The 287157-nt window shown below is 49.0% G+C and overlaps 1 protein-coding gene across 5 annotated transcripts; it reads left to right on the top strand.

Moving 5' to 3' along the window:
• The first annotated feature begins 105216 nt into the window (after positions 1 to 105216).
• MVB12B (multivesicular body subunit 12B) lies at positions 105217 to 259124 on the top strand. Of its 5 annotated transcripts, none has more exons than XM_054584369.1 (11): positions 105672 to 105692; positions 108867 to 108927; positions 118037 to 118159; positions 145162 to 145269; positions 150395 to 150491; positions 157775 to 157904; positions 161316 to 161438; positions 187004 to 187098; positions 235782 to 235837; positions 238492 to 238551; positions 255363 to 259124. In XM_054584369.1, exons 3-11 carry the CDS (start codon positions 118049 to 118051, stop codon positions 255447 to 255449), a joined length of 867 nt encoding a protein of 288 aa, XP_054440344.1. In that variant the 5' UTR covers positions 105672 to 105692; positions 108867 to 108927; positions 118037 to 118048; the 3' UTR covers positions 255450 to 259124. The 5 variants fall into 5 exon arrangements, with proteins under 5 accessions (XP_054440341.1, XP_054440344.1, XP_054440342.1 ...); XM_054584368.1 differs by lacking the exon at positions 105672 to 105692 and adding an exon at positions 107808 to 107839; XM_054584366.1 differs by lacking the exons at positions 105672 to 105692; positions 108867 to 108927 and adding an exon at positions 105217 to 105397.
• Positions 259125 to 287157: the final 28033 nt, after the last annotated feature.

The raw sequence follows: 287157 nt of genomic DNA, 5'->3' as shown, positions 1-287157 counted from the left end.
CCTAGAATTACTGTATCAACTTGGTCCGGCCCATTTTGTCTTTTGGAAGGAACTGTATTAAACCTATAAAGTAATTTTGTTGACAACATTTCATCTTTCCATTCTTGAGCGTGGTATATCCCTTTTTATCTGTTCTAATCCTCTATATCTCTGAATGAAGGGCAATAGCATTCTTCACATACAATTTCTGCACAAGCCTTTTTATGGTTCCCGCTAAAATTTTATGTTTTTATGGCTATTGTAAATAGAATCTATTTTCTATTATATCTTGTAACTGGTTATTGCTAGTATATAGAAAAATTATTGATTTTCAAATATTTATTTTATATTTGACTATTTATCCTAAGAGTTTTTCAGTTGATACTTTTATATTTTCTAGGTATATGTAATTATATCATCTGTAAATAATGATGATCTCATATTTTCCTTTCTAATAGTTAAACCATTATCTCTGCTTATGTATGTTATTGCATTGAGCAGAAAAATGTTGAATAGAAATGGAAGTAGTCGTGCTCGTGTGCTGTTGACCTTACAGGGAATGTGTCTAATGTGTCCCCATAAGTACAATCCTATTGTTGTTTTAATGCAAGTATTCTTTATTATGCTAATGAATAGTCTCCTATCCCTGGTTTTTGAAGAGTTATAAAAATTACTAAGAGTGTCACGTTTTATTCTATGCCTTTTCCTACATCAATTCAGATTCTCTCCATTTTTTTATTCATCCTTCTAATAGTATGTATTATTTTATTGGGTTACTTACATTTAAGTAATCCTTAAAATTTTGGGATAAATCATACTTGGTTGTGACAGATGTCATTGTTGATTTTAGTTTACTAACTTTAAAGTATTTTCACATCTAAACTCATAAAATAGGTTCATCTATAACATCATTTTTTTGTGGTAACTCTCCTCAGTGTTGGCTTTAGCGTCCACCAGGTCCATAAACATGAAATAGGGAAGGCAAATTGAATGAGATTGAATTATGGACCCGAATCTTTACTCCTCTGTAGTACAATCAGACAACCACACCTTTGTCATGTGTTCATAGTGCACAGAGTGTATGTCCTGACCCTTGGCATTGGGTATATTCATGTGATTTACTTTGGCCAATGGAATGTAAGCAGATGTTTTAGCAACAGAGGTTTGGAATATGCTTGCCATTCTGCCATCACCATGAGAAAAACACCCCAATTAGTCTACTGGTCCAAAAGGTGAGAGACACATAGACCACCCGTGGATGCTGCAGCTTAGGCCCAAGACCAGCCAAGTCAAGATAAGATTTCTCAATGCCCAGGTGGCCTACCGACGTGTAAGCAAGAGTGAATGGTTGCAGTTTGGAGGTGATATGTTAGGTAGCATTATTGTGGCAATAGCTGACTGATGCACTAGACAGCTGTTCTTCCCACCTTTGCTGGCATATTTTATTTTCCTTTTTTCTAAATAACTTCCTTTAACATTTCTTGCAAGACAAGTCACTGCAACAAATTCCATTTTTGGTTGCCTGAGAAACTCTTCATTTCTCCTTCAATTTTAAAGGATAATTTAACAGGATATGAAATTCTATGCTGGTGATTTTTTTCCCTCTTAATACATTAGATATTTCACTGCATTATCTTCTTGTTGGCATGGTGTCTGAGAAGTCAGATGTAATTCTTACCTTTGTTGCCCTCTATGTAGGCTGTTTTATTTCTCTGGCTCCTTTCAGGATCTTTTTATTTTTTATTTTCTGTAGTTTGACAATGATATACCAAGGTATAATTTTTTTTTTAGCATTTATCACAGTTAGTGTTCTCTGAGCTTCCTGGATCTGTGGTTCAGTGCCTGACATTAATTTGGGGGAAGTCTCAGTCATTATTTTTTCAAGTATTTTTTTCTCTCTCTCTCTTTTCCCCCTGGTATTTCCATTATGTGCATGTTGTATCTTTTGTAGTTGACTCACATTCCATGGATATTCTTTTGTTTTTTTTTTCAATCTTTGTTCTCTTTGCTTTTCAGTTTTGAAGATTTCTGTTGATATGTTCTTGAGCTCAGAGATTCTTTCCTCAGCTATATCAAGTCTCCTGATAATCCTATGAAAGCATTTTTCATTTCTGTTACAGTGTGTTTGATATCTAGCATTTTCTTTTATTCTTCCTGAGGGTTTCCATTCCCCTGCTTACACTGTCCATTGTTGTTGCGTGACTGTTGATCTTCTCCATTAAGGCTCTTAGTATAAGGATCATATTTGTTTTAAATTCCTGGTCTGATAATCCCAACATTCTTGCCTTGTCCAATTCAAATTGTGTTTTCTGCTTTTACTTTTTTGTTTTCTTGATAACCGGACAGGAGGTGCTGAGTAAAATAAACTGCCATAAACAGGTCTTTCTTAGTGTGGGGGTGAGGTGTAGGGGAGGGGATGTGGTCTGTAGTCCTGTGATTTGGTCTCACTCTTTTACTGAGCTTTTGCCTCTGGACTGTGAACTTCATGGTGTTTCTCAATTTTTTCCCCTCTGCTTAGATGGGACAGGGTGGCTAGAGTGGACTTCAGTGGGTATTCCCCCTCCCCTAGACCAGCCAAGTTCTGTTTAACTCAGTTTCCCCCAAGAGCAAGTCTTGCTAAGAAAATCAGAGTACTCTGGTATATTTCAAAATACGGTTCCTTTTCTCCTTCCCCTGCTGGAAGCATGAGGGTTTTTTTTTCCTCCTAGAGTTGACAAAAATATGGGGGACCCCCATGGCTGGATCTCCCTGGAGTTTCTGAGTCTCAGTCTTGTCCACATGGAGCCTTAGGCACTTTGTCAATTACAATCCGTGTTTTCCTTCCAGGCACTGGTTCCTGTGGTGATTTTACTCCCATGTCTGTTCTGGCAGCTGTGACTCCCTGTGTTCTCATCAGTCCCTCCCCCTCTCCCTCTCTTACTGGATCCTCACCTCTTACAGATCCAGGAAAGCTGTTGATTTTTTAGTGTATTCAGCTTTTTTACTTGCTGTTAGGACACAGTAATAACCAGTCATGGTGCAAGAATAGAAAAACTGGCTAAGTGATCAAACAGTGAACCTGGAAATTTATCCAGTAAGAAATGAGGATTTAACATATGATACAGGCTACATTTCTTATCAAAGGGAAAGAATGGGTTATTTAATAAATGGTATTGGAACAACTGGGCAAATGTCTGGAAAAACGTTAACTTGGATCCCTACCTTCTTACATCAGAATAAAGTCCATGTAACTCAAACATTTAAATATAAACAGTTGAAAAACATAAAATATATTATAAAATAGAGGTTAAAAATAATAATCTCACTACAAGAGAGTTTCTTAAATAAGACACAAAACACAGAAATCATTAAAAAAAGATTGTTAAAGAAAAAATTTATGTACAAAAAAATAACATGAGAAGAAAACATGCTAGGAGAAGTATCTGTAACATATAGATTAATACATGACTAGTTCATTTAATATAAAGAATGCCTACAAATAAGTTTTAAAAACTCAATGATTTGCTGAAAGGATGAAGGGCAAAGGGCTTCAAGAGGCAGTTTCCTAAAAAGACAAATTCAAATGAAAAGCTGCTTAATCCAACTCATCATAACAAAGACGAAATCCATGGCAAAATATCCTTTTTCATCTAGTCATTGTCAAACATCAAGCTCTTGTGAGAAAACATGTAAATGCATGATATCTATGGGGAATAATTTGGCAAAAACCTTCAAACTTAAAAATGTACATAGCTGCTCCACTTCATACATCATCAGGGAACTGCAAGTTAAAACAACAGTGAGGATCCATGAAACTCCTACTGGAATGGCCAAAATCCAGAACACTGACAACACCAAGTGCTGACAAGGATGTGGAGCAACAGGATCTCTCATTAACTGCCAGGGAAGGCAATTTGGAATTTTCTCATAAAATTAAATGTACTCTTACCATATGATCCAGCAATCACAGTCCTTGGTATTTACCCAAAGGGCCTGAAAACTTATGTCCACACAAAAACTTGCACGCAGATGTTTACAGCAGCTTTATTCCCAGTCTGTCTGCTAAATCCTGGAAGCAACAAGATGGCCTTCTGTAGGTGAGAGGGTAAATAAATGCAGTGCATCCAGGTAACGGAATATTACTCAACACTAAAAATAAGTGAGGTAGGAAGCCATGGAAAGACATGGAAGAAAATTAAATACATATTTCTAAGTGAAAGAAGCAGATTAGAAAAGGCTACACACCATATGATTCCAACTATTTGACATTCTGGAAAAGACAAAACTTATAGAGACAGTAAAATGATCAGTGGTTGCCAGGGGGTGCAACTGGGGGGATGGATAAGTAGGCAGAACACAGAGACTTTTTCGGGCAGTGAAAATACTTTGTATAATACTATAATGATGGCTACATGCCATTACACATTTGTGCAAACCTACAGAATGCTTATGCCCAAGAGTTACCCCTAACGCCCTAATGTAAACCATGGACTTTGGGTGTTATGACGTGTCAGCGTAGGCTCATCAGCGATAACGAACACACCTCCCTGGTGGGGGTGTCAGTAATGTGTGGGCTCAGGGGTATGCGGGAAATCTCTGTCCCTTCCTCTCAATTTTGCTGTGAACCTAAAACTGCTATAAAGATTATTTTTTAAAGAAAGTTCATTCCCTTTGACCTAGAAATTTCACTTCTAGGAATTTGTTTTACATAAATAGCCAAAAGTCAACTTGATTTTATTCAACAGCTATTGGTTGAGCATTTGCTATGTGCCTGGCACTGTGATCGGCACAAAAGAGACAAAGGGGACTGACACACAGCCCCGTCGTGAACTCGCTTTGTAGTTTTATGATTTGAAAGGAAAGGAAAGGAAAGTACTTCATGTAATGGATGAAAACAATGAGGTTCGGGGAGGCGAGCGGGGCCTTGGGCCAGGTCCGCCTGACTCTAAGGAAACACTAGGCGTATGGATTAGACTTTCCATCTCAGTGGCCCTCAAGTACAGAAGATAGAAAGTATTCCCGAAAGATGTAGGGGCACAGCCTAAAGTGGTCTATTGCAAGCAATAGAATATTTATTAGCTGTTTCTAACAGACTATGCACATTTGGCATTCTATTTCAGTTATCTATTTAAACATACACACGTTTAATACAAAACAATGTTGTAAAAAATATTTCATTACTTACCAATTAAATTACAAATCCGCCCCCCAAATTTTAAGTATACAGTAGGTACATCAGGAAAAAGTCCCCATTTATCTGTGGGTTCTCTCCCCTCCCCGCCACTCCAAAAATATTCCAGAAGGGAGAGACACACAGCCATGGCAAGTACTTCTTGAATCTACAGCTAAGGAGACCCTGCTCTGCTTCTGCTGCCTTGAAATTTGCCAACGTTTTGTCTTTGCGTTTGTTGGGCCTGACAGGCTTGTGGGCACTCTCCAGCGGCTTGGTGTTCGCCCAGCACAGCCTGGCCCCCTTGCTTCCCAGGGGCAGGTTCAGGGCTGCCTGCCCCCTGCCCCCGGGCGCACTGGGAAGAGTAGGCATCAGGTGCGCACCTGAGAGTCTCTGGCAAGGCGAAGCAGGGGCACATTCAGCAGGTGACTTGGCAGGAGTCTCTCACCCACCCCAGATCCAAATACCAAGTGGGTCTGGCACTAGGGGGGTTGCCTAAACATTGTAGACTGTGGATGCAGGGAAGAGAGACCAGCCTTGCTGTCCCAGCCAAGCCCAGCTCTAGACCTGGGTGAGTATTTACCAATCCCCTGCCCCGCCCCATGGTCCCCATGGCAGCTCCGAGATGTCCCCTGAGGTGGAGCAGCGATGGGGAGCCAGCAGTGGGGCGAGGCTGAAGAGAGAAGGGAAGCTTCTAATGCAGTGATGGGGGAAAGGTGACGGTCAAGGCCAGAGTATTGGTTACTCTGTTGGAATGGTATCTTGTGGGTGAAGTTCTCAGGCCAGAGTGGGGTCCAGAAAGTTGAAAGATTTAAAAGGTGAGGTTTAACGAGATTGCAAAAATGCCTCAAGTTCTAGTTATCACCCTGTGCTATTGCCACGCCCTGTGCCCTGTGCCCTCTGCCAGGGCAGCCCCTCCGTCAGGAGGCGGCTCAGCTTGCCCGCTCTTGGAATCCGGGTGGGAACGCAGGGGAAACCAAACCAGGCCAGTTCCTCTCCTAGGCCTTAAGAGGCTTCGCCCTCTCCTGTGTCCCCTCTTGGAGCCATGCCACGACTGTAAGGAAAGCCCAGGCCAGCCTCCTGGACACCCAGTCACTACGGACCGCTCCTGCCAGCCAGCTGTACCAGCCATGTGACTGAGGCCCCCTCTGGGTCGGCCCCCAGCGCGCCTGCAGTGTTGTCTGGGATGCAGTCGGGAACCCAACCTAGACCAGCCCGGCCCGCCTGTGGATGAGTGTCCAGTGACAAAGGGTGGTTGCTTTAAGTCACTAAGATTTGGGATTTTTTGCCACATAGCAGAGCTAATGGACACAGAGAGGTGCCCAGGGACATTAGCTGATGTTTGATGCTGGGGAGAGGCTGGGGGGGGCAGGACCTGGGAACTTAGAGTCCGGACCCCCACTGGCCCTGGGACTGGCACGAGGAAGGCCACCGACAGAGTCCCCCGCGCATGGGACACAGCTGACCAGGGGAGTCAGGGGGAGCTGTGAGGGTTGTCCTGAGTCCAGGGTGAAGCCTGGGTCCGGAGACCCAGAAATGAGGCCACTGCTGTCTCTGGCTGTTGAGAAGAAAGGAAGACAGGAGGCAGAGCTCTTTCCTTGTTCAGAAAGAAACCACGAATATGGACGTAGGCAGGAGAGCAGCCAGCAGAGAAGCTGAGTGGGAACGGGGGTGGCTGGCAGCTGGGAAATAAACCTTGGGAGAAGACACCCTCTGGTGGAGGGTGCAGGGCAGCTCCCTTCCTGCCACCCCTCAGCTCAGGGAAGGGCAGGACCCCGAGACAGCAGCCCTCCCCTGGGCCAGGGGCCATGCGTGTTTCCGGGGTGAGTCTGGGTGGCCTTGCCCGGCAGGTGTCTTAGCTTAACCTGGGTCGGTGCTTCTCAAACTCGAGTGGGCACTGGACTCACCACACACATATCCCCTCCCCCACTCCCCACCCCAGGTCCTTTGAGTTCGGACATGGGAGGTCTGGGATGGACATGAGAATGTCTAATGTGTTCTCTGCTGATGCTGGTCAGGGACCGCCCTTCAATCTAGGGCTTCAGTGTAGAAATGTGGCAGCACAGACCCTGGAGTTCTAGTTGGATCCACCAGCCATGTCTGTGTGACCCTGGGCAAGTCACACACCGTCTCTGAGCCTTGACTTTCTCATCACTCATGGGGGTGATTATTATCTCCCTTTGAAAACTTGTTCTGAAAGTGAAGGGAAAGGATGCATTTAGTGTGTTTGGTGTGTAGGGAGCCCTCACAGATGTGAGAGTAATTATTATCAGTCTCCTGTGACTTTGGCATCACGAGAGAAACTTCCGTCTGGGCTTGACTGGCCTTGGGGGTGGCAGAAGGGAAGGCACTGGTTTGGCCCAGGGTGGGGGACTCAGTGTGTTGGTGGCTGTGTCCTAAACTCCGTCTAACACCCCAGCTCCCTGCCCTCAGGGGAAGGGGACTGGAGGCTGGGTTTTCCCAGCAGACCTAGAGAGAGGCTTGCCAGATACAGAGGTCCCCGAAAACAGGGTCCTCAGCCAAGGGGGCCGAGGTGCAGCCCCCGCCTAGGAGATCAGGCTGCAGAGCCACGCAGACCTGGGTTCTAGTCCGAGCCCCCGACCATGTGTGGAAGCCTCTCTGCTCTTCTGTAGCAGCAGTAACAACAGTAGTTCTGTCTGCAAGTTGCTGGGCGTTCCCAAGGTCATGTCCCCGGAGCGCGCACAGGGCACGGCCACAGAGGGGGCTCAGAATTCATGTCTTGCTTGCAGCAGGTGCTTGTCAACATCTGTCAAATGAGTAAAATGGAGCTGTAGTTCTCGTTCCTCCCAGCCTAATTCTTGATTCCTCTGAGCCACTCTGATCCCCACCCAGGGACAAGGCCAAACCGAGCAGACTTGCTCGGGTTCCTTTATCACTACCCTGTGCACCGGCTCCCAGAGCATCCACTCCCGACAGCCGCCCCTGCCTGGCTTTGCGCACAGAGCCCAAGCACTTTAACCAGTGACCAAGGGTGCTGGGGGTTGGGGTAAATGTTCCACTGGTCTTGCTCTGATTAGGACAGCAGGTGTGGCCTAGCTGTCCCCAGGGGCCCCCTGCTGAATTGAGCCAAGGTTGTTGTGATGGTTCATTTTATGTCCACTTGACTGGGCCATGGGGTGCCCTGATGGCTGGTCAAACATGCTGGGCATGTCTGCTAGAGTGTTTTGGATGAGACTAACATTTGCATCGGTAGACTGAGTAAAGCAGATTGCTCTCCCAGTGCGGGTGGGCCTCATCCAATCAGTTGAAGGTCTGACTAGAAAATAAAAAAGGCCAACTCTCTCACAAGTAAGGGGCAACTCCTGCCTGACTTGAGCTGGGACATCAGTTTTCCTCACCTTCAGATATAGACCGAAACATCAGCTCTTCGGCCTGCCTCCTTGTGGGCTGGAGCCACGGCATCGGCTCTCCTGGGCCCCCAGTTTGTCCGCTGCAGATCTTGGACTTGTCAGCCTCCGTGACTGTGTGAGCCCATTGCATACACTCAGCCTCTGTGGGTTCTGGTTCTCCGACTAACAGTTGCCCTCCTCGGGGCTGTGCTTGTATCACAGCCTGCTGGCTCCCCCTCCCTTCCGGCTCCCTGTGCCCGCCCCCGCCCCATGCAGCTCATTCACTGGGGTCCTCATTTCACGTTCTCACTCTCAGCAATTTTCACACTTATACACACTGCCCCCCACTCCACACCCAGACCCCCTGACTCTGGAATGCTGCCCCTTGGTCCCCAAACACTCTTACCCTGTCACTTGCTGTCACACTCATGCCTTCTTGGTGGCTGGAGCTGATCAACCACAAGAGGGGAAAGGCAAGGCTGTCTGGGGAGAGCCCCACTCCAAACCCCAGCCTGACCAGGGGGCCAGAATGGGGCCAGCTCCCTTTCCTGGACCTCCTGGCCAAGCGGTCAAGTGCCTGGCAGGGGACTCAACCCACCATCTGCCCCGGATAGGAGCCCTGGTGGGGGGGCATCTGCTCCATCCTCACCTCCAGCGCTGTCCTCCTCAGCTCTCCCCAGCCGGCTAGGGGGCCAGTGGCTGCTGCCAGAGCGGCTGCTGGTGCCCTCATTAATATTCATGACAAGGAGAGGAAGTTGCATAAATCTTTCCTGATACTTAATTAAACCAAACTTCTTTTGATTTCCCCTCTTTCTGCCTCACCGAGTGTGGCCAGCATGCCTATGAGATGTTCTTCCTCCCTGAGTGACAGGGAGAGGACAGGAACCCCGACGCACCCCAGCCATTGTCTGGGAGCCGGGCGGGGGCGGGGGCGGGGCGGGGAGGGGCGCCAGGTGACCCCTCGCTGCTCTTGGAAGGCCGTGCATGTGGCTTTGGGAAGAGGCTCTTTGCAGCCTCTGCGGAATAGCAGAGACCCGGGAAGACACTGGCTGCACCCCTTAAAACATGCTCTTCAAGATCTGAAATATGGAGGTTTGGAAGAGATCTGGGAAGAAGCTCTTGCCCGCCCCCCTTCCTCTGCTCAGACAGGGAAGACGGAGTTAGTCCCAAAACCTCTGAGGAGGAGCTGAGTCCCAGGGAGAAGTGGCTCTGGCTGTGCCCCTCCCTGCCTCCCCACGGGCCACGCTGGCACCCAGCCCAGGAGCCGAGTGTGGACCTGGTCAGAGCTCCGTGGCTCCCACACGCCAGGAGCTGGTTAGCACCCGGCTGACATATCTTTGATATGGAATCATATACAGGAAGCAGCTTGACCCCTGAAGGCCCCTCTTAGCGTGGGATTGACACCGAGCATTGACTTTGCTTCAGGCTTATCCACAAATCTCAGCCAATTTTATTAAAGAGCCGCATGTGGTGTGGAACATGCCAGGGAGACAACTTTATTTATAGATCTTGATCGGCAGAGAGGAGCCCACGCTTGATTCCGTTGGTGCCCCGGCCTCAGGTAGGAGGGGGTGATTGGCAGGTGTGGCTCCTCACCCCCACCCCCCAACCCAGCTGCATGAAGAAACACACAAGTGCATGTGCAGACAGACACATGGGCATTAATGCAGGACAGACACATGTACATTCTCATGAGCATGAGTGTGCACACGCGCGTGCGCATATACACACGAGTCCCGCATTGCTATGCACTGAATTGTGCCCTCTTCCTTACAAATTCATATGTAAAATCTGAACCCCCAATGTGGCTAAACTGTATCTGCAGACTTCCAACCGTATATCAAAAAGAGTACAGGTATTTATTGAAAAAAAAATCCTTCTATAAGTGGATTCATGCAATTCAAACCATGTTGATCAAGGGTCAATTGTATTTGAAGATAGGACCTTTAGGGAGATAATAAGGTTAAATGAGGTCACAAGGGTAGAGCCCTAATCTCATAGGACTGCTGCTCTTATAAGAAGAGGACGAGACACCAAAGGTGCAGAGGGAAGGCCACGTCAGGCCACAGTGAGAAGGTGGTCATCTACATGTCGGGAAGAGAGTTCCCACCAGAGACTGAATTGTCCAGCTCCTAGATCACGGACTTCTGGCCTCCAGAATTGCGAGAAAGCAAATGGATTGTTTAGGACACTCAGTGTGTGAAATTTTGTGTCAGCTCAAGCAGACTAACACCCACAGGGACACACTCACAGGCAGAGTAGACCCATGTAGACTTCACTACAGACAAGCACCCACAGCCGTGCACCGATTGGCTTACACTAAGACACAGGCACATGGGGACATACACTGACCTTGCTAGATGCAGGCAGCATCTCCCCTGATGGACCCCGAGCCCTAAGGAGCTGCTCAGCGATGGGCTGGTGACCTGGGGGGGCAGGGAGGGCGAGTGGACCTAGATATGAGCTTGGGCTATAGGAACCTAAACCTGTAGATATGTGTATGTAGACACTCCTACTCTGTGTGTACACAGTTCTATAATTAATAATAAAAATAAACAATGCCTGCAATACCAGTGTACTCTAAATAAATGCAGTTGGCATTTATAGCATTTACTGTGCACCAGGCATCTTGCACACATCATATCATTTTCGCCTTTTCAACTCTGAAAAGCATGGATGCGCTACAGAGGGAAGGAGAGATGTCAGAAGAAGTGCACAAGGTGCTGCAGCTGAAGACAGGCTGAGCCAGCCCACCCAGCGAGCCCAGCAGGCCCCACCCTTATTTACCTCCCATGTCACACGCAGCAGCATCGCTGATACCCGCTGGCATTTCTTGAGGGCTTACCACGTGCCAGGCACTGGCGATCCAAGCCTCGGAAGTCCTGGGCAGGCGCGCCTCTCCGTTCCCTGCAGTCTTGTTGATGGGATTATGGCTGACCGTACACACACAGGGCTCCAGACCGGGCTGACTCAGCTGGGACAGTGGGACAGGAAGGGCAAAGAGATGTCGGTCAGCCAGACCACCATCCAGGCCAGCTAATGGGAGAGGTCTTCAGGTCTCCCCTTCATTAATTTCAGGCTGCTATGTGGCCATTAATGTGGACCCAATGCAGACATGAGCAGGTGCCCTGTCTGGGGGCTGGTCAGACTGGGCTTCTCTCTGGCTGCAGCGAGGTCAGACTGAAGATGTTTCGGCTCCAGGAGCTTCTCTCTGTGGAGACAAGGGTTCTGAAGGGACATGTGGATTTCTGCCAAGTGTGCATGTTCAGGAAGATGGACTTCAACCAGATTTCTTCCGGCTCCTGTGCTAGGCCCAGGCACAAGGCTCAGTGACTACTCAGAGCCGCTGACCCTGAGGAGCTCTGGGCAACAGGAGGGTGTGGTGGGGCTGAGAACTGCCCCCCAGACAGCAGAAGCCCCAGGTGAGCTGTGCAGAATGCAGGGTCACAGGTCAGGAAGGGAGGGGTGGGAACCAGAACTGGAAAAAGTACCTCTGTGCTCCAGGCTGCACGGCCTCGGGGACACGGCAGCAAGAGCAGGGGGCCTGGGCTCCATGGGAGCACGACTTCTGACCTTGCGTGAAAGAGCCTGGGCTTGGGTAGGAAACTGAGGCAGGCAACTAGCAGTTAGGACAGAGCACCGGGGAAGGGTCCCAGGTTGCAGGGAGCAGGACTGGCCTGGGGCAGGGTTTCTTCTTCCCCACTGGTGAGGTGACCCCTGGGGCGAGGCTGCTGGGGGGGGGCCGGGGAAGGTCCTGAGGCTGGTGGGGGGGCAGGGCTCACCATTCCCTTACTGCAGGGACGGCAGGGCCACCAGCAACGACGGAGTTTCCAGCGTGGCTGAGAGGGAGTGCGGAGTGACTGCGTAATGGGCATGGAGTTTTATTTCAGGGTCATGAAAATGTTTGGGAACTAGATACAGGTATGTTTAGATAACATTGTGAAGGTACTAAATGCCACTGAACTCTATACTTTTAAATGGCTAATTTTATGTTATGTGGCTTGAGGAGGGGGTGAGAGAGAGAGGTGGGGCATTTAGCTCTATGCACTTGCCCTTGACTCTCAGCTCTGTCATTCACTAGCCTGGGTAACATTGGAAACATTTTTGTTATAGCCTCTCTGAGTTTCACTGTCCTTACCTATAAAATGGGATAAGATTAGCACTCACCTGTCATATTGTTTTGGATAAAATGATGAGATGGATTTGGGAGTGCCTAGAACATAATAGGAACCCTACCAGTTTGTAAAATAAGCCAAAGGACTTTCTATGAATAGATGTACCTTATGGTCTCTTCCATCCCAAGACACACACACACACACACACACAGGCAAATTTCAACAGTGCTTGGTACCAGGGCTTTGGTTCAACAATCTGCCAGCCCATGGACAAGACTTCCAGTAGCCAATGCAAGGATGCCTTCTGCCCACCCTGCCCCAGCATATACATCATTCTCCCATTCCTGAATCAAGGCCTCCCTGATGTGTAGGTTCCAGCGGAAAATTGCTGCTTGGTGCCACCCATGTGGGCTTGGGAGGCACTTAAGGACACTGAGCCAGAAAGAACAGTGGGAGAGGGGACAAGAGGTCCATTCGGGGGGTTGTAGTTCTTCATTAAGAATTTCCTTTAAAGAAAGAATTACAGAGGGTTCAGGATATCCAGATTTATCCAAGACACTAAATACAACAATGATGCAAAACAACGTTTTGGCATAAGAATTTTATGTCTGTGTTGTCCAGTGCAAAAGCAGCTGATGTACTTCCACAGATAAGGAAAGACCTGGAAAGTCTCTACCCCGGGCTCATTCTGAAAAAATACCTTAAGAAATTTTCTAGCTCAGCTCTCCCTAACCTTGTTCACGTGATGGCACAAAAATAAGGTGATAATATTTGCACCAGTCACTGGTTTAACAAAGTCTGCTCTCATCACGATCTATAGAAATGAGATCTGGGCCTGGGAAGATCATCCTGGTTGTACGAGTAGAACAGACTAGGGGAACGGGATCGGGGGCACAGAGCCGCAGGTCAGCAGGATGTCTCAGTAAAAGGTGAGCAGCTGTCAGCTGGGAGGACAACCAGGAGTCCAAGGGAAGGACATGTTTCCAAGAGGATGAGCAACTATGCCAAATGCTGCAGAGAGGCCAGGGAAAGTGAGGACCAAGAACTGACCCCCAGAATTAGCATCATGGCTCTCACTGGTGGCTTGGATGTGAGTGATTTCCAAGGAATGGTGGGTTTATCAGAGAACAGAAGACAAGTGGAGAGAATGGTACAGATAATACTTCTGAGGATGTTGCTTCAAGAGGGAGTTGAGTCATAGGGAGGGGAAAATAAAATCAAAAGTTGTTTTTTACAGGATGGGAGAAATGTCAGAAGTAGGACGGGGGAATAATCCACTGGGAGGGAAATTTGGTGATGCGGGAGAGAGCAGGGCAGTGTCTGCCGCTGAGCAGCAAGAAGGTAGAATCTAATGCTGCAGTAGAGGGTTGGAGGGTTGGTTTGGTGCAAAGGGGAAGAAGCAGAGGTAGACAGTGCATGTACTGATGGGTGGATGGATGTGGTGGTGGGTTCTGAGAGAGTAGGGGTGGCAGAGGAGGTGTTTGAAGGGTGAAGAAAGAGGAGGAAGTTTGAAAGCGGCTAGGAGATGGGAGAAGGAGTGGCCTGAGGAAATACAGGACGACTGCTGGGCCTTGCCAAGGCCCACTGAGACTCCTGGTCACAGCATGAAAGTGAGGGCAGCGATCAGGGTTGTGCTTTTTTCTCAAGTCATGCTGGGTTGATTGGAAACAGGGAAGGAACTGGGTTTAACTTGGATTGTGGCTTTTGCCACATGTGTGTCCTAATGTAAGAAGGATGATAGGGTGGAGACAAGGGGAGATTTAATGATTGGCTGTGAATTTGCAGCTGAGTCAGAAGGAAAGCAGGTATAGCCTGTGAAAATGTAGCATCAATGACTACAAGTCTCTATGGGGCGAATGGACAGAAGGAATTGGCTGGAGAGACAGAGATGATGTTCAGAGAGTGAGGTGCATAAGATGGGCATTATGGAGACGCTACCAGTAATGAAAAAATCTGGAATATGACCATAGTGTAGAGTGGCGGAGGCAGGGCAAAGGAGATGATTGGAGGAAAAAAGCTTGGACACCGAAAGCCCAAGATGTTGAAAGGATCATCTTGGGTCACATTGGAACCATAAAGAGTAAGTGCCAGCAATCCAGGAACTAAACTCATTGGGAAACGCAGAGCGATGTGGCAACAGTTACGTTGCAGCAGCGATCGGGAGCAGAGAGTAGACTCGTGTGACTACCTGAGATTCAAAGCAGGGGTGGTTCAGGGGTGAGAAAGTGAGGGACATGGATGGTGGCCCCGGTTTGTCCTTCCTCCCTGCACCTATGCCCACTGCAATGTGACCTTGCAGGAAGTTCTATCAAGAGGGCAAGTCTGTTCCCTACACCTTGAACCTGGGCTGGCCTTTCGAGTTGCGTTGTCCAACATAAGGCGGCAGAAGCAATGGTGAGCCAGTAGCTCCCACCGTTCTCAGAGCCCAGGCCCACCTCCTGTGAGCACACACGGGCTAGCTTCCCGGGGGCCGAGAGACTCCGTGAGGCAGGACCAGGTCCTCTCAGCCCAGACCATCCAACGTTAGCCTGCAGATCTGCAGCGCTGCCTACCCGATGCACAGCTGACCCGTGCCAATCGAGGGAGCCCAGCTAAAACTAGAACCACCCAGCAGCCCCTGAATATGCATGAACCAAACACATGCTGTTTGTTGTAAGCTGTTTTGTTTTTCTCTTGCTGTGGAACAAACACCTTAAACTTAGTGGCCAAAAGCATCACCCATTTTATTAGCTCACAGTTTTCTAGGTTAGAAGTCTGGGTGGGTCCTGCTGGGTTCTCTGCTTAGGGTCTCAGGGTCCGTATTTTCTTCACTGCTGAGCCAGGTAGTGTACGGTATTTATAGTCCTTTCTTATGCAACTTGGAGTTGATAGCTGCTGGCATTTCTTTCTTTCTTTCTTTTTTTTTTTTACTCACTTAGATTTTTATGTCACTATGGCTATTCAAAAATATTTGTATGACCTGAATAGCCCTTTCCGCATGGCTGAACACATCAGGTGTTCAGCCGTGCTTTGTCCTGGAAGGCCTGTTCTCTGGCCTGTTGTACAGCCACGGTCCCTTCGCCTCTCTCTTGTGTCTAGACCCTGAGGCTTCCTTCTTCCTCCTTTACTCCATTTTATAGGACCCATCTTTCAATAACACCCTGGAAATTGCATATGGAAAGAGCATTTTTTGAGACTTTTCTGAGTATGTTTTATTCCTTCCTCACAATTGGTTACGACTTGGGCTATGATGACATTCGCTCTGTTGCCTTCTGGTTTTGCTGTAACTGTTGAGAACTTGGATGCCATTCTTTGCATGTGGTCTATTTATTTCTGTCTACGGAAGCTTCTAGGGTTTATTGGGGGTGGGGCTAACCAGCTGGGGCTCTGAAATTCCACAGCAATGGGCTTTATGGAAGGACTTTTTCACTCAATGCTCTGGATCTTCACTGGGCTTTCAGTTTGGAGACTTGTGTCCTTAAGTTCTGGAACTTGTCTTCTATCGTTTCGTCCAGTTTCCTCCCTACCGTGTGCTCTATTCTCCTTTTTCAGAGCTGCTATTTGTGAGATGTTAATTTCCTCAACTGGTCCTTGGAGATTTAAATCTTTTTTCCCCTCTTTTTTTTTTTTTTTTCATTTCTGCTCCTTTGGGGTGAGGAGCACCTAAGTGGGAGATTTCTTCAATTTTATCTTTGAACCTTTCTATTAATTTTTAAATTTCTGTCACCGTGTTTTAATTCCAATAGTTGAGGGCTGTCTGCAATATTGCATACCAGAAGGTGATGTTTGATGAGCCTTTTTAATTTTCTTTCATATTTGAGATTATGGGCTTTAAAAATCAGTTTAGAAGCCCTGCGTGCATGGTGGAGCCTGTCAACTGGTGGTTTCACCAGAAGTGACCAGGCGGGACTGTGGTCATTTCACTGGGGACTCCCAAACGTTTGTAACTGTAAGTCTTCTCTAGGACCTTATATTTCTCAAACAACAACAACAACAACAACAAAAAACCTAAACCAAAACAGAGATTCAATAATCCTCCCATTTCTTCTTGGGCAACAGTCCTCAACCTTTTTGGCACCAGGGACAGGCTCACTCTCTCGCCCACCACTCACTTCCTGCTGTGCGGTCTGGTTCCTAACAGGCCACAGACTGGTACCTGCGAATTGGGGATCCCTGTTTTTGGGGGCAGTCTCCTGGCTGTTGGGTCTTTAGGGGGTAAGTGGCAGAAGGGGCAGGGCCTAAAGTTGGGGATGAGGGGCTCACCATTTAGCATGCTGTCTTTGGTTTCATCCTGTTTTCAATATGGGGTCCCTCGCCTTCCTCTTAACCAGGTTCCCTGGGTCTGAGCCTTTCTGGCTTGTCCATAGAAGAAATGCCTTGTCTCCTGCTGGGTAGGAGAGGGGCATCTGGTATGTGGGTTAGAAAAATAGACCAAGGAGGGGGTGGGAGATCTGACAGCTCCTTCCACAGACTCTCAACTAAATCCATCAACATACAAACATTCTTTATTTCTGTCACTTAAAACAACAGTGGCAACAACAAAAAACCTCACTTCCACTCCCTCTCTCAGCTTCTGATCTCATTTCTCTCTTCTATTTATACCAAAACTCATTGAAAGAATTGTTTTCCATCCAATATGGCAGTCATTGCCTACATATGGCTATTGAACGCTTGGAATGTAGCCAGCCAGCCAGAGATGTGAAGGTAAAATACACACCAGATTTCAAAGAGTTGGTATGACAAAGACCACAAAATATCTCATTAATAATTTTTAAATCAGTTACATTTGGAAGTGATAATATTTCGTATGTATTGGGTTACAGAAAAATCTATTACTATAATTAATCTCGCCTGTTTCTTTTCCTTTTTTTTAAATGTGGTTACTAAGAATTTTAAAGTGTCATACGTAGCTTGCATTCTGTTGGTGTTGGGCAGGGCTGGTCTGAACTCGTGCTCCAATTTCTCCCTTGTTGTACCCTCTTGAACTCACTCTGATCTGGTCCCCACCTTGACCGTTCCACTGAAATGACTCTCTAAGGTTCATTGACAACTGCCATGTTGCTAGCCCCCAATTCTCATACCTTATGTTATTTGGCATCTCAGCAGCATAAGCCACAACTGGTCACTCTCTCTGACTTGAGACACTGTCTTAAACTCCAGGATAGCACACTCCCCTGGTCTCTATCCTACCTCTTTGATGGCCCCTGCCCAGGCCCTTTGCTGATTCCTCCACTTCTCCCCCACCTCTAAGTGTTGCCACACTCAGCTCCATCCTTAGGTTTCTTGTCTATCCACACCCATTTTCTTGGTGGTTGCATCCGCTCTCACTGCTTTAGATACCATCTGTACACACCCAGGACCACTGACCTCATCTCCCCGCTGCCTCCTCCACACTGGCTTCCTTCCCCAACTGCTCCTGATACAGTCCAGCCTCAGGGCCTTTGCATTTGCTGTGTCTTCCCTCTGATGGACTGTTCTTTCCTCAGCTTTCTGAATCACTCTTGTCCTTTCTGCCTATTAGCCTCTACTCACCTGTACCCTTCTCAGGGAGACCTTCCTCCCCACTCTCTCTAAAATCACCCCCCATGCAGTACCTCCTATCCCTTTTCCTCTCCCACTTTTCTCCTGAGCTCTACCTGCTGTCCTCTGTTTCACAAGCCTACCTCCCCAACTAGAATGGAGCCTCCATGAAAGCCAAAACCTAGCCTTGTTGATGTCCCATGAGTGACTGAACAAGTCCTCCTGCTCCAGCCCTGTCTTCCTTGCTTCCTTGAGAGCCGATGCCCCCAGGCTCTGCATCTTTCTGGGGTGCTGTGCTGTGCTTTGGGGAGCCCATTGTTTACATCCCCTCTGCTGGCTCTTGATGTTTGTCTCTTCTGGATTTCCTAACTCCTCATCCTCATTTCCTTCCCCAAAATGCATTGACATCCCTCATCCCCTTTCACATTCACTTTGTGCTCACGGGTTTATGTCATTTTCATGTCTTTTAGTGAGGTTTCAGAAGGACACAGAAGTAAAAACAAACATTTTTCAACCTACTACATTTAGCTGTGAAGTCCCAGCATAATATTTCGAGGGACACCTTTTTACCCCTAATTGTATTGGGTGTCAGTGTGTGTGTGTGTGTGTGTGTATCTGTTTCCATTGTAATTGGCTGCACGGGACTCTTGCTATGTAGATAGACCATAACTTATTACACTAATTCCAAGCACTGAACTATTAAAGTTGTTTCTAATTTTTAGTTATGATAAAATACTATAATTCACATTGTTATAATGTATGATTGTATGATTATTTAAATTCTAAGGAGTGGATTTTCAGAGGCCAAAGGCATGTGTACTTTTAAGCCGTCTGACACATGTTGCTAAATTATCCTTCCAAAAGAGTATTCCAATTTACACTCCTCCCAGCAGCAGTTGTTTGGGAGAGCCTGTTTCTACGTGTGTACACCAGGAGTGGGTACTGTCATTATTTTAAATCTTTAACAATGTGACAGGTGAAAAATCTATCTCACTCTTATTGTGGTTTGTATTTTCCTTAATTACTAGTGAGGTTGAGCATCTTTTCATATTTATTCTCCTTTTATATTTCTTCATCTGTTCATGACATATTGTAAAAGATAAAAACAGGTTATAAAACATTATGTATAATATGATCCTAAGTTTGTAAAGAAAGGTTATCTGTGTACAGAAAAATAAGACTGGCAGGAAGTAAAATACAAATATGGACTGTGCTCATGCTGGGGCAGTGGGATAAAGAGTTTTATTTTTCAAACTTTTGTGTATTTTCCTAATTTTGGACAATAAATGGGCATTATTTTTGTAACTAAAAATGTGATGTAGCAATATAGTAATCATGTTAAAAAAAGCCCAAAGTTTTAAGGATAAAGTCGGGTAACCACAGTAACCCATAGGTTCATGAGAAAGACAGACTCCCACCAAAGCCCCAAGGACGTCAAAGATTGGTTTCCTTACAGAAAACCCGTGTGTGAGATATTCTGCCTCCAGAAAGGGCAAAGGTGGGCTACTGGGGGCAGGGCAGCAGGCCCAGGATGTGGCCGGTGGGTACCAGGCGCTCACAGGCATCAGCGGGTAATTACATCTCCTTTTAACGCATGCAAATTGTATCAGTATTATTTATATATTCAAAGCCACGGATGAATAATATATGCATTTATGCAGAGGTAATTGCCTTAGCCAGGTTCTTCCTGGGACTTTTATTGTCTCCCCAGACGCTGAATATTCAGCTCCCCTCTCCTGACTCTGAAGGGGGGGTGCAGTGATGGTGTTTGCAGCCCCAGCCTCCTCCAGGGAAGGGGAGGAGGCTGAGCAGGGGAAGAAGCCCCCCCGTTGGTGTGTGTGGGCCCTGGGGGCCAGGGCACTGGACGTCCCACTCCAGCTGACTCCTCCGCACACATTTGGGAAGGGGGCTCTGGGGCTAAGGGATAGGTCTTGGTTCTGGATCCCTGAACCTGGGCCCCCGCGATGGTACTTGGCTTCTTTCTTTGGTGCGAACTGTCAGTCCTGTGTGCGTGTAAGTTAAACCTGGACGTCGGCCCTGTCCACGCAGCCAGCACCGTGGACAAGGCCTCCACTTTCCTTGTCCCCACAACAGCCTTTTTTCTGAACCTCTAACCTTGACCTGTGCCTTTTTTTAACCTAGTCCAGCCAGACCCAGGCGGGTGTTGGCTGTGACTGTGGAGGGCTCCTGGCCTCTGTTGGAGCATCCTGGGCAAAAACCCTCCCCCGTCTTCCCCAGGCCCATACCCCTGGCCGTTCCCCAAGGGGATGCAGGAAGGACCAATGAGGCATCTTCTTAGACGGCTTCAACGAAGAGATGGCTGACAAAGCCAGCCTGCAGTGGGTGAAGGACGCAGTAGGGCGCCAGGATCCACAGTGGAAGGATATGACCCTCTGCCACCTTTTCTGTGCATCTCATGTCTGAAAAGGTGCCACTTTGGGAGAACGGGTTTAGAGGCAGCCCCTGCCACCGCTGCCGCCATCCCCCATGCGTCCTGACTGGGTGGTGAGCCCACGAGGGGATCTAGGTAGACGATTTTAAGAAAACTGGCAGAGAAAGGATCCAGAGCTTGGATGGAAAGGAAAATGTGTTCAAGAAAAATCATTTAAGAGGGTGCCGACTTGAGCATTATATTTAATGATGGGACATGCCAGTGAGTGGGCAGGGTGAACAGCGACACCAGAAAGTGAGGGTTATTGGTGGAGTGACGTCTCTGGGCAGGTGAGATGGAATAGTTCTGGATCACAGGGGAGCCGCCCCTCTGGCAGGTGGAGAACCGGCTTCTGAGGCTGGAGGCACGAAGGCAGAGCATGGGAATGCAGGAGGTTGGGCCGGCTTGTTAGATGCAAGCTCGGGGTGGGGGTGCTCCGGCCCAAGGCGCTGTTCTTTCCACTCACTGTGCACCAGATGGACTCCTGAGAATGCGTGAAGGGAGGAGGCTGGGGAACATGGTAAAAAAGTGAAGTAACTTCTGAGGGAGCAGGCGAGGAGTCCAACATCCTCTCTCGCCCCTGCTCTTGCCAGGCTCTCACTCCGCCATGTCCCCAAAGCCACTTTGTGAGGGTCACCTGTGGCCTCCATGTCACCCAGTCCAAGACCCATTCTCAGTCTGTTCAAGGCCCTCCCTAGAATGTGACGAGTGGCCTTGCCTCCCTCCCCCTGCTAACCCTGTCTTCACACGACTTACAAGACGCTCCTGGTTCTCCCACCTCCCTGGCCTCCTTCTTGGTCTCCTTCACTGATTCCTCTTCTACTCACCCTAAAACATTTGTGTGCTCAGCCTTCAGACAGCTGGGGACACTGAACCCTCAGTGGTACACCTTTGTGTCTTAAATCCCTTCAAGCGGGATGCATTCTCCAGGCCCGATGCCCCGCCTCCAGGCGCAAGGATCTAACCGTGCGCTCTGCAGCCACACAACTGCGTATCAGAACAGCAAACCGAGCACGTCTGCAACCACAGTGCCAACTAGCCTCCCTAAACCCACTCCTCCTCATCTCCCCAAATGACACGTAACAACCCCATTTTACCAGTGGCTCAGACCAGGGCCCTTTGAATCATTTCTGATGCTTCCCTTCCTCTCTCAACCCACATCCAGTCCATAAGGAAACCGGGATCTGCGCTTTCAAGATGCGTCCCCAACCAGACCACCTTCGACGGCCTTCACTGCCACACCCTGGTGCAAGCCCCTGTCCTCTCTCACGTGGATACCGCAGCAGCCTCCTCACCGGCCTCTGCTTCCACCCCTTCTTTCTGGCGCTTCTCCACGCAGCAGCCAGAAGCCCCCTTTCCAAGCACAGATCAGCTAATGGCTCCTCCAGGGGGTCTCACCTCGCTTCCAGTAGAGGCCAGAGTTTGCCGTGGCCTAAAGCCCCACGAGGTCTGCTCACCATGCCCTCCCGGCCCACTTCTCTCCCGTCATCCCCAGCAACGCTCTCCCTGCTCACTCCGCTCCTGCCGCCCCGGCTGTCGCTGCCTGGGGCTGGCCTGGGGCTGTGCTTTGGGTTGTGAGTGGCAGCTGTTGTGGCTCAATCATCTTAAAACTCATTTGAGGTGATGTGGAAACCCACCTGCCAACACCACATCAGGAGATGCCCGGATACGGCCAACTGCACAGCCAGGTCACACTCCCACCCGGGCAGCATCTGCTGCGTGAGGCACAGGCCGCGGGGGCGCGGAGCAGCCACTGGGGACGCTGCAGATGGCAAAGGGGTTGTCATTAGCCAGAGAGCAGCAGGGTCCAGGCCCTGGCTTGGGGAACGTGATGGGGGAGGGGGTTGCTTCAATGGAGAGAGTATATTTAAATTTTTTTTACAATAAAAAATTCAAACATTCAGAATTGCAAAGTATAATGAACACTCTGTAGCTATCAGCCAGTTTCAACAATTATTAACTCATGACCAATTTGGTTTCATCTATATTATCATTCACGCCCTGCCCCCTTGGTTATGTTGAAGCAGATCCCAGTCATGGTAACATTTTAACCTTAAATATCTTAGTGATGTATGGGGTTTAAATTTCACCCAAAGCTGCCGCCATGGGCCAGGCAATCTCTTGCTTCTTTGCTCCCAAGAGAAGATGGGGCTCTGAGCCCAGGCTATCGTCTGGGTTTGGGGTTCCTTGGACACCCCAGCTTTCACCCTCTGGGCTGGGTGCATAATGAAGGACAGTGTCCTAGTTAGAATGCTAATCTTTCAGAAAATTATGTTGCCAAAGAAGGCAGTTGAGAATGCCTGCTTGGGGACAGGGATTTTCAGAGGGCCACACCTGGAGCTTGGGCCAAACTGGCAAGGTGGCACACAGAACCAGGTAGCTTTCTAAGGCCCCTTTCAAAGTGACTTACAGAAAAACTGAGATCCTTTTCAAAATCCCAACAGGATTGCCAGTAGAAGTTGACAAATGGATTCTAAAATACTTATGGAAAAGCAAAGAACCCACAATAGTCAAAACAATCTCATAAAAGGAAAATAAAGTTGGAGAAGTTACTCTACCTGATTTTAAAACTTACTATAAAGGTATAGTAATTAAGACAGTGAGATCTGCCATAAGGGTAAATCAGATGGATCAGCAGAACCAGACAGAGTCTAGAACAGACCCACACACATAGAGTCAATTGATAATATTTTTGACAAAGGCAACAAGGATATTCAATATAAACAGAAAAAGTCTTTTCAACAAATAATGCTGGAGCAACTGGACAAATTTATGGGGGGGGGGGCGGAATCCCTCGACCCCTACCTCACACCACACACAAAGATTACTTAAAGATAGATCATAAAAACAACAGATATACAAGAAACATAGGAGAAATACATTCACAACTTTAGCATAGTCAAAAATGTATTAGAGAACACCCAAAGACATGAACTATAAAAGAAAAAGTTGACAAATTGGACATTGTCAAAATTAAAACCTTATTGAGGGACATTGTTATGAAAATAAATGAGCAAGGCAGATTTGGAGAAAATAGTAACATATATCTAGCAGAGGACTTGTATTCTTAATATATAAATATGGCCTACAAATAAAAAATAAAGAGATAATCTAAAATTGAGCAAAATACTTAGACACTTCACAAAAGGAAATATACAAATGGCCAATAACCACATGAAAAGCTAATCAATAGAATTAGTCATAAGAAAATGTAAGTTAAAACCACAATGAGGTACCACCACACCTAACAGAATGGAGGAAATTTTTTAAATTGACAATATCAAATGTTGGCAAGGACAGGGGGCAACCAGAAAACTAACTTTGCTGGTGAGAGTGTAAAATAATACAACCTTTTGGAAAGCAGTTTAAAAGTTACTTAAAAAGGTTAACAAACACTTAGTCTACTTAGCAATTACCCTTCTAAGTATTTACCCAAGAGAAATAAAGTGTGTTTCCACACACACACACACACACACACACACACACACATAAATTATATACAAATGTTCATGGAAGCTGTTTTTCATAATAACCATGCATTGGATACAGTGATCATCAACAGGAAAATGGATCAGCAAACTATGGTACAGTCGTACAGTGGAGTGTTGTTCAGGAATAAAAAGACACAAAACACTGATACATATCACAAGAGTACACACCATATGATCTCATGGATATGAAGTCCAAAGCGACTAAAACTAATTTGTCGCCAAAGAAATCACAACAGTGGTTGCCTTTGGGACTCGGGGGAGGAAGCTGACTGCAAAGGAGCAAGAGAAAAATGTCACAGGATGATACATCCTGTGTCTTGTCCTTGCAAGTGTTCTGTGTCTTGTTTGGGATGGCGATTTCACAGACGTATACATTAGCCAATAGCCAAGGGTCGCACACTTAAGATCTGGGCTTCTCATGGTATGCAATCCTTTCCTCCCCCCAAAAAGCTGGGAAAGTTTCAGACGATTCACTCCGACCTCTAGTTTCAGAGGGATCCCTGAGACCCAGAGAAAGCAAAGGACCAGCCTAAGGTCACCCAGCAAGTTGGGGCACAAGTAAGTGCTGGAGCCCATTTCTCTCCTGACTCTCCCCATGTGTCCACTGACTGGGCCACCTCCCACTTGCCTGTCCCTCGGAGGTCTCCCACCGAGAAAAGAGATGAGGCAAGAGAGAAAGAAGGATGGAGTGAAAGAGGGTTTCTGCACAGCTGGGGAGAGGTTTCTGCTCGCCAGGCTTGGGCAGCCTGGGCCCATCCTGCTGTGTTACAGGGAATCGAATGTAATGAAAGGGTTACCAGGGCCCCTAGGAGTGGTGGTTGCAGCCCTCCCCACGCCTCGCAGGGGCGGGAGGGTGCGCCTGCGCCTGCGCAGTGCATGCAATGGGTTGGTGGGGGTAGGGGGGCGTGAGGTGAGCGAGGAGGAGCACAGGGGAGGGGCTGGCAGGGAAGCGAGGAGGCGGCCAGAGCTGGAGCCTCCACGGACTCGCTTGCCCCTAAATCACACGGCCGCATGAATAATAAATAAGGACCGCTCGGATCCTTAATAGTAGTCGCATGTCTTATTAAACTAATATTTCACAAACTTTTATTCTCCCTGTGGTTGGAGGTCGGGAACAAAGCCCCCCCTCCACCCTCAGGCCTGCAGCGGGGACTGGGCGCCGCCCCCTCCCAGGGGGCTGGAGGGGACCCATCCGTCTCCACCACCCTTGGTCTGTTCGTTCAGCACAAGGTGACTGGGTTCCTTCTCTGTGCCAGGCCCTGCGCAGGGGGACACGGAGATGGCTGTGACCCTGTTCCTGCTGCAAGGGGCTCCTGGGCATGGGAAAGGGGGCGGCAGACCCCAAACCGTTGTCTTTGGGAGCGAGTGGCTTGAGGTGCAAAGGGCTGAGCTGTTGGCGGAGCCCTCACAGTTGGGAATAGCGTGTTGTTGAGTCCCGGCTGCAGCCCTCAGGACAAGGGGGAGCCTCTCAGAGGCACGCGCGTCTGGTGTCAACCCTGCTTCTGCCACCAGCCACGTGGCCTTGGGACTGTCTCTTGCTGTCCAAGAGTCTAGAGAAGACAAGGGACAAGCCTGGAGAGCTTGTTGAGCAGAAGCCAGGGGGAGCCCTGGAGACAAGAGGGCTCCCCCAGGAGCAGAAAGGACGGAGCCCTGGGGGAGACTGAGGCCCAGGGTAGAGGGTCCAAGTGCCTCGCTACTTTTCTTCCAGCTGCAGATTTGTCTTCCTTAGAGACCTGGGCTTCAATCCCGGCTCTAATCACTCGTGGGTCAACGCAATCCCAGGCTACATTCACATCTAACGACTTGCAAGGAACGCTTGGATATTAAAAGCACACAGTGGGTGCCTAATCAATGTCTGTTCCCATCGCTTCCCCTTGAAACCACAGCCTTCTTCTGGTCCATCCCCTCCACTCCCCCAGAGGCCCCCACGGATGGTCTTGGGGTACCTAATCCAGGAGGCCCCACCCCCGTCACACCGTTGGCTAAAGGTCTCCCTCCTCCAGCTGCTCTGCCCAGCTTCCTCAGCTCCATCACTGGACCCACCTCGCTTCCCCAGTGGACTGAACCCACCTGGCGTCAGGCTCTGAGCTGAGCCCCAGGGCTCCGGGCTGGGTGGAGACGCAGATCTCTGCCCTGAGGAGCTTCCAGCCTTCCCAGCTGCTGCGTTGGGAGGCAGCCACAGAGGCCCCGCCTCGCCTCGCCACGGGGCGTTCAGGCAATGCTGAGCCGGCCCTACTGGCGTCTCCTAAGGTCCCCCTAGACATGATGTCTCCCAGGCCAACTCTACAGAGCCAGCACCGAATGGCCCACCCACCCCTCGGCCTTTATGCCCGGGCAGACCGCTTCCTCTTTAGGAATGGCGGCACCACGCGGGGTTCTCCTGCACCCAGCCCCGTCCAGTCCACTGAAACTCAGCCAGTCCTGCCTCTGGGCGGGCTCTCAAACTTTCCCGGCCTCGCCGCTGCTCCCACTGCCCCACACCCAGACCCTCCACAGGCCTTCCTGCTCCTACTCTCCCCCACCCCATTCATCTTACCGCCACTGGCAGGTACTCTGCCAGCCTCAGAAGGCTTCCAGGGCTCTCCACTGCCCACGCCAGAAAACCCGGGCTCCAGAGCCTGGCGTCCAGTGCCCTCCCCACCTAACGACTGGTCCTCAGCTTTTATTCTAAACACACTAGTTGGGGCAGACGTAGGTTTACAGTTGTGAGTATGCAAAACACAGAGTTTAGTCTTGTATTATTATTAATTATTGTATTATTTTCCATACAAACGACTGTAAACCTACTTTTGCCCGCCCCTGTTGTTCCCGCCACACCCAGGCCCCCGACACACACACGTGCACATGCTGGCCCAGTCACCTGTCCTCAGCCACGTCCCTCGGATATAATCTTTTTAAGGCAGAAGAAGAGGGAATTAGGAGAATACAGACCAACAAACTGCATTTCTTGGAGCAAGTTATGTAAACTTTCTGAGCTTCCTCATCTATAAAATGGGGGGGAGATTAACTGCCATTATCGGTACTAGCAGTAGTATTTTATGAGTTTCAGTACCTCAGTTAAGATCCTAGAATGAAACGTAGAGCCATGTTCTGTGTGAGCCCAGGAGAGGGATGTGTTTGTTAGGAAAAGGCCTCATCTGGGCATCCCGTGCTTTTGTCCACAGGACGGCTGGCCCACGAGGTCAGAGAAGTGAGGCTGAGAGAAGGCATCCCGATTCCGGGGAGAGGGTGACGGTGGGGAACGTGGGGTGGACGAAGAGCCACGGGGATAACTACCACTATGGCAGCTTCTGTCCACAGGGGGTCCCCAGGGGAGTGGCCCGCAGGGTCAATTCTGCTCATCTCTCTGTTCAGGGCCGTGTGCACGAAGGAGAGGTAGCTTTGCTGGTCCCACAGGGCTGACCCTGGAACCAGGGCAAAGAGAGACGAGCTCAGTCACATCAAGACATGAACTAGGGACCCATGGGAGCTCTTATATCTGGAAATGACTTAAAGCGGAGCGTCCCAAGCTACCCGGTGTGCATGGGGGAGGCTTGGTGGCGGGGAGGATGGTAATAACAGCCGTGACTACTAAGGCAGGTTTTCCTCTGTTGTTTAGCCCCTGGTACACACAGGCTCCATTATTGTGGAGGAAACTGGGCCTCCAGCAGGTCAAAGGACTGCGCAAGGTCATTTGGCCAATGGGTGGCAGGACCAGGACCCAAACCCAGAACACAGTGTGTTAGTGCCCACTGCTCTAAGCTGCCTGGCCTTGGGGTGGCAGCCTCGCCAGCCTGCAGACTAGGGGTTTTCATGCTTTTGACTGCATGAAACAAACCACAGAAGAGGCGGATGGGGAGAGGACTCTGGGGCACCTTGCCAAGAACTTCAGGGCTCTGGGGAGCAGCCTGACACTGCATATCTAGGGGAAGGAGACAGTCTGGCCCCATCTGCCCTTCTCAGGTCATGGCCGGTCCCTGGCTCTGCCCTGGGAGGCCTCCTGCCTGGCCGGAGCTGCCCAGGAGAAAAGCCAGCACTGGAACAGGGCTGGCTGGCCAACGTAGGAGGGATATTTGGAGCAGCTGAGAGGGGTTGTGCCTGGTTATCAGAAAGTGGGAGGGGGCGGGGTGCTGTGAATAGCTCCCCGTTGCTGACTGTGAAGCTCCGCAGGCCTGAACTGGAGTCGGTGAAGGGGTGGGGAGAATGGAGGCAGCATGTGAGGTTGATTTTTAGGAAGGACCTTCTCAAGTCTGAGTTCTGCAAGTGTGGTAATGAGCTCCCCATCAGTGGAGGTGGCCAAGTTAAAGCTGGGTGACAGTGGTGTAGATATAGAGGGAATCCAGGTATTAGTGGACGCACTATGCCTTTAAGAATTCCTCCAACCTGGAAATTTCTGAAGCTTTCACATAAACCATGCCAGCCACCTGGAATACCTTTCCTTCCAAGTCCATCTCAAGGCCCAAATCCAACCCTACTGCTTGCAGGGAGTGTCCCTGAAGCTGCCCGGTCAGATCTCCTCTCATGTTTCCTGGTTCTTTTGTGGTGCACTAGACACGCTATCAAAAGGGAGAGCATCAGATCGGATGGAACTGTGTGACATTGACTAGGCCAGGACCAACAGTAGCCCACACCTATGTCACAAAGGCCGGTGAAGACACCAGTCCCTGCACCTGGGCAATCCTCTCAGATACCATTGGCATAGGTGTCATGTGGGCTCCATGTTCCAGGTCAGGGACCAGGAGCGACAGGACCTTCCCCTGAGGCCATGCAGCTGGGGTCAGGGTAGAGCTGGGATTTGAACGCACGCAGGCCGACTCGAAAGTCCACGCCCTGAATCACAGCTCAGAGCTGCCAGGACGCTGAGAAGAGAACTCAGAGAAGAGCTGAACTGGCTCACAGTAGGGACTTAGCACACTGGCCTTAATACCACAGTCTCTGCCCCTGCGTCTTCCACCGCTGCCGCTGCCATACCCAGTCTGATGTCTCAGTCTCTCTGGCTTTGTGCCTTTTCCCTCTCTCACTGCCTGCCTCTCTGTCCTCACATCCGCCTTCTCCTTCTGCCCTGTCTCTCGCTGTGTCTCTGTCCTTGTCTGTCATTCTGTCCTCTCTGTAAGTTCCCACCCCGTTCCCCGCAGGCCCACCGCGTGGCCCCCTCTGCCGCCTGGTCCTGCCTCCCCTGTTTTGCCGATGCCTCTCACCAGCATGTCCTTTGTCTTCAGCGCCGGCCCAGGTCTCTCTCCCTCTCTCCCTCTCCCTCCATTTATGAGCCTGTGTGTTAGTGGACAGGGCAGCGGGCTGGAGGCCACTCACTAGTGACCTGTCTCTGCGATCACCTCATTATTTATCACCGGGGACGCCAGTGTTTCCATAAATTACCCCAACCCGGAGCCGCCTGCGCCGGAATCAATAGTCGCCTCTCGCCTAATACCCAATTATTAATAACCACGGGGGAAGGGTGGCCAGACGTGTCCAGACGTGGCACTCTGGGTCTTTGCCTGACAGGGGGAGGGGAGGACTGGGAGGGAGCTGGCACCCACGTTGTGAAATGCATGCACAGGGCAGGAGGTAGGGCCCGGAGAAGGAACCAGGGTGCCCACATTCTCTCCAGGTCTGGGCAGTAGAATCAGAGGCAGGTGAAGTCAGAGGGGAGAGGCAGAGCCCCATCTACAGGCACCTCCAGTCTGATGGCGGAGACATGCCGTGCCCTGAGGTCTGCTCTGTTAGGACTTACCCAGGGCCCGAGAAGGGGTACAGCTTCCCCAGGGAGGGGCACTGTGGCAGGACCTCATCCTGCCTGGCTGGAGGCCAGCTGGAGGCTGCTAGAGACAGGGTGCCGGGAAGGGGACCCGGTTCCATCAGGGTAATGGTGTCGGGGGGTGACTTGAGCCCTCTGGTGGAGGAATCATCAGAGAGAAGGCTGTAAGGGCAGGGGGAGGGACGGGGCGCTTGCCAGGGGTGCCCAACTGGGGGGACCTGAGGCTGGGGGCTGAGGGGTTAGAATTAGGGCAGCTGTCCTTGGAGGTGGCGGGTGGGGGCAGGGGCCAGAGAAGGGGGAGACTGAGTCTCAGAGGTGTATCCTGGCATCCCCCAACAGGCTCATATACACCCCTCAACTATTGGCTCTCTCCTAACTGCACCCAGAGGCCCAGTGGGAATCACACCCTTGGATCAACACAGTCACAAAGCAAAGACAGACACACTGAAAAACAGAAGAGCAGAGAGGCAGAAAGACATCACACAAACTCAGACATATACCCTGTTGTGTACAAAGATCACACACACACACATACACACACACATCCATACAGGGCAAGAGACACAAAGATGTATCTATAAACAGGGACACACAAACACACTCATATACAGAAATACTAATAATGCACATTCATACCTGTCCATGCAGAACTGCCGCCCCCAGACATTTTATCCCACACACAAGTGCCCACACATGTTGACACAAGTGCATACTCGCAGCCCATCCTGCACATACACCCTTTGTGCACACAGTGGGCACACGTGAAGACATGGCCTCTGAGGGCATCTTGCAGAAGCCAGGCTGAGGCTTCTGCTCCTCCGGAGCCCAGTAGGTGCCAACACTGCCACCATGTGGCTGCAGGGGCATGGTGCACAGGCTGCGGGCCTGGAAGGCCTGGCCAGTGGGGAACAGATTGGGGAGGGACACCACTCAGGTCTTGCCCTCCTAACTTGAGGGTTTTGTTTTTTCTGTCTAGATGAACGTGGCTACCATTCTGGCCACTTCCCAGGGAAACCAGACACGGTCTTGGAGAATTGGGGCCACATTGTGTGGCAGCTGGAGACAGCTGCTGTGATCCTGTGCCGTCCACTGAGGAGGGCCTGGCCATTACCAATTGACATGCGTCAGCTATTCCCGAAGCCCCACCATGCACCAGGCTCAGTGACAAGACCCCAAGCTGGAGGGCCCACAGGTCATTCCGCACTGGTTCCTGTCCTGGGGGAGAGCATGGGGCTCCCGTCAGCCAACTCCTGGGCAAAGAGCGTTAACTCCCACCAGGCTGTGCTGATGGGAGGAATTTATCTTAAGGAAAATAAGAACGAGGGTTTATAAATGTCTTTGTATCAGAATGGCAATCAAAAATTCATGCCCTTTAGTGAGAAATAAATGTCTTGTCATATATCAATTTAATGGAATACTATGCAGCCATTAAAATAGATGGTGTGGGTATTAATTTATTGGTGCAGAAAGATGGCTGAGCTTTGATGCTCAGATGTTTGAAAAGTAGGCCATAAAATAGTATTCATAGAGATTCCCGTTTTGAAAAACATAGATGTATACTTACACTTTCTTGATTCTAAGATGTACATGTTTTTCACATCTTAAATTTCTGAAATAAGGATGTGTATTTCAATTAATATACTCATATATGTTTAATGCAGTAGTTCTTTTATCCTTATAAACTATGTCATTAAATCAATGGTGCATCCTACAATCAGTGATGTCCTGGGATCACGAAAAAAATACACACACACACACACACACACACACACCCCGTTCCAGAAAAATATAAACCAGAATGTTCAAAGTCATTAATTCTAGGTGATTTTTACTTTCTTCTTTAAACCTTTCTGTACTATCTGAATTTTATATACTGAGCACAACTTATTTTTATAACCAGTTATTTTAATGTTTAAAAACTCTATTTCTATGTTGGAAAACAAAGGCACAGCTCAAAAAGCCAAAGCTTCTCACACCCAGCAAGCCAGAATAATTGCTACTCAGCCCCCCAAACGAGCTGTAGGACCACGAAGGAAGGAGAGCAGGGATCAGGGAGGCTCCTGGGCAGGGGCGCAGGAGGGACTGGGCCTCCTAAGATGGGGAGAATGTGGGTGCGTGGAGAGCAGGCGAGGAGACAGCCCAAGGAAAGGCCTGGGGATCCAGAGCTGTCGCCGTGGATGGAGGCAGGCGGTGTGACCGCACAGGTGATGGTGGTTGTGCTGGTGGTATAGCAAGTGGAATAATAGCACAGCTACCATTTATTGAGTGTTTACTCTGGGCAGGGTCCTGTTCTAAGTATCTCGTATACAGTCACCTATTGTTACAGGCTCACCTGTATTCCCCGCATAGTCATATGCTCAAGCTCGAACCCGACGTGCCTTAGAGTGTAACTGTATTTGGAGATGGGTCTACCCTCCAATTTTATAGAGATGTAATTGACATATGATATAGGGTCTTAAAGGGGCAATAGGTTAAAATGGGGTCCCTAGGCTGGACCCTAACCTGGGAGGACTGGTATCCTTAGGAGAAGAGGAGGTTAGGAAGGTCACCAGAGAGGACTGGCACTCTAGAAGTGAGGAGGGAGATCTCAGGCGGAACCTACCCCATTGACACCTTGATCGCAGACTTCTAGCTTCCGGAATTGTGAGATAACAAATTTCTGTTGTTCAAGCCACGCAGTCTGTGGTATTTTGTTGTAGCAGCCAGCAAACTAACACACTTACTTGTCCCACAGCAACCCTGTGATAGTATGTTTCAGTAACTTTTTGCCGCATAACAAGCTGCCCGAAAATCTAGTGGTTTAAAACAGCAATTATTTATTTTGCTCTAGGGCAGGGGTGCTCAACCTTTTGGTGTCTTTAGGCCACACAGAGAGAAGAAGAGTTGTCTTGGGCCACACATTAAATACATTGCAACATGTAATCACAAAGAAAATCTCATAATATTTTAAATACGTTTACGATTTTGTGTTGGGCTGCATTTATAGCCATCCCAGGGCTTGGCAGGGTCAGACCCTCTAGGCTCCACACGACATTGGCTGGGGCAGGTGGCTCTGAGGGCGGCTCACACACAGGGCTGGCCAGCTGGTGCCCTGTCAACCAGAACATCCACGCAGCTGCTTGGCTTCCTCACAGCATGGCTGCAGGATTCCGAAGCTGAGTATCCCAAGAGAATGAGATGGAAGCATGTGGCATTTTTATGACCGAGACTTGGGAGTCATGTGTCTTCCCCTTTGCCTTATCTGTTAAGGTGGTGACAGAGGTCCACTCAAGTGCAAGGGGAGGGAACAATGTTCCCACCATCCCCTGGGAAAAGTCAGTGGTTCTTGTAAGAAGACCTTCTGAGCTGGGATATACATTGTGGTTTAAACCGTTGAAAAATGCAGTCTGCCATAGTAGGCACGATTATAATCCCCATTTTCCAGGTGAGGAAACACAGGTAGAGAAAAAATTTAAGTGACAGGTTAAGATCAAGCTTGTCAGTGGTGACAATGGGTAGGTTGGCGCTAGGTTATTTAAGGTCCTGAATGCCAAGTTCAAGATTTAGGTTTTTAAAGTAGGAGCCAATGAGGTTTTTGAACAGGAAGTGACATTATTAGATTTGCCTTTAAGCAAAATCACTCTGGCTGCAGAATAGAAAGAAAGGGGTGAGGAGGGTCTGGAGGCTGAGACCACAGTCCCGCAGAGAGTGGATGCGGCCCAACCCTGGGCAACGCGGGGGACTGGAGGGCAGGGCCCAGGGGCGGCTCCTCCGAGGCCTCTTGGTGGCGGCGAATGGTGCCCTTCCCTCCCCTCCGCGGACCGGTTGAGCGCCGTGCTCCCTTGGTTTTCCCAAGATCTACCGCCTCACAAGGTATCTCTCAGGGGGCTCTGCCACCACCTTCAGGGCGCCCGGCTGGGGCCCTTCCAGTCCGTTTCACTGGCTCTTACCACCTGCTGGTTTCATATCTCTGCACGTAGTCCAGCCCTAGTATTTGCTGAGTGAACACAGGAATGAGTGAAGGGAGAAAGTAATGAATGGGAGACAAGCCACAAAAAAATTCAAATTAACTAACAGACAAAAAAAGAAAATTTACTTAAAACATAATACTGCACAGAATAGTGGATTTGGGGTTTCCACATGGAAACCCCAGCCAGAATAAAGAGCGGGCGTTTAAGCTGCCTCCAGAAATGAAGAGAGTGGAAAAACCTGAGGGGGGGCGGGGCTGAATTCTGATTGGATGCACCTGGTGTCAGTCGCAGCCGCTCCGTAGACGAGTCAATCATCTAGTCCTCAGGCTTCAGGAGCCTCGGGAGTTCAAATCCCTCCCTGCTCCTCTACTGATTATCGCGAGATCTCGAGCATTTGCAGGCTCAGTTTTCTCAGCTACAAAGTTGGGGTGAGAGCGGCTTCTCCTGCCTAGTGTTGCTGCGGACTCAACGAGGAACTCTGGGGAAAGTGCTAGCACTGAATCCAGCTGGAAGTAGGGGCTCCGTAAGCGAATGCCCAACCTGGGCAAGTCCCACGTTGGACTTTCGGCCTGCAAGGCCCCTGGTGGTGACGTGTGTTGGAGTAAAAATCTGCTCACATTTCTAAGCCCCCCCACCCCACCCCAGTCTTCCAGCTGCTTAAGGGCAGGGACTGTGTCCCAGGGTCCAGCAGGCCGACGGGGCGACGGCTGGGGATTAGCGGCGAACTGGTAGTTCCCTGTGGGGCTGTCCACAAAGGGGAGGCGGGGGAGTGTGTGAGGCGGGAAGGCAGCCACCGTTTCAGGCAGCCTGTCACTGCTGCAGACCCTCTGGGTGCTGCCAGGAAGCCGGGGGCCGCAGGGATCACCCACTACAGCCATCCAGGCCCACGAAACCTGTCAGGGACCCCCAGCAGCCAGGAACCAAAGAAAGGGGGCAGGGAGGGGACATCTGCGTTCGTGAGACACCTACAACATGCCAGGAGCCACAGGCCTCCCCAGAAAATGTCACCTCATCGTCCTTATTTACAGATGGAGAAGCATTGTAACTGGTCAGTGCTTTGAACCTAGGCCTATCTGTGTGGTTCCAAAACTGTGATTGTTTTCTGACATCATTCTGCCTCTGAGGAGACTTAGGGGGGACACGGGCAGCTGGCAAGGTGGACTCTGGCAGGGGCATCTTGGAACCAGAGAAAGGCAGGGCGCCCTCACCAAGGTCCCTGACTCCCAGGCACCTCTGTTTGGGCTCCTCCTGAATTGCTCCCTGTAAGTTTCCCCTGAACTTCCAAGGAGGGTTCCTTTTGGACTCCAAGCAGCCTAGACTGAGAGGGAAAGCAAAGAAAAAGGAAATTTCTCTCCTGTGTGCCCGAGAGCCTGGGGCAGCTGAGAGTCACTGGCCCGGCCAGCGGTGGCCGTGGGAAGCCGGCACCTTGGAGGATGGGGCCAGTGGAGAGAGCCTTGCAGAGCAAACTCAAGTGAGGAAGGCCCACAGGCCAGGCCGGTGCTCCTGGATACCCCAGTTCTCCCTGGGACCAGGTTCACCTTAGGGTCCCGTCGCCCACTCCCCTGTGGCTCAACCAAATGAAGTGCCCCCTGTTCCCAAGTTCCTGGGGCTCTGGGCTGCACTTTGGGCTTCAAGCTGAACTCATTCCCATCTTTAGCCTCATGTGATCTTCACCTACCTGGCATCCCTGCTGTCCATCCTATGGCCTCTTGGCCGTCCTGATCAGGGCAGGAAGCTCATCTGGTGCCGGCAAGAGGCACCAGCATTGGCCACGCTGCCTGAAGGCCATCAGCAGCCCCACAGGGCCCAAGCCTTGCTCACACCCTCTCCAGCTGGCTCAGCTCAAGGCCAAGCTCTTACAGCCCTTTGGACACTGGTTCAATCGGCTCCCCATCCAGCAGGCTGGCCTGCAGCCAGGCCAGATCCTGAAAAATGCCCCCTTACCTCCCCCAACCCAGCTTGTCCAAAGCTTCCATTCCCCGCCTTCTCCCAAACCCTGCCTCCCCCTCCCATTTCTGTTGGATTTGACATTCGCCCTGTGGCCCAGACTCCCAGGACCTCCCGCAGCCCTGCCTGGGGACCCTGCCCGGGTTCCAGCTGGCTGGCGAGCCCAGCCAAGCATCACAGCTCCCGCGACATCCCTGAGTGACAGGAAACAACTCGCTCCTTCCAAGAGGCGAAGCTCTGACAAACACTCACTAGGAAATAATAAAGTGGCAAAATAATTCTGCATCGGACACACTTACCAGAGCAGAAAGCGTCTGTGGAGGAGACAACATCTTGTACCATCTATCTTCCTTAAATCCCCACGCTGTGACAAAGTGGAGGGCAAAATCATGATGAATGATCGGACACAGTTAGCCAGTACCTGTGCTCTGTAACAAGCGCGGCCCAGGAAGGGGGCTCTAATGAAGATCTGTGCCCCCGCCCCAAACGGGGCCTCCTCGGAAACAAGTCTTTATTACGAAATTGGCGCCTGGTTTTCATACCACGAAGGATGGAGCGCGAAGTGTGACATGAATTAACGCTGGCACCTGCAGGGTCAGCCCAGCCCTTGCCGGCGGTACAGAGACAAACGGGTTCCGCTCCCGCCACCACCCTGCGTCTGGTTGACAAGGCGCCAGTCGCCTTCCAATTGTGCGGGAACACGCCTCGGTTTTGTTCCTGCCCGGCCCCCCATCATTTATTCTGCTGCCTCATTTGAATATGATGAATACTGTAGTCCTTTATTTGTTCACAACAACCAAATAATTGTAGATCCGTGGGCTTCGGGGCAATTAATCACATTTTTCCCTCCACCAATCCACTATAAACATGACATTGAACAATAAAGTACATTAACCTCTGCTTTGCACAAAACTTTGCTTATTTAAACACTGCAAGGTTATTTGTTTTTCTTCTTGCCAGGCCCCTGCCACAAGGGAAGGGTGGTGAGGAGAGAAGGCCTGCCCTGTACTGGCCAAGCCACTGCAGCCCATCCTGGCCCCCAGCTCAGCTTCGCACGGGGCAGCAGCCTGCAGGTGGGGCTGCAGGTGTCGGAGAAGGCACTCCAGGGCAGGGCCGGCGGCCGAGGGCATGTGTGTGCGCGCACAGGTGTGCTGAGGTGTGGCGATGGGCGTACTTGTCTGAAAATATCTTTTATTACATATGTGTTCATATGCACATGTGTTGATCTAAGTTGGCTCTTAAATGAGGCTCTGAGGACAAGGCCTAAGTGTGTGCATATGTACGTGTGTATGTTTATAGGTGTATATTGTATGTGTGTGACCGTTGTAAATATGACTGTTAATTCCTTCACATTTCTCCCATCAAGAGGCGGGTCTGAGTCTTCCACCCCTGGAGTCTGGGTGGACTTGTGACTGCTTCGACTAAGTGACTATGATGGATGTGATGCTCTGTCACCTTGTTCACGGGACACTCACTCGTGGAGTCCCGAGCTGCCGTTTAAGAGCCCACTACTCCCAGGCCACTGTGCTAGAGAGGCCCCAAGACCCCGAGGGGAGAGAGAGAGATGGCTGACGAGCACCCAGCCATTCACGTCACCCCAGCCCAGGCGTCAGACGCTTGAGTGACGACACCCTCAGTCATTTGAGGCCCTGGCTGTGGTGGAGCAGAGACGAGCGGTCCCCACAGAATCCATGAGCATGTGGCTGTGGCTTCAAGCCACCAGGTCTGGGTGGTTTGCTGGTAGCAGAAGATACTGGAATAGCATGTGTGTGCTACATGTGTGTGTGGGTGTATACGTACAGGTGTGAGTACTATGTATGTGCATATGCTGCAGTGTGTCTCAGAACAGAGGTTCTTAGGCCTGGGTCTGAAAGTCTAAGCATGTGTTTAAGAGGTATGCACATGTGGGCATGTGTGTATGTGCAAGTGGTATATGTGAGCATGCATGTATGTTAGTGTGTATAAGTATGTCTGCACATGTCTGCATGTGTTTTGGGATGCACTGTGGGCTCCAATGGGCCTGTGTGCTTTTGTATGTGTTTACGGGGAACATTTTTGTCTTTCAGAAGAGCCTGCGTGCGTGTCTGCCTGTATGTGCGTATCTGTGGAGGGACTGTGCTAGGGAGGCCAGCCCCCTGCCAGAGAGTTCATGTTGGGTGGGTGGGTGGAGGTGTGGTTCACACAGGCAGGGCTGTGCCCAAGGAGTTCATGGAAGCAGGGCCCCCGGGCAGGAAGGACCCATTCATCCAGAATTTCGTGGAGAAGGAGGTGCTGAAAGTCGTGGGCCTCCATGGGTAGGGGCTGAGCTAGCGGCACGGGGGCACCCACATGCCTACAGCAGGGGATTAGCCAAATGGATTGGGCGCTTCCATGGAATGGAATGTGGGGTTGCCTTCAAAAATGGCAGCTTCAAGTGATAGTTAATTACTTGGGAAAATTCTCCCCAGATACTGACAAAGGTAAAAGGTGTTTTTCTTCACACACGTCAAAAAAGCCATCAGATGCCTTCTCCCTCAACTCACAGCCACCAAACATCTTGGCTGTAGGACCTGTGCCTGCAGGTACTCTCTTCCCTCCCACCAGGCTGAAAAGAGGAGCTGCCCTCCTCTGGAGGCAGCCCCTGCCCCAGAAGAACCCCATTCTGCCTGTCAGCCACTGTGGTCCTGATCGCAGCTGCTATGGGGGGTGTGGTATCATCCCTAGACTGGCTTAGTAACCTCAGGTACGCGGTGTGTGGCTATGGATTTGGTGTGGACTCATTCTTTTCCCTTTTGATCAGAAAAGAGGAACTGAAACAGAATAACCGTAGTTGTTTGTAGTTTTGCCTGAGGGCTATATTAACTCTCTCGGCCTCTGTCATAAAATAGTCCAAGGAGATCTGGACAACTTCCAGACTGCACAAAAAAAATCATGTTCATCTATTACATCAACAGCATCATGCTGATTCCACAAGCAAAATGTGGCCAGTTTGCTGGAGGTTCTGGGAAGACCCACACACACCAGAGAGTGTGCGTGTATTTATAATTTACATAAATGGCATTGTATAACATTGCCATTCTCTTATTTTTTTTCGATTGTCACTGTGTTTTTAAGATCTGTTCGTGTTATCTGTACATAGGATGATCCTTTGCTTCATAATAATAGTGAAGGCCACCAGATTGCTATTATCTCTCCTCCTCCAACAAACCTGCCACACACATCCTTGTAGATTTCACATTGTGCACATGTTAGAATTTCTTTCAGTCCTAGGGTGCATGTGTGCTTAATTTGCATAAGTAGCTTGTGATTGCTCTCCAGAAAGGCTTTACCGATTTGCACTCCCATTGGCCAGGTGTGAGGGAGCCTCCCTTCCTCATTTTCTACCATTAATTGGTATTACCCAGCATTCTAGTCTTTGCCTGTCTAAAGGCGTAAAGGGTGATCCTGCTTTAATTTGCATTTCTGTGACGACTAATGAGTTTGAGCATCACTTCACGTGCTTATTAGCTTTTGGGGTTTCCTTTTCTGTAAATTGCCTGTCATATCATTTGCCCATTTTTCTATTGGAGTTGATGTCCTCTTCTTGTTGCTTTACAGAGTTCCTTGTATATTCTAGATGTTAACCCCTTGTCATTTTTAGACTTTGAAAGAAATCTCAGTCGTATCATCTGGCTCTTAATTGGCCCCCCCTTTTTTTAAAATTAAACATGACTTCTTATTTTTGAGGTAATCAAATTCATAAATTTGTGCATTATAGTTTGGGCTTTTAAAGTTTTGTTAAATGAGCAAGCCTCCTTGCCTTTCCCTAAGCCCAAAGATAATCTTTCCATTTTTGTTTTTATTAACCTTATGATTTTTAACATTTACATTGAGATCTTTAATTCACCTACAGTGCCCCTTTACATGAGGCTAAACAGGGACCCAGTGATAGTTTTCTTAGTAGACTGAGCCAGTTTTCAGTACTGTGTGCAAAACAATTCATTGTTTTCCCATTGATTTGCTGTGCACTTCCTTTATCCCTGTTAAGTTCCCACATATACATAGGTGGGTATTTGACTTTTCCATTTTGTTCCATTGCTACAGGGTTTTGTTTTTGGTTTTTGGTTTTGGTTTTTTTTTTTTTTTTTTACTATGGCTTTATAGTAAGTCTTACTATTCAGTAGGGAAAGTCTTCCCACTTCATTCCTTTTTTTATTTTGAGTTTATTTCCATTACTCCATATAATTTTTAGAACAAATTTGCCAAGTTTCTTTTTTTAAAGAAAATACACATATATATGCATGTATCTGTACTTATAATTGGAATTACTGTGAATGTATGAATTGATCTGGGGAGAGCTGACGTGGTTATAATGTTAAGTCATTCTATCTAAGAGCTGTCAATTATTTAACTTTTAAAATTTAGTTTTTAGAGGTTTAGTTTATATGTTCTTGGTTTAAATCTCAGATACCATTTAATTTTTGTTGCTTTTGTGATGTTATCTCATTTTTCCTTTTCTGTGTAGTTCCTATCTGTTTTTGGAGGCAGGATATTTTAGCCCCACAAAATTAGCTATTTTTAAAAATTTTTCTAGAACAACTTGAATAATTAGAGAATAACTGCTCCTTGGAAGTTTAGTAGAATTCATTTCAGCATCATCTAAAGCCATCTGGGTCTAAGCATTTGGGGGGATAGAGGGAAAGGAAAAAAGAAGTCTTTAATACTTGTCTATTTATTTGACTGTTCAAGGTTATTTATATGTCTGGTCAAGTTTACTTCCTCTTGCAAACATTTTGACATTTTTATATTTTCCTGTATGTTTAAGCAGTTCATATAGGTTCTTAAGTTTGTTAACATCTAGCTCTTCATAATAGTTTTTTGGTATTAACTTCCCATTTTAGATTTTTTTCCTAGAACAAACTTTTGGTTTTGTTAATTTCCTCTACTCTTATTCTTCACTATTTAATTGATTAATGTCTTTATTATTGCTTTCCTTATCCAGTTTGTGTTGTTTTGCTATTTTTCATTTTCTTATTTCTTGATAAATAAATATATTTGATGCCATAAATTTTTCACTATTATTCTCAGCTCTTTCCATACTTTTGACAAGTACTGTTACTATTATCATTTACTCAAAACACTTCCTCAATTTCAAAGTACCACGTTATAGGTGGTAAAAATCAGAGGCCCTGGAGCCTGTCTACCTGGGTTTGAATCCCTGCTGTACTCCTCACTAGCTGTTTGCTCTTGAGCAAGTTACTGTACCTCTCTGAGCCTCAGTTTTTTCATTTCTATCATGGTATTAGCTCATGCAAAGACCACCACAGAACATGCCTGCTTATGGCAAATGCTACGTAAATGATAGCTGTCAAAGTTTGCAAGCATGTGGGACACTGTAGTGATCTCTTAATTGTGAATTTCTAGGGAGATGGTGATTGTAGGTAGGGAAGCTTGCCTGAGCTGTCCTAGAAAGACACAGGGAGGAACTGTGGGCCTGTGTGAGGCTGGAGACCCTGATTTCTCAGGGGCACCTGTCTTGGCAGCTGTGGCAATCTCCCGCGAAGGATTCCTTGCTGGTTTTGAGCAAGAAGGGATAAGGTTGCTTCTAGGGTGGAAGGCCAAGAGTCAGGGGAAAAGGAAGGACAAATGGACAAGAATGTCGAGGACACTGACAAGAAAAGGGTCCAGAGGTGCTTCATGAAGATAGAGGAGATTGACTGGAGGTGGGACATTGAGGGAGAAGAGGGGACAAGGATGAGACAGAAGCGCTGGTTCCTGAGACAGGAAAAACAGAGGAGGAGCCATTTGGGAGATGACATGCAGGACTGGGATCCAGTTTTGGGCACGGGATGCTTGGGTTTGGTCTGGCCAGTGTGTGAAGGGTGGAATGAGAGAGGAGAAAGGTGGGCTGTTCCAAGTAAGTCATCTGAGAGACCATGATTATTCTCCTGAGTGCAAAGAGAGCGATGGAAAGCAGTGTAAGCAGGAGCTGGGCGTGGTTAGTAATGTGTTTGAGGAATACCACTGACTCTAGTATGGAGAATGGGTTGTGGGAAGAGAGGGCAGAGCAGGGAGACAAGTTGGAAGGGATCGGGCCTTACCAGATATCAGGCACCACCAGGACCCTGCAGTCCAAAGGAGCCCACATTTGGCTTAATGCTCTGCTTTTGCAGTCTTGAGATTCTTAATGTTTGTCTTTGAACTTGTGTTTTATAAGTCAAGTCCGGTGGGACCAGAGAGCATGTGCATTAGCAGAGGAGATGAACACAGTGTGTATGTGTGCCACAGTGCCCTGCTGTTTGTGACAACCTAGGAGCACATAATTCTGGTGGACCCACAATCCATGGTATCTTACATGTTCGTAACTGGTTGGTTGGTTAGATTTTGCCTGGATATAAAATCTTTGGCCCATTTGCCCCCTTAAGTATCTTTAAAATGTTGCTTCATTTTTAAAAGATAAAATGTTGCTGTCTAGAATCTTGATGTCATCCCGAATTTGTTTTTCTTAGAAGTTAGACATAACCTGAATGCCTGAAGGATTTGTATTTTATCTTTAAATAATATCACTAAGCTAAGTGTCAGTGTTGACCATTCTGGGTTAATTCTCATGGGAGTGTGCCCTTTCAATTTTTGATTCAAATCTTATATATCACGATATAATTTTAATTCAGATTTTAAGTATTCCGTTTCAGTATTTAGGCTTTATTCTTTAGGACCTTCAATTATACATATGTTGGATTTCCTTCACCTAACTTCTATATCTATCACTTTCTGTCAAGTCCTTTTTATCTCTTTATTTCTTCTTGATTTTCTTCACTTCTCTGATCTATATAGTCTATTTTCCTTACCATTCCAATCAAGGTATTACTCACCCTTGTGTTCCTTCTAATTTAATCTTTATTCCTGAATTGTTTTTTCTCTCTCTGTTTTCCAATTCTATCAGACTGTTTAAAATTCTCCTGAATTCCAGCCATTTCATTCCAAGTGCTTTGATTTCTTATATGTTCTATTCTTTCACAGCTTCTCACATTTTATTAATTGCTTCCAACTCATTTAGTTTTGTGTCCACGTATGTTCTCTTTGTCCACCAGAATAATATTTCATTTACTTTCATCTTTTTTCCCCTTGTAAAAACCTTTGTTTGGATTTATATTGTATTTCTCTTCATTTCTTGAATTTAAAAAAAAAAAAGATTTTTTTTCTCGACCCTTTGGAGAAGATTGCTGTGGAAGCGGTAGAAATGGGCCAGGTGGCTTTCCCTATATTTTCTGTTGTTGCTATGAAACATTCAGATGGTGGTTTCTCTGTGTAACTCTTTTCTCGCTTCTCAGAACTAAGCCTGAATCAAGTCTTACTGCCTCCATCCCTGGGTTTCCTATTGTCCCATGGGTCTTGCTCTTAATCTTTAGACTTTCACTGTCCAATACAGTAGCCACCATGTGGCTATGGTGCACTTGAAATATGTGCAATCTGAGTTGAGATGTTAAATACACACCAGATTTCAAAAACTTAGTATGAAAAAAGTATGATAGTTCATTAATGTATATTGATTACAAGTTGAAATAATGTAATCATATTAAATAAAATATATTAATAAATTAATTTCACATGTTTTCATTTACTTTTTGAACATGGCTACTAAAAAATATAAAATGACATACATGGCCAACATTCATGGCTCAGGGCCTATTTCCATTAGGCTGCTCTGCCTTAGACTTTGCATTTTGCTGTTATAGGACAGCAAAATCCGCCTCCTCTCACCTACCTCCTCCCTATTACCTGAACCTTTTCTCTCACTCCCCCCATCCTCAGTGTTCCTCCTCTTTCAGTTTGTTTTCTGCTTCTAGCAGTTTTCTCAGGGTTTAACATCCCAAAGTGAGTCTTTTCCGAATATCTCTGAAATCCTTGAGGCCTCAGAGCTCTGGAGCATCTACTCCTCTGCACCGCCTTTCTGTGCCCAGCCACAACCTAGAGTTTTGGGGGGACACATCCTGGTTTGACAGTGGTTCTTATATCTGCTTGCCCAGAGCCCACCCAGGATGGAGTACTCTCCTCTGGGGTATGCAAATATTTTGGAGATTTGCGGGTTCTGCAGCCCTCAGTAGTCCGCTTTCAATGCCTGGCGCTCCAGATTCCCAGCTGCCGTCCGTCCTGTGCGTTCTGTTACTTCGTACTTCAGCCACATCTGCCCGTGCGCTGGGGTGATGGAGAGTCCTCATCACCAAGTTTTGTTGAAGAGACTGTCTATGTTTTTTTTTTCTTTTGCTGCTCTTTTGATTTTCAGAAATTGTTTTGTGTTAATGTAAAAAACGACACTGTTTTCCACAGTCTCACTCGGGCTGGAGCCCTCTCATTTTCTATATTGAATTCTTTAACCTATTTAGGATTTATTTTGATGAACAGGGTGAACTGGCTATCTTTTTTCCATTTTTAAAGCAATTCCACTTTTTATTTTTATAAAAATTATATTGTACATATTGAAGAAAACACAGGTGAACAAAAGGGAAAAAAAGAATTATAATCCTCCTACCTGGAGAGAACCATTTGGACATTTTGATCTACATGCCTCCCAGTGTTTTAAATTGGCTCACCTTGGGCAAGTTACTTAACATCCTGGAGCTTCAGTACCATCATCTCTGAAACGGGAAATAACACATTCCATTAAAGCTAACATGCCATCAATTGTAAGAATTACCTTTTTAGCCACTGAGAAAGAAAAAAACCATTGCCAATTAAACTATGACACATAAGTGATCAATTTTAGGTATGTCGATATATAAAAATTTAATCTTAGAATCAATTCAGAGTGGTAATAATGACCTTATAGGACTGTTATAGGAATAAAATGATATAATGTATGTAAAGTACAATAAATATTACTTCATTCTATTAATATATTGACAATTATAAGCCTAACCTATTGTTGAACACCTAGGTTATCTGCAGTTTTTAGCTATTAGAAACATTAATAATTCATTAATAGATAAATTCAAATGATCAAAAAATCTCAACACTGAGACATGCAAATCAAAATGGTAATGAAATACTGTTTCACTTTTCAAATTAATAGGACTTCCTTCACATTAAAGAAAAATTAGGAAAACCTTAATACCTTGCAATATAATGTAACTAAATAATTGTAATTCAATGATATTCTCAGCCATAAAAAAGACAAAGGCGAACAGTTTATGTCAAATACTGCAGTTCATAATGAAAACACAGTTATGCATATCTGTGCACTTAGCAACAGGAGCTACGAGAAAAAACAAATTGAGACGAATTAGTGGCAGGAGGCTTGAACTCACCTAAGGTTATGGCATACATTAAAAAGTAATAATATAAAACACCTAAAAATATAATGAATGTGTTAAGTCTAATATATAACCACACTGACTAACCATCAAAAATGGTGCTGCCACAGGCCTTCTAAGTGCTCCTGTTGGTTCACAAAATTGACCGTGTATTAATTCAGAAAGAAAACAAAGGTGGGAATAGTGAGACAATGTTCTCTGATCACAACACAGTAAAGCTAAAAATTGATAACAATACCAAAATGCAAAAAAAAAACCCCAAAAAAACTCTGACTATAAAGTTTAGAACTGGCAAACAATTCTTAAGTTAGAAATCAAACCCCAAACTGCAAAGTATTTTCAAAAGAATGATAACAAAAATCCTAAATGTTAGACATATGAGATAGAGATAGAATAGTGATCAGAGGAAAATTCATAGCTTTTCTATATATATTAATAAGTACAAATGAACAAAATGCATCATGTTTAACCCAAGAAATTAGGAAGAATAAAACTTCAAAAACCAGAAGGAAGGAATCATAAAGGGGAAAGCAGACACTCATGAATTAGAAAAGAGGGGGAGAAAAAGAGCACTGCTGACTCCAGATGCTGGTTCTTGGCAGGGGAAATAAGAGTGTATCAGTAGTTTGGTAAACTACTCAAAACATGAGAAAGTAAAAATACACAAAATAATCATGACAATTGGAAACTAAATATAGAGGCAATTAAAAGTATTGTAAAATGCACCTTGCTCAACTTTATGCAAATATATTTGACAACTAGAAGAAATTGATACTGCTTTTAGGAAAAAATAATTTATCAAAACTGACTCCAGAAGAGAAAGAAATAATAAACAGACAAATTACCAGAGAGGAAATAATAGAAAATGCCCTTAGAGATGTACTGAATTTCTTGAAAAGTAACCCATCCCAAACAGTTTTACAGGGAAATTCTACCAGTTTTTGAGGGACAGATAATTTCAGTGCTACTAAAATTTTTTGTGCCTAATATTTTCTTAACTGTTTAAATTGTTTTTTTGAAGCAAACAAAGACACACAAGTATACATACACATCACATGTACATACATTTATGAATATTGACACACAGTCCAAATTTGCTTAAAAACAAAACTAATATACCAGGATACCAGTATAAAGTCATACAATAATGGTTCAATATTTTAAAATAGAATCAATTAAAATCTTTAAAACCTATGACCTGTTATGTGACAAAGCAAGATAGCAGTTGTTAATGATAGAATGTAGGTGGTATATACATGCTTGTTCGGTGTAACATTATTTCAACTTTGGTATATTTGAAAAATTTTATAATAAAATGTTGGGAAAATATCTATTAATATAATTTATCATGTTAATAGGTCTAAGGAGAAAGATCATAAGATCATCTTCATAAACACTGAAAAGCCATTTGACAAAATTCAATATCTAGTCTTAATTTTTAAAACATTTAATAAAATAGGAAGAGATAGTTATTTCTTTAACATATAAAGTAGATTCATCTTAACCCATAAGCCAGCATTATCCTTAATGGGAAAAACACTAAAAGCATTCCCATTAAAGCCAAGATAAAACAAAAATGTCCGATATCATTATTGGACTATTATTTAGCATTGTTCTGGAAGAAATAACCAATGTAATTAAAGAAATATATTAGAGGTATGAAAATAAGAAAGTGGGACATTAAATTATCTTTATTTGCCATTGATATAGATGAGATGATATAATTGTATAGCTGTAAAGCCCTAGAGATTCCACTGAAAAACCATTATTAAAATAAGATAGCTCAATAATGTGGTTGGGTACAAAATTAAAGGAAGTATCAAGAATGCGTGTATATAGGTATATATACATACATACATACTCAGTATTTTATCAAAATAAGAAATGTATGATAATTGTATAAATTAAATTTTGAAATACTGAGGACCACAAATGACAACTTTGAAAATGTAAAGTTATTTCCTGTTCTAGGGCAGAAGACTCAAAATAAAGATGGCAGTTTTTTTTAAATTAGTTTACAAAGTAATAGGATCTCACCAAAATGCCAACAGTATTATTTAATGAAACCAGATGATTCTAAAGTTCAGATAGAAATTAACAACCCAACTAGGACACCCAGGTGTTTAAATGTCAAGAAATGGGGAGGACACAGGACATAAAACAATAGCACATGGTGTGAGACTACAGTAGGTGGAACAGTGCGGTGACAGTGCGCGCAGACCAGTGGTGCAGACTAAACGTTCAGGGTGAGACCCGAATATGCCCAGCTGTTTAGTATATGATAGAAATGGCATTTCACACCAGCGCAGGAGAGGCTGATCATGCAATAATATGTTCTTGAGATCATTGGAAAGTCACCTGTGACAGAAAAACAATTCACTCCCTAATGTGGACATGAGAAATATCAGACTTAGAATTTTTATGAGTTTGAGTCAAACTGATGACAATTGCAGGGAAGCAAAATCCCAACAGATTGAGAAAATGCTCCAGAGAATGGCAGTTTTGTGGCTTCTTTTACACAGAATCAAAGGAGGAGATCTAAGGAGGGTTACGTGAAATCCATAGGTAGGAGGTGAAGAGGGTAGGAGATGGCAAAGTGGAGAAATCTCTGGGATTCGATAAAAAGGAAAAATAGAGAAACCCTTGTTGGCACATACAGGATGGTTAACAATGAACAATTCCAGCACACAGAGACGGTACTGGGGGAACAACATTGCAATGCGGGGTTCCATGGCCTGCACTTTGGTGGGAGGCTGTGCCCTGAGGGGTCTGGAAAAAAGGGATTACTGTGGCATTCCAAAGGTGTGTTCTTTTAGATGCAAAAAGGCATAGACAGGCTCACTTCAAGTAACGACTGACCTTTGTCAGGGAAGCTATAGGTCTCGCATGGGACTACCTGCCAGGACTCTTTTAGTTAGGAAGTTTTACGTGCAGCCATCTCTGCAAGCTTGGGAGGCCTGCCACACTGCCTCCTGCCAGGTTTAGCATGTGGCCCCTTTCTTGTCCACACTAGTTTGCACCTTACACCAAAATACATTTCAGTTGGGACAGAGACTGAAACACGAAAAATGAAACCATGAGCCACAGAACAATGTTTTCATAATGTTGGAATGGCAAAGGCCTATCTAAGTATGACCAAAACCCAGAAGCCATTAAAAGATTGATAAATTCAGCTACTTTTTAAAAAATCATCAGAAGCTAAATCCCAAGAAACTACAAACTGGGGGAGTTATTTGCAACTTATCATAAGGAGCCTTGTTTTCTCACACATGAACTATTCCTAAAAAGTGAATGGTAGTAAGAACAACAACGCACCACGGTGGAAAATGCGCTGATGCTCTAAAGCAAACATTCTCTCTCAGTGGCCGTAACAGCCCCCAGGAGGGCAAGACCGTTTCTTGGGAGGAAGATATCTTAGATATTACAATGCTCTGTGGCCTGCCAATGCTCAACTCTAAGGAATAAGTTTTATTCTTTAGTTTTTAATTTCTTTTGTTACAAAACAAATTAAACTTAATCGTTTAATTGGTTATTTAAACAAATTGATTCATTATAACATGAAGTGATATAATAATTTAATAATTAAAATAATTCCGATTAATTTAAATAATAAAATAAAACGAATTTATTTTATTATTTTAATTAATTAAAGTTTTTTCCTTATGGGGTTGGGAATGAAAGAAGTTTTCAAAATGCAAATCTAAACAAATGGTTGAGAGTTGTTGATCATGTAATAAGCTCACACAAAAATGTACACAAATGATCAAAGCGTTCATAATAGTCACATAGTGGAAACAACCCAAATGTCCATCAACTGATAAATGAATAAAGAAAAACAGAATATTATTCAGCCACAAAAAGGAAATACCAGGACATGCTACAGTGCGGATGGACCTTGATCACACTGTGCTAAGGGAAAGAAGCCAGTCACAATGGACCACATATTGTATGGTTTTATTCATATGCAAGGTCCGGAAAAGGCAAATCTATAGAGACAGAAAGAACGTGAGTTATTGCTGAGGTCTGGGAGTGATGGCTGTTTGGGAAGTTATAACCAAACAATATGAACTTCTTTTGGGGGTGATGAAACGTTCTAAAGTTGATTGTGGTCACAGTTGGCCAACTTTGAAAATATACGGGAAGATACTAATTGTACATTTTAAATGGATGAAGTGTATGGTATGTGAATTACATCCAGTAAAGCTGTTACAAGAAAAGAAAAAGAAAAGATCAATTATAGGGGTTCTTAGTCTTTCTTTAGAATGGGCACTTGGGGATCTCTTAAAAGCTATGGATCCTGTTCCAGAAAAATGCACGCATGCAGAAAAGTAGTGTTTTTTTTTAATCCTCACCCGAGCTTGGGCCAGGGATTGAACTCACAACCTAGGTATGTGCCCTGACCAGGAATTGAACCCACAACCTTTCAGTTACTGGACAATGGTCCAGCCAACTGAGCCTCACCAGCCAGGGCCAGAAAAGTTTGCATTTAATTTCAGTGAGTTTAAGGATCCCCTAGACTCCCAAGGAGTCCATGTGGTTCAGATTAAGAACTTCTGCTGTGAAATATTCAGTGATATGGAAGTATATTCATTAATTGTCATTAAGTATAAAGCACTGGTTTATAAAGATAGAATAATTAGAGCGAGTTCATTTCTGGGGTGTGCATGCACGCAGGCCTTGAGGAGAATAAACATCTGCAAAATATCAACCCTTCCCATTCCTGTACGTTTCTCATTTATTCAACTCTCCTTTTATGTGAAGTTTTACGGTTCTTTTCATATGTCTGCACATTTTTTTGGTTGTTTAATAATTTGGGTTGCTTTTTTGAATTGTATTCTTATTCCAATATTGCTTTATAAGTTTTTATCACGGCCACATTTATTTTATTAGCTGCTACCTTACTGAACTTTATTAGTTTTTTGACTTTCTACCCCTCCATTTTATTTAATTTTCAAAATGAAAATATCATTAGTGCTTTCTGAATATAAAAGTAATACATGTTCATCATTTCAAAATTCAAACAACTTAAAAGATTTGAAAGCGAAAGTACCTTGATAATTCTACCCCTAGGGATATCCACTGTTTCTTATTAATTTTGAATATTTTTTCAGTTAATTATCTGGCATTTCCCAAATAGAAAAATCATATCATCTTTCATGGACATATGAAAAGGTGAATGTTTTGAGGATATTAAGCCAATGAATTTTCTTTAAAAAATCATACTTTTGACATATTCAGAACATACAAAAAATATAGAAAATGCTACAACTGGTAACAATTTTACCATCGTCGGAGTTTCGGGGTCTTCTCCCCCAGCCCCACTCCTATTCCCACCCTCCTTCCGCCACTAGTGGACACCGCTCTCCTGAGTTGTTCAGTATCATTCCCACAGGCTTCCAATGTAAGTATATACCCACAAACAATACCTAGAATTCTTTTATGCACTTCAGGCTTACATGAATAGTAGCATACTGTTCCTGTCTTTTTAAAATCTGATATTACCTGACATACTCTCTTAGCAACTTTGAAGTATACAATACAATGTATAGTGTATAGTCACCATGCTATACACTAGACGCCAGAACCTATTCATTTACAGCTGGAAGTCTGTACTCTTTGACCAACACATATCCCTTCTGAGACCAGGGACAGTCTCTCTGTCCCCTAGATAACTTCTCATAGTTCAGAGGTCAGTTTTATCACATGCTTTTTCTCACATTTGTGGAGCTCATAATAGGGTTCTTCTCTTCTAATATATTCCTAGGATGATTACATTAATATACTGAGATGCTACATTATCTGTGCATTCCTCAAATAATTACTACTTGTAAGGAATTGTCCACTTTTCACTCACTACTCAATTTAATATTTTATTTAGGATTCTAGGCATCTTGGCCCATAAGGAAGACTGTCGCATAGCGTGAAGGCCTTGTCGCCTTCTGGTCTAGTTTGGTCCTAAGGTTGCACCAGCTTCATCATACGTGTTGAGGAATGTTCCCTTTTTTGATTCATGAGAATATGTTATAAATAATAAAGATTTGCTATTCCTTGAAGTTTCAATAACTCTCACCTATAAAATTATCTGTGCCTCATAATTTGTTTGGTTTTATTTTGTGGGTAGAGCCTAAACTACTGATATAATTTTATTAATGGTTAAAGGTCTGTTCAGGTTTATCCTTTCATCTTGGATCAGTTTTATAAATTTTACTTATCTATGAAATTGTTTAAATTTCTAATTTGTTTTTCATTCTTTGTAGTATCTTCCTATGATTTATTATATTGGAAGTTTTGTTCCTGCTCCCTTTTCATTTTTAGTTTTGTTTATTTGAGCTTTTTTCTTTTTCTTGATAAACCATGCTGGAGGTTTGTGAAAAACCATTTTAAGGTTTTTAAAAATCTTCTCTACTGTTAATTTGTCTCATATTTAATAGATTTCTGTTATCTTCTTTGTTCTCATTTTTATTATTGTCCTTTGAGTTTAGTTTCTATTTTTTTAACTACTAGAATTGGATGCTCATTGATTTTTCCACCTTCTTAGAGTACTTTCTTCTTTCAGTATTGCTCTTCATATGTTTTCAGAATATGGTACTTTTATTTTTAGTGCATACAAGTTTAGGATTTTTGCATCTTCCTGGTTACTTATTTCTTATTATTATGCAACATCACTCTTTATTAATGCTTTTGCTCAAAATCTATTTTGCCAGATCTTAATATAGCTATACCAGCTTTTAAATTATTTTTTGATTAAACTTCAATGACATAACATACTCTAGTTTTTTATTTTCAGTCTTTCTGAGACAATCTTACTCTGTGTATAGCGGTTTGCTTCCCCCTCCTCACTTCTAATCTAAGCATCTTTGTCTTTTAACTGGTAGAGTTAGTCCACTTATACTTATTTTGAATATGGGGTCTGTCCAGAAAAATTCCAGCCATTGTTAATATAACAAGAATGATTTGCACAACATCGATGTAACCTGGCAGCCAAGAAGAGTGGACTGGAATGCACATGTGTGAACAATGATGACTTCACTGTACTAGTCAGTGGGGGCAGTAGACTCTGTTGAGGGAGCATGTGTACTGTGTGGCCATCACATTCAAAATGACTGAGTGAGCAGAGCAATATATGTGCATCAAATTTTGCGTTAAGCTTGAACATTACTCTGTGGAAACTATTCGGATGGTTCAGAAGGCCGCAGCTATGGGCAGCTGGTGATTGGCAGCTTCATCACAACAACATGCCTGCTGACACATCATGTCTTGTGCAGAGTATTTTGACAAAGCATCAAATCATGCAGGTGACTCAGTCCCCCTACAGCCCAGGTTTGGTACCCTGTGACTTCTGGCTTTTCCAAAAACTAAAATCACCTTTGAAAGGGAAGAGATTTCAGACCGTTGATGAGATTCCGGAATGTACGACAGGGCGGCTGATGGCGATTGGGAGAACTGTGTGAGGTCCCAAGCTTTCTGCTTTGAAGGGGACTGAAGTGTCATTGTCCTGTGTACAATGTTTCTTGTATCTTCTTCAATAAATGTCTCTATTTTTCATATTACATGGCTGGATACCTTCTGGACAGACCTTGTATGTCTGCAATCTTATTTTGTGCTTTCTGTTTGCCATGATTTTCTTTCTTTATTCTTTTCCACCTCATTTTCTTCCTCTCTTTGATCAGATTTCTTTATTCCCTTCCCGCCTTTTCTCTCTCCCAGGTGTTTGGAGTCTATTTAATGATTTAACATCTATTTCTCTGCTTTCAGAAGGCACACTTAAGTTTTTTAAATGCATGCTTGAATTACCAAAGTCTGAGGTAATCAATATCCATACCTTTATCCCAGACTGCTCAGAGATCTGATAGCCACTCCCTCCCACAACGTCCATGTTATTCTTATCTAGACATTTAATCCCACATTGTTTTAAATGCTCTGCAAATTAATTCCTTTCAATATCTGGTCTCTTTACCTCGAGGTTAAACTTCAGTTTGTACACCTGTAGCTATGGCTTTTGAAAATATCTCTCTTTATTTCTTCCGTTTGAGCATTTTCATTTGTAAGTATTTGTGTGTGTGTGTGTGTGTGTGTGTGTGAGAGAGAGAGAGAGTCTGTATTTTGAAAATGTGGAATATTTTATATAGGATTTCTAGGAAGATTCTAGGTGATAGCCTAAGGGGTCACACATGATCTCAGTTGGCCTTGTTGAATGACACTCCAGATTTTTTAAGCATTTGTGTACATGAACTTACTTTAGTTTGTTTGCTGTGGATTCTTTAAAATATATTTTATTGATTATGCTATTAACAGTTGTCCCAATTTTCCCCGTTTTGCCCCCTTCCATCCAATACTGCCATTCCCTCCAGCAATCCCCGCTTAGTTAATGTCCATGGGTTGTGCATGTAAGTTATTTGACTGCTCCATTTCCTATACTGTTCTTAACATTTCCCTGTCCATTTTGGGCCTACCAATTTGTACTTCTTAATCCCCACACCTTTTCCTTCATTCTTCCCCTTCCCCCTCCCAGCTGATAACCTTCCAAATGATCTCCATATCCATGATTCTGTTCCTCTTCTGCTTGTTTGCTTAGTTTGTTGGGGTTTTTTTTTTAGATTCAGTTGTTGATAGTTGTGAATTTGTTTCTATTTTAATGTTCATAGTTTTGGTCTTCTTTTCCTTAAATAATTCCCTTTAATATTTTGTATAATAATGGCTTGGTGATGATGAACTCCTTTGGCTTTACCTTGTCTGGGAAGCACTTTATCTGCCCTTCCATTCTAAATGATAGCTTTGCTGGATAAAGTAATCTAGGTTGTAGGGCCTTGCTTTTCATCACTTTGAATACCTCTTGCCAGTCCCTTCTTGCCTGCAAATTTTCTTTTGAGAAATCAGCTGACAGTCTTATGGGAACTCCTTTGTAGGTAACTATTTGTTTTTCTCTTGCTGCTTTTAAGATTCTCTCTTTATCTTTAATCTTTGACGTTTTAATTATGATGTGTCTTGATGTGGTCCTGTTTGAGTCCATCTTGTTTGGGACTCCCTGTTCTTCCTGGACTTGAATGTTTATTTCCTTCACCAAATTAGGGAAGTTTTCTTTCATTATTTTTTCAAATAAGTTTTCAGTTTCTTGTTCTCCCTCTTATCCTTCTGGCACCCCTATGATTTGGATGTTGGTACATTTAAAGACGTCCCAGAGGCTCCTTAGCCTATCTTCACTTTTTAAAATTTTTTTCTTCTTGCTGTTCTGATTGAATGATTTTGTCTTTCTTATGTTCCAAATTGTTGATTTAATTCTCAGCTTCATCCACTCCACTGTTGTTTCCCTATAGATTTTCCTTTATTTTACTTAATGTAACCTTCATTTCTGTCTGGGTCGTTTTTATGCTATTGAAGTACCCGATGAATTCCTTGAGCATCCTGATAACCACTGTTTTGAACTCTGATGTTATGCATCTGATAGGCTGCGTTTCTCCACTTTGTCTAGTTCTTTTTCTGGGATTTTGTTCTGTTCTTTTGTTTGGGCCATATTTCTTTGTGTCCGTATTTTGGCAGCCTCCCTGTGTTTGTTTCTGCGTATTAGGTAGAGCAGCTTGGACTCCCTTAGTAGCGTCTCCTATTGTAGAAAAGCACAACTGTAAGTTGTATGGGGCAGACTCTTAGATAATTGCCAGAGCAGAGCAATCCATATCCCCGCTCTTGTGGCTCTGTGTGGGGGAGGCCTGGGAGAGGGGCAGCGTTGCTGCTTGGCCTCTGGGGTTTTGCCCAGGAAGAAGCTGTTTCCTGGCACTTGCCCTGTTGGCAGTCACTTCAGTTTCTCCTCGTATCCCACTAGGGCCCTTTCTGCTGTTGCCCTGGTGCTGAATCCCACAGGGGGCTGTGTGAGTCCTAATTCTGTTGTGGGACCTTTAAGAGGAGACTCTTGAGAAACCGCAGTTTTTTCTGCCTCTCCAACCCCCACTGGTTTTTACAGCGAGAAGTTATGGGAACTTATCTTCCTGGTGCTGGAACCCTGGGCTGGGAGGTCTGGCTGTGGATTTTTTAGCATGTGAAGCATCATATCATATATACTGCTCTGCACCTTTCTTTTTTCAGTCAATAGTAAGCATCTTTTCCTGTCAATATCTATACATCAAACTGATTCATTTTAACTATTTCAGTGTATTGCATAGTATGGATTTAATAAGTTGATTCAGCCACATTCTATGTGGTGGGCACTTAGATTATTTCCGGGTTTTGCTGTTAGGGAACGCTGCAGTCGGCAGCGTGCGCAGGCTGCCTTAGGAACATTTGCCAGTGTTTCTCCAAGGTGGAAGTGAAGACGTGGAATTGTCATCTTATAGAGTGGGCATTTTTCCACTGTGGTCCTGTCCAAATGCCCTCCAAAGCAGACATGTCATTTTATGTACATTTCACACACATTTTATATTTCCTCTCATAATGTATGAATCTGTTACCCCATCCTGCCAATGCTTGTTATTAGTCAAACTTGAAAAAATGTTAAACTAATGAGTAAGATGTAGTATCTCTCTTTTCCTTCGCAATTAGTTCCCTGATTACTAATGAAATAAACATCTTTTAAAATATGATTACAGACCATTTGTATTTTATTTTTTGTGAACGGCCTATTCATATCCTTTGTTCACTTTCTGTTAGATTGTTTATGTTTCCTTATTGACTTGTATGAATTCTTTATTCATTCTTGATCCTAATCCTTTATCTCTTAAGTAGATGGTGAATATTTTTAACATGTTTGTCATTTTTCAGAAACTTTTGTGGTGTCATTTGTCACACTGCAGTTATGGCTTATAATGTAGTCAAATTTGTTAAATTTTGCATTTATGGCTTTTGATTTCTGTGCTTTATCTAAGAAACTGTTCATTCCTCGAGGTGATAATACAGTCTCCTATATTTCTTCTAACATGGTTATTTTGTGTTTTGCTTTTAGGACTTTAATCCAGTGGAAGTTTTTCCTCATGAATAGCATGAGGTAAGGACCTAATTTTATAGTTTCTAAATGGGAGACAATTGTCCCAATATCATTTATTGAATGGTATGTAATTTCCTCATGCTATTGATACTGTATCTTGTTTAGATTAATAAATCAATGGACAGGAGATATCTGAACTCTCTACTCAGTTGAACTATATATTAATTAAATTGTCTTTTCCTGCACTAAAATCACACCATTTTGATTTCTATAATTTTATAAGCTTATGAATCTTGTTGAATGAAAAAACAGATTATATTTAATATTTATCTGGTTGATTCATGTACATCTGCTCTTCCATATTAATTTTAGAATCAGCTCGTAAAATTCCATGAAAAATCCTATCAAGTTGCAATTGATATTATATCGACTTTAAAGGTTGTTTGATGGGAAATTTCTTTTCCAAATGCTTTGAGCTTTTTATTTGTTCAAACTTTTGTTATACATTTTTTAATTTTATTGCATTTAAGTGAGAAAAGATAGGCTTCTTCCAATGATAACTATGTCCCGGGCACCCACTTTGCGGCATCGGCCATGGGCACTAGGGATCGATGGTAACAAGACAGGCCTGTTCTCTGCCCTCATGTGGCTTAAATTTCCTGCCTTTTGCAAGGAATTAACATTACCTTTGTGGGCTAGAAAAATGTTTCATTTTTAAAAAATGCTACGTGGAATGTGCTAAGATTATGCATTCTATGTATGCAGATTATACATTCTGAAATAGACCTAGTAAATAGCCTTATTAATGAAGTTATTCATATCTTCCATATTTTTATTTCTTTTTGCCTACTTGATTTGACAAAGACAAAACGATGCAATAATATTAAGGTATCCTATTAAGATTGTGATTTTGCCAAATTCATCTTGGTATTTCTAATAGCTTTTGCTTTGTATATTGCTTTTTAAAAATACCATTTATTAGATTTTTTAATAAAGAAAATGTTAAAGAATATCCCATAATCCCACCATCAGCATAATCTTTACCAATTCCCAAACACACTAAAACCCACACACACACACACACACACACACACACATGCACACATATTCAACTTAGGAAATTCAAACTGTACAGAAAACCAGAGAACAAAAAACTCAGGTTTCCTGCTTCGCTATCCCTCTCCCCAAAGGTGGCCACTGTTAACATTTTGGTGAATGTCGTCCGAAGTCGCCTTCTTTGCTGCAGCGTTGTTCCGGGGAGCCTCGTGCTCCTGGGACGCCTGTGATGGACTGAGCACGCGCGCTCTCTCACTACGCAGCCTGGGAGCAGGTGTCCTCTGGGCTGTGCCCCGCCTCCTGCTGCCAGTGCCTCTTCTTTGGAACTGCGCAGGCCTCGGCATCCCGTCTTCTAGAGCGGTGCTTCTCAGATATCTTTGTGTATCGCAATGCCTAGCGACACCAATACAAAGCAGATTTTAATCCAGTGGGTCTGGGGTAAGCCCTGAGGTTCTCTTTCTCGTCAGGTCCCACCTTGTATCCACGCTGCTGGTTCATGGGCCACGCTCTGAGCAGTAAGGTTCCATCCTTAAACTTGGCTGCACTTTGGGATTCCCTGGGGAATTTTCTGATATATGGATGCCTGGGTACTACCCCCAGAAATTCTGATTCCCTTGGTGTGGGTTGTGGACCCAGGTAATTCTAATAGGCAGCAAAGCGTGACAACCAGAGGTCTAAGAAGCCTTCTTCTCCATCACCACGCCTTGCTTTTGCTGAAAAGTTGCCCTCAGCGGATGCCTGAACAGAAGCTGTGATTGATGCACCTGTAACCTGTTCCACGGGGCCCCGGGGGAGGATCAAGACCTTGACCGGGTGCTTTTCAGGAGGACACAGACCTCACTTGGACTTCAAAGGAGACTTTTTACTTTCTCTCCTGCAATTGTGGCCTGTGTCCCTGCAGTTTCATACCCCTGTGTGTTCTCTTTCTCTTTTCAGGTGGCACTGGTTTTATCTTGGGGTGGCTCCCAGAGAGAGAGTGAATGAAATCAGAAAGTTATGGTTGTGCTAAACGCATCTGTTGGGCAAATGAGTCTTGCCCCATCTTTGCCTCCTCAATTGGACCGTCCTGGCCAGCGGAGGTCCTCCACCCACCAGCATCTATGCTAGGCTTGCCTCCATCTGTTGTTGTCCTGCCTGGACGCCAGAGCATCTGTCTTATCTTTGCAGTGCCTTCCCTTAAGAAAAGCAGTTCTCAAAGTGGGGTTCCTGGGCAAGAGTGTCGGCATCACCTGGGAATTGCTTAGCAATTCAGAAATCTCAAGCACCACCCCAACCCTATTGATCAGAAACTTTGCGGGTGGGGCCCTGAAATCAGTGTTTTCTCAGGCTCCCCCGGGGGAATCTGTGTCCACTCAAGTTTGAGGACCCCTACGCAAGAGCAGGGGTCAGGTGCTGACTCATTTGTTTGATCTGGCGTGGTGCTCAAACATCACTATGTTGAAAAGTTTCCCCACAGGATTCTAATATGTAGCCAGGACTGTGGACTGCTGCCTTAGAGACTCCCAGTTCCTTAGATTTTTCCGGCCACTTTCTTGGGTGGCTAAGGAATAACATGATCTGCAGCTACAGTGGTTCCGTCACCTTGTCACTCACCTCGTAATGTTTTTTGTATTTCGTGTTTATCTTCTTCCTCTTCCCTCTCAAATTTCAGGATTCTCTGTGACTCCTTGGCTTAGATGCCCAGTGTGTAAGGGGAGAGTTCCCAGTTGCTCCAATGAAATCCTGGATGTGTGTAAGAGTCCATCTCCCGGTAGTTTCTGGGATACAGTTCCCTTGGGGAGAATCATTCTAATCTTGTTTCTGAGATATTGCTTGTCCTCCTCTGGTAAATTTCCTTGATCACTCTTTCTGGTATCGTAATGGCTAAGAGGTGCCCCCTTCTCTAGTGCTGTGTCTTATCTGCTTTTCCCTTTCATAACAGTTTGTTCTGCCTTCAAGATCACATTTGCTTTCATATCCACCAAGTCTGGTCCCAAGGGCTCAATCTTCCTGTTCTTCTAGGTTAGGGGGGCTGCTTTAACTACCTCTTTTCTCCCACTGCTCCTAACCTCAGAGTCTGCGGCGTACTTTTCTCTGTGTACCTTGATTTTCTGGACAACCTAGTTCTGAGAGACAGAGTCCTCCAAGGACGGGCTTCGTTAACTTCTTCTGTGGGTTTTGGGTTGGCAGTAATTGTCCTGAATTGTTTCTCTGTGACCCTAAGAAAATAGCACATCTCTTTATAGCAGATGCCTTTTCCTTTTTATCTGTATATTGATAAAATATGCTGTTCTTCTGAGAGCAAGGGTGTGATTTGGCTCTCTAAAATTCAAGGCTGTGATTGTTCCAGAGCCAACTGTAAGCCACAGGGTGGGGTGGGTGATGTGTGAGCACCTACGGGGAAGCCAGATAAACACACAGCTTCCTGTGGCCCTGCATATACCATAAGACCACACAGGAGGGAGTGGAATTTTGGCAGCTTACCCGAGCTTCGTACTAACTGGATAAAGGTGAATTCTCATATGTGTACACTGTGTAGCATGCGTGGAACTTGGGGGCAGTATAAATATTATTAAAAAAGAGTAAACAGCACTGGCTGCTGTGGCTCAGTGGACTGAGTGCCCGCCTGCAAACCCAGGGGTCGCCAGTTTGATTCTCAGTCAGGGCAGGGGCCTGGGTTGCAGGCCAAGTCCCCAGTGGAGGGTGCGCAGGAGGCAACCACACATTCACGTTTCTCTCCCTCTCTTTCTCCTTCCCCTCTCTCTAAAAAAAATAATAATAATAAATGAATGAAATCTTAAAAAAGAAAAAGAAGAAGAGTAAACAAAGAGCCGTTGTTCCTCCCCCTTACTGTCTAAGGTCCGTGGGGTAGGCTACATGACGGCTCCCTGAGACGTCCATGTCTTAGTCTGCGGAGCCTGTGACCGCGTTACCTTCCATGGTAAAAGGGACACGGCAGGTATGTTAAAGGGAAGGGTCTTGAGATGGGGAGATTAGACTAGATTATTCCGGGGCGGGGGCCTAGATGCGATCACAAGAGTCCTTAAAAGAAGGAGGCAGGAGGTTCAGAGTGAAGAAAAACCGAAGTAACAACAGAAGCAGAGAGAGAAGAGAGATTGGAGGACGCTCGGTGGCTGGATTTGAAGAGGGAGGACGGGCTCACAAGCCGAGGAACACAGGCGGCTCTTAGAAGCTGGAAAAGGGAAGGACGCAGATTCTCCCTAGAGACTCTAGGGGAGCATGACCCTCCCAACACCTTGATTTTGGCCCAATGAACCCCATCTTGGACTTCGGACCCCAAAACATTTGTGTTGTCTTCAGCTACTAAATTGGTGGTAATTTGTCATAACAGCCTGAGAAACAAGTGCAGACTATATATGGATAAATGCACGTTCTTTCCCTTCTAATCAAAGCATCCCCTCTGCTCCGCTCGTGTGCGGAGGCCCCTCCTGCGGGCCCCTGGAGAGCCCTGCGGCCCACGCCGAAGCGGCCACAGTCCTGCGCAGGGCGAGCGGCAGCACGCCCTGCCTCCGGCCTGGGTGTGCCGAGGCCCGTGCCTATAGAGGCAGCAGCTTGTCAGCGCAGAGAGCCCTACGCCTGGCCCCACCAGGAGCCTCCATCCTGGAGTATTCACTTGCTCCTCCCATTTTGCTTCTGGTGTACTAGCTGCTAGGTCCAGTGTGTCAGACGGTAGCCCACCCCGAACGAGCTGACCTACTCACCCAGTGGCAGCCTTTTCCCCCTGAGCATACAGCCTGCCCCTGCACGTTTGAGGCTTGGGGATGACGACCAGAATGGGTGCTTCCTATGGAGAAGGCTTGGAGAAGGGAGGGAGGAAGGGACGGGACAGAACTGCGCACGCGCAGTTCCTCATCTCGCACTCACCTGCCCAGCACATCACCCCCTTCTCCAGGAAAAACTGGGCCAGCGGGCAGAGATGCTGCGGCGTTAGGCCCATGGAGCCCCCTCCTCACAGAAGGACGCACCAGAAGGACGGTTTTCTCTCAGCACGGTTCTTAAGTACTAACTATGTACCAAGCATGGAGCCCAAAGCAGTATATGATCCACCTTTTTGAACCCCTATGGCAACCCTATTGGATTAGATTATTCTGGGGGGGGGGGCCCTAAATGTGATCTCAAGGGTCCTTAAAAGAAGGAGGCAGGAGGTTCAGAGTGAAGTCTCTTCACGCTATCATCTAGAAAAGGGGACTCAAAGCGGTTCTCCCAGGAGAGTCAACGGCACAGATGGGATTCAAACCCAGGCCAGTCTGAATGAATTAAAAACAAAACAACCCCCCCCCCCAAAAAAAAACTGTCTCCTTTAGAACAGGCAAGGTCAGCCTGGACAGAAGCACGTGAAAGCGATAGATTGTTTTAGAAGGGTTTGTTTTTCTTCCAATTTTCCCAGCAGTTTATCCTATGCATATTTTAAAATCTCGCAGCAAGCACATGAGTAATGATTTATTATTGTCCTCATTTTCTCAGATGAGGAAATTGAGGCCCAGAAAGACTATAACAACCTACCCATGGCCACAAAGCTAAAAAGTGGCAGACCCAAGATTCCATGTTTCATGTCCATATTCCCACTGCTGCTAAAAATAAATGGCAGAAAGAATAGAGGGAATGGAGCAGACCACGTTCTTTGCAGAATGTGGTGCATCCAGGTAGCACAGGAGAGCGCTGATTGTCTAAGAGCATATTTAATTCTGTGTACAAACCTGGGAGGGTACAGGCAGCCTGCCTCTTAGGCTCTGGTTGGCTGAATTATAAAGTAGCACTTGAACATGGGGAATAAAAAAACTATATAATATATCATAGGTGGCTGTTTTTTATATGTAACATCCATGCATATTTTTTAAAAAAACTAGTTTTTAGACAAATAGCTTTATGGGTTAATGAGCACTATGGGGGTTGGCATTGCATGGGGTATGATTTTTTGCCAAGATTTAGGGGTCTTATGCACTTTTCAAAAATTTAAAAACCACATGGAATCTTCTCGCCGTGCCCCCCCATCTCCCCCCCCCCCCTTGACATGGGCCTCCTGGTAGCAGTGACTGTCCAAATGCTGCTTACACACTGGGTCTCAGACCAGGCCCAGCCACTGAGTGTCCTGGCTCAGTGGAAGTAGAGTCAATGTCTGACACTTTCCGGGATTTAAAATAGTTCCCCTTAAAGAGAAAACAAGACGACCTGGAGTACAGGAACAAACAAATCCGAGATCCGGTCACCAAAGAGGACCAAAATATTTGTAGGACTATGTTGTGCATTAGCCCCTAACTTTCAAAACTCCATGAAAAGATACATGTGAAATACCTCCGTGTGCAGTGCTTTTGTCTGATGAAAGATGAGTGAAGTATACCGGCATGACAACAGCTACGAAAATAATTCCGTGTTCCCAGCCAACTCGTTCAGCAGGAAATCTGTTCTACTGTGTTCGCGAGTTGACACCACGTGACGCCTCCTCCAGAGGCAAGGGCAGCTTTGTGACTGAGCTTCAGTGAGCAATGGGGCTAAGCAGGGGTCGGCTTTGCGTCCTCTATTTTCCATTTGCTGTGGAACCCCCCGTGGATCTGCACCTGGCCTGCAGAATCGTGTGTCCTTGTGGAACTTGCAAGGCAGGAGGGCCCCAGATTGGGGGGCTGACCTGAGAGCAAACCAGCTCTCTCTACTTGAGTCCTGTGTAATTCGGGAAGAAGGCCAGCCCTGAACATTACCTCTGGAAACAAAGTCTTATGTTAGGAAAATAGGTCTGACGTTGCCACTCCCTTGCTGAGAAAATCCTTCTGTGGCTTCACATTGCTCTTGGGAGAAGTTCCACCTGTTGAAGGTGGTCCACGTGGCCCTGCCGGGTCTGGGAACTGCTCATCTTGTTGGCCTCATTTCAAACCGCTTCCTGATTTCCTTTTTATTTTTTTAACTATATTGTAAAATTTATATCAAAGTGTGTATATGTGTTTGAAAAGAGTCAAATAGCAGCATAAGGCTTATCATAAAAAACAGCGGTCCGTGCTTCATCCTTCGTTTCCACCTCCCATGAAAAATCTTTCATCTCTTCTGCTATTTAGCTTTGTATGGTATTTCAAAACAACTTTCTATGCTGCTAGTTCCACCTTTTGGAAGAGCTATATATTGGCTTTCTAGTAAGAGAGATGAGGATTTGGTTCTTTGCATCACACTAAACATACTTTCCTTCGCATCCTTCCAACATGGTTACATCACAATATTTGCTAGTTGAATATTCAATATGTATATAATGAGGGCTATGTAAATATTGGCCACAGCTGAGCCATGTAGTATACTGTTAATACATTCTTTTTTTGTACAACTTTTGTTTTTCCCAGAGCTAGCAGTTGCTTTGCTTTTTTTTTTTTTTTTCATTTGCTTAGTTTCTCTGACTCTCACCACTTCAACCTCAAACTTGCCAACGAATTCTAAAAACTCCTTCCAATATGGTCAGACTCCAAAGGTAACCTGTCACTGTGTTTTCCTTCCGTGGATACAGCCCTCCCGTGGCCTTCCGTATTCCTGCCGTAATCCAGGGCGCTTTTTCTCAAGGCCCGCCTGGTGCACAGCTTGCATCCTGACACACTTCCCATCGTCTCAGGCTGTCCTTTGACCTTTCTGTTGGGTCTCATTTCCTGTACCCCGTGCCTTTCTCTTTCCTGGTTTTCTCCTTCATTTAGCTGTAGCATGTCTCCTGGTAGCACCCCAAGAAGAAATGCAGAGGAGCTAACATATGTATTGTTTTTAATCTGGATGTCTGAAAATGTATTTATTCTTCTTTCACAGTTCATTGGTGACTAGGAGCGATTCAGAATTCTTGGTTGGAAATTATTTTCCCTTATACTTTCTAAATCTTTGCTTCGTGTTTTCTGGCTTCCAGGGTTGCTATTGGAAAGTTTAGTACTATTCTGGTGCCCAGTTCGTTGTATACAACTTTCTTCCTTTCTGAAAGTTGCTAGGATCTCTTTTTATTTTTGGTGTTCTAAAATGGCCCGATAATATGACTACTTGAGGATCCTTTTCTATTGGGCTGGGTTGTTTGCTTTCAATCTGCAAATTCATGTCCTTTAATTATGGGAATTTTCTTGTATTATTTCTTCAGTAATGTTCTCTTTTTTAAGAACACCTATTAGCATCATTCTAGACTTCCTGAATTGATTTTATTTCTTCTCTCTTCCTTGATCTCCGGATATTTGGATGTTAGACCTCCTGGACTGATGTGATGCTCTAATTTTCTCTTTATTTTATTCCCTATTTTAAAATATTCTTTTTATTGTTTTAATCTAACTTCTGGGTTATCCTGATTCTATCTTCCAATCCTTTCATGTTCTCTCAACATTCCCTTGAAAGACACACAGAGAGAATTTCAATCTTATTTTATGGCTTCAAGGCCTTTTCTTAGCATTCAGAGGATATTATTTATAGGTGTTTATATAAATGTTCCCCTACCCCCTGCACTGTCTCTCTTTCCTCCTAGCTGCCTTTTCCTCTTTCCCTAAATCTTTGGTCTCTGTCTCTCATTTTAAATTTTTCCACCCATATCTGGTGACGATGGGCGGATATTCATATTTAAAATGACGTAAAGAGCTGACTGGAGACTGTGCTCCAGAGCGGGGCTCACCCAAGGGTGGCTAGGCAGGTCCTGGCTGTTTCCCCGGAGGGCCTTACGTGGTCTCTGCTGAACTCTTCGCTGGTGCCACCAGTTTTCCCTAGAAAAGAATTCTGTAATCTCCTGACCTTGAGGGAGAGGAGGACAGAGATAGACCCAACGGTCAGCATCCTGTGAGCTATGTAGGAGGATGTCCCACCCCTTAGTTCTTTCATTTATTCTCCTCTCAGTTCTCGTCTGCGCCTCACTCTTTCCTTGGCTAATGCCCCAAGCCCAGAGCCTCCCCAGTCAGCCTCTCAGAGGGTAAACTTCTTGTCTTCAGCTGTGATGGAAGGTGGCTGATGCCCTGGCTGCATGAGACTCTAACCTGTTGTCTTGTGTTCTCCCTGCAGCCCCTTCACAAGTACCCAGACTGCCAGCCCCGAGCCTTTCCCAGCTCCCTGGGGCGAACTGGCTCCCTCCCCTCTGGCTTCTCTCCCTCCAGGCTCAGGTTTTAGCTTCCTCTGCTCTGCAAGTCAATGACCACCATCTTTCTAGCTTCCAAAATTTAGTTAATAACATTTCTCTGCTTTGTCTCTCCTCCTGTTCCCTTTATCCTGTGGATTTATACATCCCTACATTCCATTAAAATTCATTTTGATGAGATTTCAAGAGTGAGTAGAAATAAACACGTAAAGTTCCACACCTTTCTCTGTTGTTTTCTTTGCTTGAGCCACATCTGCTCGCTCTCTCTGATTCTTAAGTGTGCTGTGTTTCATCCTGCCGCTGGGCCTTCGCACATGCTGTTCTCTCATCTCCTGGAGCACTCTTCCCTTCCTTCGCCTGCTCTTTGCCTGGCTAACTGTGCCTTATCATCCATGTCTCAACTTAAAAGTCACCCTCCCCAATCCTGGGCCTTCTAATTGCTTAAAGGGCCTCCAGGGGCCCCCTCTGCTCAAACTGGAGCTGCTTCCTCTGGTTCTTCTGTGTCCTACCTCCTCCCTCTCAGACTCAGAAGGTTTTCAGAAAGAAGAAGCAAGGAGGAGCGCTTCCTTCCCAGAGCCCTGGGCATCCCGTTAGGCCATTTGGGCCTGGCCACGGCCTCATCCACCCTCTGACTGTGTGTCTGCTGAGCTGGTCCCTGGGAGCCCTCCCAGCTGCCGGCCAGGAATAAAAGGTCAGAAGAAACAAGGCCTTCCCTTTGTTTGATCAGCCTTGCCACACTCACAACACATGTGGGACGTTTTCCTCACACCCGGCCTTTCTCTGTCCTGGCACTCTCTCTGGTCTCCGCCTTCCTCTGCGTTTCCCTGTCTCCATCTCACTGTGCGTCTCCCTCTTTGGGCCCCTGTTCTCTCTGCCCTGTTCTGTACTCCTTTCCTCCCACCTTCTCCTCTCCCGTTCTCTGCCTCCCCCTTCACATCCACCCACCTCATTCTTCCCTTTGTCTTTCTCCACATTCCTCCTACCCCCTCTCTGCCCCCAGCTCTGAGAGGCCCTCTCTCTCCCTGGCACCCACTCGCTCACAGGGCTCCTCGGAGTCCCTCCCCGCCTCTCTCAGGTGCGCACTCGGTGGGGGCTCTCCTGCAGCAGGGCCCCAGGTGTGGTGTGGCCTGGTGGCCGGCCGGACTGCCTGCTGTCTAACACTCTTGTAAGGTTACTATTTATCTAGTGCAACCAGAGTTGGCACACACATCTGGCGCCTGGTACTTAGTGCAATTATTTATGATTTCCACCAAGATTTAAAAGCTCATCGCCGGCCTTGTAATGCAGTAACTGATTGCGCTGCTAATGTAATTAAGAAAAGATTATGATGTCCACGTGGCGTACCAGATGGTGGCATTCATAGTAATCGGCGTGCACAACTGGCAGACAACTGCACAAGGGCAGCCGAGCAAAGGCAGCTGGAGACCAGCGTCTTCCTCCAGCCACTGAGAAAGGAGGGGAGGCTGCTGGGAGAGCCGGACCCTGCAGGGTGGGGAGGAAAGATGGAGGAGCGAGGAGCCCCAGAGAGGAGATGAGGGGCCCATCAGCCCGATCTGCTGCTCCTAAGTGGGGCCCCTATTTTTTGCTCCCACGCCAAACACACCAAAAAGTTTTGCTGTACACATGCGCACAAAGACACACGTGAACGCAAACACTCAGACTGCTGTTAACCAAGGAATCCTTCCTTCCTTTATTCAACAATTTTGATTAAGTGACTGGTTGTGCTAAGCCCTGGGAATATATTGATAAATAAAGCAGATGTTGTCCCCTTCCTTGTGGAGCTCAGCAGACGAGGAAAGGATTAAACATCGATTAAGCAACCACGGGAACAAAAGTAAACTTAGATCGTGAGCAGCGTTACACGGCAGAATGAGGTGGCATCGTGGGGGCTTCTGTGGGGCATTTGACCTGGTCTGGGAGTTCAGGGAGAGCTTCTCTGAGGAAGTGACAACTGAGGTGTGAGCTGAAGAGTAAGAGCTAATCTGGTGGTGAGAGCAGGGAAGGGTGTTTCAGCAGACGGGACATGTGCTAAGGCCCTGGGGTTGGGAGGGGACATAGCAAATACATGCATCTAAAAGGAGGCCCATGCTCAAGAACAGCCAAAGCAAGCTGGAAGAAGGGAAATGACCTTGGATGCCAAGGTGTTTTTTAAAGCTGCAGTAATTAAGGCAGCGTGGTATTGGTGCACGGATAAATAAATTGAGCAATGGAGCAGGGGGCAGGGTCTGGAAACAGATCCACACATGTACTATTACTGTATTTATGACAAAGGCAACCCGGTAGTCCAGGGGGAAAGGGGTGGTCTTTTCAATAAATGGGGCTGGGTCAGTTGGATATCCCTACGAAAAAAATGTGTCTACTCCTATGTCACATCATACACGAAAATAATTCTACATGGTTACAGAGCAAAATGTGAAAGGCAAAACAATACAGTTTTTAGAGGAAAATATAGGAGAGCTGTCTTGTGACCATGGAGTAGGTAAATATGTCTTAAAAACAGCGAACTATATAAGGAAAAACTCATACATTGAACACATCGAAGTCAAGGAATTCTGTCCCTAAAAGATACCAGCAAGAGAGTGAAAAGCCAAGGAAAGGAGTGGGAGGAGAGGCTCACAATCATGTGTCTCAAGAGCCTGGGTCCAGAGTGTTAAAAAAAATGCCTACAAATGAACAGGAGAAAGACAGGCGATTCGATTACTCTTTCAAAAGGGAGGAAGACTTTAGCAGACACGTCACAAAAGGTATTGAGAAGGCCAGGAAACATATGACAAGGTACTAGACTTCATGAGCCATCAGAGAAATGAAAATGAAAATGACAAGATACCACTACCACCCACCAGTACAGCTAAAAATAAGAAGAGAAAACATCTTCAAAACATTGAAGAGGATGTGGAGAACAGGAACTCTTGAATGCTGCCGGTGGGATGTATATTGGTACCTCCCCAAACTGCCTGTCACAAAGCTGACTGCACCCATCCCCAGTGACCCAGCAAGGGTACCACACTGTCTACCGAAGACGTGGACTCGAATATTCAGAGTGGCACTACCCATAATAGTAAAAAACCCCAAACTACCCAAATGTCTATAAGAAGTAGGATGGGCAAATTCATCAAAATAGGTAAGTTGTGATATAGTCATGCATTGGGGCACTATTCAAAAAAGCTATATTTAACATGGATGAATCTCAAAGATACATTTATGAGGGAAGGCAGATAGAACAAAAGTGTAAGCATGGATAATCCCATCAGTATTAAGTACAAAAACAAGCAAAACTAACCCATGTGTGTTAGAAGTCAGAAGAATGGTCACCTTTGGGAAACAGTGAAAAGAAGGGGCATGAAGGTGACTTCTGGAGTCTGTGATATTTTGTTTCATGTTCAGGGTGCTGGTTGCACAGTGCTTTCAGTGTGCTGGAATTCCTTGAACTGTGAACTTAGGGGCATTTTTCTCTGTGTATGTTATACTTCAGTAAGAAGTCAAGAAGCAGAAGGAGAAAGAGGCCAATGTGGCCGACACAGGTCAGGTGAACGGGAGGCAGACGCCCAGCAGAGCCCTGCAGGCCATGTCAGGGAGCGGCGGAAGCCACTCAAGGGCTTTCAACAGCAGTGGGGACAGGAGTGGGGGGTCAAAAGGCAGCGATGTGGCCTGTTCTGCATTTCACACATATCAGCCTGGACCTTTGTTTGAAGATGACTCATTTCAAGGTGTACTTTCCTCTTTTTCCCCCCAAGATGCCGCCAAAGTGAATGGAAAGGAAGAAACAGGATATATACTGATAGGGATGAGCACAACCAGGAGAAGAGCTGTGTGGGCCAAAACCTTCCACTGAGTTCCTGGGAGCCGGAAAGTGGATGGGAGGGAGGTGCCGAGCAGCTGCCCGGAGGGCTCTGCAGCCCCCACAGAGTCCGTAGTCCGAGGGGTCCCCATTGCAGGAGGATTTGCTCCCACAGAAGCTGGGAGAGACGTCGTCTCGAAAATGCCTCATGCAAAGGAGGGCGGGAGGGACACAGGGGGCTTAAAGCAAGGGGATTGCTCAAAAGATGGCAGATGAAGCCACCTACTCCTCTCCCTCCCAACCCCACGCCTACTCAGAGAAGGCACAGAAAAATAAGAGTAAGAAAGCACTCAGAAATTAAACAATGAATTGCTCAAATGAAAAATTCACTAGAATGGAAAGACAAATTTCAAGGAAATCTCCTGGAATGAAATATCAAGGTAAAGAGGCAGACAATATCAGAAAAGAAAATAAAGAATTTGTTTCAGGGTTTCAATAGTTGACAAATGGTAGTTACAGAAAAAAATAACTTAAAAGGGGGTGAAGGAAAGAATTAACAAAGAAATAATAGAAGAAAGTTTCCTGCAGCTGGAGGATGTGCGCCTTGAGAATAGACAGACCCGCAGAGGGCTCAGCAACAATGGAGACATAAAGATCCACCTTCAGTGTCATGAAATGTCAGGACCCCACAAACAGAGAGTGCTATTAAAAGCCTCAAAAAAGAAAAGAAAATACGTTACCCAGAAAGGACTGAGTACCAGAATGGTATCAAATGTCTCCTAGCAACAATAGATGCAATCTTTTCAACAGCATCAAAATTTTGAGAGAAATGATTTTCGACTACAATTTATATGCCCAGCCAAACTATTGATCCACGGAAGGTCAGAAGAAAGATTGTCTCAGAAAATTTACCTCCAATACAGCCCTTTTAAAGGAAATTACCTGAGAATGTGCTCCAGCAAAATAATAAACCAAGAAACAGGAGAACATCGTGGCCAAGAAAACTTGAGGCAGCCCAAAAAAAACAGCAGAGAGAAACTGCCCCAAAGAAGCAATGCAACAGCTCTCAGGAGAAGCCAGTCCACGTGGGAGACGGGGTGTCCTGGGAAGGGAGAATGTGATAAGACACAACTGGATGGGCTAGAAACGAATGAAAATAGGACAGTGGCAGACAGCCCAGGAGGAAAGGATCAGGTGAAAATTCCAGGGAGGAAATGGTATTCAAAAAGGAAAATATAAACATAATACACTACTTTGCTCTCTAATGAACAGTATTTAAATAGTGTTTTCTACAAGCTAAACCCTCACCTATCAAGCAGGAATTGAGTTAATGTCTAAGATACAGAAATCAAGCAACAGGAATGGAGGCATATCGTTGGAAGGGATCAGAGACACTGTAAATAATAGCTGAAAGAGGTGGAAGTTCGATAAACGGATGGTGACGAAGACAGGGATCCAGCAATGATACTTAATTTCGTGCCTGTATATTTGAGTGGAGCGATCTACTCAGAATCCAGGCCAAGAGCTAGGTCATTAGGAGAAAGCAGTGAGTTCAGCTGGGCACATGTTGAGTACAAGGAACTTGGGTGACGTGGAAGAGAAGAGGTTAGTACCCAGTTGTAAACACAGCTGCAAGCTCAGATCAACCACCCAGCGATAGGTAGCAACTAAAGCTGTCTGTGCACATGTGATCTCCTGGGGAGAGGGACCCAGTTGCACTGGGAGAATGGAATGCACCACAGAAAAGACGTAATTGATGGTGTAAGGTTGACCCAAAGTCTCATGTTAGGTACACCCAGCACATAGTTCCAGAGAGCACAGCTGTAACCATATTCATAGTCACAATGTCCTTCATAGGCATGTTATAGCCCAAATACCCAAGGAGTACCTCTCCCTTTATATTAAAACCAGACAGTTCAAGCTCCCATCCCATGTGCTGTGGAAGATCCCCCAAAATCTCCATGGGTTTCCAGGCAGACTCTCCAGGGTTGATTTGCACTGGAGCTGCCCTCACTGCTGTCTCCAGCCCCTAGCAGTGGTTCTAAATTCCAATTTCTGCTGTTCACACCCACTCATGCCCTGTTATTCTTCCCAAAGAAGATTTGGGGACAGTAGGGACAGCTCTACACAACAGGAAGCAAATTAAAACTCAGTAGCTGACACCACCATTCCTAGCAGTGTGTCTGCTCTAACCACCACAGGCAATGTTGCCCTGGCCGTGACCTTCCGTGAAGTTCCTGCCCCATTCCCTGCTGGGGTCCTCTCCCTGCTGCTGGCCTTTCCTACCACCTCCTTTTGTCTCGTCTCTGCGTCCCTTGCACACCACAGTCCCGCCCCCCCCGCCCCCCGCCTCCTGGGCTGTTCTCAGAGCTCGTGCTGAGAGAGTCAGCTCCATCTTTCTTCCATCCCTTGCAATCCAGGCCTGGCCAGGCCACTAACAACACACAAGAGGGCCAACGACGTACTATTCAAAACAAAGAGCCATTTCCCCTGAGATCAATTATGTTCATGCCCTTGAACGGTAAACGGGTCTCTGTTCATTCTTTAATAAGTGTTCACACTCATACACTCACCTTGACATTCATTCATGCACACACATGAATGCTCTCACAACTGCAATTCCTACATGGGTGTACACACCCATAACTGCATGTGCACACTGTATATGCACGTTTACATTCATATACCCTTGAACTTACAGACTCGCAGGCTTTTAATAATAGCACCTGAGGCTCGGTCCTGAACCATCGCCCAAGGTTAACCCACTCTGTTGCGCCTGCACGTGTCTGTCTCTGTGTACACCTCTTTGTTGCTGCTCTGGTCAGCGAGCTGTCTTAAGGGAGTGTTCTGTTCTTGGACTGGTGACTGTCACCTGGGGAAGAGGCTCTGCAATGTCATTCAGTCCCAGTGCCGCTAAGGCAGCCCCACCCTGAGCACACAAGCCAGCAAAATAATGATCCCCCAAAGATATCTACATTTTAATTTCCAGGACCTTTGAATATGTTACCTCATGTGGCAGAGGGATGTCGCAGACGTGGTCAGGCTAACAATCTTGAGACGAGGGCTGGGCTCACTGTAACCACAACAGCCATAAGGAAAAGAGGGAAACAGGCCTGACTGCTGTGGATTACTTGGTTGGGCGTTGTCCCACAAAGAGAAAGGTCGCTGGTTCAATTCCTGGTCAGGGCACATGCCTGAGATGTCTTTCTCCCTCCCTTCCCCTCTTTTTATAAGTACACATCTTTTGTTTATAAATAACATCTTTTTTAAAAAAGAAAGAGGAAAACGGGGAGTCAGAAGAGGTATGACAGCAGAAACAGAGGACAGAGTGACGTGGTGTTGGCACTGAGGACGGAAAGGGCGCTGAGCCTAGGAACGCTGGCAACTTGTAGACGCTGAAAAGGGCAAGGAAAGGACTCTCCCTGGCAGCCTCCAGAAGGGACCGCCCGCACCTGGGTTTTAGCCCAGTGAGATCTGTTTCAGACTGCTGACCTCCAGAGCTGTAGGATAACAGATTGGTATTGACTGAGCCAATGAGTCTGTGGCCATTTTTCAGGGCAGCATTAGGAAATTCACATGGGGCCCTGTGACATTGCCAGCCCTTGGAGGTCAGAGGTCAGGCAGTGTGGATGGTGGAGAGGGAACATGGGGTGGGGCTGGCGGGGGTCGGTCCTGGGGGTGGGCCCTCTAGGAGGAATCAGGGCCAGGCCTTCCTCACCTCACTGCGACTGTCCAAGGAGTTCAGCCAAGACTAAGGATTTGGGTCTTGTCATCAAGCAGCCCCTCGTCCAGAACCCTCTCCGCTGGAGGGGAATCTGGAGACGCTGGGTCTCCTAGGAATGGCATGGGTCTGTGGGTCCATGGCTGCAAAAGGGGCAAACACTGCCATCCTGCAGGGCTTTGGAAGGGACTCTGGGCTCTTTGGCCGAGTGAGGCCAAGTGGCTGGCCGCCAGCAGACCAGTGGGTCCCAGCGTTCATTAGCAGACTGGGCGCTCCTCGGGGGCAGCTCGGTCTTTCCCCCGTCGCTGGACCCCGTGGCCGGGCCCGCTATCCATCTGGTGTCAACGAGCATGTGTAGAGGCAGCAATGGACAGGAGACCCGGGCCGAGTTTTAAAAACTGAATCCTTTAGACATACAGACACCATTGATCATGTGATGAAATATCATGAAACAACTAATTAGCTTCACCTGTGTATTCCTTTGATTGAAAGAATTATTTTAAGTTATATCAAAATATGTGTTCGTTATTATTCAAATAACACAGAAATGTACAAAATAAAGTCTCTTATCAATTTCCCTAGCTCATTAAATTATGAAAACTTATTTAAAAACTTAAAGCATAACATGAAAAAGTGAAAATATGTACCATATTTTTTGATGGAAAATTTTTTTAGGAATATAAAAGTAGTTTTATTAGGGGTAGAAAGAAATGGGATGAAGGAGACCTTAGCTTGAACTGAGCCAAATTCAAAACATAAAGAAGGCCATAACAGAGCCACCAAAAGTTGGAATGAGGAGGCCAGGGACCAGGCTGAGATACCTGAGCGTATCACTAGACAAAGTGGAAGGATGGAGAGCAGGCGTATGAAGTGCACCTGCTGGTTTACAATCTTGAACTTGACTATCTTTTTTTAAAAAATAGTATTTTAAGTCATTAATCTTTATCCTGGAATAAAAATTTGCCCTTAATTGAAACAGAGGTTGACAATTAACTAAGGATGCAGGTGGATGGAAAATCTTCATATAAAAATGTCCATTTTTCTAACACTAATGTATAAATTTTATGTAATCCCAATTTTAGTACCATTTTAATTAGATGAAATGATCATAAAGTTTCTGTGGAAAAGTAAGTCCCTGAGAATGGCCAGAAAATGTTTAAAGGAGTAGATCTTTCCTGATAGATATTAAAATAGACTATAATGCCACTAGAGTCCAGCAATATAGTGTCGGAATAGGATTGTTGAATTGACAGAAAACTTTGGAACAGAATAAAGAGCCTAAAAATATATCTCAGTATATATGATAATTCAATACCTAATAAATATTTCACCTCAGTAAGAAAAAAAGGGCAACTTAACAAATAATACTAGAAAAAGCACCTTATCTATTTGTAAGACAGTGAAGTTGGAGTGTCACCTCACAGCCCATAAGAAATAGATCCCAATGGATTAATAAAATTTAAATGCAAAAATAAAATATAAAAACCTTAGAAGAAATTTTGGGTGAATATATGTAGACTACAGGGATTAGAGGGGGCATTTTTACCTGTGATAGGAAACCTAGAGTCTATCAGAAAAAAAAAAATCACTTTTTAACTACATAAAATGCAATCTCATCCACTTAACTTTTTATTTTATATTATACTGGTTCTAGAATTTCCATTTGCTTATTTTTATAGTCCATTTCTTTGCTGAGTTTTTTTTTTGTTCAATCATTCATTACTAGCATATTTTCCTTCATGGCTTTGAAAGTTATATTAGCTGCTTTAAAATGCTTGCTTCTTAGTTCCAAGATCTGGGTTGCTTGAGGTTGGTCTTAATGATTGCCTTTTTTCTTTTTTAAAATTGTTTATTTTTTGCTTTTTTTCTTGAATATGGATCACATTGTTCCATTTCTTCAGATGTCTAGTAATCTGGGATTGTATCCTGGATACTGTCAATGATAAGTTGTAGAGACTTCTGGATGCTGTTATGCTCCTCTAGAAGATTGTTGATTTTTAAAATTGTATCAAGCGGTTAACTTGGTTGAACTCAGACTCTGAATTTGGTCTTCCCTGTGCTAGGCATAGCTCAAATCTCTGTTCAGGAGGCACTGTTAGGCTTCTCAGAGTTTTCCCACTGAATTCCTAGTTCAGAAAAATCCCCAAGGTTTGGGTGAAGTTTATCAGCAGGATTTGGAACACCCCCTCTGTGGATTTCTCCTCTCTGGTATTTCCTCCTTCATTTTCCAACTGCCATGGAAGTCCCCAAATTTCCCTCTGGTTCCTCTACATGTAAGAATGCAGATCACTGTCTAAATTTTAGCTGACTCTTGCAGTACTGCCCTGGGCCTGCTTTGAGGCACAGAGACGTGAAAATGAGAAGCTCATTCAATATTGTTGCCTTCTTCCAAGTGTCAATCTCTCCCATTTCTGCCTCGTTTTTATTACTTTCTGTACCTTTACATAGCCTTTTAAATACCTAGTCCAGAGTTTATCATTGTTATATGCTGGGGAGAGCGCCTTTTATCGGGTTTTCTGTCATTGGAGGTGGAATTTTCTGATGACACAAAATTTAAACTTTTTCGATGGCTAGAGCTTCCCATAAACAAAGTTAAAAGACCAACACTAAGTTGTGAAAATATATTTGCCAAGCATGTGACAGATAAAGGGTTAATTCCTAGCTCTTACAAATTGTTAAGGAAGAGACAAAGCATCTAATAGAAAAATGTCCCCAGGATATGAATAGGCTCAAAGAAGAGTAAACCCAAATGGCCAATAAACATATGGCTCAACCTCCTAGTACTCAGGGAAATGCAAATTGAAGTAAACCGTTGCCCATCAGGTTGGCAGAAATTCAAAAGAATGTTAACACCTACTCCTGATGGGGTGAAAAGGAAAGTATATTTTCATATGTAACTGGTGAAATAGAGAATGGATACTGCTTTTTTGGAAAGCAGTATGGAAAAAATCCTTTAAAAATTCAAATATACATTTTTTTCAACCTAACAATCTCACTAGTAAGAATTTGTCCCATAGAAGTAAACAGAAGCACTCAAATGTGGAATTTATAAAGGTGTTCAGTGCAGAAATATTTGTAGTGTCCAAAGAACTAGAAAGAGTCCGTGAATAGGGCAGTGTTCAAGTCATGGCCCATTTATGCCATGGAACAAGATGTAGCCCTTAAAAAGAAGAGATTCACTTGCAAGGGTTTCCACAATCATATTAATTGAAAAATTAAATATATGTAATATCCATTTGGACAATGACTTGCAAGCCATTTATACTATTTATATTTATATTTATATTGAAAATGGTCTGTCTGGAAAAAGTCCAGCCATTTTTAATATAACGAGAACAGTTTGTACAGCATCGGTATAACCTGGCAGCCAAGGAGATAAAGGGTTAATTCCTAGCTCTTACAAATTGTTAAGGAAGAGACAAAGCATCTAACAGAAAAATGTACCCAGGATATAAATAGGCTCAAAGAAGAGTAAACCCAAATGGCCAACAAACATATGGCTCCAAGGAGAGTGGACTGGAATGTGCCTATGTGAACAATGACAACTTCACTGTACTAGTCAGTGGGGGAGGTAGTCACCATTAATTAAGCATGTGTACTGGGTGGCCATCACAGTCAAAATGACTGAGTAGAGCAATAAAATTTTGCGTTAAGCTTGAACGTTCCTCCGCAGAAACTATTTGGATGATTCAGAAGGTTTTGGGAATGATGCGACGAGTGCAGCACGAATAAAAATGTGGGGCAAATGCTTCAAAGATGGTCAAGAATCTGTCGGAAGTGACCCGCATTCTGGAAGGCCCGCAACAAGCAGAGCACCTGAGGATGTTGAACGTGCAGGGGCTGCAATCAGCAAAGATCGGCGACTGACAGTGCGCGAACTAGAAGCTGATCTGGGGATTCCAGAAACTACTGCGTCTGAGATTTTGATGCAGGATCTTGGCATGAAATGTGTTGTGGCAAAATTCATTTTGTGGCTTCTGCTACCAGAGGAGAAGGGACACCATGTTGCAATTGCTGATGACTTGATTTAAATGGCTACCAATGAACCAGGTTTCCTCAAGAAGGTCATAATGTTGAAGGGGACTGAGGCATCATTGTCCCATGTACAATGTTTCTTGTTCTTATAGCTTCTTTAAGAAACGTCTCTATTTTTCATAGGACATGGCTGGATACTTTCTGGACAGACCCCCTATGTGGGCAAATGAAAGAGTATGGAAGGATTCAAACCAAATTTTAACATCAGCGGTCGGAATATTAGGGAAGGACTGCAGAGATGGAAAAGGGGGTAAGACGAAAAAGGCATTTGAAAACTGTTTTAAAAGTGTCCATAAAAAGCACGTACAACCGGCTCCATTTATGTATAAACAGATGTGTGAAAGCAGAATAACAAAGTGTTTGAGGAGTGATCCTCAAAATGGGAATGGTTAGGTTTTGGGAATCGTTGATTCATTTTTTATACACTTCTGTTTTTAAAAAAAAATCTTTTTAAGTATATAGGTACCACAGAATGGAAAAATTAAAGCCATTTTTTAAAGAAAAAAGATTTTAAAACTACAGAAGCTGATTTCCTCTGTGGATGATGCCATCTGTCCCAGGGCCACCTATATATGCATGCATATATGATGGGATATGAATTCCCATCTCCACTTCTAAACATGGTCAAGAGCTACAGGTTCATGACTAAGATGCCTGTCCAACAACTCCACCTGTACGGGCATCTCACGCGGGACAGGTCCACCAGCACGCATGGCTCGATTGTCCCTTCTTCAGTGGGCTCTTGCTTCGGTCTTTCCCATCTTTATAAATGGCACCACTATTTAACAAGATGACCAAGCCCCCAGTCCGGAAGTTCATCCTGACTCTTCTCTCTCTTCAATCCCACATTCAATCCAAAGACAACCCCTGTCAGGGCTACATTCAAAATATGTCCTGTGCCCTGGCCGGGTGGCTCAGTTGGTGGAGCATCATCCTGTACCCCAGGGGTCCCCAACCCCCGGGCCGTGGACCAGTACCGGTCCGTGGTCTGTTAGGAACAGGGCTGCACGGCAGGAGGCTAGGGGCAGGCCAGCCGGTGAAGCTTCACTCACGTTACTGCTCAGGCTCTGCCTCCTGTACCGCCTGCCCCCAACCATCTGTGGAAAAATTGTCTTCCAAAAAACCGGTCCCTGGTGCCAAAAAGGGTGGGGACCACTGCTGTACACCAAAAGGCTGCAGGTTGGATCCCTGGTAAGGGCTCATATCTAAGTTGTGGGTTCAATTCCCAGTTGGGGTGCATATGGTAGGCAACCAGTCAGCGTTTCTGTCTCTCACATTGATGATTCTCTCTCTCTCTCCCTTCCTCTCTCTCTAAAAATCTATGAATATATCTTCAGGTGAGGATTTTTAAAAATCTCAATTCCTTACCAAGGTCTCCAAGGCCTTCCAAAGCCTTACCCTCCCTGCCCTCCACTCTTGCCGCTTGCCCCTTCGCTCTGCTCCCGCCTCAGCTCTTAACACAGGCCATGCCCACCACATGAACAGTCATCCCAGATTTACACATAGATTCCTTTGTCTTATCATTCACCCTCAAGAAGCCCTCTCTGCCCCCTCTTACTTAAGCCACTTCCCCATTCTCACCTAGTCTGTCCTTGACCCAACTTGATTTTCGTAGTCCTAGTTTGTTTTCTGTCTTTTCTGCTGGAACACAGCTGCTCAAAGCAGTGGCTTGGTCTGTGCAACACTGTATCCTTAGCACTGAGAACAAAGCCTCATGCATAGTAGGTAAGCCATAAACACTTACTGAATAAAATAAGGCGGATTTTCACTGATACACACACATATGCATATATGTGTTTGCACACCCAAATGCATCCTCACACAGAGGAATGCACACAAATGCTCATGACATACATGCAGAAAGACAAAGTCACATAGGAACATCCAGGAACAGTCATATAATTATGGTTCCTATCATTGACACACACACACACTCATACAGGACATATAAAGATAGATACACTCACACAACAATCCACACTTCCCTTTAGACATACATCCACTAATCCATATACATTCAAACATGGACACACTGATGTACACGGACACACACGTTTTCATGCAGTCTCTCTCTCTCTCTCTCTCACTCACACACACACACACACACACACACACACACACAGACATTCAAGCATCAGGACATGAACGACCACCTGCCACACTCAGCACGCGTGCGTGCGTGCATGCACACACTCTGCCTTTGCCTGACTTAGCCTTCCCACTCCTTGCTAAGCCTGGCTCGGGTGGGCACTGCGGGGCCACTCTGCACCCCTTGGCCAGGAGGGCCCCAACCCCCCATCCCCCGCAATGCTCCCCTCCCCTGGGCAGGCACCCCCTGATTTATGACTGCTCCAAGGCCACCGTCTGGAGTGGCAATGTCACAGAGGCCATTAGCTGTCTGGGCAGAGCTGTAAAACACGCCTGGCTGGCACCCTGTGCTCTGGCCGCACTCACCTCTGTGGTCACCCTGCCTGCCCAGGGTGGCGCCTGAATGCCAAGGCAGTGGCCTCGCATAGTCACGCACTAGGGAGATGAGGACAGCAGGGAGAGTCCCAGGGCTCCTGAGGTGTCTAGCCACCTAGCCAGGAGGGGATGACCCTGTGGGACAGGGGTCAGAGGGTAATGGTCCTCAGCAATTTGTAACAAAATGGCTAACACTCTGCCCACAAACAGCCAGAGCAACGGCTGGGCCTGGAGAGGGCTCTGGCTACCAGGGGAGGGTCTGAGGGGGCACCTGGCCCCCTGCTGGGCTCGGCTGGGGCTTGGAATGTCCAAGGCACACTCAGTGCCAGACACCGCGGAGCAGACCAGCCCCAGAACCCAATAGCTGGTGCAGCGCACCCCCCTGTCTGCATAGGACTCCAGTCTGAGTGCGTGAAGTCTTCAGGGGGCTGGACGCCCCTGTTCCCTCAGTCATCCAGCTGGCAGACCCCGAGGAAACCTCTGTGGCCAGCCTCTCAGCAGCCTCCTGTTTGTCTGAGCCCTTGGGGGACACGCTCCGCTGGACTCAGGAAGAGGAGGGGCAGGTCCCCAAAGGGCCCCAGCCCTGTGTTCCAGCCTAGAGGCTGGAGAGGACACAGTTTGTTCAGGGACCGTGTGACACAGCTGTGAACAAGGGCCAGCGCCGCGGAGGGCCGAGGTGGGCGAGGGCTGTGGTAGGCAGGGCACCGACTTGGGCAGCTGGACTACCTGATCTCCTTTTCGGAAGGACTTCCCATCCCATTTCACAGACAAGAAAACTGAGGCCCAGGAAGGGAAGCCACCTGCCCGGCTCCTCACAAAGGGCTCTGGCCCCAGGCAGAAAGACCTCAGAGAGGGAGCAGCCTGAGGTGCCTCAAGGGAAATTTTCATCCTTGTCTCCAGGCCCAGCGAGGTTCTGAAGTTCCCAGAAAGGATGAGACCCTGGGGAGTTGGACCAAGGGCCCGGCGCTGCCTCCCCCTCGGCCCGTGATTAATGCCTGACGGTCCTTCCACTCGCAGGGAACTCATCAGACTAATATTTCCTGATGTGAACTCCGTGTCGCCCCAGAATGAGAAATCCCAGCCGCTTCGCGTTCCGGGCCCCAGATGAATGGGCTCCCGTCCCAGGTCTGTGAGTGATGCAGCAGGAGCTCGCAGAAGGAGGTCGATAAAGGCCCTTCGCCAGCGGAACTGCGGCCTCGGCCTCTCCTGGCAGGTCCCAGGCCCTGGTTCCCCTAGTCATGCTGATCCCCAGGGCTGGCCCTGGACTGCCTATCAGAGATGGGGACAGAGGGCTCTGGGAAGGGAGGGACAGGCCTTCTCCAGCCCTGCCGCTGAGGTCAGGGCCCTTGGGGATCAGAGGGAAGGGGCAGGGTCTGCGAACATGTTGCCTTGACTTGGAAGCCCCGGTGAGCCCGTAGCCCATTTAAGCGTGTAGTCCAAGGCTATGGGCAAATACCTGCCTAAGGCAACGGCGGCCCTCAGAGGCTGTGGAGGATGCTGGAATCAAGTGATTCCAGAAATGGAAATACCTGTGGTTGTTGTTGTAGTACAAGAAAAAGAGAAATAATAACCAATGCCATTTGCTGAGTGCTTACCATGAGCCAGGCACGGCGCCAACATGGACATTTATAATTGCTTTCAATCCTCACAGTGCCTCGTGGAATAAGAAGGTACAAACCTATTTTACAGGTGAGACAAGTGAGGCCTATGGCAGTTAAATGATACTCTAGAGGTGTCAGGATTCAGCTCCAGATTTCCCTACCTTCAAACCTGTGCTTTCAGCCAGTATCATCCAATCAGCCCACTGGTCTCTGTAAAGTGGCGTCTCTATGCCAGGCACTGAGAGAGTTTGGGGGAATACACGAGCTGGGTCCCATGGAGTTTGCATTCTCTTGGGGAACTGACATCAAACAAGGTGACTTTGTTGCCTCATTGAGAATGGTTGGGGACAGGGCGCTCAAGGAATTTCTTTCCTAGAGGAGGGGAAGTGTCTTGCCTTATGCAGGGAGAAATCAGTCACTCCCAAGTAGGGGCTCTTGAGGACAAGTCCCCTTGAGGTGGCCAAAGGTGGAAAGAACCCAGGGCTGAAGGTCAAAGCATTGAAAGCCAGAGCCAGAGCAAAGAATGTCCCTGCTGTGCAGCCATGTCAGAAGACGGGGCCAGGGGACGAGTGTGGGAGGAAGCAGGGGTCTCCTGTGCGAAGGATGCAGCCTTCATGATCTGAGCTGTATGGCACCAGGCCGGGTGGCAGGTGGACCGGCCTCAAGGTGGAGTTCAGTAAGGACAGCTCCCCACACCCGAGAGGAGTATTGCCTCCTGAGTGTGTCCTTCAACAATCGGAGACATAGCATCAGGTCACAGTACCAGAATGATAGGGTTAGAGGAGGTTGCCAGCCAGCAATCAAAAGCTCAGGGAGCAGTTGTAACTTTGGGGGATGGGAGCTGGCATGAGATGGGCCAGGGATTCAAGCATCTAACCAAGTAGGGTGGCTTTAGGGCAGAGTTCACCGTCCAGTAGGGAAGGTGAGGCAGAGGGTGGTGGCCAAATCAGAGCCCAGCCAGAGCCAGAGCTCAGGCTGTAGGAGTAATACTAGAGGTCACCTGCTGTTGGTGCTGTAGCCACCAACCTGCTCTGGAACCAGTCAGGACTGGGTGGGTGGGAAGCTCCAGGCGGGAAGGGCAGGGGGCAGGGAGGCAGAGCCACTCTAGGCCCAGGGCTGCCAGGGGCTGGAAGGATGTGGAGGGAAGCAACCTCAGTCCTGGCTGCGGAGAGCTTGTCCTTTCTCTACATTTTGCTAGTGGTTTGGCCCCAGGGCTTCAGCTTCTTAGATCCTAAAGTTTGGGCCCGTCAGACCTTCCCACGCTCCCCCTCCCTGAACCCCTTCCACATGGCTCCACCCCGTTTCTGAATGTGCCCTGAGCCTGACCCTCAGTTCTTCCGTGAACCATCTCCAGTCCTTGTTCCCCATTCCTGAGCCCCACTCCAATCCTGAAATTTCTTCCCTCTCCGAGCCTTAGCTCCTCCCTGACCCTCCACCCGCTTCTAATCCCACCTCATCCCAAACTTCACCCCTCCCCCTTTCAGCTGCCTCGGCTTTGACTCCTGCCGCACACCACCACCTCCTACCCATCCCGGATTCTTTCCCCCTCCTCCCCTACCCTGCCTCTGAATTGGGGTCAAAATTCCATTGGACATTCTGGAGAAGAGAGGAGGGGTATCTGTTGCTCATATTCTTTATACATTATTTTAAAAGCGAGAGCTTCCTGTTTTCTTGGTGCGGGTGGGGGGTGGTCCAAAAATAAGGTGGGAACTTCAAAATGCCCTCATTAAAATGCCATGCACAAAATCAATCCAGAGTCGAAGACATCAGAACAATGGTCACCTTGTGGGGGGAGAGAGAGAAGAGGTTGGCAGGAGGCACTGGGGACCATCTGGGGGCTCTGTTTGGTTTCTTGATCTGGGTGTTGGGCACACTGGTGTATTCAGTTAGTGACAATAAACCAAGTGATACGTTTACGATTTGTGTACTTTTCTGTATCTGTGTTATACTTCATAGAAAGATTTTTTTAAAAGGCCCTGTAGTCTTGGCACTTTGGATCATCAGGGCAATGGAGCCGGCCACAGGGTCCTCGTGTCATCTGGTGCTCAGTGTTCCCCGACAAGCTTCCACCCCAATGGGACGTTGAAAACGAGCCCTCCCCATACCCCACTATCCACTGGGACTGCCTTGGTGCCAGCTGCCTCTCCTACCCTAACAGCTGTATTTTTCAGGTCCAATATGACAGGCTCAATCTATTCCTGTTATATATTTCCCAGTAAATGGACAAGGTGAAAACAGTGTCAGTTCAAATCACTATCATGACACTTAATTCTGATTTACTGTACCTTTTGCTGCAATCTTGAAAGTGCCTGCGTCTGTGCTGAGCTGGATTGCCCAGCCAGGCCCCACGGGGTCGATGTTAAGATCAGCTTCAATAAAAGAATTTAGGGTAAGGCAGCCCCGGTGGGCAGGGGGCAAGCCGGGGCCCAGAGGACGAGCCAGCAGAGACGCTGAAGCTGCAGCTCTCCCTCACCTCCCTCCCCGAGACTCTTTGTCCCCAGCCCTGTGTTTGCAGCAGCTGGGAAATTTATGGAGGCACCATAAACGGGTTTTACAGACAGCTGTTAGAGCGTGTGGAGCAAGGCTGGGCTGTCGGGGGACCTAGTCGCAGGCTTACAGCCAAGACACTTAAATATTATGGCCCCACATATATAAAAAGTGCGCTGTGCACGTCCTCTGCTCCCTCCCTCCTCCTGACCCAGGAGCATGGGCTGTGGCCAGAGAATAGCAGTCTCTTCCAGTCCCCGGTCTGCCAGAGACAAAATGCCCACAACCCCTTGCTTCAGCCCCTGCAACCAAGGCCAGGAGCCTCGGGCTGGGCTGGCAGCAGGGAGGCAGCAGGGAGATCCGTCCAAACAGCAGTGCCAGGCATGCGCTGGCCTCCTTCCCCTGCCCCCCTGGCCTGGCTTAGTTCACCACCTTCTTCTAGCCTCAGGGCCTTGCTCCAGCTGTTTCCTCTGCCTTGAAATCTCTCCCTTTCCCCCCACCCCCAACCCTGCCCGGCTCTGGCCAGTTTCTACCTACCCTTCCAGAACTCAGCTAAAACACGGCTTTCTCCGAGGCGCCGTCCCCATTCTCCAGAGTCAGGTCCCCTGTTATAAATGCTCATATCCCCCCGGACTTCTTCATAACGTTTCTAACCATTGTAATTAAATAATTAGTGGTGTCATTATCTGTTTAATGTCTGTCTTCCCCCCTGGACAATAAACTCTGTGAAAGCAGAGACTCTATTTGAATGTCTCCCTTGTGCCTTGCACAGGGCCTGGCACTCAATAACTATTCAGCGAATGAAAGAAGGAAGGAACGAACAAGTGTACAAATGAAGATGCAGAGATGAATCTGGTATAACCCTCAGACACAGCACAAGGCAAACCATGCTCAGATCCTAAGAGCTGGAGAACGGTTAAGAGAGGCCACTTCAACAAGGGACAATCAGGAGAGGCTTCCAGAAAGAGGTGCCATGAGACCTCCTGGTGTACAGGGACTGGATAGGACTTGGGTTGCTTGCTTAGAAGTGAACAGGTTCTACATGTAGGCAATAGAGGGAATTGAACATGTGGCGACCAGAAAGGTAGACTGGTAGAGTATTTCATTGGTCACTAACACCCCCAGCCCTTTGAGGTCTTGGCCACGTGACTTACTTTGGCCAATGAAGTATGAGGGCATGAACCATATAGCTCTAGGCAGAAACTCTTAAGAGCTAGTATGTGCTTTGCCACTCTCTTTCTTGGGGAAAGGATGATACAACCAGCAATGTTCCAGACAGAAGATGCTCTAGAAGCCTGTGTCCTAGGAGAAAGAAAAAAATGCTGCCGAGCCAGAGCCATTGTGCCTTCTGCTCTTGACAGGTAGCATGAGTAAGAAATAGACTCTGGCAGTTGTAAACCCCTGGAATTTTGAAATCATTTGTTATTGCAACGTAGCTTGGCTTATCCTGACTGATAAGATGCTATACAAATAGCTTAGCACAGAGCCTGACTCAGAATAAGTGCCATGATTTTTTTTTTTTTCCTGTTTCTTGAAAGTCAAAGAGTCAGACTCAAAGATTTGGAGGCAGAAAGTATGATTTTGATTTGGTTAAGAATTCAACGTAACTGGAGCGAAGGTTATATGAAGGCGAGGAGTTGACAGTGAAAGTGGAAAGGAGGAGCCAGATCATAAAGAACTTGGCCTAGAAGCCATACATCTGGCTTAACCAGCATGGACGGTATCAAATCAAACCACCTTTTAACATTTCCCCATAGAAGAAAGAGTGTCTTTCTGCTCTTTTCACAGCACCTGCTCCTTAAGTCTTCCCCCTTCCCCCGCCCCCAACCCCAAGTTAAATCTGAGCTCCTCAGCAGATGTCCATTGAAGTCACTGTAGTCTCAGGGAGAGGATCGGAAAATCTAATCTGTCCAGCAGAGAGAGGACCCACGTTCCTGGCTGCCGGTTTCCCCGTGTCAGGGTATCAAGCTGACAACAGACTGGCCAAAAGCAAGCAGCATAAAAGAAACAATTGATAGATCTCACTATACTAAAATGTAAAACTTCTAAATGACAGCAGACACCATAAACAAGCTAAAAACAAGCAATAGCCTGGGAGAAAATATTTGCAATTTATATAACAGATAAGGGATTAGCATCCAGAATATATAAAGAATTCTAACAAATCAATAAGAAAAAGACAAATGGCCCAATAGAACACTCAGCAAATAATAAAATCTGTCGATTTATGGAAAAGGAAATTCAAATGGCCAATAAACTTGAAGAATGTTCAGTTTCACTAGTAATCAAAGAAATAGAACATTAAACTACCATGAACTATATGTCACTCATCAGATTGGGACACACAAAAAAATTAAAGTTTGATATTAAATGTTAGTGATGGTGTGTGGAAATAGGGACTCTTGCATACTGCTGGTGACAATGCAAATTGGCACAACCACTTTGAAGGACAACATCCCACTTTCTATACCTCCCCTAGAGAAAATATTGGTGCATGTGCACAAGGAGGCTTGTGTAAAATGGAGAAAACCTAAATGCCCGTCAATAGGGGATTAGCTACACAAACCATAGCATAGCCGTACTGTGCAGTGCTGTGCAACTGTTTAAAGGAATAAGGTAAATCCATGGCATAACATGAAGAAATATGGTTGCATGAATAGAACAAGTGGCAAAAATACATAAAGCAGGACACTTTTATGAATAAATGCAGAGGAACAAAAACATACAGAATTATTTTTAAAATTTTATAGATATAAATGTCTAAAAAATATTAAGATGGTTAAAGGGGGAATAAGAGTAGTGACCTGTGAGGCTTCTGGAAAGGCCCTTCTGTGGTGGTGATGGTTGTAGGAAGTGGTAGATAAGAGGGATAGTGGAAAGGAGTCCAGAGGATGTAGCTTTATTGTTATTATTTCTGTTTGTTTGTTGGGTTTTTTTTTTCCAGAGGAAAGGAAAAGGTATTTAGGGACTGCTCGCACAATTAGAAATGAATTATTTATAAAGAGAAAAACAGCCTGTCTGGCTTATGGATCCCCTCCCCACTAACAAACCTTGGGGACCGGGGAGCACACACATCAGCACCGCTGAGGGGCAATCCTTCTTCAGGCGCCGGGCGGGCAAAAGCTGTGCATTAGGATAAGCTAACAACTCTACCTACCACCACCAGTGTCTCAGTGCCTTAGCACAAGAGTTTGTTTCTCTCTTATGTCACGATTCAATTTGCATGGGGTCGGGGGCGGAGGTCTGTTCCCCATAGTCACTCAGGGGCCTTGCCCCCTTCTATTGCTGTAGTTCTATCCTCCTGTGGTTTCTTGCCGTCTTCTGCATTTGGCTGGTGAGTGGGAAACACAAGAGAGCCTGGAGGATTCCGCAGGAGATTTTTAGGGGCCACGCCAAGAAGCAGCCATACTGCACAGACTGCTAGACAAAGTGTAGTCAAATGGCCCCACCTAACTGCAAGGGAGGCTGGGAAATGTAGTCCAGCTGTGTGCTTAGAAAGAGGAAACTGGTGCTCACCTGGCCATCGCTGCCTCTCTCAGCCAGGCATCTCCAGCTCCTCTTTACACGGCTGTTTTAGGAAGCATCTCAGCCCTCCTCCCTCCTCCTCATAGCACCTCCCCCACCTCCCTGCACCAAGCCATTTTTTCACAAGGTGGCCTCCTTCTGTCAGCGTATGAGAGGTTTCCAACTTTGACTGTCCTCTGAGTCCACACCCACCCTCTATTCCCCGCTTCCCATGTCTGCGTCCTGGAGAGCAGAGGAATCCCTCCCCATACCCCATGTCCAAATGCCCACCCTATTTTTAGTCCCCGGGATGTTATTTTTTCCAGGAGGAAAATGTGCGTGGTTACTCAGGGCCAAGGAGCACAGATTTCATCCAGAAGCAACAGGCAGCTCTGGCTCTGAGATTCTGAGCAGGGTACACGACGAAATCCGTGGCGGATTTCACGTTTCAGGGAGGTGAGGAGGAGGGGTTGGGTGAGGCGAGGATGAGGGGGCTCTGTGCCTAGGCAGCGGCAGGGACGTGCCATGGGAGGGAGCGCCCTGGAGTAGGTACGGCAGGTCTTCCGGAGGTGGGCTATGGGGGATACGGCTCCCTGGTTTCAGAAGGACAGTGACCCCAGGCACTGAGAGGGGGAACAGGTTTGGGACAGGCGATGCGAGAGTAACTCCAGGCCTGAAAAGACTGTGGACATTCAGACAGAAACATCCTGCAGACGCCTGGGATGAACACGTCTGGAACTCAGAAGCAAGGTCTGGGCTGCCGGTAAAGCTCTGGGGATTAGAGATGGTACTTGCGGTGATCGGATCACAGGGGAGTCTGTCTCAGAAGAAGACTAAGAGTCACTCAACTCTCCTCGAAATGGGTAAAGAACATGTCCTTGTGATTCCAGCATGTGGAATGAGGTCGGCTGAAGGCATGGGCTTCCAGACACTAAGCGATCTCTGTCACAGGGCACAGAGCTAGACCGTGTCTGGGAAGCACCTGGCAGCTTCCCGGAGGGAGTCCTGGGAGGCGGCCACAGCCTTTCTGAGAAGGAGCAGCCAGGTCCAAGGGAGAAGAGGCTGGGAGTCAAGGCTGTCATGGGCGCAGACACATGGCCAGGGCAGGCGCGGCCGGCGTCGCAGGCAGGTGACTGTGCCGTCACACGCACACTCGGGAGAGCTGTGAGCTTGCTTGAGCACTTTGCTGTTGTCATTTAAAAATTCTTAATAATTTTATTTTTTTTGAAGTTGAGGTATCATTGACATATAACATTGTGTTAGTTTTAAGTGTACAGGTGATTCCATATTTGTGTAAATAGTTATACCTTCGAACTTGTGTTTTGTAGGTTAAGTTCAATGGGTTGACGAAGTGTGCACAGGAGCAGAGGAGACAGGCGCAGCGTGCCAGTCCGCTGTCCCTTGCCTCCCCAGGGGCGGACTGTGTTTGCAGTGCCCCATGGGCACAGAATTCCAGAGCACCCCAATGCCTAGGAATCCAGTGACACTCAAAGCAATTAGAAGGTAAGTGTGTTATTTCTACAGCTCAGTGGGACGCCCGCAGCCCCAAGGGGCCACACGTTCCCTTCAAATAAGAATTTGCTTGGAACATAGAAGTCAATGGTGTTCTAGGAAACCCGGGCTACCAAGCAACCGTCGTGTCCTTGCTTGTTCGTGTTACTTCCCGGCATTAGCCAGCCACTCAAAGTTGAAAACCGTGGTATAGGAGGACAGGAAAAGCTAGAGCAGCCATAGTTCCTTTCCCTCTTGGCCCTTCTTGCCCATCAAAAAGCTGCAGGTGGCAGTGGCCAGAGAATGTGCATGGATCAGAAAGTGAAATAAACACAGTTGAGTTAGTTTTATGCAGCATTCTTACTGTTCTGAAGTACGTGTCTATGAGCTACAAAATATGTGTGTTTTTTGGCGAGTCTGCGTACGAGTTAAATGCTCTTATATTTGCATTTAAAACTGACATTGCAAAATATAAAGTAAAATTCATGCCAATAATTTAAAATTGTATTATTTCTTTACTTAGTGTGGCATTAAATAGCAAATAAAAAGGATTATGATAAGTTGAGAAGGAAACCACTGAAGAAAGGAAAAACTTTATATTATAATATTTTTTATTGCACCTTTTTCCTGCTTTTTGAACAAGGGACCTATGTTTTCATTTTGCACTGGGCCCTGCAAATTATATTGCCAGCCCTGAGTACCGGATTTTACTCAAGGAAATTCTGTGCCCTGGGGAAAGTATTTTGGCCCATTTTCTTCTCGACCAAGCATTTGACCTCTTCTGTAATTTGGCCCTGTCTCTGATCCTGCCGGCAGATTGCTCCGAGGTTCAGAGCGAAGCTTGAGCCAGGCTGCCTTGATTCAAGTATCAGCTGTGCTTTTGCTCGCTGTGTGATCTCAGACAAATTACTTGACCTCTCTGTGCCCTGGTTTTCCCATCTCTGGAATGGCGATTTTGCCAGCAGTACCTACCTCAACAGGTTGTTGGGAAGGCTAGTTGAATTGATGCCCGCCAAATGTTTGGGACAGTCCTTGTGACCTACCACTGGGACGCCATACTTGTGAGCCGTTATTGTTAGAGCATTTTCCACAATTTCACTGCCCAATCAAGGAAGTCCCCGGGTGCCTTCTCCTCCTGCTGGAAGACCAGACACATCTGAGTGCCCGTGTGGAGGAAGGGGCTGTGGGGAGCGGGGGTCCCAGCCGGCCACGGGCTTCGGGCCTGAGCACGTGGGTGTGCTGACCGGGGGCTCTGCGCAAGGCTGTGAACCAGGCAGTGGCTTGTGTCCCTTGGTCTCCAGGCCTGTATGAATCCGCTAGGGCTGCCGTGCAGAGTGCTGTAGGCTGGCGGCTTAAACAGCCGAAGTGTGTTTTCTCACAGTTCTGGAGGCTAAAAGTCTGAGCCAAGGTGTTGGCAGAGTTGGTTTCTTCTGAGGCCTCTGCCCTTAGCATGTCGATGGCCGTCTTCTCCCTGTGTCCTCACAGGGCCGCCCTGCTGTGTGTGTCTGTGTCCTAATCTCTTCCTATAAGGACAGCAATCATATTGGATTAGGGCCCACCCATATGACCTTAATTTCCCCTTTGAAGGCCTGATTTCCAAATACGGTTACATTCTGAAGGCCTGGGCGGGGGAGGAGGGTTAGCATTTCAATACGTGGGTTTATGGGGGACACAGTTCAGCCCAGTGTCTGTGAGTGCATGGCTGTTCTGTGGGTCCCTGTGACCACATGATCACAGGGCTGTGTTTCCATGTCTGTGTATCTGTTCTTCTGAGGGCCTGACCTTTGGGGACTTTTTCCTTGTGAGTGACACTGGGGCTCCTGGGGCTTGGTGTGCCCGCATTTATGAGACCTGTGTTCTGTGTCAACCCAGCTGGGCTGCGAGTGTGTCTCAGTCGGCCTATCATCCAGGACATCGCAGGCCTAGGAGACGGCGGGCGCAGAGGAGTGGGATCTGCTCACCCTCTGGTCTCTGCGAGCGTGTGTGTGTGTGCGTGCGTGTGTGTGTGTGTGTTTGTGTGTGTCTGTAAATCTGAAATCTGACCAGGCATGCAACTAGAAGGCAGGATTTGAAAGGAGAGGGGAAGGATCATGTTAATTTGAGGTTTGAATGAAGACAGCGTGTTTACAAAAGCGAGAGAACAGCGGGTTAAACATATGCTGGCGATGACGGCGAGAGGACAGCATCTGAGGCTGGGCTGGCTCCAGTGTGCATTCTGTGGCATGTCGATGTCTTTAAAACTGTCACAAAACCAGATACAGAAGCAAAACAATGGGACTGAGCAGAACCCACCATGGGAGCAGGGAAAGGAGGAAGCAGCAGGGCCTGGGAAGTGGCCTCATCCGGAAGGCCACTTTGTCTCAGCCGCATCTGAGCAAACAGCAGGTCCCTCCTATTCTGAGCTTTTTCTCAGTCTCCACCCACTTCCTTCCAGCTGAAACAAATCTGCACCCTGAACCCTGGCACAGCGGGGTGGTCATGACTCTCACACACCCAGCTCCCACGATGGTGTCTGTGCTTTACATGCATTTTCTTTATTCCTCCCTACCTGCTTGCAAGGTCATTATTATCTCCAGCTAAGAGTTGAGAAAATTTGAGACCCAGGCAGACACAGGGCCTTGGTCAAGGCTCTAGCAGCTAGGATTTGAACTCAGGTCTGCCTAACTGCTCTCAGCGTTCTTGGGATGGTGTGTGGTTAAAAAAAAAAAAAAAAAAAATGAATGAATGAATGAATGAACAAATGAAATGATAAAATAGTCCTTGTGCTTGGAGGTAGAGTCTATATTCAGGCTGTAGCAAATACCCTGAAGGGCGGCCGCTAACCCTTACTCTCCACACCACACCTACTGGTCCTGTAATAAATGGGGCTGATTGCTTGGATCTATTCTTTTAGCTTGCCCCTTCTTCTTACACTCTTTGCTTTATGTCTCATTCCTCCTTTTATTTCATTGAACAGGTTGAAATGCACAGATCTTTCAGGTTGTTCTTTTATCTCCAGGTCCTGGGGTACAAATGGCCCCTTGGATGTACCTACCGGGTGGCTTATTTCCTTGAGTGCTTTGTAATTGTTGCCCCAAAACTCACACTAAGCAGCGCTTGTTTCCCCGGGGAGCCCACGTGCCCTGGGTTGTATCTAAGGAGAGGTTTGAAGCTTGTCTCCCCAGGGGATCCCATCATCCATCTCTGATCCTGGATGAGGTTGTTCATGAGTTTCCCAAGATCAGTCCCCATGGCTGCAGGCTTTACCCTAGAGCACAGTGCAGCCCTGGGCTCCTGTTTTATTTTCCACTCACAGCCTGGGCGGATGGCAAGCCTTTTGGTCTCTTTCGCAAACCAGCGGGCAGAATTTCCCCCCATGAGTTTTGATAAGTAGAATTTCTGTCCTTGTCTATTTGTAAGGATGATACTTTCTAATCGCCATGACATGTCTTCCTGGACCCATCACAATCTGGAAATGTCTTTTGTGACTGGCTCCTTTTTCCCTTTCCTTTTCCCACATTGGTACTTTCTGTTTTCTTGCCTAAGTCCTGCTATGTAGCCTTATTTGCAGCCTGATTCTTCCTCCACAGATGTCTTTGAAGGTAAAAGTCCCCCAGTAACCATGGCTTTGGCTCACAATCTACAAGTTTTGATAAGAAGTATTTTCCAACTCTAATAACCCTTCAATGATTTACAAGTGCTATGTTTACTTTCCGAGGTTTCGTTTTTCTTCTTCATCTTCTGTCAGCTCCAACCGACTTTTAGAGTAGATACCAACGAAAAACGTGTCTAGAGATGGTTTATTGAAGTTGCCTGATAGTCAGCACACAGGCAGGGGATCACGTGACGAGGCTGAACCCTGGCCCCAATGCTGATTTAGCCATGTCATTTGCATGTGCCAGCTCTACTAAAGGTTTTGAGGCCTCTGGCTGCTCATGGGAACTCGTGGCAGGAGAGCCCTGGGCTGAGTTGTCATGGTGCCTCTTTCTCTTAGCAAGCCCTTCCCTGAGGCCCCTGGCTTTGTGCACATAGCTCAGTTCCAGCCCATTGCATCCACAGCGCCCCTGCTCCCCCGGCCCAGGGAGCCCCTCAACCTCAGATCCTGCTCCCCTTCCCACCGTCGAGTTCCCTGTTTGTGCGCTTCTTGGGGCATCCTCTTTCTTGGCTTTGAGCACTGCTATGCATTTACATCTTGGGGTTATATTTTATCTAGTATTTTAATGTGTATAGAGTAGGAGAGGGGATTTCCCATATTTGCTTACTGTACCACATTAACTAAAATTTTCTGGCATGGTTAGCTATTATATACCTTTAAGCAAGGCACTTAAACTATAAATGAAGGAACCTCAGTAAAATAGGAACATCTACACAATAAGTTGCTATATAAGGATTATGTGAGATAGATGCACAAAGAGTTTAGCACATATGATGCCTAGAACAAAATAGGTGTCCAATAAATGATAGGTGTTGCCATTTCTGATCCTATTTTGCATAAAAAGATCTGGGGCCCAGAGAGATTAAGTAACTTGCCTAAAGTCACACAGCCGATCAGTAGAATAAACCCCAGGGAGTTGAGCCTTCCTAGCCCAGGAAGCCAGGTATGTGAGTGAAGAGGTGTTTAGAATGACCCAGGCCCCAGTCACCGTCTGAGTACCCTTATGAGATACCCCATGTGAGAACTGTCTAGCAGAACCCACTCAACCCCCAGATTCATGAGCAAAGTAAACGACTGTTTTTATTGTAAGTCACTGTCTGGGGATGCAGTAGGTAACAGGAGCACTGCCCGATTGCTCCCTAGGCACAGTTAACTCTCGGGACAGACAGAGGAGACAGCGCCCCACCATCTATTCACTCACCCCCTCAGTCAACAAACATGTATCTATCGAGCCCCAGGCTCGTGCCCCACGCTCTTCTCTGGGCACCCGAGATTCAGTGATAAACAAGGCAGGCTAGATAGGAAACAAACAAACAATTAAATAAAAAAAGAGAAATGCCAGGTAGTGATAAATGCCAGGATGAAAATGAAACATGATGAGGCAGCGTGACAAATGGAGGCTTTCCAGCCTGGGTGATGAAGGAAGACTTCTCTGGGGCAGTTAAGTTGAGATGAATTTCAAGAGGGAGTAAGACATGGCAGCAGAATATTGCGGGCAGAAGACTTTCTGGAGGAAACGCCCCGCTGTGGGAATGAGTGTGGTGTGGGGGGCACACTTGTGTGGCTGGTGTACCTAGAGCAGAGTGAACATGGGAGCAGGTGACAAGAGGGGAACACCAAGGGGTAGGCAGGGCACAACAGGGAGGGCTTTGTAGGCCAAGGGAAAGATTACGGATCTTTCTCTGCAGGCCATGGGAAGGCACTGATAGGTATTTTAGCAAAGGTATTTGTCAGTCAGAATAGGATAGGCTGTGCTGCAGTAACAAATTCGCTCTCAAATCTTGGTAGCTTTCCACAATAGAAGTTTATTTCTCTCTCTGTCACAGTCTACTGAGTGTCTGGATTTTTTCCTGTAAATAACAACTCAGGAACTCAGCCGGCCTCTGTCTTGCAGCTCCATCATCTTGTACCTTCAAGGTCACCCTGATGTCATCTTGCTAAGGACAGGTAGAAGGAGAGGAAAGAATGGGGAAGGCACACCAGATATTTATCCACCTTAGACTTGAAGTTATACAAATCACTCTGCTCACAGCCCATTGGCCAGAACATGATCAAGCTAACCACAGGGACAGCTGGGAAATACGAGGACATGGATACATTGGTGAGCCCCAGCATTCTCTACCACAGATAGTAATAGAATCTGATTTATATTTCAAATTGGCACTCTTATTACTGTGTGAAAAATGTGAATCATGACAGCAACCAAAGTCTTAGCTTTGACTAGGGTCAGAAATTGTAACCCAAGGCCTTCCCTTTTGAATGTGTCACTTGTGGCTTTAAATGCGATGCAAATTTTACTTCTTGGAAAGAGAACAGCTGAGTGTCATATCCTGGAGGGAAGCTCAGGTCAAAGCTGGAGTCCAGAGTTTAGAACCAAATGTTTTATCAAGGAGGCCCTGATTCCCAGACTTCGGGATCATGGATTGGTAAATTCCAAGAATAGTTGGGAAATTAACAAAGAGCTATTTTGTCTCAGAAGTCCACACTGTCATCATTTCATAAAATAAAGGAAATCTTAATATTTATAAGCTAGAAGGAAATAATTGTGTAACAAAGAACATTCCTGTCACAGACAGGATGGTCGTCAGCTTTAAACAGATCATACACACACACAGACATGCACACACCAGACACGTGCATGAACACATTAGCCAGGTATACACAGATGCTATACATTGGTTGGCTTCCTGGACTTACCCATGAGAACCTTTTCATCATCATTGAATAAGTGAGTCGATGCCATGACCCACTGCGGACCTATTTGGAGTAGCCTGTGTAAGAAGCTGCTTAAGGCAAATTACCATTTTTCATTCAGAGAACACCCCCAAAACTTTCAATTTGGGAGGCACACTTGAAATCACTGCTTGTCTTCTTTTACTATGATATGTTAATGTTCACATACTGCCCCTTTCGACTGGTAGCCGTGTAAGCCTCTTATTGTAATAACTGCTTACCTGTTTGAGGTGTCTTTCCCTGCAGGACCCCTGAAGCGAATTTTGTGCTCTTCATGTAGCTTCAATTTTAAGCCAGAGCATTCCAGACATTCCACGCATATTCAATATGTCCAGCCATTTTCTTGTGATGTATCAGGCAGTTGGGAATGCAGTTCTGCTTTTATAATGCCACATTGCCCTTATTTTTCTCAATTGCCCATTTGCATTTTTTGCCTCGCTGACCAGCACAGGTCCGTGAGCTGGTACTTGGAGGCTACAGGACTGGATGAACCATAGCAGCCGAGGCCCAGAGCCAAACATAGAGTTTAGGAGCCAGGAGGCCGTGAGCCAAAGGCAGCCAAATGGGCAAAGGTCAGGAGTCTGGATGAATGCAGGAGGGGCAGGCACATGCCTTGGTGATCAATGACAGGCTCGGGAGGGGCCAGCAGGGTGAGCTGGGGACACCTAGAGAACCCTGGTCGGGACCTGCTGGAGCTGGCCGGATGCCACCTGCTTCTCCTTTTACTTCACTCCCCCCTCCTCCCCCAGTCACACTGACCTCCCTGTCATCTCGGCACAAGACCTCCTTCTATTTGTGTACCCTTTGTGCTTGTCCTTTCTACCTGGAGCACCTCCTTCCTGTGCCCCAACCCCACCATGTCCTGCCTGGCCAACCTGTATGGGTCCTTCCAGCGGAACGTGCTCTGCCTTCTCCCACAGATCCAAATAGCCTTGGCACCCACAGAGGTGCCTCCCTTAACTGTCCTGGGCCTTGAGGCTGACAGATTTGATACAACGTGTAAGAGAAAAAGAGGAGGCAAAGATGGTATCCAGGTGTTTGGCTGAGCAGCCGGAAAGAACGCGTTTCCGATAGATGAGATGGAGAAGACCAAGGGGGGAGTGGGCTTGGAAGAGATGCTCGGGGGCTGAGCGCCAGCTGTGCTACACTGGAGACGTCCACCAGGCAGCCAAGGGCACGGCAGGTAGGCTATTGGTTATACACGTCTGGAGTTCAGGGATAATCCAGGCTAGAGGCATAAATCTGGGAGTCATCAGTACATGGCTGGTATTTTTTTTCTTTTTTATTGTTCAAATACATTAGTCTCCATTCTCCCACCGCCACTGTCCCCTGCCCCACCCACCCCCACCTCCCACCCTCAATCCTTCCCCGCATTGGCTTTGTCCATGGGTCCTTAATGCAAGTTCCTTGATTTGACCTTTCCCCTTCTTATCCCTGTTTCCCCCGTCCTCCTTCCCTCTTGTTACTGTCAGTGTGTTTTTTCTTTCAATGTTGCTGGTTGTATTTATCTTGCTTGTTTGTTTTGTTGATTAAAACCATTTTGCAGGGGGCTGGGGGCTGGAGTGGGATGAGAATATGTAGGATGTGGCTCCCAAAGGCCCTTATCCTGGGACACCAGATGCTTCCAGCTGGCCTCGCGCACCACTTCATCTCGCTTGTTTCCCTCCCAGGCGTGTACCCTTTGCAGCGACTCGAGCAAGCCTCTCGCCCTCCTCGTATCTGCACACCGTTCCTCCTGTGCCGCTTCTCTTTTCAAGGTCCAGCATATCCATCCTTTTACTCGGTAGCGTCTTACTGGAAGAGTGACTATTTCTATTTTCACCATTACAACAGCAGTTTGACTCTATTCATTAATACCCCTGGACAGATTACTTCACACCATATTATAATACCTGTGCCACTCATAAATATTTTGAAAGATTACCCAACGTGTTTTCTCCCTGGCCGTTCCTTCTGGCACCTCAACCTGAGCCGCTTCCCTCTTTAAGGCTTCTTTCCTGAGGCTTAGCACCTCAGGGTAGAAATGATAGGAAGCAAAACCAAAAAACAAACAACCAGCCAAAACAAAGGGCGAACTGCTTGGCTTTGCGTTTTCAGATTTCACAATAAAAAAATCCACGTATCAAGAGAATAAGAAGGCAAGATACGGGTTAGGAGAAAATATTGGCTAATGACAATGCCTGGCATGTGGGCGGGGGCGCGGAGTGAACTTGCCCTGAATGGCAGTTTACTGGGTCCAGTGTACACCTGACCATTACTGGGTATATCAGAGTCTCTCCCTGAGGTTAGATTGTGAACGGGGAGGAGGAGAACGAAGCGGTCCGTGAGAAAGCTCAGAGAACCGAGGCAGACACAGGGGGCGGGAGTAACAGGAGGGCGTGTGGCCCTGGAAAAGCCCTGCAATTTTCCTGCCCTGCGACTGCTCGGCTGAGAAGCCCCGCTTCTCCCGCCAATCCCTTTGTGCTTGCCCTCGTTGGAGTGCATTTCCGTTCCTGACGACCGAAGATTGTGGACCAACAACCTCTGAATCCTCTCCAGACGGGGAGCATCTCGGGGAAAAACTGGCTCTGTTCATCTCTCTCAACCCAGGAGCCTGGCCTGGATCCCAGTAAGGGATTGGAGGAGCGCAGCCTGCGCCGACTGCCGTGGCTCCGCCCATCGGAGGGCTTTCCCGGACTACGGAAATCCTGCCCCAAACTGTGGTATAGCAAAGTTACAAGCCGTCACTTTGGAGTTTGATGCCTCCGACCCTAAATCACCAGGGTGACTTAGGAAGCCTCAGTTTCCATAACTGTAATAACATGGGGGCCACCATCCTGTTTCACAGGGGTGACGTCAGCGCTGAGTGAACTAAATTCTGCAGGAGGGTCTAGTCTGGTGCCTGGCAGGGAGGAAATGCCCTGTGCGTGGAAGTTATCATGATTTTTAACAACTAACATTGAGAACTGACGTTACTCATTCAAGAAATGTTTTTCGAGTACCTAGTGTGCCCTGGAGACAAGACTTCTAGGGTGCCCGCCCTCATGGAGCTAATAGCGGGAAGGAGAGGGATGACATGTGCAGAGCCCGTGGACTCAGACGACGATGTGGTGAAGGCCAGGGGTGAGGTTGCGGGGCGGGGTGAGGGCTGGGTAGAGGGAGTCAAAGCCGGGGATAGGGGGGACATCTGGAACAGCGTCAACAATACAAGAAAAAAGAAAAGAAAAAGAAGCAGCTTTTCTTTGATGCGTTCTTTTTTAAAAAAAGAATTTATATTTTAATTACAGTTGATACACAAGATTATATTAGTTTCAGGTGTACAACCCAGCGATTAGACATTATATAACTTACTGAGTGGTCACCCCTATAAATCTAGTACCTGACACCATACATAGTTATTACAGTATTATGGACTATATTCTCTGTGCTGTACTTCCTAGCCCTCTGACTATTTCTGTGACTACTAATCTGTACTTTTTAATCCCTTGACCTTTTCCACCCATCCCCCAACCCCCTCTCATCTGGTGACCATCAAGCTATTCTCTGTATCTATGAGTCTGTTTCTATTTCTGCTTGTTTGTTTATTTCATTTTTTAGATTCCACACATAAGTGAAATCATATGGCATTTGTCTTCCTCTGTCTGACTTATTTCACTCAGCACAATGCCTTCTAGGTCCACCCGTGTTGTTGCCGATGGCAAGATTTCGTTCGTTTTATGGCTGAGTCATAGTCCGTAGTATAGATGCACCACGTCTTTTCTATCCATTCTTCTGTTGATGGACACTTAGGCTGCTCCCATATCTTGGCTATTATAAATAATGCTGCAGTGGATGTAAGGATGTATGTCTTCCTTGCCTCCTTTGTGCCAGCTCCCTGGGTCAAGCCCCCCTTGATTAGGGAGGGTATGGAAAGAATTACACCCTGGGTCTGTCATTATGTGGCGCCTCCTTGTAAGAAAAGCAATTCTGCACGTGGTTATGGTTTCTTAGTTTCAACAGCACTGTTTGTGGTTATTCTGTGTTTATTTTTCACATCCTTCCAGTCAAACGCTTGTGAAAAAGAGCCAGCCACATTTATACACCTGCCCCACAAACATGTTAATCCCACCTACTTGCCTCCCGCTCCTACACGCATCTGGGTTCAATCTGAGAGCACAGATCGGATCAGGAAGGCTTCAGACCAGGGAAAAGTTCTGCTCTGCCAGCAAGGCTGACAACTGATGAAATTTTACCCTCCCCGCTCTCTCAAGGCAGAATCAATCCGTTCTGGTTCCCACAGATCAATACCAGAACACAGCCCTGGGAGTAAGGATGTATTTATTAACCGAGAGGGCCCTGAATGGAGGGCCAGAGAGGCCAGAGTGAGCAGTGGAGATCTCAGGCTCAGGAAGCGGCCCAAGGTGGCCCTCAGCTGGCGTGGGCGAGGCCCGGTAAGCAGCAAGGACGGGCTCTCCAAACTGTTGGCCACACGGACCCGCTTTTTTCAGAACAAGTACTGTTGTGGTATTGAACACCCTCTGGAATCTCATCGTGTCTGAAATACACATACATTTTTTTCCTGATTATAAAGGTTATGTATGTTCATTATTTAAATTTTTAAAAAATAAATCTTAACTGCATTCTTCCCTAATATGGAAACAATGATTTATTTTATTTTTTCTTTTTTTCAGCTTTATTGAGATGTAATTGACACATAATATTGTGTGAGTTTAGGGTATACAACATAATGATTTAATATTACACTGTTGTGAAGTGATTACCACAATAAGATAACACATCCGTCGCCTAACCTAGTTACATTTTTTAATTTTTTTGTGGCGACAGCTTTTAAGATCTACTCCCTTAGCAACTTTCATGTATACAATACAGGATTATTAACTATAGTCACCGTGCTATACATTAGATCCCTGCCTATTCATCTTATAACAGGAAGTTCAGACCCTTTGACTACCTTCCCCCATTTCCCCACGCTCCGACCACCTCCACCCCTGGCAACCCCCAGTCTACTCTCTGTTTCTGTGAGTTTGGTTTCTTTAGGTTCCACATACAAGTGAGCTTGTGTAGTATTTGTCTTTCTTTGTCTGGCTTATTTCTCTTAGCATAACGTCCTCAAGGTTCATGCATGTTGTAACAAATGGCAGGAATTCCTTTACTTTTTATGGCTGAATAATATTCTGTTGTATCTACACCCTACATTTTCTCTATCCTTTCATCTGTCAACAGACACTAGGTTGTTTCCATGTCTTGGCTATTGTAAATAATGCTTCAGTGAACGTGGGAGTGCAGATATCTCTTTGATATCCTGCTTTAATTTCCTTCAGATACATACCCAGAAGAAGAAGGATAGTTTTATTTCTAATTTTTTGAGGAACCTCAACATTATTTTCCAAGGGAATGGTGATTTTTTTTTTTTTTTTTTTTTTTTTTTTGCCTGACAGTGTGGCCAACCTCAGGAGGTGACCATAATTGACAAAGCCAATTTCCTAGCCTCCCTTGCAGCTAGGAGTTCCATGTTACCCACTTCTTGTGCATGGGATCTTCACAGGTGTGCTGGGGAGTTTCTGGGAAAGACTTTGCTCCCACCCCCTCCCCTGTCATAGAAGAGGAGGCCATGACTCTGAAGCTGGAGGAGTCACTCATCCCACAAGGCAACAAACAGAAGCATAAAAGAGAACCATCTGAGGATGTCAGCAAAGGATGGAAGGACAGGTGTTCTTAATGCCTTCATTCTCCTGTAACAAGAAGACTGAGATAGATGACCACTGGCCTATAAAATCAGTGTCTATTGTTCAAGCCACTGCTATTGCATATTCTGTTATTTACGTAGAAATTTCTAAGATATGTTAAAAGGTAGATACAGATATGCTGAAATAGAAGATAAAAGTATCTACCTTCACCTTGGCTGGTGTGGATAGAGGTTTTTGGTTGGAGACTTTCAGTTGGTTGGAGCATCAGCCCATAAACTGACGTGCCACAGGTTTGATTCCCAGTCAGGGCACGTGCCTGGTTTGTGGGGTCAGTCATTGGTCTGGGCTTCTGCGAGAGACAAGTGATCGATGTTTCTCTCTTGCATCGATATTTCTCTCTCTCCCTCCCCCCTCCCTTCCTTTCCCCTCTCTCTGAAATCAATAAGCATGTCCTCTGGTGAGGACTTAAAAAAGTCTCTACCCTCCCTCCAGATATAGCTACTATTAAACTGTTAATGTTGGTATACATTTTCCCAAGTATTTTATGCATATATTAATATATACAGAAAATCACAATTAAATATAAAATCAACAAGTTGGTAGAATAAATACATTCTATTCTATAGCCTGCTTTTTATTTCTATGCCAGTACAGCCTTTTTTTTTTTTTTTTTAAATGACTCCATCTTCTACTGCTAGACATTTAGGATATATCCAATATTTTCTCATTATCAGCAATGCTGAAATAATTATCCTTGAACATACATCTGTGTGCACTTGCCTGATTGTTTACTTTGGATAATTATTAGACATGGGCAAAGGGTATGCACATATTAAGTGTTGACACATCTATCTATTAAGCAAATGTTTACTGAGGGGCTAGTATGTGTTGCACATTTATGCTTGATGAACAGACACCTTGGAGCTTTTAGTCTGGTGGAGAGACTGATGGTTGAACAGATGAACAAATAGTAGGGAGTTACACATTGTGATGAGTGATAAGCAGGAAATGAATTGTGGTATGAAAACATCAGGGACCTACTTAGACAGATGACCAGTGATGGCTTCCAAGGAGGTGACATTGAGGCCGAAGAGTTTAAGGATGAGGGGATCCAGGCGCTGTAAGGATGGAGAAGAGGAGCGCTATAGGCAAAATCCCCAGGAAGGAAAAAGCTTTGATATTTAAAGATCTCAGAGGAAGCTGCTGGGGCTAGAGCAGCTGAGATGAGGGCGGGGTGGCGACGTCCAGATGACACGAGATCTTGGAGGTCATGTTGAAGCATTTGAATTTTATTTTATTTTATGGAGAGTCATTGGAGGGCTTTAAGCAAGTGAGTGACTTGTTGCGTTTTATTATTTTTTCATGATTATTCTGGTTGCTGTTTTCGATCGTTTCGACAGAGACTAAGCCAGGAGACTAGTAAAGAAATTGAAGGGGTCTAGGCAAGAGAATATAGTTTGGAGTGGGGTGTTAAGAGTACACAAATATGCCCTGGCTGGTGTGGCTCAGCGGGTTGAACGCCAGCCTGTGACCCAAAGGGTCACTGGCTCGATTCCCTGTGAGGGCACATGCCTAGGTTACAGGCCAGGTCCTGGTTGGGGCGTGTGCGAGGGACAGCCGGTTGGTGTTTCCTTGTCACATTAATATGTCTCTCCCTCTTTTTCTTCCTCCCTTCCGCTCTCTCTAAAAAACAAATAAGTAGATAAGTAAAATCTTTTAAAAAAGAATATACAAATAGATCAGTGGATAAAAACAAAGCATTTATAAACAGGGAATTTAATATATGATAGAAGTCTGTATTCCTACACACAATACTGCTGTAACAGATATTAAAATATAATGTAAAGCTCACATATTTTATATTCATCATTATTATTGTAATCTCATCATAATAATATTAATATAATTATTCAATTTCAAAAATTTCCTGGATTGTTTTCCTATATTTATTTATCAAGATAAGTTTTAAAATAACTTTGTCACATTCCATAGTATTGCACCCCCCAGCCATGTTTGTTCTTTGGTTTTGATTACACTCAATTTATAAATTGAGTTGGGGAGATATGATGTTTTTGCAATATTGAGACTTCCTGCCCAGGGATCTGTTAAGCTTTTCCATTGATTAAGAACCTCTTGTATGTCCTTATGTAAGATTTTTAAATTTCTTTCTGTGTGCCTTGCCACAGAAAAGTTTAAGTTTATGCCAAGGTATTTTATTGTATTCATTGCTAATGTGAATGTAAATTTTTAAAAAATACACTTTCTAAATGGAAATTACTGGTATTTAATGGTTTATTTAGGGGCTCCTATAAGTAATACCTTGCTCCCTCTTCTTAGTTTGGAAGAAAATGAGGCATAGATATAGGAAAGAGATGTAAGAAATAAAAATACTTCTTTTATTGCTAATAAAGTTGTCTAGAAAACGTAGCTGTATCAACAAGTGGGCTTCCCGTATTTCCCCTTGAATTGGATAGATTTACCTCTACAGCAGCAGGCAGTACTGGGCAATAATATCTCTGTGCCCCAGAAACAGGTTTATTTACCACGCAGTGGAGAGCACCTGAAAATATTTGCTCCCTGCCATCAGCCAACGCCAAAAACAGAACTCTGAAGCATCTATTCTTATCCACTTCCTTCTCCCAAAGTCACTAACCAGACAAGTCACTCATCCCCCCTCCCCCGCCAACAGTGGAGAGAGACCCAGAGTCTTCTTTTTTAACTTTATTTTTATTGTTTCACTATTATGGTCGTCCCCATTCCCTACCTTTGCCCATCCCCACCCATCCCTTGCTCCCCGTTCCCTCACGCCGTCACCGCCTTGTTGTCTGTGTCTGTGGGTCAGGCATGCATGTCCTTTGACTAATCCCCTCACCTCCTTTCATCCAGTCCTCTTGCACCCCAGACACCTGTCGGTCTGTTCCATGTATCCACACCCAAGAGAGGCCAAGGGTCTTATTCTAATGGAAGTCCTTCTATATGGACAAGAAGATTTTCCCCTTTGCATTTAAGAAAACCATTGATTTTGATGTTTACCTTATAACTGGCTTTAATGGTTACCTTTACTGGAACCTCTAAAATTTTTAGTGAATTCTCCTCAGTTTTTATTTTTAGGTAGGTGCTTAAGTCATGAACAAATAACGACAAAGTTGTCTCTTCTTTTCCAATATTTTTATTTCTTATTTATTTTTCTTATTTTATTACATTGGCTTCAGTTTTTAGCAATTATAGCAGACGTCATTGTTTTGTTTTTTGCTTAAATGAGAATAACTTTAGTGTTTTGCCATTAGAAAGTTTGTTGATGGCTTTTGATAAACTTTGTCATGCTCAGATGTTTAAATTTTCTTCCTAGTTCAGTAAGAGGTTTTTAAAATTTTATAAGTAGCTGAAGTTTATTAAATTCTTTTAAAGCATCTATATTGTTGATAAGATCCTGTGATTTATTTTCCTCTAACAAAGTGATGAATTTACAGATTCCCTAATGTTGAATGATCCTTGTACTTTTGAAATGAATCTTGCTTGATTATGGTGGGTTTTGATTTGCTTTACAGCAATCTGGATTTAAATTGCTAAAATTTTATGTAGTAGTTTTACAACAACAATATACTTAAGTGGGTTGGTCTATAGCAGTGATTTACATATTGAAGATTAATTGGTAAACTTCTGGTCCTGGTTCAGATGAGTTTGAGAAATGCCAGGTTAAACAGGTTTCTTTACTCCTGGACTTCACATAGACCTTAATATATTAGTACTTACCGTGATTCTCCAAAAGGGAGATAATAAATGGCATGGAGCAGTTTCTCAAATCACTTGACTGCAGATAACATATGTTAAACTCTCAGGGAACTAGTGTTCTGTATTGACCTGCACTTCTCTTTTTGGTGTTATCTCTGTTGGGTTTTGGTCTCTGGTTAGGCTAAACTAGGGAAGTGAAATTAAAAACTTCTTGTCTTTTTCTCCCCCCTCCCCTTTATAACAGTTTAAATAACATAGCAGACGTCTGTCCTGAATGGTTTGCTGGGACTTGCCTGTGAGACCTTCTGAACCAGCGGCATTTGGGTGACACATGTACTTGGAATGGACACACTTGCACAGCTTTCCCACAGGACCTTTTCTTCAGCAGCCAGTTCTGCTTGGCACCCTTTTTTTTTTTTTTTTTTTTTTTTTTTTAAGGATCAGACAGCTATTTTGGAAATGCCTAGAATGTGTGAAAATGAGACTTGATGCATTAGCAAATTGATGCACATCACTCCTGCATGGTTCTCAGCTCCAAATGCTCCAGCCTTCTGACCAGAATCCTTTCAAACAGAATGCTGGCCCCTGCTCGGGGGTGCCTTGCTGGGGCTGTGCAGCACATGTTTGGCGTGTGCCTTTCCCTGAGTGCTGTAGGGTAGCATCTCTGCTTAAACCTCTCCCTCTAGCTGCTTCCCTGGGGTGGGCCCCATAATTTTCGCTCGAGACCTCTGTGGCGCAGCATATGGGGAAATGGGAATTTGCTAGGAGATTGGGGTCAGTTTGAGAGGCCTGGGACTAACAGTGGGTTTGGGGTCTGACTAAGCTTGTGTTGGGTTAAGTGGGGCAGTGGGGCCCCCTGAACTGGAGTGAGATGAGCAGAAGAATTGGCCTGGGCTTCAGGAAAGCCTAGAAGGGCTGGGTCGGCCAGTGTCCCTGCAAGAGGCGTGTGTAGGCGTGTGTAACGGTTAGCCAAGGCTCCAAGAGGCCTGGGGGCTTCTAGGCATCTGAGGCAGTGCGCTATGACTGGTCAAGGATGCAGTGAGGCCTAGGGGAACTGAGTGGGCTGCTGGTCCCTGGAAGAGACCAACTTGGGGGAGGGGATACTGGTGTCCCAGGCTCCAAAAGGCCCGGGGCTCCCGGGGGTCTGAGGCTGCACTGGGGCTGCCTGCAGGCTCCCTGAGGCCCGGGTTGGCGGCGCGGCCGTGGGTGAGGCCGGGGTTGGCGGGGGAGGCAGGTTAGGGTTAGGCGGCGGCGGCGCGGGCTCCGGACGCCGGGGGTCCCAGGGTTCCCGCTCCATCCTCCCGCCCGAGCCAGCCTGGGGCGCCGGCTGCCACCCCCGGAGCCAGCGCCAGAGCCAGGAGGCCCGGAGCCCGGCCCGCGTCGGGAGCGCCGCTGCTGTTGTCGCCGCCGCCGCCAGGCCGCGCCCCGCCCCCGCCGCCGCCGCCGCTCCCGGTGAGGCTCGCGCTCGAGCTGCGGCGCCGGCCCCGCCGCCTGGGCCCCGGGCCCGGCCCCTCCCGCGCCGCCCGGGCGATGAGAAGCTGCTTCTGCGTGAGACGGAGCCGGGACCCGCCGCCGCCGCAGCCGCCGCAGCCGCCGCCGCCCCAGCGGGGAACAGTTAAGTGAGGCCGTGCGGGCCGGGCGCCGCGGAGGCTCGGCCGGGCCGGCCCTGCTGCCCCGGCGGGCGGGCGGGCGGGCGGGCTCAGGCCCCGGGCCGAGGGGCGGGCGGACGGGCGGAGCCGAGCGCTCTGAGGCCTGCGGGCTCCGTGCCCGGCCCGCGGCGGGGACAGGCCCAACGGCCTCTGCCCGGCCCTGCGCGCCGCGGCTTCCCATCCCAGCTTGGCCTTGCAGCGGGCAGGAGGTACGGAGCTCGGGGACCCGAGTGCAAGCAGCGCCCCCAGGGCCGGGACAGGTGAGGGCCCGCAGAGAGCCCCCTCCGCCTGTGTGAGAGGTGAGGCGGCTCACCTGTGCCCAGGCCGCCTGGGCATAGACTTTGGACAGACGTTTGACCGGCTTGGCCTGGGGTCCAGCTCTCCGTAATCACGTGGGTGCAGCCCAGAGTGCACCTGAGCCTCGGGCATCCTCTGGGGTGTGGCCTCATCTGTGACCCGGGCGCAGCTGAGAGGAAACCCAGTAGCTAGGGCACCTGTCTGCAAGATGAGGCACCTGGCCTGGGCACCTGAGACCCAGGATACTCATCCTGGAAGGATGGTGGGTGTGTTGATGAGCACCCCACAGGGACTCCAGCTCAAGTGAGGCTCAAGGGTAGGGATTGGGACAAGAGCTGTGGCCTAGCGCCAGGGGACATCAGAACCCCAGAGACAGGCCCAGGCAGACCCATGAGCATCTTTGTCCTCTTTGTTACCAACACGTAACTCTTCCTAAATTATCAGCCTTTCTCACCATTAAAAATGTGAGTCTTCTGTTCCCTGCTCTTCGGCTGCCTTTTCAGCAAGGCGCAGAGGAAGGCCACACCAGGGCAAAAGGCAAATGCCTGTTGCCCCCTCTCTGCTCCCTGCCCCCACCCAAGCAGCGCCCCCTCAGATTTCTGCCACAAAAGCAGACAGCAGGCCATGCCTCTTTAGCGGCCTTTGTCTCTGGTGGTTCCTCCTCAATATAATCTCATTGTACACGTCTCGACAGCTGGCTGGATCTCATCTCATTTTAACGGGGCAGGAAAATCTTATCAGCTGCACCAGAAAAGCCTTAGAAAAGTTAGGAGATCAGCTCCGTGGATGCCTAGACTAACTGAAAAACTCAGTGCACTCGGAAGGTTAGTTACAGGAGATGGGTGACACCTTTCTTGCTCTCTGAAAGTTGTGCAGGGTACTTGGGGATATTACTGTGCCATACACAGAGTATTTAGATGGGGCCCCGGAGAGAGGGCATCTGCTGGGGCCCGGCACCCAGGCCCATGGGAAGCAGTAGACATGGCAATCGCTGGTTCATTTGAACCTAGAATCATCTTCTGCAATGCACAGTGTTCAGTCCTTCCTTCCAGCATTTTTGGCCACACTCCTGATCTGTGCTGAAGGCATTTTCCCTGCCCCGCCGCCATCCGGCTGGTGGGCTTTCCCCACTACAGCTGGAATAGTGCACCGTGGTGTATTAAACACAAGGGTTCTAGAATTAGCCCTCATCTTAAGCCTTGGATTTCCTACTCCCTGTGTGTTCTCAGGCAAATCGATGAACTTTTCTGAGCCTCAGGTGCCTCACCTGTAGAGTGAGGCTAATGGGAATCTCTATCTCAGAGAATTATGGTGAGAATTAAATGAAATATTGCAAGAGAAGTGCTTAGTTCCGTGCCTGCCACAGGGCAAATTGGTCAGTAAAAGTGACTGGTTATTATGAAGGGTTTGTTAACTGATTAATCAGAAGAGGAGCTTCCTTTTTTCCTTTTTATAGAGTGCTTTTCTGTTTGTGGTTATTATTTAACTCTTCTCCGGGGTAACTAGGAAGGGATGCTAGAGTAAAAATTTAGAGGCTTGAATTTAGGGGCTTGGATTTGAGTCCCAATCTACCTCCTGGAACTCAGATCACCCTACACAAGTCATAGAACCTCATGGAAACTTTCTGAATCCCTATTTCCTTATTCGTCAAAGTGGCTTAAGGATAAATCGTACCCTGTAAGGCTGAATGAGCTAGTGTATGTGAATACGTGTGACATCGTGGATGATGGGGTCCTCACTAAGTTTAAGTGGGATTCAGGGACAGGCCCCAGTTTTGTGGGCCTGCTATTTAGACAATATGTGTGTGGTGGAGTGGCTGTAAGAAAAAGAAATATGAGAGTATCTTACTTTAGTACATTTCACAAGACTGAATGTTCAAACACATTCCTGGATCCCTTCTCAGGGCCTTGGAAGGGGTGGGGTGGGGGCTGAAAGTTAATCTCTGTCAGTTTCACAGCAGATCTGCTTCTGGGGGCATCCGAATCCAGGTGCCCTGGGCCCCCCTGCCCTAGCAGGTCAGAAGTGCTCCACGCCTCATGCCTAAAGAGCGACATCCTTGCCACACTGGAAAGTAATGATGGCGTTGGAGTCACCATGGGAAATGTCAAAGGTGCTATTATGATGATGAAGATAACAAATGACTACATGGCTGGATGTGGTGGGCTGAGAACACTGTACTTAGTGGGCTGCGGTTGGGTGAGCAGTCTCCTTTGCTTGTTAGGTTGTGGGAGGGGAGGCCCGGGTTCCCTGAGCAAAGCCGCCTCTCCCCCAGGCTGTTCTTGCTCACTCAGAGGCCCTCCCTGGCTCTCCCAGGTCTTCGGCTTGCTGGGCTGCCCTTGGGAATGGCGGTTTCCCTGCATCGTCTGCGCTGTCTGCGATGGGGTTGCCTGTGTGGGGTCTCCTCTCCCTAGCTGCTTGGGAGGCGGAGGCACTGCGGGGTGCGCTTGACATCACCTCCTTGCTGGGGACATCCTATGGGCATGTGTTTGGTTTACTTGACACACTTCTGGCGAGATGCAGAGCTTGTCCAGGCTGAAATGTGAGAGGCCCGTGGGTCTGGAGCCCAGGACCTCCATATTGGAGCTTTGTAGCTCATACTTCCCTGAGGACTAGATGGCCATCTAGTTGAGCCTGTGGCTAGAGTCAACAACATGAGGTTGCTCTACACACACACATACACACACACGCATGCATGCGCGCACGCAGATTTTTAAAAAATGGATACTTAATCAGCAAAGCAAAGTGTTCAAAAGAATATCCCCTGATCCTGTAGGAGAGACATAGAAATGAATATGTACTCAGTGAGTCAAACATCCCCAGGATGTTTCTGAAAATGCAGATGCCAGGACCTCAAACCCAGAATATCTGAGGAAAGGGCCCCAAATCTGCACGTTTAAAACAAATCTTGGATTGTACGGATGCTTATTGAAATATGAGAACCACCACGGTAGATGCTTTTTAAAAAAAACAGTTGTAAAATACGCATACCATAAAATTTACCATTTTCGTCTTTTTTAACTGTACAGAGCAGTGGCTTTCAGTGCACTCATGTTGTGCAGCTCATCTGCAGGGCTTTGTCGTCTCAAGAAACTGAAACTCTGTGCTGTTTAAATAACTCTTGCTTTCTCCTCCCCCAGTCCCTGGCAACTACCATTCTACTTTTCCTCTCTATGAATTCGACTGCTCTGGGTACCTCATGTAAGTGCAATCATGCAGTACTTGACCTTTCGTGACTGGTTTATTTCACCTTACATAATGTCTTAAGGGTGTTTCATACTGAATTATGTGCCAGGATTTCCTTCCTTTTTAAGACCGAATAATACTCCATTGTATGGATGTGCCGCACTTTGCTTATCCATTCATTTATGGACACTTGGGTTGCTTCCACCTTTTGGCTATTGTGAATAATGCCACTGTGAACGTGGGTGTACAAATATGTCTTCGAGACACAGTTTGCAGTTCGTTCGGATATGTACCCAGTGTAATTGCCAGATCATATAGAAATTCTATTTTAAGTTTTTTGAGGAATCACCATCCTGGTTTCCATAATGGCTGCATTTTCATTTTCACCAAGCGGGTCCCAGGGTTCCACTGTGCCCACATCCTTGCCAACACTTACTTTTCGTTTTTGGATAGTAGCCATCGTGAAGGGGATGAGTTGTCATCTCGCTGTGGTCTCAGGTTGCATCTCCCTAATGACGTCCTTTCTTTCATGTGCTGGTTGGCCATTTGTATGTCATCTTTGGAGAAATGTTTGGTCAAGTCCTTTGCCCATTTTTTTCGTTGAATCATTTCAGTTTCTTTTGTTGTTGAGTTATAGGAGTTCTTAGTACATCTGGGTTTTAATCCCTTCTCAGATACTGCCTATCCTTTGCAAATACTTTCTCCCATGCCGTAGGTTGTCTTTTTCACTCTGTGGATTATGGCTTTTGAAGCAGGTTCAACAAGTTCTTTAGATACATTATAACCCTTTAGAGAGAACAGCGTTCTGTCTTATCCCAGTGTTACAGGGGCGGAAACGTAGGCCCCATTCCGGTCACGCAGCTGTAGTCAGTGTCAGGGCTGGCACTCGGGCTCGGGTCCCTCGGACTCCGATGCCTGCAGGCTGCAGGCTTGCCTTTCCTCTGACTTACCGTCCCCCCAACCCCGCGCTGAGCCGATGGCCCAAGGAGTCCCCCTGGGGTCTGCGGGAAGTGGCGTTCGTTTGAGAAGCATTCGGTTACAGGAGAGGAACTGTGAACGGAAGATGTGGGAATCCCTCTCCCCTCCGACCAGTGGGGCACCCCTTCCTGTAGACCTATGTCCTTGCTTAGACCTTAGAAAGAGCAGAGAAGTGCGACTCTTTTGGTGATTTGCTTGTGTTTAAACATTTCACAAGCTTGTCTCAGAGCCCCTCTGCTCCTTGCAGTTCTCCCCACCGTCCGCGCTGTGCACACCGCCGTTGATGCCATGTCTTCCGCCAGCGCCACCCTCCCTGCTCTGCTCTGCACCCCCGTCTTTCAGGGAGGCCAGCTCCAGGGGCAGCTCTTCGCTCAGTCTCAGTGACTCACCAGCAGAAGGAAGAGTCCCCTCATTTGTAGTCCTTTACTTTCGGGATATTTCCTCTAGCCTCTGAGTTCCACGAGTGGTGGCCGTGTCCTGTTTGTTATGCATCATCCTGCACGGTAGCACTTTCCCGTCTCAGCCCGAGGCCAGTTAAATCGGAACCCGGGGGTTGGAATGGGCAGCTATGGTTCGTATGGACTCCTCACCTCCTCAGGCGAGGCTTCTGTGCAGCCAGCCCGAGAGCCGCGCGGCCCCTGCCGGCCCTGTCCACCTGCAGGCCCCGGGGCCCACCCAGCACTCTGCCCGAGTGCTGCGGGCTGCCTCCGCTCCTCTGCAGAGCGCCACCCAGCTGTGCTGCTTGTCCTCGGCGGGGCTGCGTTACGGGCCCTCCCTGATCCAATGAAACATGGGCAATTTTGAGAGGATGACAGGAGCTTCATGCATTCATCCTTCCACCCATCTATTGATAGTCCTTTATTGAGTGCCCCTGGGAACCAGGCACTGGCAGACATACCACCTTTGGGTAACTTATGTCCTTCTAGGGAAAGTGTGCTCTGACCCGAAAGGTAAGGCTGTGTGTGCACATGTATGTAGTCAGACCGTGTCCTCAGACAAAGTCAGGATTCTCAGGGACAGCACCTCCCTGCCTGGCTGGGCCGTTGAGGAAGTTTTGGAGAGAATGGAAGACGTGACCCAGATCTGGGAGGGTGGGGTGAGTGTCATAGGGAAGGAACTAGGTGACCTGTGCTGCAGACAGGGAGAGGAGACTGGGGGACTTATTCTGAGGCTGTCCCTCATGGAGGATCACCTTCAGGTTCTTTCCGTTCATTTGCTCGCTCACTCAGTCAGTCATCAAACATCTAATGAGTAACGGCTGCCTTGTAGTCAAAGTCTGCACTGCGGACCAGCTGTTGGAGCCTCACCGGAGCTTGTTAGAAATGCAGCCTCTCAGGCTCCATCCTAGACCCATTGAATCAGCGTCTCTGGGGGTGGGTTCAAGAATCTCTGTTTTAACCAGCTCTCCAGATGACTCTCGTTCCTGCTGGAGTTTGGGAGCTCCTGCTCCGGAGCCTTGGATTTTACATCCTCACTGGTGCATAGCCTCCCTCCATGCCTAGCACAGAGGCTCTCCCTGAGTGTTTGTGGACTGACCGCTCTGTGCCAGGCCCTGTTAGGCCCTGGGAATGTGGGAGATGCTTCAGAAGGAGGATGGCAAGGTCAGCCCCCTTTTGAGGTGTTAATGGGATGTGCTGGTGATGAGAGACACTAGATACACACCTGAGTCTCGGGAGGAAACTCTGGGCTGTGGAGGTGTTCTGGAAGTCTCTGGCGAGTCTGGCCAGGGGGCCCCTTTGTCCAGTGTTGAGATGACATTGGCATTTTTTTTTTCTCTGCAGACACTGTGGCTCTTAGGGCAAGGGTGTGGCTCATCTCTGTCACTGAACATCAAGAAAGCATTGCTCTTGGGGCCTCCTGGGATGGTTTCATTTGTAGGGCATCTGCCTTCTGTTGGGGTCGTCCTTCTTCCTTCTCTCCAGGGGACAGTATGGCACCAAGACCTGAAGGGAGTGGGCAGGGATGACCCTTGTTGACAGTAATTGCGGGCACGTGGGTGCAGGGCCCCCCCATGTCCTGGAGAATGCCGGGAGCCCTGGTTTTGCAGAGTCAGGCTTGCGAGGGGCAGGACTTGGGCGGTTGCAGTGCTGCGGAACTTGATCCTGGATTTATTTTTGGAGAGCGAATTCCGGGATCTAGCATTGCACTTTACCGGGCTTCAGCAGCCTGAACCCTAGGCCCGCCTCACATGGTTTATGGGAAATTCATTTGGTAATTTAATGGTTAATATAAATGTAATCATAGATCAGATGGAGTGGATGCGTTTATGCACCAGATTCTTCTGTTAGAAGCAACAGACCTTTACTGGGGAAAAGGAAGTGTTTGCCATTGTTAGCTCCTGAGCTGGAAAATTCTTTGTCATCTAGGTATGCTTGGAAAAATATTTGCTTTCGTTTCTCACTATCTTAGCAGCCATCCCGGTAGCCCATGGCCTATTGCCACTGGTCCACGCTCAACAGCATTGGACAGAGTGATTTGGCCCCCGGCTGGTCACTAGATAAGTGGTCCAGACCAAAGTGCAGGAGGCGCCAGGATGCTATCCTGAGGTCCACAGTGATGCCTCTCAGCCTGCGCACTGTCCCCCGAGAGCCGGCCAGCCGTCCGCCTGGGTGCTGCACGGCCCCTGGCCTCAGCTCTCGGTCTCCTGAGGAGGTAGGTCTCGGCGGCGCGGGGGGTGGCCCGGCGTGTGTGTCTCTTGGGCTGTAGTGTGCGTTGGTGGGGCCTGGCTACGGGCCCCCTCCTGTGGGGATGGGACAGTGGCCTTCTGTCCCCTGCTTTTTAAGTTTTGTTGGCAGAAAGGTGCCAATAATCATGGGGCATCAGGGTAGGGCATGGATTCCGGAAGACCTCCGCCACCACCGAGAAAGAAGCCGGGCTGTTAGCCACGGCAGCATCTTATACCAGGGGACGGCCATTCTCAGTGGAGACCCTGCTCTTCAGCCAGTCCCCCCAGAGAGTGAGATATTTATCCACTGCTTCTCCCCAGCCTTGCAAACTGGGAGCTGAGTGCAGACACTTTATGTCTTTCGTGCTCTGACTTTGGATTTTAAACAAGCTGATGGCAATTTCATCCTTCTGTGGGGATTTAATTAACCCACTGCTTTTGTCATTTCAATGACAGCAGCCCAGTTTCACCAGCCCCTCCCCCAATACTTTGAAATTACTTTGCTTAAAAGTTGTGTGAGAGTCATTCCTTCAGCCCTGGTGGGCAGTGCTGGCTTCTAGCCGGCAGGGGGGCCGCGTTGAGTTGGGGTTCCTGCTGTGCCTCCTTTGAAGGCGGCACCCCCCAACCCCCTACAGTTGTTGCTTCCCCCCCATCTTTAAACTCATCAGCCTGCACCTCACCCCTGCTGAAGGGGCCTCAGTGGAGAGAGGTCTGAGCTCTGTTAGTTGGGTTTTGATTTCAGTATAGGAGTTGATAAAATGAGATAAACCCCAGGCTCACGGGGCTGGGGAAATTAAACAGAGATGATATCAAAGTTCCCCTGAGTTTTCAACTGTGATACAGTAGCTTAGTTTTCTCCCAGACTGGGGCCGGGAGGCACGCCTTTGATTCTGAAACAATGCTCAGCATCAGTTAAGCCCAGCACTGCTGACTTTTAGGGATTAAGCAAACTGTTGTAGTAATTCTTTGATCAGCTACAAGGGAGCAGTGTGCTCTCTATATGAAGGGGCTTTATAGTTAAAGTTCATGTCTCCGTGAACCTGGGATGACAGCGTGGGCCAGGTGCCGCAGTGCTGGGAGCTGGGGCCGCCCCCAGGCACTGCAGCAGTGCAGGCAGAAGCAGGAAGCGGCTTTCTTCCACCCGGCGTGGTCGCATAGCATCCATCCATCGTAACATGGGAACAATCCTGCTGACTGGGAAAATACACCTTGCCCCAAATTGCACGCACAGTCACACGCATGTGCAAGCGCTCATGTGCACGCACACAACTCCCACCTTGTAAAGGAATCCCCCCAGGGCGCACACAGAAACAGCTGACCATAGCCAGGCTCTGCAGCCCCCAGACCTGCAAATGATCTAGCAGAAGCTGCCGGGCACTGGGGCTAGAGATTGAGATGGGAATTGGGACCAGACGACCTCCGAGGTTCAATTAGGAGAACAAGCTCAAGGTCACTGCACCCTCCCCACACCCAAGAGCAGACAGACTCCCAGGAGCTGCCACCACCTTCATTCCTTACCTGGCATTTGCTGAGAACCCACTTAGTTTCAGTCGGCCCCACCCTATGGTTCTGAGTAATCTCAACATCTGTTATCTTGTCATCTAAAATACCGGGTCAACTTCTGGTTTTCACTATAGAGGCGCAGCGACGGTGACTGTGGTAGAAGTTTTGCAAACCGCTCGCCCCTCCTGGTTGGCCCGGTGACGACGTGCCGTTGGTAATGGAGCCCCTGTGTGCTGTCGATGGGCTCACACGCGCCATGCATCAACCTGTTCCCTCCCGTGCAGTGCTCGGCTCTCCCTCATTAGGCCTAAATTTACCTCCGTCCTACACAAACATGGCCTTAGCTCATTTTTATTGTTGTAAATTATTTATGAGGGAAATGTTGAATCTTGAAACGGAGGTGTGAGGGAAATTAATCCCATGTTACTTTTATCTTTCTGTACTTTTCTTCCCCTTGCTTAACTTATTGGGCTATGGCGAGAGAAAGAAAAGCTTTGGCATTTTAAACATAATTAGTGTTGAGACTGCTCTCTCAATCGGATATCGGATGGGATGTTGGCCTGTCTCTGCACAGTGTCGTGGGAAGCAGGCCAGACTGGGGAAGGAGGACCAGAGGTCCTATTTGTCTGCCAGCTGCATGGTGTCTGAGAACTCCAGGACTCGGTATTTTTTTTCCCCCTCTAACATAGGGATAATACAACCCAGGCACCACCCAGGTTAGTGTGAGCGTTGATTGAGACAGAGCCTGAGAAAGCTTTAAAAAAAAATTTTTTTTTTTAATCTTCACCAGAGGACATTTTTTTCCCATTGCTTTTTAGAGACAGAGGAAGGGGGAGAGTGAGAGAGAGCAACATCAGTGTTAGAAAGAAACATCAGTTGGTTGCTTTCTTTTACGCATGCTGCCCGGGGAACAAACCCACAACCCTGGGTATGTGCCCTGACCAGGAATTGAATGCGCGACCTTTTGGTCTACAGGATGGTGCCCCTACCAACGGAGGCACACCGTCTAGCGCCTGAGAAAGCTTTTTGAGAATTGTAAAGCTCTGTACCAATGCCTCAGAGGTGTGTTAGTGTGTTTGTGCAGAGTCAGAGTTTTGAGATAGAGGTGGATGCTGGTGCGGAGCGGCTGAGGGTGAAACCAGGAGTTGTTGCAAGTAGGCCTTGGAATTTCATGTTTTAGACCAGCATCCCCTCTCGCCAGACAGGTTAATGTTGGTTTTAAACACCCTGGCCCCGCTCTTCTCCCCTCCCCGGCAGACTTGCTCTGCAGGCCAGCGTTAATGGCCTCTTCTCCCCCTTGCAGAGGCTGGCCTGTGACCCTGGGCAGCTGAGCACTCGGAGGCGGTGCCATCCCTCCTGGCTCGAGGCTCCGCACAGCCCGGGAAACGTGGAGTGCTAGTTAATAAATGGCCTTTTGTTAGGAAGGTCAATTGAACTGACGGTAGAGACGCTGTTAAAAGTAATTTGCAGTCAGAAAATATGTAATTCAGGGCAAGCTGCTTTGAGCGATTGCCTCTGCCATGGATATCTTGGGCGTTTCTCATTAAAAGCTTCCTTTGCTGGTGGTGGTGCTTCCTCCACCGCCGCGCTGGCCTCAGCCCCGTGCAGCGAGGAGTCATTTGTCTGTATTTCACAAAGGCTGCCTTGATCCCCAGGGTACAGCAACTGGGGGGAAAGGAAAGAAGAAGGCATGCGAGATGCTCTGTGTACTGCTCTGCTCAGAGCATCCTCCCAGCCTGCAGGCTGGGCCGCGATGCGAGCGTGTGAGGGTACAGGCCGCCAGTCCTTTGTCTGCCTGGGCTGGAAGCAGCCTGCAGCCATCTTGGAACCTGCTGCTGGGCTGCTTGTCTGGTGCATTCTGGGAGCAACATCCTTGCTTTCAGAGCAAATTTCTCCTACTGCACTTGAGAGCGTGCTTGAGAGCAAAAGAGAGCCATTGTCATCAGTGCCTCGTGGAGGATATTGTAACCCAAGGACGTGAATCTATCAGCAAATAAAATATTTCTTAGTTATTTCCACGCTTACCTCCCCCTCCCTCTCTCTTAGATAGTAGAGGCAGTGCTGTCTTAATAAAAGAAAAAAAAAACTTACCTCGCATGTTCTTTATTAAATTCACAGCATGATATTTCAGCTCGGGCAGAATTCATACATTCTGTTAATGAGTTGTTAATTGCAAAGCATTTTGGTAACCAACAGCAGGTACCCATATTTTGCAAACTGCAGCATTGTTATTGTTATGTTACCAAGAAGATTTTCCTAGTAAAGATACTTTTTGATCAGTGTTTGCTTTGGATTGGGTGGGTGCTGATATTTAATTCTAAACCTTCTTTATTGGGTGTGGGCATGGGTGTTCATGGGTGTTCATTCGTTAAATGTTTCCTTTATGCCCACTGTGTGCAAGAAGCACTAAACCCAGTGCTTTAGGCAGATACACCTACTTGGTAAATGAAATAATTTGAAATAGGAGATGATGCAGTGATGCAACGTGGTATCCTGGGCACTGCCCTGGGCTTCCAGAAGCTTATTTTCAGCAGAATTAAGTAAGGCAACACTTACTTTGGCTTTTGTCATAAACAGGTGCAGAGAGAGCGGCTGCTGTCAGGCTAAGAAGCGCCTGATTTGGAGTCTTGGCTCCATTGCATTAAGTCTGTTTCTGGAGCCTTTGGTGGGGTCCAGGGAATGCTGATTACACGGGTGACTTGCATGTAGCGTTTTGGCTGTTCCTGTTTAGGAGGCACCGTCATTTTTAATAGCCTCTGCGTTTTCTGATTCTGGGCTGAGAACTAAGACTGTTCGCCTTGCCTGCCCAGTTAGGCAGGGTGTTTGGTTGGCTTTAGAAGCAGTAACCAGCCTTGAGAGATCTGGCAGACCTACAGCCTGTGGAATTTAATTGCTGCAGAAGGAGGTGGAATTTAACTTGCTCCTTTCCAAGGCTTGTCCTTTTAAAAGTACCAAAAGCCATTTACATAAGGTGTTACCTTTATTTGCTTTCTGGTGCGCTGCCACTCGAGCCGCCCAGACCCAGTGCTCTCTATATACTGCTTGTCTCCTCTGGTCACATCAAGAGGCCGTGAGCAGCAGAATAATAATTCTGTTTCCCGCCCCTTCTCCCAAAGTGCCCAGCAAGAATTATGGTCATTGTTCGTGTTTAGCTTTGAGTAAATGCCCACGACCTGTGAGATTAAACACAACGAAGGGACCTGCCAATTCTCTTGGCTTGGGGGTGGGGGAGTGGAACAGGGGACGGGGTGCCTACCACTTTTCTAGTCAGTGACAGCGGATCTGTTTGCCCCAGACAGCCCCCCCCCGAGCCTCATCTGCGTTTTGTTGGGTCTCCAGGCCCCTTCTTCACATGACTCTTAGTTCTCCCGGCGCCCCTGCAACTGTTGGTGATGTGACACCTTACTTGCTTAAAGCCTCGGAGCCCGGGCAGAACACCGTCTCCTCGTCTCCGTGTCCGGAAGGCGTTCTTCCCTGTGCTTGTCGCAGAGCTCTGCCTGCCAAGCAGTCCAGCCTTGGTTGTGATGGAGACCATGGGTTTGGAAGTCGCCCCTCACCCCCCATAAGGAAATAGCATCAGGGAGAGAATCGCAAGGCGGGTTAGGCTTAGCCACGTCTAATTTACCCTCAGAGGAGCGACAGGTATCTGTGCAGAAGTCGGGCAGCTGGATGGGAGATTTGAGAATGATTGCTTTGGGCTTGAGTTAAAATGACCTACCCAGAGAAGGGACAAGCCCTCATGAACTGTGTTAGCTCAGCATTCAAAGCTGACTCGAGACACCTGAGGGCCAGCCGTGGTTTGAAATCTCGATCTGAGGAGAGTCAAGTGAGGTCAGGGCTCCCTTAGCCAGTTCAGGCACATGGAGCTGAGCTCAGGGTATTCGCCGAGAGTCTGGTTCTATCTGTTTGACACTTTGCATTGTTCACGTTAAATGCTCAGTTTGAATTTTGTGCTTTCTTTTTCCTTTTCGGAACCAGGACCAATCCACCATGCCTGAAGTCAAAGACCTTTCGGAAGCCTTGCCAGAGACGTCAATGGACCCCATCACGGGAGTGGGGGTGGTGGCTTCTCGGAACCGAGCCCCGACAGGCTATGATGTAGTAAGTCAGGGTACTGCTTTGTACCTTTGTTCACGGATTCCACAGATATTTACTTCCTGTGTTCAAGACCCTCTGAACCTTGTGTGTAAGATATGCTTCTTCCCTCTAGGAACTTAAGCAGGGAAGGAAAGACCCCGGTTGGGCAGGCGTGGGGCGTGTCCTGGACTGGGAGATGGGAGACCTGAGCCCGTCGGGGCTGTGCCCAGGGCCCAGGTGTTGGACCCCTGCGATGCTCATTGTCACCTTCTGTAAAATTCGGGAGTTGGGTTAGGTGATTTCCAGTCACTTCCAGTTGTGACATTTCATGAGAAGGATTCAGGAGTCTGAGAGACCCTTAGTGTTTGTCACCGATTATCCCATGTGTATAAATGTGATAAATGTATTGCTATGCAGCTGCACAGCTCTTTACAGTTCACATAGCCGTTTCCTACCCAGGAACTTATTTAGCTCTCACGATCACGCTGGGAGGGCAAATAGCTTTATCTCTACTTTGCTGATGAGGAGAACCTAAGCTCTGGGAAGCCCCTCCCCGCCCCTGGGGGTGGGGAGTCAGCGCCGGACCCCCCCAAGCCCAGTGCTCTGACCGGCCGCACTGCCACAGCTTAGCAGGGCCCCTGCCTCGCTCCTCCGCAAACCTCTGTGGTGTTCAGGGCGACTCATGGCCGCAGTTGCTTACCTCGTTTCAGTAGATAAATTCCGATTTGGGTGGAGTTTAAAAAAAAAAGCAGAGTGACATGAGGAGGGTTTAGTACAATGTTTGGAGATTCTGCAGTGGTCTTGTTTCCACTGTCCTCATTTTGTTTATGGCCGTGTTTTATTCTTGTTCATTGCAAGCGTGCACCAAGAATACACAGGCATAGAAGAATGAGAGCCCTAGTAGCCAGCTCCGAGAACCTGCCAGGGCGACTGGATTAGTGTTTGGTGTCCTGGGTGTGGTGGGGGGTGGGGGTGGGGGTGGGGGGGGGGGCGGCGGTGCAAGGCCTGGCCCAGAAGGAGCCCCAGGGCAGTGCTTCTCAGCCTTGGCACTACTGACGTTTTGGGTCCGATAAACAGATAATCGTGTGCTATGGGGCTCTCCTGTGGTCACAGGGTGTTTAGCAGCATCCCCGGCCTCTACCTACTAGATGCCAATGGCACCAACCGCCTAAGTTGGACAACCAAAAAAATATGTCCAGAAGTTGCCAAATGTCCCCAGGCTGAGGGGGTGGTGTGGGCAAACCCAGCCCCCGGTTGAGAGAAGTGCCCGGTGTATCAGGTCAGCCAGCGTGGGTCCCGCCGGAGGAGGGAGAGGCCTGTTAAAATGCTGCACGTCAGTTTCCCAACTGTTTGAAAGCTTATAAACATTTTAAAAGTGAAAGAACGAGGGAATCTTTTTTGACAAAGATTTGAGTCTTACCTGCTGCCTGACTTCAAAGTACTGCTTGAATGTATAACTTGCTATAAAATAGAATCATTAGGTATGGCTTTGTGCCATAAAACTCTTGGGGAAGCTAATAAAAGTGTTACCGATTTGAGAGGCCAAAGTGCCTTTTGACGAATTGGATACAAAGCGGCACTGCCTGTGCACGGGGCGGGGCGCACCGCGCTCCCCGTCTCTGCGAGGACTGGCCCTTGCGTTGCTGGCCTGGGGGGCTCTTGCGGGGGGCACACACCAGGCCTGGGCCTCACGTCTTTGTGCTGTGCGCTTTTGGATCTGTGTCTTTTACTTCGGCTTGTTCCGTTGGGGTCATCTCGAATGCTTGGCTAGTGGGCGGCAGATGGCCTTTGATAGCCTGGTTTCCCGAAAGTCTTGGCAGGTCTGACAGGAGCAGAATCTATCCCTATCATTTTCTCCTAACGTCTCGCTCAGGGCAGAAGAGCGCAGTGTCAAATGAGTAAAATTAATAAGCACATTTCATGATTATGCCGTGCTGTGCATTATAGCGAAAGGTGAGCAGGGCAAGAGGCTGCAGGGGTCAGCCTGGCAATTACCCAGCCTTTGCGCCGGGATGGAGCGAGGCCGGGCCCCCTCCGAAGCCCTTCCGGGGAGGGAGCTGGAGACGTCTCATCGTACTGACCGCTGGGCTCTCCTAGATAAGAATCTGGTTCCCCAGGGGTCCGCCCCTGAGCTCAAGGGCGATGGGGGGTGAGGTGGGGAGAAGAACTCCCCGGTTCTTTTATCTGGAGTCATCACCAAACTGAAATGGAAGGAGTTCCATGGCGGCTCGGCCGCAGAGGTGCTCAGCCCGGGCTGCCGTGGCCGAGGATGCCGCGCTCGGACGGTGGCGAGACCCCTCCCTGCTGCAGCCGCTGTAGGAGTGATCCGTCCACCTGCACAGGCACAGTGAGCACTATGCACAGCCCCGAGAGGAAGGCACCAGGTGGACGGCTGATTCTGGCCAGCGCAGCCCCTTCCAAGTGAGCAGAGGCCCTGTTGCTGCTCAAAGTAAAAGATGCCACGTGTCTGTTTGTAAAAATTTAATTTTGTGACTTCTCTCCAGGTCAGGGGCAGCGTCTTAGGCCAGGGGCTGAGGATCATTGGCGAAACTTCTCCGTTTATGGTCCCGATGTCTGCGGTCCTCTCTGAAACGGCCGCCCCTTTCTGTTTCCCGGCCACAGTCTCCGGCCTTGGCGTGGCTGGTGGCAGTACGCCCTCCCGACAGGTGGATGGGTCTCATGCACCCCTGTGACACCACAGTACTTGGTATAATGACTGCCATAGATGCCTAGTGTTCGCTGAAGGTAGTACCTGCTCTTTTGTCACATGTGGATGGTGACTTGTCAGTGATTCGTAATGCCACAGAGGCAGTTGTTCTAAAACCCCTCTGCACAGAATTACCCTGTGATTTCCAAGTCACTCTGGATGTTGCAGCGTCTAAGATATTCCAGTCGAGACAGGATCACAGGCAACCGGGTGGGTGGGGGTGGGACAGCGCAGTTGGCTCAGTTTTGACATGCCCAGTGTGAGGTGTTTGTGAGATGTCTAGGTGAAGATATCAAGCGGCCCTAGGTCAGAGGTCTAGGGAGAGGTCTGGGTATCGTCCTCACATGGCAGGGACCATGGTAAGACTGACATGGTCCAGGGAGAAGGTGTAGAACCGGGCGAGACGAGGTGTCACGTCAGACTCCATGTCAGAGTCCCCTGGAATATCACTGACTAAGGATGGGCGTGAAGAAGGCACTCAGAAGGGACCAGGGCCAAGCGTCCAGAGAGGTAGGTGGAAAATTACTAAGAAACTGAAGGAAAGAGTATTTCTAGAAGAAGGGATGGTCCTTTATGTTTCAAGTCGCCTAAAGGGTAAGTGAAATGAGACTGAAAGGTGGAGGTGGCTGTGAACTCGTTGTGGGCTCAGAGGCAAGATCGGAGTGGACTTGAAGAGCCCAGTAGACATGGGGGTGACGATGGGAGGCCGTGCAGGTGGCCTTTGAAGAGAGAGGAGCGAGGGGAGTGGTATCTAGAAGATGACATGGGATCACAGGTCCTTTTTCCTTTGTTTAAAGGTGGAAAGCGTTGAGCGTGTTTAGTGGCTGATGGGAAGGAGCCAGTGGCGGGGGGGGGGGGCGGGAGGCTGACTATATGGGAGGGAGCGGCTGGACTGATGAAGCAAAGCCCCTGAGGTGGCAGGCAACTCAGCATCGGAGGCCACAGAGAAGCCAGGAAGTCGTGTTTGTTTAGCTCTCCTTCCTGTAGCTGCGCGCTGGGAAGCCAGCTCGGCTCCCAATGACCTCTGACCGCTGCCTGAGCTTCTGGCGCACGGGGACCAGTCACCCCGGGGGGGTGTCCTCTCTCATTTCTTCCTTCCTACTCTCTCTTGGCCCTCCTCTCCCTGTCTCTCAACACTCCTGTTTATTCCTGAAACTGATTAGACACAGGATGTTTCTTAAAGACTGTTGGACCTGAATCATTTATATAGGCCCTAAATGTATTTGGGGGTTTCTAAATAATTGGAAGTTTCAAATGCTTGAACTGTCGCAGGGGAAGGCTCCGGGGGTACCAGGAGAGATTGCCCCTCTCTGGGCCAGAGGACACAGAGAGGGATATCTTTAAAATCCTAAACCTGCAAGTGAGGTCCTAGATTTTACCCACCAAAGTAGTAAAAGAAAAAAAAAAAACCACACACCTATATGTAGATTCAAGCAAGCTGGTATTTTTAAATAATGATCAACATATTTTAAAGATCACATGAAAAGCATGCAAAGATGGAAACGAGGTCTTATTTTTAAAAATAGAGTAGATAACAAATGGAAAATGGGGGGCAAAATCATATGATCACAGCTGTCACTTGGATCTCCAGGAAGTTGGGGGAGGGGGTGAGCAGGGCAGGGAGACCACCCTCATGGCCAGAGGACAAGGGCAGCCCAGCGCCTCCCAAAGCTCTGCCTCTACCTCTCCTCCCAGCTCTGCTGTCCAGGGCCGCCTCCCAGTTCAGAAATAACCGCAGACTAACTCCGGCCTCACACACTGGTTTATTTTCAGAAGGGGAGCTTGTTTTGATAAAAGGTACCAGGTGTTCTTCCCTTTAGTTTTGTTAGAAAATACATTAAACTGAGATTTACTTGAAAACACAGAAAGCAGTTTTATGACCAGCCTTTGTGTAAGTCTTGCTTCTCCCTGCCCGCCCCTCTTTGCCAGCAGAGCCCCGACCTCGAGCGCGGAGTGCCCCAGAGAGGGTGCCCGCGGGCCACTTGGGCTTAGCACGGGACCTGGCACCCAGGAGGCAGGCGGGAGGCAAACGCTGGCTGTCGCTGCGGCGATTCGATCAGGAAGAGCGGCTCAAGTTGCCTCCTGCTTGGCTTTCCTCCCCTGCCAACCAGGAATTTGGGTTTCAACGCAAAGACTGCCATAACGACTTACTCCGTAGTTGGTTCGTTTGGGAAGTGGAGAGCACCTCTGGGGAACAATGCAGCCTTCTGGTATTTCCTCCTGTTCACTGAAACTTCCTGTTCATTATTGAGAAAAGCTTCTAACAATGAAGCCTCAGTTGGTTGGATTCATGGAAAAGGTGAGGGACCTGCTGTAATTTTCCTTTCATTTCTTTTTTCAGTAAAATTTTCTATTTTGAGATCACTGTAGAACTCACAGGGAGTTTTAGGAAGTAATATGGAGAGAACCTGTTTACTTTTTCACCCATTGCCCCCCAGTGTATCAACTTGCAAACTCTAGTACAATATCACAGCTTAGGTATGGACACACAGTGACGATACGGAGCATTTCTGTTTTTATTTTCATGTACGTATGTATGTATGTATTTTTTATTGTTCAAGTACAGTTGTCTCCATTTTCCAGCCTCCACCTTTCCCTGCCCCACCCACCCGCCTGCATCTCCCACCCTCTATCCTATACCCCTTCGGTTCTGTCTCTGGACACATCACCCTGAACGCACCTGATCTCGTCTGATCCCGGAAGCATTTCTGGTTTTAAAAGCACGTGGGATTTTATTTTTATTGAGGTATGGCGAGGCCGGCAGGTCAGGACACAACTGCCACTGAAAAGATAGTTTGCCGTCAGGGATGCCAGGGGCGGGGCACCCCACTCCAGGCAGGGCCGCGCGGGGGCGCTCTGGGGTTGGGCGGGAGGCGGCGGGGACTGGGGAGAGCGGGCGGGAGCCTGTGCCGTGGATTCTGCAGGTGAGGCAGGGGAGCCGACTTGGGGCTACCCGGTTTAATTAATGTTGGTGGTGGGCTGTGGCGGTGGTCTCCAGCAGTCAGACACCTGGCCCTGGGGCGGTTTAGGGCCGCGAGAGACTGTCCCCCTCGGAAGGAGCCCAACGCAAGGAGGCGAATGGAGATAGAGACTCAGAGTTGGTGGCTTTATATTCAAAAGTGCTCATAGGAGAGATTTTTACTGTCTCCAGGGATTACCTCACTCCTTTTTAACCGCTGACAACAACTAATTTGTTCTCCATTTCTATAATTTTGTCATTTCAGAAATGTTATAGAAATGGAATCATATATACAGCATGTAACCTTTTGGGACTGGTTTTTTTCAGAAACTCAGCATTGTTCTCTGGAGATTCATCTGGCGAATATCAATAGTTTGTTCCTTTTTATTGCTGATCAGTGTTCAGTGATAAGCCTGTACCACGATGTGTTTAACCACGTACCCACTGAAGGACATCTTGGTGGTTTCATTTGGTGCTGTCATGAATAAAGCTGCTATCAGTACTCATGAACAGGTTTTCGTGTTAACCTGAGTTTTCATTCCCCCAGGGATAGATGTCCAGGAGTACAATTGCTGGTCATATGGTAGATGCATGTGTAGTTTTTTAATGAAAATGTCCAACTACTTCCCTGTGTGGCTATAAAATTTTGTGTTTCCACCAGTAATGTATGAATGATCCAGTTTCTCCACATCCTTTGCAGCATTTGTTATTGTCAGCATTTTTGTTTTAGCCATTCTGGTAGATGCACAGTGATAACTCATTTGGTTTTAATTTGTATTACTCGAGTGGCTAATGATGTTTAACATCTCTTCATGTGCTCATTTGCCATCTCTATATCTTCAATAAAATGTCGCATCATGTCTTACTCATTTTCTAATTGAATTTTTTGTTTTTTTACTGTTGAGTTTTAATTTTTTTGTGTATTTAGGTATGAGTGTTTCGTTGATTTTGTGATTTGCAATTTTTTTTTTCCTAGTCTGTATGTGTCTTTATATCTTAACAGGGTCCTTTACAGAGCCAAAGTTTAAAATTTTCGTGAAGTCCAATTGTCAATTTCTCCATTTATCAGTCATGTTTTTGGTGTCATATCTAATTCTGCTCCTAGATCCTGAAAATTCTCTCCCGTTTTTTTTTTTTTTTACAAGTTTGATAGTTTTTACATTTAACATTGGAGTCTGGTACATTTTGATTTAGTTTTATATAAGGTGTGAACTTAGGTCAGGGTTCTCTTCTCCCCCATGGATGAACAGCTGCTCAGTACCATTTATTGAAAAGGCAATCCTTCCTTCTGAATCGCTTTTGAACCATTATAAAAAATCAATTGGGCACGTTTGGGTGGCTCTCTGCTCAGTTCCATTCTGTGTGTCTAGCCTTCTGCCATCACCGCCCGGTGTTGATTACTGCCGCTACACAATAAGGCTTGAAATTGGGTAGAATGGTACCTCCCACTTTTTTCTTCTTCATAGAAGTTATTTTAGCTACCCAGGTTCATGTGTGTCTTTCCATATAAATTTTAGAATAATCTTGTCTATAGCTATAAAAAAATTTTGCTGCATTTAGATGGTAATTCATATTTAAAAGGGGTACTTGACCCAATTCCAATATGGCAGCGGCTCCCCCACCAACACATTGCAGACGTATTACAGTTCAACAATTCTGATACCGTCTCTCTGGAGACAGCATCAGATTCCACAGATTAAAGGCTCAGACCCATAAAACGACCGCCATCCCACTTCAGATGACAACTTGTCACCTGTGCTTCTGATTGACTGGCTATAGATCAGGAATTCCGAAGACCCCCTTCTCAGGTTTGATTAATTTGAGTGGCCCATAGAACTCACAGAAGCCTTTTACTTACTTTATCACTGGTTTATTATAAAAGAATATAACTCAGAAACAGCCAGATGGAAGACATGCTCAGGGCAAAGTGTGTGGAAAGGGCACAGAGCTGCCAGGTCTCTGTCCCAGCATGCCACTGTCCCTAGATCTCCACCCTGGAAGCTCTCCAAACGCCATCCATTTGGGGGTTTTAGGAGGCTTCGTTACATAGGCGTGGTTGATTAAATGATTGGTCATTGGTAGTTGGTTTAAACACCAGGCCTCTTCCCTCCTTTGAACTCAAGGAAAGGGTTGGACTAAAAGTTCCAAATTTATGTGTAGAATTATTTGTAGCATTCCCTTATTATTCCTTTGATGTCTGCATAGTCTATAATATTCTCTGCTTCTGACACTGATCATTTGTGTCTTCTCTCTTTTTTTCTTTCTCAGTCTTTCTAGAAATTTCTCAGTTTTATTAACCATTTGTTTCATTGATTTTTTTTTTTTTTTTGGTTTTTCTGCTTTCATTTCATTGATTTCTGTTTTACCTTTATTATTTACTTCCTTCTGCTGGTTTTGGGTTTATTTTGCTCTTTTTCTGGTTTATTGAGGTAGGATCTTAGATTATTGATTTGAGACTTTCCCTCATTTCTAATGTATACATTTAGTACTGTAAATATCTTTGTTAGCATTACTTTTGCTATACCCCACAAGTTTTAATGTTTTATCTTCATCTTCATTCTGTGTAATGTATTTTTAATTTTTCTTTAGGCTTCTTTGAGCCATGGGTTATTTAGAATTGGGTTTAGTTTCTAAGCATTTAGAGATTTTCCAGCAATCTTTCTGTTATTGTTTTCCAGTTTGATTCCATTGTGATTGGAAAACACACTCTATATGATTTCAATTTTTAAAAATTTGTTGAGGTTTGTTTTATAGTCCATGAAATGGCCTGTTTTGGCATATGTTCCATGGTCGCTTGAAAGACTGTGTACTCAGCTGTTATTGAGTGGGATTTTTAAAAAATATAGATTAGATCCCCTTGGTTGCTAGTGTTGCTGTGTTCTTCTGTATCCTTGCTGATTTTCTGTTTAGTTATTCTATCAGTTTTAGCATGGTGATGTTTCCAACAGTAATTTTGGAATTAACTTTTGTTTCTTTCAGGTTATCAGTTTTTGCTTCAAATGTTTTTCAGCACTGTTGTCTGGTCCGTACACACTTAGAATTGCTATGTCTTTTTGGTGTATTGACCATTTTATCATTATTTAATGTCACTTTTTGTCTTATAATTATCTTAGCTCTGAAGTCTGTTTTATCCGGTATCAGTATAGCTACACCTGCTTCCTTTGGGTTAATGTTTTCATGATGTGTCTTTTTCCACACTTTTGCTTTCAACTGTTTATACCATCATACTGGAAATAAGTTTCTTGTACACAGCACATAGTTAGATCATGTTTTTAAATCTACTTTGCAAATCTGTATTTTCTAATTATTGTACTTAGATCATTTATATTTAATGTAATTATTGATATTTTGAGATTTAAATATGCCATTTTATTATTTATTTTGTTTATTCTGTGATTTTTTTTTAATTGTTTTTTTTCCTATATTCTTTTTCTGGTCTCCCTGTGGGTTACCTGAAGATTTGCTAGGATTTCATTTTGGCTTTTTAAGTCTAAGTGTTTTTTTAGTATATTTCTTTGTGTAGCATTTTTAGTGGTTGTTTTAGGTATTATGTTGTGTGGGCGTGGGCACACATGTGTGTTTCTGGTAACCTCATTTTACTGGTTAAAGTGAAGTGTAGAGCCCTCACTCTTTTATGTCCCTTTACCCTCCCGCATTTATAATATAATTGTCTTAAATATTTCCATGTCAGTATTATAATTTTTGCTTCTACCGCAAAACATAATTTAGAAAATTCAAAAGGAGAAGTCTATTTACTCCTATTTTTATATAACAGGTTTTTTCTGCCTTCCTGATGTTTCAAAGTGCCTTTTTTTTTTAAAATCATTTCTTTCTTGTTTGGAGAACTTCTTAGCAGTTCTTTTTGAGTATGTCTGCTGGTGACAAATTCTCCTAGTTTTCCTCTGTCTGAGAATGTCTTTATTTCCTGTTCATTTCTGAAGGATATTTCACTGAATATAGGATTCTGGGCTGACAGTTCTTTTCGCACTTGAAAAATGTTGTGTTATTTCCTTCTGGCCAGTGTGATTTCTAATGAGAAATCCGCCATCATTCGAATTGTTGTTCCCTATGAGTGAAGTGTTGCTCCATTCTCAATTCTTCAAAAATTTTTCTTTGTCCTCTTTTTTCAGGAGTTTGATTATGATGTGTCCTGGTGTGGATTTATTTGGATTTATCAAGTCTGAGGTTTGCTTACCTTCTTGACTTAGTAGATTTATATCTGTTGTTAAATTTAGGGACTTTTGAGCCATTATTTCTTCAGGTACTTTTCAGCCTCACCCTGTTCCTCCTCTCCTGGAACTCTGATGAAAGGAGTCTTAGATCTTTTGTTATAGTCCACAGTTCCCTGAGGCTCTGTTCATTTTTTGTTCAGTCTATTTTCTCTCTGTCGTTCACATTAGGTCATTTCCATTCCATATCCCAGTTCACTGATTCTTTCTTCTCTCTTTTCCATTCTGCTGCCGAGTCCATCCATTAAGTTTATTTCAGTTACTGTATTTTTCATTTCTAAAATTTCAATTTGGTTCTTCTTTATATTTTCTGTTTATTTGCTGAGCCTTTCTATGTGTTGAGACTTTGTTGTGTTTCAAGCATGTTCATAATTGCTCAGGGAAGCATTTTCGTGGCGGCTGCTGTAAAGCTTTGTCGTCTTCCCGCCCCCACCCCCCCGATAATTCTAACATCTCTGTCATCCTGACCTTGGCTCTGTAGATGGTCTTCTTTCTATTCAGTTGGTGACCTCTCTGTTTCTTGGTGCTTTTCTCTGATGAGTGGGTTTTGATTGGAACCTGGGAATTGTGGGTACCTATTGTATTATGAGTCTCTGGATCTTATTTAAACATTTTATTTTAGCAGGATCTTCTGACATTGCTCCGGCAGGAAAACCATCTCTTCACTGCCAAGTAGGAGTAGAAGTTCAGTTTCCCCACTTGGCTTCTGGTGACACCCAAGAAGATGGGGCTCCTTGTTACTACTGGGTGGTGATGGGAGTTCTGACTCCCGACTCCGTGGCAGAAATGCCTCATTACAGCCCCCCTTGTGGACCCTGCTGACATCACAGGGTTGGGGAGGTGGCCTTGTTAGATAGCATGGTGAAAGTCCTAGCTTTCCATGAGGTTTCTCCCCTGTCACGCCCCTGGAGAGAGGAAGGGGCAGAGGGAGGGAAGCCTCATAACTGCCGGGTGGGGGTGAACGGCCTGGCTCTCCGGTTGGCCTTCCCTGACACCATCTTGTCAGAGGTGTTGGGCTGCCTTTTTTCAGCCTTGTGAGGTGGGATACTCGTCCCTCTGCTCTGGTTTTACTGGCATGGATGGGGGTGGGGCCACAGTATTATTACAGTTTTTATGGTGTTTGGTTGGCATGGACCTTATTGTTATTGGCTAAATGAGCTGTTATCATAGAGAAAGCAGACTTTTATTAGGGCCTTTTATTGGTCTGTGTCTGGTGCTGTTTCTCAGTTGCTGACTTTGTTAGCTCCAGGCCTGGGATATGTGGGTAGGAAAGAAGCCACAGAACTCAACACATTGTTGTTCCTTGGGTGCCAGCTGCCTGCCTTCTTCTCTTACCTTTCAGAGTCTACTTATGTTTCTTTCATATAATGTCCAGGATTTTTTGTTATTTTCAGTGGAAGGACTAGGAAAAAGTATGCCATATCTTATGCCATATTCCTACGAGTAGATGCCCTGGCTTGTTTTATGTTAACTCAGGGTTAACAAGAGAATCTATTTATCTGTAAGCCTGTCAGAAATATTTCCTAAATATTTATGTTTCAGCCTTATGTATATAGGCAAGAAATATGCTACCGCATGCTTCTAAAATACTTGCCAGCTACTCCTTAATGTCTCTAAGACTCAGATGCTTCAGGTCACCTTTCTCAATTTTTGTGGCCCACATTTATAGTATTAAGAGACTGTTTGCATGCAGAATGATGCGTATGAGGAAGAGGAGATGTGGCTGGAGCTGAGAATTGTGAGGGGTAAGCTGTATTATTGAGAGACCGAGATCACTAAAGGGGACAGAGAGCCTGTGAGAGACCTGCAGGTAAGGGAGATGAGACCAGAAGGCAGAATCTCTTCTTGTTCTTCAAGTAGTCAGACCTCCAGGGATCCAGCAGTCAGCTCTATTCATTAATTAGTTGATTATTTGTGAAGTAAGGTTTTGTTTTAGTAACAGGTAACTATTTTTAACAGTTTGGTCTATATCCTTCCAATCCCCTTTCTGTGATTTTGCAAATACCTTTGTATATGTGTACAGAGAGAGTCCGTGTGGCGTAGTGATCAAAAGCAGAGATGTGGGAACCCTCTTACCTCGGTTCATACCTTGGCTCTGCCGCTTACAAGCTGTGTGACTTTGGTGAAGGTGCTTTACCTCCTATTAGAGCATCAGCTTCTTTGTCTCTAAAGTGGGGGCTATTCACAGAACTTTCCTCATAACATTGTGGGGGGGATGAAATGAGCTGCTGTTCACAAAGTGCTTGAAACGGTAACTTGCAATACCTTGAGCCATGTCGCTATTATTATATGATTATTGTTATTATTAATAAATGTGCTCTACATGATATTCCTTTTTTTCTCTTTTCCCAAACGCTGTATGCAGGAAATCTTTCCATATCAACCTCATTCTTTTTTAATGGCTGTTTTTCCACTGTAACTTGTTAGCCACTGCCCTGCTAATAGAAATTTAATTTTTTCTTTGGTTTTTGAAGAGCAATGCTGTGATAAGTATGCCTATACACACATCTTTGGGTGTGAGCAGATGGTGAAATGGTGTGTACATTTTAAGTTTTAGTGGTTACTGCCAATAGCTTTTCAAAAATCCTTTACCACTGTATATATACCTCCAGTAAATGATACAGAAAAGTTCCTATTTACCCTCATTCTTACTGTCACTCTTTGCATCGGTCTTCTTATTTTTATTTTTCCAAACTAGGGGCACACTGTAAATTTGCAGTTGTTATTGGCAGTGAGGTCGAGCATCTTTTCATGTTTATTGGCCTTTTGTATTTTTTTCTATTAATTTTCTGTTTTTAGAGTTGACTCATTTGGTTGGCTTTTTCTTACTGATTTGGAGGATTCCCTTTATTCTGTTTATTCTTTGACTGTTGTATACAAGTATTTTTCTCTCAGTCTATCGTTGTCTTTCAACTTTGTTTATAGTATCAAAGTTTGTTGATTATTGTTCATCTTATGAAGTTTTTATATAGTCACACCTGTTGATTTCTTCTTGGTCTGAAAAGGTACATCTAAATGTCAAAAGAACTAAGTGAGAATTTTATGAGAAGTAGTATATTTACATAGTCTCCAAGTGTCTCTCACAAAATACTTATTAGTTGCAAAGTATAAAAGTGGGGAACCAAACACCTCCCACCTTAAGCAAGTTACTGGTTGACATTACCAGTAACGAGACAAATAGATATCATGTGCCTCTTGATATGTGTGAAGAATATAGCATAAAAATAAATGTATGACTATATATATATTCCTTAGAGGGAGAAAGAGAGAGAGAAAAAGCAAATGTGCTAAAACACTAACATGTTAGGGAATCTGGCTAAAGGGTAGTGCACAGGAATTTTTTATGTCATTTTTGTAACTTACCTCTGAATCTTAAATTATTTCCAAATAACATGTCATAGCCCTTCATTTATTTAAGTCCTCTTCAGTTTTTCTCATCAGTCTTTTTTTGGTTTTCAGTGTATAGGTCATGCAGATCTTTGGCCAGATCTAGCCTTAAGCATTGCCTATTTTTGACACTATTGTAAGTGGCATTCAGTTTTACCTCCTCCTGTCCAGTCTATGCGCCCTTTTCTTTTTCTTGTCCTGTGGCACCGACCGGAACACCCAGCGCGCCGTTATGCTGCACTGGGGAGAGCAGATGTCTCTGCCTTGCTCCAGATCTCGGGGGAAAGTGCTCATCGTCTCACCGCTTAAATGTAGTGTTGGCTGTAGTTTTCTGGTTTATTTTTCCTAGATACTATTTAATAAGCTAAGGAGGTAAGCTTCCAGAGAGGGTTTTGTTTTCGTTTTTTGTTTTTCATCGTATATGGGTGTTGAATTTTGTCAAATGCTTTATCTATACCTACTGGAATAATCATATCACTTTTCCTTTTTAGTCTTTTAATATGATGAAATATACTGACTGATTTTTGATGTTGACCAAACTTGGATTTCTGGGAGAAACCCCACACAGACATAATACATTGCCTTATAATTTATTGTTAGATTCGATTTGCTAAGGTTTTGCCAAGACATTTTATGATATGTTCATGAGAAATTTTGATTGATTTGTGGTTTTCTTTTCTTACAATGTCTTTGTCTGGTTTTGGTATTAGGTTAATGATGGCCTCATGTAATGATTTGGGAAGTGGTCCTTCCCAAATCATTTGTTTTCTGGAATATTTAATATAGAATTGGTATTATTTTCCTTTAAATGTTTGTAAAATTTGCGGGTGAAGCTATCTGGGCCTGGACTTGGGTAAGTTTTTAACAACAGTTCAAGTTTTTACATAGATACAGTGCTATTCAAATTATATATTCTTGAATGAGCTTTGGTAATTTGTATCTGTCAAGGAATTTTCCCATTTAAGTTTTCCAGTGCCTGGGCATAAAGTTGTTCATAATATTTTCTTATCTTTTTAATATCTCTCGGATATCCTGTAGGATGTCCTCTTATTCATTCCTAGTAATGATCATTGGTGTTATCTCTCTTTTTTCCTCTTCGGGCTACCTAGGCTTTTATTAATTTTATTCATCTTGACAAAGAACCAGCATTTGATTTTCTTTATTAATTTTATGTTTTCTCTTTATTATTTCCTTTCTTCTGTTTACTTTGGGTTTGATGTTCTAGTTTTTTCAAGGTGGAAGCTTGGGTTATTGATCTCTTCATTTCTAAGAAATCTCTTCATTTCTAAGAATATTTAATGCTATGAATTTCCCTCTAAACTCTGCATTAGCTGCATCCCTAAAATTTTGCTATTAATTTGAATTCCATTTATATTACTATTTAATTTCCCCTTTGAGTTCTTTGACTCATGGGTTATTTAGATGTGTATTGTCTCACTTCCATATATTGGGGGTTTTCTAGATATAGCTCTGTTATTAACATCTTATTTAATTCCATGTCATCAGAGAACAAATTAAGTTTATGGTTTAGAATAGCAGTCAGCAAACTTTTCCTGTAAAGGTCCAGATAGTTAATATTTTAAGCTTTGTGGGCCACATGTGTTCTCTGTTGCTTATTTATTTATTTTTTATCCCATAGAAACTATTTGTCATTTATAGGCTATACGCAAACAGGCTACAGGCTGGACTTGGGCTGCAGTATCAGCCCCAGCCTAGACTGTGATCTCTCTTGGTAAATGATCCACGAACCCCTGCAAAGAATGGATATTCTACTGTTGTTGCAGTTGGAAAATTTGGGGGCATCGTTAAAACGGTTCTCTTTAATCTCTTCTTTTTCTGAGACTCTAATTACATGTGTGTTAGACCAATTAATATTTTCCCATAGCTAAAATAGCTAGAAAAATACATGGAAAGAAATAATAAAGTCAGAATGAGAAATCAGAAGAGTAAAGGAGAGAAAGTTGTTGATTGAGAATTGGTTCTTTGTATGAAGCATAATAGATAAACTTTTTGGCAAATGCGATAGTAAAAAGAAATATAAGCAGAATTTAGATTAAGGAAAGGAAAGTAAGAGTACAAGGAGATTGGAAACTTAGAGAATATGATGAAAAGCTCCTGTATGCAACTAAAATTGAAAACCTTGATGAGTTAGATCATTGCTACTGCTACTTAAGAAGAACTCCAATAACAAACCTGTATCAAGGAAGAAATTGGAGAAGTCATTAGAGAATTATTTCTAACAAAAGTACCAGGCCCAAATTGTTTTAATGTAGCATTCTCTAAAATTGTTGAGGAACTAGTAATTCCCACATTCTGCAAACTGTCTGAAAGCTTTGAAAAAGATAGGAAGCTTCTCTCAGTTTGTATAGAGGAAAGCTAATTTTTGAAACATATTTTTTCTTATGTCAAACATCCTCATCGAATTCTTTTATTGTTCCTAATTCAGACTGTCCACGCCCAGTTTCTTGGCTATTCCATGACCCTTTTGATCATGGTTTAGGTTGACAGGTTTGTAAGGTTAACGTGATAGAAAATACATGATTGCAGATTCCACTGTGATTGCAGAGAGGGTGGAATGAGAGCGAAGGAGCTTAAGAAGGGATTGATCTGTTGACTAAGGAAATACCCAATAACTATTCCCTGCTCTCCTTTGTTACAGCCAATGGAACTGTCCCCAGGGCATCTCCCCAACTCCATTCCAGCCTCGGAAACTGTCTGAAAGATCAGATTACTCACCTTGTTTTTAGGTGCAAAGGCAAATTCATTGTTTTATTTACTACTGGATATTCAGCAACTAGCACTCAGGAGGCGTTTATCAAATGGATGGACTTCCCTGGAACCTAAGACCTATTTTGATTAGCCCTTCCCTACCTTCTAGGCCTCGTCGCATCCCCTTGAACTCCATACAGTCGCTCAGATGTGCCGTGCCCATTCCTGCCTCTGTGCCTTTGTGCATGCTCACCATTCATCTCCCTGTGGCATGGGGCTCTAGCTCTTTGTCTTTTGATGGTGTGTTTACTTTCCTCTGTTGCAGCTCTGACCACTCTTTAACTGTGGTTGTCAGCATGTGTGTGTCTCTGTCACCTCCAGAGACACACACACAGAGCTGCACCCCCAGCCCCCAGCTCAGTGCCTGGGAGCGCATGTCCACCACCGGGCAGGCGAAGAGCGTTTATTGAATTAAATTAGCTGGCTCCTTTCTGTTTTGCCTTTCTGTGTCTGGGATATCGGATGCTAACATCCAACTAAGTTATGTTTGTGTTAAACATGAATTGAAATGCAATTATAGCTGGCAGTGTGGTTTGAGAGCTGAGTAATGGAGTGACTAGGAAGGGTGACTTAGTCACAAGTGCCAGTTCATCTCCTTTGCTTTCTTGCTCCTGTCATTGAGCGTGACTCATGAGCTCACAAGTTCAACACGTCTCCTCTTAAATCCCATCACTTTAACTCTTCCCGTCCTTCTTGTCTTGCTGGGCCTCTTTCAGGGGCCCTTTGTTAGAGCCAGCCAGCCGGGAGCTCAGAGCCTGGCCCGGGGGTCTGAGCAGCTTGGCTCTGCTCCAGCCAGAACCTGTCCCACTGCTCCAGGTGGGCGGTCTGCCTGGGCAGAGGTGGGGCCGGCAACGTGGGTGGGGAGCCTGGGCCAGTGCACAGGCCCGTGTCCTTCCTCAAGGCTGCAGAAGCCAGGGAGGGTCACTGGATTTTCTGCTAATCCCAGGGTTGCGAGATTTTACTATCTCCTTAACCATACCCTGCAAGGATGCTGGAAGGCAGAACAATGCCATTTATCAAAGATGTTACCTTCTTATCTTAGACCCTGTTTGTTTTCATAGTCTTATTGAATTGCACTCAGAAGTTGTGGCTTGTGAGTGGGCCTGCCTTGAGGTCAAGTGATTTGGTTTCATAGAAAAACTTCCTTGCTGTTAAGAAGGCACTTTCTATCTTAGAGTCTCAGAGTGGGGGGTCTCCAGAATCGGCCAGACCTGTGCCGTTGTTGTTAGCGAGCATCACGCCCCCCGTCCTGGGTCAATTGGCAGGCTCCTTTGCGCAGGCCACCCTCCTGGGTGGAGCAGAGGAAGAGGGGCGGCACTCACAGATCTGCAGGTCCTGTGCCAGGCGCCGGGCACTGTGAATATCCTGTGTAATCCCTGAGAGAATGAGGAGAGAGGTGGCAAGGGGGGGGCCCTTTTGGGCCCATCTCTTTCTTCCCAGTGTTAATCCTCCAGGTGAGTTCTCATTTCCACTTCTTTCTGCCTCATCATTGCCTCTAAATCCCTTCTTGTGTAAATCCCATTCATTCTGTCCTCCTCTACCCCTTTCCACACAGACCTGCCCACGTCCTCTCTGTTCCTAAAAACAAGCCACTGCCACCGCCTTCCCGCCCCTCCGGCACTGCCTTTGCGAGCCCTTCTGGCCCATGGCTGTTTCCACTTGCCATCCTGTCTCAGTATTTTCTCTCACCCCTTAGTTTCTGTCCAGCTCAGTGGTTTTTTCTAGTTCTGCTTCTTGACCTCACCTCAGCTTTGGGTGCTGTTGACCGCCTTCTTCCTTCCTTAATGTATTCATTTTCTGAATACAGGACTAGCACATGATCTTTGTGGACAATTTGGAAGATACAGAAAAGTACAAAAAAGAAAATAAAAGTGACTTAATCTCACCACTTGGAGAAAAAATGCTGATAACATTGTGATATACATATATCCTTTGGTTTTAGTTGTGTGTGTGTGTGTGTGTTCTAGCAATAATGGGATTCTGTTGCATGTACTGTTTCATAACATGTTTAGCATTAATTACATGGTATTTTTTTAACTGTATTTATTGCAGTAACTTCTTAGGTCATCTAATATTCTTCTGTAGGCCTTCTTTCTTAAATATGATTTCTCTTATGCCTCAAATGTGGTTTTTACCTGTTTTCTACCTCGTTCTTTCTTGCTCCCCTTCTGTGGTAGCCACACACCCCCCCCCGCACCGAGCACGCCCCCGGGGTCTGTCCCAGCCTTTCGCTGGGCTCTCCTCCAGCTGGGGTCCCAGACACATGCGAGGGGAGCGGCCACCCTCCCCAGAGGACCAGTGCTCAGACTTCTGCTCTTCATATGCCCACGCTTCCCCCTGCCTGGTGGACAAGCCCACATATCGTGGCTGTCTTACACTCAACCTGAATACTCCAGAACTCTGCTGTCTTCTGTTGCCTTACCACCCTCACCCAGTCCCCCAACCCACAGCTGCCCCTGAACTGTCCCTGCCAGTCCGAGGCCTGGATCGCCCTGGGGCTCCTCTGCCCACTCTGCCCTCCCTCCCACCCCTGCAGGCAGTTTCATGGTTCTACCTTTGCATCATGTTTGTGTCATCCTTTCCTGCCTCTGCTACCTCCCCAGCTCAGCCCTCACCATCCTAGTCCTGCACAGCCTCTTCCAAGAGGCTCCAGCCCTCCGCTCTCAGGTCCAGGGGTCTCCTTTAGCATCGTATCACTCAGCATTCCTCCCCCTGCTCCCAGTCTCGCAGAGATGCCCCCTCTTCTACCAGGGCTAGTCCTGCCTCCCACCCCACCCTGCTCCGCCCGCCTCTGCCCCTGGCCCTTCCCTCCCGCTTCACTGGCCACAGCTCAGCCAGCCCACTCCCCTGCCAGTGCTGTTCTGATCCTGCCTGTGAGGGGGCCTGCCTGCCCCTTCCTCTGCTCACTACCCTTGAATCTCCTCTTGCTGCCCTCCCCTAGCCCCGTCTTGCACCCTGATGTGCTTTCCTACTCTTCTCGTCTATTCCTTGTAGCACTGATGCCACTCTGCCTTGCACTCCCAGTAACACAGGCTATCCATGCTGCATCTGTCTGTCCCCATGCCAGCTGCGCTATACACAGTATTTACTTCACACAGTGACCCTGCGAAATTACCATTTATAGTCTTATTTTCCTAATAAGAAAACGAAGCCGCAGGGTGCTTCTTGAGGTCACACAACAGGTGTGGATGAGCTGAGGTCAAACCCAGGTGTCCCGCCTCTGCCCTGCTCCCCTGCCCCTGTGCGATTCCCCGTGCCTGCTGGCCTCCCTCTGAGGGAGGGGCCACGGTGCACTCCTGCCTGACTGTGCTGGAGGGCACGGTGCCTGTTTCTCCCGTACCAGGAGTGCTTAGTAAATGTTTGCCGAAAGAAAAGTAACAACTTGTGGCGTGTAGAGGTGAACTGCACCCTAGTGATGGCAGCACACGCAGGGAGAGGTCTCTGTTTAAAGCCAGGCCAGCCTGCCCACAGGAGTGGGAGGGAGGCAGTGCTTTGATAGAACGCCAGCACCAGTATTTACCGTCTATCAAGCAATAACCGTGTACCGGGTGCAGCAGGGCAAGGCACTTTATTTGCAATGTCTCCTTTTGTTATTACTACACCTGTAGGAGATAGAACCCATCGCCTCCACTTACAAAGGTAGAGGTGAAGCTCAGAGAGATGGAGTTGCTCAGCCAAGGTCACAGAGCTACTGAGTGGTGAAGTCAGGATTTGAATTCACATCTTTCCGATATCGAAGCCCATGTTTTCACCTGCTGCCTCCTCCTGCTTCCCTGGCCCAGGAGAGTAGGTACTGGGTGCTAGGAGGCACGGGTCACCGTCAGGGTCCAGCCAGGAAAGGCCCCTGGAACGCTGGGCATGGTTAGCAGACAGGAGGCGATCAGGAGGCACCAGCCTCACGCACCCGCCTCTCTCTTCTCTGCTCATCAGACTTGTCTCCCATAATGACATTCTCTCTTACTCCCAGGACCTGTGGTGGGGAGGATTGGTGAACCCTGCCTTGTAAGATTTAATTTCAAATATCTTCATGACATTTTAAAATTGTGAAAGCTCATTTTCAAATCATATAGAATTAAAGCAACTAAGGAGTGAAAATATTACCTTTCCTTTTCTCGGATCCCACACAGTTCAGAGCTATCCTTCTAGACTTGTTTTTTTCTTTTTGCAAAAAGTTGTATTTACTTTTAATCAAGTAAGGAATACAAAAACCTTCTTGTTTTAAAAAACCAAATAATACAACCAAAGCTCAAGTTCCTTTTGGCCACACCCCTAATTTCTAGTAACCGCTGTCATTGGTTTGCTCTTTTGCCTTTCTTTTCCCCCATATTTGTATATGTAAATGACATAGAAATAAATCATAACTGGTGCTTTTAATGTCCACTAGATCATGCTGTAAACTCTTGCTCATTTTTACTGCCTGACGCACATGTTACTTAGCTCCTCCCGGGTGAGCGTGTCCGGGCTCCCGCCATGGGGTCCACAGGGCGCTGGGGGCGCCGCACAACCACGCTCCTGCTGCCCGGCTTCCACTTCGGTTCCAGTTTTTCACTCAACAAAGCCTAGGACATCCTTTGTGTTCGGGCCAGATTTAGCAAATGAAAATACAGGATGCCCACTTAAATCCAAAAAGTTTGAAATTTCTTAAATTTGAAAAAGCATTCATTGATTATCTGAAATTCTCATTTAACTGAGGGGTCCTATGATTTCTCTGGCAACTCCCTTCCTTGTACACATTTGCAAGTATTTGAAGGCCCCGCTCTTTTTTTTTTTTTTTTTTAAGGTCTCTACTACCTGATTTTTTCAAAACTAAAACTTGTATTACAAAAGAGTGACATGTTTTTGTCCATATTAGAGAAGGTTTGATGCGAGAAGCCAGAGGAGAGGGAAGGTTCTGGAAGGAGAGAGTGTGCTTCTGGCTGATGCCATCAGGGAGGCTGTGCAGGATCAGGGTTCTTTCAGCAGGTCCGAGTGATGAGAGGCTTCCACGTGGTGAGGCCTGAGAGGGAACAGGAGCGAAAGCAGGGAGGCAGGGGATCGCCAGCAGGTACAGGAAAGGTTAGTTTGAGGAGGGAGAGCTAGAGGGCCAGCCGGCGTGGCACAGCACCACGGAGGCAGAAGAGGGGTGGCTGGTTGTGCCCCTCTGCTCTGCGATGGGGGCGGAGGGAGCAGCCCGGGGCTGAGGGAGAGGCAGCAGTCTCAGGGACAGAGCCGCGTATGCGGTACGCATTTCTTTTGCTAAAAATTATTAGACATTTGCAGCTGAAGTCCTGTGGCTGCCTTGAGCTCTCCATTCAGGATACAAAAGGAGAGGATGCAAATGAAATCAGAACAGAAAGAAAACAGCCTAGAGTTCTTCACCTTGGCACCAGATGAGTTGAATAGCTCTTTTCACTTTGTAGTTTTTAGAAAGCATGTTGGGCAGACCTCCTGGTGGCGACCTAGAGGCTGGTGACTTCGGCGCCCGGCCTCCTGGCTGCATCTGCACTGCTCTGATGAAGAGTCACTGTCTGACCTGAGCCAAGTGTTCGTCTCCACAGTGCATGATCTAACGCGTCCAGGGCCCTTTGAACTTCATTCTTGCTCATAGTGCCAGCCAGGTATTTCCTTTGGAATGTCTGCAGAGTTTCCTGGCCCCTTTGATTGCTTTCTGTCTGCCAAATACATGTTTGGATTGTGGGCGGGCTGTCTTAAAACACCGGGGTGTGAACAGGTTGACGAATCTGGTGGTTAGCGGTGACATCTTTCAGGAGCTTCCCTTTGGGCAGACAGCGCTGGAGTCTGACATGGAGGAGCCTGCCGCTGAGCGAAGGGTTAACCGCACAGCCCCCGCCCAGGTGGCTCCGTGGGACAGCTGATTTACAAAGTGTTTCTCAAGCAAATCTTTATTTCTCACCCCATCAAACGGAGCCTTTTAAATGGTTGTTTTCCTTATTATAAAAGTTATATAGAGTCAAAAGGTATAAACTCCCAGTTATAAAATAATTAGGTTCCGGGCACATAAGGTACCGCATTGTCTGCGACCTGTTATTTTCTTTGTGTGTGACCTGTTATTTCTCTCTAGAAGTGTTAATGGTGGTTTTTTAAATCCCCAGTTTGGTAGGATTCTCTGTTTTTTTGCTTTGGGATGGGTCTTCTTGGTTTAGTGGGGTAGAACATTCAGGATCCCTTTAATATGGAGGCTCAGCTCTCTCTCATTTTTTTAATTTCTCTTTCCAGAAATGTCATTAGTTGGATGTTGTATTGATCCTATAGTTTATCTCATCTTTGTATTTTACTTTCTGGAAGAATTCCTCAATTTTCTCTTCCACTATTTTATTCTTGAATTTTAAAATTTTACCTATAACTTTTTTATTTCTAGGCTCTTTATAGTCTTAAATTGTTCCTTTTAAGAGCATTTTCACAATATTCCACTCTGGTTTTGTGGACGCCATATGTTCCCTCATCCCTCAGAGGATGTTAATTATAGATTTTGTTGTTTGTTCCTCAGCTTTCATTGTTTCCTCATATTACCTGTGCCACCTGACTTCCCCTCAATGCCTGGTGATTCTTCGTTGTCAGTTTATATTTAAGAGCGAGGTGCTAGCTCCTCGTGTGGGAGCTCTGGGCGTGGGGGTGGGGGTGGGGTGGGGGACCACAGGGGATGCTGCAGGGACGAGCTTCTGTGACAGGAGACCCCCAGAGTCTGCGTGTGACGGTCTACTCGCTGGCACTCCTTGGTTTCCCGGGGGATGAATCCTTCATTATCCAGAGTGGAGGGGGTACCACCGCCTGCCGAGGTGAGCCTGGTGGTGGCAGGGGAGGGGACCCGCCGTTCGGCGTGCATTGTTAACCCCCCTGTTTCCGCTCTGGAGTCTCACTCCCTCCTCACCTCCTTCCTCATCCGCCTGGCTGTGTTTTGGAGTCCTGCATCTTACTGGATTCATTTCTGCAGCAAGTGCATCCGAAATGAGGGTAGGGATCTGGGAGTTTAACAACCACTTTGTTTACTGACCTATTTCATCCCTAAACGCACACCCGGCACCTTCGCGCCCTCCCCCCTCATCCCCACTGCTGCCTGGTGGCTCCAGGCGCTGGAGCTTTGTGAGGTCCCCTCAGACCCTTAGATGCCAACCCCTCCACCCTGCCCAGTCCGTTCCTTCCACTTTCCACCCCGCAAACTGTGGTTGGCATCTCCCTAGCGTTGTGCTCCTCTCTTGCTTCTCGTTTTAGCGGGTTCGTACTTTCTCCACTTGGTTGTCGCTTTAGCAGAGGAGAGAGAGAGACCCATGTGTTCAACCTAGACCTCCTCAGAGGCAGCGCCTATACCCAGGCAGCTGCTAGAACGAGACAGGGGTGGGGGTGTTAATCAGTGTGAGTGTGTGTGTGCGTGTAAGAGAAAGTGTGTATGTGTGCATGTGGATATGCAGAGGTGGGTGCGTGTATCTGTGTTTGTGAGAATATGTGTCTCTGTGTGTGAACGTGTTTGTGTGTGTGAGTATCCGTGCATGTGTAAGACTCTATAACAGACACTGTGGACGCACTACAGTCAGCGGCATCATTGATGATACTCTAGTCATTTGGGGAACAAGGCAGGGCACACACAAGGGAACCAAAAAGAAAAGTGGCCTGATTGTTGAAAGATGTAAGTGCCAGACAGTAAATCTGGGAAATTCCATTAAAAAAAAAATTCTTCCCTTACTTGGGTCACTGACAGGGTCTGTGGCTTTTCACACTTTGCTCCTGACCGAATGGCTAATTTGTTCAGTCATTCCTTCGACAAACCCTGGGCCCATATGTACCAGGCACTCCGCCTAGTGCAGAGGATAAAAGGCGATCCGCGTAGGCGTCCTTGTGCGTAGGAGGGGCCAGTAAATGCTGATCGCACAAGTATGTCATTTGTGTTGGAAGACCTACCCCCCGAGATGGGGAGGGCACCCCAGAGGACCCGAGGTGAGAGCTGAGTTCTGATGGGACAGTTCAGGGTTTTTCGAATTCCGGTGTGGCATGACATCACTTTCATTGTTTGGATCGATGTTTGTCCCCATTTTTAGTTTGGATCTATTAGCGCCAGCTTTGTGGGCGAGCGCTTGGTGAGCACTGTGGCAGGCGCCTCGCACGCTCAGCTCACGGGCTCCTCTAACCCCTCAGTGCGCGGGAGGGGCCGCGCTTCCCTACAGACACACACGCACTTCCCATCTCAGGAGTCAGAGACTGGCCGCCGAGGTCACGGGGTCAGTTTAGATGTGAACTTTTGCAGAGGTGCCCCATGCCGATACCTGCCTCCCCCATAGCTTACCTTGTAGGTCGTTAGCTCACCTTAGCTCCTCTAACTTGGGACAGGAAGAATTTAGGGTTAGTAAGCACCTTTATGTGACTGGATTGGAAAGAAGTTTCTTGGTAGGTTGGATCGCTGCAGGGGAGGCAAGGCTGGGAGTGCCCAGCCTCCTGACACCGAGGCCCCTTCCCGACTGCTCCCCGCGAGACAGGCCCAGGCCCTCTCACTCCGGCCCCTGCTCATGGAACCGTGGCCCCTGCGTGGGTCCAGCTCAGGCGGCCCAGGCTTCAGGTGTCTCTGCCTTCTGCCCAGACCCCTCCCACACAGAGACATACTCTCCCTCCCTCCCTCCTTCTCACCCCTCCTTCCTTGCCTTCCCTTGGCTGGGCCTGGGGGGCATCACACGTTTTACTCGAGCGCAGATGAGTTGTGGACTCAGAGCAAGGCTGGACCTCTGGCTTGGGTGTCCATGTACAGTGCTCCTCAGCTCGGGGCGGAGATGGCCACCCCCCGGGAGGGAGAAGGGGCCTCGGAGGGAGGGCCGGCCGCTGCCCGCAACGGACCTACACCGGCCTCCTTAACATGCCAAGGTGTCTTCTCACCCAGGAAAAGAAGAGAAAAATTCTAGCAGTGGTGCGAGGCGGGAATCATCATTTTCCAACCCTGGAAGCAATCGCCTTGATGTAGGGTGCATACCACCCTCCGTGGACTCGCCACATGCGCGGGAGAACCTGCCTCCCGTGGGAGGGTAGGCACAGCTTTCTCTCCTCTGAGGTCCCGGCCTGTGATTCTGCACATCGAGTGTTCCATAGACTTTTTAAAAAATGTATTAAAAGTAATGTATTTGTTATAGAGAAGCCACATAGGTGTCCTTATTTTCCTTATTTCTTTGTTCCTCTACATTTTTTATTTTCACATTTTAGTGGTTCTGAAATTGGGATGCACCTTAAAAGAGGTCTGTACATTTCGATATGATACTATTTCTTTTTTTCCTAAAGCGGTGTTTATTAAATCCAGGGGTAATTCCCAAATGACTACATCCTAGAATTGAGGAAGTACAATAAAAGTAGAGTTTGGGAAGCAAAATATCTTTTAAAACAGAGGACCCAAGGGAGAAAAGAAATGAAAGGGACCCTTGGTGGTGGAGAGTTGGGGTCGCTGCCTCGAATGTCGTGTTTTTCAAGAAACTTTATGCGTGACCATTATGGGAAAAAGGGCTGATGAGGCCTCGCCCTGTGCCATCACGTTTTTTTTTCTGTGGGGACGACATACTTGGAGCAACCAGTTCCTCAAATTATCTCCATGCCATTCCTCCTTCATATTTCAGGTCAAACATATTTGCATATTTAGCAGAAGGACCTTTTTTCTCCCTTTGTAGCATTTGCTAATTTACAGTTGCTGGGTTTGGGACAAGAAAAGCATTTTTCTCTTACCTCATGGCCTGTGGGCTTCTCTGAGGCGGCCTCAGAGAACGTGGCCGTGGGGGCCTGGGAATGTCCCGGCGGAGCCGCCCTGCCCCCGCGTGCCCCAGCCTGTGTATGTGACAGGGGCCACCGGCGTGCTCTGTGAGCATGCTCACGGGATGGGGCTGGCTCGGGCAGTTTTGGGGGGGTAAAGAATGGAGAGGCTTTCAGCAGTTTGTCAGCATGGCAGGGAGGTGGTCGGATCCAGGACTGTATCCCGGAATCTGCTTCTCACAGGGCAAGCAGGGAGACTCCAGGTGCATCCCACAGGGGACGGGCTCCCTGAGCCTTCCCAGTGGCCCCCTCGGGTGCCTGCTGCGGTGCTGGGGGCTGATGAATCCTCCGGCGAGATGCTGGGGACGCTGTCATGTTAGGTGGCTGGAGCGACAGCAGACCGAGCCCTGACAGTCCCCCCAGAGAGCAGTGTGGAAGAATCGGCAGGGGCACTGCCTCATCCAGCCTTGTCCGCTGTCCGCTTCCCGTCTCGTCGTAATCTCTTTCCCACAACCGTGGGCCCTCACACCAATCCCCCGCCCCGCAGTCCAGCACACAGACCCTGTAAGGCCCAAGTCAAGGCTGTCTTCATCCTTGAACTCTCCTTAGAGGGAAGTGTCTACATCTGGACATGAGAAATTGGCTTCCTAGTGAGACTGTACACTAGGAACTGGATCGTCCTTATTTTTCAATGATGATACAGTTTCTGACCTTGAATACCCCTCGCAGAGCTTGTGCCAAGAAGACATGGTGAGGAGCGAATTTTCCTGACACCTGCCCCCGGTCCCCAGTAGACCCCCACGGACGGGCGTACCCTGGCTGGCCCGGGGTCCTGCGGCAGGGGGCCCAGTCAGTCTCCCCCGGGCGGCGCCCCTCTCAGGTGGCATTTCACACCCCGTTGGACTTTTTCCTGCCCCCCTCCCATCCCCCGAGTAAGTGGTAATGAGCAACTTAATGTGCTGACTTCTCCAATCCCTCCTTGGTCCATTACAACAAAAGTTGCTCTTTTCTCATTAGAACCATTTTTGTCAGGGTGTCTTTAATCAAGGGCTTCCCCGGGGACCATATTTTTAGAAGTTGTATTTTTCACACTCTCCCTTTTCCCCTTTTGGAAAATCTCTTCCCCGGGCCTAGTGAAATGAACTAATGAGATGCCATGAGAGTTCGGGCCGGTGTTAATTGGCACAGGTAGGAAGAAGCCCTCGCACACGCCTTCGGTTCCATCCTGCCTTACCTGCGGTCCTTCTCTGTCTCTCTGGTGTAGGTTGCGCAGACGGCAGATGGTGTGGATGCTGACCTCTGGAAAGACGGCTTATTTAAATCCAAGGTTACCAGATACCTGTGTTTCACAAGATCCTTTTCCAAAGAAAATGTAAGTCCAGTAGTGCTTTTCCTTTTGCTGAGCGAGCACAAGCCACCTGCATTCCTGTTTGAAATGTCCTCATGTTTTTGTTGTGGTTTATTTTCATTGCCATGTTAATTTATCTGTGGTTTTAGTGAACTGGGTAGAATCAGCAGCTAGTGCTGTGCTTCATTTATTAACAGTATTATTAACCCTGTACCCAGGTGTACCGTGAATTCCATTAAAATGCGTTCTCGGAAGGAAACTAGGAAATTTCTCTCACAGCTCTTGTTTGCCCACCTTGCCTCCAAGTAACAAATCACGGGGAGTGTGGACGTGAGAACTTTCCAGTGAAGCTAGATTTAAAGCCGACCCACAAATGGAGGCAGAGCCAGAAAGGTGCTACACGGTCGCCCTCTCCACAGACCCAGCCCTGTTTCCAAATGACTCTTTCTCCCTGAGTCTCTGTGACAGAGAGTCTCGCTGTTTCTGCGGGTAGTCATCCACCAAATGGAGATTTCTGTTAGTGTGCTGTTTTTCATCCTCGGCCCATAAATCAGGAAATTTTTGAAGATATCTACGCAAGCTTTTCCAATAGTGTTTGAATGGGTGGCTTGACAAAAGGGGAAATAGCGTCCCTGAATGTCCGCTTTGTGCGGGGCCTGCGCCAGCCGCCTGGCACGTGTGCCCCTCCCGCCCCGGGACAGTCTCCTGAGGAATGAGCGCCCTTCCTGACATCAGGGCGTCTTGGGGCTTCTCCGTGTCAGCTGCCCTTCCTAGCCCCCAATAGGGAGCAGTCAGACTTTCATTTTCAGGGGTGTCATTTTGGGGGGGGGGGTCCTAAATGTTACCGTCTCTTTCTGATGCAGTTTTTTTGAAACATTTTTATTAATCTATTTTTATAAATTTTATTATAACAGTAATATGTGTACATGGTTTAAAATTAAAAAAAAAAAAACCCAACAACTTTAAACATCTTCATTCAGAAGCTTGAAAGGGAAAAGAAATGGCCTTTCCATCACCATCCCCCCACCACGGCCCCTTGGTCCTGTCACGGGGTCCTCGCCTGTCCCTTCTGTGTTTGCTGGATGTAGACAGTCACACAGTTCTCTGCTGTCACTCTCTCCCACCTGCCACTCCTGTGCGTATCGGTAAGTCTTTTGTAGGAAAATTATTTATATCATATTCAGGACTGGGGGAGAAGTCAGCGCTTTAATTTCCCCTCTCATTACGAGAGTAACGCGTGCTCGTCGTAAAGCGCAGGGTTTCTCGTAGGGTGGGGGCAGTCCTGGGGCGAAGCACGGGAAACCTCTTTCATCCTATGGACAGGCCGGAAGGCGGCAGCCGCGCCTGTGATGAGGCTGAGCGGGTCCCTGGGGCCCTTTGGGCAGCCTGAGCAGCCACCGGCGGCAGGTCTGGAGGTCGGGCTGCCCTCACAGACACGGGGCTCTTGAGTTGGGGTAGCCCCCCATCGCCCCACCTTCCCTCCCGTGTCCACGCTCACACAGCGCACTCCCTGGGCCTTGGTCCCGGGCGTTTACCTGAACCCTTTTTTGGAACTACTTATGTTTTTAGCTTCTGTCCCCTCTGTGCAGGTCAGTGCATCCGCTGCTGCTTGGGGCTGTGTGGACAAGCTCCCAGGGCTTGGCGGCCCGTGTGCACGAGCTCGCCCTGCACCACGGTTTTGTGGCGGCGGCACCGACCTCTGCTCAGGCTCTGCCCGTCCTGGCTGAGGCGGCTTCAGCCCGAAGCTGTGGCCTCCCAGGACAGCCGTGATCTCTCTGGTCATGTTTGATTTCTGTTTTTGTTGCATTTCCCCCGAAGGCTGTGGGTTATTGGTACTCTAGGCCAGAAGAGTCCCCAATTGCTCGGTGTTGGAGACAGTGACAAGTCTAAAAAATGACAGAGGAGTCATTGGAGCTTGTTAATTGTGGGTGTCCTAGGTAAACATATTATAGAAAATGCATCGATTTAGTCAACATCTGTTGAACCCTAGAGAGACGCTCGTTGCGCACCTCCTTTGTGTGTCGTCCTCCACGAGGACCGGGTGGCAGCGGCTGTGGCCAGGGCTGTAACATGGGGACTGGGGCAGCGTGAGAAACTGCTGCCTCTCTTTCGAAGCAATATAGGAAATAGGTGCATTTTGTTTTCAGAGAAAGGTTGAATGTGTCCTGTAGCGACATCCAAAGGGATCCATTGCAGGGGGCGGCGGGCCCGCTTGCTGGGCCAGGAGCGGCGGGCAGGAATGAGGCATATTTTAATCTGTCGCAGCCGGTCTGTGCTGGCCCTGCTGTCAGAGCCAAGACTTTGCATAGCATAATTTTTTACAGCTGCAAAGGAGGGATGTGGGATCTCAAGACTGGACAGATTCTTAATTAGGTGACTTGAGACTCCCAATGTAGGAGTTTTGGGAGACTCCTTTGGAACCTAAATTTCTTTCTCCCAATAATGCTATTAATACAGAAACCTGGCTTTGGAGTGACATTGCTTCCTGGGGAAGGATCGAGATTAATTGCGCTTTTCACGCCCTGTACTTTCTGCATTACCTGTAATAATAATGTACATAGATTAGGTAGGGAGGGTATTAAACAGAAGGATTTATGAACATTTGAATATTAAGTTGGTTATCTGTGGCTACCTTAAATGCAAGGTTGTCAAAAATAATTACAGTATACTAGCAAATACTGGCTACCAGAGGCAATATAAATACCCTGAGTCAGTGCATATTGGGCTTTTGGCATGAATCATTTGCTCAACAAGGATTGGGAATACGTTCTTCATATTTATGAGGAGGAAATGAAAGGAAGCACGGGATGGGGGAGGGGAGAGGAACACGCAAAATTAATGGTGTCGCAGACCTAGTGTATTAAACCCAGTACAGCGCAGCCCCGTGCGCGGAGGGACCCCACTCAGACTGCGGGAAGCGCTGGCAGAGCAGCCTCCCATTTTGTATGCATGGGAGGGTTTTTTGATGCTTTTTTTTTTTAAATGGCCACAGCACTGACGTTCTGGTTTTATGATCAGGGACATTCGTAGAGTGTGAGGGTGAGGTCGTGCTAAGTGGTTTGCAGTTGACTTCTGTAAAGCCCAACTTGTCAAGCAGAAGACACTTGAGAAGGATATTGATGAATGCCCATCCATCTCCGGGGCAGGGAAACATACCCAGTTGTTAATTTCTCAATGCAGAACGCAGCGATGACATGGAGACGCAACTGCCATGAAAAAAATTATGATAGATTAGAGGAGGCGACTCTGGAAGCAGCTGATGGCTGCGAGTCAGGTTCACGGTTCAAACCCTGCCTATGCGCCCATAGGGTCCACCTTCCACTTGCTGTGCCGCACTGTGCGCCATTTTCCCGGGGCCCGGCCACCAGAGGTGGACTAATGGGAAGTGGCTGGCAAGCAGAGTCCTGTGAGAGAGAAACGGTTTTGTGACAATAGGGCCACAAAAACACCAGCCGTAGCTTACACTTGGCACATCGACCTTCAGTTAAATTTTGAAGACTTGACTTCATTTCTGTGCTTTTGTATTATGTATTTATTAATTTATAGTGTATTTATTAAACATACTTTTAATGTTTTTATTGACACAGTTTAAGTTTTAATGTATTTATTAAACATACTTTTAATGTTTTTATTGACACAGTTTAAGTTTGTCATCCCAGCAAATCCAGCCTGATTTCTGACTTTGAGCAGTCCACCCAATTGAAAATGTACCAAAAAAACATTAATTTATTCAGCAAATAATGACTGAGCACCAGCTGTGTGCCGAGAACTGTGCTAGGCTTGGATTTACAGTGGTGACAGATAGTTTTCATCCTCGTGGGTTTTTTTTTTTAATTTAATCTTTATTGTACGTTTTTCCATTACCATTTAGTCCCCCAAAGTCCTTGTGGTTCTTAAACTCTAGAGGGGAGACAGATGTTAAATAACCTCACAAATGTGCCATCATAAATTGATATGAAGGAAAATGGACAGTGCCAAGAGAATAGAGTGGAGGGTTTAGATGGTTAGAACTCCCTGATTGGCCTTCAGAGAGTGTTGGTTGGCACTGGGCAGGGGGCAGGGAGGCTGGCCGCCTGCGCACAGATACGGAGGTGTGAGCCCTTCCCTGGGCAAGATGGAAACGAGGCCAGAGGTGTTGCTGCGGAGGCCAGAGTGATGGGCTGGCCTCCTGGGCGCTTATCCAGACGCAGAACAAGGAAGCTAAGAGCGTGCTATGCGGGGCTTCAGGGAAGTGGGCATGCTGATGGCATTGCTAGTATCCTAACAGGAGAGATTCGGGATCAGAAGCCATAAGTCTTTCCTTAACTGGATCTAACTGGAGAAGGGGGAAGTAAGCTGCAAATTACTCCGAAGATTTTAATGAGATCTCCGGGGTGGCCCCGCATATTTAAGTTGTGGGGTAGAAATCTTTAGAGCTCGTTTCCAGCCTGAAATGAGGGCCACAAGTGCCGGCGCATTTGTAGAGAACTCTCTCGCAGCTACAGAAGGCTGCGTGCCGTCTTCGGAAGATATTTTTGCTCTGGTTACGGAAACTGCGCACTGTGGGCCCCATACACCACCACTAAATAGAAACTTTAAGAGGCCCTGGTGCATGTCATTTTAGAAGATGTGTAATACTGAGGCTACAGGGCTTTCTGCTCTATATTTTATGATTCTTGGGATTTTATGGAATGTATCTAGCAACCGAGATGCGTGTTGATATGCAGACTGGCGATCATTTAGGAGTGTGATTGGTTCTCAGTTTGGTTCAGATGCAGCTCTCTCCCTGACAACTGCCCCGGGAATTTGCTTTCTAAAACCCGCTGGGCCTGAGAGCTGAGGCACCAGGCTGAGGGGTGGCCTGGTTTCGGGGGGCACGTGCCCAGGTGCCCTCTGCTGGGTTATGTAGCAAGCGTCCCCTGGCTTGCTCATCCATTAAGGCCATGTCTAAGGGGGTGGCTTTGAAGTTCCACAGATGAAACCACTTCCTGGGGGCCACTGAGTCCCTGTGTAACCACTGGGGAACATTAAGTGCCACCTACTCTAATTAACCTGTTCTTGTAAAGCTGCAAGAGTCATTGTGTTAAATATGCATCTTGAAGCCAAGATGGCAAGCCCACCACAGGTGTGTTCAGATTAATAGTCTGTATCTCTTTTTTTTCTCCCCAAGAGTCATTTAGGGAACGTGTTAGTGGATATGAAGCTCATTGACATCAAGGACACCCTGCCTGTAGGCTTCATCCCAATTCAGGAGACGGTGGACACACGTGAGTCATCCTTTAGTATCACTCATCACAATGAGAGTTTCCTTCCTCCAGGTATAGCTTTAGATTTTTTTGATGCGCATTTTTCTTTGGAAACATTGTAGGGGTCCTCATTGCATGCCCGTGAATAAACCCTGCAGCTCTTGACTCGTGTCTGACTTGGTTCTCCGAGTCTGTAGCACTCTGGTTGGTGCCGTGTTGAGTGAGCGAGAGGTCCTTTCCCCCCAGAATGGGGCTCCCTGCTGAGTCCGTCACTCAGAAGTGGGGGGAGAAACTGGTGGTAGTTCTCCCTTAGGTGCATCCTCTGTGCTGCTGAAGCCAAGCTTGGCACAAGACCCAGAAGCAAAAGGGAGAAAATCAGAAAACGCCCAGGGAATACAAGTGCAATAAGGTCCCTATTTTTGGCTCTTAGAGCTATCTGGAAGGCCAGAACCAGAGAGCCTGCAGTTAGAGTACCCAGGATTCAGCCTGAGCCCTGAATGGAACCGAGCAGAAGAGAGCCTTCGAAAGATCGGGAACTTCTTCAGGGTCCTCTCACACACATCAGTTATTAAATAGTGCGGGCAAACATCTGAGCATTTGAACCTCCTCATTTTGATGTAAAAGCATTTGTTTTATTTTTAATTACTCTCACCAGCTAACTCTAGGATGCACACACACAATGAAACAGTAAATAAAAACACACACACAGTCTCCTTTCTTTATGACACACGATTCCCTCGCGAAGTTCTGTTTCATTTTGTGTCATACATACTTGATTTTTCCATAATTAGCCCATTTTGGACCCACTATTTTTGCTGGGGTGTTGGTTTTTTTTTGGTTTTTTTTGGCCAGCATTTCATGTAGACCAGACTTTTCATATCTGCATAGACCCCGCATAGCTCTTATTGTAAGGAAGCAAGTGGATTCCATTGCATAGCATGTTTTTATTATTTTTAAATAATCTCATTTTGGACATTTTGCTTTCACTTGTTATTATATGCATTAGCTAATAATTACAACAGCTCATATTTAGTAAGCTCATATTTATCAACTCCTGTGATAAATGCTTTACATAACTGGTATCATTGAATCTTCAGAAGACCCTCTAGCTGGAAGTGGATATTATTAAACCCATTCCATATATGCAATAAATGAGGCACAGTCACTACTTAGGGATTAAAGAATTTATCCAACTAGAATACACACACACCCCCCCCGCCCACACACACCCCCCTACACGTGACACCAGCACACTTTTAACCAGTGTCACTCTGTAAAAGCATGTGTTTAAGCCCCTTTTACAGGAAGATTTTATGTACTTATGTATCAGGGGTTTTTGATAACAGCTTTATTGGATATAATCCACATACCATACAATTTACCCATTTAAAGTATGCAAATTAGAGGTTTTTAGTATATTCACAGTTTCGCAACCATTACCACAATCCATTTTAGAACAATTCATCCCCTCTCCCCCCACAAATCCCCGTGCCCATTTACAGTCACTCTCCATTCCTCCCCAGCCCCCTGCCAGCCCTGGGCAGCCAATCACCAGTCCACTTTGTATGGAGGTTTTCCTATTCAGGACATGTCACTAAACAGACTTGTGCAATCTGTGCTCTTTCATGACCGGCTTCTTTTACTTATATTTTCAAGGTTCATCCATTTGACAGCGTGTGTCAGTACTTCATTCCTTTTTATTGTCAAATGATATGCCATTTATATGAATATACTGCATTTTGTGTGTGCAGTTGATGGATATTTGGATGGTTTCCACTTTGGGCTGTTTTGAAGAATGCTGTTACGCACATTTATGTACAAGGTTTTGTGTGGACGTGTGTTTTCATTGCTCCTCAGTACCTACCTAGGCATGGAATTTTGGGGTCGTATTCTCTATATTTAACTGTTGAGGAAGTGCCAAACTGTTTCTCAAAGGAGCAGCACGTCTTACATTTTCACCAGCAGTGTATGAGGGTTCCCGTTTCTTCACATCCTCACCAACACATGTTACTGTCGTTCTTTCTAATTCCAGTCATCTTAGTGGGTATGAAGTGGTTTCTCGTCATGGTTTTGACTTGGGTTTCCTGTTAGCTAATGATGTTGAACAGCTTTTCATATGTTTGTTGGCCATTTGTGTATCTTCTATGGAGAAATGTCTCTTTTGCTCCTTTGCCATTTTAAATTGGGTTGTCTTTGTATTATTGAGTTATAAGATTATTGTAATGTACAGTTGGCCCTTGAACATGGGTTTGGACTGTGTGGGTCCAGTTATATGCAGATTTTTTCCAATAAATACTGTAACTATATTTTCTCTTCTTGATGATTTTCTTAACATTTTCATTTCTCTATCTTCCATTGATCTTATGTCTTTACTTACGGCAGTCTTGACTACTGTAGCTTTGTAGCAGGTTTTGAAACCTGTCCTCCAATTTTCTAAGAAGATTTGGCCATTCTGGCTCCCTTGAATTTTCATATAAATTTTAGGACTTGTCAATTTCTGCAAGTGTATATATATTATACACTTTATTGTAAAAATACAATGTGTACTACATATAACATACAAACTATGTGTTAATTGACACTTTATGTTATTGACAAGGCTTCCAGCCAACAATAGGCTAATAGTAGTTAAGTTTGGGGGGAGTCAAAAGTTTTACCTGGATTTTTGGCCATGTAGGAGGTTGATGCCCCTAACTTTTGCATGTTTTAGGGGTTAAATGTATTCTAGATGTAAGTACTTTATCATTTATATGATTTGCAATATTTTCTCCCATTTAGGGGGTTTTCATTTCACTTTGGTGTCCTTTGAAAAGTTTTCTTTTTTTTTTTTAAATTTGAAGGAGCCCATTTATCTATTTTTTCCTCTTTTGCTTATGTTTTCTGGTGATACTGCCTAATCCATGGTCACCAAGATTTATGTCTGTGTTTTATTCTAAGAGATTTATAGTGTCATCTGTTACATTTATGTCTTTAATCCATTTTGAGTTTATTTTGGTGAATGGTATGAGATAGGGGTCCACCTTTATTCTTTTGTATATGACTAGCCAGTTGAATAACCATTCTTCCCCCAACTGACTTGTCACAGCATCCTTTTTGAAAATCAGGTGACCATAAATGTGAGTTTGTTTTTGGACTCTTGAATTTTCTCTTTCATTGATCTTATGTCTTTCCTTAGGCCAGTCTTGACTACTTTAGCTTTGTAGCAAGTTTTGAAACCAGCCCTCCAACTTTTCAAGATGATATGGCCATTCTGGATCCCTTGACTTCTCATATAAATTTTAGGACTTGTCAATTTCTGCAAAGAGACCAGCTGGGATTTTGATAGGAATGTTGTTAAATCTGTAGGTCAACTTGGGTACGTATAGATTTTGAAAGATTTCCTTGTGATAGGTTTCCAAGTACTTGAGGCTGCTGGGTCCTGGGTCCTCTGTGGTCTGCCGCCAGCCTTCCTCTGCAAACGTGTTCCTCATCTGCCAACGCCCTATCTTTGACCCAGACGGAGCCACTAACTTGCGCCCTCCGTGCTCTTTCCTCTTCGGGCTATGTATCTGCTTCGTTATTTTCCCTGCCTGACATGCCCTTGCCCTCAACTCTGAATGTCCACACCTGTCTCTGTCAAGGGTGAGCCTGAGTTCTCCCACCTGCATCAGACGGTCTCTGGTGTGAAGCTAGCTCTCTCTCCCCTCCACAGTGAACTGAGAGTGACGAGTGCCTAGTGGGCACCGCAGGCTTTGCAATGTAAAGGTGACTACAATATTGGCCCTTTCCCTGAGGACTTTAGTCTAGTGGGTGACCTGGACCTGAACCCAGGTAACTGCATTTCAGCACAGTCATCGCACCTGGCACGGCACACGTTTATTGAAGGGACAGGGGGAAGGAAGCATGTGCAGGTGACAGTGGTGGGAAGCCAAAGGGAGTGATCGATTCTGCCCCTGGAGTCCCAGCTTTACCCCCATGAGGTCAGGGTGCAGCTTGACATGGTGGAGAACTTGGGCTCTGGAGTCAGACTTGCCTAATAGTGAGTCTGGCTCTGTACTTACAGCTGTAGGACTTCACCCTCCTGGGCTTCAGTTTCCACATCTGTAAAATGGGGAGAATATTGTTGAACTCGTAATAATGTTCATAGCTTGCATTTTGGCCATTTATATGTTTTCTTCATGTCTTTGCTACCTCTTTCTTTGAGGGCAAGATCCTTGTTTAATTCATCCTTGACTCACCTAAGGTACACATCATGCACAACGCCTTGCTCAGAGGATGGGCTCCATAAAGATAAGCTTTATTACTCTCTGTTGCCAAATTAACATCCAGAAATGCCAGTTCACAGTGCCACTCATGATGCAGGCTTGTACCTCTTTTCCACAGACCTACCAGCATCGGTTTTACATTTTTTATTTAGTGTTGCTCTCCTAATTTTATTTAATTTTCACTTTGTTATTTATTACTAAGACTGGACATTTCACTGCTTGCTGCTTCCAGAAATACCACTGCTTATTCTTAAATGGCTCATCTGCTTGAGAACTAAAATTGCCTGTAGATTTGTATTAATTTTCCACTTTCCCACCATGTTCTTCTTAGTTTTAAAATATGCATTGGTGTTCATTTTTGACAACTAATTGACTTATAATAATCTTTCTATTGATACACTGTAGAGGCACAAGGGATTCCCCATCCTGCAGCTTCCTCTCGTTGAACCCGTTAAGCGAGGAAGCCTGGGGCAGACTCCTGTCTGGGCCGTGATCTCGCTGCTGCGGGGTGATTCCGTGTAGTGATCAGGGCGGGCGGCCTTTCCCCACGACGGGGGACACGGGCTGCTGTGCCGTGGACTTTCAGAGGTTGTCCTGGCAGCTCCAGCAGGTGTCTCCTCACACAAGGAGGGTGGTTTTAGGGTGGCCTCTTCATTTTGCCGTTTCATACGGTCATTTCCTGGAGCCTTTACCCAGGGGACAGGTGAGCCTAAGCTGACCACGTGAACCTCTGGTCCACTCTGTGCAGCTGAACGCCCATCAGACCCTGATTTTACAAAGTCAGCCAAAAAGATGAGACTCACGTAATTAATTTAAAATACAGTTTGTTGCAATCCATATAGTACTTAAAAACTGGAAGACTGTTTGTTTTAGTCAAGTGCTGTGTCCTCTCTCTGTGTTCATTAGCATGACTGAACACATTTCTATTGACTCTGTGTAATATGTTTACTTAAAATTAGGCCTGTTTAAGCATGTGCAATTAGAGGCTCCATCTCTTACCCCGAGTTTGCTGTAGATGGAGGAATGGAGCAAAGAGCAGCCTGGCAAAAGCAAGTAAAATACCTGCGTTTTCGTTTACCCTGAGGACAGGTCTTACCTTCACACCTTCAAAGGCCGGATCTTATCAGCTAATAGTTTTCCAAGGCGCAGGGTGGCTCTGGACGGTTTTCCCCCAGGAAACCATCCCTGCCTTGCTGGGGACAATGCTTGTGGTCTGGATGTAGGACATTATTCCTTTAGCTTGTAGGTCTGATCTAGCCCTCAGTCTCCTCACCCAGGAAGAGAACCCACAAAGTTTCTGAGTTTGCACCTGGCTCCTTAAAAACAGCCCCGCAGCAACAAGAGACCACCACCACCGGTTCTGTCTCCCCTCGGTGAGATCCAGACCAGCCGCGGGTCTGCGCTTTGCCTCCTCATTCTACTCCCTGATTTGAATGTGCTTATTTCCTGCCCCAAAACTGGAAGGTCTTGAAAGTCGATGCCAAACCCTGACTTAAATTGTACTAGTAATTATTATTGCACTAGTAATAATGATGATAAGAACATTTGTGGCTGTTCTTTGTTGAGCACTTATGTGTGCCAGGCTAAGTGAAGCGTGTCTGTTGTCCCGTTCCGTCTGCCCTCTTTGTCCCTGTGGGGCGAGGTTTAGTTCATTCCCTGGTACAGATAGTGGTGGAGCTGAGGCTCAGAGGGATTGAGATCCCAGTGCTGGAAGGTGGCAGAGTTGGGATTTCAACCCGGCTCTGTCTGACTCATGTATCGAGTGACTGCAGTTGATTGAAACTCATGTTTAAAAACCACAAATGAACAAACAGACACCTGGTTGGTAACCACAGCAGGTTGCTAGGGCGCTGACTCATTACTCTAACACTTTGATAAATAAAAGAATCATGTATTCCTCTGTTTTTCCTATACAAAGCACATTTCAGAGAGACCAAGTAGTTGACGGAAAGTTGTTTATGTAGAAAAATTCCAGCTAATAAACGCAAAAGGAATGACAGATTTAGAAAATTGCCACTTTGAAACCGTTGATGAAATGCTGGATCTCAGCAGCAGTCGCCAGGGGAAGTGAACTCTGCTCAGAGGACAGCTGCTGGGAGCTTTACCACCAGGGCACCAGGCGGCAACCCCGGAAGCCAAGGTAGCAGAACTGGATGACATGTCTCGTGATGGGTTGGCACAGGACGGACCACCTGTGATATGGTTTTGCCTAAGAAATTCTAACCCAAATCTTACCGAGCTGTAGCCGTAACTGCCAGTTTACAGGGGAACACCTCAGTTCCTCCGACTTTTCAGTGCCCTGAACACAAAGGAGGGTGGAGAGGGTGTTACAGAAGGAAAGGGGCATAAGAGACCTAACCACCGAATTCAGACAAACCAAGATAATGGAGCAAACTTGAATATAGACCATTTACTGGATGCTATTAAGGTGTCATCGTTCCTTTCGTTAGGAATGATAATGGCATGGTGGTTGTGTTAAAAAAAAAAGTTGTCTGCCATGGATGCCTGCTGAGCTGCCGATGGGGGGCAGGACACAGGGTTCGAGGTTTATTTTGCATTGTCCAGCCAGGCTACGGGCCGGGGGCGGGCAGCCTGTCCCTTTTCGGCGGTGTTGAAACTAGGTGACGGGAACGTGTGGGCTCATGCACACTGCGAGGAGTGTGTGAAAGTGTCTACCGTGAAAAGGAAAAAGGAAAAGAGTCCGTGTGGTAAAACGTGTTGATACTCTGGGTGTCCACGTGCGTGTGTCTGGAGCCTGGAGCAGGGGGCAAGCTCTGGTTGTGGCTTTGGGAAGCCGGCACGATGGGTTTTTCCAGGCAGCCTCTCCTTGCGGAGGTGAGGCCCTGGGACCCCTTCCTTCTCAGCAGGGACTGTCTGTGGTCAGGTCCTGCAGTCACGGCCCGTCCACTGGGGGCCTGCGGGGGGCAGGAAGGGGACAGCCTACCCGCTCTGTTGGGCACTTGGACAACCAGTCACTTCCACAGCCAGACAGGGAATGTGATGGGAGACATGATGCTCCGATTAGAGACTCATGCCTTTTCTTGTTGTTGTTTCCTTCAGAGGAAGTAGCTTTTAGAAAGAAGAGGCTGTGCATTAAATTTATCCCACGGGATTCCACGGAAGCTGCAATCTGTGACATTCGGATCATGGGCCGGACCAAGCAGGCCCCTCCTCAGTACACGTTTATTGGGTGAGTCTCACTACCACAGATTTCATCTCCTCGCTCTGCCAAGAGTGCTCAGGCCCTTCCCGAGGACCGAGCACTGAGACTTCGTCACCCACGAGGCTTGCCTCTGCCCTCGCTGCTGCCCCTCCTGCGTGCGCTGCAGCCAGTCCCAGCCGCCATGCTGTCGGCCCCTCCCCACGTTTGTCCGTGCCACTTGCTGCATCCAAGGGGCTTTCCACCCTGTGTCCTGCGTGTTTATCCTCGCGGCTCTGTGGGTCTTTCCAGACGCCCAACGGCCCAGGAGTTCTCTCTTTGTGACCGCTGGGCCTCAGCTCTCCGCACTGCTTATTCACCCACCAAGTCTGTGAGACACCCTTTGTTCCACAGGCCAAAGCCCCTGGACAGGTGGTGACTGAGGCCATTGAAGAGCCCACTCTCCCAGAGTCTATGTTCGAACAGGAGAGAGGAGCAACGAACAGAATTAATAGTGAGATCATTGTGGCGAGTGATGAAAATGAAACACAACAACCAACAGGGGCTCCTTCCGCTAGGGGTCGGGAGCGGGGACGAGGTTGGAGCAGGGCCCTCAAGCTCAAGAAGCAACCCACCCTGCCGAGAGTTGAAGGCAGAGCCTTCGGGAACAGGGGTCCCGTGGGAACGGGCGTGGCATGTCTGGGGAGCAGCGGGGCTGGGGTGGGTGCGTGAGCAGGAGGTGCCTGGATGAGGGCGGCAGCTGGCAGGGCCTCAGAGGATGTGGCGGCCGTGTGCATTTCATTCCAGTGCACCGGGATGCCATTGAAGGGTCTGCGTTGGGGAAAACATGATGTTAGTACCTGACCACGTGGCAACTCCTTGTGCAGATTTTTGGTCTGATGTTTATCCTCCCTGGTGAGCAGAGGGCTGGGCCCACTGTGTCATGTTCACCCAGTAGCCTCAGTACCAGGTGAACTGAAGCCACATGATAAATACAAAGTACATCATAAATACAAATTACAAGGAATCTCAGGGTTTCACTTTGGGCCCTTTTGATTGTGAGTGACAGGAAACCCAACCCAGTCTCGTTTGAGCAAAAGGAAGAATTTTTTGGCTGAGGTCACAGCAGAGGTCAAGGGGTGAGGCTGGCTTCCGGTGCAGCTGGGAGGAGGCACTGAGAGGACGTCACTAGGATCTGGTTTCCCCCTCTCCTCATTGCTGATTCTGGGGCGGGGGGACCCCATTCCTAGACACGTTCTCCCCAGGGGAGGAATGGTGCAACAAGAAACCACCACCACCGGTTCTGTCTCCATCAGTTCACCTACTTTTCCTCCAGGTTCAAGTCCCGAGGCAAAGAGCAAGTCTGCTCTCCATAATTCAGACAGGAGCTCTAGAGTTCAGTCTCATGGGTCTTGATTGACCTCACTGGGGTGCTGTGCACCCTGCACCCGTCACTGCTATCAGGGAGGTGTCCTTCTCTTTTCCAGGCCTGAGCCATTGATTGGAACTCGGGCACCAAGAATGAGGGGCGGCTGCCCCCAAGATACAGAAGGGATGTGAAAAGTCAGGGTGGGGGGAGTCAATGGGTGCTGGGTGGCCAAAAGATAACATACGTCCTTTACACCCACTCAGCCAAAATCCAGGTCTTCCCAGCGAGTACGTTTGTGTGGGGGTGTGGTTTTTGGCCCTGCAGCCACGTGCCTCTCTCCCTGGCTGGTGCTGCAGGCACCTCGCTCGTCCCTGTGGGTCCCCACGGATGAGTTCTCCCGCTTGGCTTTTGAGGGTGGCCTTGTGGATCTGGTTTGTGTTCTCTTTTGCTCCTTGTTTACGTTAATCCAGACCCTCCTTTGGACTCTGAAAGCCAGGGCCTGTTCCCATAGGCCTCACACGGGCTCGGTGATCGACGAGCTGTGGTGGTCGCTGCCCGTGTGTGGGGAGCCCATGTTACAGAAAGAGAGACCGTTTCCATCTTGGTGCAGAGTTTGTGTAGACTCTGCAGCTCTGTCTCAAGATCTCATGTCCTTAAGAAGAACTCCACGATCATTCCCTTGCTACATGCTCAAAATCCTGTTTTGCAACATGATTTAAATTGATTATGTAAACTGGAGTAGCAAATGGTTAAGAGAATAACCTTAGAAGCAGTCATTTACATACAAATAGAAGCCAACAATTTAATGATTAACTTTTAAAGTTTAATTTTAGTTTAATATGTGCATTTTTAATTGCAAACTGTACTGCTTTAGAAGATTCCATTTTTAACCAATTTTAAAAATTCTAAATAGATCCTTACCATATATTTATGTCTTAATAATCAAAACTAGCATCTTCTTCCTTTGCTATCATTTTGAAAGGATTGCTAAATAAAGTATATTTTTGTTTCATCTTGGGACAAACCTTTTCTAGAGGCAATTTCAATGTTATTTTAAAGTAAGGAAAGAGAATTCACAGTTTCTTAACTAAGTCACAGTTTCTTAAAAACGGGCACAGTTCCATTTTACTTTGCAAGGATGGGTGGTCGGCCGGGGGAGAAAGAAACCTCAGAGGGGGCGCGGCCCCGCCGTGGCCCGACGCTGGAGCCCCGACTGCACGGCAGTGGGGTCAGCGCAGCCGATGGGAGTCAGCCGCCCATCTAGTGAGACGGGGTTGTGGTTTAGAGTCGTTCCTGTAGTGTGCTGAGAGGCTACTAGAAGTATCCACAGGAGTACATCTGTTCTCATTTTTTTAAGAGGTGATATTCCTATATATCCCAAGGTGCAGCTCTATGGGGCAGTTGAGAAGCTGTAAGTTGGATGTGGCTGAAATAATCTCATTATAGTTCGTAAGAACAAGCCCATCTCACAAATGCTTGTGACCGCAGCGTGCGGCCAGCTGTGCTGCGCAGGCACGTCAAGTCCTGGTCCCTTTTGAGTCTGGTCTTAGGGGGCACTTGCTTCATGGTTTGAAGGTGTCTCTCAAGCCGACCTGAGAACGAGGCCGACTGCAGGTGACAGGCTGGTAGTAAGGAGCGTCATCCTGAAGCTGGGGCGTATCTAGGAGGCAGGGGGTGCTAACTCTCCTCGTAGTTAAAAAGCATCGCTCTCTGTCTCACCCAAACCATACAAGGGACCTGACGTGGATTGTCATGTAAACACCTACAATTAAAGGACAAAATAAGAAAAAATTTTCAAGACTGAGAACCAAGGGAAATGCAGTAGTATGTAGTAGGGAGGCCAGCCCTGGGTGGTGACGAATTGGGCCACATCGTAGTCATAAAGGCCTGCCTTGTTGGGACAGCCACCCTGCCATTCGGCTCTGAACTGTGACCCCCCAGAGCACAAAGAGAGGTGATGTCACCTATCTGTGGACAAGAATCGATCCCCTGGTGTCTGAGGCTATGACTCTTAAAGGAGTTAGTTGACCCTGCCGCTTGGGTAACTGCTTTATGCTGAACAGAGCCATGAAGATTTCTCTTTTCTCCTAAAGGGAGCTGAACAGCATGGGGATCTGGTACCGAATGGGCAGAGTACCAAGAAATCATGACTCATCTCAACCCACAACACCTTCCCAGTCGTCAGCTGCGTCCACCCCAGCCCCCAGCCTTCCCAGGTGAGGCCTTGTCCCGCGGCATCTTGTGCTGCTGTGCATGTTACAGTCACGTGGTTTTGGGTCCCATGACAACGTTTTAGAACACCTCCATGCAGTGTCTGCTGAAATAGTGCAGAAGCGACGCGCCTCTGGAGGAGATTTTTACAAACCCAATCAGAAGCCTTTGCGTTACCTGAATGTAAAGGCCATTCAGTATTCTATTCTGCACATGTTTGGAAGGCTCCAAAAATAGCGGATATGCAGCTTTAAATTGGCTTGCTGTTCTAAAGAGCTCAGAGCCGCACGCAGGCAGGCTCTGCAGCCACGTGGTGGGGAACGCTGGCCGGAGAAGGTGCCATTCCTTCTCTTCCTTGGCCAGCAACCCATTTGAAATCCAGGAGGATTGGTAAGTAATTATGTTCATTTTTATATTGTTTCTTTTCCCAATGAGCTTCAACTAAGAAATGAGTAGTTTGGGTATGAGAGAATGCTGAGAGGTTTTTCAGGAGATGTTAGTTTTTGCTTTTGTTTTAAAGATTTTATTTATTTATTCTTAGAGGAGAAGGGAGGGGGAGAGAGAGGGAGAGAAACATCGATCAGTTACGTCTTGCGCATCCCCAACCAGGGACCTGGCCCTCAACCCAGGCATGTGCCCTGACTGGGAATTGAACCAGTGACCTTTCACTTTGTGGGACAATGTTCAAGCATCTGAGCCACGCCCATCAGGGCTCAAGGGGGTGTTGATTTTAACCATTGCTTCCACAAAGAAACTTGGGACTGCAAACTGGTCTCTGCAACTGATTTCAGTCATAATAGAGGTAGAAATGGTCTCCACACTTTCTGCAAGAAGCAGGTGGTAAAAAGAATCCCGTCAACTAAAAAAAATTCAACATCACTAGTAGTAAGTTGAGGACAAGGAACAAACAGCAGTGATGGATTAAGTTTGAGAAAGGAATTACAAAAGTAAATAAAACAAGAAAGAATTGGTGAGGCAGCATCATTTGGGGATTAATACAACATAGATGAGAATGGACCTAGAAGCTTCCACATGGGTGACTAGAGATGAACACAGTCTGTCAGGAACAGGACAAAATAGTCACCGGCGAGGTCCCCCTCCTGGTCTCCGCACCCCACGCATTACCCTCTGGGAGGTGCAGAGGGTGGCATGGCTGCCGGGAGGTGGTCCGCACTGTTTTCTGAGCATCCACCTCCTTCGGAGGAAGGCGCCACATGAGCCAGCAGCTGAGACAGCTCGCGACTCGGGACATCCCCCGCAAAGACTATCTGGGCTTTCTCCTGGCAGTCTCACAAACCCAGAGTGGTACTTAAACTTAACTACGCCTGGAATCGCCTGAAACTTTAGAAGCAGGTTTATGGTTCACTGTGATAGGAAAAGATACAAACAGCTAATAAGCTCCCAGAGTTGCAGGGGGAGCAGCTGAGTGTGTCTGCTTGGTTTAGGCTTGTTGGTTCTTTCTCACGACCCAGAGCCGTCACCGCTGGGATTACTGTCACGTGCGCTTGGGGTCAGCTCAGGCCCATCGCCTGCGCTCAGGGTCATCTTAGACTCATCCCTGAAGTTGTTACAGCTGCTCCCTGTGGCCATTCTATGGCTTGGAAGGGCCTAGAAATGGGCACAGCCTCCGGGCAGGCTTTACCTCTCTGTCGGTGAAGAAAGAGCACTGATTCCCCCAGTTAAAGCAGGAGACCTGGTTCCTCAGAAGCGTGCGGGCCGGTGGCCCAGCACAGCCACGAGCCGCTGAAGCGAAAGGGCCCAAGAACGCAGGCCGCGGGGCTCCGGGCGGAACTGGAGGTAGTGTTTATAAGGCTTATATATTTTATAACCTCTTGTTGTACAGTTTATGGTTTACAATGGTTGCAAGGAAATTGGATCAGTTTTGTTTTACTTGCCAAATAAAACAAATGTCAAAATAGTCAATATAAAATGTATTCTAATTTGGTTGAGTTAAGTCAGCCAGTATGCAGTAGGATAATTGAATGTTACATTAATGCTTCCCAGTAAAAACCACTTGTCTGTCCCAAGCTCTTCCCTCCCACTGTGCGGTGATTTACCGGGAGTGTGCACACCTATGGGAGCCTCCTAATTCATCCGGGTTTTTGTGCCTTTGGTTTTTATATTGTTTTCTTATCCAGTATCTTTGATTTTAAAAAAAGAAAAAATGAAATGCTGACTATTCCAATTTTCCATTGAAGATTTATGAAACGAAGAGTATGTTACTTTATTCCTTGGGGCTTCAGGTCTCTGTAATCTTGCCAGCTGAGGGACCTGGCCGCTTTCCCTCCGGCGGTGAGACAGCCGGTCCTTGTATTCCCAGTCGTGGCTGTACAAGCCCTGCGGTGGCCCTGTAGAGTGAGGGCCCCGTGACGCCTGCTCTGCTCTCCCATCCCCGAGCCTCAGACTGCCAGCTGAACTGGTAGCTTCTCCTCCCAGTCCTGTTTCTTGCTTCTGTGTCTTTGCTCGTGTGGACACCTGTGCATCAGCTGTCTCACATCCCTGCCTCAGATGTCAGCGCAAATGCCTCCTCGTGCAGAAAGCCTTCCCTGAACACCATGGGGCTGGGCCTGTGCCTGGGCTCTCTTTTCTGGGCCCCTCTCTGCTGTTATGCCTTCACTTCGTGTTGCGGTCATGCTGTGACCTTCCTGAGGATGTGGACCGTGTCCTGTTATTTCCCAGCGCTCAGCTCAGATCCAGGAATGTATTCAGTTTTGAAAAAATGCTTCTCCAACAGCCTAGGACCCCCTGCTGCTCCCCTACCCGCCACCCCACCCCGCCGCACCTCCCCATGACTCCCAAGCTACTGAGCAATCCTGGGGATTTTTCTGATTATGAGAGTAATACAGACTTGCAGAAAATTGACAGAGAATAGAAAGCAATGAACACACAGAAATCCCATTTCCAGTGAGCTGAGGTGTATAACCTTGGATATATTTCCTTCAAGTCATTTTTCTGTGTACCTTTACATAGGTGATATCATGTAACAGCAAGTTTGTGTTTCGCGGCTTCTTTCTCCTGTGGTATTGAACCACAAGCCTAAGAAATACTTCAAGTGTGGTCTTTGTGTGGACACAAGGATCAGGTTGCAAAGCCACGGCTAGAGTGAGAGTGTGGTGATGCAGCACCCTCTACTGACCAAACGGGGGGCGGCAGCGGGGAGGACGGGCAGGCTGGCTCCTGGGCCAAGGGCAGCAGACCGTTCTCCTAGCAAATCCCTTGTGGGGCCTGCAAGAGAACAAGGGGGCAGGGAGCAGCCCTCACTGCTGGCTTGGGCTTGAGCCTTTGTCTCCGAAGCTAAAATTGTGTGCTCTGCCTCCGTTTCCTATGTTGTCACTCACATTGCACAGAATTCCCTGCCAGTTTTTGGAGAGCTCTGATACGCAGCTCCACTCGGAGGAAAGGGGCAGTTGGTGGGCCCTTCAGGGATACTGGGCCATCACCTGAGGACTCCTGGTCTCAGCAGAACTGCGTTCTCTTTCCAGACAAGCGCTTCCTGCCCGTGCCCTTTCTGTCACTGCGGAGCGTGCCGGCTGTGGGCCAGAGGCCAAGGCGTCCTTTCACAGTGGGGAGGCCCCCGAGGCCGGGGCGCCCCCCCCATCCCCGGCTGTGTCTGGTGAATTGGATGCAGTGTTTAGTGGCGTTTGTGGCAAAAGTCAGAAAGAGATGTCTCTTTAGACATCTAATTAGATTTAGGCTAGAGCTCCCCTTCCTCACTCAGCGAATCTTTACCTCGCTCACAGGCATCTCTGCACACATATCTGAGTTTCCAGGTGAGGAAGGTTATGCCGCCTCCTCCGGGAGCTTGGAGCCTCTGTTTTCTCTCCAGGGCCAGCGCTGCTCTGCCCTCTGCCCGTCCACTGCGTGCAGGCTGGTCAGCAGGATGGCGCTGGCCTCGGAGCTGCAGTGCCGTTCCCTCCCCTTCTCTCTTCTGGGCTGGCCTCAGCTTTTCTTTCCTTAAAAAAAATTTTTTTTCTTTTTTTTTTTTAATCATTACCTGAGGACATTTTTTCATTGCTTTTAGAGAGAGAGGAAGGGAGAGAGAGAAACATCGATGCGAGGGAGAAGCATCGATTGGTTGCCTCCCATACAGGGGATGGAAGCCGTGCAGGACGACACTCCAACCAACTGAGCCGCACCGGCCAGGGCTGGTGCGGCCTGTTCTGACCCTCTTCTGCGCTGCTGTCTTGGGTCAGGGTGGAGGCAGAGGGAGCACTCCCAGCGTCAGTCAGATCAGCCCTTCACTCCTGGCTCACACACCGGCGCTCACAGATGATTCTGCCGGGAAGAAAAGGTCCCCTCGCTGCCTGCATCAAGGTTTGGAAAAGCTGTGGGAGGCAGGTGGATTCACAAGGGACAGAGCACCAGCAGCCGTGTGGATGAATGGGTGGCCCGCATCGTCCCGGTAGGGGCCCCTCGGGGGACGTAGTGTGAAGAAGACGCTGCCCCCGGCCTGCTCCGCGGTAGAACCGGTGGCTTGATAGAGACGTCAGAAGCATGCTTATCAAATTTGCAGATGACGCAGAGTCATTAGGGAGAGCTAGAGCTCTGAGTGACAGAATTGATCCTCCACGGCTCCTCTACGGCTAGAACGCCCTGCTGGAACCGGGAGACGAGAGGTGCTGGGCGGAAATGGACAGGGCCTCCTGAGGTTCCGACAACCAGTTGCATAAGAGCCAAATTGAGGAGACCTGATTTATCATTGATTTGTGTGAAATGACTGGGCATGAGCGTGAGTTGTGTGGAATGTAGCCTGGTGTGCACAGCGGGGCACATCCCCTTAGATGGTGTCCCATGCCTGTTGGCTATACTGAGGGGCTTGCGTCTACTGCCACGCACCACCTTGTAAACGTTGTCCAACTCCAGCAGTGCATTTGAGTGTGAGGAGTCACTGGGTTTAGACCCAGGTAGGGACACAGCAGCTGGTGTCAGGTGTTTAAATGGCCAATATGTGGGAGGTTTAAATATATAGGAGATTTAAATGGTGTTTCCAGGTGGGGATGGGTCTTTGAAAGCCCCAGAAGGCAAAATTAGATCAGGTGGACTGAAGCTATAAGGAAGTAAATTTGGGTTTAACATTTTAAAAAACGAATAAGGAAACTGCCCCAAAGTAAAAATTCATGGACCTAACGAAGCTGACCTGAGGGGTCATGCGTTCCCAGCTGCTGGCAAGTCAAATAGAATTTGGGTCTTTCAGACTTTAAGACGTATCCTAGTCCCTGTCCCCACCCTCTGAGGTTCAGATTCAGGAGGCCTGCGTGTTCGGGCTGCAGGCACCTCGCCAAGGGTGACCCCGGGGAACCCCAGTGGGCAGGGAGCATGCAGAGCCGTGAGCGTCTGTCCCCGGCTCCGCACCCCGACTCGGAGCCATGGCCTTCCGCGGTTCCAGGGCCGGCGCCAGAGGAGGAGGCTCGGATGGGGCGCCCTCACCAGGATGGCGGGCGCAGGGGGCCCCGTCCCCGTGCTGGCATGCGTGGGCTCACAGCAGGTTGTCTTTGTCCCTTCCAGAGGCCATCTGAAATAAGTAGTCTGGACTCCAGAGGCTGGAATTCTGGGGACACCTTGTGTTGTGTGGACGTTGGGCGCCGGATGCCCCAGAAAAGGTGGTTTGCGTATCTCCACTCTGCCCTTCCCACCGCCTGGGGCTCTGAGGCTTGTCTGTCACAGTCCATCACGGTCCTGAAGGAGAAGCCGTGCCCAAACTCTGCTCTTCACCAACCTCAGGCCGTGGGCGCATCCTGTGACCCTCCACCGACACTGTCCCTCCCCTGGGAGAAGGTGTCACCTTCCCTCCCAAAGCCGCAGAGCACGCAGCTGCTTTGCCAGCTGTCGAGTCCTGCGCGGCAGCCTGTGCCTGTGCGGCATGGCCCCCCGGGAACCTCTCCCAGGAGTCGGTCAGGGCGCTCCCCTTGTAGGGTACGAGGCACCGCTTTGAGTTGTTCCATAATCTTCCAGTGATTTGTCAGCTTCCAGCAAGATGTCAGTCACAGGTTGCAAAGTATGTTTCTCAGTGACAGACATAATTGTACTTAACTTTTTGCGTGGATGTTATCAATCTGTGACAGATACTCTGGGAAATGGGGCATTTTGATTGCAGAAGATCTGTCACATGCATTTAGTCTTCCTCTCAGGGACACAAGGATTCAGTCACAACTTTTGCATGTCGATGTCAGGTTTTGAGAACATAGATCCTTGCTGACCTCAAAAATGGTTCCGTCATTCCAATCCCAGGGCTGTCACCTAAAAGGTTAATGGTACTTCCTAAAGGAGAGAAAAAACCAGGCCGTGGGCTAGAATTCAGGCCACGCACGCCCCGGCTCGTCCCCGTCACGTCCGCTGTCAGAAGCCCGTGAGCCACTGTGCTCTGTCCTGGCCTCACTGACCCCACCTTCCCATGATGTGAGGTCAACTCTGCTACTTGATCAACCTGCAGAATGAGCCAGCGACAGGACAGAGCCTGCGCTGACCGGCCAGGGTCCTATTGTCCAAGCTGACGTCCTAAAACCCTCAGGCTGCCCTCTGTCACTGTTCAGAAAGAAGATGGTCTTTGTACCACAGATGACATCTGTCACCTGTTGTTGCAGGGCTTGAACGGAAGGCCCAGAATGGCACAGATTGGGGAGGCCACGTCCCCCTTTTCCCGTCGAGGTATTTGCTGCCCGTCCTGAGTGGCAGAAGGTTTGACACAGGTGTCGTTGCCTGTGAGGAGACCCGGCAGCTCCCCCTCCGTGACAGGTTTCACAGAAGAAGCCTCAGCCCAGAAGATTGGAGGGAATTATATTTTAGGGTTGAAAGCAGTGCTCTAATATAAGGTTCATCATTTCTGAGAAGGGCTATCTATGTCCTGGATCAAGGTAAGATTAGAAGGCGAGGCCCATGGCTGATTCCAATGATTTTTTTTTTCCCCAGTAGTAAACAAATAATGACTTGGACTTGTGCGCTGCCTTCCTGGTAGCAAGAAATGGCCTGGGGGTGGATGAGGCAGGGAGGGGGGCGCCCTGTCCCCCATCCCATTAAAGGAGGGCCTGCGAACCGTGGCACCTGCAGGGCGTGTTCAGGCATGGCTGCGTCCGGCTGTACTTGGAATAATTAGCCTGCCTTTTCTTTACACAAAAACCACACACACCGTTATTTCTTGGTTTAACTCTGAAGATGGGACATGCATTTTCACATCCTTCCTCGACGTGACACCCCTTTTAAGATAAAGACCATAAGGCAGACTTCTGCCCCCCGCCCAGGTAGCACCAGCAGGCATTGTGAGTTTGAATCATCCTCGCTCACCATGCACCTCACTGAAGTGCCCCCTTGCACCGACTCCAGTGGAAAGCACCCACAGTCAGAGTGTCTCACAGAAGACCCCTCTGGAGGGTGGGACTTGAACACGGCATTGAAGTCAGGTTAGACGCTGGGCTTCCTGGTGCCCACGTCCCCATTCTTTGCCTGTGACTTTCAAGTCCTAGGTTTCCTGCCATCCTGTTGGAGTTTTCAGACACCCATAATCTTTTTCGGTGTGGAACCGCCACTGGCTCCCTGTTGCCTGACACGTCTCCTACATCGTCTCACGTTGTTAATCAGGCAGGTCTCTGCTTGGCGCCTGAGCACCCTCATTCCAGAAGGCTCTCTGCTGTGGCCAGCGCAGGGGGCCTCGCCTGGTGCCGGCCCCTGCCGCCTGAAGGCCGAGGCCTGCCCTGTCTGCCTCCACGCCTGGGGTAGCCCTCGCTTCTTCTAGAAAGCCGGGCCCCTGGTGCTTGCCCCCTTCCTCCCTGCGGTCACCTGATCAGAGAGCGGGGCGTTCCACGTCCCCTGTCTTGCTGCGCATCTGTGTTTGGTCTGACGACTAGATTGGCAGGCTTACTGCGGACAGGGGTTCTCCCGCGCCTGTTTCTCCTTTAAAGCCTCAGAAAAGGCTAGTGAGACAGAAATAACGATGATGGTAATGCCGCGTCACCGTGCGTCAAAATTCAGCAGGTACTTTCAACTATGTCATCTCATTTGATGCTCAGAGTAAGCAGTCAGCAAAAAATGTGTGGCGCCACAACGGTTGGGACCTTTGAATTCCAGGTGCCTGACACATGTTAGGCACTCAGAAAATATTTATTGAACATATAAAGTGAACTGGTTTGGATACATAAGACCAGGTATCATATTTATCCATCGTTCCTTTCACCTATTCTTCCATCTATCCATCCGTTCATCCTTATATTGCATTTCCTAGCTGTCAGACACTGTTCCAAGTGCTTTATAAATGATAACATCTAATTCTGAAAACAGCTTTTTGGGTCAAGTACTGTGATCACCTTTATTTTTAGAGGAGGAAACGGAGGTCAAGGAGGTTAAATTCCTTTCCCGGCGTCACACAGCAAAGTGTCAGAGCCAGGATTTGAACCCGGGCAGGTGAACTACCTTTGGGTGGCAGTCACACGGTTATCCCTGGTTATGAATCACTCCGTCGGGGAGCTGAACATGGGGCTGGGAGCTAGGCCCTGGGGGCTGGTGCAGTCGCCCAAGGGCAGCGTCCTGGTCGCCTCCGCATGCAGCTTCTCCAGGTCCCTGCCCAGCAGCCGGGAGGTGAGGACTTCCCAGACCCCCGCGTGCGCGTGCAGGTTGGGGAGCACGCCGCCTTCCCTGGGTGCCCCCAGCCAGAAGCCGCCGCAGCTGCCTGCATTCCCACCCTTTGAGGGAGATGGACGCGTTGGCTGGGGTCCAGTCCACTTGAGTTGTAGATGATGACCGAGGAAAACGCGCGGGCGTGCACGGCAGGGTCCCAGCGTCATGGACCCTCCAATGGCTTCCAAGCCCACGATTAGGCAAGGTTACAAGCAGTTTGATTTATTCTGGTGATTAGCAGAGTGGCGTGAAAGAGACCGACAGAGTAAAGTTATTTGAATCTCAAACGCCCGTGTCACGGAGCTGCGGCTGCTTTTGTAAGGGGATCAAACTTCGTTTTGGTGTCAGAATAATTTTGAAGGCGAAATTTCATTAGAATGCAGTTTGGTATTGTTAGATATGAATGATGAGTTTAGGCCGAGCAATACACTTTTTGATATTAATTTTTAATGTGGCTTCTTGGGAAGTCAGAGCTTCTGTTTAATGAAGAATTGACTATTCGTCAATATAGCTCCCACCCCTGAGCTGGTCTCCTCGGCTTTCACCCTCACACCTTGGGCTTTGACAAGGCATTTGCTGCTTGTAAATGTGTTACCTTTGTCATGTTTGTGCCTTTGTGAGTGTCTGGTTTTGGGGGGAAGTTCCGGTGGTTACATGGGCCCCCTTTTGCTGTCCGGAAGAGCAGGATTATAAAAGTGGAGGGATTTCCTCCCACGCCTGGATCTCAGTGCACGAGAGCTCTGTGTGCAGTGGGTTAAGCTCCGGGGTTTGGAGAAAGGCCTTTTTCAGGATTATGAAAATAGTTCTCTGTGTGTCAGAACAGATTTATCAGTTCACTTCAGGGTCGGTTTTGTGAACCAGACCATTTAGAGGAGGATATTTTACCTTTTATCAGAGTGGAAGCTGACAGTCTATTTGCAGGTAGCTCTCTGGAATATTTCACTTGCGTCTCTCAGTGTAAATCTAGCCGCCAAACAAAGTAAAAATGGGTGTTAAACAAGTGATATTTCCTGGGACTTAACCACCCACCGCCCCCCCCCCCCCAACCGTGCTGTTCTATTTCAAGGCAGGGTTTCAATTATTAATTTGGATATTTAACAAAATTCTTTGCTCGCAGCAACTTTTCAAAGGCCCTTCGGATTTATTTGGGTCGGGCTTCTGCCTGTGGGGAGGGCAGCATTGAACTTGAGCAGCAGATGTTTTATTTCCAGTTGAATAATAATATTAATACTTATTATTATGAGAATAAATACAGTTATCACCACCATCATCATTATTTCAGCTACAATTTTTTGAGCATCTTGTGCCAGGCATCCTGTAAACATTTTATGCACATTGTTTTCCTCTTCATAACCACGCAGTGAGGTGAGCCACAGTGTTCTCGTCCTCACAGATGGGGAGACTGAAGCTCGGAGAGATGGTGAGTGACTTCCCCGCGGGCGGAGCGTCAGGATGTAGAGGAGGCAGGATCGGAGCCCAGGTCCTGCTGCCACGTCCTCCCTGCCTTCAGGGAGCCTCGAGGCTTCCTGCATTTGGGGACCCTCTGCCTCAGTGCATGCTGCACCCAGTGGGCCCTGCCAGGCACCAAACGTGGGCCTGCGCTGCTCCAGACTGGCCCGCATGTCACCTCTATTAGTCATTGCTTTACTTTGCCCAGCGGGTCGCCTTCCCCGGGTTTGGGGCACAGGCAAGGAGGAGAGTGCTGCCTTGGGTCCTTCGCTGGGGTTTGCTGTTTGGGGCCTGGACGTTCACTGCCAGCCCCGCACTCCCACGCACCCGGCCTTTTATGAATCTGAGTTTGGCAGCCTCGCTCCTCTCGGGTTTTGGAAAAGCGGATATTTTAGTAGGCTGGAAGAAGATGAAAAGCGAGCTGTGCCCATATGTTCCTTGTTTTTAAAAGTAGGGTCAGCGAGGTTTAGAGACTCTTTAAATATTTCAGTTTATAAGATTAGGCCAGCTCATCTGGAATGGAAGTGCAGTGCCCGCGGCCCCGGCCCGGGCTTTTTTCTTCGTTCCTTTTATATGGAAGGTAGGTGTGTTGCCATTGCTGGATTCAAGTGTAATAAAACTTAAATGTGGTGAATAAATGCCATGATTTGGAGTGTTGCTGCAGCTATGAAAGTCAGTTTCCTTTTTTTTTTTTTTAAAGTAATCAGTGACTTGAAAAATAGCATATTGGTACAAGGATGGTAATTTAAGCAACCAAAAACTCCCAAGCTTTAATGGAGTACAGTCCTTGGCATTTTTCTAGGGAAGCTTTTCCTTTATTCACTCAAATCTCCCTGGGTTGATAGTAAACATCCATCCTGAAATTTGAATAGTTGGAATTCAACATTAGTATGTATTTTTAGTTGAGACAAAGCAATCATTTATCCCCATTTTCTCCTGAATTATGAATGGGAAATGATGTGGTGGGGTTTTTTGGTGTGTTTTTTTTTTTTTTTAATCCCAAAAAATCTGTAGAAGCCCAATCTCGCGACTCCAGTAGGGGACCCTGGGAAGCAACTTGATGCCCAGCACATGGGGAGAGGGAGAGCTGGGCCCTGGTCCGGCCGCCGGTCACTGTGCACCCACTTTCCGCTGTGAGGTGAGACCGGAGTGTTTTCACTGCCCTTGGTGACCAACATGAGCAAGCTGCTGCGGGGAGCTACCTGGGGCAGGAATGAGTCAGGTATTCCTTGACCTTGATTGTCTTCCTGGGTCCTGCCCGTCTCCCACATAGAATAAGCGGGAATTCTGTGCCCACTGGCACTTTCTGTCACATTCTGCTCACTCTTCAGACCTCTCCGAGTCTGAGTTTCAGACGTTAATTTGTCACTTTAGAAGAGGGAGTCATTAATAATCATTATTTAGAAATGTCGAGTCTTCCTCTCTGTGTGTGAGTGTCTGAGTTAAGCATCCAAAAAATTGGCCTTGTTGGTGGCACACAGGACCTCCGCAGGGACCGATCAGGACTGCCCCGCCCCACTGGCCTTTCTCACGTTCTCGTTACTCCAAGTCTGTCTTTAATCACCGGGAGAGGAGCCACGGGGCGGCGACGGCACGTCCTCCTGGAACTCATTAGCATTATTACCAAAGACCGAGTTGTAAATTGTTGATTTTTTTTAACTGCGTGGAAAAAATTTCTCTTTAACTGTTTCATTTTAACGTACATTAAAAAAAAAAAATTGTTTTTTCTTGTCAAACGTTTGAGACAGAATCGTTCAGAAACCCCGCGTTCAGTTTCCACGGGGTGCGGGCTCTGAGCCGCTGTCCCGAGGGAAGCGGCAGTCCTGTCGCCACCTCGGGCGGGCGGGCGGCAGGGGCTGGGGAAGCGCCCCAAACCTTCCGATGGTGGCGAGGAAAAGGAATCGGTATTCAGTGCACATGCGCATGTACGTTGTTATTCTTTAACATTAAAATTCCACTAAAGTACTAATAATCACTGTTAATATCTTTCAGTGGAAACTTACAGCAAAGGAGCAATAGTAGAAACAGTATTTAAGGGAGAGCTGCCGGCATGATAAGAATGCAAATAAGTGTTATTAGCCTAATGATTTTGTCGTCGCCATGGTTTGCAGCGGCAGTGTTGTGAATATGTCATCCGGCACCCGTGAATTTGGAAAGTGTGTCAAAACACAACTTCAATTAGTTTGCTCTAATTATGGCTCTGGAGAGTTTGTAACTACATCACTCCTCATTAAAAGAGATTTTCTTATATGGATTAATGTAATATACAAAGGAAAGTTTCGAAGTTCCTGACGCCATTTGCTCCCGCAATGCGCGGGCTCAGAGCCGGCTGATGGATCCTGGGTCTCCCGCTGCCGGCCTGGCCCGCGCAGGGGGCTGAGTCCGAGGCTGTGTGGGCCGCTCTCCTGTCCAGTGATCAGCTTCCTGCTAGAGGCAGCCATTGCAAATGGCGCTTCAATGATTTTCACAAGGGGGTAATCGAACCCATCTCAAGTTTTTAAGAGAAAATTGCTAATCTGAAACTATCGGATGTCCCGTGTTCTTAGCACCTCACTGGAGTCAGGGAGCAGAAAGGTCATCAGACCCACCATGGCCAAGTGCAGTGTGCAAAGTCAGCCTTCGGTCCTTGGGGGAGATTGTGAGGGAAAATGCATTATTTTTGTCATGCAGAATCGCATGGCGTCTATGAAATGTCAGTAAAAGTCTTCATACAGTGAAAAAGAGGGCTTTAAGGAAATGCCACCTCTTGTCTAAACTATTATGTAGTTATAAATGCTATTGTTGAGCTGTTACCATTTGGAAAGAAAAATAAATTCACGTTTTGCCCTGTTACTGGCATTTCTCGCCCCTTGGACACCAGCGGTGCTCCTGCAGTGCCCGCCTTAGCCGGGGTGCGGACGGCCACGCCTTGCCTCAGGGCAGCCAGCCGCATGTGTCCCTGAGCCTGCTGCCTCTTACCTCACCCGTGGCATCACGGTGACTCCCCTCCTTGCGGAGCTCAGTGGTACAATATATGCCCAAGAGTTACATTTTAGGGTGCCGGTTGAGGAGGCCTGCATTTTGCTTGCCTGCCCCCACCATTTGTTTGCACAATGACAAATATCCAAAATAACAGCTTTGAATGTATTTTTGCTGACCTTAAAGTGTTCTCTTTGTCATTTTTGGTGAGCAGAATGTGTGTGTGTATGTTTGTGTGTCTGTGGGTGAGATAAGTAACTTGGCCAGCTTAATACCTCATAGTCACTCTTACCTTGAGCAAGATCTAGCCCTCCATCCTGGCCGGTTCAATTCCCAGTCAGGGCACATGCCTGGTTTGCGGGCCAGGTCCCTGCTAGGGGCGGTGCGCACAAGATGCAACCACACAGTGATGTTTCTCTCCCTCTCTTTCTCTCCCCCTTACTCTCTCTAAAAATAAATAAATAAAATTTAAAGAAAAAGATATCTCCCTATGCTGAGCCTCAGTTTCCTCTTGTGTAAAGTGCAGATGAGAATACCATGTTTGCAGGGTTGCCGTGAGAACTGGGTCGATGCGGGGATACTTGAAAGTGTCGCACCAGGCACACAGCGGGCACTGCGCACGCGCTTTCTGTCCAGGGTTCACTTCAGAGCAGCTCATGCCTCAGGCTCTCTGTTGCCACCACCAATTGGCTCCTTTCTGCCCCAGCAGTAGCTTCAACCACCAGCACGCACCCCGAGGATCACAGGTTGGCCTGTGGGTGCGGGCGTTCTTCCCTGCTGAGCGGGGCAAGAGCCGCGGTGCTCACAGGTGAGCAGCTGGTGAGGGGTTAAGGTAGTAATTGCCTAAGTCTTCCAGGCTTCCTCCCAGTTCTGCGATAATTTGATGAAGAACTTCACCCTAATTAAATATTCAAATTAGGAATAAGTGTCAATATGGCTTCCCATTGCCTGGAATGATGATTTATTGTATTCAAAACTCTGGTGGCTCGCTGTAATCTAAACCAAACCGTTGTTCTTGATTATTTCTGCACCACACTTGCCATGTTTTTGTTTTAAGATTTAAACTAGTAATTGATTTGCCATATGCCGTCGAACTGCACATACTTTAAAGCTCTGCGTTTAGGAACTTGGGGGGGGGGGTTGGAATTGTGATTTCCTCAGTCTTCCAGGGGCAGTTTTTTTTCCTTGTCCAATGCAGTGGTTTGTTTGGGGGGTGCGCGTGTGTGTCTGTGTTGCCCATGAGGAAAACTCATTATACAATCAAGTTGGTAGGTTGGAGTTAATATTGATCGTGGCAAATGGGTTGCTTGAATGGAAAATGAACAAGTCTGCATTTATACTTACTTTGTGCTTACGTCGCCTGGGCAAAGTAACATGGCATCATGGAAAAAGCATCAACCCAAATCCCAGCTCAGCCAGTTTCCTTAGCGTTGTGACCTTGGGCGCGTACGCTTCTTAACTGCCCTGAACCCCCTCTCCTGCATCTGTACACTAAAGCTTACTCTGCTGGCTTGTGAAGGTGAGAGGTAAGCAGAAAGCATGGGGCATAGTGCCAGTGCCCGGACGTGGCAGCCATCGTGGTCATGGGTGGCTGCAGGAGCAGAGCCCTCAGTGTCTCCCCCACCGGAAGCCACTCCTGGCCATCGAAGTCAGAGGTTACCTGTCACCTCTGGCTCCAGAAGCCCTCGTTGCCCCTGTCGCACATTGTGACAGCTCTCAGGTCTGCCTTGCTTCTTGAATTACTGTTTCATTGCTCAGGGCTTTGCTCCCCCACTGCGTTCTTTCCTCTTGGCAGGTGGGACCACAGCCCCCGTCCCTGGACACGCCACAGGGCCTAGTGGAGCATCCAGTGCATGGTCGGTGCTCAGGAGACGTGTGCTGTTGCCCTCTGTGGAACGCCATTGCTTTAAAATGGAAGCATATAACCTCATAGTCTTTTGTTTGCACATCTTCTGATATTTAGAGCTTTTTACTTTATAGTTGAGGGGATTTATGTATATGTTTCAATTTATCTCCCTAAAGGGGGAAAGTTATAAGTCTCATTTTGTTTTTTGTTTTCGTTTTTGTTTTTTTATTTGTTTTTCTGGGGGTGTTTTTTGTTTACATGTTTTATTCCCTTAGAGAAATTTAGGTTTATATCAAAGTTGAGAGGAAGATACAGAGGTTTCACATATATCCCTGACCCCATTATCAACGTCAGTCACCAGAATGGTGGTACTTTTTTTTTTAATCAAGGATGAACCTTCACTGATAAATCATAATAACCCAAAGTCTATAGTTTACCAATGGGTTCACCCTTGGTGTTGTATATTCTATGGATTTAGGTAAATGTATGACATATACTTATCATTATAACATCATACAAAGTACCTTCACTGCCCTAAAAATTCTTTGTGTTTTGCCTGTTCATCTTCTCCCTCGGCCCCTCCAGCAATCACTGACCTTTTTGCTGTCTCTATAGTTTTGCCTTTTCCGGAACATCATATAGTTGAAATCATAGCCTGTAACCTTTTCAGTTGGCCCCTCTCCCTTGGTTTTTCAAAACTGTCTTAGTGCCAAACACAGTGCTTGGCATATAGTAGGAGCGCCATGAAAAACTGGTGGACTGGACCAGCCCCAGCCTCTAATTAAAGCAGCCTTGTGTGCCTGTTGATACCATGGCCTGCCTCCCCTTGAAGGGCATCGTTTCATTGCGTAAATTGAGTTTCAGGACTGAGCATAGAAAGTTTTATGAGCTAATGAATATACCGTAGAGGAAATAGGTATGTTTTAAGTTTTACAAAACCTCCCTTGATTTTGCAATAACAAAACAAACAAAAATATATGTGTATATAATCACACCCTGAAAAATGATAACAAACTTTGCACATGGAAATTTCTGTCTGAGGTCAGCTCCAAAATCAATGAGAAAAGAAACATTGCCACACCTAAAAATATTTTAGGGCCTGGAATCATTAAAATCACCGAGTTTCTGTTTTAGTAGAACCAAGTTACAAGACAAAAATTGCAAGATTTTCCTCACACCTCTGGGTCTTCAGAGCTCTGAAGCCTAACTCAGAGTCTCGGGTGGGAAGCGCAGAGGACCTGGAGCAGGAAGCCTGGCTATGAGGTCTCTGAGGAGGGTGCGAGGGAGGCCCTTCCAGCGGAAAATGATTCGTTTTAATTACCTTCCAGGGTGCTCCAGTACCTGAGCATATGGTCCTTAAGAAATAAGCTTCCCTAAACTGTCAGCGAGCGTGGGCGATGGCCAGGGACCTCGCTCTGACGCCGCTGCCCAGCCTTGGAGAGCTGATGCTGGAGAAGGTGCTTATTAAAACGCCAGCAGGTGTAGCAGAGGCCCCTGGCCCATGACTCCCTCACCCTGCTTGTGCCAGGTGTTTTATAAGAGCCTTTTTCTTCATTAAATGGCATTCATTAAGCACGTCCTTACACCTGGCACAGAAGCTGTGTGTCACAGATGACTTCTTCCCAGTGGTGTTTTGCAGGAATAAAGCAGAATTTCATTTAGCCATTCGCTGTGCTCTTTCTTCCTCTGACCACCTTAACTCAAATAGTGTGGCTTTCGCATCTTCTTGCCCCCCGTCCCTTTCCTTCTGTGACGTTCCTTTGCACATCACCACCAGTCCTTGTCCACCAGCAGACATGTTTATCTAGAAAACAAGATGCCCCTTTAGCACCAAGAGCTGGGCCTATACCAGCTCTTCTGATGTTCCCGGTGACTTCGAGACTTCTCCTCCTGGTCTTGCCATCTTTTTTCCCCTGGTAAATAGAAAAATAGGTTCTCGCTGAGAAAGAAAGTGAACACATTAAAACGACATGAGAAAGCAGGGGTGGGAAAGTCACACGGTCATTGCAGAGACTTCCGCGGGTCACTCCATGAGCGCCGCTCCTGGTCACAGCCTTGCCGTCTGCACAGGGACACCACGGCCGGGGCAGCTGAGCCTGCGGGTCCTTTAGGTGCTGTGGCCTCTGTGTTTATGTGTGACCACAGAAATATATTGTTTGTGCGGCATTTGTATCCTGTATGTCATTCTGCAACTTGGTTTTGGGGTTGGTTGGTGGGTTGTTGTTTTTTTTTCTTTCTTCACCTAACAGCTGTTCTTTGAGATTTGGCCACATTGGTATCAAAATGGCTGGCTCATTCTTTCTCCCTGTTCTGTCCTAGTTTAGTAGTGTACGGACATGTTGCCAGTCCATCACTCTGAATAAGCACAGTTCCTGCCTCTTATGCCCACATCACTCTCCCCGCACAGCCTGCGTCCTGAGCTCCTCCCTCAGAATCACGGCATAAGCCCCCTCCCCAAGCCCCACCCAGAAAACCTGTAAATGCCGTTTTATGTCTGCAAGAGAACCTGAATCAGACATCATGTTATTTACAGTTTTTGAGTGGAACATCATGCCTCAGAGCTGAATTTTGTAATTTTTCCCCATTAGTGTGCAAAGCCAAGCCGTGCCCCTCAGGCCAGCTGCGGACCCTCTCTGGGACCACCTGTCAAAGGGAGGCGGTCTCAACGCCTCCTTGTAGGGTCCGGGTGGGGCTTGCACGGTGATGCGTGTGAAGGGGAAGCCCTGCCACAACGCCAGATAAGGCTACTTTATTGTGACGTCCCCCCAGGCTAATTCGGAGAGAAAGAGTAAGTGCTGGTCCTTTTGTCCCATTGCCTCCCCATTCTGAAGTTTTCATTCTGAATCATCTGGAGCCTGTGACACGTATTTCTTTCAGAGACAAGGACACAAATGATCTTTTTTGTTGTCATCTTCACATATGAAAGGTAACTTGAAGGGGTAAAAAATTTCTGATTCGTGACTTTCTTTCCCATCCACATTCTGCGGCCCCACTTTCTCCAGGCAGTTAGTGTGACAGAGGAAAAGTCTGCGGTCATTGTGGCAAGGGTCCGTCTCGCAGTGGACCTCTCGTTGCCAGCTCTGCGATACCGGGAACCCTACTGGTTTCTTTATTTAGGTTTTTTTTTAAAAAAAAACAACCATTTTTTTAGATCAGGAAAGTATTCATTAAAGTGTACTCAATGTACAATAATGCACATATTTAAAGTATAATTTGATGAGCTTGTATAGTTTGTGCTTTTTGGTGTCCTAATTAAGAAGTCTTTGCCAAACCTAAGGTCACAAAGATTATCTCATGTGTTTTCTTCTAGAAAATGTCATGCTATACCTGTTAAATCAAAATGCATGTAAATGAAGAGTATCAAACCCTAGGCCCTCTGGATTTAATAATTTACTCCTTCCCTTTTCTCTTTTCTAAAATAGCCACATGAATCTCTTGGGTCCTTTTTGTAATATGTGTGTGTGTGTATATGGTATGAGGTAAGCATCAAGGTTTGGTTTTGTTTTGATTTTTTTAAACATGTGGCTATCCAGTTGTTCCAGCATCGTGTATTGAAAAGATTATACTTTCCGCATTGAATTGACTTGGCACCTTTGTTGAAATTCCATTGATCATATATGTGTGGCTCTATATTTAGACCACTCTCTATTTTGTTCCATTGATCTCCTGTGTCTATCTTTCTGCCAGTGCCACACTGTCTTGATTACTGTAACTTTACATTAAATCTTGAAATTAGGATTGATTTAGTTGTGAGTCACTTTATTGATTTTGCTTGGAATGTTGAAAGCCCTATCAACTTCTATATTTAGTTATTTTATTTTTAATTAGGGAAATTTTAAACGTTTTTATTGTTACTTCTCTTCATTGTTCTGATTTCTTTCTAACACCTTGAATATTTAGGTTGGTCTTTTTTCTCCATACTTTTCATATTTTTCCTCATCATTGTCCTTTCTGTGTTATTTGCATCCTCGAAAACCTTTGGGGGCTTATCTACTATGTTACTAATTCAGGTTTTTTGGAATTTTATTTCTGCATTATTTCTAATACAGATAACTTTGTCTGTGTCCTACAGTAAAAAATTTTCCCAGAGATAATCTTCTTTTCATCTTGTCATGTGACTTTTTTTATAGGCCTTCACGAGGATATATATTTCTGGACTGGGTGTGGCCAAAAGGCAGGGCATGTGAATTACCCTTCCACTCCCCTCATCCCCCTGGGTGCTCATAATTTGGTAGGCGATCTTCTGAATCTTTGTTACTTTTCTCCGCTCTCCTTACTTTTTGCTGCACCTCGGTGACAAGAGGCTGCTGGAACCGTCACTGGCCATGCAAATCACAGGGACCTGGTTTTTTTTGAGGGCACATATCGCTTCACCCTCCTCATTTGAATTTTTTCAATCTTTGAAATATTTTCAATTATTGATTTTTTTTTTATACCTATGAATGTGAATAAGCAAATGTAATTCTTCATTGCTTGGGGGATATGCTGTTAAGCAGCTAGTCGGTCATTCGTGCTTACTTTGTCTCATACACACAAGCTGTGTCCTCTAAGGGGTTCGTCGCTGGCACTAAGGAAAGAGAGGAACTGGCTGGTTGGGGTACTGAGGAGGCCGTGTCCCAGGAACACCATGATCCAGAGTGAGAGCCACACCTGCGCTAGAGGGGACATCTGACTCCTCTTCACCGGCTGGCAGTCTAGACAGCGGCTGCCCTGCTGCCGTGCTGTGCTTTTTTTCAACCAAGATGTATTTAAACAAAAAGTAGCAAACCCTGGGCGTCTGGACTTAATGATTTTACCCCTTCCCTTTCTTCTTCTCTAGAATAGTCCCATGAATCTCTTGGGTCGTTTGATATTTTTATTCCCACTCTGGCCTTTTTTCCTTTCGGTATGTGGACATTTTATAGCTCTGCCATTCACCCTTTCATGGGTTCAGGCAAGTGAACAGTACGTAAAAGCCAAACCTCAAATGTCTTAGAACAGGGGTGTCCAAACTGCAGGACACATGTGGCCCAACGCAAAACCGTAAATTTACTTAAAACCTTTTTGTTGCTCATCAGTTTTCATTAGTGTTTGTGTATTTAATGTGTGGTCCAAAACAACTCTTCTTCTTCCATTGTGGCCCAGAGATGCCAAAAGGTTGGACACCCCTGGATTAGAACTTCCCAACTCAGTCTTTTGCAGAGTTAGATTTAATACATTGTCCTAGAAAAATGGCTTTCAAACTTTTTGGCCTAGGACTTTTGTATTCTCAAAAATTAAGCAAAAATCCAAAGAGGTTTTGTTCGTGTGGATTATGTTTCCCTATATTTACCTTATTAGAAATTAAAACTGAAAAAATGGAAAACACAAGAATACACACGCAGCCATCAGAGCAATGACACCATAATATCATATAGTTTCCGGGAAATTCTTCTGTCTGCTCATGAGAGGCTGAGAGTGAAAAGGGCAAGTGATGTCTTAGTATTATCACAAAAACAGTTGTGGCCTTACCGCCTCCCTGAAAGAGCCTTGGGAGCCCCCACGCGTCCCTGGGGCTCCCTGAAAACCCCTGCCCGGGGAGGTGGTTTAATTGAGCCGTCAGTCCCGATAAACTGAATGGAAGCTGTAACTTCAGGTCACAAAGTTTGTTTGGGCTGTGGGGGGGGGGGGAGATCAAAGTGACACCTGTCTCTCACCATGAGTGTGCCTGGACCCCGCCCCCGCCCCCAACAGTTGGAGAGACAGCAGGCATCGCCGGTGCCTGGGCAGAGCCGTCTTCGTTATATGTGGCCACTGGGTCCAGAAGATTAATGGTCACATTTTAAAAATTCACACAGACCTGGAATCAGCACTAGAAAATACAGATTTAAATTAACAAGGAAAAAGCAGAAACCCATCAAAGGGAATAAATCGTGCTGGCAACTATTGTCACATAATAAAATGTATTCTGTAACTGAAGGGCTTTTATATGGAGCTGTCTGCAGCTTAGTGGCCATGTTAATTGAATAAGGAGCCTAGACTGACTTGGAGGAAAAAATGAAATTTCCCTCCGCATCTATTTCGCCGAGCCATTGTTGGCAGCCTGTGGGATTTGTTGCAGGACAGCCCTCCTGCAGAGAGAGGTGGTCGCTCAGCGGGGTGCGCCCGGTCTCCCCCTGAGGGGAGGGCCGCTCCTTGGGCAGGGCACAGAGAGGAAAGCTCAGTCAAGGGCCGTGAGCACTTAGGAGCTGTTCTGGTTAGAATTCTCCAGCTACCCAACAGACCTCGGAATAACGATTCATCATGTGGGCAAGTGGCAGAAATCGTTGGTCCCCGGTGGCCAGTCCCTTACTCCATGGGTCCAGGTCCTGCTGGGGGTGGTACCAGGAGGTCTGCGTCTCTAGGTGCCATGCCGGGTGGAGCCGGCTTCCTGGCGGCTTCTCCTCTCTCCTCTGGTAACGCCCCGTGTTGTGAGCAGGGCGTTCTTTTCATCTCAGTAGACGGCCATGTTATGGGAAAGAAGCTAGAGTATGGGGTTAACAATCACAATTCCAAGTGTAAAAATAAGGATTTTACAATATATACCTTTTCTCACTAGCTGCTCTGGTAATAGGCCTGCATTCTGCCATCATCGTCTTCCAAAACATTTTGAGTATAAAATATTTTATTAGACAGTTGTACCATGATTTTTAACCAGTCCCCTATTATTTGATATTTCATTTTATTCCAGTTTTTGGTTTTATAAGCAATGCCATGATGAATCTATTTACTGTTTATGTAAAAGTATCCATGAATCAAAAATAATTGCATTTTCCAAACCGTTAACCAGCCCAGTTCCAGTGGTGAGAAGGAGATAAGCGTGAAGCCTTTCTGAACTTCTCCGAGAGCATCTCTGATTATAAGAGTCAGATTTGTTCATTCACTTAACAAGCATTAGGTAACATTACGGGGTCTCCCTCATATTTTTTAAGTGACCATGGTGTGGTGGGCACTGTTCCGGGCCCTGGGGATACGGTGGAAAGAGCAAGCAGAAGGCAGATTGTGCTCTGGAGAAACGTAGGCAAGTGAGGCCGCCCTCCAGACTGGGAAGGGCTCTGCAGGCGGAGTGAGTTGGGAGAGAGCCACAGGGCTGGGTGCCTCCTCAGGGAGGTGGCCTGGCTGAGGAGGAGGAGCCCGCTTCTGGGAGCTGGGGGAAGAGTCTTTCGGGCCACGGGAACAGCAAGTGCAAAGGCCCTGAGTCAGGAATGCGGGGGAGGAAAAAGACAAAAAGCAAGCCGGTAAGGTTGGAGGAGGTGAGTGCACAAACCAGACGAGGGAGAAAGAGGCAGTGACAAGGGACAGAGTCTGGAGAGTTGGGCTGGTTGTGGAAACAGCAGAAACCAGGGCATGGCTGTGGATTCGGTCGCGCAAGGCAAGTGTATGGGGTGAGAGGGGAGCTAAACCAGAACCCTGGAAAACAGCAGCCTTTAAAAGGCTGGAGGAGGAGCCAGAAGGAGCCATCTGCAAGGAAGGAAGGAAGGAAGGGAAAATCAAGCCAAGGGAGGTGGGCTGCAGAGTGTGGTCCGCCAGGCAAAATCTGAGGGCCTGGAGAGGCCAGGAAGCGCAGGCCATGTGGGGTCTGGGGCAGCGAAGGAGCCAGCTGCTGGGACTTCTCTGTGTATACTTCTTTAAGTTCCATATGCCATAGAATCACCCCGAAACTGTTCACTTAGAGGGTTGCAGCAGGTCATTTTGGCAGGAATTGTTATGGGTCCATACACAGTAGGTTCTGAGTAATTGTTTCCAAGTTCATGGTGATCTGCCTCCTAACCTGCTGCTCCATGCCCATCACTCAGGGCATCTCAGCATTTTTTCCCCTCGCTTTCCCACAGGCAGGCAATCTTTTTAAATTGCGAATTGGATCTTGTCACATCCCCGCTTACAAATCCTCCCAGATAAAGCCAGAGCTCTTGCAGCGCCCTGAGGGCTTGGCCCTATAGCCTCTCCAGCCTGGTCCCAGAGCCTCTCTCCCTGGCCTTCAGGCTCTGGCCATCCCTGCCTCCTTCCAGGTCTTCCCTCCACCACCCTTCCGGCCACTTAGCAGGCCTCCGCTCCCAGCCCTCCGCTCCTCCCTGCCGGCCACCCCCCTTCCCCCGCCCACCCTCACGTCACCCACAGCCCTGCTGTCCTCAGTCCTCGGGAAGCCCTGGCCAGAGCTCTGCACAGCGCCTCCGTGTCCCTGCTTTCCACATGTGACTGCATTTGTGAGCAGGTGTCCTGTGACTTCCTGGATGTGTTCGTGTCCCCTGCCAAGGGCGGGCTCTGCAAAAGCAGGGCCCTGCCTGTCCTGCCACTCCTGAGTCCCCTGCAGTGCTCTGTAGATAGCGCCAGACAAGGACTAGGCCACCGCAAGGCTGGGCCACCCCCTTCCCTCCCCCAGTTCCGCTTGGCCCCACCTCCTCCATGAGCCTTCCCGAGCGCACCTTCTTTGAGCTTTCAGAGCTTGGAGATCTTCGGGTGTGGCAGCCCTGAAGCGCAGCTCTTCCCAGAAACTGCCGGCACCCTGGGCGCAGTTACAGCACCTACCCTGGCCAGCATCACAGCTGTGCCGCCAGCCAGCCCCATGGCGCCCCATGCTCACAAGGGCCCCACACCTGCTTAATGCTTTGCTGTCACCGTCTTGAAATTCTTAATAACAGTTGAACCAGAGCCCCACATTTTTATTTTGCACTGAGCCCTGTGCGCCGGGTAGCTGGCCCCATGTCTGCCTTGCAGGGCAACGTGAGGAGCCATAGGAGACTGCGGGAGACCCACATACCCCAGGGCCTGGCACATGGCAGGCCCTCGCTGCAGGGTCACCTGTCATTATTTTAGCTCTGCTCAACCACAGCCACAGTCAATAATTCATCCTCGTGTTTGCTCAGCTTCACTGACTAAGTGCTGTGGTCAGAGGCATCGATCACCTGCTCGCAGCCCCTCTGCAGCTGCTCCGCACCCTCTCAGGTTTCCCAGGCCTGGCCAGCCTTCAGAGCCGCTGCTGGAGCTTGTTAAAAATGGATTTCTGGACTGTACCCCGGGCCCACTGAACCAGACTCCCCAGGGTCGGGGCTGTGAATCTGTATTGTTAGCAAGTTCCCGGGTGACTCTAATGCCTTCATCTGGGCCCTGATGGGCAGGACAGCGTTGGGAACCTTCAACTTAGGGCACAGGACCCAAACCTCTTTCCCTTCTGGCCCTGGCCTGGCGTCCCAGCTTCGTGTCCCATGTGTACCATAACCCTGCACCGGAGTATCAGCTTTCTCTGACTACCCAGTGAGCCCCTTTTACTCCTTTAACACCCTTGTACTCCTCTGAGAAGGTGTCGCTAGAAGCTCTGTCCCCTTTATCCAAATATGTTGTTCCTTTCTTTCATGCTCACTCAGCACCCAGTTTTTATTCTCCTCCAAGCATGTCATGTTGCAAGGTGATTTGTGCCTGCACCTCTGTCCCCTGTGGCCAGAGAACTCCTTCAGGGAGCTTACCCTGCACCCTTAGTTAGCATCACGCGCATTCACTCTGCACGTGGGCCCGTGTCCACATGCTGTACCTGCTGTTTCCAGTGCAGCCCCGAGCCCACGGTTGGTGCTCAGTGAAGGCCCCGGCCTGGTGAGCCGGGCTGGTCGGCGGCACAGCCATCAGCGCTCACTCCGCAAACCGAATGCCTCCACAGCCCTGGGCACCCGCGTAGTCCCAGGAGGCTCCTGCTCATTCCCGGCTCTGTAGGAACAGGCCCTGAGTGGAAGCCTTTCCTCCCGGGGTCCACATGTACCAGAATCATTCCAGCCGTCGCCCACGTGTCGCGTGAAAAAGGCAACGTGTGAAACGTAAAGCTTTATGTAGTGAGTGTGTCCCCCCTTTTGGAAATGACTGAGTGTAGCCAGAGCTCAGGCTGCTGAGCTATTTCAGACTGACCCCCAGTAATGCCAAGAAGAGGTATTTCTGTGGGTGGTGTTTTCTGCCCCTCAGACCTGTGGGGTTTTAAATATTTCTCCTATTATTCTGATCTTGCTTTTTCCACATTTGCTAACGGCAGCTGACAACCACACTGAATGGATTATTTGCTTTGATTGAATACTCACATATGCTCCGTGTGCATGGTGGCTTTCATGGCCAACACCTGAGCCGGAGAAGACACACTGGTCAATCAAAGGTGCTTTCCTGAGCACCTACTGTGTGCTCCTGCCAGAGGGGGAACTTGCAGATGAGCAGCTCAGAGGAGTGTGCCTTTCCCGTTCTCAGCAGTCTTAGCTTCCTGGACCCACAAGGCAATCATACCCACCTTCGCTCACAAAGTGCTTCCTGCGCTGTTATGCCCAGCGGCTCTGCGGGGAAGGTAGGGAAGCCGATGGATGGCTAATGGAGCCAGTACGGCAGAACCACCCAAGGCTCTCATTCACAGCTTGAGTGTTCTGACGCTCTGGGTATATTTTGCCTGGTGGGCAGAGACCTGGACTAAGTTGCCCCCATCCTTGAAGAAGCTTGCACATGCTGTAGGCTGGGGAAACCCTTACTTTCTCTTGAATGTCCCTGCTGGTGTGGACAAAGGTGGCTGCTATGGTCTGGAAACTTCTGAATTCTTCGGAGGGACTCAGGCTGGCGGAGAAGCACTGCTCGCCAGGGCGCCCACTCCTGCTCCGAGCCGCAGTGTGCCGCCCGTGGTGCCAGGGGCTTTCTGAGCCTCGGGGGGTTGCTTCGTACACCCTGTAACGTCCTTTTTCTCCTCTGTCTCTTCCTCAGGCACATCTCTCTCACTCTCCCTGCTACCTTCCGGGGCAGGAACAGCACGCGGGCCGACTACGAGTACCAGCACTCCAACCTGTACGCCATCTCAGGTACGTGGGGCGGCCGCAGCTGTCCCGCACCATCGCCCGCGATGTGCTTCCTGGCTCTGCTGGCCTCTGTCTTACCTCTTTTTCTCCCTGCTAGGGGCCTGTTCCCAGCAGGGACCAGGCCTCCCCTTTCCTCTGTGTCACCGCAGCACTTAGAGGAGGGCCAAATACTCAGCATGTTTTGAAACTAATGATGAAAAACAATGTGTGGATTTCACAAGCTTGAAGGGAGGTTTCCAGAGAATAGTCGCTGCATTGTTCACCTGCCAAATCCAGGGCAGGTTTCCCACGGGGACTGGGGAGCAGCACAGAGCTGGGGCCGGGCCCACTGGCTCTCCCGGATCCAGGTCTTTCCTCACCTCGCGTTTCTCAAAGCCGGGTTTGTGGCCAGAGGGTGCGCCGGCGGCCTCCCCCTCACACCCCCATCCTGTGAGTCTGATTTCTGAACTTGGCCTTGAAATTGATAGTGGTACCTTGGCAGAAACTTCATCAGTCCTCGTTTTCCTTTTCACCTTCACCCGGGGAGGGGAAACTTACAAGCCTTATTACAGAATTGAGATTCATTAGGTGCCTGGCAGGGCAGATGACTTGCTAAGAGCTGAGGAAACCCACAAACTTGCCTCCGATTATACTGGGCCTCCAATCAGGGGTGTCTGTATCTAAGGGGGAAGTGGCAAATCGGTGCCACTTACCAGCACACACCCTTAATGGTGAGTGACATTTTGAACACAGGAACATGGCATTCATTCATGTACCATAATGAATCAGTTATTTAAAAGGTAATCTTTGTTCTAAAAATTGCAACTTCAGGTTACTAAATAGATGAAATAGAACAGTGGTATAATTCGTGTCAGTATTAGTTTTTCTTGTTATGATCACTCCCTAATAGGTTTGGAAGTAAAAGCAAAAGCCAGTTGTTCCATTTCTGGGTGGCACACCTGCAGGAGAAAGGGAAGGACAGGGCTTTCCCCAGAGCCCATGCCCCTGGCCTCCCTCCGGGAGCCAGGCTCCCAAAGGGTGGAGGGAGCATGTTGTCTAAGGAAAGCATCCCGCCAAGAGCTGCTTTTGTGCTGTGGCTATTTCAGCAGAGTCGACAAGGAACATAACAAGTGTGGAAAGATGACCTATTTTGTAGGAAAGCTGACCGTTTCCCCAGGTGCCTCGTGGCAGAGCCAGGCACACAGGCCTGTGAAATCCAGCAGGGCGTCCCCGTTCCGAACACACATAAGGAAGAGGCTCAGTCAAAGCAGATGACTTTTTTTTCCCCCTCCAGTTTGCAAACCTTTTTCCAGCCGGAGTGTTCGGCTGCCCCCCTCCACCCCGCCTGGGTTCTCTGATGGCTTTCCCAGCTGTTGACGGTTCTGCAGAAAAGGGCCCACAGAGCGAAATCTCCTCGCGTTTGGCAGGAACGCGCCTGTCTGCCTCTGGACCACTGCTTCCTCGCCCCCCTGCCTTTGATGAGGTGTTGTCTGGGTTCATTTCAGCTGTTAGTTTAGCAATACCGAGGTAACGGCCTCAAGACACAGGGGAAGCCATTCAGGAACTTCCTGTTACATTTATGTAAATGGCAGTTGGTTGGATTTTATCTTCCAAACAGAGTTAGTTGAGGCTGCAGCCCACAGCAGCAGGCAGCTTGGGCCTCCTTGGCGGCTGCAGGCACCAAATCGCTCTGCCAGGGTCCAGGACTGCTTTGTTGTGATGCTGCCAGAAACACCCCGCAGGACCCGCTGGCTCCATAAGGCCTGCAAGCTCAGCACTGGGCAACCATGGTGCAGCTGGGAAGCCTGCCCGCCTACCCACCGGCAGCCTGCCTGCGCGTCGTTCTGGCTGGAAGGGAGCAGACACCTCCCCTCCCCCGTATGAACAGTATTTGGCACTGAGCGGCACGTCTCGGTTTGGTATTGTGAAGTTAAGGTTTCAACGGTTTATTCCCAAAACCATCAAGGCAAAGAGTGCCCCAGGCCCTAGCCCTTGCCCAGCGCCCGATGCCATGGTAGCTGGAGCTCTGCTGGTAATGAAGTGAATGATCCAACCGCTCTCCTTCCGAACGGCTCTGGCGCTTGCTCGCTGCAGACTTCGGGGGCTGAGCCTTTGGTGCAAACTCCCGGCATGCTCTGGTCCATTCCTGAAAATATTTGATTACTTAGTTTGCAGGCCTTCCTAAGATAAGTAGATTTCCAAACAGTGTAATTAGAACTTGGAAAAGCAGCCCACATTTAATTTGTATGTACGGTTAGGAAAGTAATATTTACTTTTAAATGTTTTCCCAAGGGCATACCTGTTAATATATCCCTTCTCCTGTATCTGTCACGGAGACACCTATCCCACACTTGCAAAAGGAAAGACGTGGCTCGGAGTTGCTGGAGGAACCAGTGGAAAGAGTGTGTAGCTCTGTCCCTAGCAGCAGAGGTGCGTGGGAAATGCTTGCAGAAGGAAGGGAGCAGGGGAGGGAGGCGAGCATTTAGCCCAGTATCTGCCGTGCCCAGGAATGTCCTCGGTGACCTCGGGCAGATGATCACTCTGCTTGGCTGCCCGGCCGCCTCTGGCGTCTGGGGCCGCCACCTCCTGCGAGCCCGTTCTGTGTCTTCCAGGCCCTCCCTCGTTCTGCTGGGCTGTCTCCCTGTAGGTTCACACCCATCCGGTCTTTTGGGGTACCTCATGTTGTCTGCCAAAACATGACAACTGAGCTACATAGTGCAGCTTAGGGGATAGATTTCCTAAATGCCTAAAACAGAGGCAAATGGTTAAATTCTGCAACATCTATATGATGTCCTTAACTTTTCAGGCAACAGAAAGTGGTGCCCTCACCAGGTGGCTTAGCTGCTTGGAGAGTCATCCTGCACACCAGGAGGCTGTGGATTCAGCGCTGTGTCAGGGCGCATACCTGGTCGTGGGTGTGGTCGCTGGTCGGGCAATGTTTCTTTCTCACACTGATGTTTCTCTTTCTCTCCACCCCCTCCTCTCTCTCTCAAAATCAATAGACATATACTCAGGTGAGGATTTTAAAAAATGATGATTTTGATTAAAAGATGTGCGTGAATATTCAGTAACAAATCGTATGAGCAACGTGTGATCTCATTTAAAAATACGTACCTACAGGTCTGGAAAAGTATATCCCCAGGTGTTACAGGGATTGTCACGAGACTTTCCTGCCCTTCTTTTTGCTTCTTTGCAGTGTCTCATTTTTCTCTGATGGCATGTGTTGCTTTTGTAGTAAGAAGAAATACACACCCGATGTTAATTTGGCGCGTTCTCATACGCCTTGTGAGCCCAAACCAGTCACTGTCTCCTTCCGGAGCGCCCACACTCCTGACTCACAATACGCTTGCAAACTTGACTGGAAATCACTTTCTGGCCCAGATCAATAGTTTTCTTATTGCTCCTTTCTGAGAATGTGATTGTTCCTGTCGTCCGGGCCCCTGGAACCTCCCGTCCCCTGGCATCCCCCGAAGACCACGGGTACCTCTTACAGCCACGGCCCTCGCAGAGGCAGCCGAGTGGGGAAGCACCTGGCCGCCCCAGCCACCTGCTCGCCTTGCCCTGCGCGTCCCACGGCGCCATGTTGTCCTGCTCCTTCGGGTGTGAGGACGGTTTTCCCTGGAAGAGGAGGTGGTAGTAAAGTGGCGGGCGCCTGGTTTGGCTCACTGGGTCTGTGTTAGGGCCGGCACACTGGCCCACGGCCCGATCTCGCCCACCGCTGAGGATGGTTTCATATTTTTAAGTAGTTGAAAAAACATTAAAAACAGTATTTAGTGATATGAAAATTATACTAAAATCAGATTTCAATGTTCATAAATAAAGTTTTATCGGAACACATCGGTGCGCATCCCTTTACAAACCGACAGTAGCTACTGTCCCGTGACAGTGGCAGAGCCAAGTGTCTGTGACAGACCATAAGGCCCACCGCGCCTGCTATGTTTGCCATCTGTCCCTTTACTGAAGAAAATGTGCTGACCCCTGGTCTTCGTCGTCAGTCCTGAGCAATGGGTGCCCCCATTCCTACTCCCCTTCCTCTAAACATAATTTTAAACCACTTTTTCAGTTGTTCTTTCTTTTGTAAATGCTGGCTCAGCTTTCCTGGCGATGTTCTGACTTCTCTGTCCCCCTCACTTTGTGCCTTTAAGCTCTTCCCTCCGGGGGGTGTCTCTTCAGGGACGTGGGACTTTTCTAGTTTTACCCCACACCCCACCCCTAAGTTTCCTAGTCAGGACTGTTAGTGGCTGTTCATTCTTTTTAAGAATATCTTCTCTCTCCTGAAAAGTCTTCTATTTTAGTCCCAAATGATGACATTCTACTTTTTTTCCTTAGAATTTTTTTAGATGTTTAAATGTCTGGCCATTTATTCATTTTTTTTTTAAAATAGATTTATTTTTACAGAGAGGGGAAAGGAGGGAGAAAGAGACGGAGAGAAACATCACTGTTTCTCACGCGCCTCCTACTGGGGACCCTGTAACCCAGGCATGGGTCCTGACTGGGAATCGAACTGGCAACCTTTTGGTTTGCAGGCCGGCACTCAAGCCACTGAGCTACACCAGCCAGGACCATTTATTCATTTCTATATCACCTGTTCCAGAAAGATTTAAGGTAGCTCCAAAACTATATGTAACAAAATAAAAATGGGAATGAAAGAGTGAACAAAAAAATAGGACAGGAGAGTAGGATGCAGCTGGGGGTGAAGGGGACTCTGGATTTGGTTCTGAGCCAGGACAGCTTCCGTATGGACAAGATAAAAACAAGCTAGTTGCTCAGTAAGAAACCCAACTATTCCTTTTACTGAATTCTTCCTCATAAATAGGGCCCCGTAAGATGCTGTGAATAACAAAACAACTCTTTTCAGTGAGTTTTAAAAGGCCCACCTGTACGACCACATATGGGGGGGGCTGGAATCCACTCATGTTTGAACCCCAACCATGTATGGGAGTTGAGTAAGACGTTTCTTAAGAGATGTTCTTATGATGAGCGTCATGTGCCTTGGGGACTGGAGACCTGCGGGGGAGGGGGTCAGGAAGGAGGAGCGCCCCACCTCCGTCCACCCCGAGGGACACACCTGTGCCGGAAGCTCCCTGTAAGGCGCACTCAGCCAAGAGGCGCCCAGGATTGCTGCTGCTAACCTGGGAGTATCTCTTACCCGTTTGTGACAGGTTTTATGTAATGAACAAGTGACCGTGGTGTGGGAACAAACCTGTGCTAGCCTTTTGTTTTTGTCATGGTTGTAACAAACTGATTTATATCCCCAAGTGAAGAATTTTTCCCAAAGAAACCTTCTCCCTTTTGAAAAAACTGACATGGCAGTATAAAGGAGTAAAATTAAGCAAATCCATATTAAAACAGGCATGTAACCAAAGCAAAAATCTTACACGCCCCAGGAATTCTGGACGAGCCACCACGCAGAAGCACCCTGAGGCCTCAGAGAGCAGGGCGCTGTGGGTCTTGGTCTCCTTCCCTTTAGTACGCTGGCGGGTTGCCATGCTGACATCTTCATTTATCCATCAGCGCTAGGCTGACCATATAATTTATTAACTACATCCTCACGTGTAAGAGTGAAAGGGGCACACAGTTGCACCAGGACAAAAGCCATAACCTGGAACCGAGCTGGTCGGTTGTCGGGGGAGGGGGAGGGGCAGTCACCCTGCCATTAGGCTTTTTGTTTTGTTTTGTTTTGTTTCAGTGTTTTTTTGATTGCTGGAAAAGCTAGCTTATTGCCTTCTACAGCTGTTCCCTTTTAAAAACCAATCCCCTTTTAAGATGTTTGATATCAGGAAGCTTGTGAGTGTGGACAAGCCTGAGTCCATCAGCTCATCAGTTTGGCTCGCAACTCTCTACAGAGCAAAGGAGGATTTTATCTGAAACAGAACCGTGTATGAGCCATGTAACTGACATCAGACCAGGAAAGCGCAAAGCAATTAAAAATAATTAATGATTTCTGAATATCAGCCTTCTCCATGCAGTTTTAATCTAGTCCTCATTTAAATTGGAAGATGGACATTTAATTATCAGTATTATGAAATTCATGATTTATATATTTCATCCAATTGGATAAAATTTCTGCCACCAGCTCTTCATCTTATTGTGGAAAAAAAAAAAATCTGTATGTTTTAAGATAGGATCCTTTAAAGACTCATCCGCAGCATCCCAAACAACTGTAAACATATTTTCCTTTCATTTGTAGTGACTACATTATTTCTACCTTTTAATTAGGGGAAAAAAAGCTCACCTGGAAAATCAAAAATAAACTTAAGACTTTAATGTTCATACAGCATGTGGGGCTGGAAAGCAAAGGTTAACAAGCTAAAACAACGGAGTGCTCGGGAAATGCCATTCTTGTCTGTGAAAGGTGTTCTCACCAACAACTGCTCCGTGTGCCGCGTGCCGCGTGCGTGGTGTCCTGCTGCAGAATTTGCACCTGTGTTCTGTGAGCACGTGCCTGTGGGTTAGGTGACTCTGTTATTGATAACCTCGAATGAGGGAAAGCCGCTCCTTCCGGCGGAAGCCCCTGAGTCGTCTTGGTCAACCTCTGCATTCACAGGTATCCCTCTGGCTTTTGTCTGTAATGGACACATTCGTGTGGCTTCTCTGGCCTTGTCTTTCAGACTCCTCTTTCCTTTATCCTCCGCTGAGGGTTTTCAGCCTCACCCAAGGCTGGCGGGGAGGTGGCGGGTGAATGTGGGGGAGGGCGGCAAGGACCCAAGAGAGGGACATCAGTTCGACGCAGCCACAGATAATAGCACATGGGGAAAATTCCTGAATGAAGTGCAAAAAATATTTATAATGTGCCCAAATCAAGGAGGAAATAAGTCATTTTAAAGGCATATAAATTTTTATCTTCACCTCTGGCAGCTATTGTGTCCCTTGTCTATCCATCTATTCTTGCCCTGACTGACAACAAAATCGAGTACAAAGAAAAATATAATAAGAAAAAGAAGAAATGAATCGGAGCGAATGGGGAATTGATCACACAGTGTATTTGTATATCCTGATGTAAAAGGTGCGCTTGACAGGTGGCCAGGTTTGCTCTGTACACAACCATGTGTGTGCTGTCAGGCGCACGCACGCTGCCTTGTTTCGATTGATGAATTGCCTGCTTTCTTGATTAAACCTTCCGTCACTTAAGAAACAAAAAGCCTGTGTTTAGATGGCAGAGTGGGACATGTCAAAAAAATCTGTCTCCTTTACCTTTGTGCAGATGTTGGGCACAGACTGTAACATGTATTATTAAAATGAATGTGGCATTTACTGTGCATTATTCCTTTCCTGGGAGAAAGGACTGTAAATTATATGCTAATAATAAGCTTTAACCCTTTCGAAATGCAAAAGATTTAAGAGTGCAAATATTCATGTAGGCCTGGCTAATTGGATGTGCTTTTATACATCCACGGTGGTAGCTGTGTCACTGAAGTTAATGAACAGCGTGTGCGGGCAAACACGCAGGGCGCTGGGGGATCTCTTGCCTCTCGGAGGTGTTCCACCCTGCAAGTACCTCCTCTAGGACTTCACACAGAGAGAGTCCGCGAAACCCCTGAGCTGGGCTCTGGACCATATTGCTACCGATTAAGTCCACAGCCATGTCCCGTTCTCCCAGTGAGCGCTCCAGAGCGGAGCGTCAAGGGCGATCCTGTCTTTGCCCTGCATTCCCACTTTCAGCGCCGGGCCCCTGGGGCTGGCCCGGTGCGGGCCTGGCAGGTACCAGGCCTTGGTGGCTCGCACTTACTTGGCTGTCTCCCGAGCCAGGCTTTTCTGTCCTCAGTCCAGGTGCCCAGGTGCAGACTCATCTCTCCACAGCACAGCTCCTCAGATCAAAGCTCCGCGTCCTGCCCGGCCCGCTGCCTGCTGCGTGACTCCGACCGCACCTGCCCGGCGTCAGTGGCCAGTCTCCGCCTGCCCGGCATCTTCCAGCTATTTCTCTTCACCTGTGCCCACCAGTCTGGGGCCTCCCCTGTGCCTCACCTTTGTGCCTCTGTGCATTGGCCGCTGCCAGTCCGATGGCTCAGGTTGCCCCACCCTCTCCTCTGTCGACCCGTCCTTGAAGGCCTGCTCCCAAGCTGCCTCTCCCACAAAGCTTTTCTGATTCCCCTCTAACTGGGGACACTCTCCTCCTGCTACTTTGTGATGCAGAGATTTCCAGTGTGAGCACCTTGAGAAAGGCAGGGGCTATGTTTAGAGGAAGGAGGCTGCCTTCAATCCCTTTTGAGTCAAGGAGTGTGGCCAGGCTCCATGTTTCCTTCTGAGGGCAACAGGAAGCCTGTGGAAGGCTCAGTGTATGACTGATGGGGCATTCGGGGTCGGCAGCATGTGAGGCTGTCACACGGAGCCACGGTGAGTGGCCACGCTGGGCCACGTCTGCGAACAGCACCTGGTTAGGACTGCACCAGGGGCAGGCACTATGTCACCTTGTTGGGCAGGTCACTCGATGCCAGTTACTCACACCTGTAGACTAATGCAATGACGGCCCCCTACTTTCCCAGGATTGCTGTGAAGGTCCAGGGCGTAAGACCTTTTTCTAACTGGGAAGCAGTACAGGAATGTCACTTCTGTCCAGAGTCGCCTCCCCGCAGGGCTGTGATCAGAGTGGGAGCCCAGGGATGTGTTGAGGATTATCGCTTGGGAATCACTGGCTCGTGCCCAGCATGGTCTTCCTCTTCTTAGGACGGGCTCCCTCTTATAATCCTCTGTGTAGGATTCCACCTCAGGAGGCGGAGCGCTCTGGGTGCTGCGAGGAAATTGCTTCCTCAGACCAGAGAAACTTGCAGTAGGCTCTCTGGCGTGGCTCAGCCCGGCACCCCCTGGAAACCGAGACATTCTGTCATGCATGGTCCCTTAGGAGTGGGCTGTTTTCCGTGGCAAGCAGCCCTTTCTCCGGGAGGTGACAGAGTGATGGCAAGGGGGCAGGCAGGAGAGGACGCCGGGCAGCAAGAGCCAAGAATGCTGTGCGCTCCCCCGGTGCGCCTCACTTTGCTTTTTGGAGGAAAGAGCTTGGGCTGCTCTCCGCTCCGGGCTTCATTTCTGCTTTCTGTGCCGTGCGGGTAGGAGAACGTGAAGACTTTTTCCAGTTTCGTCATCATGAAAACTAAGAACATTATTAGGTGACAGATACTTCAGTGCTCTTGAGAGGGCGGGCACCTTCCTGCTGTGCTTTCATTCTCTCTTGGTGTTTAAGCAGGCAGAGTTTAGGGGGCATTGGTTTAATGGGCCACATCCCCCTCTTAAATCCGAGAGTTCGGCAGTGGGGGTGGGGGGCAGAGGGCAGACCCACAGCAGGAGCCTGGAGAGCCAGCTTCATGTTGGGCACAGCACCAGGCCTTCCTGGATCTGAATTCCCGCATCAGTAATTGCAATAACAGCGTCAGTAATTTAAACACAGTTCAGCTAATGTTTGTTGGAAGATTCCTTTGTCTCAGGCATTGGCTAGTATGTCGGGGCACAGGGATGACCCCCACCTTCCGGCGCTGAGGCTATGTGGGAAGGAGCCTTGCGTGTGGCGCAGACTGGGTACCGGGTCGTTAGGCTAACGTGCTTCGTTGCCCACGGACTTCACAGACGTTCCATCCAGACACGGCCGTGATTGTAAAGAACATAGGATAAGAAAACCAACTTTCGGACACCATTCTCCCTGTGTCTAGTTTTCAAATCAGAAATATGCCCCCGTGTCCCCATCACAGTTCCCTTCCGGGCAAGCAGCGTGATGAGGGCCAGCAGGAGCACCCTGCCAGCGAAGAGCCGAAAGCAAAGGGGGCGCCTGGAACCCCAGCTCTTCTCTGCTCTTCGCGCTTCTCCAGAGGTTTGCTCGGGGGTGGGGGGGTGCGACAGGGTCTGGTTTACCAAACACGCCTGCCTGGGGGCAGCTTATATCAAATTAGCCTTTTGTTTCCTTTTCTATCTCTGTCTCTCTAGTAATAATAGACTATCAGCTGAGAGGGGGGAAAAAATGATATAATTACGGCAAGTTCTTTAATTTAAATACATTTAGGGAGCTGAAGTTGTTTTTGCCTTTATTAAAATGGATTATGTTAATTTATTTTAATAATACCTAACCTTCCTTTAGCGCTTACCATGTACAAGACTGTGTAGTAAGCACTTGCCAAGCATTTTATCATCTAATCCCAATAAATCCTTACCAAGAAAACCTTACAAAAAATCTTCAGGCTTTGTACTATTACTCTTATCATCCGTATTTTATAGATACAGCACTGCCGCTGTGTTGCTGAGCTCCCATGCTCAATTCTTGTCAAATAAACATCTCTAATAAATATTTTTTATCTTTATAAATATTTTATTTTACAGGTGGGGGAAAAAAATGAGGTTTTGAGAGATTGTGATTTGCCGCAGAGCTACACTACTAGTAAGTGGGAGGGATGGGATTTGAACCCAGGTGTACTGACTCCAGACCTAAGCTCCTGCTCACGGTACTAAGCCTGCGGCGTCAGGGTGTGTGTGACCATTTCTCCGCACTTGTCAAATGGAAGTGGAAAATGGCACACGCACCTGGAGTGAATTCTGCTGGGACTAACTTGGTATATGAGGTCTAGGCATTATTAAAATTCCTAATGAGTCCTGGCTTCTCATCTCTGGGACTCCCTCCGAGCGAGGCCTTTGGTGCTTGACCAACAACTGCTTAGTCCCGAGGGCATCTCCAATAGTGTCTGTGGCTCCCCCTGGCGGTTGCTGGGCAGAACGCTGAAGGGCGAGCAGACAGCCCCCCTCACTCAGTGCAGAGGGACCTTGGGCAAGGAGCTCAGCCTTTCTGTGCCTTAGTTTCCTCGTCTGCTGCGTGGGTGGCAGTGGTTCATGGTGCGGGTTAGACTTGTGCCTGGTCATTGGAAGCGCTGTCAGTCTGTGACTATGACTGAACCTGTTCCGCAGCTCCTCCCTCCAACCCCCCCACCCCGTCAGGAACCTCAGGGAGCCACCTCTCCTGCAGCAGGTGGGACAGCCACCCACTATTCGGAGATGAGATAAAAAGTTGTCCTTTGTCACACAGGATGAGCTGCTCCCTTTTGTGCCAGAATGAATGTATTTAACTGCTACCATCAGGACAGGAGAAAGTCTGGTCTGTTTTAAAACAATGAAGCCGCCCTTCCTGTGGACCAACTACCTGAATCCATCCATTGCCATGCGTTTGGTGTTTGTGTCCTGAATACCCAATGCTTCCCCCGACCCCCGCCTTTTTATTAATGGCCAGTGATGGCGTTAACCTGTTTGTGTTTAAAAAATAAAAATCTCCAGTGCTCCAGCCTACAGTTTGGATGGAATATATTTATCACACGTCCCAGAGAACGAGGCTCCTTATTCCTCAGATTTGTCTTTCGATTGTCTCTAAGACAGTGAGTGATGCAGAGCTCTCATCCAAGGTTGAGATCCTTTGTTAGAGAGCGGTTTCTCATGCCTGACTTGCTTTACAGCACGAGCGATCTCAGGATCCGCTGGCGGGACGGCATCCATAATTCTGAATGAGCGAGAAAAGCTTGCCTCGTTGGCCCCAAGCCTTGCTTCTGGTGACACACTCAGAAGCACTTAATCGCTTGTTACCTGGCGGCAATAAACGCACCCATCTTTCTGTCCCATTGCCTCATGTGTTTACCTCAAAGACACCCTGCGCTAACAAGACACTCCTGTCAGAAGGTCCTCTTACACATGATTTAGACAGTTGTCACTCATCCTTCTTCTGCCAAAGGTGGTTGTGGTTTTTGAGGCCCAAGACAGACAGCGTCTTTGGCCATAAGTCTCTTGGCTATTGATGCTTTTTTGTGAGACGGCCACCTAACTGATTTGGGTTTTTTGTTTGTTTGTTTGTTTTCACTTCTAAGAAAGTAAGTTGCCTTTGGTTATAACATCCTGTTCAGTGCCCAGTTCTCTGCTGGTGCCCGGGGGCCCTTTGGGGAGGGAGGACAGCGATGCAGGGGTGTGCCTAACGCCGAGCCCCGGATCTGCCCCATAGGAGGCACGCAGGGACGTTTGCTTTCCATTGGTTTTCGAGGCCCACCCTTTCCAGCCGTGTCACAACTTTGAGTAACATTTCAGTTCATTTTGTCTTCTGGAAATTTGAGGGTTAGAGATAGTGAACTTGAAGTGCCAGTACTGAGCGGGCACCCCAGAAGTGGTAACTGGTATGGCCATCATAAATGCTGTTATTCCAGCAAAGGGCTTCCTGTTACTCCAGAAGGTGCTGCTCTTGCCTACTGTCCAGTTGGACACCCCCACCCCATCTAAAAGTGCAGTCAGGTGAGGGGGCAGCTTGCCAGTCCATTACAGCAGAGCCAGGAGGGAGCTCACCTGGAGGGACCCTGCCCAGCTCCGGGGACCTTTTGCTGTAATAGAAAGCAAAACCTCCATTCCGGCTCAGAAGTCAGTAGCCACTTGAGATGTCAGTGTGCTGCTGGGTAGCACAAGTTAAAGAGAACTTCTCAGCATGTGAGTCAACCTCCGATTTCCCCCTTGTGATCAAATCAGCTCTGACTGAGAAAGGTGCTATCTGTGCTCAATGATCTAAATGGTTTGACTTCTTTCCCCTTTGCCTTTTGGTTTGTGGCCCTTTCTTTCCTGTCATCCCAGGACCCTTTAGCAAAGGGAAAAAAAGAAAAGCCTCCTTTCCTTGCCCCAGAATCCTTACATAGCTGTGAGCCGGACTTGGTTTAAGGGTACATGAAAGTCACACCACCCCCCGAGCACATCACGAGGTCCCTGCCTCTGAGCTGCTGCCAGCCCACAGGTCCCCAGCCCTCAGGCCTGCGCTGCGGCTGGCGCGGCTGCCCCAGGACACACCATGCACTAAAGGCATCCTTCCCGGGGTTGAAGAGAGTAAATTAAACAACTTTCTTAGCTGTCCCTGTCTTAGGGGAGGACGCGAGGCTATCTATCCACACTGAGGGATTGCTCCTTTCTTCAGGCTAGGTTTTTAAAAAAGATATTGTACATTTTATGTGGGTTTAATGAGGACAGACATTTTAATCAGAGGTTAGTCATTTACTTTTGCAAACTATTGTTTAGATTCATCATTTTTGCAGATAATTAAATGGTTCAGTTGGCACAGTGTGTCTACTTATTAAAACAGGTAATTTTGAAAAAAAAAAGCGATGCTGATTTTTGGATCACTGCACAAGAATTGCTTCTATCTTCATCTTCAAGCACAGTTTCTGGTTGTCTTGCCAGAACGCTTTCTCGTGTTCCTACTTCCGCGCCTGTCCTCTCCAGCCTGGGGTGGTGGCCCTCGGGCGATTGGTGCCTTATCCCCTGCGCCCTCTGAAACGAGAGATGGAGAGTGAGCTCTGTGCTGTTGTTACCTTTCAGCAGGACTCTTCGGTGTTAATCGCATTGGGAAAGAGAGTGTACTAGTTACAAACTTCTTCGCAGAGCTGCAGTTCTTATACTAAAAACAGATTAATTGTAGCCCTCACAGTGGGTGGAGTTTAAAAGTCAATTACTGCTTGTCCTATTATAATTTGCACACCTAGGATTTGAAAAAGTCTGTCACTTAGTATAAAAATGAAAAGGTCACATGTACTAGTTGGAGGATACCTCTGACTTTCCATTTGTAAACGCTTTAGCTACATGTATTTGTATGCGTGCTACTTGTAGCTGTAGAGCTATAATGTAACTCCATCCGCCAGCGAGATCCCTTATGAAGAGTAACCTTTAAGATTTTGTTCTTTAAATCCATAATGGCTTAGCATATAGCCCTTTGTCTGGAAGTCGAATCCACTTGTAGGCACTGTGGCCAGCCCCCCAGAGCCGCGGGACCGCGCCACTCCCGGGTCATGAACCAGTAAAGAAACGGCCCTTCAGGGGTCAATTTTTTCAAAACAAATTGCTCATGACATTTGTTTTCTTTGATTTTTCCATGTTTGTGTCCTGAATCAGTTAGTTTACTCATTAAAAGGATTTATTTTAGGTGGACCAATTAAAACTTTGGAAGCTAAATTTTTGCTGAGCAGCGCAGACCTCTGAAAACACGATTTATAACGTGGCTTCTGCCCTTTCCGGTGCAGCAACCTCTGGTGCTCGTGGAAGTCACGCACTGCTGTTCTTTGTCCTCCCCTCTGGGCTCAGCTGCCGAGTGGGTAGGTTTCTCCCTGCTTCCATTGTTTCAAGGTGCACGGGCAAGTCTGAGAAGTCCAGCCCAGCCCAGCCCAGCCCAGTCCAGGAGTGGCACACTGTATTTGTTTGCTTGCATAAACCCCTTGGTTTATTTTTTTTAATAGGAAGCTGCTGTGTAGTTTGGATATTTAAACAGTTATTAACCGAATGACAATTAACAGATTGCATAGACAGATTTTCTTTTGAAAACCTCTGAAATTGAGTACAGTTTGCAAAACTATCACGGCATAGTAATGACAATGAATTTTGATTTCCCGGAACTGATATTAGACTCCTTATTAAACTATGTGCATCTGCTTTTAATTTACTCCAAATAATTGGAAAATGCAATGAAGCTTTCCAATTAAAGCACGGCTTTATGCTGTTTAATAATACCCCCATAATATTATAGCTTATGAAGTGACAGGTGAGTTGGTGTATGAATAAAACATAAAGGCAGCAATAAGGGACAGAAACCCGGAGACAGTTGTGGGGATTTTAAATGCTGGATGTAATTTGCATATATTAATCTCTTCTTTTCAGCCTTATCAGGCGTTCTTCAGTATTTGAAGTTAAAATAGCGTTGACAGGCGGGAGTACGCTTAGTTTTTTCAAGGATTTATTACTTGTATAATTTCTGATCTTTAATAAGCAGATATGACTGATCCTCATAGTTCTATAGAAATCGGTTAATTGTTCCAGATGGCGTGTACTGATTATGCAAAATTACTTTTCACACCATTTTTTTTGTGATGGAGTTTGGAGTAAAATTAAATTTTTTATAGCCTTCTTATCATGCTGTTTTACAGTGGTTTTTCCACAGAAGTTGAATTTAATCTACTATATTACATTGACCAGCACAGTTATTCTAATGTAGCATTTTGTGATTTGACAAAGAATAATAGAACACATTGCTCATTGTTCATTACTGTGTCCCTAATAAAAAGGAGCTCCTGTGTATAGAACATAGCTGTTATTTATGAAGAATGCCTCATTCATGCAGTTAAAAATGCAAAATTGTACTGTGAACTAGTTCCTTTTGGAGAGAGACTGTCTGAGAGAAGCAAATGGAAATCGGCTTGTTGCTACCAATTTTACATGCTAAAGGAGGGGGTCTTCTTTTAATGACCGGTGTTGAAATTGTGCTATTTTCTTCTTCTTTGAAGAGGGGGAGGGAGTTAGCTAATCTCATTCTATTAAGAGAGGTGTCACGGGTTGAGTTGTCTTGATTTACATAATCCCAGAAGTCTTTCATAATTGAATAGCATTTATAAAAGGTGGTTACACTTAGGTGTAAAGTATCAGGGAAAAAAAAGCCTCAAAAGCTTCAATGATGATTGTCTCTAACATTTTCCAAAGTGTCGATTTTTCCAAAGCATGTTGTACGGATATCAGATCCAAATCCAGGTTGTGCATGCTACCAGGTGACAATTATCTTGGCTTATTCTCATCCTGGTTCTCAGATAACATTCTCTCTGCAACTCAGCTGGTTGTGGGATGTGAAGGACTCAGCAGATTCACCCCGAAATGGAATTGTGGGGCTGTTACCTCAATGCGGGGGAGATGCAGTTTCCAAGGGGAGGGGGGGAGTGTGTTTTTTTGTTATTGCATCCAAAATAAATATAAAGAAAAATAGGTCTGTGTCTATAATCTGAAGTTTGACCTGTTTTCAAAAAGACTGCTGTGTATTAAGTCTTACCAGGATTTTTATAGACCTGGGATATGTATTTCCATTTTAAACAGAGTAGATTCCCGTGTGCGGAACGGCGCAGCCCTCTCGGTGGCCTGGCTGCTTGCTCTGAGTGGCTCAGTCCTGCCCGTCCCCTCCCCCGCCCCCCGCCCACCCAGGCCCGTCGCCCTGCAGGCCTTCCGTGTCTGAACAGACTGGAGGCGGATTTGGGTCTGTTTAAAGGGTTCAATTCCCGGAGCCCTGGTGAGAAGGAAACTTTTTTTCTCTTTTTTTTTAATATCCTTCCAGCAGCAGCACTGATTGCTCGTCACAGAGGGTCCCTGGGGTCGAAGCGTGACTTCACTCGGGCCTCTGTGGAAACAGGCAAACAAACAGGTCACAGGCCTGGGAGCTCAGAGGATGTCCGTCTGTCTGTCTGCTGCGGATGGGGACATGGGGCGCAGGCTGGGGTTGCTTTCTGGGAGTGTGGAGTCTCCACAGGACACAGAAAATAGTTTCGGGCACTGCCCAGATGTGGCCGCCGCCAGTGGCACATAGGTTGTACGGCGCACGTTGCACCATATTCTGGTCTTCAGAAGATGTTGGGCTGAGTTCTGTTTTGTACATAGTGCAGCCTTGAAGGAAGTGTGGCAGTAGGGTCAGTATGCCTGGCTGCCTACACGCTCGGATGACTGATCGCACCGAATGTAAAGACATGCGGTCTGGAAGCCAGAGCACTTTCCATGGCGGGACCAGCGAGATTCTGTATTCGCTTCACCTCCCTCATACTTCAAAAATCTGAAACCTTTCACACGCTCTTTCTTGTAAACTCAAAATGTATTTTTGTGAAAGTCGAAATCCTGTGAAAAACAGAACGCGTGAATCAGACATGATTAAAAATATTTGTTCTAATGCAGTAATAATTCGGTAGTAATGCTTTCATCAGTATAGCTTAAGGCTACATTAAGTGGACAGACTTTATATGGATTCTCTCATTTTAATCTTCAAAATGCTATCTAATGTCTCATTAAGACTTGCATATAATGTATCTTAAGTACAGTCATTAAATATAGTTTAGGGAGATTTATGTTCAGATATTGCTTAAAGATGTTTTAATAGGCCCATTTACTCTGATGATATTAATGAGCTCTTAATACAGACTAAGCTTCTAAAACTAGTGGTGAAGACTCCAGCCTGAACACAACAACTTGGAGCCAGTGCCTAGTTTGGACGCGAGCCCGTGGGTTAGCCCTGCGACACCCGGGGTCAGCGTGGGCCCCTCGGATGAGCCCCGAGCCCTGACTTTCAGAAGAGGGCTTCCCCTGACTTGGCCTGGCGGCTCGCCCCGGGGGGTTCCATTTTTCTGGAAGACTGAGTATAGCCCTTTTTCTTGGCCGAAACCGTGCACAGGACACGTGTCAATTTGGCCACATTGTACCTCTCCAAGGTCATTTGAGCAGTGTTGTGGCTCCTGGTGGGGGCACGGGGTCATGGGGGGGTTAAAGCCGGCTGTCGCTGTGCGTCTCGAGGAAGCATCTGCTGGGGAAGGCGTGCGCAGCCTGGCCCCGTTATGTGAACAGCTTCGATCTGCCGCAAGTGAACTGTAAAAGGTCACAGGGGTGTGCTTTCATCTTGCCGGCATTCCTAGTGACTGAAATATACGTAATAATGTGGCCCTGCTCATCAGGATTGGAAGAAGCAACACCAGCCCACCAGGAATCTCCCTGTGTGCGCCCCTCGCTCGAGCCCGGGTGTGCCCCCAGCCCCCCCTTTTAAACCTGTGGCGAAAAATCTCCGTGTTGGCATTTCCTTTTCTTTCAGAGAAATAGTGAAAAGCAGACTTTTTGTTTTGTTTTGTTTCAATTGTTTGAAGGGAGGGTGGGTGGAGAAGAATCTATGAGTTCAGAGACTTTTCTAATTACTAAATTGGTTTGTTATAAAAAGATAATAGCGAATTTCTCCTTTTCATAATGGGACGTTTCTTCCCTGTAGGCTGACGCAGGCGCAGCCCGTGCATGCACAATGAGTTGTGCTTTTGAAAAGCCGTAACTGGCTAATAACAGCTACAGTGTCATCAGAGAGTAATGGTGTGCTGATTAGCATAATTAATGACAAATGGCGGTGCGGAATTGGTGGATTGGTTTAGCGGGTGATGAATGCGGCCGGCCCGGGCTGGGCCTGCCAACGAGGCCTCGCTGGCTGTCAGCCCTTCTGTTCTCGCGGAGGCAGCCCTCATTAGTCACGATGGGAGGTGCCAGTTTGTATTCTGTTTGGAGCACAGAAAACTTAATAATCCGGGCGAATGTGGCTTTCCCCTTTCCCTCTGTATTTACTCACAAAAATCTCTTCATGCTCGCTCCCATTGTGGCCGAACCATGAAGACACAGCTACTTCAAAATGCGCCCGTGGTGTCTGAAGGGGAAACAAAAGGTGCGGTGACAGAGAGACACCAGTGTTGCCAGGCTCTGCTCTGCCCGCAGACGCGGCTCCTGTGAGGGAGACGGCTGCCTTGTGAACTGTTTGTCTGAGTATTTACGAGGGGGAGAGGGATGAACTCGGTAAGCCGCACATTCTGTCCTGAAATAAGACTAGCACATCTGTCTTTGACTTGATTAATCAGACCTAATTTGCATTCTCAAATGAGACTGATAAAAATGGATTTACCTTCTAACCTTTAGAGGGGAAAAGTATTTCTCTGCAAGATTTCTGGGCCTATCTTTCCTTAACTGATAAGAAGCAACTCCTTTATCAATAAAGATGAAAATCCTTAATTTGCATTAGTGAATGAGGCTAATTATTATATAGTTAATTAGCATCTGGAAATGAGGATTATCTTAATTACAAAGCACAATTTCCCTAATAGCTACAAAACTGTAAGTTTGATCCGCGTGGAAATTGGTAACTATTATTATGTAATTAGTGATAACATTAATAGTACAGGGTATTTAGGCATAATTTGCATATGCAAATGTAATTTACCTGAGCCAAACAAGTGGACCATTAATGATTGGAGCACAATAGAGCTGACTGAAAGTTCTAGAGAGCGGAATGGTACCCATTTCACGCCAAGTACCTAAATTATTAAGCAGTGGAGTAGGTAAGATCTTTTACATTTAGGTGGTCAGGGCGGATTTTGTTTTAAGAATTAGGAGCTGTAGGTTAAGTAATGAAGTAGCTGGCCACGCAGGCCTCTCCCTGACCTTGACTTCCCCAGGCTCCCCGATATCCCCTGGGTCTCAGATGCACTTTCCCTGCAGTTTAACATTTCTGAATAGTGGATGGGTCTTACAACTGAAGTGTACTTTTAAAGCAGTAATACACACACATGAGTACAGCAAATTATGAAATTGATGGTGCAGCTTACAGCTCTTGAGGGAAAATCCAGAGCTTTCGGAGCTGTGTCCGTCTGGCCCCCGCGTCTGCAGCCCTCAGAGCTGCTGCTTCACCTATAGCTTGTCTGGGACCCACCTCCACCCGCCTCGGCCCGAGCAGGGTTTCCCAAAGCACAGGGTGTGTGCCCAGGAGGGAGCGCGACATGGGGGTGGCCGTTTTAATTTTTTTATTTCACCCATAATAGCATATCAGAGGATAGCCTTGTTTGAATAAGATTCAAGTAGGTCTGTTCATCGGCCTTGGCTGGGTTTTGCTACAGTGACCCACGATCCCTCAAATCGCAGAGGCTGACACCACCACCATTTTGTGTGTCATTAAAGTTCCAAGTCGGTGACCGCAGATCGGTGGGGTCCTGCTCCGTGTGTCTTCTCGTCTGGGATGCAGGCTGAGGAGGCGGCCCCCTGCCTGCAACATGCTCTTCTCAGAGCGGAGTTTCCCTCCGCGCAAGAGGCCTGGAAGCCTCTGGCCAGACAGGACCAGGCCTCCGGCCCCGCCAGCAGCAGTGCGCAGGGACGTGGCTTGTTCCCCAAGCACCCAAGGGCCCCCAGGCAGCCCCGACGCTCCCCTGCCGGTGCGCAGGGGCAGGCAGATGCTCACCGCGACGGGGGAGCACATACTCAGGAATGGCAATTTTGAGTTTTAAAGAATGAGTTTCAGAAAAATAATAAAAGTGACATTTAAAATGTTTTAATTTTCAAAAAGTGTAAAAAGTGAGACTCCAGATGTAAAGAAAAGTATGAAGTCAGCAATTATACTGACCAAAAGAGCGAGCGAGTCTGGGACAAGACATTGTGCCCTAAGTTTGGAAAACATTGGTCTGTAGGATCTGCAGTCTTGCCTTCGAGTCCTCAGGAGCCTGGACCCTCCTGGGGCAGTGAGGTGTTCGTGCAGAGACTTCCGCGGGTGTCCCCGTGAGGTGGTGGCAGCCCCGTGCCCTGCGGCTTAAGGCTCACTGTGGCCCCCGCCGAACGTGGGAAAGCCGCTTCTTGTCTTTGGGAGTCGGTTTCCCAGCCACAGAAGGAAGCTGTTGGGCCAGGCCGTCCTTCTGGCTGCTCTGCCCTCTGGCCACCCCTTCCGAGCCCCTGCGAAGAGCCTGGCACCTCGCTGGGGCCAGAACGGAGGTGCTCTAGAAAGTTCTGCCCAGGGCTGGAGGAACTCGGCCGTTCTTATAAGAACCTTTAAAAAAAATTTTGCTAGACAAACATTACATGGATGTATTTCTCTTTATCAAAAACTTTTCTCAATTATAAAAGTAAGGTGTTCATTGTAGAAAAGTTGGAAAATATGTCAAAGTAGAGGGGAGAAAATTAATATCATTTATAATCCCACTACCCTAGAGAAATAATATTTTAAGGTAATCCTTTCCATTTTCTCTATTCCATATATATTGATATATAAAAGTATATTTCTACCTGATCGTCCATAATAAATGGACGTCCACGATAAATGTCATGGATCCACCACCAGAAGGAAGATACAGAATTTTCCCATCACCCCCAAGAGTTGTCCCTGTTTCCCGTCACTTCCCGCCCCTCCCCCACCCCCGAGTCCGACAGTCAGTCGTGTCCCATGTTTCATGAGCGCATTCACACAACGTGCAGCTCTGGGTGCCAATAGGCAGGCACCGTGGTTTTGAGGTTCGTCCATGTCGTTGTGTGTATGTGGGTAGCTGGCTCCTTTTTGTTCCTGAGAATGTCCATTCTGTTTTGAGACCCAGTCATACTGCTTTCTCCTTGTCATTCAAGTCTTCCGGGTTGGGGGGAAGGGGGGGGGTGACTTTAATGGCTGTGTAGTCTTCCTCATGGTTACAATGTACTTTAACTAATCCTCGGTTAGTGGATACTTACATTGTCTTCAGTTCTAAAAGTAACACATTGGTGAACATTCCTTTAGATAAATCTCTGTTCCTTAGGGTGAAATGTGCATTTTTTAAGTATTTTCATATAATAACAAATTGACCACCAAAATGGTTGAGTGCATTTACACTTCCACGTATGCAAAAGGGGTTTTCCCCTGAAGCCTTACTCACTCACGGTTACGTGGTAAAACCACGGGCAAGGTGCGAGGGCACCCTACTGTTAGCTCCCCCTCCTTGACTGCCGGCGAGGGGCACCCTTCCCTGGGTGACTGGCCGCTTGCAGCCTCTCCTTCCCTGATTGCACCCTTGCTGCTTCTCTGTTGAGGTCTGGCTTTTTTATTGAGTTGTAGCAGCTCCTTAGGGAAAGGGTCTGTTTTTGTTCTCATGTTTCTACTGCTTTTTTTTTCCCCCAGTTTGTAGTTTTATCTTAAATTTAGCTCTTTTTAAATGTTTTGTGCCTTTGCTGTCACATTTTAGAAAGGGCTTCTCTATTTCATGGTATGCCCTGGAACCTTATTTTTCCTTTTTTTTTAACATTTAAATATAAAATTCAGCTGTAATTTGTTTTGATGTGTGACATAAGGATCTATGTTTCTCCAAATTATTTATCATTGTCCTGGCACCATTACTAAATAATCTTACATTTGAAAACAATCTTATTAACCGCCTATTATCTTCTATGATATATTTTGTGGCTTGTGTCCTGTTCCATTGACTTCAATGCATATTCTAATGGGAGGATCACTTTTAATTATTATAAATGTGTATGTTTTGATATCCTGTCTTATTATTCTTTGTAGTTTTTCAAGATGTCTCTGGTAATTCTAGTTCAATTTTTTACCCAGTTGAAATTTAGAATCACTCTATGTTCCAAGGAAAATACTTCCAAGATTCTGATTAAGAAACTATTGAATTATAACTTAATTTGGAGAGAATGATCATCTTTAAAGCACTTGATCTTTCCTTCCAGACATCTAACGTGATGCTCCATTCATTCAAATGTCCTTCTATATCATTCAGTGAAGTTTTATAATTCACTTTAATCCTAGGTTTAAGTGTTTTTTTCCTTTTTTTTTTTTTTTTGTCCCTTTGGTTTTAATTGGGAATTGTTTATATATATTTTAAAATACTGTTGAATATTCATTTTGTAAGTGGCTACCTCTCCTTATGCTTGCTATTTCTGGTAACTTTCAATCGATTTATTTTTGTTTCCTCAGTAGACTACAGTATCATCTGCAAGTGCAGTCTTAGCTCTTTGACAACATTTTTTTTTTCTTGCTTTATGTTATTGGCTAGAACATGTAAAGCAGCAAATGGTAATGACAGTATAGCTTGCATTCTTTCTTATCTGGTTCCTGACTTCAATGGGGATGTTTCTAGTACAGTCAAGTCTGAGATAAGCTGGTAATTTAGAATATACAGTTTGATCATGCTAAAGAAACAGTTCTCCTATTTCTATTTCCTGCGAGCTTTTTAGAAATTAAATTTAGGAACTAAATTTTAATTTCATACAAAAATAACTTCAAGACCTATCAATACAACATTATATTCTTTCTCATTTAACTTATTAGTATGAATCATTTTATTCTGATAATTTAACATTTAGACATTTATTATTGTATTTATTAGATAAATCTTACTTTACTGTGGTGCATTATTCTTTAAATAAGCACTAGATGTGAGGTGCTATTTAAGTTAGGGTTTTGGTTATTTTATATAAGTGAAATTGAGTTAATGCTTAGCAAGATATTATTTGTGAGTGATCTAAGAATCAGAGTTTTTCTTTCAAATATAAGAAATTTTTAAGCATTATAATTTTTCTTCTTTGGGAAAGAAAAGAAAATGAAAGCCGTTTCCCTGTAGGTGGACCCGGACGCACTGGAGGCCGCAGGGCCTTTGTGGGGAGAAACGATAATTCCCATTCCTTTCACAATGGTTGATTTTATTTCCAGCTTTCTGCTTTTTCTTGAGTCGATTTTGTCATCTGTATTTTTTATGAAAGAAAAGTCGGCCCTTTCATTTAAATTTTAAATTTTAGTGGTATAAAATTGTGCCTGAGTTTTTCATTTTAAAGTTAATCCACCTGTGGTCCAATAGATGCCTAATGTTATTTTTCCCCCCTTTTCCTTGGTTATCCTTGCTAAAGATTTATTTGTTTTATTTATCTTTTCAAATAACTGTTTTTTTTTAATTTATGTATAAAGGCTTTTGCTTTATATTTCATTATTTAATTGTATCTTTAATTTCTTTTTTCTAATTTGGTTTTGCTTATTTTGTTTTTTATATCTTCTTTGGTTTAATGGTAACCTCATTTGTTTTCAGTTCTTTTTGATTTTTAATACAAGTATTTAAAGCTATATAAATTTTTGTGTATTTATGATATCCTGATATATAGTACTCACATTTATAGATACGTAGAAATTTTAGTTTTGATTGCCTCTGTGACTGAAATGTTAGAAAATACTTTTTCTGAGTGATTGCGATTTTGATCAACCTTATTAATTTCTAATTTTATTACATGGTGGTCAGAGACTGTGGCCTGTATAATTTTTTATTTTTTAAAACATATTTAGACTTTCTTTGTCATCTACTATATGATCAGTTTTAGTAAATGTTCTGTTGATACTTAAAAATACGTCTTCCGTCTGTAATGATTAAGGTGGGAGATACACACACAGAGTACTGTTCTTTGATGAGTAGGAGTAATGGATATATCATATCCTATACACATCCTTTCATCCTACTTGACCAAAGAATATTCGCTCTTAATTGTTTTGTAAGTTTCTTCCTATGTCATCGTCATGTTTGAGCATCAGTTGCGTTTCAGTGTAGTGTTAGGCAAGCCATGAAGGCTTTTATGACTGTATATGGTACTCTTCATCAAAGTGAAATTCCCTCTTTTTGTTCCGTTTTGTGTTTTTGGCCCTCCATTCACACGGCCCTCCGTCACTTTTCAGGGCTGCCCAGCCCTGGCCCTGGCTATGACCTTCAGCCGAGTTAGGCTCCTCTTCGGGCCTTTGCTTGTGTTCCCCTCCTGCCCCGCAGTGAGCCTTCCTGGTCCCCGCCCACATCCTCCCCGGCCGGCCGGCGGGCTGGCCCGCTGTTCCGGGAAGCCATCCGTGGTGGCTCCTCTGCTCCTCGGGTTCCTTCCCTGAGCCCCTGCAGCCTGCCTTGTACCCCAGCACACGCACACACCTCTCTCGCTCCCTCCCTGAGCACGGGAGCCGCCCGCCTCTGCCTCCGCCGCATTCCTACCCCCCCCCCGCCCCCCCCTCCCGTGCGGACAGGAGCTCGGGCGTTCGGAGTGCCCCGTGGCAGCACAGGCGGGCAGTCCAGCCCTGTGCGGTCTGTCTTTGCCACACAGTTATCTTGTTATTAAAGGGGCTGATTCCTGCTACTAGACTATCCTATTCTTCGAGTTCATCATGAAACACCAACTAGTTCATTTATTTTTTAAAAATTACTTCAAGAGCCTTAGTCCAAGACTTTGATCATTGGAAAGCTTTCCCACATTCCCTGGTGACACTCCAGGGACACACACAAGAACACCAGGTGGCATGGCCTAGGGAAGGGGCAGGGGCTGCGGAGAGCCCCGCCGTCCAGGCTGGGCGCAATCCAGCAACTTGCAAAAGTTCTTATTCATGCTTATTGGCCTCCTGCCTGTGGCAGGGCCCCTTGCGCCTCTCACTCAGGGGGCCGTGAGAATTCCACAAGGACATTCCCCTCCTCAGCAAACAGTTCCTGAGGAACTAACTAACTGCATGCCCAGCCCCGGGGACAAGTCCGGTTGGTAACACCCACTGTTCTGGGCAGAGAGCCTGGGGGCAGTGGGTGGGTATGTGGAGAGCCAGCGCCACCCCCCCTCCCTGCCACACCAGCTGGATGTTACCCACCACCATAAAAATTCAAGTACAAACTGTGGAAGTCAGATGTGCTCTTCAGTTTGTTGAGACGGGTCATTGGAGAAGACTCGGTGGCCACAGACACACAGCACAGAGGTCTACAGAGGGACCGCAGCAAGTGGGGCCGGCCACAGAGATCCGCACGCCCGCCCTTCTCAGGCCGTCTGTCTGACAGACAGGCCTGGCCCCTCTGGTTTCCTGTCATTAACGTGGTTTCGGATGAGAGTGAATATGCCCACAGCACCTCCTTGCTGAGGCTCATTTCCAGAGGAAGGCAGGGAGTCATTCTTCATGGTTAAAAGTAAGGACAGCCTACAACTCGGGCAAATTGAGCCACTTCCTACCTTCCCTGCCCCAAGGCCTTGGGGGAATTCCGAAGCGGGGAGGCCGGGCTGGGCCCAGCATGCCCTGGGTCCCCTCCCCAGGCAGCAGCGCTCCGGCTGGGCTGACATGTGTGTCACTACCTGCAAAGTGAAGGACTGGCTTCACTTTGCCCTGAGGAAGCAAGTGACACGTGTGTCTGTCTGGCTTTAGGAATAATAGTTAACATTTCTTGAGCGAAATCCCTTCCACGTATGGACTGATGTCACCCTCATAACCACCCTGGGAAGCGTATGGCATAATTATAAACGAGGAAGCGAGGTTCAGAGAGGTTCAGGGAGTTTCCCCAAGTCACACAGTAAATCACGGCAGGGCCCCCCGGGTGCCCCCACTATTCCTTCCACAGAGTTTGTCGTCGCCTTTCACACTCGTCTGGCCCTCGTTTTAAGTTTCCCATTTCCTAGACTGTACTCTGCATGAGGGACGTCCTCTGCCCCATCAGGCTGCGCGCCAGCCTCCTGATGTAAATGGCATCAGAGCTGACTGCCAGGCCGCCGCATCACGTTCACATCACCATTCCCCCCCCCGCCGCCCCCGGGGACAGCCGGGGCCCTTCGAGGCTGCAGAGAAGCTCGGGCAGGGGGGCTCCTTGGGTGACGAGCGCTGCTGGCCACCTCGCTGTATAGAGCGAAGACCCTCGGCCTCCCTGGGAGGGAAGGCCTGGCTCACAGGGAGGCGGCGGACAAATTCCATTTCCTCTCATTAGGCAGCCTAACTGATGGCCGGCTGAGCTTGCAGATCTGTCCGGGGACTGGTGGACCTGCCCCGGGGTCCCAGAGCAGCCTGGGAAGCCAGCCCCCCTCGCGGTGGCACAGATGGCAAACCCAAACGACAAAGTAAACTCCAATATGTCTTGGAGACATTGTCAGCCTGCAGCTTATTTGTCATGTCACAGCAGTCTCCTGGATCAGGGACACCCTCCCCTCCCAGTCCTGCTCCCTCCCCTGGGTGAGGATTATTTACAGGAAACTGCTGATTATGAGGTTGGTGGGGGAGCGCAGAGACAGAGGGTTTCCAGAGCACATATTGGTCATTTTCTATTATGTTTCAGAAGTGAATACTAATAACAATAACAAACACTTAGCGTTTACAGAGTGTCAGCCCCTTTCTGAGCCCTTTCCCCAAACCATCTCTTCTACTCTCGGAACATCCCTAAGAAGTGTAGGTGTCATTGAGCCCAGCTTGCAGGTGCAGAAATGAGCACACAGAGGGCTCAGTTGACTCACCCGCAGTCACACAGCTCAGGCAGGCTGGTCCAGCATCCACTCCTCGCCTCCACTCTGCTGTGCCGTGTGTGGTTGAGGCTGAAGGGCCCTTGTCCTGCTCAGAGCTGGCACCCGAGCAGGAGACATGGCACCTGGGATCAAGGCCACTAGTGCAGCTGAGGAGTCCCAGGGACATCCTGTGGGCCTTGTGGGTGAAGACCAGCTGCTCCCCTCAGCCCAAAATGGGGAGCACTAAAGCGGGGGTGTCTCAGCTGTCCAGTCTGTTCCCACTGGTGACGAGGCCCCATGGTGATAGGCTGGGGCCACCGCTGGCAGAAATGCCTGGGTTTACCTGGGGCCGCAGCCCAGTTCCTCAATGGTGACACCTTGGCATCTTTGAAAGGACAGGGGCTCGAAGAGGAACAAGGGGGCTGGGAGGCCGAGCGTCCCCCTCTGCCTTTCACCCCAGGACTGACCAGGAGCAGGTCTTTCACCATCTGGGTCTTGTTTTCTCAGTTGTGGGAACAGAAACGGAGGCGGGGACAGCATCCACGAAGAATACAGTGAGGACTCAGTGAGGTGATGTCTGCAAAGTGGCCTGGGCCACGGTGGGTGTCCCACTGCACAGAGCCGTGGGCCGAGGAAGCAGTGAAGAGGAGCCCCTCCCCTCTGCGCGCTCCCAGTGCCAGCGCGGACACCTGGTGAGCGCTGCTGGGGGTGAGCCTGAGAGCTAGCTGCGCCCATCGGTCCTTTCGTGCTCCTAGGAGGAGCCTGGAGCCCTGGCCACAGACAGGTTCTGAGAAGTGGGTTCAATTGGGCTTGTACGTCCAGCCCCACAGGCAGTAGGAGTTCGGACATTCTGAGGGGAAGGAGGCAGAGGAAGGAGCAAGGGGCCCCAGGGAGCTCCAGGGTGGGACTGGCCCCGTCCCCTGCCTTCCAGAGGTAGGAAGAGAGAGCACTGGAGCACCTGGGCCAGGTGCCCAAGACACGTGTCCTTTGAAAGGATTTATTTATCTTTCTGATTTAGCGTTAAAGATGCGCAGGAACTCACAGCTTGTGGTCACAGGTAAGCAATGAAAAGCCAGGTGGCATATAAAGAGCAGATTAGGTGCGTCGAGTGATTGATCCCGAGCTGTTTGCTGAGTCTCTGTGTAAATTCCATGCAGGTTGGTTGATTGAGGACACCTGGAATGTCTTGGGTTTGGCAGTTATGAAAGTCACAGTTTCATTCCTCAGCCCCTCTTACTGGTTATGCGGAACTTGCATGGAAAAAACCCCTACTCCCAGCAGCCCCCTGGACAAAGGGGAGGCAGGGGGCTCAACCTGTCAAAGCCTCTTCAGGTCCGTGACCAGCAGAGAGTCCTCCTTCTTCTCTATTAGATGAAAAAAGAATGTTACCAAGTGCCCTGGAGGATCTTCATTTTGTATGTGCGCGTGCATACAGACATGACACACACATGCCACACACAGAGGCATGCACACCCATGTGGCCGCACACACACGCAGGCTCACACATGCACACACAACCAGGGCTCCCAAGTAGAGTATGCATTGTAAAAAATAAAGCCAGCACAGTTCCCGGTGTTCGGGCATAGGCCTTCCAGCCAGTCAGTTGTTAAACCCTGAGCCTTACTCCCGGCTGGTCGCTTTGCTTGGTTCTGAGCCATAAAAGGCAAAGAAGGCAGGCCCTGCCCTTGGCCGGGGCGTCTCCTCCAGCCAGCGCTCTGCTGCGTGCCTGGGGGCTGCACGGGCCCAGGCAGTCGGCCTGGGAGCCAGGGAAGCGTGTTCCCATCGGAGCACAGGCTGGCGAGCTGAGGGCAGCCAGCCTCCACAGGGCCTCCAGGTTTTTTGGCTGAACTGGAAATTGGTCACGTTCCGAATATTCCTGGAAATAACAAGGCCACTCGCTGTTCGGCCTCCCCGTGCTGGGTTAATAAGTGGAAAGTGTTTCAACCAGCAGAGGAAAGAAGGAGTTGTCAGAGCCCGTTTCCCCGTGCCTCTGCTCTCCAACGGCGGGTGGTATGTTTGGGTGTGGGGTGCAGGGCGGGGGGTGAATTGGATTTGGGTGAGCTTTTTGGCTGAAGTAATTGGAATAGTAATTGAAATGTCTTGTGGGGGAAGGGCGGGAAGTTCAAGGGTAATTGCTAACTGATGCCAAAAATAAAAACTGTGAAATGCTTAGCAACTTCACAGGCCTTTCTTTTCCAGCCATTTCTGCAAATTGCAGGACAGTTCTCTTTCTGGGACGAGTGGCCTGCTAATACTGGGGGTGGGGGTGGCTGGGGGACAATGTGGTTTCATTTCAAATGCCCTGGAGTTAAGTCCCAGGTCTACCACTAAGAGGGTCGCTCTCCTTTGAGCTTCGGGTCTGTCTCCTGTTGGGTGAGGATTGTGGGAAAGGCTCTTTAAGAAAAGGCCCACCGAACATGCCTTGTCAGTGTGAGATACATGAAGGTGGCAGAGTCCCATTTTTTCAACTCCATGGGTTTTATTGAGCATCTATTTTTGCCTGTGCTGGTGTCATATACACAAACCCAAGAAGGTCCCGCCCCCTGTGAGCCCTCCCCAGAATACCCAGTCCTTAGGTCCCTGGCCACTCGAGGGTGGCTGGGACTGCAGGCCCGGAGACTGAGCGGGGCGGGGACGCCAGGACAGTGGCACGCGGGGCCGGGCCAGTGAGGGCTGGACAGGGACTCGAGGGCTCAGAGGTGGGATAGTGGAGTCTCCACTTGCCCCTGCTACATTCTCAAGCTCGGGGCTTTATTTTCAACCTAGAGGTTGGAAATTTCAGTAGACTGTTTCCTCTCTGCCCAGTCAGACTCTGAAAGAGCCCCATTCGCAAGGGTGCTGGCCCTCATGCCCCCTGGGGCTTCATGGAAGAGGCGGTTGGTCACACAGGCCCTGCTCACCTACCAGGTGCACACAGCTGCCTGCTCGTTTCTGGCCATCCATTCACGTACCATGCGTACACCCACCGTATACACGTGCATGCACCGCACACCTGTGTGTACCGCCCACACCTGCATGTACACAGCACACGTGCATGCATGTACCACACACAGTACAGGCACACATCTCCCACGTGTGCACACATCTCCCTCACACACGTGTACACACACCCAGCTTCCCCGCTCTGTGAAGCATCTTTGCCAGCCCAGTTGCTGTCCTGGCCTGGGGCGCAGGTTCATCCGGCTCTGCCAAGACAAAGGGCCCGGAGAGAGAGAGCGAATGTCTCACACCTCATCAGGAAAATCTAAGAGAGAACGGGACGAACACGCAGGGGCCATACCTCCGAGCGGGTACCACTTAGCACCCCTTAGCGCCGTCCTTTGGTCTCTTCGGCAGTTTGAAACCATCTCTCTCTACTGAGAAATAGCCTTCCTGCTTTAATGTTCAAACTTCAAAGATTACTTTCAAAATAAAGTTTTTCCAATGAAATTCCAAAGGTTTTACACATGTGTGAAAGGAGGAGTTTGGCTGTTAAAATGTGTTTGCTCTGCCCCCCAGTCCCCTCAACTACAAAGGTTCTGCGACCGCCTGCACTTTGTTCTCTTAAATATTATACCAGCTCGCTCACCGCTGCACAGCACGCCGCTGCGGCCTATTCTTCCGCCCCTCGTCTGATTTTTGTTCAGCGAAAGCCTAGTGGGGCACAGTCGATTTTTTTATTGCTGGAAGAAATCTCCCTGTTTGGCACTGTTCACAACTCTGCAGCTGCTCCCCTGAACCTCAGTCTCTAACTGTGCAAGACACAGTGTCCTGGGACTGGTGAGTGGACTGGTGGCCCCGGTCATGGCCGGAATAATTTATTTTATTTTACTTTTCTATTACAGTTTGCATCCAGCGTTTGTTGGTATTAATTTCAGGTGTGCCAAAGGGATTTTGAGTCAGGGTGAGTTTGCAGGGGCCAGGGGCCGGGGGTGGTGAGCGTGGTTGATTTTCACCCGACACGTCGTTAGCCCCACAAAGACCTCTAATGCTCTGTGTTATGGCTTTGCTGTCGTGAGTGGTTTTAGAACAATAAACTTTGATAAGCCATCTTGAAAAATCTCTTCCCAATACAGTAATTAGGCCGTAAATGTTTTCGTAGGATAATTTCCCAAGATAGTCCCAAAGGCCTATAATTTCTCCCACAAAATGTGGTAACTAAAAGTGAAACATTTTGATGAACCTGTAGAACTAATGGTTCTATAAATAAAAATCGACGTCATTTATAAGTTATTTAAATAAATTTGGTCACTAAAATAAATTCCTTCTCTATTACATCACTGTTAATAATTTTAACTGCGAGTTTGTTTATGTGAAAAGGAATCAGGCCAGGGCCCAGGCCTTCTCTAATCGGCCTGTCGGCGCACGTGCCTAAGGCTTCCGCTCTTGCCCCTCTGACTCGCCCTCGGGACGTCCCAAGCGTTGGCATGAGCCCAGCCAAGTCGTACAGGCCGCAGAGCTAAGGAGGGAAAGGACAGGTTGTTCTTAGGCCGCCTTGCCTCTGAAGCTTCCTTTGCTCCTGGCAAAAAAGGTTGCAGAGACACCGCCTTCGGACAGAGGCTGACCTCATCCACACTGAAGGCTGGCCTGTCCAGCAACCGCCCTCCTCTGCCGTCCTTCAGGCTGTCCAGCTTGCTTCGGCCTGGCCGCCTCGGCCCCTGGGCCCCGCTTTAACATCCACTTATAAAAAAGAGGGGAAAAGCCCTCTTAAAGTTCTCAAACCGCCTTTACCCTTGGAAGTGTCCCTGGCGCCCCCTGCTTCTCCCGAACCATCCAGAACCCGGCGCTTCCTGCTCCCATCCTCACGCCACCAGTTAGCAAGTTAGCAAGTTAGCCGTCCCTGCCCGGTCAGAGCCCCAGCCGCTGGCGCTGGCGAATGCCCGCTCTCCATTCCCTCCCCTCTCCATCGCACTCACTCTGCGGCCGGCCGCTGGGGCTGGGGCTCGGCAGCGTGGAGCAGCGTCCCGCTGTGCCCGGCTGGCTGCATTCCACTCTGTAATTGATCCCAGACTCCTTGTGCACCCGCTCCCCAGCTACACCTTCGTTTTCTTAGAACTGTGTGACTCCCTCTTCCCTTCCAGCCCCGGCAGTTGGCTCTTTGGTGGGGTCAGTTGACTTAAAGAAGCAATCACTTCGAGAAAGGTACAGCTTTTGTAGGAGGAAAATGGGGAGTAGCCCATTCGGGCTGAAATTCAGGTGCTGTGTGTCTGTTGGGCTTACTGGCTGGCCAGCACCCGCTCACAGCATCCCCGTTCGACAGATGACAGGTTACTTCATGTCAGGACCTTCAGGGTTTCCACCAATAATAGACACGGTGAATGTGACATCCGTAAGTACCAAAGGAGAGCTTATTTTGGGCTTGAGGACACAGCTCCCTCTACTTCCACCTTTTCTGCATTTCATCTTCGCACCGACGACCCTCCGGCAGACTTCATGGAGACAGGAGTGTCCCCTCTCCCTCTCGTTCAACAGAGAAGGAAAAGCGGGGTGGTGGAGGAGCACCCCAGTTCCTCTAGCCATTCGGGGTTTTCCAGGCAGAACGTTTAAAGCCACTTTGTGTTTTCACAGCCTCGGGCAAAAATGAAATCATGATTTGGCCCTTATCCAGCCTGGATGGAATCGAGCTGAGAGCCCGCACATCAGGCTGGCCCGCTCTCTGCCAAAACTAAACAATAAAAACAAGCCAAGAGAGGTGTGTTCTCAAAGTGTGCCGGTCAAAAGACGGTTTGGAAAGTCTTTCACAGTAAAGACTGGACTGCCTGTTAATGACCCGTGTTCTCTGAGCACCCAGACCAGCAGCCTGGAACATTCTCTCCCTGAGAGGCCGCCTTTAACTTTGGGCTTTGGGGTTCCTTCCAGGCCTCCACTCAGGCAGCTTTTCCACCGACCCAATAAATGATTCCAGGGCAGTTGGGAGGCGCGTATTCCGTACCCAGTTCCGCTGGTGGCCCGCTGGGTCACTTCGAGCAAGCCAGTGAACTTCGGAGCCCAGGGTCGTCATTTTGAAATGAGAACAGGGTGAAGCCCCATGGGCACAGGGTAGGAACGAGGATGAAGGAGATAATGGGGATTCAGCCATGTCGGAAAGTTCGGGGCACCCTAGGTGTTCACTGCGTGGCTCTCACAGCTTTGGTCTCTGGGCTGCATTTCCTCTCACCCCTGAGCCGCTCCCTGCCCGGCCCACACCCTCACTCCACAGCAGCCAGCCTGCAGGCTTTGTTCCCTCTGAGAACTCCGGGCGGTTGGGGTTTTTTTTTTTTTTTAGTTTTTAAAAAACGCATGTAATACTCCCTGGAGCGTTAAAGAAAGCAGTTTTACGAAGAGGAGCCTGGTTTCCTATTGGGCCTCACCTTCCTCGATGGTCCCTCCACCCTAATTCTGCGGTCTGTCGATCCTCACTGCTGGGACCCCGAAACCTCATGGAGGAGGAACCGCTTACGGTGTCTTTGTACGCTGTTCGGCTCCACTGAAGGTGGCTTTCACTCTTCGTTCAGACTGCAGCATCCCTTTAAACAAATTCAGGGCAGACTTTCAAGTGGCTGGAAGTCATTACTCGGAGAAGCACAGAAAGGTTGAAGGAGGAAAGTCAAGAATCCAGTACAACTTAGGAATATGTTCGTTCCTTAGCTTCAAAACACGAAAAGCTCGATTTGAGTTAGGTCCAGAGAGAAAAAGCCTTCTGTCTGGATTCTAGAAAAAGGCAGTCAAAAGCTATCTGGATTTATCACCTTCTTTTTCCTGCTGTTGAAGGTAAAAGCCATAGACACCCGGAGTACCCCGAAAACTCTCTGCAGATAGAGACCGACCGAGGGCCTCTGGGTTCCTTTCTTCTTCTGTGCTCCAGAGGCTCAGTCCACGAGAGATGTGGGCTGAAGGGGCGCCCAGGGTTAGGTCACATAGTAACTGGTCAATAACCAGTGGGTAGGGTGCCTAGTTGTGCTTTGGCACCGGTATTGCTTGACACCTTGTCTGAGATAGTGTAGGGTTGTCAAGGCCCTGCCGCCTGCGCCTTGCCTCCCGCAGCCGTAAGATGGGCTGGCGCCATGGGCCCCGCAGGGCTGTGACACAGGGCAGGGTCTAACTCAGTGCCTGGCACAGAGTCCAAGGCTTTGAGCAAGTAGCAGCTGTCACGGGCACCGCAGCGCTGCCTGGCCCTGCGGGGGTCAGTGCTGTGGGCGGTAGAGGGCCCTGTTCATGCAGAAGAGCGTCACAGAACTGTGCCCATGCGTCCCTCTGACTCCAGGCACAGAGCAGAGGTCCTCAGCCAGCGCCTCGAGGTTTGGGGCTAGGAGTTTGTGTGTTTAATGAGCATCCCAGGCCCGGCCAATACAGCTGGAAGTTTGAGAGCCCGTGGTTTGGAGAGAAAAGGCGCGTCTCCTTGAGTGTGGGGGCCAGCTTCAAGGATCTGTCCTGAAAGCACTAGCCAAGGTCGCACTCACGAGTGCCCACCCTTACGTCCCTCCCGCGTCTGGGCTGGCCCTGCCCGCACGTCTGCCGTTGTCCTCCAGAGAGAGGGCTGTGAGGGCCGAGTTGGTTTTCTGTGGGCTGGCTTCACCAGAGGAGCTACCCTCGCGGAGAAGCGGTGTCCCCTGCGATTTGGGTTGTCTGCCTCGGCTTTCCTTGGGGGGCTCCCACTTGGAACTGTTAACGGGGAGCGACCCGAGTCGGGGGCCTCCGCCCTGAGCTTGTGCCTTGGTTCTTGCCTCGCTCACAAGAGACGAATTCGAGCGAGAGAGAGCACGTATTGTGGAAATGAGACAGCAGGTTGATTTATGAAACACATACGAGCAGCGAACTGCAAGCAGGCACCTGGCTAGTCTGAATGCCCCGCGTATGGAAGAAATAAAGTTGTTAGTAAGTTATTAGTAAGTTTGTTCTGTACACTTGAGCCAAGGCTGCAAGTGGGCACTCAGCCTGAGTGCACCAACTGTTGGGGTTCAGGGGTTATATACTTTAGCCAGGTTCTAGGTTACCGCTCCGTCTCCCCCTTCTAAACCGTGGGAATAATGTACAGGTACAAAGGCTTTCTTTCTCAGTTAGTAAAGGCTCTTTTGTCTTAGTTAGTGGAATTGCCCCGAAGGCTCCCTTTCCCAGTACACGGAGTTTCAAGGACTCCGCCCCTCCTGCATTATCCCTGCTTGTGATGGTCGGAACTGCCCACGATCTTGTCAGACCAGGCTCAGGACTGCCGAGTTAGTGGGTGAGATGTATCTCCCTCCCTCCTCCCTGCCTTGGTTTACTACCTGGCCTACCTCACAGAACCACGGTTTCCTCCCAGCCTGTGGCATCTGCAGGCTCCTGTACCTGTAACAGCTGCCCTGGAAGGCACCTGCCTGTCTCCTCAAGGGGCTCCCTGGCCCTCTCCCAAATGACTCTGCGATACACCCCACAGCCTGTAAACTTGGCTCCATCCCACTGGCCGCGTGGGCTGGTCACGGCTCTGCTCTCCGCGCAGAAACTGGACCTCACTGCATACTGAGCTCTGACTTGGCTGCCACTTGCTGGAGATGTCCCTATGAAAGTCGTGGGCAGTCGGGCCCAAGTGTCCCCAGCTGAGAAAGGAAGGCAGTCCACAAAATAGGTCACCAAACTTATGGCAGGTACCCACCTACATCCTCGGATTTGTTTATCCTTGGAATTCTAACACCCCCATGTTAATTCACGTCAGATATGTTTTCCATTGTGCCAGCGGAGGCCTCAAATGTTCTACTTTGCGGCACTTTCCTGGGCGGGCAGCTGCTCATACCCTGTTTCTCTCCAAATCCTGTTCTGTAGGATGGAGGGATTGGAGGGATGCGGAGCCCGGAGCCACCAGACAGGTGATGTCAGGACCAGAGAGCTTGGTGTCCGCCATCATGTCCAGTGGCGGGGGGGGGGGGCGGGGGCGAGGACCAGGTGCCAGAGAGAGCTCTGGATAGAAGTCAGAGGCACCGTGGAGTCGCAGGAAAGAGCAGGGCTCCCTGGGTTTAATTCAGCCGCCGCCTCTTGTGGCCGCATGTTCCCGGGCTGGGTGCTTAACTGCTCTTTGCCTGAGTGTCCTCCCTAAAATCGGGGTGACGTGAGGACAGTGCGGACCTGCGCGCCTGCCCCTCGCGGGATGACCGTGAGAGGGCGGCCGACACGCAGACAGCGCCTGGACCGGGTCTGACACAGAGTAGGAGTTCACACGGGTGTGACCTGCCCTTTTGGGGATTTAAAGGCCTCGTGACGGTGAGATATGGGGACAAGTCCCTACTACTCCAGGTCTCTAGACTGACCATGCAAGTGGGTGGTAGAGCTATTCTCTGGGATCAGGAAATCAGAAACAGGAAGTGTGTAAGGGAAGAGAAATCCACCCTTCTCTCTGCGAAGAGGGCGGGAACAGGGCCCTGCCGCCTTTTCCACCGGCCCGAGTGGACTTGTGTTCTGGCAGCAGAGCCCCCCGCAGTCCCCTCACCTTCCCCCCGCAGGCTGGTGCTGCGAGTCTTCAGGGATTGCCGTCTATCGTCTTTGAAAGACTCTGCTGGGGAGTACTTTGCATAGATTCCCAAGTTTGTAATTAAAACAATCGAGAAACACTTTTCTCGCTGTATGTGTATAAAGAAGAATAGCTGAACAGGAAGTCTCTTTTAAGCAGATGTTGTGCTGTGAGCCATGTAGAAATATTATTTTGTCATCAACCCAGCGCAGTTATCTCAAGACTTGAAAGAAACTAAGGGAACATCTTTTCTACCAACCCAGCGTTTTTTAGCACCTAATATCATTTCACATTTAAAGGTGACAGCAATATCTTTAACGTGTTTCTATTGGATTAATAACGTTTAATGTTCAAAGCAATAAAGCGAAATGTTTTCGTGAGGGTGCTTTATATCACTAGTGGAAAATTCAAGTTGGGAAAAAAAAAAAAAAAAAAGACCACACACACAAAGTAATAGACGTCAAGAGCCATAAACTCAAAAGGGAGCCGGGCGTAGAGGTGGTTTTGTGGAGCCCGTGGGTGTGCAAGGCCCGGCCTGCCCCGAGGGGCGCCGGGCGGGGCAGCGCACTCTCGGCAGGAGCCGGCGGAGCCCTCGCCCACACCCCAGCCATTCATCTCCACCCAGCAGCGGAATATGACAATGTTAGCATTTTTCATTTCCCTGACGTTACCATTAATAAAGCAATGATCCAAAAGGGGCTTTGCTGAGTCTGTTCTTTATGCTCCCATCACTCACGACTAGATAATTTCACACAGGATCGTTTTAAAATTAAATGACGATAAAAACGCTCTGCTGTTCTGTGTTCACCAGTTCATAGAAGTCTATCAAGTCATTAATGTGTCATGACAAACTGTTCGATGGATACAAGAGTAATTAATTATTTGAATAAATAACAAGTTGAACTTGGGGCTTTGAACCACAATGACACACGCATCCCATTAAGGGCGCCTTGGAACCTTTTCAGGGCACTGGTACGAAGAGTTAAAATGCAGGCCAAGGTACTGGAAATGATGAAAAACAATTTCGTAAACACAGGGTGATGTGTTACAGGGAGGAAGCCAAAGTGGCATGTTTCCGTGCCCACATGGAGGGCGGTGTTAAAAGTTCCCCGGCAGCAGCCATTTCAAGATACACTTGATCAGTGATGATTTCAGGGAACAATTATACAGATTTTCATAATCACCATTAATCTTTGCATATTTTTCAAGATAATTACAGCAATTATTACTTAGATTTCTCTTTTATATGCCCATTGTGGAAAGGAACAAGTGCTTATTATACTGGATAGTTCAAAGAGCCTTGGATTAAAATCCTTTGTCATCTCTCTGCTCGTTATTTCAGCTCATGTTGGCCTCTGAAAGTTCATCAGCTCTAGAAATTAGAGTGATATTAGCAGGCTCTATTATTAAACCTTAAGGTTGCGCTTTGAGTGTGGTAAGAGTGGACGGCTGAATTGTTCATTTGCGGGACTGCTGAGTTCGGTTGGAATTACTGTCATGTGGCAGGCGGTGCCCGTGACAGGTGCCGTCAGAGATGGGCGGCAGCTACTTTCCATAATAGACTTACAGAGTGAACTCAAAACCAATATTTAGAGACTATGTTTTTGTGACATGCCCTTTAAAGGTTAATATTAAATCTGAAATCTGGGTAATTTATGGCATCGTACCTCCCATGCACAGCAACTAGATAGAAGGAAGCACACTGCCTGGTATTTCCGAGTGAGAGCGGGCGGCGGGTCAGGTGTCGGCGCTGTCGCGAGCTGCCCCCTTTCGCTCATGTTGCCACGGCCCGGAGAGTGTGTCCATTAAGAGCCGGGCTTTGGAAAGTGGCGTACCGCATTCGAGGGAAGCCATTTGCCCAGGGAAAAGTTTCCTGAAAATTCTGCTGATTGGAAATGTACCCGTGCATGTCCAGTGTATGTCCTCCCCTGCCCGTCCCAGCTACGGGCGTGCAGAGGGCACCCTGCCGTCCCACACCCTCGGCGGGGACCATCGGCGCCTACCCACCTCCCCCCCGGTCTAGCTTCCCGAGGGGGAGGACGGCCAGGCCTTGGACTGTGAACCGGGAATCCACTACTTAAGCTTTCTGTAAAGCAAGGAAAACATGAGACATTGAAATGGCTTTTTCTCCGCTGCAAATTGGTAGTTTTATTATTAAGCTGTGACCTGGTTCAAGTGCACACAGTCTTACGTAAATAGAAGTCGGGTTTCGATTGCCAGACTTTCCATCGTTAGTTGCAGGTTCCTCTTTATTTGGCCCTTAGGTCTGTCACTGTGGCTGGTCTTTGGGAAGCCCCTGGCAGCTCCAGGCAGGATGAAGCCCGGGGTCTGCTCAGGTGGCACTTCCCATGGTGGCTGCCCCTCCGGGGCTCACCCCCCACCCTCCGGCGCGGGCCTCAGCTCCAGCCCTCCTCCCCGAGCTCTCGTGTTCACTCGGGGGTACCCAGGCCCTGGGGGTCTCAGTCCGCTAATCTAGGTCCGGAAATCTTTGTGCTGTGGTAGCAAAACATCACATTGTGTACCATTTTTAACCTGTGAACAGTCTCTCTTCAAATCTTAAATGAAATTTATAACAAGTTTGTACCTTTCCAGTGCGTGCGATACTTTAGCCTACCGCCCTGTTACTAAGGTACTTGGGCAAATAAAAAAGTCATTAAAAGTTGACTTATTGATCATGGAATCAGAAAAAAAGGAGTTAAAATGTCCCTTTTTCACAGAGTCCTAAAGACTTTCCATTACAAAACAGGGCTTTCTTCTAGGCAGTGGCCTTTGTTCACCGCCTCTGGACAGCCCTAAGCCAGCACAAGCGAGTCGTCAGGCAAGGATGTTGGGACACGTGCTGGGACCATGTACTGGGCAAACTGACTGCCGATCCGATGAGCAGCCACTTGGAAGGTGCCTCAAAGGGGTAGCGTTTCAGCCCATTTCAGGGGTTCCTGAGCAGGAGTGGGCTCTCCAGGCTGAGCCCACAGCAAGGAGGGGGGCGTGTCACACATAGGAGGTGTGACTTGGTCGGCAAAGGGTACCCAGTTTGGCGTGTGGGTTCGGACCTGTGAGGGCCTGGATGGTGGCAATTCGCCATCACCCTGTGAACCTCAGGAAACTTGAAGTGTTTGAGGAAAGGAAAGAAGGAGCGAGACCTGCCTTTGAAAGCGGGCTCCCTAGACATCTGTGGTGGGCACGTGGTCTTGGCCACAAGTGGTGTGGCCAAGTGATGGCCCCTTCGCATCCCGCAGGTCCACACGCTTCCAGTCGCCTTCCTAGTTATACTTTTCCGCCCCTCCCCCTTCAGATGGCATCTTCACGTCCTGTAGGAAGGCGACGTTCCCACCTCACGCCTCCTGTGGCAGGAATGCAATGGGTTTTATCTTTACTTTGAGCAAAACGCAGTAGGTCTCTGCCCCAAGCCGTTAAGTACTTAGGAAGTTTAAAAAGTGTCCCCGTAGCAGACTGAGAATGTCCTTATTCACGCACCTGGAGGTTCTCGTGGGTGTGGAGTGCGGGGCAGCCGCTCGGAGCCCAGCCCTCTGGACTCCTGCCCTCCCAGCTCCGCAGCTCAGAGGCCCACCCCGAGCCGAGGGGAGGCAGAGGTCCTGTTCCAGGCCCCTGCTCCCCACCCTCCACCCCCCAGCTGCTCTGAAGAAGGTTCCCCTCAGGACACAGGGACTGTGGAATGGTGGACTGGCCCCACACAGTGATGGAAGTAGCAGTTACTGGAAGGTGTTTTGTGTAGAGATGAGGAGATTGAGAAGTATGGAGGGGAGCTTCCTAATTACCCACACTAGATAGAAGCTCAGAGAATATTTGTGATGTGAAGGCAGCTCTGTTGTAGAGAGTATGGCATTTCCTACTCACCGGCAAACTAACTCTTGGCAGGGGCAGTTTCCTTCACTTTCTTTGGGGGCTCTCTCCCAGGGGGCATGAAGCCGCCTGGGCCCAGCTGGGGCCGTGCTCCTACTGTCGAGCTTGACCTGAACCACTAGAGAGGGCAGGTGGCCCAGGGCCCTCTGGGCAGGCCTTGCTTCCGCCCCTTGAGAAGCCTTTGGATTGGGACTCAGCCCATAGGCTCCATAATTGAATATGACAGCACTTCTGCTTGTATGTAAAAGAAAGGCAGGAGAAGAAAAAGGTCTAGTGCCTCAGAAAGGCATTGTCCCCCAGGGCGGTCGTGGTGATGGTGATGGTGATGATGATGGTGATGATGACAGTTATTGAGCACTTGTCTGTACCTGGGGCTTTCGGTTCTTACCTAAATGCCACCGCAATCCAGGTATTATTATTCCCTTCCGTCTACAGTGGAGGAAAGAGAGGCTCAGAGATTAAATGTTGGTCCTGAGTCAAAGAGGGCGCGGAGGACCTGATCCTAATTCATTCCTGGGAGGAAGTGTCGGCTGCCTGCTCTGCGAGACCCAGGCGACACCACTGTGGTGCCTCCTGCTGCCCATTGGGCTGGGCTGGCCCGGCCCGCCCTCTGCTGCCGGTTCACCCCCTGAGCCGCGCTGTGGAGTGGGCATGATTGCCCTTCTTAGACAGACGAAAGTCTGAAACTCAGAGGCTGAGTGACTTGCCCAGAGCCCCACGGCCGGCCGGTGGCCGAGCTCACCCCATCTGACTCTGGCGCCCGCTCCTTCCTTCCCTCGGGGCTGCCTCCCATGTATGGGGCTCAGAAGGGTCTTGACGTGGCTGACAAATCACTCCTTTTGGCTTATGAATAACATGGTGAAACAAATTACCTTGGGGATCTAGACGGAAGTTGTTGGCCTTGTGTAAACTCAATTGGAAGGTCACCGAATAGACTGCTCTGGAGGCGTCTACAAATATCTTCCGTGGAATATCCTCAAAGTGAAATCACTGAGAACGCAGACTATGCTCGGTGTTTTGGTTTGCAAATGAGTTTTGAGAAATGGCCTTGAGGTCTTGAGTTGTTGGCATTTTTCCCGTGCAAATTGTGGAGGACTTTTGAACCACCGCAGGAAAGGGGAGAAGAAAGGGCCGGGCTGCTGATTATTTACAGCCCCGAGCCCCAAGCCGGCGCGGAATTAAAGGCCTCCCACCACTCCGGTGGCGTTTAATTTTATTCTGAGAATGACTACCTGCCAGGAAGCACGTTGTTCACCACCATCTCTGCAAGTACTTCTGAGGTACCATGACTCAAGTTCACTTAACACTGCTTGACAACTGTAAGCAGGTAACAATTGAGATGCTGGTAATGGAGTCGTTTTCTTAATTTTACATTCTCTACCACATGATTTTGTCACTCTGGCATGCATGTTGAAATTAATTGCATGTGTTGATTGGAACATTATTTTTAAGGGGTTGGTAGCCCTGGGCAACTCTGGGTACCCAAGGCGATGGAGTGGCCCTGGGTCCGGAGCCCTTGGGGGTTAGTGAGCGGTGGGTTAGAGATGAGCCCACAGAAGTCCGAGGGGGTGTGTGCTCGGAGGGGATGGTTCCGAGGGGCTGCCTTGGCAAGTAAAATGATAGTTCTCATATGCAGGGAGATGCAGGAGCTGTACCCCTACCCGCTGCCAGGCAGAGTTCCCACAGATTCATGGCAGAGCTGTCTGTGCAAGCAAGAGTCCAAGTTTATGTCCAGCAAATACAGCATGCAAATTGGACCGCTTCCCCCAAGAACAGCAAAGGCAGGTATTCGGGTCAGTTGGGAAAAAAAAAAATCAGCGCCCCGCCACCCCCCAACCTTTGCCTTTTTTAAGATGGATGGTATCAATACAGTAGCAGGTTAGAGCTTTATTTGTTTAAACCTTGCAGATTCTGTAAGCATTCGCAGTCCTCTTGACTCGCAGTGCCTGGCTGTAAAAAGAACAGTTGAATGAGCTCATTGTTTCCTGGTTTTTTCCTCTAATGTATTTTACAAACACTCCGGCGACAGGCCTGACACGCTGATTTCTCTGTCGTGGCACTTCAGTTTGGGATTACAGCATTAATAACCGAGTCCCATGCATCATGCCACTTTTAAGCATGATCGTTATGATAAAGGGCATATACTTAATTACAGGCCTGCTTAATTACAGCTCTGTTGAAGCTCGTTTGTTTAGGAGAATGCTAATTGTGCTACGGAGCCCGCGGCACTTCCTTGCTTTCATCTGCTGTAGGTTGCTTGCTTGGTGTGGATCAGCGTTTTGTTAAAACTGCCACCAAAAAGAAAAACTCAGAAAGAAAAAGAAGGAAACGCTGGCACGCGCCCCTCACTCCGCCTCTCCTGTCTGATTGCATTTCCTTTTGCCCCACAACAGCCTCCTGGGAGAGTGTCTGCTATCCCCATCTTACAGACAGGGTCACTAAAGCTCAGGGAGGCGAGGGGACCGCTGGGCCACACCTCGGCCACCCGCTAAGCCGGAGGTAAGGCGCAGGTCTGTGGACCCCACCACACCCACTGCATGCCGCCTCAGGCTGGACTCTGAGCTCAAGTCCTGGCTCCCTCAAGCTACTTAACTGTTCTGAGCCTCGGTTTCCCTCAGTGTAACTTGCAAGTGGTCATGTTGGGGGTTATTTGATGCATCGTCATTGCCTAGTCAGTGGTCCATACGTGTAGGTTTCCTTTTCTTTTCTCTCTTTGGTAGAACAGGGCAGGGGGAGAAGCTGTGTCACCTCTGAGCTTGGGGGAGTCTGTCATGTCACTCAGGGAGTTGCCCGGACAGTGTATGTCACTGCTGTGTGCCCAGGAATGTCAGTTTAGGCCCCCACGAGGCAAGGGCAGGCTCTGTCCCCGATGCTGAGTCGTGACCACGGACTGGTCAGGCCATGTCTATGTGAGACCCCTGTAAAAGCCCCAGGCTGACAGGGAGGGCAGGTTGGGGATGAAAATAGAGCCCCCATGTCCTGATGGTGGCTCCGTGAGAGCAGGGACCTCTCCCCCCTGGCCCTGTCTCCAGCCCCCTTGCCGTGCGTCACTTGGAGGAGGACTCGGCAATAGAGGATGCCAGAAAAGGGTTTGGTCTCAGTGCTACCAGCAGTGAAGACAAAACACTGGCTTCAGTTAGGGGAGGGAGGGGGGGAGGGGGGAACGTGGCTCCCCCACGAGGAGCCAGGGTGGAGGTGATTTATGAGCGCGCTTTTGGAACACATGAGAAACGTGTGCCGTTGATTTTAAGAATTATGTTTGGCAAACCTCTAGATATTTTAAAATACGGAAAGGCTGCCCAGATAAGGAGAGTAGAAATGAATGTTACGGAATTAGAAGGGGACTTCGCAGTCCCACAGACCCGCTTTGTACGCAGCACGCAGAATCCCTCCCCAGCTCCTGACACAGGCGCCTGCTGGGCTCTTGGCGCTCAGCTCCGCCAGCCCTTGCTCACGGCTTCCCTGGAGGAGGGCAGCTGTCCCCTTGGAACCGCACCCTGCCTCTCTAGCGCCTCTTCCTGTGGCAGCTCTGAGGATACCTGCAGACATTTGGTTACGGTCACCTTCGAGCCTTCTCTTACTAGACCAGAGCCCCCAACCTTGCTGAACTTCCCATGTGCTGGGCGCAGCGCTGAGCTCTGGGGTTCCGGGGGAGGAGGGGCAGAGATGACCCAAAATGGACAGTATCGTGCCTCCCTGGAGCATCAGGCCTGATGGCCTCCTCTCCTCCCTCCTCTGGTCTGGCTTCGGGTCCCTCTCCACCCTCAGTCTCCTGGGAAGCGGTCGGATATCCCTCTGAGAATCCGGTCCCGGCGCTGAGCTCCAGGCTGAGGCAGCGAGCCCCCGGCTCAGGCACCAGGACTGGGGAGCTGTGCCTTGACAATGGCCCCCCACCCCTGCTTTGTAAATGGCGAATCACGTTGTTCAAGTACAAACAAATCTGTTCTCATATCCTTCTCATCTCTTTCATTCCATCTGATACAGTTGGTGTTTGGACCTAAAGTATAAGACTTAACATTGGTCTTTCATCAGTTACATTTAGCCCATGATCCTAAGTTTTTGAGATCTGTGTTGGATTTCCCTGTTACCAGTTGATAGGCTGTCCTCCCTGACTCCCCATCGGCCATGTATTGGATAGGCACACTACACACATCTTCAGGGAAGTAATTGATAGCACCCTGGGCAACCTCCAGAGAAGTCGCTCAAGGTCAACATCAATCTATTAGTCAGCTACTTGTCCATCCAGTCCAACCAGTTAAAGGTTCCCCAGCCCTTAACACTGTCCAGCCATATTTATTTGTTTTATCCACTTGGGTAACATAAGATATTTTGTCAAGTGCTTTGCTAAAATCCGCATCCCTTCAGCTTACCATACTCTTTGACATATTAGGTTCTTTAAAATATGAAATTGGGCTGGCAGATTGTCTGTTTAGCAAACTTCTGCTGGCTCCTGGGGCCCCTGACCCGCCTTGTAAAGGCTCCACACGTGGACGCAAGTGTCTCGTTCCTCTCAGTGAGCTCCGTCCCCACGTCCCAGGCCACGAGATCCTACCCACTCGCCTCCTTTTCTTCTGTGTTCTAGAAGAGTTTGAAGAGCATCTGACTGAGCCTGTCTTTCTATCATAAACTCTAAGATACAGTGGCACCTGGTCCCAAATTCCTCCCTTCTCTTCACATGACTGCTTTCGGGGGGGGAGGGGTGTCCCACAATGACAGGGCGTCTGGCCTTCTGTCTCCAGCCCCTCAGCAGTGTGTGTATGAAGAAGCCGCCTTTGGCTCCCTCCTCCCTGGGGCCAGAAGGTGGGCCTTAGCCAAACCCCTTGATTGCTCCCTGGGCGGATTAGCCCTCACTCAGCCCCAACAGCTCCCCACGTCCTGCAGGTTCCAGAGGGAGGAGGGGGAGCAGGGATGTCACCCTGGGAGGGGGGGTGCGGAAGGCCCGCTGGGAGGTGTGGCCGTGGCCACCGTGCACTGTTTCCCACTTCCTTCAGTCTCAGAATGCTCTCTGTGTGTGTACATGTATGGATATGTGTGTATATAGGTACAGAATATAAAACTATATCCTATATTCCATAAATATATGAAATAGACACATGTGACACATTATACATTTATATAAAAGTTTATTTATATATCATATATGCTATATGTACATAAAAATACTACTATTGCTAACATCCAAGTTTGACAAGTTACTTTTTTCTGGGTCCTTTTATTTTTCTCCTCGATTTTTACTTGCAGCCTTCCCAGTCCGACCAGCGGCCCTGGCAAACCGCTCTTCCCATCTCGTCGTAACTAGCGAGGCAGGAGCATAGCAAGCAGCCCAGGGGGCTGGGCCACCACAGTCCCGAAAGCCAGTCTTAGGTTCCCAGACATGCCTGTCGGCTGGAAGAAGGAATACAAGCCCGATCATGGGGGGCCTGCTAAGGGTCTGGGTGTGGGGGTTCCTTGGAGCAAGGAAAATGTTTTGGAGCCCCGTGGAGGTGGCGGTCGCTCAGCACCGTGAGGGTGCCCGACACCACGGCATCATTTATTCTAAAATAGCTAATTTTATAGTATGTAAACTTAACCTCAATTATCAAAATTAAAAAAACAAGACGAAGCACTCCTGCCCACTCAGATCTCCGTCCCTGCAGGTGGCTCCCAGACTTCTCAAAACCCACGGCTCCGTCCCTGCCTGCCAGCCAGCTGGGTGGGCGGCAGGCAGCAGCTTACCAGGCCTTCGCGGGGTTTGGTATGTGCCCCCGGCTGGAACGCCTGCGTCCACAGGGACATTCCTGCGGGGAGCAGCCTCCATCACTGTCCCTGCATGCCCACGGAGCCCCTCTGGGCTGCGCCCTGTGCCAGGGACACGGGAATGCAGAGGAGACTCGCACGTGGACCACCACCAGGAGAGGAGACATGGTGCTGGACGGAGTGGGGAGAGGGGCACGGGACCTCGGGGGGATGGCTTCCTGCAAGAGAACAGACCCCAGAAGGATGGCTGGGTGTAGCATAAGGGGTGAAGGGAGGGGGTGATCTGTGAAGAGGGACAGTGCGTGGCACAGGGCCCCATAGGCCAGTGGGGACCCCACCTGGAAAATCCTCCCATCCGCTTCCCTTCGGAGGTCCAGGTGTTGCTGGGCCTTCGGCTGGACGGGGCCTCCTCCCTCCCCCCCACCCCAGGGCCTCCCAACTCATTTCCCCGGGGGGTAGTCAGGCCTTTGCAGGTCACTTTACCACCCTTTCAGAACACAAGTTCTCTAATCATATGTTGACATTTAGATAGAAACAACTGTCACCAGGGAGAGGGCGTTTGGCAGCGGATATTAACAGGAAGTCCCAAACACTAATAAGGTCTTTAACAGTCCAGAGGCAGAAGGCCTCTTGAAGGAACCGGAATGGTGGGGGTTGTCGGGGGGTGATGGGTGCTTAGAGGTGCTGTTGTGCAGGCCGCCCTCCGGGCGTGCAGTGAGAGTGCTTCCCGACCATGGCGCCATGGGGCGCGCGGGCCGGCCCTGGCCCTGCCACCTGGAGCTGTGTGTGTGCAGATAGGTGTACAGAGAGCGGAGAGTGACGTGGCCATGGCGAGTGACAGCCATGGGCTTTGGGACTTTAAAGGTGGGGTGGAGAAGGCGGTGGCTTCTAGCGCTTGACTTGGAACGGCCAGGAGGAGGACCAAGGAACAGTGGGCTTGGGGAGAAGGTGATCGTGGGTCCGCATTTGGGCCCTTCGAGCACATGGCTCTTCCTGGCCCACAGGCCCCATGAGAAGAGCTTAGAGAAGGGCCCCCGGGAGGCTTGCGGAAGGTGTGATAATGGCCGTCAGACCTTGAAGGGCCTGGTGTGCAGGACGCAGGAGGTTTGTGTTCAGAAACCCCACTTCTACCTAACGGACTTGGGAGTCCCTGCTTGCTACCTGGGTGACCTCGGCAGACCGCGACCTTTCTGAGCCTCTGATCTGTGGAATGATCAGAAAGGCGAGTACCCCCGTGCCTGCCCTTCTCCGTGCACAGGGAAGGGCTCGGCGGTCAGTGCCACGCGGGGTGAGTCCACGTTGGGCAGACAGCGGCAGGTGCTGGGGAGGGAGCACGGCCTCCTCTTGGATCTCGAGTGGGACCTGGTCCTGCCCCTTTCTCGAAGGCATGGTGGCCTGGTCACCGACTTCCCAGCTGTAGATGAGCACGCACGCGCAAGTCCTCCGCTCTCACTGTTGTGTTTGAATGTCACCTACCGTGTCAGGTCATTTGGGGCTTTTCCCCTCCTCCTGGGGCAGTGCGGCGCTGTTCGCAGCCCTCAGCCGGTCTGCGGCCAGCAGTCACCGCAGTTTGCAGGGCCCCCCCATGATGGGAGACCGGAGGTGTCTGCGTCCCAGCCGGAGGCCACGCTTTGGACAGCAGCCTTCCGCAGAAAGGTGGGGGTGGGGGCGTCCGGCCAGCTGCCAGGGCCAGCTGCTCTGGTTCTTCTTCAGACTTACCAAAGTTTTATATTTTTTCCTTCCCTGAAATAAATTATGAACATAGTTTAAAGTGAGCCATTTGGTTCATTTGGCTGCTCAGAGGATTTGTCCCAGATTTATTTTCCTTTCTTTCTTTTATTCCCTCTTCTGTTGCTTTTCTTCATTCTGCATCTGTGACTCTTCTTTCTTAGGAATGAGAAAAATTGTCCCCCGCTTATATACCAGAGATGTCCCTGTTTCAAATACTGGGGGAAGCAAAGAACATATTTCCTGGGAAACTGGCTTTTGTTCTGTCAGTTCATTTCTCCCTAAAACTATGATTTACCAGAAACCAATCTGCCCTTGGGGTGAGGCCCCCATGCCGACCGCTGGGCTGCAGGTCGAGCCCAAATGGCCGGAACCAGCGAGGGGGCCGGGCCACAGCCTGTTCCCGGCCATGCTGGGACCTGACCAAGAAGCCAGGCCCGAGGACTCTCCCCGGCTGCCCAGCCTCATGCTGGGTGTGTTCCTCATGCCGCCCTGTCAGACGGGGCCTGTCCCCTGTGCCAGGGTTTCCAGCACAGACAGGGTTTCAGCCCTTCTCTGACGCCGTAATTCACAAAGTGCACTTGTCCCGGGAGGGAACATGCTGATAGAGACAGTGCCGGGCGGTGGTTTTCTCCGTGTGCCTCTGCGGAGTGAGGCAGTGACCTGGGGACACCGTGGGCAGAGGGCTATGGAAAAGGGATGCCCCTCTGAGACACACACTCACACGCATTTGCAGACCTCCGTACCCTTTCTGTGCCAGCCTTTGAGACCAGGCAGGCGGGTGAGCCGTGCAGGACTGTGACCGAGGTCACGAAAGTGGCCGAGCAGCCCCGCACCTGCTCTGTGCCGAGTGCTGGGTGGGTGCTGCACGCACCACCCATTCACACGCACCTGTGCATCCTCTTTGAAATGGAACTTATGGAGCCCATTCAAGGCCATGGCCAGGATTCAAACCCAGTCTGTCTGGCTCCAAAGCCACTCTTTCTTCCAACCTAGACACATCCCATGAGTCTGACAGCCTGGGACGTGACCCTCTCGGCTGAGAGAGTGTCTAACACCCCCGCCGCGGCCCATCTCACGAGCACCGCTCTGTCCCCTCGGCCTCCTGCACCTCTGTCCTGCCGGCAGCCCTCAGTGGCTCCTACCACTCGCAGGCCGGAGATCTGGCTCCTAGGGTGGGTGCTGGGCCCTTCTCTGCTCCTGCAGCTCTGTCTACACAGCTGCCTGCTCTTCTGGGGCCGTGCGGAGCGCCTGCCTCCCGCAGCAGCTGTGTGTCCCAGGAGCAGGGATGGTGCCCATGCACACGGCCCCCTAAGGCTCTCTCACCTGTGTGCGGGTTGCTTCGCTTTAGCCACCCACTGGCTTGTACCACCTATGTTGATGTCTCAATTGCTGAACATGGATGGTGTCTACAATGCCATTCTCTCTTCTTCTTTTGCAGCAATGGATGGTGTGCCTTTTATGATCTCAGAGAAGTTTTCTTGTGTTCCAGAGAGTGTAAGTTGTATGCGTGATCTCTCCCCTTCCCTCTTACCACCCCCAGCCTGAGCTCCCCCACCCAGTGGCATGCAGGGCTCTCCTGGTGCCCCCCACCCCATCCCTGCCTCCATGAGGGTCACCCCCGCGGGCACGTTTATCCCCAGCCTGGCAGAAGCGCCGCCCTGGCCGTTGGCCGGCTGCCCAAGCCCTGCGAGTGGGTCGAGCCCCTCTACGCCCCTTCAGCTGAGGCTGTCCCTCGTAGGCCCTTGAGAGTGAACGAAAGAAGAGGGAGCGAGACAGACTAGCAAACTCAGACACAGCCTAGACTTTTTGTTGCAAATGTGACGGTTAATTGGACTGAACTTCACTTGGTTTCCAAGGTCAGCTTAATGTCTGTTCTTTTTTTATTTAACAATGATGGTGTCCTACAGAAGGGAGGCCGCCTCGTTCTTTCCATTCTAGCTGGAGGCCCCGGTAGGGCCGGCTGACCCTGCTACGCAGGGTCCTGCAGCGGTGGGTTTCCTGCTCACCGCCGGCCAGCACGACTCACGCGAGCAGACCCAGCCCCCAAGCTGTCTTCAGTGACAGGGGCACTGAGACAGCTGGCTGGGCCTCAAGGCCAGAACGCAGGCCCTGAGAGGCGCCACCACGCAGAGCGCTGGGTGGCTGTGGGCTTGGGCTGCAGGCCCCGCCTGGCACCCCCCTCCCGGCACTCTCCTCCCGGATGCCCCCTCCCGGATGGTGCCTGCCCCCCAGGATGGCGGTGGCCCTCCCTCAGCTACGCAGCCTGGCCCACGCTGGCTCGATAGACTTGTTTCTGGGTATGTTTTTGTTGCCTTTTTTTTTTTTTTTTTTTTTTTTTTTTGTCCTTTCTGAAGAAGTTTGCTTTGAGCAGCTAATAAACGTGAAGGCCCTGGTTTGGGCACCCACTAAAGAATCCTTCAGTGTTTTCCTTGGATCCAGCTTAAAACCACCCGGCTTGCGATTTGACCTGCTCTGTAGTTTCCATTTTCATGAAATATAATAGGCCTCCTCTGAACCCTTCTGGTAAGCAGCTTAATCTTGAAAAATGCTCCTGACGTGACATGCGGAGCATGAGTAACTTCAGCCGACTCCACTTGGCCGCGTTGCCATGGAGACGCTGGCGCCTCTCCTGCCTGCTCCCTTGGAGAGGCTGTTCTGTCCTGCGCACCAGCTCCAGTCGGGAAAGTTTAGTGGGGCAGTCAGAGCCTAATGATACAACAGCTGGACCTCTGCTGGGTCCCGGGCAGCGCGGGCAGGCAGCCCCGCTCTTGCACCGCCCGGGCTGGCAGCAGGTGAGAGCCAAACTGTTTCCTGGCTACTGGCAGTGCAGCCCCGGGAGCTGAGTGCCTAATTTGGTGGCCCTGTCCCAAGATCGCCCTCACTAATGTGCTGCTACCAGGGCGCTGCCGACTCAGCAAGTGCTCAAGGCGCGCGGACTCGGGCCAAGCCCGGTGCCAAGCGCTTCCTTGCGCTTCTCTCGGTTAATCCTCCCAGCAGCCCAGCCAGGAGGGCCGCCCACGCTGCTTTTTAACAGCAGAGGAAATGATGAAGTGATTTAACCTGCGGCTGCATCGCAAGGAGGCGCGGAGCCCGGGTTTTGAGTCCCGGTCCTTGGACTCCGAAGCCGGCCTCTTTCTAACCTCGCCTCGCAGGAGACCCTCGGCCCCACTCCGGCTCTGCCCCCACCTCTGGGCTGCAGTTGAGAACCATGGAGGCCCTGGGGTTTGTAGAAGGCTCTCAGGTTTCACTTGTTCATCCCCTGCTGCCAGCTGCTGGCCTGAGCTGCAGGAGGCGGGGCCGGCGCCCTCGTGGGACTGCAGAACACCTGTGTGCCCAGAGCAGGCCAGGAGGGGCCTCAGCCAGGCCCCTGTGCCCCCACGCCGCGCATTTCGGCCCAGGCTGCTCTGGGCCTCCAGCTCACTCTCGCGGCCATGTGTGTTTGATTTTTCATGCTGTGTTGAAAAGCCAGCATCTTTAAAAAAAGAAAAGAAAAAAGTCCCCCATATTCATGAAATTATGGAGACACCCATGGAAGTGCGGTATTATTTTTTACCACCCCGTTGATTTCGCAAATGATAATTAATGGGCAGTTATTTCATTCACCTTGCACCTTTGAAGACCTGGAATTCCCCCAGCTCCTTCCCTGGATACCTGGAGTCCCCAACAAAAGATTCCCTGCAGCCCCCAGGAATTCCCGAGGCACGTTCCACCACGTGGCTCAGCAGTCAGGGCGGCCTCTGGTGAAGCCTTGGGCAGCCCCAGCCCCGCAGCTGCCGGAAGCAAGCAAATCACGGAAGCAAGCAAATCACGTGCAGGGGAGGGGGGAAGTGGAGAGAGGTGGCAGTTACTGGAGACAGTCACTATCTTTCGGGATGGCTGCAACCCTCCTGGGTGCTGAAGACAGACGCAGGGGTCTCTCCCAGACGGGACCGACGCCGCTGACAGCCAGGTTTTCCGGAAGTATGCTCCTGGGCCGTTGACCCTCACTGATCGCCACAGGGTCCCACTGACGGGTTTCTGTGGGAAGGGGGTGGAGAAAACACGGGATCACAGAGGGCGGGGTGGGTTTCACACTGTTGTGCAATGAAAGCCGATGTGAAGGAGCGTTGTCCAGCCCTTTGAAAGGATGACTTGGTCTGTATTTTCAGATGCAGCCCTTTGATCTGTTGGGAATCACCATCAAATCTCTGGCAGAAATTGAGAAGGAGGTAAGCAAGCCCCCCAGAGTGGGGGAGGGGGCCTGAGCCGTCGCTCGCTCCACCCCTGGGTCTCTCCTCTCATTAAGAACAGGAACAGGAAGGACCTGGGTGTGGGGCGCCTTTTGAGAAAAGCACTTTTATTTCACTCCAATGTATTGCTTGGAAAAAGACACTCATGTTTACTGTGTTCATTACTTCAAGTCAAATATGACCAGCACCTCCTTGTCTTCTCTAAGTCAGAAGGTTTTAAGGAACAGACAGAACAATCCCTTGTGCTTTATTTTTTTTTTTAAATGTCTCAGCTTAAAGAAGGTGGAGGAGGTTGGGCAATGGGCATGGAGTCAACTTTTCCGCCACCTTCTGTTTTAGGATGCGCCGCCATTAGGGGTTTGGGGACGTGCCCTGGCCCCCGTGTGATTTACAGGGTCGGGATACACCCCACTGTGTGTGATAAGCCACCCTCCCTTTGGCAGCTCGGTTTGAAATAGTCCGGATGTTTTCCTAATAAAAACAAAGAAATCCAGGACGGGGCAGCTCTGACAACTCAGAAGAACGAGGGCTGAGGTACAGGAGTCACACTGGAGGTCAGAGGTGCCCGTGGCCCCCGCCCCTAAGACAGCGCCAGCCTGTGCGTTGTCTGTGATGCACAGAAGGTTGCTCAGCATCACGTGCTTGCCGCCGGCTCTCCTTGGAGAGGAACATTTGTCTCAAAGATGGAAATGGTAGAACCATTTCAATATTCTCAGCCCCTTTGGGTTTTCTCTTGTATACCCAGCCAGCAGAAGCAGGTTGCATTATTGAAAGATGGCTGAAATCAAGGAAAATTGAATCAATGTAGTACAACAAATTTCGAAACCTGTCATAACAAAAACAAGACAAAAAAGTCCCCTTTTGTCTTTGATTTTCAGTAAATCATAAAAACCAAAGTGATTGTCATCTGTAGGATTTTGGGGGGTGGGTAAACTTAAGCAAAGGAATGGCCGGCTAGCCCATCACAGATGTGCGCATGGAATTCCTCGCTAGCCCTTCCCGAAATCAAGGGGGCCAGGGATGGTCCGGGCACAGCCGCCCGCTTGTGACCTGCCTCTGCATGGGGGCCCGTGTCCCGAGGCGCTCAGTGTGTGTGTGGGAAGGCCTCTGAGGGTGGCCCGCTCTGGCTGCGGGTGGCGAAGCAGGGGCACAGCCAGTGACCCATTTAGGATGGTCAAGTTCATAAGGACAGAGGCCTCACCCAGCCCCACGCCGCCTGGGGGCGGGTCACGCCCTCTCCCTGTGCAAACAGGGAGCGTCGTTGAACCCCTCTGCCAGGGCTTTTCCTGGAGCCATGAATATATGTCAAAAGCTCTGGCAGACAAGAGCCCCTCACCGTGGGTCGGGTGTCGTGAGCTGGCATGTGCCGGAGACGGGGCCGCCACCGGAGCGTTGCCCCGTCCGCCCTGGGTCCACTGAGCACTCACTGGGCCGTAACTGTCACCCCAAGCTGACCAGGTGGCTGTCATCCCTCCCCACTTCATGGAGCAGAAATGGGGACTCTGAGAGGGGAAGTCACTTGCCCAGGACAAGATTGAGACCTAGCATGTCAAACTCCACATCCTCTCCATTGTGACTTAAAGTCTGTGGCCCCGTGTCCCTCTGAGGGGCTGGTGGTGACAGTGGGGTACGGGAGGCTTGTGGACCCGTGTTCTGACCCTGGTCTTTGAGTCACAGGAGGAGGCGACTCTGAGTCCCAGGGTGATGCAGGACAGACCCAATGCAGGGCCCATGCATGTGGCAGAAGCCACTGCCCACCTCAGTTCTCTCCCTGCCTCCAAAGACAGAAGCCGGGTCCGCAACCACGTGCGGTTAGACCATTACCTTGAGGTCCGATGCTCTGAGCGAACCTGTTGGGGCAGGCGGGCTCTGCAGGCCGCCGCCCTGCACACGAGTCTGAGCTCCTCCATTTCACGTCTCTGGGCCTTGGCTTCCTCTCCTGTAAAACCGGAACAGTAATGAAAGTGCTTGCCCTGTAGCATGTGTCCGGTCCGACTGAGAGAGGCTTGTGAACGGCTCGGAACAGGGTCCGCCCCGGCGGCCGCTCAGGTCGCTGCCATGGCCATTGTCATTGCTGTCCTCCGTGTCCACAGAAAGGTGTGAACTGTCCCGGCGTGGCACGCTGCTCAGTGCTGGTGTCTGAGCACTGACATCCTGGTTCACGGAGCCTCGCTTTATCTTTGGTTTTTAGTGATGGGCTAAAAACACACATCTATATTCCCTGCTGAAGGAAACCAAAGTGGCATTTAAAATGTGGGGAAATGGGGAAAGGCTAGGACTGTTAAATAGGGTGTGAAACCACCACAGATGCCCCCGCGGTCCAGAACGCTGTGGAGCTTGGCATTTAATCCAAGGATTTACACGTTCCTTACACAAGCCACCACGTGCATTTAACGGTGATTAGTATGTTGATCTGCATACACATTGGTGAACGGCTCCGTCTCCTGTGAAGTCAGAGGCTTTTCTCCATAAATAAACCTGAACTTGCCCCTGTAGCGTCTGCACGGGCCTTGCCGGTAGAGCTGGAGGCCTGGGAGGATTTTGCTCCTTTTTCTTCCCAGCAGGACTGGCTGCTCCTAGTGGGGGCAGGAAGAGCTCAGCTGGGCAGTTTTCTTCGCTCACTGTAAACTATTATTTTGTCATATCTGACACTATTTTGCCAAGCTCCCTAAAGGTGGGAGACTGCCTTTGGGGACCCAGGACCCGCCCCCTGCTTCTTGCCCCACCCCCACCCCCAGGACCACTCCCTGCTCACCCTGTTCACTGGAAAACCTGGGCTGGTCCCAGCGGCGGAGGACGCAGAGGGGTGTGTCCCCGAGGGCGGCACGGTGCTCACCTCCAGACCCCGGTCAGCTTGCTTTCCTGCCCACTTGACTTACCTGCGCTGCCCGAGATGTTCCTGAATTCAAGCCTGTGCCTGGCACCACCATTTGACCCTGGGGCAGGCCTCTCCTTGAATGAACCCCAGTAGCCTGTCAGCCTTGAGCTTGGTGGTTAGGGACCAAAGGGAACCCGCCAGCAGCCAGCCCAGGAGAGCGGTCCCGGGTGCCCCCCACCATAGCAGGGACCCGCCATGGACCCCAGCTTGGCAGCCCAAGAATCTCCTGCCATTGAGTAACAGGCGGAAACAGGCGAGACGTCACCTTGGTTGTAGGGGGGCAGGGCACCTCAGCCCCCCAGAATCCTGATGCGCTGGAGGCATCGTGTGACGCTCATGGGCAGAGACATCGGGCATTTGCAGGGATGTTTGTGGACTGTGGAGGCGGTGGGGCAACATGGGGCAGTGGAGTCCAGGCGCCTGGTGCAGCTGCCAGATCTGCCACCTGGGTTGGCCCCTGGTGGGGCAGGCCCCTGGCTTCCACCTCAGGCTGACCTACGGGCCTGGTGGCCCCGCCCCCAGGCCGGAGCCCTGGTCAGTGGCTTTAGGATTTCCCCAGTGGTGTGGCCTAGGCAGCCCTTGGTTAAGTTTCACAACAGACACCCAAGGAAGGTCTTGTTTTAAGGTCACGATTAAAACCAGTGTACATGCTACCGAGCAGAATTCAACAGGAAAAAAAAATCATCATAGAGGTGAAACCTCTTACAATGTAGAAGTAATGCTCAGGCAGTGTACGTGGGTTGTTGGAAATGAACGAAGCCATGATTAATAGAGAAATTAAAATCTGACCATCCCTGGCCCTTGCCGGTGGTAGCAGTCCTGGTTCTGCCTGGCCCGGCCGCCCGTGTCCGTCTGCGGCTCCGAGCAGGGGCTTTGCCGAGTAAATTAGTCCCAGGCTGGAGAAAGTGAGATTTTGTTCATTTCCCCTCAGCCGCAGGAGGGGACCAGGGGGCTGGCGGGGGCAGCTGTGGCAGCCCTGGGGAGGTCTCCTAGCCCCTCCCCATGGGGCTGGGCAGCAGCTGGGTGGCCCTGGGGGCCGGGACCTGGCGAGGGCCTTATTGTCCTCCCTGCTACTGCCCAGACAAAAGGTTCTGCTTGCTCGGGAGTCGGCAAAGTGTGATTTTGCAGCCGACCCCTGTGATGAAGCATCTTCTCTCCAAGTGAGGAGATGGGCATATAAATATTCTCCATCTCTGCCGCTCTTTATTTCCCTTGTAAGCAGTCGCCTCATTTCTCCATCTGATGGATTCCCCATCGCCGCCGGGGCGGGAGCGCCCGGCCCTCAGTCCAGGCAGCAGCTTCGGCGAGAATCCCCGAGTCTCAGGTCCCTTTCCCCAGCCAGTGGGTGCCCCTCCCCAGCCACTGCCCCACCCTGCCCCCGTCACAGACCAATCTGTCCCGTGTCTCCAGGACTGATGGCCGGAAGACCGCGGCCTTGATGGTAGTAGATTTCGTGCTGCGTGCATAACGACCTGCAAGCCTTTTAAAAATAGGAGCCAGCAATTCGCGTGATGGACGGGCGCCCCGCGTGCCCTCCGGCTCCGCGCACAGCCATTTCCGCACCTGCCGCCCACCTCCACGGAAAACCACGCGCTCACCTCCCTTCAGGGGGCGCCACGCTCACGCCCGGGGACGGGAGCGTCCTCAGCCTCCCACGCTTCTTGCTGGAGCAGACGGCCTCCATTTTCACTCGATTCTAAAGCCGAAAGACAAGGGAGAGTCTAATTAGTAAAGGGACGATCTAATATTAATCACTCCTTTAAAATTGACAAGGGAGGCAGTTCATTTAACCACTTAATTGCTACAGGTTTTTATGGGCTGCTGTTTGCAGACGTATTTAATGAAGAAGTTATAAATCTAAAGGAGCTTAAAATTTTAATTTTATACCTAAATATTTTCCTTGTTCTCATGTTTGTAGTCAATCCTCAAGAGTGTAGTCACGTGGAATGTTCTTTAAATGAACATATTTGCTAACTGGCATGATTTCAGTTTTTAAAACATTGGTTCCAGCAATTAGGCATTTTTTTCAGTTCCCAAATGACTAGAGAAATTCGTCTTGATTATAATTGCTCTTAGCCACGCATATCTAATTTGTGTCTTTTTAAGTGTTAATTAGTAAACAGTTTGAGCTGACATCTTTATGTGTTTGTGTGTTGAAAAATGGGGCTTATTGCTTATTTAGCTTGGGGCCGATTCCACTAGCATTTACGTCACGACATTGAGGTGAAATTAATGGAGATACATTTGGCAGCTTGAGGTAAAAAAAAATTTTTGCATTCAACTTTTGGACGTTCACTTTTCATGGGTTTCTGCTGGCCCTTTGAGATTTAGAGTGGATTTGGGACCTGCATATGGTGGGAAGAAAGTGAGACAGAAGATTTTTGTATCAGTAATGAAATGGCAGAGTCCCAATTTTATAAAAGCAAAATGTTCATATCCCAGCACAATTGTTCCTTCTCTCGACTTTTGGAAAGCTTTCATTGTGCTTATTAACGTGAAAGAATTTTGTGCTGGGAGAGGTTGCAAAATGTGTGGTCCCTTTGCACCATCTAGTGGTCAGGTCTTAAACTGCAACAAGAAATAAGCTGCTTTCTCTCTACCTGTGAGATTTAACATTTCCACCACCAAGAATCTTTTTTCTTTATTTATATTTCAGTAAGGAAGCTGATATTTGGGGTGGGGGCAAGAACCTACCTACTTCATTTATTAAATAAAAGTTAGTTAAATAAATAGAAGTTAACCCATTCTGCTCCCCTTTTTTATATTTTTGCTCAAAGACACAGAGCTGCCGCCAGATTCTACAGAGCTGTCACCCTGAGTTGGGGACCATTCCGGCCCAAAACAAAGAAACCTAATGAATGTGTTTAATGGGCAGCCTTTCGGAAGGCAGAGAGAAGTGTTAGCCTTGTTTTGAAACGTGGCAGTAGCCTGGGGACCACAGCTCCAGGAGCCTGGCCACACAGCTGAGGAGCCCCTGTTTTAATGCACAGGCAAGATTAGTTCTCTGCCCGTAAATTCTGGTGGATTTCTTGGGCAGTTTATCATCTTAAGCAGCTACCCTGCCGATCAAAATCAATTTTTACTATTTAGTGTTTTCCCTGAGTTCAAAGGTTGTACATGTTGATAAAAATGAAGACATTTCAGACACACGACATTCTCCACAGCCCACTCCTGGGATACAGACACACGTTCGGCTGTTACATGGGCTCTCGGTGTACATAGCGTTCATACCCTGCTTTCGCACTTACAGTGTAGCTTGCACATGCTTCCATGTCATTTCGCACCGATCTGCCTCATTCCCTTCAGTGACTACATGTTGTTACCTTTTATGATTATGCCACGATTTATTTAAGCAATCCACTATTGATTGGCTTTTGAGTTGTTCCAATTATTTGCTATTACATTGCTGCAATATATTTCCTTGTTACATGTGTCTTTGCTCCCCTGGGCCTTTCTTTAGAAAAATAGATATTACTATTTTGCCTTTAAAAAAAGGTGTGCCCTCATAACGCCCCGCCTTCAGCACACTAGGGTACCTGTTTCCCACGTCCTCTCGTTGGCTACACTTCCCTGGTATTTAAAGATGAACTTCTTTTTCTATGTTTATTGGCTGTTTGTATTTCTTTATGAGTGTCTTCTGTTTGTACCCTTTGTCTAATTTTTTCTATTGGCTTCTTTAGCTTTTTTCACTCAAATAAGAACTCATTTTTAAAGCGTTCTTTATGCTCTTTATAACAACCTCCTCTCTGTGTTCTCTCTCTCGCTCTCTCTCTCTCTGTCTCTCACACACACATACCCCCCACCCGCCCCAGTGTAACCAGTGTCTTTTCGCCTTGTTAAGGATGTGTTCCACTAAATTTTTTCATGGGCAGTTTTGTTTATTTTTTATTTCGGATCATGCTTAGAAGATTATTAAATTATCACTTTTATTTTCTCCCACCCTTTTGTATTTTAACATATTAAAATCTTAAATGCTTTTCAACTACTTAATCCACATGAAATCTATTATAAGGTGAGAACTAGAACTGTATTTATTTTATCCTAAAATGTTAGCCAGTCTCCTTAACATTAATTACTTTCTTCAGTAAATTTCAAATATTACCTTTACCAATACAGTCATGTACCACATAACAACGTTTGAGTCAACAGTGGACCCCATATATAGCAGGGCTCCCATAGATTGTAATAGAGCTGAAAAATCCCTATCATGTAGTGACATAATCGCTGTTGTAATGTCACAGCATAACGCGCTACCCACATGTTACAATGATGCTGGGGCAAACACGCCTACTGCGCTGCCAGTCATGCAAAAGTGTAGCAGATATAACTGTAGGATGCATAGTACTTAATAATAAATGGCTGTGTTACTGGCTTATGTATTTACATATGATAATTTTTATTGTTTTAGAGTGCATTCTTTCTACTTAGAAAAAAAGTTTTCAGGAGAGCAGCATGCTGTGTTGTTGTGGCAACAGCCTCATGTATCTCCTGTTTACCGAGTCTCTTGATTGCATCATTTTCTCTTGTGCTTGATTTAATCTCATGTTGCTTTGCATAGTAGCAAGCTGTGCAGGCTGGTGGCCTGAGCACAATAGACGGGAGCATGCAGCCTCGGTGTGCAGGAGGCTTGCCTAAGCACACTGATGTTCGCTCGACAAGATCCCCCAACGACGGATTTCTCAGAACCATCCCCGTCGTTAGGTGGCGTGCGACTGTATAGTTCATGTGTAAGTGGATCAATGCACATTTCTTCTGACTCTTCTTTTTATCTGTTGCCACACTGTTTTGAATCTCACAGCTTTATAATAAGCCTAAATACAGGATAGGGTTCATTCTTTTCCCCCCCCAAATTTTCCTAACTATATTCATATGACTATTTTCCCAGCTAAACTTCAGAATTGTTTTAGGGGGAGGGGTTCCAAAAACTCCATTTTCAATGTTTATTGTAACTGTAGTGAGCATATAGATGACCAGGCAGGAAGTGGCACTTTAGATGAAGAGTCTCTATTCGGGCCTTTGCTGATGTCACTCTGCAGAGTCGACCGGTATTCTTTACAAAGATCCTGCGCATTTCTTTTCAGTTACTCCTAGGTATTCTATGTTTCTGTGGCTCTTGTAAATGAGATCTTTTCTCCCATTATACTCTCTGTCATTTATATATCAAGAAGCTGTTGGCTTTTGCACTATATTTCTGGAGTCGGCTCTCTCACTGACTCACGGTTTCGGGCGGGTTTTCAGTTGCTTTTCTTTGGCTTTGCAGGCAGGCAGCTATGTCATCTGCAAACCCTGACCCCTGCCTCCTCCCCCTGAGTGTCTGTCCCTCGTTCCGGTGCCATAGCCTGGCCGGCACGTTCAGATCACGGGGCCTCCTTGTCTTAGTCATGGTTTTCATGGAAGTTTCTAGTTTCAATATTCATCCATAGTGGCACATTTTGGCTTGCTATATATATATATATGTGTGTGTGTGTGTCTCTCTCTCTTTTTTTTTTTTGTCATGTTAAAGAATTAGCCATCTATTTTTATTTTCCTAAATGTTTTTTATCAGAAATGGATGGTGGCTTTTGATAAATGTATTTTAATCACCTATAGATATGATCATATTTTTTTCTCCATGGGCATATTAATATGGTAGATTATATTAATAGACTTTCTAATTCCGAGAGTCTCAGACTCCCTCCCGCCCCCGGTTCTGTCGGCGGCAGCGTGGCCGCGCGCAGTCCCCACCCAGGTTGCTCCCACAGCAGCCCCGGGCATCCATCACGTAAATGAGGGGACCGGGCGGGGCCTCTGGGGCTGGGGCTGAGGCGGAGATGACGTTCGGCAGACAGAACTGCCTACCCTGGACACCGTCCTGCATTGTGCGTCTGCTCGTGCAAAACTGAAGTCAAGGTGTCTATCTGGTCTTATGCAAGTACTTCATAAGAGGATTTTTGTATTCCTATGGTTTTGGGACCTTGCGTCTCCCAAGTTTTAAAGTCATACCGCCCGGACTGAATTCTTAGAAGGTTACCTGGCAGGTAGGTAAAAAATGAGGCTGAGGATGAGACGGAGCGCGGGGCAGGCACCCTCCCAGCGAGGACCCCCGCACCTCCTGTTCCACCCAGAAATAGTGCGTATTGTTTTAAACATGTTCCCCAAGTAACCTAGGGGAGGAAAAAGACAAATATCTACTTTGTAGGTGATATTCAGGTAAATTCTGAAATGCTGACTCAGTGAGGGGTGAGCCAGGCGGCCGTTCGTGGACACGCAAACGCTGTTTATGTAGCGGCACAGGCCCCAGCCCCGCCCAGACCTTCACGCCGGGCAGACGGCTGCTTGCACGGGCGGGCGCCGCAGGACCCGCCAGCCCTGCGCCACGGCTGGGGCCGGGGCCGGGGCCGGGGCCGGAGATGCCGTTTGTGTCCTCGCTGACCGCGCAGCGTCCCCAGTGCCGCCACAAAGTGTGCCTTCCCCGTTTCCTAAGGAGCCCAGGCTTCTCAGTGTTTCATCCTTCTACTCCCAGGGGTCATGGGTACAAGAAGTCTTTCACTTTCTTGCTTGCTTTGTCTCCATTGCCCCACACACTCACAGTGATAAAAATATGTACAATCACAGTGATAAGCGGCAGCCATCACCCCGCCTGGGGGGCAGTGTGTAGGGAGTGGTGGGAACTGCGGCAAAGCAGAGAGCACGTGCCTGTCTCCAGGAAGCGGTTCCGTTCAGCCACGCAGGGCCCGGGGTTGCTGTGCAAGAAGGAAGGTCCGGAATTGCCATACCCCCTATGTTTTTATACAAAGTCTCTAAACTTCTCCGTGTTTATCAGCTTTTAAATACCACACATGCCAACAAAGTGTGAACCTCCCGCTTGTACCTGGTCTGCGTGTGGAGCTACAAACAGTCACACGTGGACTCACAAGTTCGCCGTTCACAGGGGTGATGTGGACAAGCCCTGGGCTCAGCGTGTTCCCTGCACGACTTAAGTAGCACAGGACAGGGGCCGGCACACCGTCACGCTCAGCGGGCTGTGGGAGCCCAGGGCCACGCGGGCTCCCTGCCACTGCCACCAAAGGCTTAAAACGAGAACGGTCTCCTGCCCGCCCACGCGCTGACTCCCTGCCTTAGCCGCCTTCTCCCCTTCGCATTGAGCTTGATCTTTCCTTTTGCTCGCCTACCCACCCACCCATCCGTCTTATTTATTCATCCATCCATCTCGTCTGGGCCACGACCTCTTCCAGGCTGTGGAGCTGCAGAAATGGCTGAGACCCCTTCTCGACACTGTACTTAAGGGGGGCATGAAAGGTGCTGTGGGGGAGGGGGACCACTTCCCAGAACAAGGGCCCCGTCAGGTGGGCCTCAAAGGACAAGCAGGGCTTAGCCACTCAAGGGAGGAGAGCATCTGCGAGGGACCAGCACGAGGCAGGGCACCAAGCTGGGGCTAGCCCTGCGCGCTGAGGAAACTGTGCTTGGCAGGGAGGCCTTAGAAGCCAGGCACGCGACAGGGTTCTGCAGAAGTCACTCCCAGCTCACTCCGGTGGGGAGGAGGGACTGGGGCTCTGCCGCAGGGTGGGGACGTAGGAGTCACTTCCTGCTCCCTGACGCTCCAGCCGAATCCCAGGTGGAAGTACTTTGTGAGCTGAGGGTGCCCTGGGAGGTATCACTGTCCCTCTGGGGAGCCCCAGGCTTGGGGCAGGGAAGGGGGTGACTGATGAGGATGCAGGAGGTGACCTGGACACCCCTGAGTAGGGGGAGGCAGGGCTGCGTCGGCGCGTGGCAGAGCATCGCGGTCCCAGCTGCTCCCAGAGCAGCCGCTGGGCCCAGACAGACGTGAGTCTCCCTCCTAAAGCAGGTGGGCTATGCCCACCCCTCTCTTAGGGTGACCCAGCAGTGGCTCTCGGTGGGTCCTGGTGTGGGGTTGGTGTGGGACCAGCCAGGGCACCCTCCCCGACTACGGTGGTTAGAGGCGTTCCCCAGCTGTGTCCCGGGCCCCAGTGGCCTTGGTCAGGTCTCAGCCTCTCTGAACCCTGGTTTGCTCACCTGTCATGGGAATAACAGTACCAGCTTCACGGAGCATGAGGGTTTGGTCCTGACACTCACTCGAGACCGGCAGCTCCTGCCATCCCGTCACCTTCTTAGTGACCACTGGGTCATAGGCTATAATCCATGAGCCCTGAGCTCCAGGCCCATTCTCACGAAGTGAGGAAGTGGAAGAAGGCGTTCTCCCCAGCTCTGGGGAGTCCTAGAACCTCCTCCAGGGCTGGGGAGGGCAGTCCCGGCTTCCCCCGCACGCTGCCTGTCTCCGGCTGCCCGTGGGCCGCCCTCCGCCTCCGTGCGTGTCCAGGCCCCGATGCGTCCCCCTGTCCCAGTTTCTCAGGTGTCTCTGTGGAGCTGCAACCCAAGTGTGAACAGAACTCCCATGGGAAAACAAGCAGACTGACCAGAGGAGGCTGCACCATGGGCCCGGGGCCCTGGCGGGCCGGCTCCTCCGGCCCCCACCTGCCTCTTCCCGCGCCCCAGGGCTGAGTCCCGGCAGCCAGGCTTCTGAAGACAGGTGGCAGGACACAGCCCGGAGGGCGGCAAGGGAGCTGCCCATAACTGAAATGCCCAAAGGGGCTGAGCCATGGGCGGTGAGACCAGCAGGTGTCATGGCTTGGGCTCTGGGGCCAAGGCAGGTGCTGGGCAGGGCAGGCTCGGGAGAGGTGGGCTGTGGGGGAGGCGGGCTGAATCTGAGCCCCACCCACCTCCCTCTAACTGTGCGGGAGCCTGCCTTTTAGAGGGGTGGGCTCCTGGATCAGACTCCTGTCCTTGGCCTGAGTCTTGCCCTTTACTTCCCCTCCACCTGTCCTCGCCTGGCCGGGTCCTTCCAGGGCCCTCCGTCACTCACCTAAGTGCCCATCGGTGTTGGCGCACCTCTGTTGTTCTGCCCCACGTGCACCCACAGGAAGAAGCGGGTGCAGACACGTACTTGGTGCCAGTTGCTGGGCCAGAGCCGGTCCCCCGCCGCCCCTGTGGGCCTAGGCCAGCCCTGCCTCTGCTCAGTCTGTGATTTTGTGGCATGTGAGGCTTCCCCAGGCCTCAGCTTCCAATCTGAAAACTCAGGCGCTAGAAACAACCCCTTACCATCGTCTTTTCTCACAGGGAGCTCTCTGGTTGGTGTGATCATCACTGGGCCCAGGGAGCAAAGCGGGGAGTCTGTGCTTGCCTGTCTCTATTGTATCTGGTAAATGTTACAAGTGCTGATACCGGCCCTGCCATGCCACCGCCACCCCACCCTGGACAGGGCATCCCTGGCTTCGGTTAAAGCCCTTGGATCTGATGCATCAGGAGGACTGGTGTTTTCCCTCTCAGGGCGTTTTCATGCGAGTTGTCTTAGGGGAGTCTCACAATGCCTTTGTGCGGTCTCACAATGCCTTTGTGCGCTGGCCGGTGGCCGAAGAGAGGGCCAGGGGGCGGGGGGAGGGGCGGCGTTGGCCGCCATCGTTTTGCCACTGAGGCTGGGCAATAAAGTGACTCAGCCTCCAAGGTGCAGTTGGAAGCGCCAGCCAGCACCTCCCACCGTCAGGACTCTGGACTTGCTGTGACTAAAGGCTTTTGGAAGTTGGGACTTGTGCTCCGTGACTCGAGAGGTCAGATGTGTCAGTGTCAGGGCGTCAGCTGCAGGGTCTCCAGGCCGGAGCACCCACCCCCCAGGCCCCTGCGAAACACCCAGTTGGAGCCCCTGACAGTGATGTCTCTTTCCTGGAGAGGCCGCCCAGGCGAGGCTCCCGATGCTGCTGTGATGGCGGCCTGTGCCCACCAGAGGGCGCCACAGCCCGGCGCCGCTCAGCTGGGCTCGGCTCTGCGAGCCCAAATTCTTTTTAATTGAAAATTTTTTTAATTCAAAAAGGATTTGCTGTTTGTACGCGAGGGCAGGTTTTCCTTATGCGGGAGACTAATGTCTTGCGTAAACAAATCTGGGCCCAAATCCACCTTCAAAGGTACTCGCTGTTTGCCCAAGGGAGTGAAAGGGCTTCCAGAAGCGGCCCTAGTCTCTTGGGCAAACACTTGGGGGCCAGCAATCCCCGGCCGAGGACAGCGTCTGTGGGAAGGGTTATCCGCAGCCTAAGGGGGATTATGTCAGGGGACATATGTTGAAATTTCATTTGGGGAGTTAGTGAAAACAAGAGGGGGAGCCCCCCTTTCCTCTAGCCAGTGCAACCTAAAAAGGGAACAATCCCAAGGGCGGGGGCGGGGGCCAGCAGTCTGTGCTCTGCGCGCCCCCGGGCCCCGGAGGGGGCAGCCTTGCACTTGGGCTGTGAGTCAGGAAGAGGCAGTGTGTGCTCTTCTCCCTGCCCGCCCCTCCCTATCCCCCACCCCCCACCCGGCCCAGACAAGAGAGAAACAAGAATTCAGCCGTTTGTCCTTGAAGGCTTGTCTATGCCCCCTGCTTCCTACTGACCCTGTCCATACTCCTGGCCTTGAAGACTGGCCTCAGGACTCCCCACTAAGCCCTGGTCAGCACGTGCGTCCCCACGCTCGGATATGTCCTGTTCCCCTCTCCCCAGCTCCCACCCAGCCTGCTGTCCCGAAGGCTGTAGCGCCCTTCACTGGGGCCTCTGCTGCCGGCGCCTGGGTCTGCAGAGGGCTCAGGCCCCTGGCTGTGGGTGTCTGGGAGCTGCTGCCTCCATCCCCTGCGTGGGCTCTCTGTGCTGGCCAGCCTCCGTCAACTCAAGGCAGCCTGACTGCACCGTGTTTTCCCCACCGCCCCAGAGCCTGCACGGCAGGGATCCCCCAAAACCTTCCAGATGATAGGGCCAGAGCCCAGGTGGTCTGGGCACCTGGCATGGGTTGCTCCCTCATTTGAGAGGTGCCTCACCTCCCCGCTTTCCAGGCAGGCGTCTCCCAGGCTGGTCTCAGGGCAGCCAGAGTGAAGCCCCCCAGCCTCCTCCTAGCACCCCTCAGCCTCTGGGCGCCCATCCCAAGTGCCAGGCCCGACACCTTGTATGCGTTTCTTGAAATATCTCCACGTCTGTAAGTCCAGCGACCCTGACCCCGAGCGCTTGCAATTTCCATCCCTTTATCCCTGGTTCTGTGTCTCCTCCGCCAAGCGGCTCCCTCTAGGTGCTCCTGAGGAGAAACACCCTTATGTTCTCACCCAGCCTCTTCTCCTTCCTGTGTTGCTCATTTGGGTTAATGGGCCAGGACCATGTCTCTCTCCTGCCACCCTCATGGGGTCCTCCTCTGGCCCCGGCGCCCAGCACTGCGTGGATGTAGGGGTACTGAGGGAGCCAATGAAGGAATGCGTCCTGCTGTGATGCACCCAAGCAGCCACGAGGTGGCGGTATTGTCCCAGGCTTTGCCCCAAGACGCCAATGCCATGCTGGTCTGCCAGCCTCCTGGGAGCTGGAATCCCGAGGCCCTGGGCTGTGCCCTGGTCACCAGAGAGCAGAAGAGTGATCGGCCGGTGCTGTTTTCATTCTCCCAAGTAGCCAGCGGATGTGCAGTGAGTGCTTGCCGGGTACTGGGGGCGGGCGGTCCCTTAACTTGCTGAACCTCATTGTGACCCCGTCTTTTTAATTGAGGTGTAATTGACATACAATATTATTTTTGTTTCAGAGGTACAATATAATTACTCAGTATTTGTATGTATTACAAAATGATCAGCCTACGTAGCATCTGTCCCTATAGTTACAAATTGAGCAACTTTCGAATGTGCAACATTATTCCCTACAGTCAGCGAGCTGTGTGGTGCTTCCCCATGACTTATTTTAACTGGGAGTTTGTACCTTTTGACCGCCATCACCCATTTACCCGCCCACTCCCTGCCCCTGCCTCTGGCGACCGCCAGTCTGTTCTCTGTATCCGTGAGCTTAGTTTGTTGTTTTTAATTCCACATCTGAGTGAGATCAAATGGTGCTTTTCTTTCTCCGTCTGATTTATCTCACTCAGCACGACGCTGTCACAAATGGCAAGATTCCGTCCATCTTATGGCTGAATGGTAGTCCACTGTGTATATGTACCACTCTTTCTCTAGCCATTTACCTACTGGCGGACAGTCGGGTTGTTTCTGTGTTGGTTCTTGTGAAAGATGCTGCCGTGAACGTAGGGGTACATATATCTCTTCAGGTCCATGTTTTCATTTCCTTTGGATAAAAACTCAGAAGGGAAATTGCTGGATTATAGGGTAGTCCTAGTTTTAATTTCTCAAGAATCTCCATACAGCCTTTCTTAGCGGCTGCACCAATTTACAGTCCCACCAACAGCGCACGTGGGTCCCCTTTTCTCCACGTCCTCGCCAACAGCTGTCATTTCTTGGCGTGACCCCGATTCTTCTCCGATGAGCTCACTGAGGTTCGGAGAGGGGAGGAGGCCTGCCTGGGGTCACCCTGCCACATCAGCTCCTCCTCGTCCCGCCCCTTCTGGCAACAGATGCCGTTTGTAGGGACCACAGTCCTGTCTTCAGCGTCACTGGGGCCTGTGGCTCCAGTGGCCGCTCCAGGCTGCTCACCTCCGCTGTTTATGCGGGGACAGGATCAGCCCAGGCCTCACCCACCCCCGGCTCAGATCTGTGTCTGTCCGTCCCACGTTGCTCCTGTGGGACTATCAGGCAGTGGGGCTGAGGACACAACTAAGCCCGAAACCCTCAGCTTTTAGCTGTTCTCACTCAGTGTGGTCCCCCAGAGGTGCCTCCTGGCCGCAGGCAGCCCACAGTGGGGGTGTGGGGCAGGCTCTGCCAGCATGCCTGGTGGGAGGGGTGGGCAGGGGGCATTTGGGGCCCACGGTGGGGGTCTGCAGCCCTCCCTGCAGGAGATGCATCCTCCCGGGGTGGGGGATGGAGTCGGGTGGAGTCCAGGTTGTAGGCAGCCATGTTGCTGATTTAAGTAGGGGAGCCCTTTGTATGACAATTCTGCTAAAAAGATTTGAAATATTAGTTTAAATGTTTGACGACAACCAATGACCTAATCTAAGCTCCTCATTCCCAAAACCCGTAGGACCACATGGCTTTCTCGGCGTTGTGTTCTAGGCCGTTCCCCTCAGCCTGCCCGCCCCTCCTCTCCCCTGCTCCCTCCCCCAGCCCGCAGGCCCATCTCTGCCCAGTGGGCACGCCTCACCTGCCCCTCACATGCCTGGCATGGAGATGCTGAGGTCCCACCTGGCCTTCAAGGTGAACTTCAGGCCCCCTGTCCCCTCCCTAGAGGCACTGCGCCTTCTCTGAGTGCCCATCAGACTCAGAACCCACCTCTGCTCTTTCCTGTGCACCAGGATCTGTTAGGGAGGCCCTGCTGTCAAGCGTGAGGGCTGAGCGCTCTTTCGGCGTAGGCGGGGGTGGTCCGCGGGGCGCTGCCCTCGGGAAGCCTCAGGTCCCGTTGGTTACTGAGGACATTCGCACACCCTGCAGGGAGTGGCTCTGGGACCTCAGCGAGGACAGCGTGGGCAGGTGTGTCTCGTATCCCCCAGAGTGTGTCCTCAGCGTGCTCAGGAGGCACTTGAGTGGAGCAGCTGGCTGGGGGTCCCCTGAGCCTGGTGGCTGCGGCCGGCCTCAGGTCAGGTTTGGGATGGAGGCCGAGACCGCCTCACCAGGGTGTGACTCCGCCCCCAGTGGACGAGGGCCGTCTGCTGGGCGGTCGTGGCAGGCAGGGGGTGCTGGGCATGCAGCCAGCAGGCGGTCAGCTCGCACGTGTTTGCTGCTGGCGTCGTGGCTCTGGGCGCTGCCGGTGCTGAGGTCTCACCCTGTGGGGAGTGGGGCGGGGACTGTGAAAGGTGCCAGTCACCGCAAACGAGCCAGGCACCTGCAGCACCAGGGGTGTGTGCATGCGCGCTCGGCCCACACGTGCTGTCTCTGTGCACATGCGGGGCTTGGCCCACACACGCTGTCTGTGTGCGCATGCGAGGCTCGGCATAGGCCCCCAGCTGTCCTCGCGTGCTGACTGTGCCTTTCTGCCCCGTCCCCTTGCAGTACGAATACAGCTTCCGCACGGAGCAGAGCGCCGCTGCCAGGCTCCCGCCCAGCCCCACGCGCTGCCAGCAGGTGCCCCAGTCCTGAGGGCCCGGACGCCGACGCCACCTGCACCTGCGGGAGAAGACACACCGGCCCAGACTACTGAGCGCCCCGCCCTCTCCCGCTCCCCCCTGCCCGCCCTTCACACTGCCCCGCAGGGCTCGTCTGGGGACTGCGGGCAGCTGAGCGCCTCCACCTCCGGCCATCGGCTTGCCTGACATGACACCCCACCTTCCCGGGGATGTGGCTCATAACCTCGACTAACCTGTGTGCTGTAGTGACCAGCGGCTCCTAACGTGTCTATGTGATGAGCGGTCGTCCTCTAAACAACGCTACTCACCACGGGCGTCACCCCTGGGGGGCCCTGGACAGTTGCCCAGGCCACCCGGCGACGCCACCAGCCCCCTTCACTCCTGACTGTCTCCTGCCACTAAGCCCGTTGCTTTCCTCCTGGAAGACCCTGAGGGGGTGGCAGCTTTCCACAGGACCCTCCAAGGATCGCTGGCTGCCTAGGCCCGGGCTGCCGTGGAACGAGCCCCTCACGCCGCCGGGACTGAGTGCCCCCAGCATTTCACGGCAGCCCGAGCGGACCCGCCCGGCCCCCGCCCCACTGTGGACGTCCTGTGCTTGGACTCCTGACTGGACTCACACACTGGATGTCCCGGGGTCAGGGAGCAGCAGGCCCAGCTGCCAGCACGGGGGTGGGGCTTGCTCGCTGGGCAAGAAGGCCGAGTGCCCGGCGCTGGCTGCCCAGGACGCTGGGCTCGCCCACCTCACACCCACTTCCCCCAAAGGGCTCATCTCTGCGGCACCCACGTGCCATCAGCGGTGCCAACGGCCGCTGCCCGGTGCTGTGAGCCCCTGCCCTGGGGGACCGGGGCACGTGCTCACCTGGCTTCTCAGAGCCGGGCCTCGTCTCGACGGCCTCTGCTCTTAGGAAAGGTTGTTTTGAAAAAGTCCTTTGACGCAGGTCACCGAACCGAGGCCAGCCCTGACGTTTCTGCCACTGACGGCCAGTAGACACAGTGCCAGCTGCCAAGTTCAACTCCACGCACGTTTGCCGTGAGAACAGCGGTTGCCGCCATGGCTGCGGACTTGGGCCCCCGCCCCAAGGGCCTGCCTTGTCTGGCTGTTGGTGGTTCCCGTCTCGGGGCGTCACCAGGCAGTCAGAACTTTGCACAGGAAGTTTGGCATGTGGGGGGCTGTGGGGAGCAGTGAGGTTCCCCCACCAGGAAGGCATCACAGGAGAGCCACAGCCAGGGGCAGGCCACGCCCCGCTGCAGGCCCCGGGACAGCGCGTGGGTGGCTGGGGGCCAGCGGGAACCAGCCAGCAGTAGGAGAGCGGCCGCGGCTAAGCAGTAGGGCAGGGCAAAAAATACCTCACGTACCTGTCAGCCCTGCCACCTCCAGCCCCCTCAACTCTCGCCCCTGGTCACCCCTTGGTCTTCATGTTGATACCTCCGGATTTCTGTGCATTAGGGAAGTGGTTCCCCGCCGCCCCTTCCGTGAAAGCAGAGGACATTGCTGGTGAGACTGGCCTTCCCGTGCCACCCACGCAGCAAGGTGGCAGGAGAGGACAGTGTGTGGGACCCACCAGGGCCCGGGAGACTTCGGGAGGGAGACGGCAGGCCCCAGGGACCTTGGGGATTGGTGCTTAACCGGGGGAGAGCCGACCGGTCTCAGATGGACCCACTGAAATAAGCCAGTTGTTTCTGGGAACTGGGGAGCCCCATGGGGCTCAGAACTCATGTGTCTGCTGCTGCTTTTAGGATGGGTGGCTGGTTCAAAGTCAAGTGACCTGTGTGACTCGAAGCCCAACAGCCAGGGGTGCTGTCCAGCAGGCTTGGGGGTGGGGCGGGGGGTGGAGCCCCGATTACTGCCCAGCTCCCTGGACCCTGCTCTCTGCTCCGGTCGTTCTTCACGCCCTGGCTGTGGGAGTCCTTCTGAGTGGTAATGCCGGCAGCCCTTCTCCCTTAACTAACAGCCAGGCATTTCAGCGGCTCTGCTGGGCCCGAGAAGGCTCAGGTATGGCAATGTGGGACCCAGCGGTGACGGTGGTCATCAGTGAGAGGAGGAGGAGGGGTGTCCACAGCTCCCCACGCACACCCCCGCGGGGGCTCAGGCGTGCCGGGAGACCTCCACAGCGTCACAGACTTAGTCTAGATAACAGCGTTGACAGTGCATGTCACAGTGAACGGCTGGTGCCTAAGACGACCCAGCAGTAAGCTGGCTGTGTGGTAGACTTTAGGCTGCTCCTGACCCTCTTTCTTTGCCTTGTGGGAGGTGGGTGAGGCTGACAGGCAAGGGGTGCATGCATGTGCATGCGCACGTGCATGGGTGCCCAGCCCACGCGGGGTGCTCACTCACACCTGCAAAACCGAGTGACCTGTTTCTTTCTGGGAGGGCAATTTTCTTTACAGTCTGGCCAGGTGGGAAGGGAAGGAAAGGTTCTCATGGAAATGTGAAGGGCAGCGGCCTTGCCCTCACCACCCCCCAACACCCTCCATCCCCCCAAAATACTCTAAGCAGAGCACAGCGCCAACCCCCACCCCCCTGCCTTCTCTTCCCACTGAAAGTTCAAAAATTCTCTCCAAAGGCCTTGGAAGTGGCACAGCGGTGACAAGGAGTAAGCACTCTGCTCCAGGCTCACTTGCAAATTTATAACAAGGCTTCTTTCCCCATCCAAGTCCGAGAACCAATCTCAGCCGTGAGCCGCCCCTCGGAAAGAGGGGCCCCGTGGGCACGGAGAAACAGCAGTTAGAGCCCAGGCTGCCCGTGCCCCCCGCCAGGAGGTTACCACCTGTCTGCCCGTCTTGCTGGCGACACGCGGTTGGTGGTGAGAAGCGGCTGAGGTCGGTTGGGGGCTGTTTGCCGCCTGCCCCACGTCCTTCAGAAAGGTGGCAGGTGGGGACGAGAAGACAAGCGCGCACTGTGCTCACATTCTGTGCCAGGCCTCGGGCCGGCACCTCAAGCACATTTTTCTCAACATTGCCCCCTAAGAAACACACGTACCCAGAAGGGGATGTGATTTGCTCCTCGTTACAGATGGAGAAGCTGAGACTTGTCCAAGGGCACAAGGCTGGTAAGTGGCAGAGACAGGCTTTGGACCCAAGTCTCATCTGGCCCCAGAGTCCACGGTGCCAGCCCTCCCAACATAAGCACATGCCTCATGATGACCTTTTAGTTTCTGGGCCACTAACGGCCATCGCAGCCACCACCAGTCATGCTGGCGTCGCCATAGCATCTCGACACGGGCGCTGAGCATGGGGGTGGGGGGGCGCCTGCCCGCCCCACCCAGACGAGGGCCCCCTGCGGCTGCCCCATCGCTGGCCATTTGTGGGGCAGCCCTGCCCGCAGCTACCCTGAGAACTGGGGGGCCTGAGGGTGGGCGCAGAGAAAGCCCTCCACAAAGCAGCCCCGTGCCCGCAGGGTGCCCCGGAGCTGAGCCCGCCGGACTCAGCTCACCGTCTACTGTCCAGGGACCCGGAGCTGCCGGCGCCCCTGGGTCAGCCCAGCTTTCTTCACCTGCTGCAGACGCGGCCCCTCGGCAGCTGCGCTGTCACCACCGCGAGGCGGGGCTCTGCTCCCCCAGCAAAGGGCGCAGGGCCTCCGCCGGCCACCGTGCACTGGCCGTGGGAACGGCGTCCTTCCTGCGAGTATTTATTTGAGGCGACTCTTGTACTTGGCAAAGGGAAGTTTCACTGTGTGATTGTCTGCCTTCTTAATATAATTTGTTAAATAAATGTTTGTTTTAACCTTTTCCTGGCTAGCTGCTGTCTCTGAAGCCACTTGAGATAGTATCCCTCAGGCCTCCAGCTTGTCCCAGACACTGGCTGGGCCAGCCACGGCCTTAAGGGGCCGATGGCCGCCGCCGCCGCCGCCGCCCCGACCTTCCAGCCTTCCTGAAAGAGCTGGTGGCTGCTTGGCCCCACTGAGCGGAGACGGCCTGGTTACAGGCCGGGAGAAGGCAGGAGGGGCCGGTGCAGCCCTGCCCTTCTCCAGCACCGGCCCTCAGGAATGCTCCTGAGGGAGAAAAGCCCCACTTGCAGTAAAAGCCTGGGACACGTGCGCCCTTCTGCGGGTCACAGCAAGGAATGCGGGCCCTTTCATCTGCGGCCTGCCCCGGAGCCGTGTCTGGGCGGGCTCGGTCCGGCTGCCGGGAGGACACGCAGCTGCGTGGTTCCAGTCCTGTCCCGACTGCTCACCTGCCTGTAAGGCGCCACCCCGAACGCCGGGGAGGGGCTGCAGGGCCGCGGGACACGCACAGGCTCCTTGTGAGGACGTGCCAGTTCAGGTTTCACTCTCAAATCATTTTGCCTTTCTAGGTGACCTTTGCATTTTTGGGCTAGACAGGACGGTCTGAGCTGTCCCCGCCTCCAGCCCTGTTCACACTAGACTCCAGCGAGACCAGGGCAACCCTTAGCTCATTTCGCCTCATCTCATCACGACCATGAGGCTCCCCGCAGCGTGTCAGCGCCTCCGGCCCAGGCCCCCACCTCTGGCATCTCCCAGAAAAAAAGCTCCCAGAGTTAATTCCATGAGAAACCCCCAAAGAACACTGCGTGTGCAGTCTGAGGAGCTGGATTCAAAGTCTGGCTCTGCCACCTACTAACCATGTAGCCTTCGGCTCACGACCCAACACCTGTCAGACCTGGGCGGTGCCTCCCTTGCGAAGGGAGCACCAGGACGTTCGCAGGGCATTTAGCACGAGCAGAGCCTGAGTGGCATGCAGGTCTTTCTTTGGGACCCGAGTTCTGAGTTGCCATCCATAGCATTGTGTGTGGGCGCTAAGCAAGAGTGAGTGGTGGTGGTTGACATCCAGAACCCAGAGCCTATCTGCAGGGGGCCTCCAGCTCTGCTCGGGAAGGCAGAGCGACAGATGGGTGCCCAGAGCCTCAGAAGAGGCACCTCACACACCCGCCTTCGGGCAGCAAAACACCAAAGTCCATACACAGCAGCCAAGGCCAAAGCAGGGTTAGCCGGTAGGCCCAGATCTGGGACACTCAGAGCCCAAAACAGGGCCCGGCTGAGCAGAGCCAGTGGCACCTATTTCTCCCGTTTTGCCCACACTGCCTCATCCGCCTCTACCTGGATGTCTGCTTGCTTCTCATTCTGCCACACTCCGGCCCTCCCTCTCATGTGCTCCGCACACCAGCATACATAGCACACACGTGTGTATACACACAGCCACCCAAGTTCATGTGTTCTCAGTTCAGAAGATCCAGAGGCAAGAGTCCCAGGATAGACTCTGATAGGCTGGCCTGGGTCAAGGGGCCCCTTCTGCCCCTGGTTGCTCTGGCTCCTGTGGGAGGGGGGTATGTGATCGCGGAGCCTCTGGAGCAGGTCTAGGTTTGGGTCCTGGAGAGGCATCTGCCACAGAGGAAGGCAGCACCATGGGCAGAGGGATGGGAGACCTTCCCCGGGGGAGGAAAGTACCCCACCAGCAGCTGTGGCGCGAGGGAGGACGGTGAGGTGTCTCACATGTCATTCATCCTTTCATCTATCCGTCTAGCCATTCAAGTCATGTGTGAGCACCTTCCGTGTGCAGGCTCTGAGCCAGGCACGGGGGACTCGCAGTGACACCCCCGTCCTTGCAGAGCTGATGGTCTAGCCCGTCCCACGCCACCTCACACGTACACACCCCAGCCACGTCTCTCCTATTTCTCCCCCCTGCTCTGTTTTTTTCCAGACAAACTGGCTCATCCCTAAAACTCTGGGGCTCCCCAAGCCCCGCTCTTGCCTCTCTCTCCCCCACTTCTATGTCCTCCCGACAGCTGGGAGCAGCCTGTGTCTTTAACGATGTTTAGCTCTGTCCCTGGCCCACAGTGACGCAGTTCCAGCAGCGACCTGGAGGCCCCACCTTGACCTCAGCACAGCCCGAGCTGAAGGTGCCATCTCCCCCCAAGCCCCAAACGGCCCCTGCTCTGACTCCTTCGTCTCTGGAACAGCTCTTCCATCTCCTGCCAGAGCCGCCCCTGCCACTGCCCGGAGCCATCTGTGGTCACCCCCATTGCCAGCTGGACAGTTCTCTCATCGAAGTTTGTTTTCAAATGCAGCCACTCTTTTCTCTTCTCGATGCTGCTTTTTTTTTTTTGAGTCCTGGCCCCCGGCACTTCTTACTAGGATTGCAGTATCACCCCCATAGCCATTCCCCCACCTCCGGGCCTTCCCATGCTATCCCTCATCCACACAGCCAAGCTCCAGCTAGCGAGACTGCTCTTACAGGGAAGTCCCAATCAGGTTTCTGCACCCGCCTTCCTACGTCTGACGCCACCTCCCGTCCGCGCCTCACCCCCCGGCCAATCTCCCCGCTGCACATGTGGTTCCTCACACCCTAACCTCTGTGCTTCCTGGCCTTTGCATATGCTGTTCCCTCTGCTTAGAATGCTTTTTCTGAATCCAGAAAGTTGCAGGATACAAAGTCAATATACAAAAATCATTTGCTTTCCTGCGCTGACAATGAACTATCAGAAAGGGAAATTAAGAAAACAACCCATTTACAATTACATCAAAAAGAGTAAAATACCTAGGAATAAATTTAACCAAGGAGGTGAAAGACCCATACACTGAAAACCGTAAGGCATTAATGAAAGAAATTGAAGACGACAAAAATAAATGGAAAGATATTTCATGTTTATAGACAGTTATCATTAACCCTGGAAGGATTAATATTGTTAAAAAGTCCATACTACCCAAAGCAACCTACAGACTCAATGCAATCTTCAAAATTCCAATGGCATTTTTCACAGAAATAGAACAAATGATCATAAAATTTGTATGGAACCATGAAAGACCCCAAATGGCCACAGCAATTTTGAGAAAGGTCAGGGCTGAAGGCGTGGTGCTGCTTGATTTCAAACTGCATCACAAAACTACCGTGACCAAAAATGCCATATGATATACGCCATTGGCATAGAAACAGACGCATAGATCAATGAAACAGAATAGGGAGACCAGGAATAAACCCGGGCATGTATATGGTTCAATCAATTTATGATGAAGGAGCCAAGAATATATATACAATGGGGTAAAGATAATCTTCAATAAATGATGTTGAGAAAACTAGACAGTCACAGGCAAAAGAATGAAACTAGACCACTATGGTATACCACATACTGAAGTGAACTCAAAATGGATTGAAGACTTCAAAGTAAGACCTAAAACCATGAAACTTCTGGAAGAAAACATAGGTAGTAAACTCCTTGACATAGGTCTTAGCAATGAGTTTTTGGATCTGACTCCAAAAGCAAAATTAAACAAGTGGGATTACATCAAATGAAAAAGCTTCTGCGCAGCAAATGAAATTTTAAAAAATGAAAAAGCCACCTACGGAATGGGAGAAAATATTTGCAAATCATATATCTGATGAGGTATTAATATCCAAATTATATAAAGAGCCCATACAACTCAATAGCAAAACACACAAATGACTGATTAAAAAATGGGCAGAGGATCTGAGTAGACAGTTTTCCAAAGAAGACATCCAGGTAAACCAACAGGTACATGAAAAGATGCTCAACATCACTAATCATCGGGGAAATGCAAATCAAAACCATAGTGAGCTATCACTGCACACCTGTTAGAATGGCAGGTATAAAAAAGAAATAACAAATGTTGGCAGGGGTGTGGGAAAAGGGAGCCCTTGTGCGCTGTTGGTGAGAATGTAAATTGGAGCAGTATGGAGATTCCTCAAAAAATTAAATACAGAACCATCGCATGATCCAGCAATTCCACTTTGGGTATTTATCCAAAGGCAGGGAAAAACACTAATACAAAGAAAGGTATATGCACCCCTTTTTTCACTGAAGCATTATTTTCAATTGCCCAGATACGGAAACAACCCAAGCATCCCTCAATGGACAAATGGATAAAGAACATGCAGTACATACACAATAGAATATTATTTGGCCATAAAAAAAAAAAAAGAATGAAATCTTGCCTTTTGCGACAACATGGATGACACTGGAGGGCATTATGCTAAGTGAAATCAGTCAGAGAAAGATAAACACTGTGATCTCATATGTGGATTTTTTTTAAGCTATAATAAAAAAAAAAAGCAGCTCACAGATACAGAGAACAGATTGGGGGTTGCTAGAGGTGGAGGTGGGGGGACAAAATGGATTACGGGAGTCAAAAGGTACAAACCTCTAGTTATAAAGTAATTGAATCATTGGGACGAATGTACAACGCGGTGACTGTAGGTAATAAATCCTGCAGTGCGTACTCGAGGGTTGCTAAGTAGGGTGACAGATGCTGAGTAGACTTATTGTGGTGATTATCTCACAATAGCTACAAATATTGAATCATTATGTTGTACACCTGAAACTAACGTTACATGTCAATTAAACCTCAATAAAAAATTAATTTTTTAAATTAAAAAAGTTATTAATAAATACAGCCCAATTATCACTCTTTTCCTTTATGGGTGGTGCTTTCTGTGGCCTGTGAAAGAATCTCTGCCTACCCTCCCAAGCCCTTTAAGAGTGGCTTTTATATCCCGCAGTCCCTTCCCTTGGAGACGAGGCCTGGAAGACGGGAGCAGAAAGGCCCTGAAGGGGTTGTGGTGTGTGCTGAGCTCTCGAGGGTATCAGGTTGGGGTGAATGATGTCCCCAGTGACCGGCAGAGGCGTGGAGAGAGGGGAGCGCTGTGCCCGTCCAGGGCACCAGCAAGCATCTGCGGAGGGCCACAGCGGTGCCCCCTATGCGTTGCCACCACAGCCCTGCCATCAGGGGCCTGCCATTTAGCAGATATGGAAACTGAGGCTCCAGAGAGCCTCGGGAGCTCAGGACATCCAATCCAAGCCTGCCCAGCCTCAGTGCCCTGCCTGAAGGCAGCCTGAATTATGTCCACCCCAGAGGAAGTGTCCCGACGTGCAGCGGTTCCTCAGGAGGTCAGAGAGGCCCAGCTGGGTCACCTCCCCAGCATGTGACCCTGAAGCTCTGCAATCAGCAAACAGCCAGTTTTCCAAAGAGAGACCGAGGTGAGACCGGGGATGTAGCAGCGCTGGGAGACACCCGGCAGGGGGCATTTGGCCGTGGGGAGGGCCCAGGAGGCTCCTTCAACATGGACAGGAAAGGAGACAGAGTCCGAGGCCACCTGTCTACCAAGCATGTGAGCCCCCTGCCTAGTGCATGCTCATGTTTCATCCACGTTCCTTGGCAGGAATTTGCAAAAAAAATCCTAGTGCCCCCGGCCAGTACCAGCCCCACTGAACCCACCAGTGCATCCTGCTGGGGTCTGGGGCCGCCTGGGGCTTGGTCAGGGTGGCAGCAGTCCGCACACTGACCAGCAAGGGCTCCCTAGCGTGGGCCTCTTGCATCTCTCAGGGAGGAGGCACTTTGCGGGAAGGCAAACCACCTTTGAGTCCCATTTCCCAACTAGGGGAAACCGGGAGGCCTCATGGACTTTTCTCCGGCCTGTTTTCTCCTCTGAAATAGAGGCCATCGTACCAACTTCTTTCAAGGTGGCCGGGTCCCCTGTAAAATGCGGATCAGGCGCAAGCCCCCCTCTGCCCGCAGCCCAGGCCGCCGGTGCGCACACCGAGTCCGGCCGCACGGGGGCGCTCTTCTGCGCCAGGCCCGGCGCCGGCTCTCCCTGGGCTCTGCGGGGACCCCACCGCGTGCTGTCGGTTCTTCCATCTTGCAAAAAGAAAGCAGAGCTCAGCGAGCTCCTCTGAGAGTAGGAAAATAAATCTACAGCTTCATGCTGTAGACGTTTGTTTGGACCGAGTCCAGCTTGCAGTGAGCCCCCTCTGCGACGCGCGGGGGTTCCACCCCTGCTGCACCGGCAGGCTGGCGGGAAGCTCTGAAGTCCCAGTGTTGGGCAGGCAGGGCCCAGCCACACTCGCTGGCCTCCGGAATCCGGATTCGCTGGTGGGGCCTGAGCCTCGGCTATGGGGCCGCGAGCCCTCTGCTCCGCCCTCCCATGGGCATGGGCCCGGACAAGTCACAAAACGGAGCCTCGGCTCTGAGCCTCAACTTCCACATCCGTAAACTGGGGGAGCCCACAGTTCCTACTTTGAAAGGTCGCTGAGGTTCAATGAGGCACGTCTCTGTTTGTCCAGCGTCGGCGCCTGCAGCGAGACGCCTGAGTCTCCGTTTCCCCGGCCGTATGACGGAGATGATAGAAAGCCCTTACCTCCCAGCGTCAGCGTGCAGATGAGATCGCAGCAGCTGCCTGACACCCCTGAGCTCTCAGGAAGCAGAGCTATTGGGGTTAGGAAAGCTCAACAGAGGTCCCCAAGCCCACAGCCCCACCGGTCTCTTAGCGGCCCCGACCACCCAATTTGGGAGCTGGCTGGCTTAGAGCACAGCTGGTACTCCCTCTGGGTCCTGGCTGGAATCAGGGCTCAGTTGGGTAGCCCATAGCACCTGGGAGAATGAGGGGGATGGGTGGAGAGGCGGTGCCCCGCACTGGGCTTCAGGGCCCTTTCTGGTTGAGTCACCTGGCAAAAACACTCAGCTTTGACACCATCCAGAAAATGAAAGTGTCCCAAGTGCCCACTCCTTCCCTTCCTCTTGGCAACTTAAGCCGCCCTGAAACATAACCAAGGCGTTGCGCGCGGGGCGAGCTTCCATGCCGGAGTGGACTGGGGAAGCGAAGCAACGCCTCCGGTCAGGCTTGGTCTCACCGGGTACCGAGGGACCCCGACCCCCACCAGCCCACCCCACAACGTGCCTCCAAACCAGCCGGCCTGAGCGGCACCCCACGAACCCTGACTTTCTTCCTAAGCAGGGCTGCTGCCTACACTTCATCCCCCCTCAAAAGAAAAAAAAATTTGAAATGGTCTTTGACTGAAGTGAGATTAATCCTCAGCTCCCTGACAGTGTCCTTGGGCATGTGTTTTTATAACCTCCCTTTCAAATGAGAACCATTTGTCGTAGAGAAGCTGGGGGGGCCCAGCCCCAACTGCTGGGCCAGGCATCACCGGCACCTGATTGAATGTCAAGGACAGTGCGAGGGGCCAGGGCCAAGGCGAGAGCAGGATGTAAGCAGTGATAACCTGTCCTGTGCTGCTCTCTGCCTGGTCCTCAGCTCCAGCCAGTGGCACAAGCGGGAGGATCCTGGCTCCAACCCTGCCTCTCCCACGCACCAGCCATACATCCTTGAATTGCTGACTTTGCCTTTCTGAGCCTTACTCTTCTCATCTGTGAAATGGGAGAGAGAATGGCCCCTATCTCCTGGGTGATATGCCCAGCCCGGTGCTGGGAAGACAGTTGACCCTCGATGTTTAATGAGGCCTTTAAACACGGCCTCCACTCCCTTGGAACTCCTGGTGAGTGGGCAAGTAGCCCGGGCTGGGGCCCTCCAGACCGCTGCAAATGTCCACCCTAAATGTGGCCCAAGCCTGCTGCTTCCAGGCGCACTCCTAGGTGACAGGGGGTTCCTGCACAGAGCTTGACTTGCTGGCACTTTAATATGGAGTTTATAGGTGCTACAACGCAGTCTCTTTAATTAACTCTGAGCCCTCTGTCGGTGGCCTCCTCCCCCAGCACGGACTACCCACCCCCCCCCAGCCCTGTTTGAAGTTTGCAACCCCCCCCCCCTTCCTGCCCGTCTCTGCTTGCTGAACCAACTGCGGAGCCTTCGGGCTCAGCTGGGAGGGATTTATTGGAGAATTTCAATCATGGGCTCCTGGCTCAAACTTGTCGCTTCCCCAAATATCTCCCCAGAAGTTTGATACTTGTGGAACTGAGGCTTGAAGGAGGGACTCTCATGATCTCCAAACTCAGAATTGCACCTGGGCCTGCCGGAGAACCCACAGCCCCTGGCTCGGCAGAAGGGAGCCCAGACAGCAAGAAAGATGCAGGTTCCTGCGACAAGGTACCAGAATTCGTTCTCTTTTAAAGAGCTGCTTAGAAATAGCATTCCCACCTTCAGCACCCGCCTCCCCCAGCAATGCCACATTTGTGAGGGCATCTGGTTCTCTACGGCATAAGCCCCTGGTGGCCTTGGGGCTGGGGAAAGTTTGAGAATCTGGGGTATGAGTCCTGAGTAGTGAAATTGGGCTCCAAAGCCACGGAGATGTGCCATTTTTGCCATTTTTCTGAAGCCATGCAGCTCGCCTCCCCAAAGGCGTTCCCTTGGCAGTTTTCAGACGAAGGAGCCCACGCCTGTGCATGGGAGCCAAGCCAAGAAGGTCCTGGGACAGAGGCCCCATGTGCCGCTCATTTTTCTCCCCCTCTGGGCAGGGCTGACTCCTTCCATTTCTCGGAGATATCTTTGCAATGATGGATAAGCCGTGGCCCCAACTGCTGGGGCCCTGGGGAGAAAAAAAACATCTTTTGCAGTTTCGCGTAAAGCCTCCCACTTCTTGCTTATTAAGTGCTGAAAGCGGCACAAACAGAAAGACCTCGGGCTTTCCATGGCTAACAAGATGACCACATCAGGCAGCCGTGCCCTCGTCCCCGGAGTGAGGTGTCCAATTCCCTCCCCGACCTCCGTCAGCAGCGCTTTGAAGCCCGGGCGAGGCCGCCACAGAGCTCGGAGCTCGGGCGGAGCGACGGGAGAGGGCCGGGCGCCCCCCGGCTCGCCGCGCGCAGATTGCCGCGATAAAGAACCGCAGCTTCATCCAGCTTGTGCTGAATCGCTCTTTTCAAAAGCCCTTTCAGATGGTTTCACTTCTCTGTGCGCTTTGTTGAAAGATGTAAAAATTTCAAACCACCGCAAAGTAAACATTTCAAAACTCGCTTTTCAGAATCCGTCACATTTTCAAAAATCCCTTGAATTCCATCTCTCTGCTCCCTGCCCCCCCATCTTTTGCTCTCCTTGGATTCGAGTGTTTTTCATTAATTTAGAAGCAGTCCAGGTAAAGCTGGTGTTTTCGAGCCGTGTTTTACGGGCGGGAAGTAGCTTTGTTATTTAGGAGATGTATTAGATAAGTCGATGTCTTGTCAAAATCAAGCAGGTTTTCTTTATTAGGGTGAAATCGTAATGAACTCATCTGCTTCTAATATTTATAAAGAGAAGAGAGGCCATTAATTCTACTGCTTGTGAATAAAACCATCTGTGATTTCTTTCCATTTGATGGGCTTTGGTTTTAATATACATTTTTCACAAATAAGCGCAGAGATTTTTTGGTGAAAATGTCACATTCAGGATCTCATAAAGAAAGAATGCAAAGGGAGGAAAACGAAATGCTTTGTTAGCTAAGTAATTTCTCACCTTGCAGAGTGGGGAACATTTGAGCCAACTTTAGCACATTAGGTGATAGAATCGCCCATTCAGCGCTAACGCAATCCATGACATGTTACAAGGCGAACCACGTCCGTTTTGAAGTTTGTTTTCCTTCGGGAATTACACAGTTCGTTTAACCTAATCTGTCCTGACACTTGAATTATAATATTATGAGCTTCTTCAGGGAAGTAAAACAGTAGTTGCCTGCTTAAAAGCAAAGCAGAAGTTAATAAAGTGGGCAAAATGTCAAGGAAAAGGGGCTAATCGAATCATGGTGTCATTCTCTAGAGAAAATACAGTCAGGTTGTATTTTTTTTTTCCAGTGGAAATCTTGGACGCCTAATGACATATTTCTGTCCAGGAAGAAATTTGAACTCTGAAACCGAACTTGATTAAACCCCAAACTGCACGACCTTGCCCTCTGGGACCACTCGGGGACTTTGACTTCTGGGTGTCAGAGCTTAATTAAAATATTCATCCAGCTGCTCTCCCCTCGCCAAGGGGGCCCAGAGGAATGAAACCAATAAGCTTAATTCTATTAGTTCACCTGCCTGTGTACACAGGGATGCGGAAGACCATCGGCCGCCTCCTGCAGGAAAAAAGCATCAGACGCACCCTGCCATTCGGCACAGGCCGCCCCCCAGACAGAGTTCCACACGACACTGAGCTTCCCAGCTCCTGACTCTCGACACACAGCTATTTTTAATCTGTCGTCCCAGAAAACGAAAATGTCAAGTGAGTCATTATAAGAATTTATGTGAGTGCTGTGACTTATACATCATTTATCATAGCGTAATAGTTACCGACTCCTGTGTCCCTGTGCTGAGCCCGGCCCATTCACATCTTGGGGAAATCGTCACTTCCACGCGAGGAGGCAAACCCCGTTACAGCCCCACTTGACAGAGGAGAAAACTGAGGCTCCGTGAAGTGAAGCGCGTTGAAGCCCAGAATTCTAAGACCACGGTCTGAGCTCTTCGCCCCTAGTATTGAAGGCCTCACTGATGTCTGTTTGGAATGTTAATTTATTGTATATCTGCCCTACACACAGAGAATAAAATTCAGGAGCTTCAGCGGCTATAAAGGGCAAAGGGCCCTCACCCTTCCTCGGCCCCCTGCGCCCCTCCCCAAGGCAGCCTCTTTGGACAGTTTCTAGTGTCTCCTTCCAGAGTCACAAGGCTCGTCCCAGCAAATGTGTGTCCATTTCCTTTTCTAAAAACACATACGGAACGTAACAGGTACGCTATTCTGCAGCTCGCTTTCTCCATTTCATGATGTATCTTGGAGCATTCTCCATCTCATGCCATTCCATTCAGTAGCTGTCGTGGATTGAGCCATACGACAGTATCGCTATCCAACCACCTCAGACCAGCAAAAACGTCCATACTGTCCTCCTGCCTGATATCGGAATGTTGTGTACTTGGTCCCCTGTGACGGGCATGTAGGAGCTTCCCTGCCCTTTGCACCTCCAAATAGTGCTGTGCTGAATATCCTTTCTCACCCACACAGGTGTTATCTGTAGGACAGATTCATAAAAGTGCCACTACCTGGGACATGGGTAAGTCAAGTCCCTTCCCTTGACCCCAAGTCCTGGAAGCAAAGCAGTTACATTGGGTGATTTCTGAAGCCGCTGGCAGGCTCTACTGCCCTGCATACTCTCACCCCCACACTTGTAATTCCCTATCACAGCTAGAGATTGCCCCCCACCCCCTCACAAACAGAGCCCCAGCGCCAGCTCAGGGTCCCCCAGATCAGTGTGGAAACAAACGTTTTCCACCCAACACTAACTCCCTCCCTGCCGGCTGTATTTGTTGGCCAGAGAATGAGACATTTCCCCGTGATCAATACAAATGGGATAGAACGCTATCCTGGGCGGCAGCAGCAAGTCGCGGCTTTTTAATAAGGGGACCTCCAGAGGATATTGCATTCCTATGACAGCGGCCAGCAGGCCTTGATTTTTAGTGTCAGAACCTGTTTAATGCACAGGTCTGCGGCGGGGGCCTGGCTGAGTGCTGGGTGAGTGTCTCGGGCTGGAACCGGACTGGCTAGAGGCTGCTGCAGGGACCGGCCCGCGCCCCGGCCCACCGCCTGGCCACAGCCCCTGAGGGCCACCTGTTCCCACAGGCGGCCGGCCGCCTGCCTTTGCCAGCTGGGTTGCGGTGATCTGCAGCCACAGACTGGTTATTTACGGCTTGCCCGTGGTCCCCGACGACCAGGCATCTCCGGATGACGGCAATTCACCCTAAACAGGACCAGGTACCCGGGCAGAGGGGGCAGCGCGTGTGAGTGACCATACAGACAGCCTCTTTCCTTGCCGTAAATTAAGCCGATAAGAGTGACTCCAAGAAACGCCCTGTGCTGGTTACTGTTTGAACAGGCTCGAGAAGGGCCAGCGACGCGCTGTCCGGGACAAAGTGGGAGGCTCTGAAAACGCGATTCTTGCCCATACAGCCTGGATGCCTCTGGGTTCTGTCTCTTGATTCTTTTGCCTCTTTTTAAATTATCTGCTGATACAGACCAGGGCTGAGAAGGCAGGCAGAAACAGAAAAACAGCTGGCGTGTAAGGAGATAGAATCGCAGTGATTTATTTCCAGGGATTTGATATTTTAAGTTATTGTTGTTGTTATGTGTGGGCAATAAATCATATTTTAAAGGATCTGTTAATAGAGTGTTTTATTCTTTAAAAATAATAATTCTTTTTTTCTCCCTTTCAAGTGGATGGGTTGTTTTGGAAGCCGAATCCTTGGGTTTTATTAAGAGATATAACAATAAATAAGAACGTGTCAATACATTTTTCCACTAGGAAATTTCACCGCCCAATCGTTTCACCTAGGGAAGGTCTTGTCCTTCCAACAGTTCACAGAAGAGGAGAGGGAGCCTCAGACACTATTGCTTAAAATCCTGTGTTCGAATATACGGAAGTATCTTTAGTCCTTTGGCTTTTTAGCCACTGGATTCATGTTTAGGAATTTTAAATACCATGATGGGCTCTCTCTCAGAGTTTCAAAAGGCGACTCTCACAATTGCATCCACCAAAGCCCTTAAAACCAGGCACAGAAGTTCCCCCAAGCAAGGTCTGGAAGGATGATTACAACATTCCTTTGTGTGACACAGGAACAGCGCTCGTGGGCACTCTCCGACCTTCTGTTGAACGTAACTGACTGGGCTGCCGCTTAAAACTAATCTTGTCCTTGGCCCCCCCGGCCGGAGGTCAGGAGGAGAGCCCTTCAGTACATGATCTCCAGCGAGAGCCGGAGGGCTCCGAGAACATAATGCGTCGGAAAGGGCGGGGGAACGGAGACAGAGGGAAAGAAAAAGAATAAAAGCAAAATTAAATTTTTACAATTAAGCATATTCCTTTTTTTTTCATTTAGTTAATTTCCAGCCGCTCACGTTTATTGCACATTAATTATGCATACAGCTTTTGTGCGACTTAAAAAGTGAAGAATGTGATCCTTATCCTTTCACAGAGGATCCGGCTGTGGAGAGAGGCTTTGGGTCAGAAGGGGCAGGCGCTGCTCCCCCCACCCCAATAGTGGGGGGGGCAGGGACACTCCCCCCCCCCAATCCAGGGCTCTCAGATCCTGCCACTTTGACTGACTTAAAAGCATTTCCTACAGCGGCGGTGGTGACCAAGGGCCCAGAGGGTTGGCTGGATGTGTTTCTACGACAAATCTAAGAAAAAGACTTCAAACAAGCCCCTGACCAGCCCCCTCAGCTTGTCATGGCCAATATCTGCGTTCAGACCCACTGGCCCAGGCCTGGGGGCTAAAGCAGACTGTGACAAGGCAACAGACCCGGGTGGGGGGCACGTCTCCTGCCACCCCACCCCGCCCCGCCCTCCACGCCGAAGGAGGCAGAGGAGGTGGGGCCCATGGTGGGACCAGTCGTTGCAAGAACCTTCTTCCAATCCCACCCAACCCTGGCCACGGCGCAGACCCCTGCGCCCCCACAATGGCCCCAGGAGCAGATAGGCAGGCGGCCCTCGGCCAGCAGGCTATGTGACGCCAGACCAGGGCCACAGTCTCGCTGCCCTCCTCTCAGAACCTGCGTGGAAATCCCTGTTTGGCCAGGACCACAGGCTCTGCTCCACTCTGGGCTCCCTGATCCATGGAAGCCTTCATTTCCTCTTCAGTCCTGAGACCAGGTGCCGGGCCACCCTGTGGGTGCCGAGCACCCGCCCTGAGCCGGCCAGAGCAAAGCAGTCACCCTGTGTCCTGCACAGGTTCTGAGCAGACAGACCCAGGACCCAAGCTCAGAACCACCCTCAGCTGCCTGGTAATTTGGGCAACAGGCCTCCCTCCTTCCGACCCCAGACTCCCCCTCTGAAACAAGGATCGGAATTGGACACAGGGCCGCCCTGGGGTGTGGATGGACTATTGCCTCCAAAGCCCCAGGCCCTGGGTGAGCCCCCAGGAAATGGGAGCTTACAACAGCTCCGAGGGGTAGCCATGGAGACCCCATTTTACAGTTGAGGAACTGAGGCTTTGGGAGGGAAGGTACCCTGCCCAGCCAGCTGTGTGACAGCCCACAGTGTCCTCCTGGGTCCCAACACCCTCAGCTCCCACGGGGCTGGAGCCTGACCCCTCATCTCCATCTGCTGATGGTGGAGACGAGGTGAGTGAAAAGAAAATGCGCACAATTGGTCCTCCCTGCCTAGGAAGGTTTTTGCGGCGGGTTTGCAGGAAGGGAGGCCTGGCACATGGCTCTTGGTCCCTTGGCCCCAGCTCTCTCCATGTGAAACCACAAGCCAGTGCCTCGGAGAGCAGCCTGGGGAACAAAGGCTGAGGGAGCAGCTGCGCCAGGGGCTCAGCAAGCCGGGCCTGCACGGCCAGCGGCGCCCACTGCAGCCCGCTGCCGGGAGCAGCTCCGCCGGGGCGAGGACAGGCGCCAGCCCGCCGGGCTAACCCCCGACCGGGCCGCGGGAGGCGGCTTCGGGCCCGGGCCACCCCTTCTGTTTTGTTGTCTTAATAAAAACTGCTCTCCCAATAGTCCTGCCGGGATAAACCGTAAAATACCTCTCCCTTCCCTTCTAGAATCCCCACCCCTTTCTGCAGCGGCTCCATGACGAACTTTAAAATAGAATTGTCATCATAAAGAAGTCAACCGTGCATAATAATAAACAACATGTTTAACATTTATTACTCTGCCTCCTGACAAACTAAAATGTGAAAATATGCCAAAATTCGGGTTTCATAAAACAATTTTTCATCAAGTTCTTTGCTTTGACAAAATGCCTCCGTTTCACTTCAAACGCCGCAGCATTTCCAGAAACGGGCCTTGGGCCTGATATTCCCAAGTCTCTTTGGCTCCGTCCGACTTTCCTGAGCGACGATATCCTAGCTTTCCCAGCGAGGTACTGAGCGGTCACGTCGCCCGACAGAGGGGGCACTGCCCTTCTGAAACGGAACCTCACAATGCGGCCAGTCACCGGCCCCAACATCCCACTTTTTTATTGCGGTAAAACACACATAACATAAAATTTACCAGCTTACCCACTTTAAGTGTACAATTCAGTGGCATTAAGCACATTTACGTTGCTGTGCGGCCATAACCACCCCCAGCTCCAGAACTCTTTTCATCTCGCGAAACTAAAACTCCGTCCCCATTAAACACTAACTGCCCATTTCCCCACCCCCAGTGCTGGCGACCACCGTTCTCCTTTCTGCCTCTGAGTCGGATTTTTCTAGGTACCTCATGGAAGTGACACCGTGCGGTGTTTGTCTCTCTGCGTCTGGCTTAGTTCACTTAGCTCATGTCCTCCAGGTTCAAACCTGTTGTAGCCCGTGTTGGGATTTCCTGCCTTTTGAAGGCTGAATACTATTCCTTTGGGCGAAACGCTACTTCTAACAGGTTACACGGTCACATACACGGGTCACCTCAAAATACTTCCCCTCAGCCGAGGTACAGGAAGAGGCACCGCCTCTCGCCCTCATCCCAGCTCAGTTTCAGTGGCCCCGAGGGACGCTGACGGACGCTGAGGGGCACCGTCAGTCCACCCAGGTCTCCAGTCCCTGACTCTTCCCCAGCCGCAGGGGCAGCACTGGAAGGACAAGCCCCTCGGCACCCAGGAGCATGAGAGGGGACCAGGGGCGGGTTCTGACCTCGGATGCGTTCAATCAACAAACATCCCCTAAGCACCTACTGTGCGCAGGCGCGCAGCTTGCGCAGAACTCACGGACCGGGGACCGAGCGTCATTCCTCCTCCTGCAAGTGTCCCGAATGGAGACGGAGACCGAAGGCAGCCTCAGATGCTAGTGCTCTGCCCCACCGCTTGTTTTCAGGCTGAGGCCCCAGCACTTAAGTCTTGACTAATTATCAACATCCCTGCCTCTTGAGTTAATTTTCGTCACAGGGCAGTGGTGTTATGGTGATACAGAAGAACAGCCTCATTCTTAGAACGTGCTCCCTGAAGTATTTAGGGATGACACCTGAAACGGACTTCTGAACTTACAGCGAAAAAATACATAGGTATTGATGAGGGTATCCCTAGATAAAGCCAGTGGGGGGAAAGGTTTCCATGTGTGGAATCCAGCGGGTGGGCATGTGGGCATTCCGTGTACCGTGCTTTCAACTTTTCTATGAATTTGAATATTTTTATAATGAATGTTAGGGGGAAACCCTTCGCTCTCAGCATGCCCCTGCCTTTATTGCTATTTCCCCCTGCACAAATGTGGCCCGGAGATCCAAAGAGACGTGGCAGCGATGGGACAGGGAAGCACATTCTTCCAGGTACAGGGGCAGGTTGCGTCACACGGCTCTACCCACACGCTGCCGGGACAGCCGGTTCACATGCGAGTGTGAAGGTGCAGTGGAGCAAATGGCTCCAATATCCCCGGGGACCCATCAGGACCCCGGGCGGGACTGTCACCAGACATCAAGCATGAGGGTCTGTCCCCTGACCTCTGTCCCCATGGCAGGGCACACACTGGGGTGTCCCAGCTAGCTGTGAAGTGTGTGGCACAGGATCTCTCGCTCTTCAGAGACCGCCCCCCGCCCCGATCAGTACAAGAACCACATTCACCTCACCCACCCCTGTCTCCCCGGTGCCTGCACAGGGCTGGGCACAAAGGGGCCACCTGATGGAATGAATTAAAGCGTACAGTCAAGGTTCTCGCTCTTTTTTTTATTTTTTATCCTCACCCAAGGACAATTTTCTCATTGCTTTGAGAGAAGAAGATGGGAGAGGTGGGAAGAGAGAGGGAGGAGGGGAAGAGAGAGAAACAGGTCTGTTGCCTCCTGCACACACCCCTGTAGGGGATCGAACCCACAACCTGGATATGTGCCCTGACACACCCCGAAAGGAAATCAAACCCCTGACCTCTCGGTCTATGTGACAACGCTCCAACCCCCTGAGCCATACCAGCCAGAGCTGAGGTGCTTTTTTCCCATGTTGAAATAAAGTTAAGGCCCATCCTCATGGCCCAGCTGACCACAGAGACCAGAGGCGGGTGCCCGGCGGTGATGTGCTCCCTGCTGCCTGCCTTTGTGAGCAGCAGCAGCCAGGGTGAGGAGAACCGAGGTGCCCCATGCGGTGAGGGCAGGAGGAGGCAGCTGGCGTCGGAAGATGGGGTGGGGGCAGGCAGGCCGCTAGGCCAGGGACAAGGCCGACCTGGTCAGAGCCAGGTATCGGGGGAGCCTCTCCAAGGCGGCCTTTGAAGCCAGGACCTCTCCTGTGGGAAGGCCCGGGATGGGATGGCCTCTCTGGCTGTTGCACGTCTGCTGGCCAGGAAGGGGGGCCTCCCTCTGACGAGGAGGAACCACCTGAGAGGGTGTTTTGTTTTAATCATCAGAGATCAAAGACAAGTCCCACTGGGCTGGGGGTCCTCCAGGGGTCCTGGGTAGCCAGCAGGCAGCCAAGGAGGGCTGCTGCGGGCACCAGGCCCTTTCCTCTCCCTTCCTGCCCTGCGGCGCTGGCTCAGGGCCCCTTCCAGCCAGAGCCACTACCCAGGACTGCCGGGGCTCAGGGACCTCAGCACGGGGGGCTGGCTGGCTTATGACTGTGGCCTCACGGAAAGCCCGGGCGCGGGTATGAAGACATGCGGGAGGGACCGTGCAGCTAGAAGACCAGCCCAAGGGGCTTGAGAGCCAGCAGAGGCTCCGGCCCCCTACGGAAGGCCTGTGGTTAGAAGCTGGGCCGTGGGGTGACAGAGCCATCTCGACCCACCTCTGAACAGCTGGCCACCTAAGGAGTCTCCACTGTCTTCTGTGGAAGGGGCACACGGTGCAGCCACACTACATTGTCCTTGTCACACAGGGCTCAGAGCCTGGCCCAGGGGGAGTGCTCACGGAGCACCGGCGTTGTCATCATCGCTGTGTGCGCTTGTGATGCCGGCAACCCTGAAGCTGCTGACGTGCGTGCCAGGTGGTACTGACACCGGGGCACCCAGCAAAGCGCCCTCCCCGCCCAAGGCCCGTGGTCTGGGCCAGCATCCCCAGCCCAGGGCCTGCCATCTCCCTGCCCCCCAGGAGGTGGGATGGCCTGCTTACCCCGAGGACAGAGGCCAAAGACTTTGGCCCCACTCTGTTTGCCATGAAAGAGCAAAACCACCACAGGGTTCAAAAGGAAAAAGAGGAAAACCTGGTAACTCGTCCCAGACGGCCTGCCCGCTTTATCAAAGCTGAGTCCAGGGAGCAGCGTTCCCACTGGGAGAGGCCACAGCCTCATTAGGGAGTCCTGGGAACGATGAAAAGGCCTGGCCGCCACGCACATCGCCGGGACAATTAGGCCTTGTCCCTGGGCCTTCAAAGGCAGGCTCCCCGAGCACGCACGCGCGTGCGGACGTGAGCCAGTGTGTCTACAAGAAAGCCTCTGTGTGCGCCTCTTCTCTGTCTTTTTGTCTTCCTCTTTGGCCCTTTGTTTTCCTGTTCCCTCTCTCCCCTCCATCTGTTCTTTCACCCCTCTCAGCGTGTCTCTAACGATCCATCGTCTGCCCTCCGGCTACCCGCAGATGCCTCAGACCAAACAAACCCCCTTCCCCCGCCCCACCTGGGAGACCTTGTCCTCCTGCCCTTGGAGCAGGTTCCAAGAGGCTGTCCCTGGGACACCCAGCATAACCAAAAGAGGGGACGGGCACCATCACTTTGGCCAAGTCCTTCGAAGGAACTTAAGTCTTGTCATCATGAGAGTACAGAATGCAAACTATTCCCCCGGAGCAAGCGCCGGCTCCGGTTTCCGGATGCCGCCCTCGGACGTGGCCATGTCTTGGCCGAGATTCTTCTCCAAATCCCAGCAAGCACCACCGCCCCCCTTTCCACAAGACATTTCTTACCCACGTCAGGAGTCCTACGCAGAGACAGTAACTCCCTCTGCACCCCCGCATGCTGCTGGGTCCTGGGAGGCATCTGGGAGGCATCCTGCATTGGGGACTGCCACCCAAAATGGATCCAGGCCCCGGGGCAGCCCGGGCCTGCCCAGTTCTGCCTGGTCCTGCCAACGCCACTGCCCGCCGCCCAGGCCCCTGGCACCATGGAAGTTTCCTGGAACCAACAACGCCCCTTGTGAGACACAGATTCTGGCATCAGGCAATTATTTCAGGGGATCAGCATGTTGCTTTAAGTGAAAAGGCAAATTCTCGATACTTGTTTTTGTCATAACACCAGAGGAAGCAGGCACAATATTTGCAAAATTAGAAACAGCCTGGGTCTCAGCCCCTGGCTGATGGCACGCAGGTATTAATCCATTAAGGCAATCAAAAGAGCTTAAATAAAAGTCTGAAGCCTGCAATATACATGTCCATGAACAAGCGGTAAAACTTCCTGAAAAGGTGATTTCAAAGCCATATTGCCCACGCTTGGCAAATTGCATATTTAATTATTTTGTCAGTCCCTCTTTCTCCTCTAATCTTTGGGGAAAATGCCTTTGGACATACGAAACCAGTTAGGATAATTAAGGTACGATGGAATTAGGTGTTGGCTGATTTCTCAGAAAGATGGCATCCCCTAACCTGGTAGGAGATGTATGCAGACCCCGAAAGGCAGTAACGTCTGTAATGTCTGCCTCTCCATAGAAAGATCAAAGGTCTTTTGTCCCTTTCAAGATGTTTGTAGAATTTGTTTCCCAATTATCCCACATTTGCGCACTGGGACATCCTAGTTAACTCTTTGATGGCACCTCTGGAATTGGGCCGTAATTGACATCAAGCCGCACCTCCCAGCTCCAGGCTCGAGGCCAGGATTCCGATCTGGGGTCTGCGCTCCTGACGGGAGAGGTGGGATGGAAGAGAGAAAAAGGATACGGGATGAGGTCTGGGACCCTTAGGTTTCCATGCGGCTCTTTGCTCGGTGACCTGGCTGAACACTGGGGAACTCCCGCGCTCTCATCCTGGGGCGGCTCCGCGCTAGGGTTTTGCCTTTGCAGAATTTTGCCACCCTAAGGCCAGAGCCTGGCTGCCTTGGAATGTTGTTCTAGAGAGGAAGTAGGCTGAAAACACTATTTTCCCACATCAGACTATTTCTTCTGGTCCAGCAAGGAGTTCAAAAGAGAAAAAGCCATCAACTATTTGGAAAAAGTGGGGGGAAATAATCTGCCAAGATCTAAAGTTTTTAATTAGGATGTTTTTAAACTGCATGTGATTAGGGTGGCACACCAAGGTATAAAGTCAAATGTTAAATTTTCTATCTAATATAAAGACTTTTGCTAGTGTGTGTTCTCTTTAATTTTTATGTTTCCGTTTTTTATGTTCTGTCCATCTTTTTTTCCTGATTGTTTAGTTCAAATAATTTGTCTTTAACAACTTTGTCTTAGCTTAAGAAAAAGAGAAGAAGAAAGAAACACAAATAAAGGCCTCTCTAAGTCTCTTCATATACAAATGCGATGCACTTTTAGGAAATAATTTAAGAAAAGCCCGCCATAATTTGAAAAATGAAATACCATCGGTTTAAGGAATTGTATTCCAGGAGTTGCCCCAAGAACTTTTGCTTGAACTTTGTCCTTTTTGTTCCTCGCATTTTACCCCTTTAAAAAAAGAAAAATCCACCTGCATCCTCACACGTTTTATGTCGAGGAGACGGGCTCCCCAAAGCATCAGAGGGGAAAGTTTCCCTCACAACATCGGCTGTTTTCAAAATTCTTCCCGAGACACCCGAGATCAGAGGCAGCCCGCCGGCCCGCCGTGTTCTCTGCAAACCACACACTCCAAAATGCCTCATTTCCCTGAAAAAATTTTCCCTTGTGAGGGAACGCCTAGCCCCTCCAAAGATATATACTGAAAGAAAAATGTCCCCTAGAATGCATTTTCTGCTCTTTGCAACAGTTAAAGGGCTTATCACAGTAGTGCCTCCAGCCAGGAAAAGCCTAGAGAAAAGCCTAGAAGGTTCTCCCTAGCAGGAACAGGCACCCCGAACAGGGGGAAAAGGAGCCCTGGGTAGAATTGCCAGGTTTAACAAATAAATATGCAGACAGTACCATCCCATGGTAATTTCAGATAAACAATTTTTTTAATGTAGGTACGTCCCAAATATTGCAGTAGACAATACTTATACTTAAAAAAAAAAAAAAGCCAGTTGTCCAAAATTGCCATGGAATGGACCATCCTCTATTTGATACAACGGCCTTCGTCCTGGGTTCCCAATGGAGCAGAGAAAACTGAGCAGGCACGTCCTCACTGTCCATCCAGGGGCGGAATCCAGCCCCTCAGGGCAGCAGTGCTTCGGGGTGGCGCTAGGTCGGCAGGAAGGAAGGGGGCCCACCAGCTCCAAGCCAGGCCTGAGCAGGGCTTTCCGGGGTCTCGCCCCTCCTCCCTCTGCAGGCCCCCCAGGTCAGCAACCGTGATCTGAGGGAGGACGAGCCAGGCTGAGTCGCCGGTGAGCAGACAGAGCCTGTGTTAGGGCGTCGTGGGCCGAACGTGGACACCTGGAAATGCGGGCTGGATTGTTTCCCAGCCCCGGGGTATTCACTGCGGGTAGAACTGAAATGTTGCCCACCTTCCAAACACTGACTTTACCGTTTAGTGCCATTTATTTTGCTGAGTGGTGGGCATGGGGACACCGTGACATTTCAGGGGCTTTGGCCCCTGACTTCTGGGTCTGGTGGTCCCCTTCTTGCATGACCCCTGACCCCTGAACGCTCTGCAAGCTTGGGAAGTGGCCTCAGAGGCCCCCATCCAAGGCTTGAGACCTCAGACCACCAGCCCCGCTGGGGCGGTGGGGCCTCTGGTCCAGGGGGCCAGGCTGGGTGGGCAAGGGTGGTGAATCAATTCAAATCACAATTGCAGAGAAAGAGAGTACAGTTCCCCAAGCTCCTTTCTCTGGCCCCTGTGCACCCCCATCGGTGGCTGTCACCCTGCTTCTTCTAGCTCCTCAGAAGTCGGCTCCCCCGCTCTCCCCACTGCAACCACTCCCTTGACCAGTTCTTTCTCCTATCCCCCCTAATTCCCTCCTGCTGTAGAAGCCCTTCTGGTCATGCTGGGCCTCCAGGGAGACAGAGAACAGCTGGTCAGCATCTGGTGTTCTCCATTAGCCAGGGCCCCTGCCCCCTGGGCCTTCCGCTCCCCGGGTGGAATAATCCCGCTTCCTCTAACCTTTCGGCTGGTCCCGTGCTCCGGGGCTTTCATCATGTCCATTGCGGCCTCTGAAGCCGCTCCAGGCTCCCTGGGCCTCCCATGGCTTCTGCTGGGCCAGGCCAGGCTGACCAGCAGGGGTGGGGCAGGGGGTGACTGACCCCTCTCCTCCCGGCCAGAGGGGGGGTGGGCGCAGCCACGTCTAGGGAAGGAGGCAGATGTCAGGGCCATACCAGCCCCCGCCACAGCCAGGTGAGCCTCATCTTGTTGTCGGGAAATTGGGGACCCTGTGCCCTCCCTCAGGTTTGGTGGGTGGGTGCCGGGGGTGATGGGGTAGAGCCCCTGCTTCGGCTGCAGGCCGCCCCAAACTCCCTTCCTCCACTGGGTTACTTTTAGCCGGTAACCCCATCTCTTAAACCCAAGCTTCTTCGGCTATAAAGGAGTAGTTAGGAAGATTCCAGAGACAGGCCCCTAACACGCGTGGCCCTGACCCACAAAGAGAGCTCAGGAGCGTTAGACACGTATCATCGCGGGAGCTGTGCCCGACGACTGTATCATTGTTATTCTTTATCATCCCCGGGCTGTGCGCATGCCAAGAGCTCAGCTGCCCGGCCCAGCTCCACCTGCCGCCGAGGGCCTGAATTCCGGGCTCCCTGGATTCTGCCCCAGCCCCGCTGTCTGGGAAGGAAGGCGCCTACAAACACACCCAGTTACACTTTTCTCCTCACTGCTTCTAGAAAGATTGAGGGAACCACCCCTTTCCAGAAGCCTCCATGGCCCCGGTGCAGGGTCCCTGCAGAACACGGGGTCACAGAAGGGCTGCGTGGTCCTCCCCTTCGCGCGCGCAGCACCCCCGGGCAAAGTGTGCGTGCCCCGAGCTGGCCTGGCTGCAGAGCGGGCCAGTGCCGCTGAGCTCCAATGCTCAGCACTTACAGATCCGAAGGAAGCCAAGTTCACAGAAACTTCCAACCACCGCATGGACCTCGGGTCAGGTCCCTCAGAGACCCACCACCATGGAAGGGTCTAGAAGCAGCATAAGCTGCCTTTGATTTAGAAGATGAACACGCCATCCTGACCTTTGGTTCCTAGAGGCCCCTTGTCCTGGAAGGGGCTGCAGAGCCATGTGGGTCCGCCATCTCCCTCCCTGGGCCTCTGTGAACCCCAGGAGCCTGGCACTTGCCCCTCGAAAGAGCCTTTGGTGGCCTCCCCAGGTCCCCCGGCCACATGTCACCATATCTGCAAACAGACACCCAGCACATAACCTCACGATTAATTTCCACAACTTGGAAAGAATCCCGGAGACTAGAGAGATATTTATTAAATGCAAACTTCTAATTACTTTGCGGAATGCTGATGGAAACTGCTCCTTAAGTAATCTTTTTTCTAGCGACTGAGCTCCAACGTATTTTTCTAGCAATTATTTTTAACATCCCGAAAATTGCCCTGAAGATATGCAAAACACATTTCCTATGAATCGCACTTCAGAGAGGCAGGCGCTCTTTCCCCTCCATCTCAGTTATTAAGAAAATGGGAAGTCAAATTTGTCGCTAATCACATTTCCGCAGCAGATTCTAATAGGGGTAACTCCCCCACAGTGAACAAGGAGAGGAAACCAAGAAATAAAGCAGAGAACGCGCCTGCCACGTCTCTGTGTGTTTGCCATTCCAGCCAAGGTATGTGGGTTCCAGGGCGGAATTTCCCTGGCTCGCCCACCCTCTCTAAGTGGGTCGCATGGAGCTGGGAGCTGGAAGGACTTACCTGCAGGCGTCCCGAGGGGCAGGATGGTCTCCGGAGCGGACCGTGCCAGGGCTGGGCCACGGAAGGTGGAGGTGCAGTGTGTGGAGGCCCTTTCTGGACAGGTGCACGGGCCCATCCCTCTCCGAGGCGCTACCTGCGGTTTACTGGACGTTTATTAGAAGCCCACGCAATATCATGAAGCACCTGCAGGCAATAAAACCCCTTACATGTGTGAGGCCTTGAGGAAATTAACGGCTCCTCCCTGGGGATGCATATTTTGTGAAGATGTTTATTACAGATGAAGTGCTCCCGGGGTGGACCATTAACAAGTTGTAGAGTGATAAAAGGATTTTTATCCTTTTTCAGTGACAGAAGTAGGAAGAAGGCTTTCACAGAATCTATAAAAGGCCAACTTCCTAATGAATTTTCTTAACTCTTTATTAATAGGGTTGGCTGAGTGGAGTTGGGGGTCCTTGGGCTGTTGGACCACGAGACAAGGGGGACAGAGCAGAATGGGGAGGGGGCAGGGGGCTTGAGGCTGGACAGAGCAGGCCCCAGAAGGGCCTGGGTTCGAGTTCCAGGCCTGGAAGACCATTCAAGAGCCCAGGCACACGATGGATGCACCCTGCCCCGCGAAACTCATTTGCAGACCCCTCCAGGTGATGGGGTGAGTCAGGCCAAAAGGCAGGTTCCAAGCCCCTCTTTTTAACCCCCTGTTCCCCACTCTGGCCTGCAGGCCATTACCAAGATGAAAGCCCAGAGAATGCCTTTGGACCACGACTGTGGAATCTAATTGAATTATATGAACGCAGTTAAACGTCTGCTTCAGAGAGGCAGGGCTCACTTTCAAGACTGGATGCTTCAGGAGTTAATGGGCTATTTGAACAATATAGGCCAAGAGCCGAACACAGGTGGGCTGTGTTAATAACTTTATTTAGACCCGCTTTTTTTTTTCCTTTGAGGCGCACAAGCCTTCCATTAATGCATTCATTAGAGTTTATGGCTGGGCTCTGGTTTTCTCCTAATGACACTGTCCAGACCCGGCTCCCCAGCTAATTGAGGCCAGCTGCCCAGCTGCCCCTCCCCGGCCTCGGGACCCAGTGTCACCAGGATTAGCTGCTAGAGCTGGAGCTGGACCTGAGCCTGGCTGGGCAGGGCTGGGGACAGAGCAGTTTGGGGAGGGGACCCTGCTGTTCTCCCCCACTCCAGTAGCTGCAGGAGAGGAGGAGTCAAAGGAGCCTGAGTCTTTGGACACCCCCAGCCCCACCCAGGCAAGGCGAAGGAGCCCAGATGGTGGACTTCCATCGCCCCCAGCGCCAAGGCCAGTGCTGCCTCCACTCCTGCACCCCGCCGCCCGCCGCGCTCCTCCCCTCTGCAGTCCCACTGATGCTCCAAGAGGCCGATCCGATTGTGTCAGGCCCCACCGAGGGCCCCGCTGTGGCTCTGCTTGGCCCTCAGAGGGAAGTGAGACTTCATCTCATTGCCTCCAGCCAGTCTCTCGCTCTCAGCTTCATGTACCCTGGGGCCCTCCTCTGCCTGTTTCAGGCCATCGGGCAGGAATGCCTCACCCTAACCCCCAAGAACCCCGCGCTCCCCAACCTGCCAGACCCACCAGGTCACATGCAGCCTCCTCCAGGAAGCCTTCCTTTTCTGCCTGCATTGGAATCCTATGAATGTATCTATGTCTTATCATTGGCCCCTTCCCTCCTCTAGACCATGAATACCTACCTTGAAGACAGGAGTCCATGTTCATTATTATACTATTATTATTATTATTATTATTAAAATAACCATAACATTCTAGCAGTTCCCACTGGTCAAGCACTTACACATGCCAGGCTCCTTAAATCGCCGCAGCACCCCAGGGCGTGTTTTATTGTCCCCATTTTACAGATGAAAAAACCAAGGCTCAACGACAGGAAGTTCCTTGCTCTCGCCTACGCAGCTCTCCCACCTCCCAGCCAGGTGGCCCCCGCTCACCTCCCTGAGGACAGTGCCCCCTTCATGGGAGCGTAGCCATGCTGCGCTGGGGTTGGTCGCGACCGGCTCACAAGAGCTGCCTGTTACATTTTCAGAAATTAATTTCGTGAGTTGGTTGTTAAAACAGCCATTGTTACAAATTAAGTGATGTAAACTAATAATTAAATGATATTAAAATGGAAGGAAATAAATACTCCAAACTCATCGGTCCCTGTAAGTTTCCATCATTTTACTGTCCCTATGCCCTGGAGGTCGTCTGTGTCTCTCTACATATGCGGTAGAAATACCCGAGCACAGAGCGCTCCTGGGCATCCCTCCCCCGCCCACCCTCGGTGGCCTCAGACTGGCAGCTTGCAGTCAGTCGTGGGCGGAGTATTTACACTGTGGAAATTGACAAACTCCACTCATGAGGGCTCCTTTGTTTCTCCGGAGAACTGGTTCTGCAGTCTGTGCCCACACACACTGGATTATAGGAAAGCATCGATAAAGAGATCTACCTAGAGATCCGAGCACAGTGCCTGAAAATCTCGTTCTAGTGGGCAAAAGACAAAAAAAAAATCATACATATCATATCATATATCCTCTCGTATCTTACAATATGTGCACTTATAGTTGTGTATATGTATATATGTAAGTGTGTGTATGTATAATATCAGGAGGTTTTACTAGCATGGAGGAATATAAAGCAGGATAAGGACAGAGAGTGACTGAGTGGTTGTTGTTTTCTTTTATTTTTTATTTATTATTTTTTTTATCCTCACTCAAGGACCTTTTTTTTCATTGCTTTTAGAGAGAGAAACATCAATGTGAGAGAGAAACATCGATTGGCTGCCTCGCGCATGCACCCAATCCAGGGATCAAACATGCAACTTAGACATGTACCCCGACTGAGAATTGAACCTACAACCTTTCAGTTATGGGCCAATGCTCCAACCAAATGAACCACACTGGCCAGGGCTGGTTGCTGTTTTGCATAGAGGTTGAGGACAGCCTCACATTTGGGCAGAAACGTGGAGAAAATGAAGGTATGAGTCCCCAGGCAGAGGGAAGAGCCAGTGCAAAGATGCTGGGCGGGGCGGGGTGGGGAACGGCAGTGTTTGGAACAGAAGGATCAGGCTAATTCAGGGAAACACACAGTCCAGCTCACAATGGGCCTTGTTCCCGCCAAGGACTGTGGAATTTATCTGTAGGAAGCTAAGGAGCCAGTAGTGGATTTTCCGCAGGGGAGTGACGGGACATGCTAGGAAGTGACTGCAATCATCCTCAGAAGAGATGATAGAGGCTGTGCTGGTCTTCCTTGGCCCACAGTATCCCTTTATCCTGGAGCAACCTGTCCCCACTTCTCATCATGGAAGTCTAAATCCAGGGCCACCTCCTCCAGGAAGCCTCTTTGATCTCTCTGTCTGGGTTGAACCAGGTGACCCTTCCTGCTGCTCCCACAATGCTCATCCCATCCCCCTCACTGAAATTACCTCACTGTTCACAAGGTCTGTTGACTTGTCTGCTTCTCTGATAGCCAAACAGCAGCATGAACACTGGCTCGGATTGTTTCTCCCCAGAGCCAGCATGTGACCACATACAAAGGAGATGCCCAGTGAACCCATGTTGACCTGAACTAAAAGATACAACAATATTAGCACAGCGAATGCTATTCCACAAGAATTCAAAGAGGACCTCTCCAAAGGAAGTTAGGCGTGGCCAGAGTATAAGAGAGGGAGGGGGAGTGGTGAGAGCTGCTACAGAGTTAAAGCAAACTGTTTGTTGAATGTCAGAGAATTTGCACTTTCTCCTGTGGTCAACGAATAGCTGTTGGAAAACATGTGGCATAGTGAAATTTCAGTTTTTAAAGGAAGCCCTAAAATGGCATCGGGCCCCGATGGTTTTATGAGATCTCACAAAGACCAGATCGTTGACATGTAATTACTCCTTTCCAGAGAATAAGATGGAAAGTTTCACTGATAATTCTATGCAGCTAGTACAATTCTAATGCCATGACCCAACCAAGGTGGCGGCATAAGTCCTAGAGAGTACTCTCATCTGAAATATTGATGGGAAATATAAAAGCAAACACTATCCCAGGGCATCAAGTAGAACACTGGAAGTATAATCCACTGTGATGAAATAACATCTGTTCCAGGAGTGCAGGTCCAAGAATGCATGGTCGACAGGAAGAAAAGCTGCTGACGCAGTCTTTTACAGTCAGTGCCCATTATCGTTGTAAATATGGTGCAGATTTTGCACTTAAAGAGTCAAACGCCAAGCTGCAAAAACTCTTACTCTCCAGAGCATTTGAGATCTTGTTCCATGGCATATGCTGTCAATTTGGCTCAAATAAACTCTCGTAAAAATTTAAAATCAAAAG

The sequence above is a fragment of the Pteronotus mesoamericanus genome, unplaced genomic scaffold (assembly GCF_021234165.1).
Source record: "Pteronotus mesoamericanus isolate MK-2021 breed Mesoamerican mustached bat unplaced genomic scaffold, CSHL_Meso_final contig_78, whole genome shotgun sequence".
NCBI classification, from domain to species: Eukaryota; Metazoa; Chordata; class Mammalia; order Chiroptera; family Mormoopidae; genus Pteronotus; species Pteronotus mesoamericanus.
The sequence above is the reverse complement of the archived record's forward strand: the minus strand, read 5'-3'. Positions and strand labels throughout refer to the sequence as shown.

What these genes read in the sequence shown, in the direction of transcription:
- MVB12B (XM_054584365.1), top strand. Translation starts at nt 112,447, where the DNA reads ATGCCTCTCAGCCTGCGCACTGTCCCCCGAGAGCCGGCCAGCCGTCCG. An exon ending in GCTCTCGGTCTCCTGAGGAG is followed by an intron (nt 112,543 to 118,036) that starts GTAGGTCTCGGC and finishes TTTCGGAACCAG; the next exon opens with GACCAATCCACCATGCCTGA. An exon ending in CCTCAGTACACGTTTATTGG is followed by an intron (nt 157,905 to 161,315) that starts GTGAGTCTCACT and finishes TTTCTCCTAAAG; the next exon opens with GGAGCTGAACAGCATGGGGA.